At 47.4% G+C, this 255,245-nt stretch overlaps 4 protein-coding genes, 1 long non-coding RNA gene and 1 pseudogene across 10 annotated transcripts; 2 read left to right on the top strand and 4 right to left on the bottom strand.

Moving 5' to 3' along the window:
* Window positions 1–11,123: 11,123 nt before the first annotated feature.
* On the top strand, window positions 11,124–12,827 carry LOC143822665 (cytochrome c oxidase subunit 3-like; annotated as a pseudogene).
* Window positions 12,828–44,108: 31,281 nt separating this feature from the next.
* Window positions 44,109–87,512, bottom strand: LOC143826950 (uncharacterized). The gene is made up of 4 exons (XR_013227154.1): window positions 86,927–87,512; window positions 53,326–53,420; window positions 47,452–47,526; window positions 44,109–44,649 (listed from the first exon to the last, which is right to left on the bottom strand). It is a non-coding gene; the product is annotated as an uncharacterized LOC143826950 (long non-coding RNA).
* A 10,783-nt stretch (window positions 87,513–98,295) lies between these two features.
* On the top strand, window positions 98,296–160,276 carry TRAM2 (translocation associated membrane protein 2). The gene is made up of 11 exons (XM_077315981.1): window positions 98,296–98,469; window positions 122,537–122,600; window positions 136,661–136,770; window positions 139,175–139,291; window positions 141,215–141,273; window positions 142,096–142,180; window positions 143,168–143,238; window positions 147,629–147,733; window positions 149,986–150,129; window positions 154,303–154,475; window positions 155,659–160,276. Exons 1-11 carry the CDS (start codon window positions 98,350–98,352, stop codon window positions 155,730–155,732), a joined length of 1,122 nt encoding a protein of 373 aa, XP_077172096.1. The 5' UTR covers window positions 98,296–98,349; the 3' UTR covers window positions 155,733–160,276.
* A 1,796-nt stretch (window positions 160,277–162,072) lies between these two features.
* On the bottom strand, window positions 162,073–192,119 carry EFHC1 (EF-hand domain containing 1). Of its 2 annotated transcripts, none has more exons than XM_077315975.1 (11): window positions 191,935–192,119; window positions 189,050–189,211; window positions 186,355–186,642; window positions 183,896–184,045; window positions 182,286–182,478; window positions 181,376–181,596; window positions 179,223–179,363; window positions 173,599–173,812; window positions 171,749–171,896; window positions 165,312–165,525; window positions 162,073–162,252 (listed from the first exon to the last, which is right to left on the bottom strand). In XM_077315975.1, exons 1-11 carry the CDS (start codon window positions 191,995–191,997, stop codon window positions 162,181–162,183), a joined length of 1,866 nt encoding a protein of 621 aa, XP_077172090.1. In that variant the 5' UTR covers window positions 191,998–192,119; the 3' UTR covers window positions 162,073–162,180. The 2 variants fall into 2 exon arrangements, with proteins under 2 accessions (XP_077172090.1, XP_077172089.1); XM_077315974.1 differs by having other exon boundaries at window positions 189,050–189,271; window positions 191,935–192,117.
* A 19,701-nt stretch (window positions 192,120–211,820) lies between these two features.
* Window positions 211,821–255,010, bottom strand: PAQR8 (progestin and adipoQ receptor family member 8). Of its 5 annotated transcripts, XM_077315979.1 has the most exons (4): window positions 218,274–218,305; window positions 217,327–217,630; window positions 213,222–213,287; window positions 211,821–213,024 (listed from the first exon to the last, which is right to left on the bottom strand). In XM_077315979.1, the coding sequence occupies exon 4, from the start codon at window positions 213,016–213,018 to the stop codon at window positions 211,933–211,935; it is 1,086 nt and encodes a 361-aa protein (XP_077172094.1). In that variant the 5' UTR covers window positions 213,019–213,024; window positions 213,222–213,287; window positions 217,327–217,630; window positions 218,274–218,305; the 3' UTR covers window positions 211,821–211,932. The 5 variants fall into 5 exon arrangements, with proteins under 5 accessions (XP_077172094.1, XP_077172093.1, XP_077172091.1 ...); XM_077315978.1 differs by lacking the exon at window positions 217,327–217,630 and having other exon boundaries at window positions 218,274–218,321; XM_077315976.1 differs by lacking the exons at window positions 217,327–217,630; window positions 218,274–218,305 and adding an exon at window positions 254,631–255,010 and having other exon boundaries at window positions 211,821–213,287.
* LOC143826752 (uncharacterized) lies at window positions 232,235–234,184 on the bottom strand. Its single transcript, XM_077315772.1, has 6 exons — window positions 234,077–234,184; window positions 233,679–233,783; window positions 233,500–233,583; window positions 233,336–233,413; window positions 232,999–233,196; window positions 232,235–232,266 (listed from the first exon to the last, which is right to left on the bottom strand). Exons 1-6 carry the CDS (start codon window positions 234,132–234,134, stop codon window positions 232,235–232,237), a joined length of 555 nt encoding a protein of 184 aa, XP_077171887.1. The 5' UTR covers window positions 234,135–234,184.
* Window positions 255,011–255,245: the final 235 nt, after the last annotated feature.

Here is a 255,245-nt window from a genome sequence, read left to right as displayed (position 1 = left end):
CGCGACGCATACCGGTTATGCACGGGGCGGGGCGCGACGGCGGCAAAACCCAGAGTAACCGATTATGCACGCGCCGATCCGGGCGCCGCTTCTGGTTGCGCCCCGCTCACCCGGAAGCTGCGCTTTCTTCCGCATTTCACTGATGCGGCTTTTTCGGCGGCATGCACCGAAGCTGCAGCCGGTTGCAGCCGGCTCCGTGCGTTATCCGTGATTTTAGTCGCCGCCATTCCACCCCGAATGTGCGCTAAAACCCCCGTGCATAATGGGTCATAATTCTAACCATCTTGGGTAAAATCAGCTTTCCCTTCTTCAGTTCCCCCCTCCTTCGAACTGTCATTTTCAGCTGTCAATTCCTGTCGCTTTGCTTCCAAGAGAAAAGTGCCTCCCCTCACTCTCACCCAATCCTGCCTGAGACGCTTCATCTCATCCAATCAACACAAAGTTCCTTTTCGATGAGTAACAATTAAGAAAAAGAAAGCATGCCTCGCCCCCCCCCGCTCAAGCTCCTTTAACCTTTCCACATCTGCATGTGGTTTCCCTTTAAATATAGGTTTGTGAAGTCCAGGTGGGAACATATCTGGAGATTTGAAGGTGGAGCCCGTGGAGGGAGGGATTGGGAGAGGGGAGGGGGGGCCTCTGTGTACTGTAATCCCCCTCCAAGGGAAAAGATCTTTGCTGTCGGGAGATCAGTTGTAATTCTGGGAGATCTGAAGACTGGTGTTCCCACGTTTAATTTTTCATTTTATCTACTTCTAAAAATATAACCAACCATGTCATTAGAAGGCAAGATATAACAGCTAAGGCTCACTTACTTTAGACACATCATGTGTTCAAACACTTTAGAAAAAACATTAATGCTCAGCATGGTCAGCGGCAAAAGGAGACGTGGTCGCCAAAGGATCCGCTGGCTCGACACGATCAAAGCCAACACAGGGATGACCATGAACCAACTAAAAAAAGCGGTCATTGACAGAGACGCTTGGGGGAAGCTTTCCTGTAGAATCGCCAATGGCATCATCATCATCATCATCATCATCACCTATTTTCAAGCCCTCCAATATTCCCCTTGTGTTAGTACACATGTAAATTCCTCCAGTTCTGATGCCCAAAGGACAATTGGAGGTTTCTGTGGTTTGGGAACCCTTGAACTCCCACTGGCTGTATGATTGCTAACTCTGGGTTGGAAATACCTGGAGACTTTGGAGGTGGAGCCAGGAATGGGTGGGATTTGGGGCAGGGAGGGACTGCAGCAGAGTAGAATCCTATAGATTCCACCCTCCAAAGCAGCCCTTTTCTCTGGGGAACTGATCTCTGTCGCCAGGAGATCAGCTGTAATTCCAGGGGCTCCCCAGGCACTGGATAGGAGTTAGTTTTTCCTTCATACAATCACAAACCAGGATTCTAAATCTGGACTAATCCTGGTTAGTTTTTTTTTTTTTTTTTAATGGGGGAAAATGGAAGAAAAATGTAAAATGTCACAGTAAACTTGAACATGATTCTGGCCAAGTGACAAATCGTGTTTGCGCCTTTCATGTACAAACCTCTGCTTACTGTGAGGCATGAACGCTGGCCAAGCCTGATAACATCGGATCTGTTTAAAGTATCGTTTCCTAAACATTTAGCTCAAGGCAGATAACAGCTCCGTCTGTGACACACTGGCAAGAGTATGCAAAGCGTTCTCCATCTGAGTGTTTCCATTTTTAATGCCTGAGGCACGTCGATTTAATTGCTCTCATCCAGGTTGTTCAGTGTACATGGCAGTTGTCTACTGCCGGAACATGCAGCGAGGGTACCAGTAAGCACCAAAGAAGGTCCTCCTTGTTCCTGAAGGTTGGGAGGAAACGTCTTCCAGATACTTGATGTTCTGATCTTGCAGGTGGTATGATGCCGGCTGGAAACTATCAAGAATCTGAAGGAAGTTGGCTTGACACCAAACCTTCCCAATGGCAGGAAGTGAACATAGAGAGCCACTTTACAAACCAGCTTAAATAGCTACTCAGGATGTTGCTACGTTAGGGTTACCAGCTTCAGGTTGAGGAAAACGTGGACACTTTGGGGTATTAAATCTGCGGGTTCAGTGATCACAGACTCCAAGTCTTCAGAACAGCTCTTTTTATTCCAGCAACAGACTACAACTACTGAACAGAGAAAAAACAGGCAAACACATGCAATTTTATAACTTTCAGGCAGCCAGCTGCTGCCTCTGATTGGCTCTAAGCAGAGCAATCCGATTGGCCCTAGCAGAGCAATCCGATTGGCCCTAAGCAGAGCAATCCGATTTGCTCTAAGAAGAGCGATCAGGTTCCTTTGATTGGTTAGTTCCTCGGCTGGCAGAAGCCCTCATTTGCATCAGTGGCCAAATGCCCATATACATAACACCTTGGGGGTGGAGCCTGCAGAGAGCAGGGTTTGGGGAGGGGCTCCAATGGGGTATGATGCTAGACAGTCAATCAATCATTCATAGACCAAAAGAATACAACAATAGATAACATAACCTAGTAGCAATAATAACAAACCAGGTATGTGGACTAAATAAGGTTAAAAGTTTAAAAGGCCAGACAAAGAAAGCTGAACACTCAACATTAACCAATTATAGAGGGACTCTATGCTAACAATCCAGTTCCTTCTGATTCTAGCTGCTAGCCAAGCTGATCTAGCAACTTTATTGGTTAATTCATGGTTTGAATCAGTTAACAATAGTTCCAGGCATCAGTTTCTCAGGCCACAGGGGCCAACTATAAGCAACGGTACTAATACTCCTGTATAGATGCGATTATATCATTTGCAGTCTAATAAGACATGCTCAGTGGTCTCAATGTGGCCCTCATTGCAGATACCAAGGCAATCCATGAGTGGGACTCCATTAAATTTGGAGTCTGTTTGGTGTAGTCATTAGGAGATCTGACTTCTAATCTGGCGAGCCAGGTTCAATTCTGCACTCCCCCACATGCAGCCAGCTGGGTGACCTTGGGCTCATCACAGCACTGATAAAAAGGCTCTCTCAGCCTCACCCATCTCACAGGGTGTCTGTTGTGGGGAGAGGAAAGGGAAGGCGAAAGTAAGCCACTTTGAGCCTCCTTCGGGTAGGGAAAAGCGGCATCTAAGAACCAACTCTTCTTCTTCAGTAATACCAGGACTCTCTCAGTCTCCCCTCCCTCACAGGGTGTCTGTTGTGGGGAGAGGAAAGGGAAGGCAAATGTAAGCTGCTTTGAGACTCCTTCGGATAGAGAAAAGCGGCATCTAAGAACCAACTCTTCTTCTTCAGTAATATCAGGGCTCTCTTAGCCTCTGCTACCTCACAGGGTATCTGCTATAAGGAGAGGAAGGGAAAACGACTGTAAGCAGTGTTGAGACTCCCTCAGGTAGAGAAAAGCGGCATATAAGAACCAACTCTATTTCTTCTTCTTCTTCTTCTTCTTCTTCTTCAATGCAGCGGATGGAGGGTAAAAGATATTCTGTGTTTGGAATTTGGAACATTAATTAGGTATGGCATTGATTTGTTCCTAATTAATAGAACTTTCCTAAACAGAAGATCCTGGATTTTATTGCGATCATGCTGCCTTGCTACATCCATCACCCTTGTCTTGAGAAGATCTCTAGCCTTGGCATAGCCCATGGCCAAAATCGGTAGGTGTGAGAGACCCGATTAGCCCAGCTTTGCTGTGAGTGCCATTTGCCAGGGTGCCATCCCATACAGGTCATGTTCTATGCAGCCATTTTCTCCAGAGGAACTAATCTCTGTTGCCTGGAGATGAGGTGGACCCCTTATGCTACATCCTAGAATATAATTTAAGTTGTTTTTCCCCACCCATGGAGATAACCTTTTTGCTGGAAAATAATGTAGCAAGTTGCTACACGCGGGAACGTCCATCTTCCAAGGAAAAATGAACATTCTTACTTGCTTCACAGCAAGGAAAATTGGGTTGGACAAAGCCCACTTTTTCACATAGGCCTATTCTGCACACAATAGATAATGCACTTTCAATGCACTTTAGTAGTTTTTCCTGTTCTGCACAGGAAAATCCAGCTGCCAAAGCACATTGAAAGTGTATTATCTTATGTGTGCAGAATGGGCCTTAGTCCTACTCTTCTTTACCTCCTCCTGATTTAGCATTTGTCTAACCTTGTTTTTTGTACCTGGAGACTTCATAATCCCCCATGTTTAGTCATCAGAGAGAGATTGCCAACTTTCAATTTTACAGTCAGTACTAAACTGGCAAAGGTAGCAAACACAACAGAAGACAGAATCAGAATACAGGATTATCTTGAAAGGCTCGAGGACCAGGCTAAACTGAATGAAATTAAACTGAATAAAATGAAATTCAATAAGGACAAATGTAAAGTTCTGCATTTAGGTAGGAAAAACCATAGACACCAATATGGGATAGGGCAGTGGTCCCCAACCCCCAGGCCATGCCCCGGAAGGCCTCGGCGGGGGGCCGCGGCTCCCTCTTCCCGCCCCCCCCTGCACCGAGAAGCTCGCCAAGACATGAGCGAAGCGGCCGATTAGCTTGCGGCCCGGCAAGCTTCTTGCTTCGGGGGGGGGGGGGGAGAAAAGCTTGCCGGGCCACAAGCTAATCGGCCACCAGCATGCCACCGGCACAAACACGCATGCACAGTGCTGCTGCGCATGCACGTTTGCACCCCCACCGAACTCAAAAGCGCATGCGGGGCAGTCTGCGCTCATCTAGATCATTAATAAATATGTTAAAAAGTACCGGGCCGAGCACCGAGCCCTGAGGTACCCCGCTACTCACCTCTCTCCAGTCTGATGAAACACCATTGACAACAACTCTTTGAGTGCGGTTCTCTAACCAATTCCCTATCCACCTGACTATCTGAAAATCCAGATTGCAGTCCTTCAACTTATCCATCAGAACATCATGGGGAACCTTGTCAAAAGCTTTACTAAAATCCAAGTAAATGACATCAACCGAATTTCCCCGATCCAGCAAACCTGTTACTTGGTCAAAAAAGGAAACCAGGTTGGTCTGGCAGGACCTGTTGGAGACAAATCCATGCTGACTTCCTTGGATCACCAAATTGTCCTCCAGATGTTTGCAGATCGCTCCCTTTCATATCTGCTCCATTATCTTCCCCACAACAGAGATCAGACTCACTGGTGCCCCACCCTGAACAAGGAGGGATTATTAGAGACTATGGTTGCCATTGCATAGTTGGTTAGTGATGTGATTGTATTTTAATGGGGATTTTATTGGAGTTTTATTGTTTTAGAATTGTATGTGTAAACCACCATGAGGCGGTATAGAAATCTTTAACACTTTTTGCTCCCTTTTATATTTTGGAAACAGCCTCCTGGGAGGAGACTGTCCGGGTCCCTGTCCGTCCAGTGCATCCGGCCCTGTCCGTACGGTACATCCCTCCTGATTGGCCAGCAACCATATGGCCCATCCCCGCACGGCCAGTAGCCGCCATTTGGCCACTGGACATCGCCAGAGACAGAGGTCAGGGTCAGGGACACTGGTCTGGAGAGTGGGTGACTGAGGGGCCTGCCTGAAAACCTCTGCTGCTTGGGAGCAGGCAATGAGACAATGACTGTTGCTCTGGTTCGGGAGCTGAGTGACTGCTGGCTGCCCCTCAGAGCTCTCAGCCCCACTTCTCTCCTAGGGTGCCAGTTATGGGGAGAGGAAGAAAAGGCGATTTTAAACTGCTTATAAACAACTGAGGCCTGCTGGGTGACTGTGGGCCATTCCAGTTCTCTCAGAGCTCTCAGCCCCACTTCTCTTCTAGGGTGCCTGTTATGGGGAGAGGAAGAAAAGGCGATTTTAAACTGCTTAGAGACAACTGAGGCCTGCTGGGTGACTGTGAGCCATTCCAGTTCTCTCGGATCTCTCAGCCCCACTTCTCTCATAGGGTATCTGTTATAGGGATAGGAAGAAAAGGTGATTTTAAACTGCTTAGAGACTTCTGAGGCCTGCTGGGTGACTGTGGGCCATTCCCAGTTCTCTCACAGCTCACAGCTCTCTGCTCTCAGGTTAGGTGACCAGATATCTGGCCTTGCAAGGCAGGATATATTTCCAGATATTGTCCACCCCAGAGCTGCTAACTGGTAAATAGCCCGTAGGGCATAATCAGGGCATAATCAGGATTGACTATACATGCATTTATAATGTTCTTGCTTTTACATTCGTAGGCCAGTCCTCCTTCAACAATGCCCAAGAAGCTCAGATATGATTTCCACCAATTTGTTCACTGGCCAGCGCTGTTTTTGCCAGATCCCCTTAACAGGACCTATCGTGGCCTTCATACCATTCAGCATGCTATTGGAAACAGAGTTGGAAAGGATCTCAAGGGGTCACCAAGTCCTGCTGGAAATCCACAACCACCCCCCCCCATCACACACACACACACACACACAGTGACTTCTGCTCTGTGTCCCAAGGAAGGCAAAAACCCTTCCCTGTGTCAATCTGGCCTGGAGGAAGATGCTTTCCTGGCCCCAAGGTGGTGACTAGCATTACCCTGGGCATAGAAAAAGGGCCAAGAAAATCAAGCTCTGGCCTCCCAGTCATGATCAGTCAAAGTTCACAGAATCAGCATTGCTGTCCGATGGCCATCCCAAAACCTCCAAAGGAGAGCCCGCCACCTCCTGAGGAAACCCATTCCACTGTGGAACAGCTCTAATGGTCAGAACATTTTATTTACAGTAGCAACATAAGTAATTATAACCAGAAGTAATATTTTAAGGGTTATTTTTTAATTTGCAGAAAAATAATATGTCTGCGTTGATTTTCATTAGATGACTTGCTCGACAGGCAGGCCCAGAGAGAAAGACAAGGCTGATGATAGCTGTGCTGCAAGATGGTATGACGGTTTCTGAAGAAACGTTCTCCCGAAGGCCGGTGGGCTTCGCTTTACAGCCAGAGTGAACAGCATTTTTGTTGTTTGTTGAAACAGGTTCCATTTGCTTTGTAGAAAAGGGGGCAAATCAAAGTGGCGCAGATGTTGTTATTCTTCCTGCAAATGAGTGTGTCTGACTGTGTACCTTCTGCAGGGAAAAAAGAGAAAGAAAGTCTTATCAAGACTAGCGTGGCATTCAAGAAGGGGCTTATTTGAATGGTGCATTAGCAGATACAGCCGGCACAGAGTATTACAGATTGGCAGGGCCAGTTTTTCATTGTAGCGTATTTTCATTGCAGTACTGAGATTCTAATGGCTCCTCTTAAGCGACTTTCATGGTTGGACAGGATCTCAAAGGGTCACCTAGTCCAACCTACTGCACAATGCAGGAAATTCACAACCATCCCTTTCCCTCACACACACACACACACACACACACACACTCTTCCAGTGACCTCTGCTCTATGTCCCAAGTGTAACTGCTTCCCACGTCGTGATATCAGAAGCATCTGTATTATTTATTTGCATAGTCAGCCTTTCTCACAGGGATTCAAGGCAGATTACCCAGAGTGAGTCAGTACCACCAACAAAATAGGACCTCTGATAACAAATGCTTTAGGCCAGTGGGCCCCAACCTATTTATCACCGGGGACCGGTCAACGCTTGACAATTTTACTGAGGCCGGTACCGGTCTCCGAACCGGAGTTGGGGACCACTACTTTAGGATATTAAAGTATGGAACCAGCTGGAAAAAGAAATAGACGAATAGAGTAAGAATAAACACCTTATTTACTGTGTTTTCGCTCAGTACAATAAATGCTGGGATATCAAAACAAGTAAAATGTTGAACAAAGACACAAGATAAAATGTTAAGAATCATAAAATCACAACTTAAATGATGATCAATGGAAAGTTATAAATGTATGACTATTATAAAAATATGAATAATTCGTTTTCCTGTAAAATTTTTGAACCATTTAATGAGGGCAGCACAACATTTGGTGGTACAGAGGGTGGTTTGGGGGTTCTCACCATTTAAAAGTTTTTTTACCTTATCTTTTGCTATTAGGCCTGAATACCTCTCATAACATATAATGTATGGGGTAGTGGAACAGAAAACACTCCCCTGTTTCATCCTGATTTCTGGGGCAGGGGCATAGTCTCTGAGGGAGGGGCATTTTTAAAATATCGGCCCTCTAGTACTGCCTCTTGTGGCATAGAGTGGTAAGGCAGCAGACATGCAGTCTGAAAGCTCTGCCCATGAGGCTGGAAGTTCAATCCCAGCATCCGGCTCAAGGTTGACTCAGCCTTCCATCCTTCCGAGGTCGGTAAAATGAGTACCCAGCTTGCTGGGGGGTAAACGGTAATGACTGGGGAAGGCACTGGCAAACCACCCCGTATTGAGTCTGCCATGAAAACACTGGAGGGCGTCACCCCAAGGGTCAGACATGACTCGGTGCTTGCACCGGGGATACCTTTACCTTTAGTACTGCCATAGGCAAGGCTGAGTATCTGGCTCTTCTCTGTGTACTGTTCCCAGGGTTCTATAGCTAGGTGGCTGGAGCTGCTACATATTTGATCCTATCAGATGCTAGAAAACTTATGTCCTCTTGCCAACATATATCTTTTGCCTAAAGATGTTTTTGGCCTGCTGTTGGTTTCGCTCCATCAGCATCCCTAACGTTTCTATTTTGGATGTTAAAGTTGTCTTAGAGGAAGCATTGACATGACACATGAAGTCTGTGCTATCAGTCTGTTATGTGGGCTGTCACCCCTCCATCGCAGGCTGGCACACCCATGTCAACCCTTCCTGACACTCCTGCGCAGACCCTGGCACCAGAGAGAGAAAAGCCAGATCAAGCCTTGCAAAGCATAATGGGAGAGCTCTCAAGCTTGACCATGAGAGCTTTCTCTCAAGCAGGACTTGGAGTTAGGCTTCCCCCAACCCACTTGCCTGCAAACAAAAGAGGAGTTTGTCAGCACCCCTGGCAAGTACAGAGAGACAAAGGCACCCCACCCAAGACTCCTCTTTCAACACCAAATCTAATCCAAGATTTGGTCTTTGTCTTTCCCCTTACCACTATCCCCAGGGACAAGCAATCATCCAGGGTTTGCCAGAAATGGGCCATCAGCCCTTCTAGAGAGGAAATATTTCTTCATATTCCCAGCAGCTAGTTTCTTTGTCTCAGCAACCCGTGTCTTTGTTGGGACCCGGCCCCAGCCATCAAACTCTTTGTCCAAGCCCTGGACAAGGTAGGATCAGCCCCCTATCACCTCAGGTCACAAATTTCCTTTAAATATTGGGCTCCCACAGCCACAAAGTGCAGTCAGTTTCCAGGCTACAGAAACTCTGTCCGACGTTCATCTTGGTCCCTCGTCCGTCACCCCAAATTGCTTCCCTGGACCTCCGGAACTCTGCTCCACCCAGAAGACAGGTAGATATCACTTCCAATCAACCCTTAGTATAGGTTCCTCCCCTATAAGCCTTTTCCTTGTGTGCTAGTGGCTAGGAATTTACATTTCTATGCTAGAGTGCGCATCTGTTGTCTTTTGTCTAATTAGTGTGTGTTAATAAAATCCTTCCATGTTTAGATCATTGTCTACCTTGGTTCTATCTCAGTGACATAATAGCCCAGTAAACTCTGCAATACGGTCCCATGTTACGCCACGCTGCCTCTTGCTGGCTCTACTAGCTGATTCCCCACAACTAAATTTAGGCACGTGTCCTTACAGACACGCATTTGGCGTAACAAGTCTGGGAAACAGATGCTCTGCAGTGGTGTTAGGGTTGCCAGCCTCCAGGTGAGGCTGGGGATCTCCTGGAATTACCACTTATCTCCTGAAATCAGCTCCTCAGGAGAAGATGGCTGCTTGAGACAGTGGACTATATGACATTATACCCCACTGAGGCCCCAGCCCAGCCCTCCTCAGCCTCCACCCCACCCTTATATCTCCAGGTATTTCTCAAATGAGATTTGGCAGACCTAAGTGGCTTTGATCTTACAAAGGTTCATCTTGAAACAAGTTCCTAGAATAATGTGGAGTAATACCGATTAAGTTCTCTCAATCTCACCTCCCTCACAGGGTATCTGTTGTGGGGAGAGGAAGGGAAGGTGATTGTCAGTCTGCTTGGGACAACTTTAGGTAGTTCAAAAAAAACAGTTCTTCTCCTTCTTGACATACAATCCTATGCAGAGTTACTCCAGCCTAAATCCATGGAAAGCAATTTGAGTGGCTGCCACCTCCCGTCTCCCAGGAATTGCCAGAGCAACTGGAGACGGCAGCTGAGGTAGCTCTGGCTGAAGAGGCTGAAGAAACAGGGGATTCTGACAGGGACGCTGGGGAGGGCTGCTCGTCAGCCGTGCCCAGCATATGAGAGCTCGTGGACACTGCCACAGCAGGAGTCTAAATCGGATTCAGATGAATCACCTAAGCGTCTCAGACGAAGCCATAGGGTGAGGTTGGCAGAACGCCAAATAAGCCAGAGGCTGCAGGCACGCTGCCAGAACAGATGGGGTTAGCTCGGGGGTTTAGCTCGGGGGGGGGGGGGGAGGATGGGTGAGTCATCCACCAGGTGAAGCTAATTAGCTGGGTTGCATTTAGGAAGACAGAAACAACTTGTCAGGCATGGATGCAATCTATGCAACTGCCCCCCTGGACTCTGCTCCTGTGAACGTCTTGATTGATCTCTGGCAACTGACCCCTGGCTTTGCTCCTGACTACGGCATTGGTAAAGTGAACTGGCTTTGTTTGACTATTGGATTCTCTGGACTCTGACCTTGGAACTGCTTGACTATTCTTTGCCTTGCTCTGCACTGTACTTGTTTAACTCCCGGTGACTTGGACTGAACTCTGACTCTGTTCTGGCTGGGCTTCTCCGAGACAACTGCTACTGGATGTGGCCAGCTATGACGGCATAATAGTATTGTACTGGTAAATCTCATGGAATGTGATTTTGTAAACCATGTGCAATCTTCACAATCCAATTGTATACAGCTGGGAAGTTGTAGGTTGGTAGGGTACGCAACCAACCTACAACTTCAATCGCCCATATACTACCAACCGGTACCCCCTTACCCCTAGTCCCCGCCCTAGTGTTAATTGAAACAGTAAGTAATCTTATTCGCCCTATCGCCCTAGGCCTCCACAGCCCTGGTGTATATACTACTATGCCTACTAACAATCTTAGAAATTGCAGTGGCAATAATCTAAGCCTATGTATTTGTTTTACTTTTAAGGCTTTACCTGCAAGAAAACACTTAATGGCCCACCAAGCACACAGCTACCACATAGTAGACCCTAGCCCCTGACCACTAACAGGCGCCACAGCAACACATCTCTTGGCCTCTGGTCTTACTATATGTTTTCACCAAGGCACCCTATTCATTCTCTACTCTGGCCTTACTCTTACCACCCTAACAATGTATCATTGGTGACGTGATGTAATCCGCAAAAGCACGTTTCAAGGACACCACACAGTACTAGTACAAAAAGGCCTGCACTCTGGCATGTCACTATTTATCACTTCTGAAGTACTCTTTTTCACCGGATTTTTCTGAGCGTTTTACCATGCAAGCTTAGCAACCCCCCCCCCCCAGAACTGGGTGGCTGCTGACCTCCGACAGGAATTAGCCCATTAAACCCATTTGAAGTGCCACTCCTCAATACAGCAGAGCTACTTGCTTCAGGAGTAACCATTACAGGGGCCCCTCACGCAATCATGAATGACCACCGAACCGAATCGATACAAGGACTTATACTAAGGGGCTTTTTGCACGGCTTCAAAATCGCACAATGGTTGCTAATTGGAAACGCTATTGATTTGCCTTAATGCACGACGTCGTAGACAATCTGCAACACTCCTGAAACCGATCAGCAAAAAGCGCTTCGTTGTAGCGCTTTCAGGGGAATCCCAAAAAGTGGATTCACCCTCCGGAAAGTGCTACACTCTTGCAAACAATCTGTAACACTAGCGATAAAGACCTGTGCGTTACCATTGTTGCGGTTTCTTCAAAGTCCCTCCTCCTGAGCCTGTCCTCCAAACTTCCGGCGAAGCGATCGCCATTTTTTTTTCTCCGAGCGAGCGGGGATAAACGCACCAGCGAGCCTCTTTCTGTTTAGAGGCTTCCCTGGCTTCAGTCCTTTACCTTTAGTCACTAAGCACAAACCACATAAAAGCCCGTTTGCTGAAATAAAGTCCCTTTATTTTTTACACATTAATTCAGCCGAAAATCGGGCCCGTGTGAGGGGGGGGGATTTTTTTTTATCACTCGAGGCAGCGTGGCAACGATCATACGATCAAACGACAGCTCACATTAGGCAGCTGGATGGGTCTCTCCGTTGGTAGGTAGATTCGTTGCTATGGGTCTGTTTTTTTTTTTTTTTAAACCTTTCTTAAAGGGAAAGGGGCTGTTTGGGAGCATGCTAACGGCTGCCCATTGGCTGCTTGACGGCCAGGGGCGGGACGAGCTTGGCAATAGCGCTTCCTTTCTAGCGATTTCTGCCGAGACCGGAAGCCTGTGGGAAACGCTACAAAACGCAACTGATTCCACTACAAAGGCAGGTATGCATAACGACGAATTCCACTATTTTAAATGGCGATTTTTCATTCCGCAAACAATTTGCAACAAAGATCCCCGTGCGTAAAGGCCCTAACAGTTATCCTGGGGCTCTGTTTTACAGCCCTGCAAGCAACAGAATACGTTGAAACCCCCTTCACAATATCAGACGCCACCTACAGGTTCACATTTTTTGTAGCTACCGGCTTCCATGGCCTACACGTTATCATCGGCACATCATTCCTAGTCTATTACAACAAACCCTCTTCCACTTCACAACTAAACATCACTTCGGATTCAAAGCCGTGAGGCGTGCTCTGCCAAGTGGGTCGAAGCCGCATTCATGTGTCCTGATACGGACACTTTGTAGACGTGGTCTGACTTTTCCTCTACATCTCAATCTATTGATGAGGTTCTTGCCGCCCTAGTATAGACGTACAGATGACTTCCACCCACCAAGCCTCAATAAAATGAGGGGCAGCAATAAAAATTACCTCACTCATCCTGTCCTCAGCCACACTCCCAATTACCTTAATCATAATCAGCCTCTGACTGCCACAAACAAAGTCATATATAGAAAAACTATCACCACATGAATGCAACTTCGACCCACTTGTCACAGCACGCCTCCCCTTATCACTGCGATTCTTTCTAATTGCCATCCTATTTTTACTATTTGATTTGGAAATTGCCCTCTTACTCCCAACCCAACTCAACAAACTCAACTTCACCAACCACCTCCCTACTGGTCCTAACCCTGCTTATCCTAACCCTAGTATGAGGACTAACTTATGAGTGATTTTGTGGGGGACTCAAATGAGCTGATTAAGGCAGCTAGTCTAATTAAGACAACTAATTTCGATTTAGTTAATCCCAGCATTGCTGGGGCAGCCCAAATGTCCCCAACCCATTTTACAACAATAACCCTATTTGCTTTAAGCGCTGCAGGGCTCATCCTGCACCGCAAACATCTTGTTTCTGCCCTACTATGTCTCCAAGGACTAATCTTAGCCACCTTTATTGCAGTAGCTGTATCCCACCAAGACACGCACATCAGCCCCACAGCCACCTGCCCCATTACACTTTTAGCCCTGGCTGCATGTGAGGCCAGCACTGGATAATCACTACTAACAGCAACCTCACGAATGCTCGCCTCCGACCACATTAAAAACGTAAACCTATTAAAATGCTAAAGCTGCTAAGCATCACCACAATACTAATCCCAACAGCATTACTAACCCCAATAAAATGTTTACTTCTACTATTTACACTAAAATCAATAACAAGAACACTTTTTATCATAACATGATTTTATCACCCACTAAACTTAACACCAGAGCCTCTTGTGGCGCAGAGTGGTAAGGCAGCAGACATGCAGTCTGAAAGCTCTGCCCATGAGGCTGGGAGTTCGATTCCAGCACCCAGCTCAAGGCTGACTCAGCCTTCCATCCTTCCAAGGTCGGTAAATGAGTACTCAGCTTGCTGGGGGGGGGGGGGGTAAACGGTTATGACTTGTTTCAGAACGGCTGCCCAAACTCCTCAAATCTACAGATCGCTACCCATTTGTGATGGTCCATGTGGGAACGAATGACATGTCCCTGAATACCATCGCTCCTATTAAAAAAGACTATCAAGATCTGGGGAGGAAGCTCAAGCAAATGGGGGCACAAGTCGTATTCTCTTCAATCCTGCCTGTCAAGGGAAGAGGAATGCGTCGGGAGAGGAAGATAATGGAGATGAATCACTGGCTGCGTACTTGGTGCCGGCAGGAGAGATTTGGTTTCTGGGACCATGGGATAGGCTTTCTTGAGGAAGGCCTACAAGCACCTGATGGACTGCACTTATCAACACTGGGGAAGAATGTGTTTGGCAGGAACCTGGGGAGATTCATCAGGAGAGCTTTAAACTGAAGCCACAAGGGGAAGGAGATGATCAAAATGGGGAGTGTAAGGAAGGAGAACGATCGGGGGCAGCCCAACCGGCAAGGCCAGCTCATAGGGAACCAAAAGTAAAAGGATTCAGTTGTCTTTATACTAACGCCCGAAGCATGGGCAATAAAAAGGAAGAGCTGGAACTTCTCATGCTGATGGAAAGGTATGATCTAGTAGGCATCACAGAAACTTGGTGGAATGATTCTCATGACTGGAATGTAATGGTGGATGGATATGAACTGTTCAGAAAAAACAGAACAGATCGAAGAGGTGGAGGAGTGGCACTGTATGTGCGGAAAGGGCTTACCTGTCAGGAAATTCTAGTGAAGGAGAGCATATCTACAGTGGAAAGCATCTGGGTGAAAATAAGCGAGGGGAAAACAAACAGTGTGGTGGTTGGTGTCTGCTACCGACCGCCTGACCAACGAGAGGATGTGGATGCTGCACTTTGTTTGAGAAAATATCCAGCTTGAGAAAATATCCAAGCGGCAGGACCTTGTATTCATGGGTGACCTCTTTCTGTTTAATTGCTATTTAAAAAAATTAAAATTTAATTTCCAGGGGGCGCTGAGTAATATTTTTTCTGGAAAGGGGGCGGTAGGCCAGATAAGTTTGGGAACCACTGCCCTAACCCAACCACACACACTCAACCCTATAATATGGCTAGAGTGTATAATAGCATTTATAATCAAAATACCAATCAAAATACCACTATATGGGCTGCACCTATGACTGCCAAAGGCCCACGTCAAAGCACCAATCGCAGGGTCAATAATTTTAGCCGCAGTACTTGTAAAGTTGGGCGGATATGGTATTATTCGCATCTCAACAACCTTAACCCCAACAACACAAACCCTGTGTTACCCATTTATTACACTTGCACTCTGGGGCATAATCATGGCTAGCCTTACCTGTTTGCGCCACACAGATCTTAAAGCCCTCATCGCCTATTCATCAATTAGTCATATAGGCCTAGTTATCTCAGCTACTGTAATTCACACCCAATGAAACATCGGAGGAGCTATAATACTAATAATTGCCCACGGCAATCTCTCAATGCTTTTCCACAGACCAGCGGGAGCTGTTGTGTCTCAGAATGCCAGGCAGGGATACATTTTGTGAAGGCTAATTTTTGTGACTAGAGCGCCACCCACCGTAAGATATTGGTGCCCAAACCATGTTGATATATATGTCACATACACAGCTTCTCCTTTCTGTGGCCTCTGGTACACTTTATCATTGTGGTTATGCAAAGTGGGCAAGATTACAGTCGTCATAGGGGCCTGCAATGGCAGAAAGAAAACAAGATAGTTTCCCTTCCACACCTTCTGAGAGCCAGTTTGGTGGTTAGGAGTGCAGACTTCTAATCTGGCATGCCAGGTCCCCCACATGCAACCAGCTGGGTGACCTTGGGCTCGCCACGGCACTGATAAAGCAGTTCTGACCCAGCACTGATATCAGGGCTCTCTCAGCCTCACCCACCCCACAGGGTGTCTGTTGTGGAAAGAGGAATGGGAAGGCGACTGTAAGCCGCTTTGAGCCTCTGGGTAGGGGAAAGCGGCATATAAGAACCAACTCTTCTTCTTATTCTTATTCTGCCACAGAAAAGCTGTTATTATACCCCACATTTTACCACCCAAAGGAGTCTCAAAGCATCTTCCAATCTCCTTCCCTTCCTCTTCTCACAGCAGGGACCATGTGAAGCAGGTGGGGCTGAGAGAGCTCTGAGAGAACTGAGACTGACCCAAGGTCACCCAGTCAGCTGCATGTGGAGGAGGAGGAGGAGGGAATCAAACCTGGTTCTCCAGATTAGAAGCCGCCACTGTTAACCACTGCACCACACTGGCTCTCTTGCCGCCCACAGCTTGGTCACTCAAATGACACTCCAGGGCAGAGTTTCCCAAACTGCAGGACAGGATCCAGGTCTCTTGCCCAAGTACAAACTCCTACCTGCCTGGAGTTCACAGCAAGGACAGCTGTAGCCTTTAGGATGATGTTTGTTGGCTTCTCAAGGCAGCTGGCAAAAAGCCTAAGTGAAGCTCCTTTTACCCCACCAAGGGGGAAATATAGGGACCAGTTATGATATGCCTCCTATAGGCCCTTTGCTGTGCAAGAAGCAAAAGCAGTGGTGATCCTTCATTTTTATTTCTGGTTCACTATGAGCAACACAGGTATATATGTCAGAATTCTAAAGGCAGCTGCAGACGGGAAAAAGGCTATGGGCCCCTGGCATGGTGTAAGGCACGGGTATAGAATCATAGAATCATAGAGTTGGAAGGGGCCATACAGTTCATCTACCATTTGATAAATGAAATTGTCAGCCAGGCAGGTCAGAATCTGCCTTACACCAGGGGTAGTCAATCTGTGGTCCTCCAGTGGTCCATGGGCTACAATTCCCATGAGCCCCTGCCAGCAAATGCTCATGGGAATTGGGAATTGCAGTCCATGGACATCTGGAGGACCACAGGTTGACTACCCCTGGTGTAAGGCATGGCTGGACAGAGGAATCTCTAAAACAGGGGTAGTCAACCTGTGGTCCTCCAGATGTTCGTGCTGGCAGGGGCTCATGGGAATTGTAGGCCATGAACATCTGGAGGACTTATTTTTGCCCTCATTTTGGGATCTGCGCTCCAAAAGTCCACAGTTCTATGAACAGAGATTTGCCTCTTGGATTTACTTTCCCCTTCTTGTTCTCTGTTAGGCTGCTGCCTCCCCTCCCTCCCCCCCCTCCTGCAGGAAAAGAAAGATAAACAAGAAGCCTTGTGCTCCACTTGCCCCTCCCCTGGCTTGCTCTGGCTGTATCATGCAGGGAATAAAGCACTCTCTAGCCTTGTGCTCCTTCAGTGCCAGGTGGAGCTTCAACTGACCCCCCTGCCCCAAATCAAGTGGGAAGGAGACCAAAAATCAGGACAATGCAGATGCAGAAGTGCAACGTGTTTAGAATTGGGGGAAAAGGCTGTAGATTGACCAGAATTCTGCAAGATTAACAGCGGAAAAAATGTGAGTGCAGATTGGGTCCAGGGGTGCCCGACCTTTTAGGTAGGATGACCCACAAGTCTAAGTTGTTTTCTATGGCTAACCATCCAGGGCTGGCTCAGGCTTTTGGCTCCCATTGGTTCCTGTATTCTGTTTTCGATTGTGCCCAACCAGATGTTTTGAGAAACCAGATTCAGATAAAGGATGCTAATGGGCCATTAGGAGAAGCTAGTGAAAGACTTTGGGTGAGTCCTTGGGAGTGGACTTCATTTGCATTCTAAATTGGAGGAGGAATATAGGTGTGGAGGACTCTCAATGGGAGTTTGCTGTGCCAGTTACTAAAGACACAAGGAAGCTGTTAGAAGCACCAGGAAGACACATTAAGGAAGCCTTTCTCAACATTGAGAAACCCCTGAAACATTCTTCAGGCTTCAAGAAACTCCTGAAGTGGCACAATGGAGCAAAATATGGTTGGGAAGCAGAGCTGTGTGTAAGCCCATCCAGGGCCCCTCCCCTTCCCACCCCCTCCAGGCCCATCATTGGCCATTTTGGGAGGGAGGAGCAGGTTGACATGACCATATATGATCATATCACCCAATAAATGTTTAACAAATTTTAAAAATATATAAAAATGAAAATTCCCATTCCATTCAGGAAACCCTTTCAGGGCCATCAAGAAACCCTGGCTACAGGTGGCAGGTGAAACAGTACAGAATAGTTAATTAGATCTGCCACGATCCAGGTCCAGTCCCATCCTTTCTTCCAGTTGTGCTTAAGTGGGGACAAACATCCTGACCTGCCCTTCTGTGAAAATGATTGCATTACTTCTGTGACAGCCAGGCATCCTCTGGATGAGGATCTTGACTTCACAGAGTTTGCCAGTTGACCTATTTCTGTAACACAAAGCTTTATGCCATGACATACAGCAAAGTAACTTCAGGGCGGATACAGTTATTTGGGCAGAAACTCTATGGTAAATCTGACTTCTACCATAGAGTTTCTGCCCAAATACCACAGCGTTGCCCCAATGTTTCAGATGTGATAATGTCATTTCCGGGTCATACAGGCAGTGACACAGACATGTCCCCCCTGCCAGCCAGCTGATCAGTAGTGGTGGGTGTGGCCTGTCAGTGGGGTTCCCTGCCTTTATCAGGGGTCTGGCATCCCTAGTTTTCAGAACTGGAATCTGAAATTCTAATGACATAATCCAGAAGGGTTAGCCAGAGGAAAAAAAAGTCTTCAGGCAGCCAATTAATTCAGTACAAAGTGGCACTGACCAAGCTGTTTGTATCTCCCTGTGATACCAGGGCTGCCGAGAGCCACCATGGACTCCTGGATAAAGATTCCATCTGCCCCTCCACATGTATGACTCTGATGCAAACTAAATATCAGAACAAAGCAAAGAAGCTCTTACTGGTGCCTCTAATAATAAAAGTTTCCACGTATCCATCTTTCTGTCCACTTGGGGCAAGTACAGCTTAATGGAAAATAAAGCTAGAAAGCTCAAAATTAGCCACCAGCTTACAGATTATTGTGGGAGTTTCAGGGCCAAAAATGATTATCTTCAGATCCCGATGCGATTTGCGATGGGACCTCCAGGTACAGCTGCACCAGGATTTTCCTTTTAAATGCATTTGGTGAATACAGCGTGAAACTGGTTTCAGGGCCTTCTAGGTGACTTGGACCTCCCAAATTTTGTCCCCCCCAATATCCTTCTCTCGATGGCCCTGTGTGCCACAAAATGTGTATAAGTTCCTATTTTGCTTTCCATTCATATCATTCCTCATTTGATGGCTATCGTTTATTCTTTGCACCTTCCCAGTGAGTCTAAACTCGAGGGTTGCAACACAAGGAAAACAATACCAAGTGTGCTGAAAAGGAGGTATCAGGTTTGGATTTCTCTCTGCCTACCTTTTTACCATTGAGAAACCCTCGAAACATTCTCTGGGCTTTGAAAAACCCCAGAAGTGGCTCAGTCATGCTGAATATGGCTGGGAAGCACAGCTATGTATATGCTCACCTGGGGCCCCTCCCCTTCCCACCATCTCCAAGCCCATCATTGGCCATTTTGGGGGGGAGTCAACATGACCATATATGGTCATATCACCAGATAAATGTTTTTTATATTTTTAAAAGATGTAAACATTAATTAACTCCCGCCCATTCAGGAAACTGTTGCAGGGCCATCAAGAAACCCCAGGGTTTCACAGAACACATGAGCCTAGCCTCATGTGAAAAATATCCATGAAATGGAACCTATAGCAAACATTAAGAGCCATTCGGCACAGTGTTAATGTTGCTGAAGTCTTACCATTGTGTAACACTATTTTTTAACTTTATGCATGACGTCGTACACAATCTGCAACACTCCTGCAACACTCCCACAAAAATTGCTTCTTTGTAGTGCTTTTTGGAGAATCCACAAGTGGATTCCCCCTAAAAAAAAACACTAGACTCTTGAGAACAACCTGCAACACATCCGAAAAAGACATGTGCGTTCTCAATATAGCAGTAGCAAGCATGTCCCTCCCTAATCTCTCGCACCCGAGCTCCCGGCGTCGCAATTGCTATTTTTTCCCCCTTAAACCGGCAAAAGCAACAAATAAACGATGCTTCTTCAGCTTTAATTGCTCCACAAGCAATTGTCTGTAAAGTTTCCAAGCACAATATTCAACACTGTTCTACACTGCCTGTAATTTCGGCCAGAAATTGTACCCGGGGGCGGGGGGGGGGTTAACTTTAAGAGCATGTAAACGATTAAGCGCCGGCTCTTACACCAGCGAAAAAGGTCTTTCTGATACATTGAATGAACAAACATGCATTGCTACAAGTGTTTTTGGGTTTTTAAAAAACAGTTTTTAAAGGGAAGCACGAAGACAACAGTTAATTGGCTGTTCTGTTTGATTGATTGCCAAGGGCGGGAGAAAGTGTGGAAAAATTTCACCTCCTTTGTTGCGATTTTGGTGAGACCAGAAACTTGTACATTACGAGAACAGCGCTAGTGGGAAAGCCTTTTTTCCAAGAAAAACGGCTATGTGTGTTACCAAGACCTGCCGCTATTGATTGCAGCGCTTTTCAATAGCGCTCAGATTTAGCTACAATGCCGGTTGTGCGGAATGGCCCTAAAAATAAACCCCAAATGTGTTAATTGTTCAAACGAGTATAAGATTCCTCTGTGTTGTATTGGGTAAGGGAACCATACCATAACATTATATCAGCAGCCCCTCCCAAAGTTTAGAAGTGGGCCCCACTTCAAACAGCCGCCTTCTCAATATCCCCGGCATGGAGGTTATCTCTTACCTGGAACAGCTGGGGACAGTACAAGTGCAAGAGCAAAGAGAAGATAAAAAATCTTCATGGTGATCAGGGTGCTGGTCAGGATCTTGAACTCGCAAGAGAGAAGAGGCTCTAAGAAAGAATGCAGGGCAAAGTGAAAGATTCCACGCCTCTTTATAGCACCTGGCAATACTGAGGAGGTGGCATTTGATCCAGTTAAAGGTGATTAATTTTGCAATATTCTTCTTTGCATAAAATGTCTATTGGCCGATTTAATTCACATTCCAAATCCGGGAAACATCTGCCTTACTTGGAATTCTTAATGGAGTCACTAGAGGACTTTCCCTTCACTCCAGCACAAGATGATGCCACAAACCTTTTGGAACCCTTTCTAATGCGGTATGGGTCCTAATTCTGTCAGGTGGATCAATAACTGGTTGACAAATTGTACTCAGAAGGTACTTGTTAATGGTTCAGCATCTTCTTGGAAAAGAGTGACAAGTGGAGTACCCCAAGGATCTGTCCTGGGGCCTGTGTTGTTCAACATATTTATAAATGATTTGGATGAGGGATTAGAGGGGATATTAAATTTGCAGATGATACTAAACTGGGAGGGATAGCAAACACAACTGAAGACAGCAACAGAATACAGGATGATCTTGATAGGCTCGAGAATTGGGGTAAACTGAATAAAATGAAGTTCAATAGGGACAAATGTAAAGTTCTGCATTTAGGTAGGAAAAACCAAATACACCAATATAGGACGGGGGAGACTTGTCTTGGCAGTAGCATGTGCGAAAAGGATCTAGGAGTCTTAGTAGACCATACATAGAACATGAGTCAGCAATGTGACTCAGTGGCTAAAAAGGCAAATGGGATTTTGGGCTCTATCAAACGGAGTATCGTGTCCAGATCACGGGAGGTGATGGTACCGCTTTACTCCGCTCTGGTTTGGCCTCACTTGGAGTCCTGTGTTCAGTTTTGGTCACCCCAATTGAAGAGGGATGTTGACAAACTAGAACGTGTCCAGAGGAGGGCAACAAAGATGGTGAGGGGTTTGGAGACCAAGACATATGAAGAAAGGTTGGGGGAGCTTGGTCTGTTTAGCCTGGAGAGGAGACGACTGAGAGGAGATCTTATAACCATCTTCAAGCATTTAAAAGGGTGCCATATGGATGATGGAGCAGAATTGTTCTCTCTTTCCCCGGAGGGACAGACTAGAATGAATGGGATGAAATTAACTCAAAAGGAATTCCATCTAAACATCCGGAAGAAGTTCCTGACAGTTAGAGCGGTTTCTCAGTGGAACAGGCTTCCTCGGGAGGTGGTGGGTTCTCCATCTTTGGAAATTTTTAAACAGAGGCTAGATAGCCATCTGACTGAGAGGCTGATTCTGTGAAGGCAAAGGAGTGGCAGGTGACAGTAGATGAGCAGTTGAGATGTGAGTGTCCTGCATAGTGCAGGGGCTTGTACTAGATGACCCATGAGGTCCCTTCCAGCTCTATGATTCTATCATTCTAATGGAGAGGGTTCAAATCAATAAATGACAGCACCTTTATGGCTTGACAAGATGGGAAATTGCTTCCAAAGAAAAGAAACCATTTCAGACATTGAATAGTTTTGAATATAACAATATTCATCATCAACCCCAGAACTGCAAAACTAGATATAGAACAAAATCACAGATGCTATGAGCATAGCAACATTGCTTAGCAGGGTGGCACCTCTGTCAAGGAAGATGCAACTCGCTTTTTGGCGTAAATCTGGCCACAGCCGTTTATTGTATCCCCCTCCAAAGGGTTGGAAGTTTATTGTATCCCCCTCTACGGTAAGAAGCCTGACCCTTCAGCCATCCGGCTGCTCAACCCGAGGGTCCTTGGACACAATGGGACCCGCTCCATTCCAGCTAGGAGAGCCGGTCTGACCATGTCTGGAACCCCCCACTAGGCAACAACCCTGTCGAGGCCCACCTGGCATCCACCTCACTTTGGTGCCCCGAGGATCACTTGACTACGAGCCCCTGGCCAACCCAGCCAGGTAGGCCGTGCCCGATCTCAGCCGGTCTCTTTAAGGAGACCCCCATCCCCAGGGGGTTGAGTATGCAGACTCGACCCACTCCGAATGCGATGAGTGAACACCCAAACTACCACCAACGGCAAACATGGGAGGGGGGGAGGGAAACCGCTTGGCTGCCCAGGAACAATGGTGAGCGGGCCACGCACTCAGCGCGTGATGCTGCGCATGCGTGCCCCACCTCCAGAGCACACTGGCGTTGGCGTGCTCACGCAGCCGCTCACCGCGCTTCCTGGCACCCCTCAGCGTATCAGTGGCGGCTGTGGTAAGTGCCCGGCTGCTAATTAATGGAACAAAAACTTCAGTGTCCTTCCAAAAGGGCACTCAGAACAGAACAATCCTAATGAACCCTGGAAGAAGAAAGTCCAAACTTGAACGTGTAGAAGTGCATGGCTGCTGCTTCTCAACTGCTACTTCAGGAGTTGACTTGCTACGGCTGCTCAGAAGTTCACTCCCTGGCTTGTGCCTGCAAAAGAATTAGCCATTTCCCTCCGTCAAGCTCTGTTCTCTCTCCTGCTGCAGGGCCAGGCAGACTGAGGGGGGAAGAGCCTTATTCTCAGGCACTACACAACTGAAAAGAGGAAAAGGGGAAATTCTAAGGTGCAACCTCTCCCTGGTCATTAGGCCCATCAAGTATGTAGCAGTTTCCCTCCATCTGGGCCTTTGCCTCTGTCCTTCTGCAGGGCCAGACCGACTAAGGCCCCATCCCTTAGTCCAGGGCTAGGCACACTTTGGACCTCCAGATGTCCATAGACTACAATTCCCATGAGCTCATAGGAATTGTAGTCCATGGACATCTGGAGGACCACAGTTTGCCTAGCCCTGGACTAAGGGATGGGGCTTTTGCAACAAATATGTGAGCAACTGACCTTACTGCTCATGCTCAGTAACCTTTGGCTCCCTAGGCCTAAATCCTAAACTGATGGAAATTATTAAAACAAAAAGGATGTGGGTTACATTTTGTTTGTTTGTTGGTTTTTGCCATCAAGTCATAGCTGATTTATGGTGACTGCACATGGCAGGTGAGAGCAAACTGTGGCTCTCCTGAGATCTATGGACTACATGGCATGAACTGGCAGTGGCTCATGGGAACGAGAAAAAAAGGCAAGTTCTAACAAGAAACATTGGCAACTCCCTGATAGACCTTCTGCAGAGACTCGCGATCAAGGAGGCCTTCGGTCTTGAGGTTTCAGCCTAGGACACGGTAGACATGACCTATTTGCCTCACTCCAATGGAGGCCAGATAGTTGCAAATCACTACCGTGCTGTCAATGGGAGAGGAGAGGAACTCTCCGGGAGCCCCCCCCCCCTTGCCTAAATTCAGAACAGTGGCTGGCATGCTGACATAACCCAGAAGTCATGTTGGCATGTTGGGAGTGATGCTCTGGCTTTTGGGGAAACTCTATAGTACAAAAATCAGCATTCAACTATAGAGTGCTTTTCTGCATGTGATAAATATAGTGAAATGCTTCCCATGTGAAGACACTATATTCCAGCCGCTCTGCATGACATCTCCTAGTTGGGGAATCTCATAAAATGGATTCATCAAACTAAAAGTGCTTTTCCCCAGCGGAAAACCAGCAGGCCACCAGCAAAACTCATAGAATCATAGAGTAGTCCGACCCCCCTGCACTATTCAGGACACTCACAACCCTATTGCTCATCCACTGTAACCTGCCAGCCCCTTGAACCTTCCCAGAATCAGCCTCTCCATCAGATGGCTATCCAGCCTCTGTTTAAAAATTTCCAAAGATGGAGAACCCACCACCTCCTGGGGAAGCCTGTTCCCCTGGGAAACCACTCTGTCAGGAATGTCTTCTGGATGTTTGGACAGAATTTCTTTTGAATTAATTTCATCCCATTGGTGATGAAATTAATTCAGTATCGTCCCTCCAGGGCAAGAGAGAACAACACTGCTGCATCCTTTATGTGGCAGCCTTTTAAAGACCTGAAGAGGGCTATCAGATCCCCTCTCAGTTGTCTCCTCTCCAGGCTAAACAGACCAAGCTCCCACAACCTTTCCTCATAAGTCTTGGTCATCAAACCCCACACCATCTTTGTTGCCCTCCTCTGGATATGCTCCAGTTAGTCTACATCCCTCTTCAACTGTGGTGCCCAAAACTGAACAAAGGACTCCAAGTGAGGCCGAACCAGACCAGAGTAAAGCGGCACCATCACCTCCCATGATCTGGACACGATACTCCGTTTGATACAGCCCAAAATCCCCTTTGGCTTTTTAGCCACCGAGTGACACTGTTGACTCATGTTCAATGTAAGGTCTCCTAGATCCTTTTTGCACATGCTACTGCCAAGACAAGTCTCCCCCGTCCTATATTGGTGTAGATGGTTTTTCCTACCTAAATGCAGAACTTTACATTTGTCCCTATTGAATTTCATTTTATTCAGTTTAGCCCAATTCTCGAGCCTATCAAGATCATCCTGTATTCTGATTCTGTCATCATGAAAGGTATTGTCAAAGAAGTGCTACCTCCACCTCCAAGGTCCCGCCCTTGCCCCCGCCTCCCTCTCCCTTCTTCCGGGGGACAAGAAGTGCTTTTTAAAAATGGAGAACTGCCTGGAGCAACTAATAGGAGGACACAGACAATCAGCTGTGATTGTCTGTGCATCTATGAATACTTAGGCATGTAAACGAATAAGTCTTTTTTTAAAATATATTTAAAAACAATGATCGATGGAAGTTCATCTGTCAATCAGTCATGCAGAGAGGGGATTGGCTGGCCAAAGTGATTGACACTGGTAGGCAGGCCAAATTGAAATAAGACTAACTCGGGAAAAGCGGTCAGATACATGCAAGACAACTCGAGAGGTGTGGCATGCCGGTGAGTCACGATTATTTTTCACGCTTCGCAGTACAGCAGGCTTCACGCTCCAATGCCCAACGTGCAGAAAAGCCAAGAGTTTTGCCCCAAACCCAAAGCATTACCCTCTCAATGACCCCAGTGTGCCAGCGTCACTTCTGGGTAACATCAGCATGTCAGAACATTCTTCCTGGTCCTGGTGAGTATGGGGGGAAGTGGGGGTGCAGCTGTTTTTGGAGGATTCCCCTCTGCTTTCTCAAATCCCCAAAGCAGTGGGAACAACATGCTTTCAGCACTGAGTCTAACAGAGGCAACTTCCCATCTCGCTTTCCTCTCTTCCCTTTATTTATTTATTTTTGTGCAAAATGATTCCTGCTTGCATGATTGTTTTCATAGTGCCCCTTAATCCTTCCATTCGGCACCCTTTGTTCCCTCCCCCTTTCCCCCAAAGTGTCTCAAATGCAATTATTGGGGGGGGGGGGGAAATAAAGCTGTTACAATGTTATAAAAACATAACACTGCTGTGTAAAACTGTAAGACTGCTTTTAAAAAAATCTCAGAAACTGTTGTAATGCAGTCATCCTTTTATTTTAAGGCAGATTTTTCGGAACAGCGGGAAGCAGGAGGAGGGAGGGCATCAACAAGGAAAGGGGCGTTCCCAAACAATTCAAAATGAGCATGGGAAAAACCTGATTGAATGTATTTCTTCATTTGGCAGCCCCGAATTAGAAGAAGAGTTGGTTCTTATATGCCACTTTTCCCTACCCGAAGGAAGCTCAAAGCAGCTTACAGTCACCTTCCCATTCCTCTCCCCACAACAGACACCCTGTGGGGTGGGTGAGGCTGAGAGAGTGCTGATATCAATGCCCGGTCAGAACAATTTTCTCAGTGCTCTGGCGAGCCCAAGGTCACCCAGCTGGCTGCATGTGGGGGAGCGCAGAATCGAACCCGGCATGCCAGATTAGAAGTCCGCACTCCTAATCACTATACCAAACTGGCTCTCTTAGACCCCATTAGTCCCCGCTTTAAAAATGCAAACCCGTTTTCTGGGAATACCTTTGCTGTGGGGCAGGTGAGGGGCAACTTGGGCCTGCTCCCGAAGAGATGAATTTCAGAGCAGAAACAAACAAAAACCTCAACCAATTAAAAACGCAAACCTGAATGATATCCCTAGTGCAGAAACAGTCAGTGGGAGGACCTATGAATTGAACAGATCTGGGAGGGGGACATTAAGCCAGAGGGTGTGTGGTGCCTAGAGATGCCAGTCCTCAGGTGGGACCTGGGAATCACCTGGAATTGCAGCTTATCTCCAGGCAACAGAGAGCAGTTCCCCTGGAGAAAATGACTGCTTGGGAGGGAGGACTCCATAGCATTTTACATAGGGGTGCCAGCCTCCAAGTGGGACCTAGGGATCCCCTGGAATTATAGTTCATCTCCAGGTGACAAAGATCAGTTTCCCTGGAGCAAACAGCTGTTTTGGTGGATGAGCTCCATAGCATTATACTCCACTGAGGCTCCTCCCCACTCCAAATCCTACCTACTCAGTTTCACCCGCAAAGTCTCCAGCTATTTCCCAATCCAGAGCTGGCAACCTTAGTGGTACCTGCATAATATGTAAAGCCTAATTGCTGATGTCTCTTGCTGGGTAGTGCGTTGTTCCAATTTCCTACTAGTTTCAGCTGGTGGTGTTGTTTGCTTCCTAACTCCACAATTTGCGTGGCTGAGGAAAGCCAGGAAGGTGAGATAAGCATGTTTCCAGTGGATACTGCCCTCGTCTCCTGTTCCCATGCTACAACATCATTACAGAGAACCCTTCATTAAGGAGGAGGAAGTGATACTGTTCCCCAGCACCAATTATGGCCTCTGCATAGCACGAGGGAAATGGTGACTCAGGACCTGCAGCGTCAATCCTTCTGTATGATTTGTACCAGGTGGACCTTCCCAGGCCAACCAGAATTCTCTGTTGTGGGGTTGTCCAGTGCCTGGCTAGTCATTTATCATATGGCATGTATGTAATGTAGCCAAGGGATCCTAAGATTGTCTGGCTGACTGGCAGGAGATGTTTGGAGGGGGTCTCCTATTGCCTGCCCTAGGGTTGCAAGCTCTGGGTTGGAGACTTTGGGGTGGAGCTGGGAATGGGAAGGATTTGGGCCCGGGAAGCACCTCATTGGAGTATAATGGTACGGAGTCCTCCCTCCATTTCTGTCACATGGAGATAGAATAGAATCATCGAATTGGAAGGGACCTCATGGGTCATCTAGTCCAACCCCCTGCACTATACAGGACACTCACATCCCAATCGCTCATCTACTGCAACCTGCCACCCCTTTGCCTTCACAGAATCAGCCTCTCCATCAGATGGCTATCTAGCCTCTGTTTAAAAATTCCAAAGATGGAGAACCCACCACCTCCTGAGAAAGCCTGTTCCACTAAGAAACCACTCTGTCAGGAACTTCTTCTGGATGTTTAGATGGAATGGATGATCTGTAAAACTGAGGGATCCCCAGGTCCCACCTGGAGGTTGGGATCCCTTGGCTGCCCCATGCTACAAGCTGGGGAACTGGCCAATTCTATCGCTCTCCTCACCTCAAGCATGAGTGGAGCCTGTACACCTACTCCTGCTTTAAACCACCTCCTATCTCTTCCCTGCTCAATTCTCTTCCTTTCTTATTGTAAGTGGTGATACAACTTTTAGCGAAATGTCATTTCCAGGGGTGTGGTACTTACAGGGACTCCTCAGTGCCTGAAAAATTATTTCAAGGGCTCCTCCGCAATCAATAAATTGAAAAAGGCTGCACTAGATACTGCATTTGAAGGCAGAAGCTAGGATTTGTCTTTTATCTCCTACGCTGTGGCTTAAGACAAACCTCAACCCTATGGGTTTGGTTCCCTTAATTCTTTGTGATAACTTTAAATCCAAACAACTAATCCATGGTTCCTCTATATATTTGTGAAACAGTCTGGGGGGTGGGATGTTTCTGGCTGTCCAAGTTGGATTAGGGCCAATCACGGTGCAGCCAGCAAAACTGGCTGCACCCTGATTGGCCCTGCCCCTGCAGCTCCCGCCCTCCATCCCTGGACTCTAGCCTCTTTGCTCTCAGACGGCCTCAGTGCCTGGAGCCAGTAGCAAGTAGGGGGAGAGGACCCTGGGCAAAGGGTCATGGTGGAGGGCCTGCTAAGGAGGGCCTCTTGGCCTGCTAAGCAGGGCCTCTTGGCCTGCTAAGCAGGGCCTGCTAATGAGGGCCTCCTGGCCTGCTAAGCAGGGCTTGCTAACAAGGGCCTCTTGGCCTGCTAGGCTGGGTCTGCTATCGAGAGCCTTCCAGCTTGGTGACTGCCTGCTAAGGAACTCTTTCCTGGGTCTGCTAACGAGCTGGCCAGCCCCATTTGATCAGGCTGCGAGCTGCGGCTCAAAGCCTTCTTAAGCTGCCTGGCTGGGGGCTGGGGGAGGGCTTAGGAACGGACTTTGAAGCTAGTCTATTGAATGAAAGATAACTAGTATGGTTTTTCCCCCTCTGAAGTTTTAGCACTGGATTACAATCATGCTAAACATGCCATTTGCCAGAGAATTATGGATCTTGAATGACAAATGGATCTCTCGAGATTCCCTGAGGTTTTTGTATCTCCTATTCCAGGTATATTCCAACTCCTGATGCTTATCTCTTCCTCCTAGAAATTCCTTGCCAAAGGCAGGCTCACACAATAGCTAGATGCTTTGCTTTGCCATCTGCAATGTTAAAGGATAAATTTAAGAAGATACCTAGAGAGCAGACAGAAACAACTGATCATATTTTATGCTTCTGTTCACCAAATGATTATCTCTTCTGCAGGTGTCTATTTTTTTTAATAATAATTTTATTGTTTATTATTATGTAAAGCATTTACAGAGAAGTTGTAAAGAAAAAGCGACCAGTTGATATGGTTTGCCATCTCTTTTAACATAGATATTTAGTCCCATCACATATTATATTATATTCCCATCACATATTATTCCTAATCTAGAAGTTTTTACCATTTTTCTTAGCCAAGTGATTGTTAATACATATGAGAGTATGATCTGTTATAGGAATACATTCTGTTATTATCTTAAATGATATTAGGTCAGTCTCCTTCATAAATTGGCCCTGACCCAAGAATTACTACTGTCGTCTTGTTAATGCCTATAAAATATGGTTTGTCATCCTCTTTTAGCATACATATTAACATACATATTCAATTCCCATCGCATATTAATCCTGATCTAGGGGTTATTACCATCTTTCTTAACAAAGTAGTTGTTGATACATAGGAGGGTATAATCTATTATAAGGATATATTCTATTATTGTCTTAAATGATATAAAGTCAGTTCCCTTCATATATTGGACCTGTCCTAAAGGTTACTGCTATTATTTTTCCACAGGAAGCCAGGAGAGTACTCCATTGTTCAGCTCATCTTTCAGGTGGTCGCAGAAAATGAAATTGTGTTTTTTTCCATAGTAGAGTATTTCTGATTGTCCTTCTGTCAGGGCCAAAGAAATCTCTTACTTGATTCTTGCTTGTAATCGCCTTTGAGGGGGCTCTGAATCCTTTGTCAATCTGGATCTCTTCCTCTGGTCGCACAGAAATATCTCCTGATAGCTTCCTAGTTGCTGTCGCTTTTGAATAGACTCTTTTTATTTTGCTGATCCAAGTCATTTCCTGCTCTGAGTAGACTTCCAGGTTTTCGGTACTTTTCTTCCTTGAATCTGTTTTCCCAGGTTCTTTAAAGGTACTTTGAGTTTTTACATCTCTGGCACTCTCTCCCTCCAGTTGATTAACTTCCAGACATTGAAGTTTCACTTGATTTACTGTTAGCTGAGCTACGTCATCAGCTGGTCTCTCCGGACCTTGGGCTCCATCCAAAAGCTCCCCCTTAGTCCCACGAATTTCCTTTTCCAGCTTGTTGACTGCTTTCAGAATCTCTGAGTTTCCTTTGCATAACAAATGGAAAAGCTGTGCCTTAGTTAATTCTTCCATAGTTCTAGGCAGTCACAAACTATAAACAGAAAGTCGCGTGAGGTCTCGCGGGAGCACGAGCGATCCCAAATTATCAGTTTGTCGATCTCCGTATCAAGTCAAATTCCCCCACTGAACTTTCACCAATAAATCTTCAAAGCATTCTCTTTGTTTGGTTAATGGGTATAATTATCTGGGAGTCTCTCACTCGGCGAAAGAAGGAATTCGCTTGTGAATTGGTTGAGGGGGGGGAGGGAAGAGCTTGTGGGAGAAGAGAGAGAAAAGCCAGAAAGCTTTCAATTCTTACTGTTGCAGATTCCAGCTTCTGTCAGCTTCTACTCCTGTCGATCTGGTAAATGATGGTCTAGGAAGAATGTAAGGTCAGCTGGTCGTTTCAAGCTTGTAAAGTTGTTTGCGACAAAGACGCCATCGTGACCTTGAGCACAAGCCGCTATTAATCCAGGGAGGTCGGTCTTCCTATCTCCCGACGGATCTGTAGGACCCTCAGGATGCCGTTCCCGGTTCCTGGGGCGACCGGTGAGCAGATTTGCGTATCTGCTCAGGTCAGCCAGGTGCAGAAGCTCCTGACCCTCGGCATGGCTTAAGAGCTGAACAGAAGTCCAGCTTTTCTTTATGGCGCCATCTTCAGTTCTCCAGGTGTCTATTTTTGATCCGGAAGCAGTTTGACTCAGGAAATTACTTTCTGGGACTAACCCCAAGCTAACTAAGACAGCCACAAATTATTTGCAATAGCAATTAAACTACATCAAATAAATACAAAAATCTTGAATTATTTTGAACAAATGTAACAACTTCCTATTGATTTTATTAATTTTCCTTAAATATTATTGTCCAATCAGATACTTAATATTTTTTTAATGCTTAGCTGTTTTAAAAATATTTTCTTTCTTAGTCAGTTTACAAGTTTTGTCCTGTTTCCAATTATTTTCAGCGGTATTCTTTTTCCCTCTGTGGCTATCTTCTTGCTTCTTCTATATACATAAAATCGTGACCGTACAACTCTGACAAAATGCTGAAGGTTCCAAAGCCTCCTATTGGTGAAATCTCCCTCCCTCAGGGCCAATTGCTGCTCTTGCTCAGGATTCCACATCACCCCCATTTCAGGCCTGCTGTGAAGGGAACCTCTAAGAGGAGGGATGCCCAAGAGCAATGCAGAAGAGTCTGTGGGCATACTTGTGCTTTCACAGAATCACATAATCACATAATCATAGAGTTGGAAGGGGCCATACAGGCCATCTAGTCTGCTCAATGCAGGATCAGCCCAAAGCATCCTAAAACACCTTTAAAAAGTGTGTATCCAACCTTTGCTTGAAGACTGCCAGTGAGGGGGAGCTCACCTGACATCTAGCATATCTCATTGCACTTGTAGTTTAAACCCAGTACTGTGTGTCCTCTCCTCTGCAGCCAACGGAAACAGCATCCTGCCCTCCTCCAAGTGACAACCTTTCAAATACTTAAAGAGGGCTATCATGTCCCCTCTCAGCCTCCTTTTCTCCAGGCTGAACATTCCCAAGTTCCTCAGCCTGGCTTGGTCCCTTGGTCCTTTTGAGGACCTCCTTTTCTCCAGGCTGAACATTCCCAAGTTCCTCAGCCTGGCTTGGTCCCTTGGTCCTTTTGAGGAGGGAAAGCTTTCCTCTTCGGCCTTACCGCTGGCTGGCAGGGAGGCTATAGAAAAACCCCTTCTGACTTAAAACACAGAAGAAGAAGAAGAAGAAGAAGAAGAAGAAGAAGAAGAAGAAGAAGAAGAAGAAGAAGAAGAGTTGGTTCTTATATGCCGCTTTTCTCTACCCGAAGGAGGCTCAAAGCGGCTTACAGTCGCCTTCCCTTTCCTCTCCCCACAACAGACACCCTGTGAGGTGGGTGAGACTGAGAGAGCCCTGATATCACTGCTCGGTCAGAACTGTTTTATCAGTGCCATGACAAGCCCAAGGCTGCATGTGGGGGGGGGGGGGGTGCAGAATCGAACCCGGCATGCCAGATTAGAAGTCCACACTCCTAACCACTACACCAAACTGGCTTTGCTTTGCTTTGCCTTCTGCAATGTTAAATGATAAATTTAAGAAAATACCTAGAGAGTAGACAGGAACAACTGATCGTGTTTTATGCTTCTGTTCACCAAAAGATTATCTCTTCTGCATGTGTCTATTTTTGATCTGGAAGCAGCTTCTGGATCAAAAGCTGTGGCCAGCTTTGATGCTGGAGGAAAGCTGCAGCCAAACCATGTGTATCTCTTCTCTGCCACTTGCTGAACATTTGTGGCCTACTGAGGCCTGTGAAGATGAAACTGGATGATTTTGCGGGGGTTGTTTGGCCTCCTGTTTCGTCTGCACAACAATAATCAGAACCAGTTTGATTCTGTCAAATGGTTGTGATTTTAATGTGTATCTTTCCTCCACCACCACCATGTCGGGAAGCAATGAGGAAGAATGACACGGAGAAGGATTTCCTGCGAAAGACCTCTCGAACAGAGGGGAATCCTTTATTTATACATACACGTAAATCATTTCAAATAATCCCGCGAGGTAGCGTGGAGCAAACTGATAGGCTTCAAGTAATCCTGCGAGGTAGCGTGGAGCAAACTGATAGGCTTCAAGTAATCCTTTTTACATATAAGGCAATTGTTGTGCTGTAGTATCCTGATTGGTCTAGGTTAGATGCAGAGGTGCAGCCTCAGGGAGCGTGGTTTGCCAACGCCCTCGGGCCGAATCTCTACATCTCCCCCTTTTTTGTTTTAAGGCAATGATAAGCCCGATACATGTTTTGGCGCTGAAAAGTTTCATGGGATTGGCAACACATTACCCATATTTTATCACTGTGATTTTTGAGTGTCCGATTATGAAATGCCGAATTTTTTGCATGACAACAAAAACAGAGACCTGGCATTGTGCGCTGATATCGAAATTGTTGAAAGCGCTTAACTTGTGAAAAGTTCCCTGCAAATAACTTTGATTTGTCTACATTTTGTAATTCAGCCAGCACCATCTCAGGTGAATTAAAGGGAGTGGGGATAAATGACATAGAAGCTACCGACAGAGGGGATTCATAGATTAAGGACACATTTTTCCCATGAAATTGAAACATATAAGCAGCATGGCGGACCCAGTGATTAGGCGCAGACATATAATGCGGAGTGGCAACCCCACTTGGTAAAAACCCACACATACAACATAACCAAATAACAACAGAATTAAAATGTAAGGCTGTTATAACAGCAGCAAGAAAGTTTTCCAGAGTTTCTGGAAGTCCTTGGTCCTTGAGTTGCTGCTCGGCTTGATCAGACAGGCCCTTTATTGCCCCCCAAGTCACTGAGGGGTTTGTATGTCTTCCCTCCCCGTTTTCTCTTGACCACGGGCTCCATCTCCTGCAGCTGCAGGTTGAACTGAGGAATTGGGTTGCTTAACCCCTGATGCCAACCATTAAGTGCAGGGCGGACACAACAAGCAGGAACCCACCCAGAGGGAAGGGCAACTGCTGCGTAGCCCCAGCCCCAGGTAATCAATGGGACTGGCCCGTACCACCTCGGGTCTGGTAAACGACGGTATTGATCCTGGGGCTGAGGAAGAGGGACGTCGGTCTGGAAATGATGCTGAGTCCTAGCTAAAAATTGAGAATTAAAAGAAATAAGATTAAGATGATTTAGAGTAAACAAAGTACTTGAAAGCAGGGATTCCTTGTCTAAAAGGGAAATCCCAATTCCCCCTTTTTGTTTTAGTTTGTCGAGCATGCGTTTCAGGGTCCCATTGGCACGCTCTACAATAGCTTGACCCGTGGAATTATAGGGAATTCCAAAGACATGTTTGATGTTCCATTGCACACAAAATTGAGCGAATGCTGTGGAGCAATAAGCGGGACCATTATCGGTTTTGAGCGCGGAAGGAGTGCCCATGACCGCCATTGCATGGGTAAGGTGAGCGCGCACATGCTTCTGTGTTTCCCCTTTTTGAGGGGAGGCATATATATAACCAGAATACGTATCAACACAAACATGAACATATTTCCACAGAGAAAACGGGGGAAATTGTGTAACATCCATTTGCCAGATTTGGTTGGCCCCGTACCCACGGGGGTTCACACCAATGGAGGGGTGAGACGCCTGATTAGCGCATAGTGGACATTAGCTTGTACTTCTGCCAAAGGAAGGTGGAATTCCTTGGCTAATGCCTTTGCATTTTGATGATGCAAGGCATGACTCTCAATTGGAGACTGAACAACAAATGAAACAAGAGAATCAGCTCAAGCATTTCCTTCAGTGAGAAAACCAGGAAAAGGCTTTTCACATGAGCTACATACATTGGAGCTGTTCACTGTTGCAGTGATTTTTGTACAGCTAAAAACACACTTAATAGTTGTTCATCACATACTGGAGACAAATATGAATATTCAATTACAGATAAAAGATTACAGAGATACAAACTATCAGAATTTAAATTAAATTAAATTAAATAGTTGAGACTCAGAAAGACCAGGGCCAACACTGCTGCTGCCAGTTCCAACCGGTGGCTGATTATCTGCGGACCTGTAAACTTACAGTACCATATACCAGCTGGTTGTTGCCAGGTTAAGACTCCTGGTGAGGGAGATCCATCGGTAAACACCGTTAGGCCATCTACTGGGACATCAGTAATAACCCTTTTCAAAGAAAATGACAACTGAAAACGTTAGAAACAAGATAGAGCAAATACTCATTTGGAAGGAAACCTGGAGGCTTAGAGCTTTCATAGTGCTCAAGCATTGGACCAAACAAATTCAAAGAAAGAGAGGGACTCCACAAGGCAGTCTCATCTCCTGTTGAGGGCTGGAATGGCTGGAGCGCCAAGAGAGAGCTAATCTCCACACATTCCAGTGACAAAACAAACAATTGACCTGTGAAAGATTAGGGCTGTCTGATATAAATCAGGTAGCCTGAGTCAAAAACAAAATTGCAGGTTCTCCTTTAAATAGACAACCCAAAAAAATTGACCAAAAGAAAATATTCTAACTGCTAATTACACATAAAAAGACTGATAATGTAATAAAAAACTGTGGACACATTCCCCAAAGAGGTTCTGTGCCTTGTTTTTACCCAAAAGGTAGCAAAACATAAAATAAAGACAAAAGGATTTTGTCTTATATAAAAATTTCTACCTCCATCGTAGCCAGGCATTTCCCTGACCTATAAATATTACGCAGCTAGACAGCTCTGACTGATAAAGCTCTATTGAGGCATAGCAGCGTTTCAGTGAGCATACTTCCTAACTGCTGACCAAAAATTTTAAGACAGAACTCCACTCCCCCCCCCTTCTTCCTTGAAGCGGGGGGGGGGGGTCAGGAAACAAAAGCTAAAGTTCTTCCTGGGCTGTAAACAAAGGATCATTCCTGTGCTACGGAAAACCTTTTAGTTGTGTAGATTAGTGGGTGATAGGTAAGAAAGCAAGATAAGTTTCTAACTAAGCTCCTAGCATAGGAACTGGAAAAAGAGAGCCTGATTCCAAATCGCTAAACAGCACTCCTGCTACTGCAGCTGGAGGCTCTATCAATTACAGCCAAATTTTAAATTTTAAAATGTCTTTAGGTGGCTAATCATCAAAACCATGAAAACATTATTTGATACATTATATAAGCCAATTGAAAACAACTGAGTAAAACACAGAAATAAGAAAAGAGGTCATTAATGCAAAGCCAAATACAACAGTTCAGTTCTAATCCACTGGCATGTGCAGTGATTGAGAAAAACAAGCAAATCTCTTTGTGAATGGAATACCATCATTTTAGTGTCACAACTGAAAAGATCCTTTCTCAGGCTGCCACCCATCTAACCTCAGAAGGTGAGGGTGCTCGAGCAAGTACCCTAAAATACTAATGCAGATTGTGGTTTAATGCATATCATTTCTAAAAATGCTTGCTTATAAGAACAAGACCATATAAATCTGTAGAGAGATGGAAAAAACCTGTTCTACAAAATCTTTCCAAAGCACGTTGTAGAAGAGAAGAAAGCTGAAAAACTAGAGAAAATGCATACTTTGTAAGAGGAACAGAAATTTTAATAAGATCAGTGACTAAGAATTAGTGATCCCTGATAAAGATCGTTGCAAGCATCTGGAGAATGAACAATATTCCCGAGGGCTTTACCCTGAGTCAAAAGAAGCTTGGTAGTCACCTATGCCAAAATCCCAGCAAGATTTTATCATGCTTGCAATATCTGGATCACGGCCCAAACCCTGAATAATGCATCTATTTTCTGAAATACAGTTAGCTAATTTCTTGAGCAATTCAGCTTGGGCTTCCTGATTATTAATCTGTGCCTCTGTAAGGTGCTTGATGAAATCAAGAAAGAATTCAGAGACTTTCTGCCTAACATTAGTGATCCCCTCTATCATTCCTTGAAAATAAGAGGATTGTAAACCATTTTCCTTTATAGCCTTGTTCAACTCACGCAGAATTGAATAGGGAATAGCTTCCCACGTTAACGGGATCTGCCTGTTTTCCCCTTCCCCCCGTGGTTCCCCCCTCGTTAAAGGAAAGAACGCTGGGGTTTCTCCCTCCCAGTCCTCAGAGAGATCGAGCTGACCGGCCTGCCGGGCAGCTCGAATCGTGTTAACGATCTGGGAGTGGCCCCCAGTCCTTAATGGCTGCGAGGCGAGAGGTTTGGGAGTGGTCGGTGTAACGGCCACTGGTAAGAGAGTGGGATAGGGAAGGGGTGAAGGTGCAATATCTTTCAATAGCAGATTTCCAGCTTCTGGATTCATGACTTCCAGCGCTTTGTGTACTTTCTGCCATGTCAATAAGATCAGCATGGGAGCATGGGGCTCTGCCTTTAACTCCCTCCCTATTTTTTCCCAGTCTCCTAGTCTTCTGGTCCCCGCTAAAGGGTACCACGGGCACTGGCAAGATATTTCTTGTTTCAGTTCCCGGAGGTCCTTCACTGAAATTGCCTCTCCTGTGCACTGTCTCACTGCCTGTTGCAATTCGTCAGCATGCTTTACCTGTTCCTTAGACAATGATTCCCCCATACTCACCAGGGAGCCGTAGCTGATCGTGCACGAAGACTCTTTTTCTGGTCGCGGTGAGCACAGGGTCTGGAATCACGTCGGGGGTCACCACTTGTCGGGAAGCAATGAGGAAGAATGACACGGAGAAGGATTTCCTGCGAAAGACCTCTCGAACAGAGGGGAATCCTTTATTTATACATACACGTAAATCATTTCAAATAATCCCGCGAGGTAGCGTGGAGGAAACTGATAGGCTTCAAGTAATCCTGCAAGGTAGCGTGGAGCAAACTGATAGGCTTCAAGTAATCCTTTTTACATATAAGGCAATTGCTGTGCTGTAGTATCCTGATTGGTCTAGGTTAGATGCAGAGGTGCAGCCTCAGGGAGCGTGGTTTGCCAACGCCCTTAGGCCGAATCTCTACACCACCACCTTATCCTGTGTATAGTTACCGCTTTGGGTCTTTGATCTGCTATCTACTGATGTGTAAATAGCCTGGCCTTCCTTTGGGGAACTGCTTTTGTATTGTAAATCAGGTTAGAATTCATTAAAGTATTGGTCTATAAAAGCTGTGGAATTTCCAGTTCTCGCCTGGAGATTCCTGGGTCTGGACAAGATCTATAAATTGATTGGAATGCTGGTTCCTTTTTATCTGCATGCCTATCTTATTTGGTTTGTTGTGGTTAGATGATTAGATGGACTCTAGAGAATTTATCATTCCTTCCCATCCTCCTACATTCTCACCTCCCTCGTCCCCCTCATTATTCGTCCTTGAATTCCCAGCTACCTTGATTGTCTTCCCTTAGATACTTCCTGCATTAATTGGATCTTGGGAGGGGGGGGTTACGGGTTTTACACTGTGTAACTGCACTAAAACTCCAGTGCTGACAATGTTTTATGTTGAGTGAACTTGCTTGCTCTAGAATAAACCTTTCTTTCGCATCCAGTCAAAGACTGTGTTTTGGCAACGAAGAAACCTGATGCAGTAGGCCACAAGTGTTTCATTTCAACAACAATCTGTGTGGGAGGCCTCAAATGTTTCTTTTGCAAAACATTCCCAAATCAGTCATTACTGGCTGGAGAGCTGTTTGGAGATAAGTTGTAATATCTCCAGGCCCCACCCAGAAGCTGGCTACCCAGGGTTGGAAATATTCCTAGAAGTTTGGAGGTGGGTCCTCAAAATGGTATAAGGCCTTCAAAGAAGTCCATACTCCAATTTTTTTGCCTGTAGAAGTGATTTTTATTGTCTAGAGATGAGCAGCAATAGTAGAGACAATAGTAGAGGCTTGCAAGCTGATGTCGGAGTGGAGTAGCACAGGTGTGTCCCACCTGGGCCAGCTCTTACCAGGAACAGTTTCCCCCCCCCCCCACACACACACACACACACAGTGGCCCAGAAGGGGCAAGAAATGTCCCGGTCGGCTTTGCGGGGTAGACCGGGACATTTATTTTCCTTTTGCAGAATCCCCCCCCCTTCCTGCAAAAGAAAACCTCCCCACGTTCCCTGGGGGGGGGACACACATTTCAGCGCTGGAGATGTTCCGGTGATGAAATGTGTCCCCCATGGGGACAAAGCACACTGCAGAGCATACTGCTTGACAGCACTGCACCAGCAGCAACGTGGAGCGGCACCACTTGTGCAGAATCACCCAGTAAGACTTTGGAGGGAACTCGATTTCCCAGTTTTATTAGGCTGTGATTTGGCTTTGTGGACAACAGCAGAGACTGCAGTTGCCAGCAGTAGGCCTCAGGCTTCAGAAGGGCAGATATCACTAGACTGTGCTAGCTAAGCCCAGTGAAAGCGGGGATTGCAAGTGGGGCTTCAAAAGGGTACTATGCCTCAGAGTCCACCCCACAAGGCAGCCATTTCTGCCTGAGAAGCTGATCTTTATAGTCTGGAGATGAGCAGTAACTCCAGGAAATCTCCAGGCCACACCTGGAGGTTGGCTACCCCTAGGTTAGAAATATTCTGTGAAAGTTGGGCCTCAAAAGAGTATCATGCCTCCACAGCCACCCAACCATCCACATAGTTCCTTCGGCTTATTTCAGGTTTTAAAAAAACATTCTGGAGAGGAGGTAAGGTTACCTGATAGGTGTAATTTCCTGTTCTGGAATTCCACACTTCTTGGGTGTGCTTGAACCTGACTTGGGTCAAGACTGTTGTACACAAAGAGACCTCTTAGGGTTGGCAGCTTCCAAGCAAGGCACAAAACCCCTGTCAAACCATAGCGCCTGTTGCATTTCAGCACGCTTTACTAACTAGTTGGATTATAATTTCTTGAAAAGATTTGCACTCTTAATTATAGTGTGAACAAATATTATTGTATTCCTTTTCAAACTGGCTAGACAGCTGTGATCAACTGAACTGAAATGTCCTGAGACAGGGATGCCTTTCACTGCCTCCAGGATCCGCAACATGGCCTGTGTCCCAGAATTTGATCTCAGTTGCTTGGGCAGAGAACCAGTGCTGTGAACTGAGCAAAATGTTCTGGCATCTCCTCTTCAACCGGGCATCACCCATCCCTGATAGATACTGTTATTCAAGAACAGATTGAGGTGTGCCAAGGACGCCTGCCACACTCCTGGGCTACTTCACAGCCAGCGCTGCAGAATGGCACATGATGTCACTTCTGGCAAAAATGTCACAAGTGATGTCATAAAGTTATTGGTGATGCTCTAGGATTCACCTGATCTTATAGCATCAGCTCATATGTCATAAGCTCACTGCTGGAGTTTTGCTATAAGTGAACCTAAAAGTGGTATGCCTGTGAGTCTTGCCCCAAACACAAAATCCTCTTGATGGTTGCCTGTGTTAGAGGAAGAGGAGAAGAGCTGTTTTGTTAAATTCTGCTTTTTACTACCTGGAATCCCAAAGCACTTTTCTTTCCTCTTACCACAACAGATACCCTGTGAGATAGATGAGGCTGAGAGAACTCTAAGAGAACTGATCTTCAATATCAGCTTTAAGAGAGCTGTGATTGGCCCAAGATCAACCTGCAGGCTCCATATGGAGGAGGAGGGCAGAATCAAACCTGGCTTGCCAGATTAGAGTCTACCACTCTTAACCGCTACTCCACGCTGGCTGGAGAAGCAACAACCTGCTAAGAGTCTCTAGTTACTATAAAGCTGGAAGACTAGGAGATTGGTACTCAAGGGGGAGCTGTCATGCATTCTCCATCCATTCTTTAGAGTTCATGTAATTTCTCTTCTTGCTGTTCAGCCTCTGCGTCGTATTAGTGGCCTGCAGTCAATGTCTTTTCACAAAAATCCAATTGCTGTAAATTCACTGAGACTCCAAAGCATGGATTGGATTATTTCCTGAACTCTGCCAACATCCCTTCCCACTGTGCCCCTAACCCTGATTCAAATGGGTCGCCGTGTTGGTCTGAAGTAGCACAATAAAATCAGAGTCCAGTAGCACCTTTAAGACCAACAAAGATTTATTCAGAGTGTGAGTTTTCGAGTGCTTTGTTGGTCTTAAAGGTGCTATCGGACTCTGATTTCATTGTCCTAACCCTGATGTAGAACACAGCTCAGCACCGTGGTATGCACAGAGACATATTTTGGGCCACAGCAAAGAGCTCTAAGCCATAATCCTAGCAAAATGTTGAACCAAGGCAGGTCTCTGACAGTCCTGAAAAAGGGTCCTGGGGCTGATGATGGGACGGATGAGGGCCAAAAAAGTGAAGTTCTATCAGATAAAATGGAAGTGCAGCTAGTTAATCATAACATGCTTGGGGACTGAGGGGTCGGCTGGTCCTGGAGGAGCTGGCAGTCTCCATGATGGAACTGGCTCCTGGCTTATGGTTGGAGACTCAGATCTCAGTGCCTTTTAGCAGCTTGATTTGGCTTCAGTGACCAGTGTTCTGAGCCAAGTGAGAGTGTTGTAACATGTTCTGAATTACTTTTGGGTGGGTAGCCATTTCGGTCTCAAGCAGCAACACAAAGTTTGATTCCTGCGGCACCTTTAAGACCAACAATATTTTATTCCACACTGATGAAGTGTGTGTGCACATGAAAGCTTTTACAGTGGATAAAACTGTATGGGTCTTAAAGGTGATGCTGGAATCAAACTTTGTTATGCTCTGAATTACTATTTTTATTTTTTTATTTATTTAGATTTTTTATACCACCCTTCCTGGGAGGTTTACATAAAACATTTTGTTCTATGACATAAGAACATAAGAAGAGCCCTGCTGGGTCAGACCAGTGGTCCATGTAGTCTAGCCTCTGTTTCATACTATGGGCAACTACAGGAGGGCCAACAACAGGTCATAGAGACCCAAACCCTTCCCCTGATATTGCCTCTGGGCACTAGGATTTGGAAGTTGATTGCCTCTGAATATGGAAGTTCCCCTCAGTCACCCTGGACAGTAGCCACTGACAGACCGTCTCTTCATTAATCTACCTCATCCCACTTTGATCCATTTAAATCCCACTGCCTAATCCATTCCTGTGGCCATCACTACAGCCTCTGGCAGTGAATTCCACATTTTAATCACTTTCTGTGTAAAGAAGAGCCATATAAAGCTCTTTATTTTCTAAATAAATAAAAGTACTAAGTTGTGGATTAATGTTAATGTTTTCCATATTTTTCTACGGTTCCATGTTGCTTGTTGTTATCACTTTATTATTGTTAAACTAAGTTATCTGTATGGTTTCTGTTTTATGTGAACCGCCCTGAGCCTTCGGGGAGGGCGGTAGATAAATATAATAAATAAATAAGAATGGGGGCAGAACCAGTTAGAGCAAACTTTCACAACTTTTTTACCATTGGGAAACCCCTGAAACATTCTTCAGGCTTCGAGAAATCTCTGAAGTGACGCAATCATGCTGAATATATTTGGGAAGCACAGCTGTGTATATCCCGCTCCAGGCCCTTCACTGACCATTTTCGGAGGAGGGTGCAGGTCAATATGACCATATATGGTAATATATAATCAATAGTTGACAAATTTTTAAAAATATATTAACAATTATCAAAGCCTGAGTAAGAGGAAGTATCTGGAAGCAAGAGAAAAGAAGCCTGTGGTGAAAGTGGGAGAGGTTTTTAAAATTTTATTATTGTACTAGATTAATAGCCCGTCGTAGCCTGAAATACAACGTACGCTGGTTTGAGAAATGAGCGTGAGAGAAAGGGAAGTAGATAGATGGAAAGGAAGCAAGAATGGGGAGAAAAAATGAGAAAGAGAGTAGGAGAGAGTGAAATATGGGAAGAAAGAGAGGGGGAGAAAGGCAGGAAGAGAATGACATGGAAAGAGAGAAATGGAAAGAGAGAGAGAAAGCCCAATGCCCCCCCCCCCCAGTGACCCAAGCAGGGGCAGGGAGAGTTGGAGAGGAGGCAGCATGTTTTCTCTGAGCAGGGGTGAGGGTTGGCGTGGTGGGGAGGTAGTCCCTACAGGCAGTCCCTAGTGGCCCTCTCTCTTTCTCCTGCCCCCATCTGCAAGTGTCGCCTGGGACTTAAAGCCCATCGAGCTCTGTAGTCGGTCTAAATATCTCCTGCTTTCTCTCTTTCCTTGTGCAGCTCAGCCTTGTTCCTCTGAAGCAGGACGAGTGTGTCATGCTGTGGATTTCTGGGCAGGCATCTCTGGCTCGAGGGGGGGAATCTGGCTGTCTGGGAAGTCGGACAGCAGGGGCTGGGCGTGGCTTTCCAGGACAGTAGGCTCCCCCCCCCCCACCTCACAGCGAAGTCTCCGAATTCTGCTGGGTGTGATAGGCCATCCACGTCAGGCGTCGGTCTGCCTTCTCTCTGTCGCCGGCAATTTCAGGCCCTCTGAAGCAGGGCAAGTGAAGGGGCGTGAGAAGCCCCCCGCCGCCGCCAAGCACACTCAGGAGCCTAGGAAGGGCACGGGAGTGCTCTGGGGACGCGGGGAAGCCATCCCCAGCCCCCTCCCTCCCCCCGGGAAGCAGCGGCCCGTTCCCCCAGCTGCCCCCCCGTCCCTGGCTGCGTCTGAGACACTGTGGGGCTGCTGAAGCCTCTCCTGGCGCCCCCCTCCCCCAGAGTCTGAGGCTGCATCTGGGACAGGCCAAGGGGCTGCGCACCTCCTGATTGGCCCCTTCAAGTTTTTATCTGGACTCGCCCCACCCCTTTCTCCTCCCACCTACCCCTTACTCTTTTATTCTTACTGCTCCCACGGAGCAGTTTACAGATTTGTAGACCGCCACTCTCAGCCCAGCTGGTTTATGGTGGTTTACATAAAAACATAAAATCAGAATAAAACCCCAGTTCAACCAATGGCAGCAATAATCAACCATCTATATTCCCCATGCAAACCTCAACCCTCCTGATAGGAGTTGCCATTGCCTTAGTAGGTGACCATAGGCAATGTTTGACTGGGAGGGCTACGGGCTACAAAGGGGAGAGACCTGGGCCTAGTCTGCACACAATAGATAATGCACTTTCAATGCACTTTAGAAGTAGATTTTCCTGTTCTGCACTGGAAAATCCAGCTGCCAAAGCACATTGAAAGTGCATTATCCTTTGTGTGCAGACTAGGCCCTGGTTTTACTATCCCGGCCTGAAACAAACTCCTGGCAAAAGAGCTCCATCTTGCAGGCCCTGCAGAAACCAGAGTGGTTGGGATAGTCCCAGCTGGAATGCAGCCAATGATGATGTCACAGGAGTATTGTGGTGAAAGTTCTGTTCTGGATCTATTTTGAGTCTAAGTTGATAGTGAGGAGGTGTCGCACAACGTGCCGGGATTACTGTGGTAGGAATACCACCCCGTTCCGGCAGTTCTACACAAATTCCTTGTTTCATGTTGCTTGGGGAAATCCTGTTGGTATAGAGTCATCCCACAGGTGTTAGAAGCAAAACTTAAGGTGAGGATTTGCATCTTCATTATTAACAAATCCACTTCACTTTAATTCTTATCCATTTAGGAATTATTAGGATTCTGGATACCCTATGGAGGAGAGGGTGAGTTCTGTAATCATATCTGAGATGTTGACCTTTTGAGAAATAAAATCCACAGGCAAGAGAAAAAATCTAGTTTTGTAAGGGACCACCTGGCATTTTACATGGTTTTTAATGTGAATATGTGTTCTTAATTTTTCCCCAAATTCTTCTTCCTCTCCCCTGCCCCTTTTTGGTCATCAAGTCGCAGCTGACTTATGGTGACCGAAGGCAAGAGGTGTCTAAAGGTGATTTGCTGTTACATGTTGGTAGAGTTAATAACACAGGAAGGTGCACAACCTGATTAAAGAGCAAATAAAAGTTTGTTTAGAAATAAATATACTTGATAGTGCAGAGGTTAGAATATTATTAAGTTCCTCATTCTAGTATCTCACAGCCTGTTTCAGTCCCTATATGCTCTTTTTCACCTTACACATGAGTTGCTTGTCTTTGGACTGTTCAAATCCTGGGGGCCGTTCCATGTAGACATCTTCTTTTTCTCCATACAGAAAAGCAGTATTTATGTCAGTCTATGTCCAGATGCTCCACATGTATCTTTCTTGCTGCTATGTTCGAGAGCATTCTTATTAAAGTTTGTCTCACCACTGGTGCAAAGGTTTCATCACAGTCTTCTCCATACTTCTGAGAATATTCTTTAGCAACCAATCTGGCTTTGTATGTCCATTTCCCCTTCTGCAACATGCTTGGTTTTGATGATTCACTTGCATCCTCCTGCCATCTTGCCTTGAGGCAGTTCTGTCAGTGATTTTTTAATAGCAATGAAACCCAAAATATGTCTGTTTCCACTAAGGGTTGATGTCTTCATTGGGCCACAAGCATCACTGCATGTCAGTTCCAGAGGGCACCGTGTCTCGTTTGTGCTATATACTGTGTCTTAAACCTGGAACTGGTTCCCTTATCTCTTATACAACACACACACCTGTTTTCAGCAATATATTTGCTTATTTGCATGACTTTAGTTAAATTCTGGCTTTCAAGATCGCTAATTGCATAATGATCTCTGTGACCCAAATGCCTGTGCCACTTTAAGGAGGGATCCTTGTGATCACATTGCTTTGTAAGGTGTGTTCTCTGCATGCAAGTATCAAGAACATACAAATCCTAATGTGTCTTGCCTGTGGCAATAAGCTTCTTAGTTTTATATAACACTTTTAATTATAGTCATGTCCTTTCTTGTAAGAGCTCTGATAGAAATAAGATTACTTGCAAGACTAGGTACATAAAAAGAGCCTCTTGTGGCACAGAGTGGTAAGGCAGCAGACATGCAGTCTGAAGTTCGGCCCATGAGGCTGGGAGTTCGATCCCAGCAGCCAGCTCAAAGTTGACTCAGCCTTCCATCCTTCCGAGGTCGGTGAATTGAGTACCCAGCTTGCTGGGGGGTAAACGGTAATGACTGGGGAAGGCACTGGCAAACCACCCCGTACTGAGTCTGCCAAGAAAACGCCGGAGGGCGTTACCCGATACCTTTACCTTTACCTTTAGGTACATAAAGCTAATCTGTGACTAAGATCGCTTCAGTTTCTCTGTTAGCATGCATTTTACAAGTCCTTCAACCTCTTCAGCTGTCACTAAATTTCCATCCACTAGACTCAAGGATTCTTTCCTTTGTTCATCCAATGTTTCAAAAAGATATTTATGAAGACTCATGTTGGCTGAGACTCCACTGTCTACTATCCACACGTCACTTTTGGAAACATGATGTAATAGTATATAGGTGATAGTATATAGCAGTGGTCCCCAACCTGCGGGCCGCGGCCCGGTACCGGGCCACAAAGGCCATGGTGCCGGGCCGCGGCTCCCTCTCCCCGCCCCCCCGCAGTAAAAAATTTCCCAGGCTGCAAGCTTGCGGCCCGGGAAGCTTCTTACTGCGGGAGGGCGGGGAGAAGGAATCGGGGCCGGGCCACGCCTGTGCGGGTGCGGCTCGCGGGCGCGGCCCGATGTGCGGGTGCGGCTCGCGGGCGCGGTCCGGTGCGGGGGCGCGGCCCGCGGGCGCGGCCCGACGCGCGGGCGTGGCCCGCGGGTGCGGCCGATGCATGGGCGTGGCCCGCGCGTGCCGCGTGCCGCGCCCCAATGCCCTGCCGGTCCCCAACCTCAGAAAGGTTGGGGACCACTGGTATATAGCATTTTTGTAAAGATTTGGCTTTTTTTATGCTTTTCTGATTCTGTCTTCTGGAATGGCAGCTCTGTGTTTGGAAGCGGTGTAGTTTTTCTTAACATGGCCAGGTCCTCCCCAGAGATAACAAATCACTCCTTTCTTATTCACATTCAGGGCTAGTTGAGCTGCATTTGGCTGCTATTCCCTTTCAAAGAGTCTGTTCTTATAACCTCCCTCTAGTAGATTTAAAACTTTTATGAGGGATGGGTTATTTTTAGGTTCAGTCTGAGAGACCACACATTTTTGAAGGATTCTGGCGAGCTTAACAATGGCACAATTAAACCGTGACCCTGCTACTGAATAACGTCTTTCGCAGATACATTTGATTTTTTAATGAGCTAATGTAAAGTCTTTCAAGCTTTGGTGGTAAAGGTAAAGGTAAAGGTATCCCCTGTGCAAGCCATGTCTGACCCTTGGGATGTCATGTCTGACCCTTGGGGTGACGTCCTCTAGCGTTTTCATGGCAGACTCAATACGGGGTGGTTTGCCAGTGCCTTCCCCAGTCATTACCGTTTACCCCCCAGCATGCTGGGTACTCATTTTACCGACCTCGGAAGGATGGAAGGCTGAGTCAACCTTGAGCCGGCTGCTGGGATCGAACTCCCAGACTCATGGGCAGACAGCTTCAGACAGCATTTCTGCTGCCTTACCACTCTGCGCCACAAGAGGCTCTTGGTGGTAGACATGTTTAACATTCTCAAAATATCCCTATGGTTAAGCTCTATTATCAAATCTCTGGCTTTCTGATCCTGGGAGTCTCATGTCTTCTGGTCATCCCAGTTCCCATCTCCTGGCCAAGGATTGTGGAATACATTATTGTATGGTCCAGCTTCAAATAGGTTCATCTTTATTTGTTCCTTCTACATGAGGTAATTCCTCACTCTGAGCCACCACAGTTGTGGCCATCTTTGCCCCTTTGTTCTTACCTTCTCATGCCAAGAGCATCTGGCGAACTTTCTACCTTGAAGCAGAGATGAGCTTAATCTGGGCAACCAGAACTCCTGTTGGCAGAGTAAAGACACAGAACATTTTCCCTGTACATTAAATATTTGTCTTTATATTAGACATAGGTACTTATATGCAAAACCTCAGGAATGTGGTTTTTAAAAGATATTTCGGCACATTTGAATGTTGAATTAAATAATATGTTTTGCATATTACCCTAGGTTGTTTTTTTCCCTCTCAGCCTTTTTAGCTACCTTTCTTATACAATTAAAACAATTGTTCAGGCTGAGGCCTAAAAAAATTGAAAGCTTCTTTCTCTGAGAATTTAAGTTAAACTGCTTGAGATTTGCCAGTCCCCTCTTCTGACCACCACATACTTAGTTGTTTTGGTTTTGGGTTTTTTTTTTGTCTCAACCTTTTTGGTCAACTTTCTGATATAGGGTTGGTCCCCCCCCTTTGGGGGGGGGAGGGTAAATGACCAGATTTGAACGGAGATAAGGGGGCTAGCCCAGAAGGGGGCCAGCTCAGCCCGAAGGTCGTGCGGGCAGCAGGGGCGGCCCTCCCTGCCTCCCTCCAATTGGGATCACCGTCTCCTCCCAAGCACGCCTCCTGCAAGCCCGTCGGTTTCCCACCTGCGTGGCCTCCGTAGATGCAGGTCAGGTGGGGGCCAAGGGCGGGCCTCTGACTGGCGGCCCTGCAGTCTTAAGGGGCTGCAGCAAGAGGTAGGTGGCGGCGGCAGCAAGGAAGTAGGACATTTGAACACTGCTGGGATGCAGGACTTTTATGCCAAAGTCGGGAGTGTCCCACCATTATCGGGACGCTTGGTCAACTTAGGGGAGGGTCACAAAAAGATTAACAAAAGCCTGTCTAAGGAGGCCAGTTTCTTGACAGCCCCTGATCCAAGCATTGCTCTTTTGGCTGTCAAAGGGGACCCCGCTGCCACCACTGGAAGAATTGTTTGGATCCAACCCATGTCTTTTGGTACAGCTGATACCCAAGAAGTACCAACTAAAATGTCACAATGCTGTTATGGGGATGGTAGCTCCAGTAACAATGAAATTATTCTGGTTTGGGTTGACAGGAGGGCGCCCATATTTAAGAATCTCTGCTTGATTTGAACTTGGCTGCTTTCTTCTCCAGGGTGAAATCAGTTCTACCCCTGACTCAGCCAGCATGAAGTTCATGCCCCTCTTTCTGCTTGTATTGTTACTGTTCCACCCTGCCTATCTGGATAAGTCAGGTAAGCATCCCATAGACATTTAACCTCTATGCAGTGAGGAATTTTTTCCTGCAGTAATCTATTGACTATATTGGCTTAGATTCTTTGGAACTTTGCCGTGGGTGGAAGGATTTCTGCACGCAGAACAAAGTTTTCTTGTTACCTCCCTCCTGCTGCAATTCCCAAATGCCCCTGAGAGCTGCTTTGACTCCCTTAGTTTGATTAATCAAAACCAGCCCCACCTCTCCCACTTTGTAGAGGAAATGATTCTAGAAGTCAAGGGCATCCCATGAAGAAAAAGAGCTGGCTTTTTATAGCCCGCTTTTCACCACCCTAAGGTGTTCCAAAGCAGCTTACAAACACCTTTCCCCACCACAGAAACCCTGTGAGATAGATGGGGCTGAGAGAGCTCTAAGAGAGCTGCTTGGCAAGAATAGTTCTAAGGGAACTGTAACTGGCTCAAGGTCACCCAGCTGGCTGCATGTGGAGGAGGAGTGGGGACCCAAATCCGGTTTTCTCTAGTGCTGGGGTAGTCAACCTGTGGTCCTCCAGATGTCCATGGACTACAATTCCCATGAGACCCTGCCAGCATTTGCTGGCAGGGGCTCATGGGAACTGTAGTCCATGGACATCTGGAGGACCACAGGTTGACTACCCCTGCTCTAACGCATGAAGCTGCTTTATGCAGACTTTGACCATCAGTCCATCTCGGCCTGTGTTGTCTACCCAGATTGGCAGCAGCTCTCCAGCGTTTCATGTGGAGGTCTTTCACATCACCTACAAATGGATCCCTTCTTTGAACTGGAGATGCCAGGAACTGAATCTGGAAACTTCTGTGTGACAAGCAGAGGCTCTGCCATGTTGCCAGAGTGCCTCTCAGTTTGAGAGCTTTATGCTGAGCATAAAAGGAAAGATATGACCAGGACAACATGGGACATTAAGGCTGTCGCAGACCCAATGGATCAGGGACCCTTTCGCCACACCAAGTAATACACAGGTTCCCAGCAAGACTTACATGCTGCACTGACAAGAAATGTTGTTGAAAGTAAATCTCAGGCCAAAGCAGTTTGAGAGTTTCATTTTTAGGATCTTTTTTTGCTAGAAATAGTTGCCTAGAAGTTATTTACAAGAGCCAGTGTGGTGTCACGGTTAAGGGAGACGGACTCCCGTCCGGAGAGTCGGGTTTGACTCCACACAAAACCTGCTGGGTGACCTTGGGCCAGACACAGTTCTCTCAGAACTTACTCATCCCCACCTGCCTAACAAGGTGACAGTTGTGGGGACAGGAAGGGAAAAGTTATTGTAAGTCACTCTGAGACTCCTTTGGATAGAGAAAGATGAAAACGAACTCCTCTTCTTCACATGACGTCTACTGAGTGACCTGAGGCTTATCTGTCTTTGTTAGTAACAGATAAGCAAAGAAGGGCATTTACCCACGCTAGATGCTCGGTTATGCCCTCCAGCTTTATTCGAGGGCCAGTATAAGAATATCCCCTTCTCACGGAGACAGTGTTTTTGTGGTAGTGGCCAGATTGAAACTAGAGAATACCTACTTTTCCAATGTTCTGCCTATGCAGATATTTGAAGCAAATTGTTCAACCCGTTACTTAAAAGGTTCCCAGGATCTTCAGATGCAGAACAAGCAAAGAGGCTGTTAAGCAATGAGAGCACTCAAGTGACAATTCAGCTTGCTACGTTTTGTGCCACTGCCATGAAAATAAGATTATCTCAATGACATGTCTCAACTTGCAAGATGCCTGCTCAGGGGAGAAGGGAAGGTGATTGTAAGCTGCTTTGAGACTCCAGAAAGCAGAGAAAAGTGGGGTTTAAAGACCTCCTCTTCTACTAGTAGGGGAATACTTCCATGAAAAAATGTTTTCTGCAAGTTGATATCAGCTGATATAAAAGGTACACCAGCTTGTTGTAGTGTTTAGGAGTACGGACTTCTAATCTAGTGAGCCGGGTTCAATTCTGCACTCCCCCACATGCAGCCAGCTGGGTGGCCTTAGGTTCGCCACAGCATAGGTAAAGCTGTTAGTCAGTGATATCAGGGCTCTCTCAGCCTCCCCTCCCTCACAGGGTGTCTGTTGTGGGGAGAGGAAAGGGAAGGCAAATGTAAGCTGCTTTGAGACTCCTTTGGGTAGAGAAAAGCAGCATCTAAGAACCAAGTCTTCTTCTTCTTCTTCTTCTTCTTCTTCTTCTTCTTCTTCTTCTTCTTCTTCTTCTTCTTCTTCTTCTTCTTCTTCTTCTTCTTCTTCTTCTTCTTCTTCTTCTAAAAGCTATATGGTCTTGACATGAGCAGCTTGCCTGTTAATGCTGCAGCTGTTAATGCTCAGGGCCGTTCCGCACCAGGATCTATGTAGCAAATTGGTTGCAGAACAAAAAAACGCCATTTTAAATAGTGGAATTCGTTATGCATACCTACCTTTGAGGTGGAATCCAGTTGCGTTTCTATCGTTTCCCACAGGTTTCCGGTCTCGGCAAAGATCGCTAGCCAGGAAGCGATATTGCCGAGCTTTGTCCCGCCCCTGGCCGTCAAGCAGCCAATGGGCAGCCGTTATCATGCTCCCAAAAAGCCCCTTTCCCTTTAAGAAAGGTTTAAAAATCACACACACACGTTGCAACGAATCTGCGTTGATTCGTTGCAACGGAGAGACCCATCTAGCTAGCAGGTGGTGTTTGAGCTGCCATTTCATCATTGCCATGCTCCCCCCGAGTGAACCCCCCCCGCCCGCACGGGCGCAATTTTCGACTGAAAATTGAGTGAAAAATAAAGGGAAAATAAACTAGCAAATGGGGCTGTGTGTTGCTTGGTGCTTGGTGACTTTAAACAGTAGCCGGGACTGCAGCCGGGGAAGCCTCGCTGGGTAAACGAAGTCTCGCCGGTGCGTTGATCTCCGCTTGCTCCGAGAAAAAAAAATGGCGATCGCTTCGCCAGAAGATCAGAGGAGAGAGCTAGGGGGAGGGACTTTGCAGAAACCGCAACAATGGTAACGCACAGAACTTTCCCGCTAGTGTTGCAGATTGGTTGCAAGAGTGTAGCACTTTCCGGAGGGTGAATCCACTTTTTGGGATTTCCCTGAAAGCGCTACAACGAAGCGCTTTTTGTGGATCGGTTTCAGGAGTGTGGCAGATTGTCAACGACATTGTGCATAACAGCAAAACAGTAGCGATTTCAATTTGCAACCATTGTGCAATTTTGAACGAGTGCGGAATGGCCCTCAGATCTAGTGCAAGACCTGCACAGGGATTGCTAAACGTCCAGACTGTCTCTTTTCCTCAACACCACAACTACTCCTGGCTACAGGAAATTGCATCACCAAAATAGCACTGTGCAGTTACCCCGCATGTGTGTGGAGGTGACAATGGAGAGGGGAAGGAGTCGACCTGGCCCCCTTTACCATCAGCAGAGTGCCGTTCACAGAAGAGGCCAGTGGAAGCAGTTTGATTTCTTTCTGCAGGCTCCCAATCCACTATCCTGTTACCCTATGCAGGGTCAGCGACTCCAGGAATGACCCTTCCTAGGGTCAGAAACAGCTGATAGGGGGAGCAGAAAGTGGGAAAATCTGGCAAGTGACATTGACTCCTGCTGCTAGATTACAACATCCAGTCCAGCAGGCCGTGGACGTTCACGTCGGAACCAGCTCCCAGTGCGCACGACATTTTCTATGGATCCACACGGGCCCTGTGGTTGGACCCCATGGAGAGAAGCATTGTTGCTGTATACTTAGAGAAGAATTAGAAATTAAGGCAACACTTTAATAAGAGGACAAATCAACAATGTCTGTCAGCAGTTCTCCCTGACAGGTCTCGACTTTGCCAGCTGGTTTCCGGGGATGGTGGAACTGGACTGGCCAAAAGACCTTACCTTCTAGGGTCAGTTGTACATTTATTAGATCAGTGATTCTCATCCCAGGTGTTGGGATCCCTTTGGGGGTTGAATGATCCTTTCACAGAGGTAACGGCAGGGTGAGCAGCTTGGCGGCGGCGGGGGGGAGGGGGAAGGGGCGGCATCACTGTTGCTATTCCTTCTGCAGCCATCTGTCCGGAGCAGGGGAAAAGAGTGAGATCGACATGGTGGGACAAGAGGCAGAACTGAACTGAGAAACCCTGGGTGGAAATTATATTCAATCCTGAACAATGGATCTTCACACCATTGGTCAGTTTGGGTTTAATTTCTGTGAAAGAGCACTTGCATAATTTTATGGTTGGGGGTCCCCACAACATGAGGAGCTGTATTAAAGGGTCACTGCATTAGGAAGGTTGAGGACCACTGATTTAGATTCAAGTAAGTAGCCATGTTGGTCTGACATAACAGAACTCAGTCTGAGTCCAATGGCATCTTTACAACCAACGAAGTTTCATTCTGGGTAGAAACTTTTCTATCTGAAGAAGTGTCCCTGCACACTGAAGGCACACCTTTGTCGGGCCTTAAAGCTTTGTCGGCTTTAAAGGTGCCACTGGACTCAAGCTTCATTCTAAACTTCTTTTGGAGGCTTACACATAAGTAGCCGGTACACTCAACAAAATGCATTCAGCACTTTGAGGTCTGAAACCACCAGGGAGAGCAGAAGCAACACCAAAATCTTTCCATGGCATTCTAAGTGGCACAGAAATTACATGAACAGGATCCTACCTGCAATACGCTCCATGCAGCAGTATCGACCATAGTTCCTTCTCATTGATCCAGCCAAGACTGTAAATCCGTTTCGTGTAATGTGACCTTGTTACCTGCGCAGAAGAACCCTCAACATTTCAGTTTTGCTTCATTTGTGGAAAGCCAGAAAAGTGGGAGCTTTCCTTGTTGGGATACTTGGTTAATATAGCAGAGTTTCGCCCAGTCACAGAAATGTGGTACTGAGTGCAAGCACATAAATCTTCCAAGAAGTATATTGCAAAAAAGGTAAACTTATATTTATTCTAGTAGAGCTGGTTGACACTGAGAATGCAATCAAAAGGAGAGCAAGAGAAACCTAATCAAGAGTCCTTTCCCTCTCACAAATGACCAGCTTGTCTGTCCGCACGTGTGTGGCAGTTTGAGGGCATTGTTTCTACAGGAGAGGCCTGCAGAGATGAGTGTCTCCATGGAAGGCCATGTAGTGAGGGGGAGAGGACAAAGGGAGAGAGGGAGTCAAAGGACAGCTCTCAGGTAAAGACAAGGAGAGGCATCCCATTCAAGGAGAAAACACCTATAAACACTTAAGAGTGATGTAGTGCCCCCAGCATCTAAACATGCCCACTCCAACACTCCTGACTTCCTTGGGCAGGCCATTCCACAAGGCAGGAGCCACAATGAAGAAAGCACATGCATTAGGGATGCCAGTCTCCAGGTGGGAATCCCTTGAGATTTCAATCTATCAGTTCGCCTGGAGAAAATGGATGATTTGGAGGGTGGATTCTCTGGCATTGCACCCCAGTGAGCTCCCTGCGCTCCCTCCACAAATCTCTAGGAGTTTCTCATCCTGGATCTGGCATCTCCATCCCCTGCTGGTGGCCATGGGGACCTGGCAACCCCAACATATACAGGTGGTTGCTGATTTCCCCAGTTTTCAGGTTGGCACCTAAAGACCATGCCATCTTTAGGAACATAAACAACCACATCTGTTAAACATCGCCATCAGCATGTGTGTACATCTTGGGATTCTGGAAATGTGCAGGTCACAACGTCTCTCCCTTTCTCTTTAAAGGCACAGAACGATGTCGAAGACTGAAGGGGGTTTGCCGACATACTCTCTGCCATCCGGTGGAAGTCTACGTAGGCCGATGCAACAATGGAATGGGGAACTGCTGCGTTGATGATGCAGAGGACATACGGAAACGCCAACACTAGAATCCCTCCTGCTCCCAGCATTAAAGCAAGGATAAGCCGTCCAAACAAGGCTTGCAGTTTTGGACTTTAGTGCTCTGCAGGGGGGGGGGGGTATGGATGATTTTACATAGTTGCAATAAACACTGAGATGTATTTATGCATTGTTGGAACTTTTGGATTCAGCTTGATCCTGAATATCTCCAGAAAATTAGAGCTACTGTGTAACTGTGTTTTGAACGTATGTAGTCATGGATTCACAGTGCTTTGAGGTTTAAAACAGAGTAATCTTTATTGGAAAGATTATTTACAAATATATATAATATTCATCTGCTTCAGTCTCCTTACTGAAGTAGAGTACAACTGCTTGAACAATAGTTACAAAAGCAGCACATGGCAAGACTCCCCCCCCCCACATGAGTAGATGGAGAAAGCCATGAGCCTAATGGAGGCTGCTTGCTTCTGCAAAGCACATGGAGCTTCTCTTCCTGAAGAAACAGGAAGTGAGTGAGAGCCCTTAAACAGAGAAATCCCCAGAGCATGTGCTCAGGATTTTTCCACTGCAAGGTCACCAGTGACCACTTGATGCCACTAGTGAGGGCAAAAGTGCAACTTAGCTGCTTTAATAGCTTAGCAATAGCTCTTCACCAAATTACTTGCTGACTTCACCAAATTACTTGCTGATTGCAGTTTTAACATGCAGACTTTTCTTCAATAACTGGAGTTCTCAAAAATTAAAAGTGGCCTTTCAAAACCAGGAAACAGGGCCCGTATTCTCTAGATACAATTACCATGCTGATTGTGGTCAAAGAGACGCTGAATTGGTGGAATGATTCTCATGACTGGAATGTAATGGTGGATGGATATGAATTGTTCAGAAAAAACAGAATATATCGAAGAGGTGGAGGAGTGGCACTGTATGTGAGGAAAGGGCTTACCTGTCAGGAAATTCTAGTGAAGGAGAGCATATCTACAGTGGAAAGCATCTGGGTGAAAATAAGCGAGGGGAAAACAAACAGTGTGGTGGTTGGTCTCTGCTACCGACCGCCTGACCAACGAGAGGATGTGGATGCTGCACTTTGTGAGCAGCTTGAGAAAATATCCAAGCGGCATGTCATCATGGGTGACTTAAATTTCCCAGAGGTGTACTGGGAAACAAACTCTGCGAAGCATCCTCAGTCATGCAACTTTCTGACCTGCCTGGCTGACAATTTCGTTTATCAAATGGTAGATGAACCCACAAGAGGTTCAGCCATACCGGACTTAATACTGAGCAACAGGCAAGAGTTGGTGGATGAGGTGAAGGAGGTGGGGACCCTAGGGGGAAGTGACCATGTCTTCATAGAATTCCTTTTGAGATGGGGAGCCAAGGAAGCTTGTAGCCAGACGCGGATGTTGGATTTTCGTAGGGCAAACTTTAATAAACTCAGAGACATGATGAGTGTCATACCATGGACGAGAATGCTGGAAGGGAAGGGAGCATGTGAAGGGTGGGCGCTACTCAAACAAGAGCTATTGCATTCTCAATCAATGATTATCCCAGAAAGACGAAAACACTGCAGGAACTCTAAGAAGCCTATTTGGATGAACAGAGAACTTCAAGAGGAACTAAGCAAGAAAAGGAAAATGTTCAGGAAATGGAGGGAAGGACAGAGCTCTAAAGAAGAGTACCTACAGGTTACTAGGCACTGTAGATCAATCATCAGAAAGGCCAAAGATGAGAGTGAGCTAAGATTGGCCAGGGAAGCCCATTGTAACAAGAAAAGATTTTTGAGTTATGTGAGGAGCAAACGTAAAGTAAAGGAGGCAATAGGCCAACTGTTGGGTGCGGATGGACAAACTCTAACGGAAGATGCAGAGAAAGCAGAAAGGCTTAGTGCCTATTTTACATCAGTTTTTTTCCCACAGGTCAAAGGATTTAGGCACATCTAGAGATGGCAGTAGCCAAAGGATTGTGTCTGGGTGGCAGGTTAACATGGATAGAGAGGTTGTCAAGAGGAATTTAGCTGCACTGGATGAGTTCAAATCCCCTGGTCCGGATGAAATGCACCCAAGAGTGCTCAAAGAACTTTCCAGAGAACTTGCACAGCCCTTGTCCATCATCTTCGGGACCTCTTTAAGGACTGGAGATGTCCCGGAGGACTGGAAGAGAGCAAACGTTATTCCGATCTTCAAAAAAGGGAAGAAGGATTACCCGGGAAACTACAGACCAGTGAGTCTGACCTCTGTTGTGGGGAAGATAATGGAGCAGATATTAAAGGGAGCGATCTGCAAACATCTGGAGGACAATTTGATGATCCAAGGAAGTCAGCATGGATTTGTCTCCAACAGGTCCTGTCAGACCAACCTGGTTTCCTTTTTTGACCAAGTAACAGATTTGCTGGATCGGGGAAATTCGGTTGATGTCGTTTACTTGGATTTTAGTAAAGCTTTTGACAAGGTTCCCCATGATGTTCTGATGGATAAATTGAAGGACTGCAATCTGGATTTTCAGATAGTTAAGTGGATAGGGAATTGGTTAGAGAACCGCACTCAAAGAGTTGTTGTCAATGGTGTTTCATCAGACTGGAGAGAGGTGAGTAGCGGGGTACCTCAGGGCTCGGTGCTCGGCCTGGTACTTTTTAACGTACTTATTAATGATCTAGATGAGGGGGTGGAGGGACTACTCATCAAGTTTGAAGATGACAGCAAATTGGGAGGACTGGCAAATACTCCGGAAGATAGAGACAGGGTTGAGGGACTTGGGAATGTTCAGCCTGGAGAAAAGGAGGTTGAGAGGGGACATGATAGCTCTCTTTAAGTATTTGAATGGGTGTCACTTGGAGGAGGGCAGGATGCTGTTTCTCTTGGCTGCAGAGGAGAGGACACACAGTAGTGGGTTTAAACTACAAGTACAACGATATAGGCTAGATATCAGGAAAAAATTTTTCACAGAGTAGTTCAGCAGTGGAACAGGCTGCCTAAGGAGGTGATGAGCTCCCCCTCACTGGCAGTCTTCAAGCAAAGGTTGGATACACACTTTTCTTGGATGCTTTAGGATGCTTTGGGCTGATCCTGCATTGAGCAGGGGGTTGGACTAGATGGCCTGTATAGCCCCTTCCAACTCTATGATTCTATGAGTCTATGATTCTATGAATTTCAAGGGTCCCCAACGTGGTGCCCACTGAGTGTTTTTTAAATCTTGGTGGGTCAAGTTGGGCTTTTAGCCAACAAGGCTTCCAATTGGCGGTTGGACATCTGATTTCCTGTATAGGTTTTTTAAAACTTTACTTTCACACCAACTGCCACCGCAGTACAAAGATCGTCACTGTGGGGACCACAGTTACCTTCTCCACCTCCTGGGGCAGCCATTTTTTGGCTGCATCCAGCACACTGTGTCAGAATTCCAAAGATACTCGCAGCTTTAAAAGGTTTGGGCTCCTGTAATAGTGATACAATTTCTTGGTGCAGTGGTGAAAACTGGTGACCTCTGATCTGGACAACCAGATTTTATTCCTCACTCCTCCTCCATGTACAGCCAGTTGGGTGACCTTGGGCCAATCACAGGTCCCTCAGAGCTCTCTCATCCCCACTTACCTCACAGGGCGCCTGTTGAGAAGGGAGGAAGGGTAGGCGATTGTAAGCTGCTTTGAGACTCCTTTGGGTAGTAAAAAGCGGGTACAGTTCTTTTCCTTCTTCTTTTTTTCAATGGGTGGAAACCATCTTGAAATGGACAATGGAACTTAGAACCATATGGACTTACACTGATCTGGGCAAAGCAATCTGGGAATAGGCTCTGTACAGTTGGGAGCTTCAGCCCTTGGGAGGAAGACAAAGCTGCTTCCAGGAAGGCTAACCTGTCTGTTGGTATAGCTGAGCCTGCGAAGGCAGCCTGTGCAGAGGCAGGCACTTGGAAAGGACAGCCAGTCCAATTGCTAAGTGACCAGAAGACAGCTGGTCTATTACAGTCAGCCTCCATTGCATGCTGTCCAACCCTGAGCAGCAACAAGGTTGGGGGGAGCAAATGCTGTGCCTGCTACTACATCACTTCCAGTGAAAAGCCCCAAGTGGCTCAGAGCAGCTCTGGGAACTGCTGGAGACTCAAGGCTTTCTCAAGCAGGCTTTCCTGAATCCCAGAGGTTTCTTGAACGTCCTAAAAGGGCTTCCCAAATGGATGGGAGTTAATTATATAATTGGTTAAACCTTTCTTCAGGTGACATGACCCCCCTCCCCGAATGGCCAGTGATGGGTCTGAAGGGGAGGGGCCCAAGGTAGGAATGTCCACAGCTCTGCTTCCCAACCATATTCTCCATGACTGTGCCACTTCTGGGGCTTCTCAAAGCCTGAAGAATGTTTCAGAGGTTTCTCGGTGGTAAAACAGGTTGCTCTATGGTTTTACAATAGCTTTCAGAGATTCCTAGAGCTACTTTACTCACTTCCAATTTTTTTCAGGAAGCAACATTGCAGTGCACACTGTGCTGTGGTTCTCCTATCCCCTGGCCTCCAGAGCTATCACTCCTACTTAGAAGCACAGAATCATAGAGTTGGAAGGGACCTCCAGGGTCATCTAGTCCAACCCCCTGCACAATGCAGGAATTCACAACTACCTGCCTACCCCACAGTCACCCCAATTTCATGCCCAAATGATCCTCTCCCCCCCCGCCCCCCCCCACACACACCAAAAGTCTCCAAAATCCAGCCTGGCCTGGAGGAAATCCACCTACCATTCCACAGCAGCAATTTCCTAGGTATGCAAGGAGGGGCCACAAAACTAGCACATCCCTTCCTGCCCACCCACAATCTGCCTAAGTTAGATAGATACGTTTATTTGTACATAGCCTTTACAAAATATAAAATACAGATTTACAAACAGTAAAATAGAATAAAAGGAACTGTATAAAAATATAAAATTTAAGACCAAAGAACTGAAACAGCATACATGACTACAGAGTACAAGAGAGTTAAGAGCCTGCCTTAGGGGTTGTAACGTTGGCCCTTATTTTCCTTGTGGCCAAAGCAAATAGAGCGGTTTTATATGTTATAGAATCATAGAATCATAGAGTTGGAAGGGGCCATACAGGCCATCTAGTCCAACCCCCTGCTCAACGCAGGATTAACCCTAAGCATCCTAAAGCATCCAAGAAAAGTGTGTATCCAACCTTTGCTTGAAGATTTCCAGTGAGGGGGCGCTCACCACCTCCTTAGGCAGCCTATTCCACTGCTGAACTACTCTGACTGTGAAAAACTTTTTCCTGATATCTAGCCTATATCATTGTACTTGAAGTTTAAACCCATTACTGCGTGTCCTTTCCTCTGCAGCCAGCAGAAACAGCATCCTGCCCTCCTCCAAGTGACAACCTTTCAAATACTTAAAGAGGGCTATCATGTCCCCTCTCAACCTCCTTTTCTCCAGGCTGAACATTCCCAAGTCCCTCAACCTATCTTCATAGGGCTTGGTCCCTTGGCCCCAGATCATCTTCGTCGCTCTCCTCTGTACCCTTTCAATTTTATCGATGTCCTTCTTGAAGTGAGGCCTCCAGAACTGCACACAGTACTCCAGGTGTGGTCTGACCAGTGCCGTATACAATGGAACTATGACATCTTGTGATTTTGATGTGATGCCTCTGTTGATACAGCCCAAAATGGCATTTGCCTTTTTTACCGCTGCATCACACTGCCTGCTCATGTTTAGTTTACAATCCACAAGTACCCCAAGGTCTCGTTCACACACAGTGTTACCTAGAAGCGTATCCCCCATCTAGTAGGCATGCTTTTCATTTTTCTGACCCAGATGCAGAACTTTACACTTATCTTTATTGAATTGCATCTTGTTCTCATTTGCCCATTTTTCCATTGTGTTCAGATCTCGTTGAACTCTGTCTCTATCTTCTGGAGTATTTGCCAGTCCTCCCAATTTGGTGTCATCTGCAAACTTGATGAGTAGTCCTTCCACCCCCTCATCTAGATCATTAATAAATATGTTAAAAAGTACCGGGCCGAGCACCGAACCCTGAGGTACCCCGCTACTCACCTCTCTCCAGTCTGATGAAACACCATTGACAACAACTCTTTGAGTGCGGTTCTCTAACCAATTCCCTATCCACCTAACGATCTGAAAATCCAGATTGCAGTCCTTCAACTTATCCATCAGAACATCATGGGGAACCTTGTCAAAAGCTTTACTAAAATCCAAGTAAATGACATCAACCAAATTTCCCCGATCCAGCAAACCTGTTACTTGGTCAAAAAAGGAAACTAGGTTGGTCTGGCAGGACCTGTTGGAGACAAATCCATGCTGACTTCCTTGGATCACCAAATTGTCCTCCAGATGTTTGCAGATCGCTCCCTTTAATATCTGCTCCATTATCTTCCCCAAAACAGAGGTCAGACTCACTGGTCTGTAGTTTCCCGGGTCATCCTTCCTCCCTTTTTTGAAGATCGGAATAACGTTTGCTCTTTTCCAGTCCTCCGGGACATCTCCAGTCCTTAAAGAGGTTCCGAAGATGATGGACAAGGGCTGTGCAAGTTCTCTGGAAAGTTCTTTGAGTACTCTCGGGTGCATTTCATCTGGACCAGGGGATTTGAACTCATCCAGTGCAGCTAAATGCCTCTCGACAACCTCTCTATCCATGTTAACCTGCCACCCAGACACTGTCCTTTGGCTACAGCCATCTCTAGACGTGCCTAAACACTTTGACCTGTGGGAAAAAACAGATGTAAAATAGGCACTAAGCCTTTCTGCTTTCTCTGCATCTTTCGTTAGAGTTTGTCCATCCGCACCCAACAGCGGGCCTATTGCCTCCTTTACTTTATGTTTGCTCCTCACGTCTTTTCTTGTTACAGTGGGCTTCCCTGGCCAATCTTAGCTCACTCTCAGCTTTGGCCTTTCTAATGATTGATCTACAATGCCTAGTAACCTGTAGGTACTCTTCTTTAGAGCTCTGTCCTTCCCTCCATTTCCTGAACATTTTCATTTTCTTTCTTAGTTCCTCTTGAAGTTCTCTGTTCATCCAAATAGGCTTCTTAGAGCTCCTGCAGTGTTTTCGTATTTCTGGAATAGTCATTGATTGAGCATGCAATAGCTCTTGTTTGAGTAGCACCCACCCTTCACATGCTCCCTTCCCTTCCAGCATTCTCGTCCATGGTATGACACTCATCATGTCTCTGAGTTTATTAAAGTTTGCCCTACGAAAATCCAACATCCGCGTCTGGCTACAAGCTTCCTTGGCTCCCCATCTCAAAAGGAATTCTATGAGGACATGGTCACTTCCCCCTAGGGTCCCCACCTCCTTCACCTCATCCACCAACTCTTGCATGTTACATTATCAACCTGGTCAGATAGAAGATAGATTGTCTTTTCAGCAATAGTGGGAAGGTTAGAACCCCGTAAGATCTCATTGAGGAATTTGGCCCTGGATTGAGTGTAAAGTAAGCAGTCTAAGATGAAGTAGGGTAGATCCTCCAGAGCTTGTGCACTGCAAATACAAAAATGCTGCTTTTTGGTGTACAGCTAAAAATGCCCGCCAATACCTCTGTGGGCATCGTTTCAAATTGAAGTGATGTAGAAGCTGCTCTGAGATTATGGTTAGTGATCTTAATTAGAGGATCTATGGTGGTCATATTTAAACTGCTTGAACCGTGTTGTTGATTTAATTTTCAAAATTTACATTCTGTCTAACGCCTCGCCGTCCATGCAGTCGCCTGTGAAGTGGATCCGGTCAGCATCATCAGGGAAACTGTGGCCAACTTCCATCATGTATGCCTGGAGCTGGATCAGGAATCTATGGAATGCTTCCGGGTCCCCGTTGAAGCAAGTACAAAAATGGCGGTAGTGGCATACTTCGGCTCCCACTGCTGGCGGTGGCACCTGCGGACTGGCCCAAGCACCTCCAGGCGGCGGGGTGGGTGGCCCAGCCCGGGCATCCCCTCTCAGTGGGGCGGGCGCCGCTCCGTGACCTGGCTGCTGGTCTCCGTATGGCTGTCCTGCTCCCGGGGAGCCTCCAGGCCCATGGCTTGTACACCTGCCTCTCGAGCTTCCATCCTCGGAGCCAGGAGGGCCATGACTACGCCGCCCTCTTCAATCAGGGTTGGCGGGTACAGCTTGGCCAAAAAGAAACAGGTGCCTTGTTGCAAATCTTTGCCCAGCTTGTCCGCCACCGTGGCCAGCCATTCTCGCATGCGATCAATCTGGTCTTGGAGATCCATATTATCCAAGATGACCACCATCTCCTGGTTGGGGATTCCCCGCCTCAACGCTGATCCCCACTCGACCACGGCCGGATAGTCATATCTGGATAGGCGCCGCCGCCCCACTCCATGATGCTCCAGAAAATAGTGTGCCCCTGAGCTCTCCAGGACTATAGTCATCCCCAACCAGATGACAGTCTGGGTCGCTGTCCTGGCTTGCGCCCCGGTAGGGGTGCTCCTCTGATGATCAGCTCGGTTCCCTCGTCTTGGGTGTCCGTGCCTTCCAAGCCATCCTCCTCCTGGAGGTCGCGAAGGATTGGGTCCTCTCCGTGTTTTGCCATTGGCACAGAAAGAGACCGTTGTGAGTTTCAACTTACTGTCAAAGGCAGACAAACTCACAACTAGGTTTCTGTATTACTAGAAAGCTTTATTGGAAGTAGTTCTGAACACTCTGACGCTTTCCGCACCGGGATCCTTGTAGCAAATTGTTTGCTGAACGAAAAATCGCCATTTAAAATAGTGGAATTCATCATTATGCATACCTGACTTTGTAGTGGAATCCAGTTGCGTTTCCATCGTTTCCCACAAGCTTCCAGTCTCAGCAAAAATCGCTAGAAAGGAAGCGCTATTGCCGAGCTCGTCCCACCCCTGGCCGTCAAGCAGCCAATGGGCAGCCGTTAGCATGCTCTCAAACAGCCCCTTTCCCTTTAAGAAAGGTTTTTTTAAAAAAAACACACACACACCCATTGCAATGAATATGTGTTGATTCGTTGCAACGGAGAGACCCGTCCAGCTGGCAGGTGTGTTTGAGCTGTCGTTTCATCGTTGCCACGCTCCCCCCGAGTGGAAAAAAAAATCCCCCCCCCTCACGGGCCCGATTTTCGGCCGAAAACAGTGTAAAAAATAAAGGGAAAATACATCAGCAAACGGGCTTCTCTGTTGTTTGTGCTTAGTGCTTAGTGACTGTAAAGAGACTGTAAAGAGCTTTGGGGAGGGACTGCAGCCGGGGAAGCCTCACTGGGTAAACGAAGGCTTGCCGGTGATTTGATCTCCGCTTGCTCGGAGAAAAAAAAATGGCGATCGCTTCGCCGGAAGATCAGAGGAGAGAGCCAGGGGGAGGGACTTTGTAGAAACCACAACAATGGTAACGCACAGAACTTTCCCGCTAGTGTTGCAGATTGGTTGCAGGAGTGTAGCGCTTTCCAGAGGGTGAATCCATTTTTGGGGATTTCCCTGAAAGCGCTACAAGGAAGCGCTTTTTGCGGATCGGTTTCAGGTGTGTGGCAGATTGTCAACGACGTTGTGCATAACGGCAAATCAGCAGCGTTTTCAATTGGCAACCATTGTGCGATTTTGAAGGCGTGCGAAAAGCCCCTCTAACGTCTGAAGTCGAAACTGATCGATACACTGACAGCAAGCCCTCCCACCCATTTCTAATGGACCTTTTTGCCTATACCCCCAAAAGAGCATTACACTCTGCCACTGCCAATTGGCTGGTGATTCCTGGCCCCCTAGAAGCATATCAACACCTCAACAAGGAAAAGAAAAGGCTATAATTCCAAATTATTTTTTTATTATTATTAAGGTCATTCTTTGGAATTATATGCTTGAGAGATCACTCAACATTTAGCCTTTTCTTTTCCCTTATGTTCAATTTTGGTGAGAAAGGCTGGCCTAGAATATAGAACAGGATTACAGAAACCCTTTTGTGCCACAATTACTTGAAAACCAACATAGTATTGACTTCTTGCAGGTCTGTGCCTTGCATCATTTCAGTCCAGCTGAGAAAATTAATGTGGAGAGAAAATTAGCTGAGAAGTTGTCAGTTATCCTAGGACAGGGGTACCCAACACGGATACCCTTCTCCTAGTGCCTGCCAATTGTTCCTAGACTATGGGTGGGGCCAGGCACTGGAGATTGGACTGGTGGTGCAGAGTATTAAAAATGTTGCTTTGGTAACAGCTGCCATCACAGCACAAGGGTCTTGGCTGCAGCCACTATTTTGCAGCTGGCTCCACCTCCTGCAGCGGCTATTCTGTGGCTGCCATGTTGTGGCTGTACATTCTGTGTCAGAATGCTGGTCGGGAAACCTGTCCTAGGATTATCTCTCTGTCCACCCTCTGCATCAAAGCCCTTCGCAGATGGGGGCATTGAAAGTCCCTCCCTTAGGTACAAGTGCTTCAAGTGCTGACCCCCTTCCCCAGACCCAGAGGTATAGCCCCAGGGATGGAGATGGGAAGTGCTGTCCAGTTGTAGCCACCTTATAGTGACCTCCATAAGGTTTTCAAGGGAATATACATTCAGATCTGGTCTGTCATTGCCTGACTCTGCCTAGCAACCTTCCCAGGCAGTCTCCCATCCAAGTACTAACCAGAGCTAAACACTGCTAGCTTCTGAGTAGGGTTGTGCAATGCGGCCGCCGAACACTATGAGATTTGATAAGATGGGGCTATTCTGGGACATCTGAGTCAGCAGAGCTGGGCTATTCTTGGGAGTAACTTAGGCCCATTCTGCACAAGGATCAATGTGGCAAATTGCTTACAGAAAGCAATAACAGAATTTAAAATAGTGGAATTCGGCGTAATGCATACCTGCCTTTGTAGTGGAATCCAGTTGCGTTTCAATCGTTTCCCACAGGTTTCCAGTCTCACCAAAAATCGCTAGAAAGGAAGCGATTTTTTCCATGCTTTGTCCCGCCCCTGGCCGTCAATCAAACGAGCAGCCAATGGGCGGTTGTTACCATGCTCCGGAAAAGCCCCTTTCCCTTTAAGGACAGTTTTTTAAAAAAAAGAAAAACACACGTTGCAACGAATATGCCTTGATTCCTTGATTCCTTCCTTCCTCCTAACGTAGAGACCCATCTAGCTGGCAGCTGGCGTGTGAGCTGCCGTTTCATCATTGCCACGCTCCCCCGAGTGAAAAAAAAAGTCCCCCCCCCCGTGCATGGCTGCGATTTTCAGCCGAAAATAAAGGGAACTTGCAAACGGGGCTGTCTTGTGCTTGGTGACTTGAGGAGAGCTTTAAAGCAGCTCTGTGGAGGGACTGCAGCCGCTGGGTGAATGAAGGCTTGCCGGCTCGTTGCTCTCCGCTCACTCCGAGAAAAAAAAATGGCGATTGCTTTACCGGAAGTTCAGAAAAGAGAGCCAGGGGGAGGGACTTTGCTGAAACCGCAACAATGGTAACGCACAGAACTTTTTCGAAACTGTTGCAGATTGTTTGCAAGAGTGTTGAGCTTTCCAGAGGGTGAATCCACTTTTTGGGATTTCCCTGGAAGCGCTACAACAAAGCACTATTCGCGGGTCTGTTTCAGGAGTGTGGCAGATTCTGTGTGACGTCGTGCATAACTGCAAATTAGTAGCATTTACTATTTATTTATTTACTTATTTACTTATTTACTTATTTATCATACTTATATACCGCCCTCCCCGGAGGCTCAGGGCGGTTTACATCATAACAGAGAACAATACATAAAACAGTATGTAAAACATGTATAACTGATAACTAATAACTGTAACCAATAACAGCACAATATCTTTAAACCGCTCCGGAGAGCGGTAAGAATAAAGCCCTAAGGGCTGTGTGGGCAGAGAAAGAGTGGGGCCAGTCTGTGATAAAAACTCTAGAGGGGCCAATTGGGAGCCGCCAGGCTCCCGATTGGCCCCTTGGCCCTGGACTGACAGCGGAGGGGCCAATCGGGAGCCGTAGGCTCCCAATTGGCTCCTCCGGCTCCTCTCTGCATTTTGAGACGGTTGGGTGGCACGCAGCGCCTCCCGACCGTTACACCGCTGCCCCTCGCCTCTGCCGCCACTCTGAAGGCACGTGAGCACAATTGAAAACTCTCTTGAGGAGACTGCCCTTCTACTCACTGGTAAGCTCCACTACACCCCCAAGGCCCCGAGCGAGCAAGAAACCCCCACAGGACACACATCCCTGCCGCGCTCCCCCCCATGCCAATTGCCCAACGCGAGCGTAGATCCCCCCCCCCAAACCCACGGCGGGAGCCCATGGCTGCAGAAGCTGACACCAGGCCCATGGGCCTCCACAGAGCTTCCCCCCTCCCCCAGGAGTCCAGGAGGGGAGGGAGGGTGCAGGGAAGGGAGGAAGGATGGACAGGCTGATGGATGGACAGACCCCGACAGCCATGGCCAACCCCCCCCTTTACTCTCCCCAGCACTGATCCCTCTGCTGCCACCAGAACCCGTATTCCTGCTTGCAGGAACCATCACCACTCCTCTGAGTACTTACACCTGTCTTACACATCACAAACACCTGTACTCCTATTCTGACCACAACAGCACTCTGCATGATGCTTTAGGATGCTTTGTGCTGATCTGGCGTACAGCAGGGGGTTGGACTAGATGTCCTGAATGGCCCCTTCCAACTTTATGATTCTATAATTCTATGCCTCTCTCAAGACCTCTGGCCTGACAATGGCCTTAATATACAACGCCACACTACACCTGCTACAATATCCTGCCCCAAGACAACCCCCCCACCCCACCAACTATACCATGATGCCTGACCCATCTTACAGGTCTCTTTTGACCTACTACTTCTCTACGTCGGTTACAATAACATTTGTGAGACTTTCACATAACATACAGCCTCTGGATCATGCACACCTGTCCTTGCATTGCTGCCCATGACACGGCATCTGCTTCCTCTGGTCTGCAGATACCTCTCCAGATCACATACTACGGTTGCCATCGCATACAGTGACACAGAAGCATCACTCTTCAACAACACTGACACAGATGGCTATATCTAATTACCCTTTTCCTCCAAAATCTAATATATGTGCGGAGCATACAGTGATATAGCATGGATTACATCTCTCTGTGCCACAGACCTCCTCCTATCACATCCGAGCCCACCAGCCCATTTACATCTCTCCCTTTCACCCATCCTTACATTCTGCCTTCTCCTTTCACAGACCCTATGCTGTCCGCCTGACATGCCACCGTCGCCAACACGCTCTGCATCTTCACCTAACTCCTGGGACTGCTCACCTGACCTGACGTCTTCCGTTTGCCCTACCCCTTGCAAATCATAGAATCATAGAGTTGGAAGGGGCCATACAGGCCATCTAGTCCAACCGCCTGCTCAACGCAGGATTAGCCCTAAGCATCCAAGAAAAGTGTGTATCCAACCTTTGCTTGAAGACTTCCAGTGAGGGGGAGCTCACCACCTCCTTAGGCAGCCTATTCCACTGCTGAACTACTCTGACTGTGAAAAACTTTTTCCTGATATCTAGCCTATATTGTTGTACTTGAAGTTTAAACTCATTACTGCGTGTCCTCTCCTCTGCAGCCAGCAGAAACAGCATCCTGCCCTCCTCCAAGTGACAACCTTTCAAATACTTAAAGAGGGCTATCATGTCCCCTCTCAACCTCCTTTTCTCCAGGCTGAACATTCCCAAGTCCCTCAACCTATCTTCATAGGGCTTGGTCCCTTGGCCCCAGATCATCTTCGTCGCTCTCCTCTGTACCCTTTCAATTTTATCGATGTCCTTCTTGAAGTGAGGCCTCCAGAACTGCACACAGTACTCCAGGTGTGGTCTGACCAGTGCCGTATACAATGGGACTATGACATCTTGTGATTTTGATGTGATGCCCCTGTTGATACAGCCCAAAATGGCATTTGCCTTTTTACCGCTGCATCACACTGCCTGCTCATGTTTAGTTTACAATCCACAAGTACCCCAAGGTCTCGTTCACACACAGTGCTACCTAGAAGCGTATCCCCCATCCAGTAGGCATGCTTTTCATTTTTCTGACCCAGATGCAGAACTTTACACTTATCTTTATTAAATTGCATCTTGTTCTCATTTGCCCATTTTTCCATTGTGTTCAGATCTCGTTGAACTCTGTCTCTATCTTCTGGAGTATTTGCCAGTCCTCCCAATTTGGTGTCATCTGCAAACTTGATGAGTAGTCCCTCCATCCCCTCATCTAGATCATTAATAAATATGTTAAAAAGTACCGGGCCGAGCACCGAGCCCTGAGGTACCCCGCTACTCACCTCTCTCCAGTCTGATGAAACACCATTGACAACAACTCTTTGAGTGCGGTTCTCTAACCAATTCTCTATCCACCTAACTATCTGAAAATCCAGATTGCAGTCCTTCAACTTATCCATCAGAACATCATGGGGAACCTTGTCAAAAGCTTTACTAAAATCCAAGTAAATGACATCAACCGAATTTCCCCGATCCAGCAAACCTGTTACTTGGTTAAAAAAGGAAACTAGGTTGGTCTGGCAGGACCTGTTGGAGACAAATCCATGCTGACTTCCTTGGATCACCAAATTGTCCTCCAGATGTTTGCAGATCACTCCCTTTAATATCTGCTCCATTATCTTCCCCACAACAGAGGTCAGACTCACTGGTCTGTAGTTTCCTGGGTCATCCTTCCTCCCTTTTTTGAAGATAGGAATAACGTTTGCTCTTTTCCAGTCCTCCGGGACATCTCCTGTCCTTAAAGAGGTCCCGAAGATGATGGACAAGGGCTGTGCAAGTTTTCTGGAAAGTTCTTTGAGTACTCTTGGGTGCATTTCATCCGGACCAGGGGATTTGAACTCATCCAGTGCAGCTAAATGCCTCTCGACAACCTCTCTATCCATGTTAACCTGCCACCCAGACACTATCCTTTGGCTACGGCCATCTCTAGATGTGCCTAAACACTTTGACCTGTAGGAAAAAACAGATGTAAAATAGGCACTAAGCCTTTCTGCTTTCTCTGCATCTTTCGTTAGAGTTTGTCCATCCGCACCCAACAGTGGGCCTATTGCCTCCTTTACTTTACGTTTGCTCCTCACATAACTGAAAAATCTTTTCTTGTTAATCACTCCCATTCCCCTCCCCTTCTCCAACCCTCTCCTATTAACCGGTACCTACCAAACCTCATGAGAACACTCACCCATACACTGCCACGCTACACAAGTCACACTACTCCTGCTTTTTCCCCTTCTGCAGATTGACTCGCCTGCACTCCTGCTTCACACCTCCTTCTGCTTTGCTGCCACAACCCACCCCACTGCGGTTGGCGGTCCCTCAAGACTGCACCCTTGGTGAGTTCGGATCCCCACCTATCCCCATCACTTGACAATCCTTCCCTGCCCTGTCCCAAACCATGCTTCCTAACCCAACTACCCTTTACCCTTGCACCTCTCCATACCTCCTGCCATGGTTTTCCCCAACCGCACCAAACTTCCCTCCTTTATGCACACCTTCCCCCCTCTCACCACAAGCACAATGCCTCATCCTGCCCCTTTCTCTATCCCCCCCCCACAGCTGCATGCCTGCCTTCCAGTCTCTCCAGCTTCTACCCAGCCTCCAGACAATACACAACCTTTCACCAGTTTAATCCCTCTTTTACAAAACACTGCTGCACATTCCCAGCAACTATATCTTCACTTCCTTGCAGCTCTCCCATCCACTCTGCCCAAACACCTACAATACCACTTGCACCAACACCCAGCCACCAACAGCACTCTCAAATCTACACTTTCTAGCGCCCGTTGTATTTAAACATACAATGGGCTTTAAATCTAGTAACAGTATAACAATATAGTAGTACTAACAGGTCCAGGGCTTATTGATGGAATTCTGAGGGGGGTGGCTTATTGATGGAATTCTGAGGGGGGGGTGGGGGGGAGCAGGGGCCCTGTTGATTACGTCTGGTCTCGGCCAAATGCCTGGTGGAGGAGCTCCTTTTTGCACTCCTGCTACATTTAACTTGTGCGGAATGGGCCTCAGTTTAGGATTGTACTGTTAGAGCTGAACAGTTGCCTGGGTGGAGAAAACAGTCCTCTTTTGGTCTCTGAGGCGCTATGAGACTCGAAGCTAGCTGTTGCACTGTTTTTGGAGCTCAGTCATACTGGAGTAGTCCCTGCTTGTGGATGGAGATAGGTAGACTGGGATCAATGTCTTTCTTTAACATCGTGATCAGGGCCAGATTTACATGAAAAGAGGCCCTAGGCTATTCCACTTATGTGGCCCTTTCACCTCCCATTTTAAAGTTTGTAAATTACATTGAGCCTCTTGTGGCGCAGAGTGGTAAGGCAGCCGTCTGACAGCTTTGCCCATGAGGCTGGGAGTTCAATCCCAGCAGCCGGCTCAAGGTTGACTCAGCCTTCCATCCTTCCGAGGTCGGTAAAATGAGTACCCAGCTTGCTTGCTGGGGGGTAAACGGTAATGACTGGGGAAGGCACTGGCAAACCACCCCGTATTGAGTCTGCCAAGAAAACGCTAGAGGGCGTTACCCCAAGGGTCAGACATGACTCAGTGCTTGCACAGGGGATACCTTTACCTTTACCTTTAAATTACATGAGAGATAATAAAATACATCATTACTGTGATATATATATCAATATGTTAAATGAAACATGTTGTGATTGGTACTAACCTTTATAACAAATGTGGAATACAGTCCCCTTTTGATCTTGAGGCCCTAGGCTGAAGCCTAGTTAGGAAAATCCAGCCCTGATTGTGATCCAGCAGAGATCTTGTACAGGCTCCAAGGCTATTATCTTAAGCAGGGCTCATTCCGCATACATAGAATAATGCACTTTCAAGATGCTTTGACAACTGGATTTTCCTGTGCAGAACAAGACAATCTACTTCTAAAGTACATTGAAAGTGCATTATCGATTGTGTGCACACTAGGCCCTGATCTTCTTTAAAAGATATTCGGGCCAAATATTAGAACCTAGCCATACGGGCCAAATTATCAGCAACCTCCTGAGTGCAGTCTAGTGGATTGCCAAATGCCTTGTGCCCTACTGTGGCAGTGGTCTAATATTTCAGCATAAAGTTGTGTTTTGTGGGGATGAAACCAGAGCAACAGATGGTACACCCTGTAATTATACCGCTTTGGCTGGTACACAGCGCAGTCCTTTAGGAGGCTGCGTAGGTCTGTTGGGTTGGGAATCGGGTTCCCACACCACGCAAATGGAATTGGATCCCCAAACCAATGTTGCATATACATGAAAGATGTGAGCCGAGCCTGTTGACTCACCTGTTTATATCTTGAGCCTTTTGGTCTGCTAGAAGAGTAAAATAGTTTTATTTATTGATTTATATTTTTAGTTTCCCTTTCAAGGATTGCTGCTTTGTTGTGGCGAAGGGGCTTGCGTAGCTCAGTGAAGCTATGAGCTATGCCGTGCAGGGCCACCCAAGACGGACAGGTCATAGCTGAGAACTCTGACAAAGGTGATCCACTGAAGAAGGAAATGGCAAACCACTCCAGTATCTTTGCCATGAAAACTCTATGGACAGTTCCAAAAGACAAAACGATATGACACCGGAAGATGAGCCCCTCAGGTCGGAAGGTGTCCAATATGCTACTGGGGATGAGCAGACGGCTAGTACGAGTAGCTCCAGAATGAATGAAGCGACTGGGCCAAAGCCAAAAGGACGCTCAGTTGTGGAGGGAACTGGTGGTGAAAAGACAGTCCGATGCTGTAAAGATTTTTATTCCATAGGAACCTGGAACATCAGATCCATGAATCAAGGCAAGCTGGACGTGGTTAAACAAGAAATGACAAGACTGAAGATCAATATTTTAGGAATCAGTGAACTAAAATGGAAAGGAATGGGTGAATTTAATTCAGATGACCATCAGGTACACTACTGTGGGCAAGAATCTGTCAGAAGAAATGGAGTAGCCTTCATAATCAATAAAAGAGTACGAAAAGCAGTATTGGGATACAATCCCCAAAATGACAGAATGATCTCAGTTCGAATCCAAGGCAAACCTTTCAACATCACAGTAATCCAGATCTATGCCCCAACCACTGCTGTTGAAGCGGATGACGTTTACCTGTTCTATAAAACCCTACAACACCTTCTAGAAGCAATGTCAAAAAATGATGTGCTTATCATCATGGGGGATTGGAATCATAGAGTTGGAAGGGGCCATACAGGCCATCTAGTCCAACCCCCTGCTCTACGCAGGATCAGCCCTAAGCATCCTAAAGCATCCAAGAAAAGTGTGTATCCAACCTTTGCTTGAAGACTGCCAGTGAGGGGGAGCTCACCACCTCCTTAGGCAGCCTATTCCACTGCTGAACTACTCTGACTGTGAAAAACTTTTTCCTGATATCTAGCCTATATCGTTGTACTTGAAGTTTAAACTCATTACTGCGTGTCCTCTCCTCTGCAGCCAGCAGAAACAGCATCCTGCCCTCCTCCAAGTGACAACCTTTCAAATACTTAAAGAGGGCTATCATGTCCCCTCTCAAGGATTTCGAATGCTAAAATAGGAAGCCAAAAGTTAACCGGGATAACAGGCAATTTTGGCCTTGGAGTACAAAATGAAGCTGGTAGAATTTTGTCAAGAGAATACAATGGCCATAGCAACCACTCTTTCCCAACAACCCAAGAGACGACTCTACACATGGACATCACCAGACGGTCAACACAGAAATTAGATTGTGCCTGAAGAACTACAGCAACATTGTACAAGAGGTAGCAACTAAAACCATCCCAAAGAAAAAGAAATGCAAGAAATCAAAATGGCTGTCTGAGGAAGCTTTACAAATAGCTAAGGAGAGAAGGGAAGTGAAAGGCAAGGTAGAAAGAGAAAGATACACCCAATTGAATGCAGAATTCCAGAGAATAGCTAGAAGAGATAAGAATGCCTTCTTAAATGAACAGTGCAAACAAATAGAAGAAAACAATAGAATAGGAAGGACCAGAGATCTCTTCAAGAAAATTGGAGATATGAAGAGAACATTTCATGCAAAGATGGGTATGATAAAGGATCAAAATGGTAGGGACCTAACAGAAGCAAAAGAGATTTTTAAAAGGTGGCAAAATTATACAAAAGAACTATACAAAAGCCGGCTTAACATCCCTGATAAACATGATGGAGTAGTCACTGACCTGGAGCCAGACATCCTGGAATGTGAAGTCAAATAGGCTTTAAGAAGTCCGAGCAATAATAAAGCTAGTAGAGGTGACAGTATTCCAGTTGAACTATTCAAAATCTTAAAAGACGATGCAGTAAAAGTGCTACACTCAATTTGCCAGCAAATTTGGAAAACTCAACAGTGGCCACAGGATTGGAAAACGTCAGTTTACATTCCAATCCCAAAGAATGACAATGCCAAAGAATGTTCGAACTACCACACCATCGCACTCATTTCTCATGCTAGCAAAGTTATGCTCAAAATCCTAGAAGCTAGGCTCCAGCAATATGTGAACTTCCAGAAGTACAGGCAGGATTTCGAAGAGGCAGAGGAACTAGAGATCAAATTGCCAACATATGCTGGATCATGGAGAAAGCTAGGGAGTTTCACAAAAACATCTACTCCTGCTTCATTGACTATGCTACAGCCTTTGATTTGTGGCAAATTCTTAAAGAGATGGGAATACCAGAGCATCTTATCTGTCTCTTGAGAAACCTATATGCAGGTCAAGAAGCAACAGTGAGAACTGAGCATGGAATCACTGATTGGTTCAAAATTGAGAAAGGCTTTCGGCAAGGCTGTATACTGTCGCCTTGCCTATTGTATGCGGAGCACATAATGAGAAAGGCAGGGTTAGATGAGTCACAAATTGGGATTAAGATTGCAGGGAGAAATATCAACAATCTCAGATATGCAGATGATACCATTCTAATGGCAGAAAGTGAAGAGGAACTAAAGAGCCTCTTGATTCGGATGAAGGAGGAGAGTGCAAAAGTTGGCTTGAAACTCAACATCAAGAAAATGAAGATCATGGCATCCAGCACTCTCAATACCTGGCAAATAGATGGGGAAGAAATAGAGGTAGCGACAGATTTTATTTTCCTGGGCTCCAAGATCACTGCAGATGGGGACTGCAGCAAAGAAATTAAAAGACGCTTGCTCCTGGTGAGAAAAGCTATGCCAAATCTTAAAAAGCATGCTAAAAAGCAGAGACATCACCCTGCCAACAAAAGTGTGTCTAGTCAAGGCTATGGTCTTCCCAGTTGCAATGTTTGGCTGTGAAAGTTGGACCATAAGGAAGGCTGAGTGTCAAAGAACTGAGGCTTTTGAACTCTGGTGCTGGAGAAGACTCTTGCGAGTCCCTTGGACTGCCAGGTGAACAAATCGGTCAGTCCTAGAGGAGGTCAGCCCTAACTGCTCTTTAGAAGGCCAGATCCTGAAGATGAAACTCAAATACTTTGGCCCCCTCCTGAGAAGGAAGGATTCCCTGGAGAAGAGCCTAATGCTGGGAGTGATTGAGGGCAAAAGAAGAAGGGGATGACAGAGAATGAGGTGGCTGGATGGAGTCACTGAAACAGTCGGGGCAAACTTAAATGGACTCTGGGGAATGGTAGAGGACAGGAAGGCCTGGAGGGTCATTGTCCATGGGGTTGTGATGGGTCGGACACGACTTCGCAACTAACAACAACAAATGTTTTTAGTTTACTAGATTTTTATACCATCCTTTCCATACAGCTCAGGGCGGTTGACATGGAATGTTTTGGGAAATACAGAACATCATATATCAACAACAGTCATAACATATCATTAATCGTTCTAACAATAAATATAATTTTAGATAACTATAGTAAATTCATTGAACAATTTCCATAGAACAAGTCCTAGGAAGGTTAGAATACATCAGGTTATGGAGGGTATGGCTTAAGGGGGACCACCAGATGTTTTTGGTTATATGTTTTGAGGTTGGATTAAACTCAATCAAATACCTGGTGGAGGAGCTCCCTTTTGCAGGCCCTGCAGAATTCTGAGAGTTCAGGCTGGGCCCTGATCTCTTCAGGGAGCTCATTCCATCAGGTGGGAGCCAGGACAGAGAAGGCTGTGGCCCTGGTTGAGGTCCAACGTACTTCTTTGAGGTCCGGGATTACTAGCCAGTTGGCGGTGGCAGAGCGTAGTGGGGGTATAAGCAGAGAGACAGTCTCTCAAGTACACTAGGCCCAGACCACGTATGGCCTTGAAGGTAATTACCAGAACCTTAAACCTAATCTGGAATTCAATTGGGAGCCAGCTGAGTAGTTGGAGTACCAGCCGGATGTGGGATCTTCATGGTGTATTTTTAAAGATCCTGGCCGTGGCATTCTGAACCAATTGTAGTTTCTGGATCATGGATAAAGGTAGGCCTGTGTAGAGCAGGTTGCAGAAGTCCAGTCTAGAGGTGACGGTCGCATGGATAACTGTGGCTAGGTGTTCTGGGGCCAAGTAGCGTGCTATTAGCTTGGCTTGCCGTAGGTGGTAGAAATTACATAGCCCTATGCACCAAGAGCTTCTGGGTTATCTGAATCAGCTGGGATTATGGGTGGGTGTTCACCCTGGTAAGACTTTGGCAGGATGTTTTTGAAAACATCTGAGCATTATAAGATTAGTGCTAACCACATGTGTGGGTTGCCATTCTCTCTGGATTCTTTGTGGGTTGGGTATCTTGGAGAGCCAGTGGGGTGTGGTGGTTAAGAGCAGCAGACTCAAATCTGGAGAACAGAGTTCTTCCTCCTCATAATGCCAACTGGGTGACCTCAGGCTAGTCATAGTTCTCTCAGAACTCTCTCAGCCCCACCTTCCTAACAGGGTGCCTGTTGTGGGGAGAAGAAGGGAAGGCGATTGCCATATGCACGGCAATATCATCATGCAAGTTCTATTCACTAGCTGTTTTTCTTTTTCTTTTAAAAATAAAATCACTAATACCTGAAGAAAGACGCTGAACTTATTGGGATATTCTGCAGTATTATCTTCCATGTAGAGTAATTGGGGGGGGGGGGATTACTGTCATATTATACCCAAAGCATAATTCACAGTTTATTTGAAGGATTGTGTTTGGGTAAAACTATCATTCAGCAAATCAGTAAGAATTATTAGTGCAGGAGCACAGGCATTGTGCATCACCAGCTTCTAATTATGAAGGTGTGTCACCCTGTTGGCCTGAAGCAGCAGAGCAAACTTGGAGTCCAGTTACACCTTTAAGACCAACAAAGTTCCCCTAGTATGGGAAACAAGCAGGAGGAACTAGTAGTCGTAATAGAGGAAGGGGGCTATGACCTAATAGGAATCACGGAAACTTGGTGGGACAATACTCACAATGGGAATACTAAAATTGAGGGGTACAATCTATTCAGAAGGGACAGACAAGAAAAGAAGGGGAAGGTGCAGTGGAAATTGGACTCAGCACCTGCACGAATCAGCTCATTAGGGGGCTGAGGGGGAGGGACAAGATATGGATAAGAATACGGGCATACTCAAGGCCATCTACGGGGAATTAGATAAGTTAAGGTGCCCTAGCAGGGATCTATTGGAACCAGTGGGGGGCAAGGTCATGAGAACCCCCTCGAGGCGGGATCTGACCAGGGCCTAGCCTGCTGGTGAAATAGGACTGCTGGCTTGCAGAGATAAGGTTATGGAGGGAGGTTAGGGTGGGTCTAGTGGGTGGAATTGAGTTGGGGGAGCTAGGGTGGGATATTTCAGTGCGACCTAGGAGTATTAGTGCTAGGGTTCTAGGGCAGCTAGTTAGCTGAGGGTTTGTTCCCCTGGGAGTATGATTGGAGGGGTACCGCCATGAGGGGGGGCCCAAGTTGGGGCCGGGATCTCGTCCATAATGGGTCGAGGCGATATGGCTGGGGGAGGAGGTTAGACAAGAGAAGATCAGAGAGCACTTGTGCTAGTCCTTGGGCCAAGCTGTGGTTACACGACAGACGCCCGAGGTGTGCTCGCTGCCCTTCTAACCTCCGTCCCATCCCCAGATATACGGGGGAGGAGGCAAGGGTGGACCCGGTCTTGGTCCTGTGCAATGCAAGGTCAATCAACAACAAGGCCTCGACTCTGCAACAATTTTTCATGGAGTCTGGGGCCAACCTTGTGTGCATGACCGAGACCTGGGTGAGGGGTGGCGAAACGGTTGCCTTAAAGGAACTTGCCCCACCCCCAGGGTTTGCGGTCCTGCACCAATCCTGGGTCCATAGGAGGGGAGGGGGGGTGGCAATCTTGGTCCGGGAGGATTTCTCCTACAGGGCTTTCCCGGCCCCAGACATCGGGGGAGTGGAGTGCGTCGGTATTGGGTTGGACTCGGTCGAGAGCTTGGCCATCTGGTTGGTATACCGTCTGTCCAACGCCCAACCAGATGTCCTGCCGAGCCTGCTGGAGGCGGCGGCCACCTGGGCCTTGCAGTACCCCAGGCTTATAATCTTGGGAGACTTCAATGTCCATGCGGACGCGCTGCCCCCAGGACTTGGCTCAGACCTAGTGTCAGCCATGGCAACGCTGGGGCTCTCGCAATTTGTTGCCGGGCTCACCCATCAGGCCGGCCACACCCTCGACCTGATCTTTGGGGCAGGGATAGAGGTGGTTCTGGATACAGCTTTGGCCGTACCATGGTCAGACCATTATGCCCTACGGGCTCGGATCAAGACCCCACCCCCTCCCCAGTTGGGCGGCGGGCGCATTTTTGCCCGCCCAAGGAGACTCATGGATCCAATTGGTTTCCAGAATGCTCTGTGGGACCCGAAACCTCCCGGCATCTCGTTAGCGGCCATGGTGGAGGACTGGCAATCCCGCCTGTTGGCTGCCATAGACGAGATTGCTCCTAGATGTCTTCTCTGCCCTCGACCCAAATGGGCACCCTGGTATACTGGGGAGCTCTGGGAGAAGAAGAGGGAATTGAGACGACTAGAGCGAGTGTGGCAGAAGGCTCGTGACGAGGCTACAAGAACATCTCATCGCACGTTTATGAGAGCGTATGAGATGGCAGTGAAAGCGGCTAAACGTGACTTCTTTGCCGCGGAAATTGCATCCGCTAGCTCTCGCCCAGCTCAACTATTTAGGGTTGTTAGATCTCTTACCGCCCTGGAAGGTGGGCGCCAAAATAGTAGGAATTTGACCATCAGCTGTGAGGCATTTGCGAGCCATTTTGCGGATAAAGTCTTGTCGCTCCACCACTCCCTTGCAGCTACAGTTAATACAGTTAATGAACTAGAGGCCCGTTGGCCGCCTTTGGAGGTAACGTTTGATGGCTTCAGGCGGCTCTCTTTATCCGAAGTGGACGGGTTGCTGGGGAGGATGAGGGCAACCACCTGCCCCCTTGATCCCTGTCCGTCTTGGCTCCTTAAGGGGAGGGATGGACGGATAGGTGAGCAGCTCAGTGATATTGTTAACTGCTCTCTCCAGTCGGGGGAGTTTCCTGAGGTGCTGAAGGAGGCGATGGTGTGCCCTCTCCTCAAGAAGCCATCCCTGGACCCACATGACCCTGCAAGCTACCGCCCAGTAGGGCATTTAGCGTTCCTGGGTAAGGTGGTGGAAAGGGCTGTGGCGGACCAGCTCCTAGCGTTCCTGGAAGATACTTCGGCACTCGATCCATACCAATCTGGCTTCCGCCCTGGTCATGAGGTGGAGACTGTGTTGGTTTCCTTGTCGGATGACCTCCGTCGCCAGCTTGACCGAGGTGGCTCTGCTTTGCTAGTTCTTTTAGATCTGTCGGCCGCGTTTGACGTGGTCGATCACGAGCTGCTAGCGAGCCGCCTCGCCGGTACGGGGATAAGGGGTACAGCGTTACGCTGGATACGCTCCTTCCTCCAAAACCGGACACAGAGGGTAGTCGTAGGAGAGGAAGTATCGGGCCCTTACTGGCTCCCTTGTGGGGTCCCACTGGGCTCGGTGCTCTCTCCTACATTATTTAACATCTTTATGCGTCCTCTGGCTCAACTGGTACGGAGCTATGAGCTGGGTTGCCACCAGTACGCTGATGACACCCAGCTCTTTCTCTTCATGGATGGCCACCCAGACTCCCCCCAGATCTATTTGCCAGATGTTTGGAAGCCGTAGCTGGATGGCTCGAGCAGAGTCGCCTGAAACTCAACCCCTCCAAGACGGAGGCTCTCTGGTTGGGCGCGCTTGCCCTTTCTGGCCAGGACACAACTTAATATCGCGTCTCAGGCCAGGAATTTAGGGATGACCATTGATGCTTCACTAACACTCGAGGCACAGGTTAAACAGGTAGCTAGCCGGGCATTTTTCCATCTTCGCCAGGCTTGGCCACTAGCGCCCTATCTGTCCTCCGAACACCTGGCCACAGTGATCCATGCAACGGTCACCTCTAGACTAGATTTCTGTAACTCGCTCTACACCGGCCTGCCTCTGGGCTTGATCCGGAAACTGCAATTCGTACAAAATGCGGCTGCTAGAGTCCTCACAGCTACACCATGGAGGGCTCACATCCAGCCAGTTCTGAGGCAGCTGCATTGGTTACCGGTCGCCTTCCGGATCAGGTTCAAGGTTTTGGTTTTGACCTTCAAGGCCATCCGTGGTCTAGGCCCAGCATATATGAGGGACCGCCTTTCGCCCTATATCCCCCGCAGGGCTCTACACTCTGTGGGGGCTAACCTATTGGTCGTTCACGGGCCCAAGGAAGCCCGCCTGGCCTCAACCAGGGCCAAGGCCTTTTCGGTCCTGGCCCCAACATGGTGGAATGAGCTCCCGGAAGAGCTGAGGGCCCTGCGGGAATTACCAGCATTCCGCAGGGCCTGTAAGACGGAGCTCTTCCGCCAGGCTTATAACTGAGGCTGGGCGGAAAGAAGATCAGCCCCCCCTCACAAACTGGCGGTAGAGAGTGTCAACCTCCCTCCTGTAGTTGAGGATGCGGAGACCAAATGAGCAGATTACGCCATCGCTGTTGCCATTACTGTAAATTATCGGATCTTATTGTTAATTTATGGTTTTAGGGGACGGGGTTATGTAAGCCGCCTCGAGCCTTCGGGGGGAGGCGGGGTATAAATATAATAATAATAATAACAACAACAACAACAATAACAATAACAACAATAATAATATATGTTAGGAATCTTTATACTTGTGAAGAAATGCAGGTACCCGAGCATGAAAGTTCAATTGAGTGTATTTGGGTAAATATAAAAAGAGTAGGAAAGAATTGTATTATTGTGGGGGTCTGCTATAGACCACCAAGCCAGTCAGAGGACTTGAATGAGATACTGCTAGCCCAAATTACACAATTTTCAAAAAAGGCGGAAACAGTGGTCATGGGTGACTTCAATTACCCAGATATCTGTTGGAAGACCAACTCTGCTAAAACGCAAACTCCGTTAAATTCTTAACTTGTCTTGCCGACAGCTTCATTTCCCAGAAGGTAGAGAGGGGAACCAGGGGCTCTGCTATTTTAGACTTGATTCTCATCAATAGGGAAGAATTAGTAGATGAGGTGGAAGTAGTGGGTACATGTGCTTTTGGAATTTTCCAAAATGTGCTTTTGGACCATGTGCTTTTGGAATTTTCAATTGTGGGAAAGACCTTTACATAGTCATACGTATAGACTGGACTTCAGGAAAGCTGATTTTCACAGACTTAAAGGTATGCTGTGTTGAGTCCCGTGGTCAGAAAGACTTAAATAGATGGGAATCCAAGAGGGCTGGGAGTTTTTTAAAAGTGTCTCTCTCACACTATTTAATAGAAATACTGAAGGCTCAATCACAAACAATTCCCCTGAGAAAAAAGATGGTAGGAGCCTAAGGAAGCCAAGTTGTCAAAAGATTCAAGGAATAAAAAAGAGTAATTTAGGAAATGGAAGGAAGGCCTTATTACCAAGGATGAGTATAAACAAATAATCAATAATTGTAGGGGGAGTGTTAGAAAAGCTAAAGCTCAATATAAGCTTAGGCTTGCAAGAAATGCTAAACATAGGCTTCTTTAGTTATATTTCAAGCAAGAAAAAGAATAGGGACACCATAGGACCACTGCGAGGACAAGAAAATGAAATTATAACAGACTAGGGGCAAAGCCCTTTGTATCCAAGAATACAACGGGTGCTAGAGCTTGGCAGTGGGAAGAGGAAGGGGAGAAGTTGTCCAGTCTGTAATCGCATGGGGTTGAATGTGTGTGTTGTGTGGGAGGATGTGGTGGCATGGTGGCAAATGAGGGCATGGGTGTGGAGATATGGGTGCCAAGAACCTGTGGTGTGGAATGTTCGTTGAGTGTGGGAGAAGACTGACCTTTGGGAATTGTGGCATAGTGGTTACAGATGAGCTTTCCAGAGCCATGTCCTCAGATATGTGAAGGGAAAATCAGACTGGACACTCTTCTTAGGGGAAGATTACATGGCAACCAATTCCTCCCAGTTCTGCGTCATTTCCTTTCTTGTGTGAATTAGGCCACAGACATTGAAATGTCCCCCTGCCCTAATACACATGGGGTAGTCACAGTACACAGGTGTCCACCCTGTTCCTTATTCTCCATTTTTCACTGTTGATAAAATGTTATGTGCCCACATGCTTCTTTCATGGTTGCTCCTTAGAAGAAGAACGGATTTTTGTACCCTGTTGGGTACAAAGGGTGTAAAGATTTATTTAGACCTTCCTGCACTTTCCAGACTCACAGGACTGATGCTGGTCTGGCTGTCTGCGCCCCAGAATACAAACAGTTGCTGGTAAGGGCTGGCCATAGCCCATAGCCCAGGAGGGACACACCTGCACCAGTCCCTCCCAACTGCAGGCAAAAATGGCTCCTTTAAAGGCTGGACTCTGAGGCATTGTACGATTTTGAAGTCCCACCTCCAAACCTCCAGGAATATTTCCAACCCAGGGGTAGCCAACCTCCAGGTGGGGCCTGGAGAGCTCCTGGAATTACAGCTCACCTGCAGAGTATAAAGATCAGTTCCCCAGGCAGAAAGGGCTACTTTGGACAGGGTTGTGGTAGAGAAGAAACATTTAAGGTCTCCCACACAGGTTGTTGTTGAATTTAAATACTTGAGGCCTACTGCACAGGGTTGTTGTGCAGATGAAACAGGAGACAAAAGAGCCAGCTTCCTCTGCAGAATAACGCTGTGCAGTGGCCTCAAATCTGCAGAGAGTTGCAAAGAAGAAAGACACATGGCTTGGCTGTGTCAACCCCCCGGCCAGAGCAGTATTTTAAGTGAGAAGGGGCTTTTCTGTGGCCTCCCTGTCAGCCAACTGTTTGGCAGAAGGGGAAAGTCCTCTCCCTCCCCTCAAAAGTAATGCCCTGAGGCTCCCCTGCGTTGCTCTTGGAAAGGCCTCCTCCCCTCAGTCAGGGCCTGGCAGAGGCTCCTTCGCAGCAGGGCTGAAGGGAGGGAGGGGGAGCACTCTGCAGCCTCCGGCCAGCTCTGTCAGGGTTCTGAGGCCATTTGCAGTTGGACATGGCAGTTAGGACAGCCTCAGAGCGAAAAGGGTTGGCGCAGCCTATCCAAGCCTCTGTTCTCATCCCCATTGGCAGCCCTACTGACCTCTTCTCCCTGCGGTGGTCAGGGGCAGACTGGCAGCCATGTCTCCAGATTGCCCTGGAACTCTGGTCTGTCCTGGTGAGGGCCCAATTGGAAGGCGCTTTGCACCTTCTGATTGGCCCCTCCGCTTGTCAGTCTGGGGCCAAGGGGCCAATCCAGGAGTTTAGATCAAGGACTCAGCCCACCCCAACCCTCCTTACTGTTTTATTAAGAGGGACAGATGATGAAGAGAGGGATGAACTGCTTAACTCCTATTTCCCCTCGGTCTTCTCTTGTGAGAGACATAGTGATCAATGTGGCAAAAACGTAACACAACAAGGAGGACGGGAATGGTGGCCTAGGATCACTGTTGGAACAGTCCACAAACTCCTAGTTTCTTTAAATGAAATAAAGTCTTTTGGGCCAGATGAACTGCACCCAAGGGTACTAAAAGAACTTGCAGATATCATCTCTGAACCTCTGTCCATTATTTTTGATACTTCTTGGAGAACAGGGCCTGTTCTGCACACATTGGATAATGCACTTTCAAAGTGCTTTTGCAGCTGGATTTTCCTGTGCAGAACAGGATAATCAACTTCGAAAGTGCATTGAAACTGCATTATCCAACATGTGCAGAATGGGCCCAGGTGAGGTGCCAGACAATTGGAAGCGGGCAAATGTTGTCCCCATCTTGAAGAAAGGGAAAAAGGAGGATCCAGGTAATTATTGACCCGTCAGCTTGACATCTGTAGATGGCAAAATTTTGGAATAAATAAACACTCAGTCTTTGAACAGCTGGAACTGAGAGCTGTGATTTCTAAGACTCAGCATGGGTTTTGCAAGAACAAGTCATGTCAGACCAACCTTATCTCTTTTTACAAGAAAGTGACTACCTTGCTGGATCAGGGGAATGCCGTGGACATAGTTTATCTGGATTTCAGTAAAGTCTTTGATAAGGTTCCACATGATATTCTTGTTGTCAAGTTGGTAAAATGCGGTATGGATCCTAATTCTGTCAGGTGGATCAATAACTGATTGACAAATCGTACCCAGAGGGTACTTGTTAATGGTTCAGCATCTTCTTGGAAAAGAGTGATAAGTGGAGTACCCCAAGGATCTATCCTGGGGCCTGTGTTGTTTACCACATTTATAAAAGATTTCGATGAGGGATTAGAGGGGATACTTATTAAATTTGCAGATGATACTAAAACTGGGAGGGGTAGATAACACAACTGGATACAGCATCAGAATACAGGATGATCTTGATAGGCTCGAGAAGTGGGCTAAACTGAATAAAATGAAGTTCAATAGGGACAAATGTAAAGTTTTGCATTTAGGTAGGAAATACCAAATACAAGATGGGGGAGACTTGTCTTGGCAGTAGCATGTGCGAAAAGGATCTAGGAGTCTTAGTAGACCATACATTGAACATGAGTCAGCAGTGTGACTCGGTGGCTAAAAAGGCAAATGGGATTTTGGGCTGTATCAAATGGAGTTTTGCGTCCAGATCAAGGGAGATGATGGTACCGCTTTACTCCGCTCTGGTTCGGCTTCACTTGGAGTACTGTGTTCAGTTTTGGTCACCCCAATTGAAGACAAACTAGAACGTGTCCAGAGGAGGGCAACAAAGGGGTTTGGAGACCAAGACTTATGAAGAAAGGTTGGGGGAGCTTGGTCTGTTTAGCCTAGAGAGGAGACAACTGAGAGGAGATCTGATAACCATCTTCAAGTATTTAAAAGGGTGCCATATGGAGGATGGAGCAGAAGTGTTCTCTCTTGCCCCAGAAGGACAGACCAGAATGAATAGAATGAAATTAATTCAAAAGAAATGCCATCTAAACATCCGGAAGAAGTTCCTGAGTCAGAGCGGTTTCTCAGTGGAACTGGCTTCCTTGGGAGATGATGGTTTCTCCATCTTTGGAAATTTTTAAACAGGGGCTAGATAGCCATCTGACGGAGAGGCTGATTCTGTGAAGGCAAAGGGGTGGCAGGTTACAGTAGATGAGCTATTGGGATATGAGTGTCCTGCATTGTGCAGGGGGTGGACTAGATGACCCAAGAGGTGCCTTCCAACTCTATTATTCTACTAGAAATTAAACCTGTAAAAAGGGTGTCTCATGGCTTACGTTCCACTCAGTGCTTAACACCCACTCAGGGTGGCTGTTCCGCCCATGAGTGCCTCCAACTGGCTTTCCTGTCTGTGCAGCAGCCAGCCAATTGCCTTCCATCCCCCATCTCTGATCATCCCCTCCTCCTTCCACTTCCTTCCGAGGCTCAGAGTCTGCAGATTCCTGCCTTTTAAGAGCTGCCCCTGCTGGTGAGTTCCCTAACAGCTGTCTGCAGCCTGGGGGAGGAGGAGGCCATCCACAGAGTTCCCCCCTACCAATCTAGCACCAATTGTATTCCTGAATACCGCAGGGTCATGAGGTGTCCCTATGGGGACACTGTGGGGTCAGGGCTGGGCAGGCCGGCAGGCGATTGTGCACAGCGCTGGCCTGCCGCAGCCCCAGCTTACCCAGGAAGCTACGGAAGAGCCCACATTTGCTTAACACGGGCTTTCCGTAGCTCTGGGCCAGGAGGCGATCACACTGGCGGCGGCAGCAAGCGTTATTGGTGATTTTTCCCGAAGCGCTGCTGCCACCAATTCAGGCATTATGGCCTGTGCATAATGGGCCAGTGAGACACAAACTGAATTAAATGTAGTTATCCGGTCCCAAAGCCCAGGCAGTGAATTGCATTTCATCTTTCTCATGTAATTCTCTAAGAGGCCACTGGATGGCAGTTCAACCACAGGCGTTTCTACTTAAAGGGCAAAGCATGGAAACAGAAGTGGATAACAAATCCATCCTATAATCTGTGCTTAAATTTCCTAATGTTTCATCGCTGCTTAATTTGGGGGTATGGTACAGTTTATTCAGAGGAGTAAATAATACAAAATTCTAGAAGTGACTCCAACTTCTATGGAGCCACAATCCCCCCTGGGTATTTTAAGGTTGAGGAAAGGTTATTTCTATTGGGAAAGGTGGTTTCAAGATACAGCCAATGGTAGCTTTTGTTTTCCACAGTAAATAACCTTATTTTAAGACTAATATGACTAAACCATGGATTTTTTGTGCACAAATCAGACTATTGGTCCATCAAAGGTAGTGTTGCATGCTCTCTCTGGCTGTGGCTCTCCATCATCTCAGGTGGAGCTCTCTCATCACCTGCCACTTGGTCCTTTGAACTGGAGATGCCAGGCCCTTCTGTGATGCCAACTGATGCATCGTTGATTCTGCCACTTGCCTTCTAAATAAATGTTTGTTTCCCAAATAGGCTATTTATTTTAAAAGGATGTCTGGAAATGCCGCTCTCCCAGAACAGTGGTCCTTCTCATAGGGTTAACTCAGCTGAACAATTCCTGGAGTTTTGACATGAAACTCGGGGAGGGAAGGGCCCTCCGTGAAGTATAAGGGACCTGAGGGATGGCTTCTCCAAATATGTCCCCCAAAGAGTGTTATGCTCAACTGGTTCCAACCTGCTGGTGGTCCCTGGCCCATGAGAGGCGCACCTGGTCTTGACCAGGGCCAGGGCCTTTTTGATCCTGGCCCCTACCTGGTGGAATGAGCTCTTGGAGAAGACACGGGCCCTATTGGAACTTACCCAGTTCTTCGGGGCCTGTAAAACAGAGCTCTTCTACTAGGCATTTGATTATGGCCAGACCACCAGTAACCACCCAGCCCTTTAAACACTCTCCCATATGCCATAGAGTCCATCCCCCCAAACACCCATTTTCTCCAGGGGAACTGATCTGTTTCTTTTTAAATAAATAAATAAACATTCAACATGCATACCAGAGTTCATACATTCATGTCAAAATGAGACATACAACCAACACCCAAAATCCAAGAAAAATGCCTCCCCCAAAAGCCATTGATAAAACAGGCACCCAATCCCCCTTCCAGCAAGGTACATTCATCAAGCATTGTTTTAAAAAGGAAACTGTTTCAACAATAATAACAATCAACCCTCCACTGACTTCTGGAATCTGGGATCAGTTATCCAGATTTCCAGGCCCCAACTGGAGGCTGGCAACCCAAAAACCTCAAAACTTACCTCACCCACAGTTCCCTTTGTCCCTCTTCCAAGGGGCCCTGTGTGGTTCCCCCTCCTCATTTTATCTCCACACCTGCCCTCTGAAGTCTCTTAGGCTGAGAGTGAGTCACGGGGTGCTCTTCATGACGGAGTCGGAATATGAGCCAAGTGGAAGTTCTTTCCGAGCAGGGCTTGATGGAACTCAGCTGTGCTGCTGTGGGTAATAACTTGGTGCGTCTGACTCGACGGGTCTTTCCCTTCAGCGGAGCAGCTCTGGGTGATTTCCTGAGCCAGAAAGAACAACGGCTTCTTGTCTGTAATTTCACAGTTCCAGTAGTCAAATAAAAAAAAAGGAAAAGAAGGGCTGATTTATACCCCACTTTCCCTATCCGAAGGAATCCTGAAGCAATTTACAAACACCTTTCCCTTCCTCTCCCCTCAACAGTCACCCTGTGAGGGAGGTGGGGCTGAGAGAGCTCTGAGAGAACAGAGACTTGTCCAAGTTCACCCAGCTGGCTTCTTTTGGAGGAGGAGTGGAGAATCAAATCCAGCTCTCCAAATTAGAGGCCGCAGTTCTTAACGACGCTGGAATCACTTTTAAAGCCCTTGCTTTCTCCGCGTCATAGGCCAGGAATGCAGTCTCATCCAGCCCAGCTGACTGCCCTCTGAACATTTATCCTTTCCACGGAATTCCATAGCCTGCAGGCATCCAAAGAGACATGTGTGCTTCCGTCAAAGAGGAGGAAGATTGTGGTTTGGAGTTTTGTAACTGAGGCCTCTGCTCCACTGTTGAGCAATACGTGAAAATGATTTCCCCACCTAATCTGATAACTTTAAAACCAGCCTTAGGATTTAAAACATGGATACTCAGCAGGTAAGCTACAAGAAGAAAGAAGAAACAGGGAAAGAGTATTTGGAGAAAAGGCAATATTTACCAATCTAGACAGCAGCAAAATGGCCAGCATTTTACAGAAGAGGAAGATGGATGCAACACATTGGGTGTACGTAGAGGTCCCAGAACACACACACTGCTGGCTGGGCTTTCTTGATATAGGGAAAATATTCTCCAGACAGTGAGGCATATTATCCCCAAAACCATGATTTGATGGACTGTCCAGAAGTGGACAAAAGGGTTTGGGAGACAGGGTGAAAGTTCCTGAAGTAAACCATGTTAATGGTTCTTGATGACCCTCTGAGTACCAGATTCTGAGAAAAGTGTAAAGTAATGCGTCATAACTGGAGCCGATGGAGGCCAGGGAAGTGATTGGAAATGGATGAGATTTCATTGCATGTTTCTGGGAGGCCAGCCCCATGGCTGAGGACAGGAATTCAACACTGAGGCATGCTGGCCTCCCTGCCAAAGAATCTCACACTTGTAAAATACTGATCCACTTGTCGTAACTTAATCACTCTTAGTCAGGATAGATTCAAGCGAGTAGTTGTGTTGGTCTGAAGTAGCACAACAAAAAATAGAGTCCAATAGCACCTTTAAGACCAACAAAGATTGAGTCAAGGTGTGCAAGCACTCGTAAGCTCACACCTTGAATAAATCTTTGTTGGTCTTAAAGGTGCTGTTGGGCACTCAGTAAGGTTTTTAAGAGGTGTTTTTTTAAAACAGTAATGCTTTTAAATCTACATATATTAACCATGTAATAATATTATTTGTGTTTTAATATGTTGTGACACCCTGAGCCAACCAAGGAGGGCAAGCTAGAAAAATAAAATTGATAATGATGATGATGATTATCTGTGCGCTGAGAAGATGATAATCTGTGCGCTATTACTACCTTCATTCCAAAACGGTGATTGTTATACCCTGGGTCTTATCTCCAAGCAAAGCCTTTCAAAAAGGCTTGTTTGCCTCAAAGAATGAGTTTGTTTCAGAAAGACGCCACAGGAAATGTCTGTTACTCCCAGGGCCTTTCCTTCTAAGCCAGTGGTTCTCAACCTGGAGCTGGCAACCCTAGCGGGTGAGCGTTTATCTTTCCAGTGTTGTAATAGAAGTGTTTTCAATTGAACGTCAGCTGCTGGTGGAAGGTGCTGTCAACTCTCAAATGACTTGTGGTGACCCCGTAATGTTTTCAAGGCATGAGATGATCAGAGGTGGTTGGCCGTTACCTGCCTCTGCATAGCGACCGTGGTCTTCCTTGGCCAACCAAATACTAGCCAGGGCTGACCCTGCTCAGCTTCTGAGCTCTGACAAGATCCCTTTGGAGGTCGAACAACCCATTCACAGGGGATGCAGCAGGGTGAGCAGCTTGGCGGGGGGTGGGGGCACCGCCACTGTTTCTGTTCCTCCTGCACAGATCTCCCACCAGGCACTCCACGTTGTGGCGCCGCTTGGCAGCCTTGGACTCCAGGCAGTGGCGCCCAGCCTCTCCAGGCGTGCCTGCTTCCTGCGCAGTGCATCCCACTCCAGCACCACCTCCCCGTGGACACGGCTCAGCTCAGTCACCGCCAGCCACAGCTCGGCCACCTCCTCCTCCGTGGCCTGCCGCTCCTGCCTGTGCCATGCCGCTAGCTCCCACGCCAGGCACCCAACCCTGCCCCATGTAGGCACGAAGACGGCAGTTCAGCTCCCGCAGTTCGCCCTCTTCATCCCTCACGCTTGCCTTGCCGAGCACGCTTCACCTGGCAACTAGTGCGCCTGCTCTGCTGTGCTGCTTTGGGTCTGGAGCGGGTGGCCGAGGCCAGATGGCCCAAGGAGGCAGCCAGAGAGTGAACCCTGCTGGACATGAGCCACAGCCCAGCCCAGATGCGACGAGAAGCTCTGATCTTGGGCCCGCCTGTGTTGCCTCCCCCAAATCATGGCTTCTCTCATGGCTTCTTGGCCTCTCTCCCACCCGTCTCTCCAAGGGGGACCCAAAGTGGCCCACATCCAAATAAATTTTGTCTGAGGGATGGTGCCTGCACATGAAAGCTTTGCTAGTCTTAAACGTGCCCCTGGACTCAATTTTTGCTCTTCCAAATCATTGGTTTTCATTACTCAACTCGTAACCCATCCTTCTCTCCAAAGTGGCTGACATCGCTCCTCTTCCATTTCATCCACACAACAACCTTGCAGGGTAGATAGAGAGAGATCATTTGTCTGTCTGGAGCACCGGAATAGAGTGAGATCGGCATGGTGGGACACAAAACTGAACTGAGAAACCCTGAACTGAGAAACAATCATGAACAATGGATCTTCACGCCATTGGTCAGTTTTGGTTTAATTTCTGTGAAAGAACCCTTGCATAATATTATGGTTGGGGGTCACTATAACAGGAGTAACCGAAAGGGTCACGACATTAGGAAGGTTGAGAACCACTGTTCTATAGCAATCTGGAAAGAGTTATGAGACGGATATGGTGTACACAAGCATCTTCCTAGGAGGAGCTGGAAATTAAGCAAGCGAGGCCTACTTTCTTTAGCTGGACCTCTTCAGCAGAGGAATCATAGAATCATAGAGTTCGAAGGGGCCATACAGGCCATCTAGTCCAACCCCCTGCTCAACGCAGGATCAGCACTAAGCATCCTAAAGCATCCAAGAAAAGTGTGTATCCAACCTTTGCTTGAAGACTTCCAGTGAGGGGGAGCTCACCACCTCCTTAGGCAGCCTATTCCACTGCTGAACTACTCTGACTGTGAAATTTTTTTTCCTGATATCTATCCTATATCGTTGTACTTTAAGTTTAAACCCATTACTGCGTGTCCTCTCCTCTGCAGCCAACAGAAACAGCATCATGCCCTCCTCCAAGTGACAACCTTTCAAATACTTAAAGAGGGCTATCATGTCCCCTCTCAACCTCCTTTTCTCCCAAGTCCCAAGTCTGAACATTCCCAAGTCCCTCAACCTATCTTCATAGGGCTTGGTCCCTTGGCCCCAGATCATCTTTGTCGCTCTCCTCTGTACCCTTTCAATTTTATCTACGTCCTTCTTGAAGTGAGGCCTCCAGAACTGCACACAGTACTCCAGGTGTGGTCTGACCAGTGCCGTATACAATGGGACGATGACATCTTGTGATTTTGATGTGATGCCCCTGTTGATACAGCCCAAAATGGCATTCGCCTTTTTTACTGCTACATCACACTGCCTGCTCATGTTTAGTTTACAATCCACAAATACCCCAAGGTCTCGTTCACACATAGTGTTACCTAGAAGCATATCCCCCATCCAGTAGGCATGTTTTTCATTTTTCTGACCCAGATGCAGAACTTTACACTTATCTTTATTAAATTGCATCTTGTTCTCATTTGCCCATTTTTCCATTGTGTTCAGATCTTGTTGAACTCTGTCTCTATCTTCCGGAGTATTTGCCAGTCCTCCCAATTTGGTGTCATCTGCAAACTTCATGAGTAGTCCCTCCACCCCCTCATCTAGATCATTAATAAATATGTTAAAAAGTACCGGGCCGAGCACCGAGCCCTGAGGTACCCCGCTACTCACCTCTCTCCAGTCTGATGAAACACCATTGACAACAACTCTTTGAGTGCGGTTCTCTAAACAATTCCCTATCCACTTAGCTATCTGAAAATCCAGATTGCAGTCCTTCAACTTATCCATCAGAACATCATGGGGAACCTTGTCAAAAGCTTTACTAAAATCCAAGTAAATGACATCAACCAAATTTCCCCGATCCAGCAAACCTGTTACTTGGTCAAAAAAGGAAACCAGGTTGGTCTGGCAGGACCTGTTGGAGACAAATCCATGCTGACTTCCTTGGATCACCAAATTGTCCTCCAGATGTTTGCAGATCGCTCCCTTTAATATCTGCTCCATTATCTTCCCCACAACAGAGGTCAGACTCACTGGTCTGTAGTTTCCCGGGTCATCCTTCCTCCCTTTTTTGAAGATCGGAATAACATTTGCTCTCTTCCAGTCCTCCGGGACATCTCCATTCCTTAAAGAGGTTCCGAAGATGATGGACAAGGGCTGTGCAAGTTCTCTGGAAAGTTCTTTGAGTACTCTCGGGTGCATTTCATCCGGACCAGGGGATTTGAACTCATCCAGTGCAGCTAAATGCCTCTCGACAACCTCTCTATCCATGTTAACCTGCCACCCAGACACTATCCTTTGGCTACGGCCATCTCTAGATGTGCCTAAACACTTTGACCTGTGGGAAAAAACAGATGTAAAATAGGCACTAAGCCTTTCTGCTTTTTCTGCATCTTCCATTAGAGTTTGTCCATCCGCACCCAACAGTGGGCCTATTGCCTCCTTTACGTTTGCTCCTCACATAACTGAAAAATCTTTTCTTGTTACAATGGGCTTCCCTGGCCAATCTTAGCTCACTCTCAGCTTTGGCCTTTCTGATGATTGATCTCCAGTGCCTAGTAACCTGTAGGTACTCTTCTTTAGAGCTCTGTCCTTCCCTCCATTTCCTGAACATTTTCCTTTTCTTTCTTAGTTCCTCTTGAAGTTCTCTGTTCATCCAAATAGGCTTCTTAGAGCTCCTGCAGTGTTTTCGTCTTTCTGGAATAGTCATTGATTGAGCATGCAATAGCTCTTGTTTGCGTAGGGCCCACCCTTCACATGCTCCCTTCCCTTCCAGCATTCTTGTCCATGGTATGACACTCATCATGTCTCTGAGTTTATTAAAGTTTGCCCTACGAAAATCCAACATCCGCGTCTGGCTACAAGCTTCCTTGGCTCCCCATCTCAAAAGGAATTCTATGAGGACATGGTCACTTCCCCCTAGGGTCCCCACCTCCTTCACCTCATCCACCAACTCTTGCCTGTTGGTCAGTATTAAGTCCAGTATGGCTGAACCTCTTGTGGGTTCATCTACCATTTGATAAATGAAATTGTCAGCCAGGCAGGTCAGAAACCTGGAAAAGAAGGTCCAGACTGTGGTGACAGTTCTGTAACCCTTGATGATTCCAAAAAGGCCACAGACGCAAAGGTACTGTCTGATGATGGCCGAGGAGAGGGGAATGCTACAGGGTGCCCCTTGGGGAGAAAGGCAGGGCCCACCCATATGAAATAAAGGAACTTTCGACCATCTTCTGTTCATTCCTGCCTGGCTACTGAGACGGTCTTCAAAAGCCATGTTTGGTATGTCCCCTTATTAAAGAGAGGTGGGCATGCTTCAGGGCCAGGGTTTACTTTTCACAATTGCGAAACCCATAGACTTGCAGTGCCAGATGAAGGAACTGTGATCACTGGATGTAACAAAAGAAAAGGAGTTATTCCAGTGATTTTTTTTTTGTTCGTATTTTTTTTGTTACATCAAAGTCAGTCTTGTCTACTCAGGAATGGCAGTGGCTCTCCAGGGTGTCACAAGGAGGTCTTTTACATCACCTAAAACCAGATGCTTTTAACTTGAGATGCTAGGGAACGGACCTGGGCCCTCCTGATGGACCACCAAGCCCTTCCCTTCCCTTGGTCCATCAAGGCCAGTCTTGCTTACTCAGACCAGCAGCACCCCTCCAGGGGCTCGGGCAGGTACCTTTACATCTTTTTGTTTGACCTGGAGATGCTGAGGATTGAACCTGGGAACTTCTGCATGCCAGGCAGATGCTCTGCCCTTGAGCCACAGCCTAGCACTGCCTGCTTTGATCTATATCCCCAGCGGCCATCTTAAGGGCGCTTTCCAACATGCTAAATAATTTCATTTCGGTCAGAGGCCGTTTGCTGGTGGATTTTCCTATTCTACACCATCAAACAGTGCATTGAAAGTGCAGCGGGATGCTTTTGGTTAAAACATTCGTGTCCTGCCTTTGGTCATGGTTCAGGGCACCCTTTTAAAGTAGTTATTGTTTTAGATCCTCTTTCGAGGGGGGGGTGAAAGTGGTATCTCCCCATAGCAGATTCCAGTGCCCAAATTTATTGGGGTGCCTTTTATGAAAGCCAATCAAAAGAACAGAATATTTTGCAGATATTAAAGGGAGCAATCTGGAAACATCTGGAGGACAATTTGGTGATCCAAGGAAGTCAGCATGGATTTGTCTCCAACAGGTCCTGTCAGACCAACCTGGTTTCCTTCTTTGACCAAGTAACAGGTTTGCTAGATCGTGGAAATTCGGTTGATATTGTTTACTTGGATTTTAGTAAAGTTTTTGATAAGGTTCCTCATGATGTTCTGATGGATAAATTGAAGGGCTGCAATCTGGATTTTCAGATACTTAGGTGGATAGGGAATTGGTTAGAGAACCGCACTCAAAGAGTTGTTGTCAATGGTGTTTCATCAGACTGGAGAGAGCTGAGTAGCGGGGTACCTCAGGGCTTGGTGCTCGGCCCGGTACTTTTTAACATATTTATTAATGATCTAGATGAGGGGGTGGAGGGACTACTCATCAAGTTTGCAGATGACATCAAATTGGGAGGACCGGCAAATATTCCGGAAGATAGAGACAGAGTTCAACGAGATCTGAACACAATGGAAAATTGGGCAAATGAGAACAAGATGCAATTTAATAAAGATAAGTGTAAAGTTCTGCATCTGGGTCAGAAAAATGAAACGCATACCTACTGGATGGGGGATACGCTTCTAGGTAACACTGTGTGTGAACGAGACCTTGGGGTACTTGTGGATTGTAAACTAAACATGAGCAGGCAGTGTGATGCAGCAGTAAAAAAGGCGAATGCCATTTTGGGCTGTATCAACAGAGGCATCACATCAAAATCAGAAGGCGTCATAGTCCCATTGTATATGGCACTGGTCAGACCACAACTGGAGTACTGTGTGCAGTTCTGGAGGACTCACTTCAAGAAGGACGTAGATAAAATTGAAAGGGTACAGAGGAGAGCGACGAAGATGATCTGGGGTCAAGGGACCAAGCCCTATGAAGGTAGGTTGAGGGACTTGGGAATGTTCAGCCTGGAGAAAAGGAGGTTGAGAGGGGACATGATAGCCCTCTTTAAGTATTTGAAAGGTTGTCACTTGGAGGAGGGCAGGATGCTGTTCCCGTTGGCTGCAGAGGAAAGGACGCGCAGTAATGGGTTTAAACCACAAGTACAATGACATAGGCTAGATATCAGGAAAAACATTTTTACAGAGAAGTTCAGCAGTGGAATAGGCTGCCTAAGGAGGTGGTGAGCTCCCCCTCACTGGCAGTCTTCAAGCAAAGGTTGGATACACACTTTTCTTGGATGCTTTAGGATGCTTTGGGCTGATCCTGCATTGAGCAGTGGGTTGGACTAGATGGCCTGTGTGGCCCCTTCCAACTCTATGATTCTATGATTTGCACGAATTCTCCAGCTTGCTTTATTTACTCATTTATGTGTTTATTCATTTACTAGGAATAAAGCCAATTGTAGCGAAAATACAATGGGCGCTAGCAGGTGCGGCGGCTTTCCAGGGGTTGCGGGCAGGGGTCTGTGGAAACACCCCTGTACCCTGCGTGCTCTGCGGGCCCCCCAAGTGGGTAGAAAGGGAGAGGGGTGGCAGATGTGCCGCATGGGCCGCGGCGCGCAGCATGGCAAGGGTCCCGTGGGAGAGTGAGGAAGAGGGAAGGGCAGCATGAGGCAAGGAAGCTTACTGGTGAGACCGGCCATTTTGGAGGGCGGGCGGTGGCGCACCAGCATCCTTGTCGTGGGGGCGGCCAGGAAGAGGAGGTGAGAAGGGAGGCCATGGGCTCCTGCGGTGGCTTCTCGGCGGCCTCGTGATGTCCGCGGCGAAGTTGGAGCACGGACGGCGGCTCTTCACCGGGGTCTTAGTCTCCGCAGCCATTTTGGAGGGTGGCCGGCTCCTTCCGCGGCTCGTCGTCGACCTCCTCGTGTTCGTGCCGATGTTGGAGTGAGGGCGGCTGCTCGTCAGCGGGCACATCGTCTCCGCCACCATGTTGGAGGGCCGGCCGCAGCGGCGGCGAACGTGTTGGAGAGGAGGGCAATCGGGTAAGCGGCCTTAGGAGGTCGTGAGGGGGGCGGCGGGGAAGGCCGGGGAGAGGTGTGTAAGCAGTGAGGCGGAAGTGGAGGGGGGCGTCGGGGGGAAGTGTGCGGGCGGCGGCGGCCGTGGCTGGATTTCGGGGCTCGGGTGTGGCGGGCAAGGAGGGCTGTCTGTGGTGCGGGTGGGAAGGGTGCGGTCGGCGACGTGTGGTCAGGCGGACCATGATAGAGGTCCGTAGGCAGGGAAGGGCATTCGCTGGGTGGAGGGAAAGCGATTTTACCCCAGGCCATGGAAGTGGGACGAGCCTCCTCCCTGGCGGCCATCAGGACAGGATGGCGGCTCGGAAGGACTGGAGTCTGTGGGAGCCGGGAGACAGCATCTGGGAGACGGGCCAAGTGTCCAATAGGGAGGCGCGCTTTGCGCTCCTCCCTATTGGACACTTGGCCCCCGAGTACCACTCGGAGGAGCGAATCAGGAGCCGCTTTGCGGCTCCTGATTCCCTCCTCCGAGATTTTATCCCAGACAGAGGCCGCCCTAACTCCTCCCAAACAGCCCTTACTGCTTTAGAAGCGGATTAAAGATTTGTTGTTTAGACCTTTAATGCTGCCACTTCCAGGGCCACCGGCTCACGGCAGATCACAACATTCAAATGTACAGTAAAACACCCATAAAATATTTTATACCACCCAAGCTTGCATGACCTGTTGGGGGTTTTTTGACTGGCCAGGTATGAAATTGATTTGTGGGCGGGGTTTAAAATACTTGTTTTTATCCTTGGATCAGCTTTCCTGGAGGTTAACTGATGCTTACCTTGATCTGGGTAGCCCTGGCCAGCTTGATCTTGTCAGAGCTCAGAAGCTCAGCAGGGTCAGCCCTGGCTAGTATTTGGATGGGAGACCCCCAAGGAAGACCATGGTCGCTATGCAGAGGCAGGTAACGGCCAACCTTGAAAACGTTACGGGGTCACCACAAGTCAGCTGAGAGTTGACAGCACCTTCCACCAACAGCTGACGCTCAATTGAAAACAGACCCTCTGTGCCCAACACTTCTATTACAACACTGGAAAGATAAATGCTCACCCACTAGGGTTGCCAGCTCCAGACAGGGAAATTCCTGGCGATTCCAGGCTGGAGTCTGAGAAAGGATATCATGTCCTGAGGAGTCCTCCTTGCACACCATCAATTTTCTCCAGGGGAATTGATCTCTGGGAATCAGTTCTTAATTCTGGGAGATCCCAAGGCCCCACCTGGAGGTTAACAAACAATCCTGTCTTAGGCAAAAAATAATTTATTTCTTAAAGCATTAGCAACAAGCTTCTTTACTTAGTAATGGGAGTATTTTCTTTAAACAGAATGATTTTTCTTCACAAAATACTTGAAGGAGTAATGGTGACAGTTGTTTTCCTTGGGAAAGTAGCCCAAGAACTTAAAAGGCTCTTCACCCCTCCCACCTCCCCAATCCAAAGCACTGAGGACCCTCCAGGCTTATTGGCATGCTGACGGCCCTTGTTCGACATATTTCTTAGGTATTTAGAAACCTTTTCCGATAGATGCTTATCTGCAGACTGGCCACCTTTGTCCTATTTTGTAACATTTGTATTTTTTTTCTGTTTGGGTATTGCAACGCTTAAAAAGAATTTCTCCTCGGATTGGTTTGTTAGAAACAAACCAATGGCTTGTTTTGTTAGAAACAAACCAATGGCTTGTTTTGTATCCTCCTCTGTCTCAGGCTTCTGACCAGTCCGGGGCAAGAACTATTCTCCATACTTTTACTTCTCCGGAAACCTTTCCTGGAGGCATGCCTGCAGAGTGGCCAGTGCTTACAGGAGGGCCAGGAGATCTCCCGGAAGGAGAGCAGTTAGTTCCTCAGGAGCAAATGGCTGTGTTGGAGAAAGCACAGTGAGATTAAAAAAATATATGCCCTTGTTGAGTCCAGGGTATGCCATAGTTTTTAGCGTTGTAACAACTTGTATTTCTGCAATCTCCCTTTCTGGCACGGCCAATCCCCTGCAGAAAACATATAATTAATCCCCAAGTCCAAAGCAAACTTTTTAGATGACATAAATTAGTGCAGCAAACTAGTACAATCAGCCATTTGTTCCGATAGACACAAGTTTGCTTTTCCTCCAGACCAAGCAGCCACCTCGGTCCGGGGCCAGCCTCCCAAGCAGCCCTTTTCTCCGGGGGATCGGATCTCCTTCGCTTGTAGACGAGCTCTTACTCCCGGGGATCGCCAGGTCCCTCCTGGAGGTTGGCATCGCGACGAGCCTCCCCCAGCCAAACCTTCAGGACCTTCCCCGCCCAGAGCTGCCCCCCTTTGAGATTAGCAACTGAGGTGATTTTTGCACTTCGTGGCAAGACTAAAGACTCTTGCAAAGCCTTATCTGTTGCAGGGATGAAAGCCCCCTCCCCCCCCCCCCCCGCTTGGCTCGTCTTCCTCCCGGACGGGCGGGCGGGCGGCGCGCACTCTTCCCGGGCGGGGCGGGGCGGGGCGGCGCGGGGCGCGCGTGCGCGGGGGGCGGGTCCGGCCGGCCGGGCAGTGGCCGCTGGCGAAGTTGTCCCGGGGCCGGCGAGAAGTTGGCTCCGGCGGGGCGGGCTGGGCTGGGCTGGGCTGGCTGGGCGGGGGTGCCTGCCGGCCATGGCGTTCCGCAGGCGGGCCAAAAGCCACCCGCTCTTCAGTCAGGAGTTCCTCATCCACAACCACGCCGACATCGGCTTCTGCCTGGTGCTCTGCGTCCTCGTCGCGCTCATGTTCGAGGTGAGCCCCGCAGACCCCCATAGGCGACCCCGACGCGCACCGAGGCGCGCGCCTCTCCAGCTAGCTCGGGAGCGCCCGACCGGGAAGCCTGCCTTGGTGCGCCCCGCCCCGCCTCCGCGCCCGGCCGGGTCGCCCAGAGCCGTCTGCGCCCGGGGACTCGGACCTCTCGGAGGGGGGGGGCGGGGGGGAGGCCCGGGCTCGACGCCCTGAATGGCGGGGCCTGGCTCGGGGTGGCCCCGTCGCGCCGTCTCGGCCCGGCCTGCCTCGCGGGTTTGTTGGCAGGCTTCCTGGGAGCGCCTCGGACCTTTGCGGGGAGATGGAGATCCAGAGAAATCGAATCAAAGGAGTAGCCGTGTTGGTCTGAAGGAGCACAGTCAAATCAGAGTCCAGCGGCACCACAAAGATTTATTCAAGGCGGGAGCTTTCGAGTGTCTGACGAAGGGTGCTTGCCCTCGAAAGCTCACTTCTGGAATAAATCTTTGTGGGTCTTAAAGGTGCTGCTGGACTCTGGGTTTATGGAGAAATCGAAGCCATTGATAACAGGAGTCGTTTTTGCAATGGGCATCCTCCCTGCCCTTTCACCAAGGAGCCCAGGGTGGCACGCCTGGCAGCCCCACGAGCCCCCTGTGGGGTAGGCTAGACTGAGCGGGAACGATCGGCCCAAAGGTTGCCTTGAATGCCAAAGCTGTAGCGCTGGAGTGGAAAGAGTCGGGTTCAGTTCTCCGGCATTTCCAGCTCAAAAGATCCAATGGAAGGTGGTGGGACAGGCCTCCACCTTGGTCCTTGGGGAGCTGCTGCCAGTCTGAGTAGGAAATATTTGATGGACCAAGGCACTAATTCAACATAAGGCAGTTTGCGTGATTGGTGCAGAACAGCTACCAACTTTTCAGTTCTTGTTGCCGGTGTGGTCTTGGGTGATGGGTCTGCTCCACGATGGAGGCCAAATTGCGTTTGGGGGAGTCCAGGAGAAGACTAGCAAGGAAACAAGATCCCCGAGCACCATCATTGAGTCCTTGAGATGCTCAGAAGCCAATGGCCATCACGCCGGATTGTGCCTTAGCTCTGGACAGAATGGTGCTTCTGTGACCTCTTTGGTATTTGATTGTGAGCTCCTCCATCTCTGTAATTATTGTTATTTATTATTCCTTGGAGCGTCACATTTTATCATTCTTATGCCACCAACCAGGTCTCATTGTAATGCTGTATATGTGTAGTAGTGCAATTTATTTATAGATAGCTACGGGCCTTTACAAAATAACATATACGAAGTATATTTGATGTAAAATAAAAGCACTTTGAAATATTTGACAGACTGTGTTATAGAATTGGAAGGGGCCATGCAGGTCATGTAGCTTCAAGGCCGGGTCAGCCTAAAGCAGCCATTCGGCAGCATTCATAGAATCCTAGAATTGCAAGGGACCCCTGGGTCATCTAGTCCAACCCCCTGCACTATGCAGGACACCTACAACCCTATTGCTCATCTACTGTACTCATCTTCACATAATCAGCCTCTCTGTCAGATGGTTAGCAAGCCTATATTTAAAAATTTCCAAAGGTGGAGAACCCACCACCTCCCAAGGAAGCCTTGTCCCACTGAGAAACTGCTCTAACGCCAGGAACTTCTTCCAGATGTTTAGACAGAATTCCTCTTGCATTAATTTCATCCCATGGTCTGTCCCTCCAGGGCAAGAGAGAACAACTCTGCTCCATTGTCTACATCAGTGGTCCCCAACCCCCGGTCCGGAGACCGGTACCGGTCCGTGGTTCAGTCGGTACCGGGCCGCGGCTCCTCCTCGTCCTCCTACCCGGCTGCTGCCTCGGGGGCTGCCCTGCCATTCTGCCGCCGCTCACTTTTGGTGCTCTCCAGTGGCCGCCATGACTGGGGCTCTCCCTCGGCGTGGCACTGCATAGCTACTGCTGGCAGGACGCCCAGCGGGTGGCGGGAAGTCAGGGGCGCCGGTGGGAAAGCAAGCGGAGCAGGGACTCAGGTGGCAGCGGCAATGTCACTAGGCAAAAGTAGAATTGTCAAGCGTTGACCAGTCCCTGATGATAAAAAGGTTCGGGACCACTGGTCTACATGGCAGCCTTTTAAATACTTGAAGATGGCTATCAGATCCCCTCTCAGTCGTCTCCTCTCCAAGCTAAATGGACCAAGCTCCCCCAACCTTTCCTCATACGTCTTGGTCTCCAAACCCCTCACCATCTTTGTTGCCCTCCTCTATCCAGCCAGCTAAGGGAAGCTCACTTCCTCCTTAGGCGGCCATTTTAATATTGTTTTTAATCTTCTTAACATGCACTTTGTAAACATTTGCATTTTAATTTTAGTATATATTTGCTGCTCGGACCTTGAGATTAATTTACAGAATCCAGCTGCTTTTCTCAGCCTCACCTACCCTTCAAGGTTGTTGTGAGGAGAAAATGGAGGAGCGGGGAATGATGCAAACCACTTTGGGTCCCTATTGGGGTGAAAGTCAATATATTGATCAGTTAAATAGAGAGGCCATGCTCTGAGGCAGCCATCTTAGCCTGCCCATAGAACCTCACTGACAGGATCATGCGCTCCTGTGCAACTGCTTATTAAAGATTATTTATTTCCTACTTTTAAAGTGCACACAGGGAGAGAGGGTAGACATTACAGCATTAGCCTAAAGCAGCCCTAGACAATGGGAACCGGATGCCACTGTGTGAGACAGGAGGCTGGACTATGGGTCTGATCCAGCAGGCTGCTTCTAATTTCATGGCACAGAAGTTGGGAGTGTTTTTTCTATGGCCCAAGTAGGTGCAGAGATTCTGGCACTTCCGCTTCCTGTCACAAGACAGAAGAAGTTATCAGGTGTCTCCCTGTCACATATATGCAACCAGGTGGGACTGTGTGAGGTTGGAGGTGGATTCTGGGCCTGGAGAAGTTGAAGACCGCTCTCCTTTAGAGTAACAGGGAGGCCCAAGAGGCCTGGGCGAGGTCCCTTTTGGTGTGCCTTCGATTGTTTCCCAGAATCCTCTGCACAAACAGTGGCATTCAGGCAGGAAAAAGTATGTATTAGAAAGGCTTTCCCAGAGTTGAAAAGTTTGGGTATGATTCACACAGTAAACAATAGAGGTAGCCGTGTCTGTCCATTGAAGATTTCCTTTCCAAAAATTGGGTAGGGGAACAACCAAAATAAGGAATCGCAGATGCTATTTGTGTGAGTTCTGTGTGTGAGATGTCAATCGGTGTGCATAGATGCCCCTCAGAAATGGACAGAGATATCAACAGGGATTGGAACCTCTGAGAAATGTGGAAATGATCCGCTCAGACCGATGACCTTAGGGAACCCCATTGGTTCATGTGTTCCATTTCTTTGGCGCTCTTCCCCCTTTCCCGCTGCACTCTGCTCTTGTCTTGGTGAACTCCCCAACGTGAGTCGGTGTTGTGGTTTCATAGATTGATATACACAAAGGACATGGCGCAAAATTGCATTATGTGGATTTTGACTCTTGGCTGATGCCAGTTGTTTATTGTCGAGATAGAACTGTGCATGTTTGAAACGTGTGATGAGAAAGTTCCTGTGGAAAAATATGTAGTTTGGGTGAGAAGCAGGGAGCTTTGTAAGGGCCTTAATCTTTTGGGTTTTAGCCACACTTTGGCTCATTCCTCCCATAGCTAGAGAGGTTAAAGCATCAAACCGTGACTGCTTTCCAGTTAAGGAGGGTCAGGTGAGGTCACTGTGTGGCATTTGGAAGTCTATTCCATGTCTGTTTATTACCGGCACAAAGAACCACAGACAAATAGATGGGTAATACAAGAGATGGCATGAAGTTGCATTTTTCTTATGCTATCAACCCTGACCTACATGGCACAGGCTAGCCTGATCTAGCTAACTGGGGTCGGCCATGGATTGTACTTGGATGGAAGACCCAAGGGTCGCTACGCAGAGGCAAGCTGGGCAAACCATTTCTGAGCATCTCTTGCCTTGAAAAAGCCATACGTCAGCTGTAACTCAACAGAATTTTACACCACAACCACTGTCTGTACAAATGTATTGGGGGGGGGGGGAGGGGAACCAGTGAGCATGGCCAGAGGGTGTGGGATACTGAGCAGCACCAGTTAGGAACATGGAATTACCACTGCCCATCATATCAGCCAGGCAGTTGTGTGCTGTCTGAATGTGAACTCTAATCTGTGGAACTCTCTGCCACAAGATGTGGTGAAGGCTTATAAGGGTACAGAAGGGATGTTTTGGGGAGGGTAGGTCTGTGCCTATTAGCCATGTTAGCTGAATGTGACCTTCATTTTCCAAGGCAGCATGCCCTGGATTATCAGGTGCTGCCTGTTTCCCCCTGCTTATGGACATCTGATTAGCTGTTGCTCAGAACTGGTCTGATCCAGGTATGGCAGCTCTTACATTTTTCTGTGGGAGTCTTGCTTTTGCAGCTCCACGTGGCAGTATGCAACCGGAACATGGGAAGACATCCGGGAAATGATGGGCACCTAAGTTGGCAGCATGGCAACTGAGTATCCCTACTGCACTTGTGGGCTAGGAGGGTTGCAGTCAGAACCCCCCTGTGTCTAGTCTGCAGTTCCAAACTACTGGGGAGGTAGGAAGAGTTTCCTGTCTTTGTAGGTGGAAAAACCGAGGGGGGGGGGAATTTGATTACACAAATAACCTATGGGGGTGAAGGTGCACTCTCTACCGCCACCAGAACTGCCACAGTGATTGGAAGTTTTAAAAAGTTTTTAAAAAGTTGGTGATGAGTCCCCAGATCTAATGCAATACAGAATCCAGCCTCTCAAGCTTGCGCGAATTCTGCCACGTGTGAAATCACCCCTCTTCCTTCCTGTGTGTTATTTCTGGTTCTTCCTTTCCCACCCCAGTCGCCTTGCTCCTCAGTGGGAGGGTCGAATCCTGGCCTTTTTGGGACAGCCCTGCTTGACTCCTTGGATGCCTCCGAACCCCCCCAGACACACTTTTCCTCTCCCATCTCCCTCGGTGCCCTACTCAGATTTTCTTGGCCTTCATCCCCCTCCCCTCTCCCCTCCCCTGCTGGCCTCCTACAGACCTTTGGGTGCCGCTACTTTAGACTCAGATGCCCACCTCTCTTGCCAAGGTGGCTTTGTGGCCTCTCTCTCGAAGAAGAAGAAGTCCTGCCTGAACTTTTTGACTGTCCCAAATTCCATTCCTGTGACGAGCAGAGGGCAGCATGAATGGAAGCTTTCTCCCCCCCCCCCCTTCTCGGGGTTTCTTCCAAGTCCCGTCTCTCTCTCCCCCTCCCTCTTCGTCTTTGCAGCCCTGGCACTCTGCACAGAAATGCCAGGAATGTCGTGCTCCTCCTCCTCCTCTTGGCTTTCCAGCTTTCTCTTTGCTTTGCTTTCCTTTCCAAGCATGGGAGGGTCGCCAGCCCTTCCAAAACAACTTGGCTCCCTCCAGTTCTCTCCTGACGCTCAGTTTGGTGGGCCCTGATAACCCCCTTGGTGCGTGTGTGGTGTGGGTGTGTGAGAGAGTGCGCCTCTGTGACTCATTGAACTGTGTGATTGAGGGTGTATTTTTTTTAAACTCTTCCCCCTCACTGCTCCGTGCCACGTTTCAAAGCAAACTGAGAGAGAGGCGAGGGGGAAGGCTTTTTTGCACCAGCAAATCAGAGAAAAGGGGATTTGAGCTGCTTTTACTCTGCACCATTCTCATTTCCACATGCTTGAAACTCCCAGTCTATCTTAAATGGCTTGTGGAGTGGAGGGATGTGTGTGTGTGTGGGGGGGGGAGTTACAGAGAAATCTGCACGGGTGGGAGACGCACATTACAAACCCACATGCAAATGCTTTTGTATTCTGGATGCCACTTTGGTTTCTAGAACAGGGGTAGTCAACCTGTGGTCCTCCAGATGTTCATGGACTACAATTCCCATGAGCCCCTGGGAATTGTAGTCCATGAACATCTGGAGGACCACAGGTTGACTACCCCTGTTCTTGGGCACTGCTATGCAGAGGAAAACAGGGGAAATCACCTCCCCTCATCTCTTGCCTCGGCCCCCTCAAGGGGTTGCCAAAAATTGAGTGTGGCTTGAGGGCACTTTATCAGCATCATAAAGAAGGCCAGGATTTTGTTTACCCTGAACTGAAATGCTTAGGACTTTATCTGTTACCACGGGGAGGGGGTTATCATGAGGTAAAAGGACTGTGACCTCTCTTGTCTCTAAAACCTCAGAAGGGCAGGCTACAAATTGAGGGGAGGTCACTGCAAGCTGGTTGTAACTTGACGGTACTCCATTAATGTAAAGATGGCCCGGATTTGGTTTCCTTTGCACTGAAGTGAGAGGTTTATCTGTGATGTTTGCAGTTGGGTTTGGGGAATTATCTGTGAGGTAACCATAGTGAAGCAGACTGGAAGATGGTCACCATTGACTGAGGGTGGACAATACGTTGACCTGAACTTGCTCGGAGAAACTTGAGTTTTAAAACTAGCTTTTTATCTCCCTTTTCACAGCCCTTCCCAAATAAAATAGCTTTTCCCCAACGACAGTGGACTACCCAGCAGAGGCATAGACCCAAGAGCCAAACCTCGAAGCAGACCTAGAAGCAGACCAGCTTTGTCCTTACAGAAATTATTACAGGGCCTCCTGATGCCACTTGCTACCCTGAAAGCATCTTGTTACTGAGGGGGAAATTTACAGCTTAAAACAAACCCAGTTACCCAAAGTCATGAGAGACTGTATAAGTGGAAGAGGCTTAGCACAGGGGACTAATTTTGTGAATCCTAGGTTCACATGTTGGTCTGAAGCCATAGAACAAACGTTGTGTCTGGTAGCACCTTTAAAGATCGACAACTTTTAATTCTAGGCACCAGCTGTCCTGTGCATGCAGCTTGCACACGAAACCTAATACTCTGAATTAAACTTTGCAGGTCCTAAAGTGCCACCAGACTCCAACTTTGTGAAACATAGTTCTCTCTGTCCCAGTTTAACATTCCAGTGAACGGGATTTCCTTCCAAATTTTTACAATTTACATATTAACTTATTTATATTATTTATTTATATTATATTATATTATATTAGATAGATTAGGGGCAAAGTCCATTGTATCCAAGAATACAACGGGTGCTAAAGCTTGGCAGTGGGAAGAGGAAGGGGAAGAATTGTTCAGTTTGTGAGGGCATGGGGTTGAATGTGTGTGTTCTATGAGAGGTTGTGGTGGCATGGTGGCAAATGAGGCCATGGGTGTGGAGAGACGGGTGTCAAGAACCTGTGGTGTGGAATGTTCGTTGAGTGTGGGAGAGGACTGACCTTTGGGAATTATAGCATAGTGGATACAGATGAGCTTTCCACAGCCATGTCTTCAGATATGTTAACAGCAAATCAGACTGGAGACTCTTCTTAGGGGATTTTTGTACCCTGTTCTTTACTACCCAAAGGAGTCTCAAAGTGGTGTACAAACACCTTTTCCCTTCGTCTCCCCACAATAGACAACCTGTGAGGGATATGGGGCTGTGAGAGGTCTGAGAGAACTGGGAATGGGCCGCAGTGCCCCAGCAGGCCTCAGGTGTCTCAAAGCAGTTTCCTATCATACCTTCCTCTCCCTATAGCAGACTCCCCATGAGGGAGATGGGATAGAGAGCCTCACATGGAAGCTGCCAACCCTAAGAGGAAGTCTCTATGTGCACAGCAGTTTTTCCCTTAGTAAGGTTTTTTATACTGACAAACAGTTGCTGGTAAGGGTTGGCCATAGCCCAGGACGGACACGCTTGCACCACTCCCTCCCAACTGCAGGCAAAAATGGCTCCTTTGAAGACTGGACTCTGAGGCATTGTACGATTTTGAAGTCCCACCTCTAAACCTCCATGAATATTTCCAACCCAGGGGTAGCCAACCTCCAGGTGGGGCCTGGAGAGCTCCTGGAATTACAGCTCATCTGCAGAGTATAAAGATCAGCTCCCCAGGCAGAAAGGGTTACTTTGGACAGGGTTGTGGTAGAGAAGAAACATTTAAGGCTTCCCACACAGGTTGTTGTTGAATTGAAAGACTTGAGGCCTACTGCACAGGGTTGTTGTGCAGATGAAACAGGAGACGAAAGAGCCAGTTTCCTCTGCAGAATAACGATGTGCAGTGGCCTCAAACCTGCAGAGAGTTGCAAAGAAGAAAGACACATGGCTTGGCTGTTTCTAACCCCCGGCTAGAGCAGTAAGTGAGAAGGGGCTTTTCTGTGGCCTCCCTGTGAGCCAACTGTTTGTCAGAAGGGGAAAGTTCCCCCCCCCTCAAAAAGAAGGCCCTCAGTCTCTCATGTTTAGTTTACAATCCACAAGTACCCCAAAGTCTCGTTCACACACAGTGTTACCTAGAAGCGTATCCCCCATCCAGTAGGCATGCTTTTCATTTTTCTGACCCAGATGTGTCAGGATTGCTGTTGTATCCTGCCATGAGTTAGCATAAGTCTCTCCATGATTATTTGTTTAACCTTTTTTCCTTGCTTTGTACTTTAGGCCCCAGGCCCATATATTATGCTTGCATGCTTGCTTGAAACGGAAACTATGTTGTGCGCCCTGTTATCTCAGAGAGCTGTGAATTATTTGTCTTTTGAACCTCTTGGCGGGTCTGCCTTTTGTAACCATAACATCTTATCTTGTCTCCGGAGAAGACCAAGGACGTGCGAATTGTAACACTGTGTTTTATGGCACCTGTTGACTCCTTTCCCCCTCCCTTGGGAACTTTCAAGTTTTAGGCGGGAGAACTGCCTTGATAAAGAAAGGCAAATCTGTTCTCAGGCAGATTTGACTTTTTCAGTTTAGGTGTATGAAGTAACTTCTCAATAAACGCTTTCTTTACAAAGAAGCTTGTTGTGAGTTCTTACAACGCTTGACAAGATGCAGAACTTTACACTTATCTTTATTAAATTGCATCTTGTTCTCATTTGCCCATTTTTCCATTGTGTTCAGATCTCGTTGAACCCTGTCTCTATCTTCCGGAGTATTTGCCAGTCCTCCCAATTTGGTGTCATCTGCAAACTTGATGAGTAGTCACTCCACCCCCTCTTCTAGATCATTAATAAATATGTTAAAAAGTACCGGGCCGAGCACCAAGCCCTGAGGTACCCCGCTACTCACTTCTCTCCAGTCTGATGAAACACCATTGACAACAACTCTTTGAGTGCGGTTCTCTAACCAATTCCCTATCCACTTACCTATCTGAAAATCCAGATTGCAGTCCTTCAACTTATCCATCAGAACATCAAGGGGAACCTTGTCAAAAGCTTTACTAAAATCCAAGTAAACGACATCAAACAAATTTCCCCGATCCAGCAAATCTGTTACTTGGTCAAAAAAGGAAACCAGGTTGGTCTGGCAGGACCTGTTGGAGACAAATCCATGCTGACTTCCTTGGATCACCAAATTGTCCTCGAGATGTTAGCAGATCGCTCCCTTTAATATCTGCTCCATTATCTTCCCCACAACAGAGGTCAGACTCACTGGTCTGTAGTTTCCCGGGTCATCCTTCCTTCCTTTTTTGAAGATCGGAATAATGTTTGCTCTCTTCCAGTCCTCCGGGAAATCTCCAGTCCTTAAAGAGGTTCCGAAAATGATGGACAAGGGCTGTGCAAGTTCTCTGGAAAGTTCTTTGAGTACTCTCGGGTGCATTTCCTCCGGCCCAGGTGATTTGAACTGATCCAGTGCAGCTAAATGCCTCTCGACAACCTCTCTAACCATGTTAACCTGCCACCCAGACACTATCCTTTGGCTACAGCCATCTCTAGATGTGCCTAAACTCTTGACCTGTGGGGAAAAACAGATGTAAAATAGGCACTAAGCCTTTCTGCTTTCTCTGCATCCTCCGTTAGAGTTTGTCCATCTGCACCCAACAGTGGGCCTATTGCCTCCTTTACTTTACGTTTGCTCCTCACATAACTGAAAAATCTTTTCTTGTTACAATGGGCTTCCCTGGCCAATCTTAGCTCACTCTCAGCTTTGGCCTTTCTGATGATTGATCTACAGTGCCTAGTAACCTGTAGGTACTCTTCTTTAGAGCTCTGTCCTTCCCTCCATTTCCTGAACATTTTCCTTTTCTTTCTTAGTTCCTCTTGAAGTTCTCTGTTCATCCAAATAGGCTTCTTAGAGCTCCTGCAGTGTTTTCGTCTTTCTGGGATAGTCATTGATTGAGCATGCAATAGCTCTTGTTTGAGTAGCGCCCACCCTTCACATGCTCCCTTCCCTTCCAGCATTCTCGTCCATGGTATGACACTCATCATGTCTCTGAGTTTATTAAAGTTTGCCCTACGAAAATCCAACATCCGCGTCTGGCTACAAGCTTCCTTGGCTTCCCATCTCAAAAGGAATTCTATGAGGACATGGTCACTTCCCCCTAGGGTCCCCACCTCCTTCACCTCATCCACCAACTCTTGCCTGTTGGTCAGTATTAAGTCCAGTATGGCTGAACCTCTCGTGGGTTCATCTAGATAAATGAAATTGTCAGCCAGGCAGGTCAGAAAGTTGCATGACTGAGGACGCTTTGCAGAGTTTGTTTCCCAGCACACATCTGGGAAATTGAAGTCACCCATGATGACAAGGTCCTGCCGCTTGGATATTTTCTCAAGCTGCTCACAAAGTGCAGCATCCACATCCTCTCATTGGTCAGGCGGTCGGTAGCAGACACCAACCACCACACTGTTTGTTTTCCCCTCACTTATTTTTACCCAGATGCTTTCCACTGTAGATATGCTCTCCTTCACTAGAATTTCCTGACAGGTAAGCCCTTTCCTCACATACAGTGCCACTCCTCCACCTCTTTGATCTATTCTGTTTTTTCTGAACAGTTCATATCCATCCACCATTACATTCCAGTCATGAGAATCATTCCACCAAGTTTCTGTGATGCCTTAAAGGTTAGCGACAGTACTTTGAAGCGGACTCGGAATTCAACTGGGAGTCAATGCAGCTGCCTCATGGCTTGCCGGATGTGGCTTCGAAGCAAAAGAAAAAAGTTCATTTACAACAGTAAAACAGTAAAACTATAAGCACTGGTCACATTGGTAGGGAAGAAAACCAGATCTGAACACAATGGAAAAATGGGCAAATGAGAACAAGATGCAATTTAATAAAGATAAGTGTAAAGTTCTGCATCTGGGTCAGAAAAATGAAAAGCAGGCCTACTGGATGGGGGATACGCTTCTAGGTAACACTGTGTGTGAACGAGACCTTGGGGTACTTGTGGATTGTAAACTAAACATGAGCAGGCAGTGTGATGCAGCGGTAAAAAGGCAAATGCCATTTTGGGCTGTATCAACAGGGGCATCACATCAAAGTCACAAGATGTCATCGTCCCATTGTATACGGCAGTGGTCCCCAACCTGCGGTCCGCAGCCCAGTGCCGGGCTGCGAAGGCCAGGGCGCCAGGCCGCGGTTCCCTCTCCCCGCCCCTCCCGCAGTAAAAAACTTACTTACTGCGGGAGGGGGGGAAGAAGGAATCAGGGCCGCGCCGCGCATCGAGCTCACTTTCTCACAGAGGTGCTGCTGGCCTGGCTGGAGCCGCGCGCGGTGCCCAGGGGGCGGCCTCGATGGCAGGGCGCTCCGCCTCGCCTTGGCAGCAGGGCCATGCGGCGCTGGGCGCGGGCAGGCGGAGCTCTGCGCTGCCTTCTGTGCTCTCGCTCGTGGAGCTCGTCTCGGGTCGGCCGGCCTTTCCCCACCAAAACCCTGCCAGGTAGGTCGGCGAGCCGCGCCCATGCCAACCGCCACCAACACTGCAAGGACGGAGAGCGGCGGTGGCAGCAGCGGCGTCTCCACGTGGCGAGTAGGTGCGCAGCCCAGGGACGCGCTCCGAGAGGAGGGGAGCAGCCGGCACGTGGCCGCGGTGTTTGCCGGGAACCGTCCCGCCATCCCCCCTTCCCCCGGAGGCTCTCTCTCTCTCTCCGTCTCCCGCCCTGGGAATGGGTTGGGGTCGGCGGGCCCTTTGTACGTGCTCCGGGGGACACCTTAACGGCGGCTGCAGAAGCCCGGCCTATCTGGACCGTGACCTGTCGCCTGCATTTGGCGTGGCTTGAGCAGGGGGGGGCAAGGCAGGCGCCTCGAGGACTGGAGGGGCCCTGGTCAGAGCCACTAGCTCCTCCCGCCTGGCTCCGTGGCTTCCCCGTGGGCTGCCCCCGTCCCGCTCCCCGCTGCAAACCGAGCCGCATGCTTGCTTGAAACGGAAACTATGTTGTGCGCCCTGTTATCTCAGAGAGCTGTGAATTATTTGTCTTTTGAACCTCTTGGCGGGTCTGCCTTTTGTAACCATAACATCTTATCTTGTCTCCGGAGAAGACCAAGGACGTGCGAATTGTAACACTGTGTTTTATGGCACCTGTTGACTCCTTTCCCCCTCCCTTGGGAACTTTCAAGTTTTAGGCGGGAGAACTGCCTTGATAAAGAAAGGCAAATCTGTTCTCAGGCAGATTTGACTTTTTCAGTTTAGGTGTATGAAGTAACTTCTCAATAAACGCTTTCTTTACAAAGAAGCTTGTTGTGAGTTCTTACAACGCTTGACAAGATGCAGAACTTTACACTTATCTTTATTAAATTGCATCTTGTTCTCATTTGCCCATTTTTCCATTGTGTTCAGATCTCGTTGAACTCTGTCTCTATCTTCCGGAGTATTTGCCAGTCCTCCCAATTTGGTGTCATCTGCAAACTTGATGAGTAGTCACTCCACCCCCTCTTCTAGATCATTAATAAATATGTTAAAAAGTACCGGGCCGAGCACCAAGCCCTGAGGTACCCCGCTACTCACGCCAGGCTGGCTGGCTGGTGCGGCGGCCCCTCGCGCCAGAGCCACGGCTAGCAGAGACCCCCCACGGGCAGCCGGCCGACCGGCCAGCACCCACTCTCTCCCTGGCCGGGGCCTGGTGCGCCCTCCCGACTCCCGCTATCCTTGGCACTGCGCAGTGGCGCGCCGGCCGTCTACGTACCTCCCTCCGCGCCCGGCTTCGCGCCTCCCCCAATCTGGGCTGTGGAGCGGGCGATCGGCTGACGGGCTCGGCCTTCCTCCGCCAGCAGGGATGTGTGAGTGCTGCGCATGCACGATTTCGGCAGCGCGTATGCGCACATGTGCAGCCCGGCCGCGCATGCGTGATGCGCGGGCCCGGCCGCGCATCACGCATGCGCGGGCGGGGCAGTTGCCCTGCCGGTCCCCAGCCAAAAAAAGGTTGGGGACCACTGGTATACGGCACTGGTCAGACCATACCTGGAGTACTGTGTGCAGTTCTGGAGGCCTCACTTCAAGAAGGACATAGATAAAATTGAAAGGGTACAGAGGAGAGCGACGAAGATGATCTGGGGCCAAGGGACCTATGAAGATAGGTTGAGGGACTTGGGAATGTTCAGCCTGGAGAAAAAGAGGTTGAGAGGGGACATGATAGCCCTCTTTAAGTATTTGAAAGGTTGTCACTTGGAGGAGGGCAGGATGCTGTTTCCATTGGCTGCAGAGGAGAGGACACGTAGTAATGGGTTTAAACTACAAGTACAACGATATAGGCTAGATATCAGGGGAAAAAATGTCAGAGTCAGAGTAGTTCAGCAGTGGAATAGGCTGCCTAAGGAGGTGGTGAGCTCCCCCTCACTGGCAGTCTTCAAGCAAAGGTTGGATACACACTTTTCTTGGATGCTTTAGGATGCTTAGGGCTGATCCTGCGTTGAGCAGGCGGTTGGACTAGATGGCCTGTATGGCCCCTTTCAACTCTATGATTCTATTCTATGATTCTATTCTTTTGTTTTTCTGTTCAAAGGCATTGAAGTTTTACTTGGATTTTACTTCCTGTCAAGGCATATGTTTTATTTTATCATATATTTTTGTGGCTAACAGCCTTTGGAAACCAGCTTATCTTTACCAGTGGTGTTTCAAAACCATAACTTCCCAAAATCTGAACTTTTTCACACTGCAGAGTAGAGGAAGCTGAGGAAGCTGATGAATAAGCTTTGACATTTTTCTTCCATTGAGTTAAATGTACTCTTGAAGCATTATTGGAAGTAGAGTTTGCAACAGTTCTGTGTGGGATTAGGATGTGCACTTCTTCATCTACCCAAGTTGCTGCCACAAGAAAATGGGGAATCTCCCCATGCTACAGAAATAGCAACGAAAACTATAGGGATGGGGTCTGCCTTTCAAGGAGCTGCCTGTTAGTTAACAAAGCTGTGTTGGGCAAAGAGTGGCAGCCTCGAATATGGCGAACTGGGTTTGATTCCTCACTCCTCCACATGCAGCCAGTGGGGTAACCCTGGATCAGTCTCAATTCTCTCAGAGCTCTCTCAGACCCCTGACCTCACAGGGGGGCTGCTGCAGGGAGAGGAAAGGAAGGCTATTGTAAGCTGCTTTGAGACTCCTCTAGGTAGTGAAAAGCGGGGTATAAAAACCAACTCTTCATTGTTAAGGACCATTCTACACAGAAAAAAAGCAGAGTTAGGCCAGTGCAATGGTTTAACGCTAAAAAACCCCACTCCTCCGGGAATTTCCCACCTGCTGGCTCCTCTACCTCTCTCTAGTGTGTCTTGCTACTCCGCATGCCTCCTTGAAATGGTGGACGAGGGGAACGTGCTATATAAGCTCCTCTCTTCTGCCTGTCAATCAAGACAGGCGGCCAATCACCTTCCTTGCTCTTTTAAAGGGACTGCGATGCCCGCTATTTTTCTTTTTAAACCTATTAGTTTAAACTAATATGCATTAATTCATGGATGCATTGTGCTCCTTTCACTGTAATTCCTCTTGAAATATGGAGCCTTGAAGCTTTAAAATTATTGGGGGGGGCGGCGATTTTTTGGGGGGGAGCAGGCATGCTTACTGGGCACATTGGTGGGGAACAGTTTATTTTTTGCTCTGCCTGGGCGATTATGCGCCTATTCGTTGCAAGCTCTATAAAATGGAGGATGTTGCAGCCTATTTGCAGATGTCACACTGGATGTTCATGACATCGTGCAAAATGCCCCCAAAATTGGTGTTTACAAACGATAAGCCTCTCACTTTTGAAATCGGGTGCGGAATGGCCCTGAATATCACTGAAGAGAAACTTGAAATAATATCTCTGGTTGTTGAAAGTCAGTTGGGGAGCTTCACTTTGATTTCTGAGAAAAAATCTGTTATTGAATTTGAGGAATTGCATTGCCATAGAGGTACAAAAATATCTATACAGCTGAGCAACCCCAGACAATCTTTCTATGTGACATTATTTTTCTCCACAGAGTTCAGGTCATCATGCATACTTTCCTGGCCCCACCAGTCCCCCCCCTCACAACAACCCTGTGAAGTTGGCCAGGTAGATTCAGAGAGAGTGACTACCCCAAGGTCACCCACAGCTGCTTGGAGATTTGAACCGGGGTCTCTCAGGACCTAGTCATTTGCTCTTACTACGGTGCTCTGAAGAAGCTGGGCTCATCCCAATGACCTTAGAATAAAAGTTCAAAATGACCAGGATGAACTGAAGCATTCTAATCTAATTTAACGTGACAAGGACAAAACATAAACTATGCCCTGTGGGGATTTGGGGATGGAGTGGGGGCTACATAGATGCATAATACGCAGTAATACAGTCGAGGAGTCATGGCACATCTTCCTTTGAACATACTATCTCTCTGCCAGCAGATTTGGCCTGTGGCCCCTTCAGCTGTTGTGTCCTTCACACTCTCTAACTCTATTCCCTCCCCTTCGGCGCCATGACCATATCGTTTGCATTATGTCATGATGCCTATTCATCCAGGCACTCCATTGAGTATCAGAAGCCCCCCTTCCCCCAAATGCAGCTGCTTTGTCCTTTTTAGAACCCTTCATGATCCAAGAGGCTTTTAAATAAAGTCTGTAGAATGCATTTGTACCTCCAAGACAAGAGCCATATTAAAATGCTGCTATCTTGTTGGGAGATAGCAGCTGGTGGTTTGAACGCTTGGCACTGCACCCATGACGGGTGTGGCAGATTGGCTAAGATTGGGAAAGTGTCTCAGGGTCCTCAGTCCACCTGAAAGGAGATAAAGTGATTAATCTAGGACAGCCTTTCTCGGCTTTCCCCCCCCTCACTGCAGACCCTAGTATTTTTTTTTGGTAGCAATAATTTAAAAACATGGTCATGTGGAACCCTGAAAGCTGAAATGGGAGTCCGGCCAATAATGTTTTGGTCTGGCATCTGGAAACAAAAAACTTGTCAGGGCCTGGACTAATGAGACTATTATATATATATATATTAGCCGAAACAGCCATTGCATTCAGGAATGCAATGGGCGCAAGTGGGCAGCGGCAGGGAGAGTGGGCCAAGGGGGGGGGGGGATGTACCGGAGGCAGTGGTTGCGGTGGCGGCGAGCAGGTTGGTGGTGGGCAGGCGGCTGGGAAGCTACCTGAGCGGCTGCAGGCGCACAAAGGGCTGGCGGCTGGGATCTTGGCGGCAGAGAGGGGGTGGCTGGGCAATGCTAATGGTGGCAGGGCGTCCTCAGCGGGCAGCAAGTGGCTGGGGAGCATCGCACTTGCGTCCAGGCCCATTGAGAGCGCTGGGTTTGGCGGCAGGCAGCCAGAGGACGGTGTGGCCACGCTGCGGGGAAGGCCTCTGTAGAGGCGGCTGCTCTGTGGCGGGCGGGCAGAGGGCCACGGCCTCTGGATGCGCCTCTTGGGAGCGGCGGGCAGCCAGAGGGCCACGGAAGAGGGGAGTCGGCCAAGCGCAGCCCACGCTGCCCAGAAGCTGTGTGGCGGCGATGCTGGGTGAGCGCTCCCACGTGGCTTGGGGAGGCGGTCTCCCCGGGGGCCATCCCAATCACCTCCGGATTGGCCTGCTTCCTGTGGTTTTGGAGGGCCGGACAGGCTCATACAGCAGCCCCGAGACCCGGACAACGCCGCCCAGATGGCCCTTTCAAAAATATAGAGAGGAATTGTGGTAAGGATGCATGCTGGATGCAGTACTAGATGGTGATATAATTGCTCCATCCAGAGCTGTCCCTCTTTTTAAACATTTCAAGAGAATTCAATGCAGATCCTCATATCTGGAGAGTTTGCCATCCTTAACACTCAGAATGGCATTTACTCATTTAAGGTTCCAATTCTTACCCATAGCCGTGTGTAGTGGTCGGTTTTTCCATCTTCCCCTATCTGAATGCGTCTGTAAATGTGATAGGGGAGTGATTGAGGACCTCACGCACTATGACTGCCCCTCTAAGATGAACTAAGAGGCAAGTTTATTAAAAGAATACCCCCTACTGCCTCAGGCCTCTCAAAAACTGAATATATGATCTTTCTACTGTCAGATATTGATGCCTGCATTACCAATAGAGTTGCACTGTTTGCTCTGGAAAATCTGGTCTGTATTGTGCAATCAGAATTAAAACCCTAATCATTATGGTTCCTTTTTATGTGTAACCTTTTATTATCATGTAGGAACTCAATCGATAACTTTTAAACTCCTAATGATCTTATCAGTTTTATGTCTTAACTAGAAAGTAAGCCCACTGTAGAAACAATACAGCGGGTGCTAGCGGGCAGTGGGATAGTAGAAAGGAAGAAAGGAAGATAGAACGTGTGCAGGTGAGACGGCTAGAAGAGGGAGAGTGAGAGGCAGAAAGGGAAGGAAGGAAGGAAGGAAGGGAAGAGGGGGAAGGAAGGAGGGAGGGAGGAAGGAAGGAGAAACAGGTACAGACAAAAGGAAGGTGTAGTGAAAGGGATCAGGGCACGGGGGAAGGAGAGGGGTAAAGTGTCCGCTGGGTGGGTGAGGGGGGGTGAGTGGTGAGAGGGGGCAGGGGGAAGAGGTTGAGGTAGAGATGGGTGGGAGGGTGGGTGTTTGGGGCAGCGGCGGCAGAGCGTGGGGGAGAGAGAGAGAAAGGGGGGAAGTGAGGAGACTTGGCTGGGGGGCAAGAGGGGGGAGGTGAAGGGGCAGTTTGGGGAGGTGGGCGCCCATCCCCCATCCACCTCCTGGGGTGTGGCCCCCCCGCCAGGCTGGGTGGTGGGACTGGAGCTTCCTGCGCGGCAAAGGGACAGTCCTGCCGGGCTGTTCCTTTGCCACGCAGGAAGCCCGACGGGCCCGGCAGGCTCCAGGCCGGGTCCGGAGCTTCCTTTGGAGCTGTTCCTTTGCCGATCCAAAGTTCGGGGGAGCACCCTGACCGCCACCTACCTTGCTTGCCTGCAGGGTAATGGCGGCAGTGGGGTAAGGAGGCCAGCGTGTGGGGGAGCCGGGTCGGCAGGCGCAAAGCATAAGTCGAGCTGTCAGTCGGGCAGATTCGTCAGTCAGAGGCCAAGGGGCCGGTTGGCCGCTTGGCAGTGGACTGACAACCAGAGGGCCCAATCCAAGGGAAAGCGGCCAATGGCTACCCTTCCCCATCCCGGACAGGGCCCACCTCAAGGGCCTTTACTGCTTTATTTATACTGCTCCCGTGGAGCGGTTTAAAGATTTTAACTGATTTTGTATATAACAATCAGTTTGTTTGAATTGGCCAATGGCTGACTAATAAACTGAATCTGAATGCATGCATCAAAGGAAGAATTGCGTCTGCTCCTCGTGATGGTGTAATCCTTGGTGTAATCCCTGTTCTGTCACCTCTGGAACCTCAGAGAAGCTGCATGCAGTTCATCTTCCTTGTGGTGAAGCGGCATAATGTGCACCCACACTGCGTGTGAAGAGAACCAGTGTGGTGTTGTGGCTTAGAGCGGCAGCCTTTAATCTGGAGAACTGCATTTGATTCCCCACTCTTCTGCAGCTGCGTGACCTTGAACCAGACACAGTTCTCTCCTTAGAATGACTGAGGAGATCCATAAAAGGCCGTTTGCCTTTTGATTTTGGGGTAGTTTGGTATTTCGGAGAACAAGGCGGGGAGTTTGTGTTTCCAAACACACGCAGTATACAGCCGGAGGCAGGGGAAGTGAAGAGATGAGGGCTTTTTTGGTGGTGGAAAGTTCTGTCAAGTCAAAGTCAACATATAGTGACCCTGAAGGGTTTTTAAGGCAAGAGACAAACAGATTTCCTCGTTGGTTTCCCATCAAAATGATCAGGGCTAATCTTGCTTAGCTTCTGAGAACTGATGAGATCAGGCAAGGGGTTCTAACATTCCAGCTTTTCAAAATGGCTCTAGCAACTTTCCTTTCCAGAAAGCTTGGGGGGGGGGGGAGCCGGAAACTGGGACTTCTTTCTCTGTGAAGAGAAGAGCAGCTTGGAGTGCTTTTGAGAGGGGAAACAGCATTCAGGAGGGGGAGAAGAATGAAGCACCTTCCTTTCTTTCTTGACTGCACAAATTGCAACTTCCGTAGCCAGTTAGTTGCTTGTTTGAACTAGCAAAACAATAATCAGATGAAAGGACAATAATTGTTTGCACTTCCTGGTTCTTCTCAAGTTGTTTTTCTTCGAGTGTTTTGTTTCCTGAAGAGGGAAATCGGCATGCCGAATTGGATGCTGAGCTGCTCCCCTGCCGAGGGATGCATCAGTGGGGCTGTTCTTTAAGGCTTTGTGAGTTATCCCGTTTCAAGAGGGCAGAGAGGGCCCCAGAGCTGAGTGGTGGAGTATGTCAATTGTAAGCCGCTTTGAGACTCCTTCAAGTAGAGAAAAGCAGCATATAAGACCAACTCTTCTTCTTCATCTCCTTAGTGGCTTGTGTTTTGCTAAAACGTCACAATATCTTTTATGCCAAGAGCCTCATTGATTTTTGTCGGCTCAAGCAAACAAAAATGAAATATTACGTAGGGTACTTATATTTATATTTAAACCATTAGGAGTCTGAAGGAGCTCTAAGAAGCCTATTTGAACAGAGAACTTCAAGAGGAACTAAGCAAGAAAAGGAAAATGTTCAGGAAATGGAGGGAAGGACAGAGCTCTAAAGAAGAGTACCTACAGGTTACTAGGCACTGTAGATGAATCATCAGAAAGGCCAAAGCTGAGAGTGAGCTAAGATTGGCCAGGGAAGCCCATTGTAACAAGAAAAGATTTTTCAGTTATGTGAGGAGCAAACGTAAAGTAAAGGAGGCAATAGGCCCACTGTTGGGTGCAGATGGACAAACTCTAACGAAAGATGCAGAGAAAGCAGAAAGGCTTAGTGCCTCTTTTACATCTGTTTTTTCCCGCAGGTCAAAGGGTTTAGGCACATCTAGAGATGGCAATAGCCAAAGGATAGTGTCTGGGTGGCAGGTTAACATGGATAGAGAGGTTGTCGAGAGGCATTTAGCTGCACTGGATGAATTCAAATCCCCTGGGCCAGATGAAAAGCACCCAAGACTGTTCAAAGAACTTTCCAGAGAACTTGCACAGTCCTTGTCCATCATCTTCGGGTCCTCTTTAAGGACTGGAGATGTCCCGGAGGACTGGAAGAGAGCAAATGTTATTCCAATCTTCAAAAAAGGGAGGAAGGATGACCTGGGAAACTACAGACCAGTGAGTCTGACCTCTGTTGTGGGGAAGATAATGGAGCAGATATTAAAGGGAGCGATCTGCAAACATATGGAGGACAATTTGGTGATCCAAGGAAGTCTACATGGATTTGTCTCCAACAGGTCCTGCCAGACCAACCTGGTTTCCTTTTTTGACCAAGTAACAGGTTTGCTGGATCGTGGAAATTAGGTTGATGTCGTTTACTTGGATTTTAGTAAAGCTTTTGATAAGATTCCCCATGATGTTCTGATGGATAAGTTGAAGGACTGCAATCTGGATTTTCAGATAGTTAGGTGGATAGGGAATTGGTTAGAGAACCGCACTCAAAGGGTTGTTGTCAATGGTGTTTCATCAGACTGGAGAAAGGTGAGTAGTGGGGTACCCCAGGGCTTGGTGCTCGGCCTGGTACTTTTTAACATATTTATTAATGATCTAGATGAGGGGGTGGAGGGACTACTCATCAAGTTTGCAGATGACACCAAATTGGGAGGACTGGCAAATACTCCGGAAGATAGAGACAGAGTTCAACGAGATCTGAACACAATGGAAAAATGGGCAAATGAGAACAAGATGCAATTTAATAAAGATAAGTGTAAAGTTCTGCATCTGGGTCAGAAAAATGAAACTTAATACGTAGGTATTAATGTGCTTGATTTTAGCATCAAGTCTGGTTGATCTATATAAAATAATATCTGATTTGTTTTTCTGTCTTGATGTAAGCCACCCTGAGACCACTCTGGAAAGGGGTGGCTTAAAAATCACATACATACATACATGCATGCATACATGCATACATACATACATACATATATACATACATACATGTCTCCACGGAAGGCCATGTGATGTAAGTGAGAGGACAAAGGAGGGAAGGGAGAGACGGGGAGAGAGGACAACTCGGTTGATGTCATTTACTTGGATTTTAGTAAAGCTTTTGACAAGGTTCCCCATGATGTTCTGATGGATAAATTGAAGGACTGCAATCTGGATTTTCAGATAGTCAGGTGGATAGGGAATTGGTTAGAGAACCGCACTCAAAGAGTTGTTGTCAATGGTGTTTCATCAGACTGGAGAGAGGTGAGTAGCGGGGTACCTCAGGGCTCGGTGCTTGGCCCGGTACTTTTTAACATATTTATTAATGATCTAGATGAGGGGGTGGAGGGACTACTCATCAAGTTTGCAGATGACACCAAATTGGGAGGACTGGCAAATACTCCGGAAGATAGAGACAGAGTTCAACGAGATCTGAACACAATGGAAAAATGGGCAAATGAGGACAAGATGCAATTTAATAAAGATAAGTGTAAAGTTCTGCATCTGGGTCAGAAAAATGAAAAGCATGCCTACTGGATGGGGGATACGCTTCTAGGTAACACTGTGTGTGAACGAGACCTTGGGGTACTTGTGGATTGTAAACTAAACATGAGCAGGCAGTGTGATGCAGCAGTAAAAAAGGTGAATGCCGTTTTGGGCTGTCTCAACAGGGGCATCACATCAAAATCACAAGATGTCATAGTCCCATTGTATATGACACTGGTCAGACCATACCTGGAGAACTTTGTGCAGTTCTGGAAGCCTCACTTCAAGAAGGACCTAGATAAAATTGAAAGGGTACAGAGGAGAGCGAACATGGAATCACTGATGAACATGGAATCACTGACTGGATCACTGACTGGTTCAAAATTGAGAAAGGAGTTCGGCAAGGCTGTATACTGTCGCCTTGCCTATTTGGGGTACTTGTGGATTGTAAACTAAACATGAGCAGGCAGTGTGATGCAGCAGTAAAAAAGGTGAATGCCGTTTTGGGCTGTATCAACAGAGGCATCACATCAAAATCACAAGATGTCATAGTCCTATTGTATACGGCACTGGTCAGACCACACTTGGAGTACTGTGTGCTGTTCTGGAGGCCTCACTTCAAAAAGGACGTAGATAAAATTGAAAGGATACAGAGAAGAGCGACAAGGATGATCTGGGGCCAAGGGACCAAGCCCTATGAATATAGGTTGAGGGACTTGGGAATGTTCAGCCTGGAGAAAAGGAGGTTGAGAGGGGACATGATAGCCCTCTTTAAGTATTTGAAAGGTTGTCACTTGGAGGAGGGCAGGATGCTGTTTCTGTTGGCTGCAGAGGAGAGGACACGCAGTAATGGGTTTAAACTTCAAGTACAACGATATAGGCTAGATATCAGGAAAAAGTTTTTCACAGTCAGAGTAGTTGGAATAGGCTGCCTAAGGAGGTGGTGAGCTCCCCCTCACGGGAAGTCTTCAAGCAAAGGTTGGATACACACTTTTCTTGGATTCTTTAGGATGCTTAGGGCTAATCCTGCGTTGAGCAGGGGGTTGGACTAGATGGCCTGTATGGCCCCTTCCAACTCTATGATTCTATGATTCTATGATTCTATGAACTCCCAGGTGAAGACACAGATAGGCTTCCCATTCATGGAGACAATACCAATACAACTTAGAATGATGTAGCAAACACAAATACATACACACAATGTCCAGACATGCTAAGTTGCTCACTCCAACAGTCTAGAGATCAATTGTTATTCTCTTATGTTCTTATGCTAAGGGGAAAGCCCATTTTATTTTAAAATAAAATGGGCGCTAGGCCTCCTCCCCGGCAAAGCCTTTGCGGGGCGAAGGCTTTCCAGGGCCTAGCGTGGAGGCTCTGCACGGCCTGTGCAGGCCTGCCCAATAGGCCCCATTGCCAGCGAAGCCTTCACAAGGTGAAGGCTTCCCGTGGCGTGGCGTGGCGTGGCGTGGCGTGGCGGGAGGCTCCGCACGGATTGCACGCGCCTGGGCGGCGGCTGGGCAGAAAAGGAGCAGGGCCACGTATCTTCGACGCGGCAGCCCTGCTCGTTTACCGCGGCCCCCCGTTTCCCATTGAAGGCGGCTGCGTGGGGGTTGGGAAAGGAGCAGGGCTGCCACATCTTCGACATGACGTCCCTGCTGTTTTCCCCAGTGGGAAGGGAACCCAGGCGGGAAAGGAGCAGGGCCGCTGTGTCAAAGATGTGCCACCCCTGCTCCTTTCGCGAGGGTGAGGAGAAGCCGGCCGGAGGACTTATAATGGGGGAAAGCTTCTTCCTCTGTCCGGCGACTCCCCGGGCGGCCCAGGCGAGGCCCAGCCAAGCAGCCAATGGGGTGCCGTGCTGCACGTGGTTCCCAATTGGCCGCTTGGCCCTGGAGTGACACTTGAAGTTTTTATCATGGTCAGGCCCTGCCCTTTTCTCCTCCCATTTAGCCCTTAGGCTTTTATTTATACCGCTCCGGAGGAGAGGTTTAAATATATGTGTGAGCTCATTTGTGTAGGTGTCAAAAATACAGTCACATGCACGAATCTGCCTTATACCATGTCAGGGCCAATAGTTTGTCAGCATTCCCTACTCTGACCTGCAGCTCAGTTTCCGGGTTCTCAGGCAGTAGTTGCTCTCAGCACCTACTACCTGGTTCTTTTTAACTGGAGATGCTGGGGATGGAACCTGGGACTTTCTGCTTGCTGAGCAAGTGAGCCAGGGTCCCTCCACTAAATTCACAGAAGTTGATGAATGGATAAAGCTGACAATACCATATTGTAACCATCTTCAGAGTAGGACAGTAAAGTGGAGGAGGTTGGGTGATTGGTTGGTTCTTTTCCACACACCCCCCCCCCCCCCCGATATGCTTTGCAATAGGGTTGGGGGCAAATAAGTCTGATAAGAATGTTTCCTTTATTGGGATTTTCAAACCAGCTAACCCAGGAATTTGCTTTCACCTCTGCAGGTTACAGCCAAGACTGCCTTCTTGTTTATCTTACCTCAGTATAACATTAGTGTGCCTACAGCAGGTGAGTGACCCTATGAATAACCCCCAAACACCTCTTCCTGATGACCTATGACAGATGTTCTTCAGGCAGGTCCTTCCCAGCCCTCTGCTTACCTCTAATGCATCATGGGAATGCTGGAACTGCCGTTTTGTATTTTAAAAGAGCTTCATTGGGTTCTGTGCGGCGCCGTCCGAATTGGCCTGGAACAGCCAATTTGGACGCCACCACACACAACCCTAGGAGAGTCACATCCCAAATCATGCTGGAAGGAAAGCCAATCTGATCTTAAGATGGTGGTTGGGCATAGAATTGCCAGGTCTTCCACTGATCCCTGCTTCAACTGGCGGCAGAGAAATAGATATATATATAGTCCACAATAAAAAGGGGAAAATGTCAAGGAACCCCCCCCCCCAAAAAAAAGGATCAAAATAAGGAAAAGGTGCTCAAGCCTCTATAATGTAAAATTGATATTTATTAAGAATTAAAAATGCCAAGGCTTAAAGTATAGTCTCAATAAAATCCATGTGTACATTCGTACTAATGCCTCCACTGACCAGACGTGTTTCAGCATGGCCGCCTTTATCAATTGTCAGGTATAAATAGAACAGCATACATAAAATACAAGAAAATAAATATTAAATATATGCAGTATTGGTGTAGTCAGTTTGGTGTAGTGGTTAGGAGTGCAGACTTCTAATCTGGCATGCCCGGTTCAATTCTGCACTCCCCCACATGCAACCAGCTGGGTGACCTTGGGCTCGCCACGGCGCTGATGAAACTGTTCTGACCAAGCAGGAATATCAGGGCTCTCTCAGCCTTACCTACCTCACAGGTTGTCTGTTGTGGGGAGAGGAAAGGGAAAGCGACTGTAAGCTGCTCTGAGACTCTTTCTGGTAGAGAAAAGCGGCATATAAAAACTAACTCGTCTTCATCTTCGTCTTCTGTTCTGACAGACCAGTAATATCAGGGCTCTCTCAGCCTCACCTCCCTCACAGGGTGTCTGTTGTGGGGAGAGGAAAGGGAAGGCGATTGTAAGCCGCTTTGAGATTCCTTCAGGTAGAGAAAGGCAGCATGTAAGAACCAACTCTTATTTTCTTTTTCAGTAATATCAGGGCTCTCTCAGTCCCATCCACCTCACAGGGTGCCTGTTGTGGGGAGAGGAAAGAACCAACTCATCTTCTTTCTTCTTCTTCTTCTTCTTCTTCTTCTTCTTCTTCTTCTTCTTCTTCTTCTTCTTCTTCTTCTTCTTCTTCTTCTAGGCTCCTTTATATACAATGATATAAAGTGTTTAATATTTAGGACACTTTAATCAGTTCTATGAACCAGAAGGCCAGATATAATTCTGTGAGGCTTCTTCTGTTGCTAAAGCAGGCCCTGGTCCAGATGACCACTCCCAGGTCTAGGGAATGTCCTATAGGAGCCAGCCTATCTCCAAAGTATGCTGAAGTGCTGTACAGCCCATGAGTTACAGCGAGTAGCTCTAGGAATGTCCAAAAACACTATGGTTTTAACATAAAGTTTCAGGCGGTTCCTAGAGCTACCCATTATCACTTTGGGCTGTACCCAGAAGTGAGGTCCTGACTCCTCCCACAACATCTCCCCATGTCCCTCCCTCTTTCGCTGGTTGCCAGGTTGGCCTAGTAACTTTAGTTGGGCATCTGCTGAGGCTTGCCATCTTTCAGAGGGCCAGAATCATTGTAAATTCGGGGCCTCTCATCACAAGCTGGCTTCTGTGTTGGCTAGAACAGCTGACTGGTAGTCTTTGTCCCCTTTCTGGTCTGTGAGAAACAGGTGCTGGCAGGTGCTCATGGCAATAGTACTTCATAGACCTTGGGAGAGCCACAGTTTGGCCACCCCTGGCCTAGACAACTTGATAGCACTTCCCACCACCAAACTTTCCCACCAACTTAAACCTCCCTTTCCAAGAGAATATGCCCTCTCAAGGACTCTAGGGCAGAGTCTGCACTTACTTTCTTTATTCCATTGTCAATCCTGTTGAATTCAGATCGCTTTGAACTCGATTCTTCCTCCCCCCCCCCCCCATTGAAACAGGAAATCTTCTGCACGTGGTTAGGAAGGCTCAGAAGGTGGGGGGGCTCTTTCTTTCTTTTCTTGAAGGGGGGGGAGGAGCCTGGCAGGGAGTCTCTTTCTGTTCTTGGAGGGGAGGGGGAGAGGATCGAAAAAGGCAGGGGAGGGAGGAAAAATCCAGGACCGACAGAAGTTGAGAGAAGTTAAGGGCTTCTCCTTTAAGGCAAGCGTGTCACATGACCAGGTGTAGCCTATTAGAGGTTATCTACCACGGAGCTTTCTTTCCCAAATGAATATTGAGGATTTTCAGCACTCCAGGATATCCCACAATAAAGGTAGGGTCACTCCGGATCAATCCTTCTTGCTGCAGAAGGAAAATTAAAATCGCCCCAAATCCAAGCAGAAATCGCATTATGTGTAGAGGGCAGGGACTGAATCGATCTGGGGCTGGAATAAAAGCTCCGTGCAGTTTACACCTAGGCGGCCAACTTCCTTCCTCTGCTTCTTTTCTTAATCTAAAGCTTAACTCTCCAGAAAATCCTATGACTCCGGAAGAGCAATGAGACACACAGACCTCATCCAGAAATTTGGCAGATGAGGAAGGTTTGGCTTTTTTAAAAAATGAGAGAAATAATGTTTTCCTGCAAACTAGGAAGGTCCTCCGTATAAGCAAAAATCTCTCCCTTGGCTGGTCCCCTGTCCCAGTTTTCCTATCTTCCTGAGAGGTGTTTTACTGTTGGAGAGGTGGTTAGTATTGTATCTGCAGAGCAGTATTGCAATAGGGAAAGCTGAGCAGATTGAGGGGGGAAGCCGGGCTCTTGCCCTGGACGGGCTGAAGGCTGCCATAGCCCCCCCCCCCTCACCAGGGTTTTCCATTAACTAGGCTTGTGCAATGACTGTGACAAGCAGCACTCTGGAGAGTGTGGAGTAGATAGACCTTCTGCTGCCTCTTCATTCCACTGAATTTATCCACCAGTTGCCAAATAAGCGTAGCCAGGAGATCTAAGGCTTGCTTGGCAGCCAGGCACGGGACCGTTGCAGGTGGTTTGTCGTTGCCTGCCTCCACCCCAGTTTTCCTTGGAGGAACTCCACCCAAATCCTTAGAGGTCTCCCATCCAAACACTAGCCATAGTCAGCTCTGCTTATCTTCCGATAGGATCACGCTTGCCTGGCCTGTGCAGGTCAGGGCAGTTTACCTGGAGAAAATGGCTGCTTTGGAAGGTGAATTCTGTGGCATTAACCTACTGAAATCCCTCCCCTCCCCAGGCCCCATTTTCTGCAGGCTCTGCCCCCCAAATCTTCAGGTATTTCCCAACCTGGAATTGGCAACCCTAATGCATCTCCATTTTCCCAGTGGCCCATGAAAGGCCCTTGTCCATAAGGTTGAAAATGCTTCCTCCCCTCCTTCTTGGCATAGTGGTTAGGAGTGCGGACTTCTAATCTGGCAAACTGGGTTCTGCACACACACACACACACACACACACACACACACACACACACCCCGCAGCCTGCTGGGTGACCTTGGGCTCACTACGGTACTGATAAAGCTATTCTGACCAAGCCATAATCTCAGGGCTCTCTCAGCCTCACCCACCTCTGTTGTGGGGTGAGGAAAGGGAAGGTGACTGGAAACCTCTTTGAGACTCCTTTGGGTAAAGAAAAGTGACATAAGAACCAACTCTTTTCCTTCAGTGGGACTGAAGTCATCCAGGATGGTTAGGTCACGCCTCTGCGTGCTCAGGTAGATTTTCAGAGCCGCCTTCCTGAGCGACCTGAGTTTGACTAGCCAGTTTTGGATTGCCCTACTGCTTGGGCAGGATGTTTTGATCCCTGCTCTTCAGCTCATCAGTCATTTTAACAAGATTTTCTATTTAAGATCAAAATTAAGGATCTTTGCCCACCGAAGCCGAGGGGAGCTACAAGCCAGTTCCCCATCAGGATTTTTTAAGGAACCCGATTTTTAAGATGGCTCCATGGCGGAGGCAGCAGCAGCACAGGACCCAGGGGAGTTCTTTGTTCTCAGGGGAGGCGCAGGTTAGGGGAGGCTCCGGGTCCCTCATCTTCTGCCTTGCCACCCTACCAGAGTACCGCAGTGGAGTTGGCGGCGGTGGAACAGACTCCCAGCAGCGGTCTAAGGACGCAAGCTCCCACCCAAAGAAAGCAGCAATGGCTGCGAAGGCCGCAGGGGGCACTGTGTCTGCTGGTGGGAACGGGCATTCCGGAGCCCCAGAATGCTGCCTGCCAGAAGACTGGACCCCAGGAGTCCGGAGCCCGACCGTCAAAACTCTGGACTGACGCGGGAGGCTTTTAGGGCCAGCGAGCCCTACCGATAAGATGGGACTTGGAGTAAATGCGGGGGGGGGGTTAAACCTGGAGCCCCGGATTGTAATCCCCCCCCCACCATAGCCACGGCCCACGGCCACTCCAAGTCAGCGGCGACCACGTGGGCCCGGGCCACCATTCCAAGACTGCGCTGCCCTGTTTCCGGAGCTCAGTTTGCCAGTCTGGATGGGCTCCTCCGCAGGCCTCAGCAAGCCAAGGCCATGCCCCGGCCCGGCGTGGCGCATCCAGTAAGGGCTCCCTCTCACTGGAACCAAGGCACTGACAAGGGGGAGGGGGGAGCAGGAAATCCAAGCGCCACTCAGGCACGGCTAGCCAGGCTGAGGAGGAGGATGAAGAGGAACAAATGTTCCTGGAATACTTACGCTGGCACAGATTTAAGGCCAGGCACCTCAGGACCAGTCCCTCGCCACCGCACAGTGTAAGGGAAGCTGGGAGGGACGGGGATGCCATCCCCAACCTGGGATCTCAGCGGGAGGACTCCCTGCCCCTCTCCTCAATGGGCCTTGAGTCAGAAGACTCAGACACGGGCAACCTAGTTTCAAGGAGGGATAGGGGAGGCTCACCGTGCCATCGGTCCCCAGCTCGCCACTCAAGCCACAGGGGATCCAGGTACCACACTTCTTCAGAGGACAGGTCTTCCTTTCCCAGAGCGGACAGCCTTTCAGACAGGGAGGAGGGGGAACTCTCGGGTGATGAGGCATCAGCCTCAATGGACACTTTAACCCATTTGTTTCAGGCTGAGCACTTCCAGGTCATAGCTACTCTGAAATACGACATGGAAACAACAGAGAAATCCAGATCAAAAGTTTCTGCAAACCTGGATGCGAGAGGCTTCAAGAAGCCCAGACCGGTACAGACATTACTCCCCTTTTCTGACACTTTCGACGAGGTCATCAAATTGGAATGGGCACTGCCAGCAGCTGGCACTACCCTCACTTCTATTGCCAAGAAACTCTACACCTTAACCGAGGAGATCATGGCTGACTTCAAGGTGCCCCTTGTGGATGCTCCAGTGGTCACTCTGCATTCCGGGGCAGTGCTCATCAAGGACGGAGAGAACACTCTCGAGGACCCCATTGACTGCCACAACGAGCATGCACTGAAGAAGACCTAGGAAAGCAGCCTCCATGGCCATCAGGGCATCAGCAGCCCTGTCAAACTTCACTATAGCTATAGTCATCTGGACAGACAGCATGCTACGGTCATCCCACCTTTCAGCAACATCAACTAGGCAGACTATACTAAAGATCAAGAGGGCGGCAGAGTTTGCGGGTGATGCATCCCAAGACACCATTCAGTTTTCGGCCCGGGCACAGGCCGCCAGCATCGTCATCAGGAGCAACATTTGGCTCAAACATTGGAAGGTGGACATCGCATCCAAAAACACCCTGTCGTCATCTGTGTTCTCCGGCCAACTCCTATTGGGGAGTCAAATCTGTACCAGGTCCTCATAAAGACAAAGGATAAGAAGAAGGCCATGCCTGCATCCCACAGCCAAAACAAGGACAGGGAAAAGAGAACCAGACGTCAATAGACCTTTCGCTCCTACAGGAGCCAAGGGGGAGGCAGAGACTTAAGGTCCTTCCAACCCTACACCTCCACCAAATAACGCAATGCCTTCTCCAACAGATAGCCACAGCAGTTCAGGCAAAACAAAGGGCAGCAGCCCAGGAATCAGTCTGCTTGACTCCGCGATCAGGAGCCAGCTCCACACATTCCGGGAGGTGTGTAGCCAATCCACCTTGGACCAATGGGTCCTCTCTATATCATTGCAGATGGCTATTTGATCGAGCTTACCGGAACACATCTGGACAGATACCTAACACCACCAATCCCAAGGTCTGCACACAAACGTCTCCAACTCACACAAGCCATCCAACACTTACTCAACATCGGGGCCATCAAAGAAGTTCCGGAAGATCACTGATACTCAGGACTGTACTCCATCCTTTTCATCATACCCAAGAAATCCGGAGAATGGCAGGCGGTGCTAAACAAAGCGCTCAACGCTTGGGTGCAAAAGAGGAAATTCAGAATTGAGTCACTACACCGCATCCTTCAGGTCCTGCAGAGGGCCAACATGCTGATGTCCCTCGACCTTCGGGAGGCGTATCTACACATCCCGATACACCGGGATTCATGCAAATACCTTCGGTTTTCCCAAATGGAACACCATTACCAATACACAGCTCTGTCATTCGGCTCTCCTCTGCACCCTGGGTGTTCACCAAGTTCATGGTGACACTAGTGGCTCGCCTACGCCAGTGTGGGATACACATCTATCCGTATCTTGGCGACCTGTTGCTAAGGGACAAGTATGCCAGAACCTCAAGCCGCATCACACATGCAACCATGAACTTCCTTGCAGAACACGGTTTCCTGATCAACAGGGAAAAGGGCCACCTGAAACCCTCTCAGCCAAACTGTGCACAGCAACAGCGACTGTCTACTTACCTGCAGACAAATGGGCCAAGTTGATGCTACTCACCTCACAGATCATCAAGGCCCCCCAGACAGAACTCATGCAACTGGCTGCGCTGCATGGCCTTATGATCCCCACCATAGACATTGTACCATGGGCTCGACTTCACTCCAGACCCCTCCAGTGGGCCATCCTTCCCTTCTAACGCAACATCGCCCCACACCCACAGGGAACTTTGCTGGTGGACACAGGCTCACAACCTCCATCTAGGGACGGCCTTTGTTCAGCTGCCCCAGGTAGTCACCATGGATGCCAGCCAACGCGGTTGGGGAGCACATTGCCAGGCAAGAACGGCCCAGGTTCGCTGGTCGGGCCTGGAAGCACAGCACAGCATCAACTGCCTGGAGCTTCGTGCAGCTCACTTGGCACTCAAGGCCTTTCAGGACACTCTGCAAAAACACCACGTACTCATCCACACAGACAACATGTCAACAAAGGCTCACATCACCAGGCAGGGAGGGACTCGCTTGCACACCCTCTACCTAGAAGCTTTCCGGCTGCTCACCTGGATAGAAATGCACCTGGCGACCTTGAGGACAGAACGCCTCCAGGGCCTAGCGAAGCAGCAAGCGGCCTGGGGCTCAGTTCACAGGACCTGGGCCTGGGAGAGTGATCACTGAACTGGGAAGTGTTTGCACAGATCAGCGACAGGTTCGGTTTGCCCCTAGTGAACCTGATGGCGACACCAGGGAACACTCAGTCCACTTCTATCAAGCGCAGGCAGAAGACGCACTTTCATGCGCCTGGCTGCAGGGGTTACTCTACGCCTTCCCACCTCTACCAATGCTTGGCAGGCTCATGAACAAGATCAGAAGAGAGAGAGCCACAGTCATTGTCATAGCCCCTCACTGGCCCAGACGCCCATGGTTTTCCAACCTCATACAGATGGCAGTAACACTACCGTGAACTCTTCCATACAAGCCCAATTTTCTGCTCCAGGAGCCCATTCTCCATCCAGACCCAGAGTGGCTACAGTTGACTGTGTGGAAGCTGAGCGACTACAGCTGAGCGACTACAACGACTAGGCTTATCCTCAGATGTCATCTCTGTCATGATACAGGCCAGAAGACCGTCAATCAGGTGCATCTATAACCACACATGGAGGGCATTCTATGCCTGGGCGGCTGAAAGCAAGATTAGCTCATGCCAACTCTCATACAAGGATATCATCTCATTCCTAGAATCTGGCAGGAAGCTAGGCCTCCGGGCCAGCACCCTGCGCAGACAGGTGGCTGCGATCAGTGCCATCCTAGGACTTGACTGCCCCAACTCCTTTACTACAAATACATATGTCAGGTGCTACCTGAAGGGCGCTTCCCAGCTGGACAAGCTGGTCGTCCACAGATTTCCCACCTGGAGTCTCCCAGTGTTTCTTAGGACACTCACGAAACCATCCTTCGAACCTATCTGTTCCTGGTCGCCATAACATCAGCCAGCCGTGTATCTGAACTCTATCCTCTAGACGAGAACTCTGCGTTTTCGAAAAGGGTGCAGTAACCCTAAGAATTGACCCCAGTTTCATGCCAAAAGTCAGCTCTACCTTCCATCTGGACCAACCAGTGGTCCTACCATCGTTCTTCCCAAAACCAGCAAAACAGAGAGACAAGAAAAATCTGAAAATCAGGATTTTCAGATAGTCAGGTGGATAGGGCATTGGTTAGAGAACCACACTCAAAGAGTTGTTGTCAATGGTGTTTCATCAGACTGGAGAGAGGTGAGTAGTGGGGTACCTCAGGGCTTGATGCTCGGCCCGGTACTCTTTAACATATTTATTAATGATCTAGATGAGGGGGTGGAGGGACTACTCATGAAGTTTGCAGATGACACCAAATTGGGAGGACTGGCAAATACTCCGGAAGATAGAGACAGAGTTCAACAAGATCTGAACACAATGGAAAAATGGGCAAATGAGAACATGATGCAATTTAATAAAGATAAGTGTAAAGTTCTGCATCTGGGTCAGAAAAATGAAAAGCATGCCTACTGGATGGGGGATACGCTTCTAGGTAACACTGTGTGTGAACGAGACCTTGGGGTACTTGTGGATTGTAAACTAAACATGAGCAGGCAGTGTGATGCAGCAGTAAAAAAGGTGAATGCCGTTTTGGGCTGTCTCAACAGGGGCATCACATCAAAATCACAAGATGTCATAGTCCCATTGTATATGACACTGGTCAGACCATACCTGGAGAACTTTGTGCAGTTCTGGAAGCCTCACTTCAAGAAGGACCTAGATAAAATTGAAAGGGTACAGAGGAGAGCGAACATGGAATCACTGATGAACATGGAATCACTGACTGGATCACTGACTGGTTCAAAATTGAGAAAGGAGTTCGGCAAGGCTGTATACTGTCGCCTTGCCTATTTAACTTGTATGCAGAGCACATCATGAGAAATGCGGGATTAGAGGAGTCACAAATTGGGATCAAGATTGCAGGGAGAAATATCAACAACCTCAGATATGCAGATGATACCACTCTAATGGCAGAAAGTGAAGAGGAACTAAAGAGCCTGTTGATGCGGGTGAAGGAGGAGAGTGCAAAAGTTGGCTTGAAACTCAACATCAAGAAAACAAAGATCATGGCATCGGGCCCTCTCAATTCCTGGCAAATAGATGGGGAAGAAATGGAGATAGTGACAGATTTTATTTTCCTGGGCTCCAAGATCACTGCAGATGGGGACTGCAGCAAAGAAATTAAAAGACGCTTGCTCCTGGGGAGGAAAGCTATGGCAAATCTAGACAGCATCTTAAAAAGCAGAGACATCACCCTGCCAACAAAAGTGCGTTTAGTCAAGGCTATGGTCTTCCCAGTTGCAATGTATGGCTGCGAAAGTTGGACCATAAGGAAGGCCAAGCGTCAAAGAATTGAGGCTTTTGAACTCTGGTGCTGGAGAAGACTCTTGCGAGTCCCTTGGACTGCAAGGCGAACAAACCGGTGAGTCCTAGAGGAGATCAACCCTGACTGCTCTTTAGAAGGCCAGATCCTGAAGATGAAACTCAAATACTTTGGCCACCTCATGAGAAGGAAGGACTCCCTGGAGAAGAGCCTAATGCTGGGAGTGATCGAGGGCAAAAGAAGAAGGGGACGACAGAGAATGAGGTGGCTGGATGGAGTCACTGAAGCAGTAGGTGCAAACTTAAATGGACTCCGGGGAATGGTAGAGGACAGGAAGGCCTGGAGGATCATTGTCCATGGGGTTGCGATGGGTCGGACACGACTTCGCACATAACAACAACGAGAGCGACGAAGATGATCTGGGGCCAAGGGACCAAGCCCTATGAAGATAGGTTGAGGGACTTGGGAATGTTCAGCCTGGAGAAAAGGAGGTTGAGAGGGGACATAATAGCCCTCTTTAAGTATTTGAAAGGTTGTCACTTGGAGGAGGGCAGAATGCTGTTTCTGTTGGCTGCAGAGGAGAGGACACGCAGTAATGGGTTTAAACTTCAAGTACAACGATATAGGCTAGATATCAGGAAAAATTTTTCACAGAGTAGTTCAGCAGTGGAATAGGCTGCCTAAGGAGGTGGTGAACTCCCCCTCACTGGCAGTCTTCAAGCAAATGCTGGATACACACTTTTCTTGGATGCTTTAGGATGCGTAGGGCTGATCCTGCGTTGAGCAGGCGGTTGGACTAGATGGCCTGTATGGCCCCTTCCAACTCTATGATTCTATGGTTCTATGAAACGTCACATGCTGGATGTCCGCAGAGCTCTCCACATCTACCTGAGATGAACAGCTGGTATTCGCTGTTCAGATGCACTCTTCGTGTCATAGACGACCTAGAACAAGGGCAAGAAGGCATCGGCATCAACCATCGCGAGATGGGTCAAGACGGCATACATAGTGCAGAAGGCATACGTAGTGCAAAATAAACTACCGCCCAATGAGATCACGGCCCACTCTACCCCTTCCGCCACAACGTCGATGGCATTCACTGCCAGGGTCCTGGTCAAAGTGATTTGTCGGGCCGCAACGTGGTCCTCCTTCTCCACATTCGTAAGGCATTACTGCATAGATCAGACGGTCTTCGCATTTGGAGACAGGTCCTAGCAAATGCCACAGGATTGAGGTACTAGGCCCAGCCTTATGAGAAGCTCTGGTACAGCTAACCACCTTGGATGACTTCAGCCACACTGTAGGAGAACAGAACATTGGACTCACCTGAAGGTTTCTTCTCTTCGGTGGGGCAAAGTCATCCACTTCCCACCCCTGGGAGCTGGACATAAGGACATGGATGTCTATTGACTGAACTTAAATTGCCTTAACACCCACACACGGCCCTCCAGAACAAAGGGGGGAGCCGGGTGACACACACAAACTGACCCACACACAAATCTTTAAAAACTTTTATTGAGTAGCAGGGCTTGGACAAGACTGGCTGGTCAGACTCAGGAAGGCGGCTCTGAAAATCTGCGTCTGAATGCCCTGCCTGAGCGAGCAGAGGCATGACTTAACCACCCGCATTTGTGCGGGCCCCGGATAGCCCTCTCCCTCCACCCCTTGGCAGCAAGAAGCTTGCTGGTCCGCAAGCTAATTGGCTGCTTCGGCGGCTGATTTGCTCGCGGCCTGGCAAGCTTCTCGCTGTGGGGGAGCGGGGAGAGAGAGAAGCGACCCGCTGCCGCAGCTCTCACCGCCCAGCACCGGGCCACAGACTGAGGGTTGGGGACCACTGGTCTACCAGTCTCAGCAATACATTTAGCAACATGATACCTGGCCCTCATGGTAGACAGGTTCTCTTCAACATGTTTTCTGAAACTATTTTGCTGCAGAAACACTGATTTTTTAAAGAGAATTTATCTTGTTCACTCACTCCTCTCCTTGATATATTGAGTAGCTGTTGTGATAGGATTCAAAGTACCTTTTAATATTGTACTCCATTAATACTGAGAGAGTTTTAAGACATATCAGGCAAACTGCTTTATCCTTGTTTAAAACAAAGAAATACTCAGTAGTCTATTTGTCATTAAAGACACGGTGCTTATCTGCAATTTTTTATTTCTTTGAAACAGAACTTCCTTTTGCAGACATCTTAGCAGAGAAGCAGTTGCAGAGTTTCAATGTTATCCTTGAATAAATAAAAATATAAGGGCTAACTCCTCCCTTTCCCATTAAATTCACTCCACTCTAGCTGCTATTAGCTGGGGATTTCCAATTAGACCATGCAGAGAAGAGAAGAGACCCCTGCCTCTCCATCCACTACAATTTTCAGAAGCACTGGGTTATATACCCAGCTAGGAACAAAGAAGAGCCTCTTGTGGCGCAGAGTGGTAAGGCAGCGATATGCTGTCTGAAGCTGTCTGCCCATGAGGTTGGGAGTTCAATCCCAGCAGCCGGCTCAAGGTTGATTCAGCCTTCCTTCCTTCCGAGGTCGGTAAAATGAGTACCCAGCTTGCTGGGGGGTAAATGGTAATGACTGGGGAAGGCACTGGCAAACCACCCCATATTGAGTCTGCCATGAAAATGCTAGAGGGCGTCACCCCAAGGGTCAGACATGACTCGGTGCTTGCACAGGGGATACCTTTACCTTTACCTTTAGGAACAATTTTTTAAAAATGGATTGTGAATCTGGCCTATCAGATGGTAAAGTTGCAATCCTAAGTACATTGACTACTATGAGATTTTTTAAAAGAAACACAGTCCCTTGACGTTTAAATAGACACATGCTAATACATGCTAATACGATTTAATTTTAATATGTTAAAAATTCGGGCCCTCCAAAAAAGTGCAAGTAGACAGAGAGAATGAAGGCAGCCTTCCACCTGGAACAGAGGATATGCCATTAAATTGGCTTCAAATTATATGCAGGGTGCACACACACATTGCTTGCCAGCCAAGCTTTAATCATGAGGAGTGAAATGGCAGGTAGACAGAGGTGAATTTGGATAGAGGAGGATGTGAGAAGGGGAATGCCATAAGCTTCCCTGCTAAGAGAGCGCTCAAGGGGCCACTCGCTGAGTCCTGCTATCACAGATGTAAAAGAAGACTCCTAGCCGGAGTGACGAAGGGAGGAGAGGCAGAAGCAAGCAAGGCCAGAAGTCAGAGCCACCAGCTCTTGTTGTGGAAGGAAAAAAGTGTGGTTGTAGCAGCAACCTCACTGGTACCTTTGGAAGCCACTTGCTTTGATGGGTGGAGCCTCTAGAAATGCTCAGTATGCAAATTACTTTGTATCCTTTTTTGGCAAAAAGACCCTGCCTTTTACTCTCTTTTTTCTGCCTGTTTTTGCAGAAGCAGACCTGACATCTCCTGAACCCATTCACACAGCGACTTTACCTTCCTCTTATACATACATAGCTTCAACATGGCAGTTCATGGAGATGGGGAGTTGAAAAGCTGAGTGGTCTGGGGGGGCTGAGCTTTGCTGGCTAGCAAAGCACCTAGAATGGCCAAAATGCTATTATGGAGGATAAGACCAAGAGGGGGGCTGGCAGAATAGCCATGGAGACCAAAACAATGTTGCTGTTGTCTTTTTTGCAAGAAAGGGACAGGATGAACAGCAGTAGATGGTGCCTCTTGAGGCAGGAAGAACAGTAGTCTAAGGAAAAAGGCCCGGGGGTGATAACAGGTTGGAGGGCCACACAGAAAGGGGCCGTATGCAGCCTATGTGCCTCAGGTTGGGAACCCCCGTTCTAAAGCATCCAATTTCTCCAGGAGAACGAATACCCATATTTTGGAGATAAGTTGTAATTCCAGGGAATCCCCAAGTCCCACCTGGAGGTTGGCATCGCTAGGCTCTGCCCACCTAAAAACAATTGGGCAGCATTAAAGGTGTCAGCAGATGCCATGATGCCTGTGGGAGGACTCTTTCCGTATTCTGTGGTGTTTGGACTTCCATGTCCAGCCTGGTCCTGATCCCTGACAGGCCTTGGAAGAAAAGTTCCAAATGGAAGGGCACAGCAAGCTAAGGAAAGGGAAAGACCAGGTATGAGCACCCTTGTCCTGACACTCCGCTACCCTTAGGGGAAAGAAAAAGTCTCTTTCCCTCACCCATCTCCATGTTGAATACCCATGTTGAATGGGTAGCGTGCATGGGAGCATCCAAATAGGCCGTTCCAGGCCGATTCGGACGCTGCTGCACACAACCCTAGCCGTGAGACCAGCTGTCCCTCTCGTTTGTGTCTAGCTTCACCCTTCAACAAATGCCACGGACAGCTTGGTCCCAAAATTGTTCCATGCTGAATGTTAATGCCACGCTTTGCTTACCACCCTGTCCCTTTCCTTTTCTTCAGACAGCGAGATTGTCCTTTATCACTACGGGCTGAAGGATTTGGTCACAATCCTCTTCTACATCTTCATAGCAATAATTCTGCATGCCGTAGTACAGGAGTACGCCTTGGACGTAAGTTCTACTTTTTGTGCCCCCTAGCCAAGTGAGTTTGACAAACCTTAGTTTGGAATTCTGAAAGCATGTCATCCAGGCAGCAGCAAAAAATGGCTGCTGTAGGAGGTGGGGTGAATTATAAAATGGGTGCCAGTCCATAAAATGGGGTCAGCCACAAAGTTTTGAGTTCTAAACCAGACGTCTTCGTGTCACAGAGAGCTGTTTTTGGAATGGGTGTTTCCCATATCCCTTTTCTGATAGAGATATTTTAAAGAAGCACAGACCCAAACATTTGCTTTAGATTCCTAATTTGCAAAACTGATACAGGCTTGACTTTCTCAGCTGTGTACTCGATGTCCCATCTTGGGGAAGGGGTAACTTTAAATAAATGGACAAATGTCCCAAATAAAGCCTGCATAGATAATTTCTCAGTCTCATTTTCACTTGAAATTTTTATCCTCTTATATATTGCCACAAGGCATATACATTAAAGTTCATAGCATGGGTGATAATCAAGTGGTCAAAAAACAGTCCCGATAAAGCAGAACAGTACAAGTCAAGGAAACTAATCCGTGTGAATTAAAACAAGAACTGACCAGCCATGCCTTTTCGGGCTAGAAGCGCCCTTCCTCAGTTTTCCAAGCCCTTCTATCACCCGACTTGGGTCTATACCGAGATCTAATCAGAAGTGACCAACTGGAAGGTTTTGGTGGTGGTTTCACGGAAATGGTCACCACCCAGGACACCCCTGAACCTCTCAGGTGTGGGTTATGTGAGACTGACTAATCTTTCTGGAAGTGCTTTGGGGAGACTCTCAAATTGTATTTTATCGTTTCAACTTAAACAAGAGCAAGGGATAATATATATGTCTTTCTGTCTCTGGTTTCATTTACCTATGCATCACCACTATCATAGATATTTGAGAATTTGGTTTAGTGGGATGAGTCAGAACATTTTTTTTTTACAGAAATCAATTTTTATACCTATTTATGGTTCTGTTGTTTTCTGACTATGGTTAGCTGACTTTGTAAGAGAAGGGTGGCCTATAAATCCAGTTTTTAAAAGTTAATTTTGTATCATGCACTTCTTTAATATCTTTTCATTCCAAGAAAGATTATGTTGATTTGAAATTAAAAACTTAAAACGGTCTTAAAAGGCAAACATGAGCAAATTCGGCTGGGATAGAAGATTTTCCCTTGGCCCCTGGACTAAATAATCTGCTGATTTCTCTTCTGTCAAAGAATCCAGCCATCTCAATGTAGCCCTGTGATTCAGTGTTGCTTTGGAACAGACACTCTTCATTGTCTTGTGTCTATTATAAAAGAAATGTTTCCCTTGTTTTTGGAGTGGGGTGGATCAGCTTGGTCCACTGGGGCTTCTTTAAAGCCCCTCCTGCTCCAGTGACGTGGGGGAAAAAATCAGGACTGACTTTTTCATTTCATCGAAGAAGGCAGTGGATGCCAAGAAACTCATCTTCTGCTACAAAGTTTGGGAGATCACAATTCTAAGTTATCTTTCTGCTTTCAGGAGCCATTTTAGTGTTTATCAGGTTTTATTACCAAATCCCCATGACACTAAGACAGCATTCTTTGCCGAACCCAACAGTCATTGAACAGAGCTGCAAAGCAAATCCCAGATTAATTTCACCTGAGCCATTGTTGGGGTTTAATTGGCAAATCCAGGACATGGATATAGATTAGGCAGCATCCCCAATAAGGTGCTGTGGGCATCATGGCACCTGCTGACACTTCCTGGTGCCCACCAAGTGTCCTTATAAAGTGGGCAGAGTCCTAAGAGGATTTGGCCAAGCAAGGCCATTGGAGAATTGATTGGCTATGCTAAGGTGACCAGATTTTAACATTGGTAAAGCGGGACACCATTGACCGGGAGGGTTCTTTAAAATTTGGTCTATATGGAGCAACAAAAAGTTTCATAGAACGCATAGAATGCAAATATAGTATTGTAATATATATATTTTTAATTTCAACATAAGTACAATTTGCCAGGTGCCCCCAGATGTCTCTTCAAAAGTGGGACAATCTGGTCACCTTAGGCTATGCAGATGTTTTTAACATGTTACTTTGATAGCAGTTGCCACCACAGTAAAGGATCCTCACTGTGTGACTGAAAGTAAGCTGCCATAATGTAGCTGACAGCCATTTTGAGACTGTCTCTGCCACTTGCGGCAGCCATTTAATGGCTGTCTCTGCCTTCTGCGGCAGCCATCTCGTGGCTGTCTCTGCTTCCTATGGCACATAGCAGCTTTGGCTAACGGTTGTTGTACCAACCGTTCTGTCCCAAGCAAATGGTCCTCTGGCTGGTATCCTTGAGTCACGGGGTCTAGTCTGTTCTACCACAAGTCACCTTGTTCATAGAGGGGAGTTGTCATTTGGGTTTCTTTGGTTTTCTTCTTTTTGTCCAGAAAATCAACCGGAGACTCCACCTGTCCAAGGTCAAACACAGCAAGTTCAACGAGTCTGGACAGCTGGTTGCATTTCATCTCACCTCTGTGATCTGGTGCTTATACGTCATTGTAACGGTAAGGCAGGGAAGCGAAGGTACACGAGATACCTCCTACATCGCTGCTGCTTTCAGGGAGGGAGGGTGGAGACCGGCTGCCATGTCCTCAGCTGTCAGAATTCAAATTATGGAAGACAGCAACTTCCTCCAGTTCAGAATGTCACTCCAGAAAGGGAACTATGACTACGGTCACTCCATATAGAAGTGTGTTGGTGGTGGAAAGGGCCTTTAAGTCACAGCTAACTCGGTGTAGTAGTCAAGATTGGTGTTTTCTAATCCAGGGAGCCATGTTTGATTCCCTGCTCCTCTACATGCAGCCAGCTGGGTGACCTTGGGCCAGTCACAGTCCTGTTAGAGCTGCTCTCTCAGGAGTTCGGTCAGAGCTCTTTCAGCCCCACCAACCTCACAGGGCGTCTGTTGTGGGGGAGGAAGGGAAGCCCCTTTGAGATTGCATCAGTTAGCTTTTCTTCTTATAGGCAAAGACGAGCAGAGGTGGTGTGCCCTTGCCTGACTCTGTGTGGTGACTTTGTTGGTGGTATCCCATCCCATAACCAACCAGGGCTCATCCTGCTTAGCTTCTAAGATACAACAAGATCAGGCTAGCCTGGCCACCCCGTATACGCAGGGCAACTGGGGACAGATTTGTTGGCTGAGGTAATTCTTAGAATCATAGAATAATAGAGTTGGAAGGGACGTCCTGGTTCATCTAGTCCAACCCCCTGCACTATGCAGGACACTCAACCCTCTTGCTCATCCAGTGTAACCTGCCACCCCCTTGAGCTTTCACAGAATCAGCCTCTCTCCGCTAGTCAGTCTGGGGCCAAGGGGTCAATTGTTGCCCCCCCCCCCCATCCTGGACGCAGCCCACCCCAACATCCCTTACTGTTGGCGTGGAACAGATTCTAAGGGCTAGTTGAGGGATATAGTTTTTATTTATTTGTTTGTTTGTTTGTTTATTTGTTTATTTGATTTCTATACCGCACTTCCATATGGCTCAAGGCGGTTTACATACCACATGCGGGATACATGGAACGAATTAATATCTAACATAGACAAATACAACCATAACAATTATCTAAATAACACAATTTCAGTGATCTTAAACAATATAACAGGAACGGAACTTACCTAAGGCCCTTAAAGAGGCCAGACTGGTTCAGGCCATGGAGAGGATGTCTGAGGAGGGACGCGTTGTCGCTCTCAGGCAATGTTGGTCTCAGATTTTTCCATGAAATCTCTTGCCCTGGTTTATATTTGACACATTTTTGCAGTAGGTACTCTTTCCCTTTCCCCAACTCAATAATAAAAAAAAAACCTGCTGGTAAATGTTACGTTTTTGGCCCTTTGTTGACTGGAAAGGTACGAGGACTCAGGGTCCCGATTCAGAATCTTTGTAAATACATGTATTAAAGCCTGTCTCCTGTTCCCTGATTCCTTATAAACCTACCTGAGTACTACAGTCATCTTCAGAGGTTCTGAGATTAGGCCTTATCAGTGGGGGCCCCAAATCTCTGGACCGCTTTCCCCAGAGAGATTCTGCCCCATTGTGCTGCCCCTTTTCACCAGTTGGTGAAGCCTTCGTTTCATTTGGCATTCCTTCAGTGATCTGCCATCTTGCCCAGTGTTGTAATTATTGCTTTTATGCTTCTGTGTACATGAGACCTCTCCAAGATTCATCTTGTTTTGTTAAAATATATCCTATCCCTTTCTGGAATATTTTCTGGTACAGGGAGAACCTGTGCAATTAATGGTACACCAACAAACAGAAGTATTTAATTTTTAAAAACCCAGGTTTCCTTAGAGTCTAAGTCAATGGTGTGCAATTATTAAGACTCCTCCTACTGTGAGAATGGTCTGTTACATTAGGATAGGCACAGGAATGTGGGTAGGCTCTTGTTTGCCTGGAAACTGACTGTTTTTCATTTTTTGTTTCCCTTTTCAGGAAGAGTATTTATCAAACCCAAGGAGCCTGTGGGAGAACTACCCTCACGTTCATCTCCCGTAAGTAGCTACAGAAAGGCCCCTGCACTATCGACACCAAGGCTTCCTTCCTCTTCGGTTCATCTGAGGTCAAGGCAGCCAGTGTTTTAAATTGGACCAAGCTGTTTTGAGAAACCTCTTTCAGCCCCCTTCCAGGAGCACTGTCAATATTGCCGGTAAAATTCTTGTCCAAGCAAGAGGCCAGATTGGCCCCCAACGAACCCAGCGAGGGGCAGTCTGGTGCAATTGGTGCCAGTCTGCTCCTGACTGCTGCCGGGAGAGGAGGCTGGTGGGCCTGGAGGGGGAAGAAGAAGGGAGTTCCCTGGTCCAAAAATACCCGCTGAGCCTTGGAGAGGCTGCAGCAGGCCTTTTTGGGGCAGAGGGGAAGGCTGGCAGGTGGGGTGGGAGAATGGGGATGCTAGCAACCATTGTATTTACAGATACAACTGGCTTTAAATCAAACCAGTAAATTACTGGAATAAATATAGTGAAACATCTCAAATAATTCAATCATTGATTACTTAATTCTATTAAATACCTTGGAAAGAAGGGAGAGGAGGTGGGAAAACCCTGCCAGGCTAAGATGGTATATAATTCAGAGCTTTGACAGTGAGGTCAGAGAATGGTATCTTAGGCCTCAGCTTAGTTTCCGGGGGGAGGGTAACCATGTTGGTTTGCAGAACAACTGCTGGCTTCTGCTGGAACCAAATCAGGCAGGACTTGGGAATGCTCCACCTTTGCCCAGCCAAAGGCTGCTGACCTCCTCCCTTGGTCGGGGGGAACACTTCAGATAGATGGTGAAGAGCTTGCTTGTTGTGGATGCTTCTTCTTTTTCCATGTCAGGTTCCAGGTCAAATTCTTCTACTTATGCCAGCTGGCCTATTGGCTGCACGCATTGCCGGAGCTGTATTTCCAGAAAGTGCGGAAGGTGAGAGCCACGGCATCCAACTTTCTCAGCTTAATCCGGAGTAACTGTTGCTGGCTAACAGCGCACACCTCGGCGACATTTGTCCGGAGTAAGATTCATTGAAACCGATGAACACAGACTGCTGCTGAATGGTGACCCCAAAGGCCAAGAGGAGTCACGGCTGGGATCCAGTGGAGTATTTCTGCTGACAGGGAACTTTCCAGCTGTGGAGTGTAGCTTAGTCCCTATGGGGCATTATGGGCTGCAGCGGGGAAGGGGGGGGGAGGCAAAAAAGGAATGCATTACGGACAGGAATTTCTCTTTCTGTGGAAACGCGTTGGATCCAGCTCTGTGCCTTCTCTGTGGTGGCTCCCACCTTGTGGAATGGCTGATCTGAGGTCAGGAAGGCTCCTGCTCTCTTGGCTTTCAACAAACTAGGCAAAACTGAGTTATGCTTGCTATGCAGGCAATAAAGGTGCACTGCACTAAATGATTCACAAAGTGTCTTGGTTGCCAGCTCTGGGTTGAGAAATACCTGGTAATTTGGAGGGTGGACCCTGAGGAGGGTGGTGTTTGGGGGGGGGGGAGGGAATTCAGTGGGGTATAGAGCCATAGGTCTAACTTAAGAAGTGGCCATTTTCTCCAGGTTTACAGATCTTGGTAGTCTGGTGATCGGGTGTAATAATGGAAGATCATCAGACAGCACCTGGAGGCTGCCGACCCAATGTTTTCCTGCAACAGTATTTTTGGTGATAAAGGAATTCTCATGCTATATTCCATGTAGGAAATCTTTTTAGACAGAAACTTATTTTGATGGAGAAGGGATACAATGTTTTTGGATAAATGAGAAGCCATGTAGAAAACCATCACTACAATGAACTTTTATGCACCTTTCTTTGATGTGGGAGTGGGAACAATTTGCAATCAATGCTGCTAATGCTGCACATGATCCTTTGGTCCCTTTTTATGGCTAACATTGGCTTGCTGTGATCTTTCATTGCTTTCCAGGAAGAGATTCCTCGCCAGTTGCAGTATATAAGCCTCTACCTTGTGCATATAGCTGGAGCGTACCTCTTAAAGTAAGTGCTTCTGGATTCCTTTATTTTCACCCCAAATTATCATCCTGCTTATTCAGAATAGTTCGAAGCACCTTGCAATATTACTAGTTGAAACTGGTGTGGTCGGAATAAGATCTCTGTGATACCATCCCCTAATTGTATCCTTTCCACCCCCCCCCCCCCCCCCGCTTTCCTTTGATAAGACTCAAGGCAGGTTTGAGACGTCATTTTTGGAAAAATCACTCAAAGTACCTTCGTATGCCACCTTTTGGAAGGCCTTGCCCACATGGATGCTGTTTTCCTTGTCTCAGTCCTCAGTGACTGCCATTTCCTTCCATACCACCAGAAGGCAGCGTTCAGTCTTAACAAATATATCTCCAGTATCTTATTACTCTAGGGTTGTGTGTGGTGGCATCCGAATCAGCCAGTCCACGCCGATTCGGACGCCGCCGCATACAACCCTACAATACAGTTGCTATTACCACAATCCAATTGGTGCTTTGAACTTCCAGCCTTTTTTAACATATCATAGTTACTCGAAAGGAAGGTGGCCCAAAATGTAAGGATCCCTCTAAAAGAGAAAGAATCTACAAAATTTAGAGCAAGGTAGGAGCTTCTGTGAGTCTTCAAGGGGTGACTGGACATGTGCTGTCTTCTACCGCCACAGACAGACTAGTATGGCTACCCATCTTGATCTACCCCAGGGATTCCCAATAAGAGTTCCCCAGGGGTTATGTGGCCTTTCCCAGAATTTCAAATGGCCGCTGACATCACTAGACTTCACTGGAGCCCCCTTCCCCTGTTGCGCTACAGGCCTAGTCACTTTCTCCACAGTGGAAACTGTAAATGATCAGTGGGTTAGCTAGTTCCCACAGCTTATTTCTGCGGCCACAAACACACATGAATCTGCCTTGTACCAAATGAGCGAGACAGTTCTCGGGGCCTTTGGAGCTCCAGAATAGATTTCAGGCCCTTGCAGAGGAGGTGCAAGGGTCAACGAGGGAAGAGGTCCCCATAAAAAGTCTAAGACAAAGGGAAGAGGCCACGGGGACAGAAGGAAATGGAGTTGAGAAGAAAAAAAAAGGAGAGTACTGGTAATTGGCGACGCCCTGCTAAGAGGAATTTTTTAATTTAAATTTCCCAGATGTGTGCTGGGAAACAAACTCTGCGAAGCGTCCTCAGTCATGCAACTTTCTGACCTGCCTGGCTGACAATTTCATTTATCAAATGGTAGATAAACCCACAAGAGGTTCAGCCATACTGGACTTAATACTGACCAACAGGCAAGAGTTGGTGGATGAGGTGAAGGAGGTGGGGACCCTAGGGGGAAGTGACCATGTCCTCATAGAATTCCTTTTGAGATGGGGAGCAAAGGAAGCTTGTAGCCAGACGCGGATGTTGGATTTTCGTAGGGCAAACTTTAATAAACTCAGAGACATGATGAGTGTCATACCATGGACGAAAATTTATTAATGATCTAGATGAGGGGGTGGAGGGACTACTCATCAAGTTTGCAGATGACACCATATTGGGAGGACTGGCAAATACTCCGGAAGATAGAGACAGAGTTCAACGAGATCTGAACACAATGGAAAAATGGGCAAATGAGAACAAGATGCAATTTAATAAAGATAAGTGTAAAGTTCTGCATCTGGGTCAGAAAAATGAAAAGCATGCCTACTGGATGGGGGATACGCTTCTAGGTAACACTGTGTGTGAACGAGACCTTGGGGTACTTGTGGATTGTAAACTAAACATGAGCAGGCAGTGTGATGCAGCGGTAAAAAAGGCAAATGCCATTTTGGGCTGTATCAACAGGGGCATCACATCAAAATCACAAGATGTCATAGTCCCATTGTATACGGCACTGGTCAGACCACACTTGGAGTACTGTGTGCAGTTCTGGAGGCCTCACTTCAAGGACGTAGAAAGGGTACAGAGGAGAGCGACGAAGATGATCTGGGGCCAAGGGACCAAGCCCTATGAAGATAGGTTGAGGGACTTGGGAATGTTCAGCCTGGAGAAAAGGAGGTTGAGAGGGGACATGATAGCCCTCTTTAAGTATTTGAAAGGTTGTCACTTGGAGGAGGGCAGGATGCTGTTTCTGCTGGCTGCAGAGGAGAGGACACGCAGTAATGGGTTTAAACTTCAAGTACAACGATATAAGCTAGATATCAGGAAAAAGTTTTTCACAGTCAGAGTAGTTCAGCAGTGGAATAGGCTGCCTAAGGAGGTGGTGAGCTCCCCCTCACGGGAAGTCTTCAAGCAAAGGTTGGATACACACTTTTCTTGGATGCTTTAGGATGCTTAGGGCTAATCCTGCGTTGAGCAGGGGGTTGGACTAGATGGCCTGTATGGCCCCTTCCAACTCTATGATTCTATGATTCTATAAAATTGAAAGGGTACAGAGGAGAGTGACGAGGATGATCTGGGGCCAAGGGACCAAGCCCTATGAAGATAGGCTGAGGGACTTGGGAATGTTCAGCCTGGAGAAAAGGAGGTTGAGAGGGGACATGATAGCCCTCTTTAAGTATTTGAAAGGTTGTCACTTGGGGGAGGGCAGGATGCTGTTTCTGTTGGCTGCAGAGGAAAGGACACGCAGTAATGGGTTTAAACTTCAAGTACAACGAAATCAGGAAAAAATTTTTCAGTCAGAGTAGTTCAGCAGTGGAATAGGCTGCCTAAGGAGGTGGTGAGCTCCCCATCACTGGCAGTCTTCAAGCAAAGGTTGGATGCACACTTTTCTTGGATGCTTTAGGATGCTTAAGGCTAATCCTGCATTGAGCAGGGGGTTGGACTAGATGGCCTGTATGGCCCCTTCCAACTCTATGATTCTATGATTCTAAATCAGAGCCTTGGGTCAGTATTTCCTACTCAGAATGGCAGTTGTTATCTGGGGTTCCAGGTGGATGACTTCCACATTGCCTAATGCCTCATTCTTAGCTGGAGGTACTGGGGATCGAACCGGTGACCTTCTGCATGCTAGGCAGAAGCTCTGTGAGAAGAGGGGGTTTTTTGTACTTTTTACTTTTACTTTTTAGTACCCAAAGGAGTTTCAAAGCGGCTTACAATCAACTTCCCTTGTTCTCCCTACAACAGCCACCCTGTGAGGGAGGTGAGGCTGAAAGAGCCCTGATATTACTGAAGAAGAGTTGGTCAGAACAGAAGAAAAAAAGAGTTGGGTTTTATATGCTGCTTTTCTCTACCAGAAGGAGTCTCAAAGTGGCTTACAGTCGCCTTCCCTTTCCTCTCCCCACAACAGACACCCTGGGAGGGAGAGGAGGCTGAGAGAGCTCTGAAATTACTGCTCAGTCAGAACAGAAGAAGAAGAAAGAGTTGGTTTTTATATGCCACTTTTCTCTACCAGAAGGAGTCTCAAAGCGGCTTACAGTCGCCTTCCCTTTTTCTCTTCACAACAGACACCTTGTGGGATAGGTGAGGGAGAGAGAGCTCTGAGAGAACTGTGACTGTCCCAATGTCACCCAGCTGGCTCGACATAGAGGACAGGTGGGGAATCAAACCTGGTTCTCCAGAATACAGGCCACTGATCTTAGCCTCTCTACACCAAGTTGGCTCCTTGTAGGGCCTTTATGTGCAGAAGGTTCCAGGTTCTCTGGCATCTCCACTTAGAAAACCTGGCAGTAGATGATGTGAAAGACCCTAGAGGGCCACTGCCAGTCTGACAAGACAAGATTGACCTTGGGTATGAATGTGCGCTTCAGCTTGCCTAGGCCGGCTTGGTGATTACTGAAGCCCGAGGCAGCGTGTAGGCCAGTGCCACAGAGAGGAGGGTTGGTGGTGGCCGTAACCACAGAGAGGAGGGTTGGTGTGCCACAGAGAAGAGGGTTGGTGCACCTCAGAGAAGAGGGTTAGTGGTGGGTTGGTGGGGACTAGCGCCTCAGAGAGGAGGGTTGGTGTGCCACAGAGAGGCAGGTTGGTGGTGGCCAGCACCACAGAGAGGAGGGTTGGTCTTGGCCATAACCACAGAGAGGAGGGTTGGTGCACCACAGAGAGGAGGGTTGGAGGAGGGTTGGTGGCCAGCGCCTCAGAGAGGAGGGTTGGTGGTGGCCATAACCACAGAGAGGAGGGTTGGTGGTGGCCAGCGCCACAGAAAGGAGGGTTGGTGCGCCTCAGAGAGGAGGGTTGGTGCGCCTCAGAGAGGCAGTGCGCCACCCTCTGTGCTGTGGCGTTGGCCTTCTACACGCTGCTGCAGGCTTTGAGGCAGCCAATCCAAAGCGCACATCCCTAAACTTGAGGAACCAGTAGTACAATTCGGTACAAGACAGCTCCATGTGTGTTTGTGGTTGCTTGGGGCCCTTGAGGGCAAATATATGTATTTTGGGTGTGGGAGGCACTAATAAGCCCTTGTGTGTTCTCCCAAGTGAAAGATTAATCCTCCATCTTTCTCCAGCCTTACACGCCTGGGACTCATCTTGTTGCTGCTGCAGTACGTGGCCGAATTCTTCTTCCACATGGCTCGCCTCTTCTACTTCACAGATGAAAACAATGAAAAACTGTAAGTGACTCTCCCTGTGGCTTTTCGAGGGGGCAAAGGCGCGGCTTCTCTCTCGTGGGATGCTAAAGCAGAGGTGCTAAGAGATTCTGATAACTACCCCTAGACACTCTGAATCCTGCTAAAGTCTCTTCCCCCAAAATGTGTATGGCGATGCCTTGAAACCGAAAGAAAACTAAGATTCCTTTCCAGGCGCTTCGCATCTCAAGTTACACTGAAGTCATTCCTGAGCCAGTTTGGTGTAGTGGTTAGGAGTGTGGACTTCTAATCTGGTAAGTCGGGTTCAATTCTGCACTCCCCCACATGCAGCCAATTGGGTGACCTTGGGCTCGCCACGGCACTGATAAAGCTGTTCTGACCAAGCAGGAATATCAGGGCTCTCTCAGCCTCACCCACCTCACAGGGTGTCTGTTGTGGGGAGAGGAAAGGGAAGGAGAATGTAAGCCGCTTTGAATCTCCTTTGGGTAGAGAAAAGAACCAACTTCTTCTGAGAGTCTCTAGCCTACCTTGGTTAGTCAGTTAGTCTTCTCAAGCACCGAAGAAGCTCTTCCTGCACATGGTATCTATGTGCCATGCCTATGAACACAGTTTTGAGTCCAGTGGCACCTTTAAGAGCAGCAAAGTTTTGCTCAAGGTATAAGCTCCCATGTGCATTCGTACTGCAGACCCTGTATGCTTGGGGCACAGTGGGAGGACTTCTGGCATTCAGGGCCCCCTGATAGACCTCCTGATGGCCCCAGGGTTTTGGCCACTCTGTGACACAGAGTGTTGGACTGGATGGGCCTTTGGCCAGATCCAACGTGGCTTCTCTTATGTTCCTGAAGACTGATTCAGGAGGGTCGCCATGTTGGGCTGAAGCAGCAGAGCAAGGTTTGAGCCCAGAGGCACCTTGAAGGCCGGTAAAGCTTTATTCAAGGGATGAGCTTTCATGTCTGTGTATCTGAGGAACTGTGTGTGGACATGGATGCTTATCCCCTGAATAAAACTTCGTTGGCCTGAAGGGTGCTTGCTGCTGGCCTCTAATTTTGTTCTGCTACTTCAGACCAATGGGGCTGCCCACCTGGATCTGCCCTGCCTATGAAATGGGATGAGAAGTGTGTGCCAAGCTTTAGCTGGGAGATTCACTTGCTGCATGACAGGCAGTAGCTTGACAAACAAGGTGCTCACATCTCTGTGCACAGACTTTTCCAGGTGGCATGAACTTCCCCGCTATTTCTGTTTGAAGAAAACATACCTAACTGAGGCCAGAATTCAGCGTGCTGCAGGTATTTCTTACAACGAATATGCAATTCAGCTACTGTTGATTCCCATGTGGCCTAAAGCTAGCAGAATTAGGATTTTGTTGGAGTCAGTAAGCCATCATAACGTCATGTAAGATAAGAAGGCTAGCCTGATCTCACCAGATCTCAGAAGCTAAGCTGGGTCGGATGGGAAGTAGAAGAGTTGTTTTTTATAACTCGGTTTTCATTACCTGAAGGAGTCTCAAAGTCATCTTCCCTTCCTCTCCCCACGTTGGACACCCTGTGAGGGAGGTGGGGCTAAGGGCTGAGAGAGCTCTGACAGAACTGCTCGGTCAAGCCCAAGGTCACCCAGCTGGCTGCATGTGGAGGAGCCAGGAATCAAACCCAGCTTGGCAGATTAGAAGCTGCCACTCTTAACCATTCCACCAAGGAAGTCCAGAGGCAGGCAGTGGCAAAACCACCTCTGAACGTTTCTTGTCTTGAAAAACCTGCAGTGTCACCATGAGTTGGCGGCACTTCCCACCACTCCCAAGATAAAAAGTCTTATAAATGGGTACTTCTCTGATGAGTCTTGCGTAATGTCGGGCACACTTCCCATGCAGACGGAGACTTTCTTTACAGTCTTGAGAACTAGGAGGTGGCTCCCTCAAAGCAGAAGAGGGGAGAGATGTTCTGCCTGCATGAAAGAACAGCAGGATGTGTGCCCAGGTGCTCACAAGTCACAGAGGAGTCACCGGTCCAAACATAGGAATTGTGCCAAAGCAGATTCCTAGAAGTCCAATTACAACTCGATACATTATCAGCACCTCTTTGTGCCTAAGTGTGTTACTTGAGCTGCCTAATCTCTTGGTAATGAATCTGGACTACAGTTTTAAGATACAGGTCAGGTGCTGCAGGACCGAGGCCCGCATGGCCCAATGTCAGGGCAGCTGCAGGATTCGGAAGAGACAGGCCTAGCCAGGGACTCTCGCGGTGCTTGTTGGCAAATTTGGTCTCCTGTTAATTTCCACCCAGGTTTAACGCATGGGCAGTGGTGTTCGTCATCTCCCGGCTCTTTACCCTTACCCTTTCCGTGCTGGTCATTGCCTTTGGGCTCGCTCGGGTGGAAAACCAGGTGTTCGACCCTGAAAGAGGAAACTTCAATACGTTGCTTTTCAGGTAAGACTCTGGCAAGCCGTGCTACTTTAGCGGGTGAGGAAAGAGGCCGGCAGTCAATTCTGATCAGAAGAGGGATGTTTGAATTCAGCTACTTGTCAGATAGCAGTTTTAAGGTGGTCTATTTCAGAGCTCTTAAGCATGCACCTGGCTTCCAGGGAGCAGTCAGGTACCACAGTGAAGAGCGGCTTGTAAATGTTGAGCTGGATCCAGCAGTATGTGAACAGAAATACAAACTCACTTAGTACATATTGTAGGGTTGTGCGATTCAGCATCCAAAGCAGCCGTAGCAGCCAGCGCCACGCCAACGGGGGTGGGGGAGGCTGCTGCTATTGGCAGGAACAGCCGCTTCGGATGCTGAATCGCACACCCCTAATTTATCCTGCCTTCTCAAGCAACAGCACTCAGTCCACTGCAACACACACTGATCCCTTTCTTCAAGCCCTTATTTGCATAGAACCGTCCTTTTCATCCTTTTGACCGGGGAGGAGCACCTGAAATAATTGTTTAGGCTCCAAGGAGCCTCGGAAGTTAGGCCAACTGTCCATGCCTCCCTGCCACGCAGGAAATGACATCATCACCTTATGTTGACTGGCAGGCTTGAAGAGAACTAAGTTGGGGGGAGAGACAGGCGGTAGTTGAAGGCGGGAGTAGACATGTAGGCTGTGCCCCCTCCAGAAACCTTGGGAGAGGGAGGGGGAGCAATGGAAGCAGCCCCTTCGCCACGTCTATTAAGGCAACAGGAAAGACCACGGACCCCTTCCAGGGCTCCTGTGGACCCTTAGGAGCTCTTGGACCACGGATGAGAATCCCTGCTGTAGAGTCTTGTGCAAGCAGAAATGCAAGTTGAATACAATGTATTTATTTATGCTATTTATAGCCCCTCTTTTTAAATGGAAATGGGTGGTGTAGGTTTTTCTGGTACATTTTTGCTCGGACAAGCAGAAATCTTCTGCTGGATCCAGTGCATTTCTACACAGACTTGGGTTTGCTGCACAAACCACATTTTAAACAAACCGTGGTTTATTGTGATAAATCAAGATGTTTGCCTAGCAGTAGAAAAAAGCCTCTGAAGAAGAAAAGAAGTATCTGAAGAAGGGAGCCATGACTCATAAAAGCCCCTCCCCTGCCACGAATTGTGATAGTCTTCAGGGTGCTTGTTCTTTTCAACACGTTTATTGTGATGTTGGAAGGAAGCGCCAGTCTCTTATCTATGCTTCTATAGTGGGAAATGTTAAACATATACTAGACCAGCGGTTCTCAGCCTGGTGGTCATGACCCCTTTGGGGGTCAATTGACCCTTTTCCCAGGGGTCGACAAGGCCGCTGCTGCCGCGCCGCTGCCATTGGTGGCAGTCTTGGTGACCCAAAGAGAGTCGCAGCATTAGGAAGGTTGAGAACCACTGTACTAGACGATAACCTTGCTGTGCCCGTTACTTGTAAGGGATGTCGGTATCTGAGTGTTTATAACATATTTATACATCATGATCGAAGAGGCAACATTAATATGGACCTCAAATATCATGGGGTTCCTTGCTTAAAAAACCAGAGGTGGCTGTTATCTTTAAATAACTTTCGAGTAGTGCAAATCAAGACTGCCCTCCATATTTTCAAGAGTTTGCTCACTGCTGGAAGTGCCTTCCAATTGGGCCCTCTCCTGGACAGACCAGAGTTCTAGCCGGTCAGGAGGCGCAAAGCCAAAGTTTTGACAGGGCCAAAGTTCTGACAGGGCCCATCCACCCAGCCCAGCCAGGGGCAATCTGGAGACTGCTGCCAATCTGCCCCTGACAACCACAGGGAGTGGAGGTCAGTAGGGCTGCCAAGGGGGATGAGAACGGAGGCTTGGACAGGCTGTGCCAGCCCTTTTTGCCCCAAGGCTGTTCTAACTGTCGTGTCCAACTATAACTTACTTCACTTTGCCTCAGAACCCTGACAGAGCTGGCAGGAGGCTGGTGTTCTCCCTCCCTTCCCTTCAGGCCTGCTGTGAAGGAGCCTCTGTCAGCCCCTGACTGAGGGGAAGGAGGTGTTTCCCAGAGCAAAGCAGGGGAGTCTGAGGACATATGTGTGGGCCTTCCTTTGGGGGGGGGGGAGCTTTCCTCTTCTGCCAAACAGTTGGCTGACAGGGAGGCCACAGAAAAGCCCCTTAAAATACTGCTCTGGCCGGGGGTTAGACACAACCAAGCCATGTGTATTTCTTCTTTGCAACACTCTGCAGATTTGAGGCCACTGCACAGCTGTTGCAGAGGTTCTTTTGTCTCCTGTTTCGTCTGCACAACAACCCTGTGTAGTAGGCCTTAAGTCTTTCAATTCAACAACCACCTGTGTGGTAGGCCTTAAATGTTTCTTCTCTACCACAACCCTGTCCAAAGTAGCCCTTTCTGCCTGGGGAGCTGATCTTTATACTCTGCAGATGAGCTGCAATTCCAGGAGCTCCCCAGGCCCCACCTGGAGGTTGGCTACCCCTGGGTTGGAAATATTCCTGGAGGCCCCACCTGGAGGTTTGGAGGTGGGACTTCAAAATCGTACAAGCCCTCAGTGTCCAGCCTTCAAAGGAGCCATTTTTGCCTGCAGTTGGGAGGGAGTGGTGCAGCTGTGTCCCTCCTGGTCTATGGGATATGGCCAGCCCTTACCAGCAACTGTTTGTATTCTGAGGTGCAGACAGACAGACCAGCATCAGTCCTGTAAGTCTGGAAAGTGCAGGAAGATCTAAATAAATATTTACAGCCCGAAACTGTAAATAGTGAACAAGTAAATGGCTAGAGAGACATGGGAACTGAAGTGACTTTTTTCACCCTTGGCCTGGCAAATAAAAAAACAGTATAAAAAAGGTCAAGACTGCTGTGCACAGAGAGACTTCCTCTTAGGGTTGCCAGCTTCCATGTGATGCTCCACCCCACCTCCTTCACAGGGAGTCTGCTGTAGGGAGAGGAAGGGAAGATGATTGGAAACTGCTTTGAGACACCTGAGGCCTGCTGGATCACTGCGGCCCATTCCCAGTTCTCTCAGACCTCTCACAGCCTCACATCCCTCACAGGTTGTCTATTGTGGGAAGACGAAGGGAAAAGGTGTTTGTAAACCCTTTGAGACTCCTTTAGGTAGTAAAGAAAAGGGTACAAAGGGTCCTTCTAAGGAGCAACCATGAAAGAAGCATGTGGGCACATAACATTTTATCAAGAGTGAAAAAATGGAGACAGAAGGAGGAGGGTGGACACCTGTGTACTGTGGACACCCATGTGTATTAGGGGGACATTTCAGTGTCTGTGGCCTAATTCACACAAGAAGGGAAATGACACAGAACTGGGAGGAATTGGTTGCCATGTAATCTCCCCCTAAGAAGAGTCTCCAGTCTGATTTTCCATTCACATATCTGAGGACGTGGCTCTGGAAAGCTCATCTATAACCACTATGCCACAATTCCCAAAGGTCAGTCCTCTCCCACACTCAACGAACATTGCAAACCACACGTTCTTGACACCCATCTCTCCACACCCATGCTCTCATTTGCTATCATGCCACCACAACCTCCCACACAACACACACATTCAAACCCATGCCCTTACAGATTGGACAACTCCTCCCCTTCCTCTTCCCACTGCCAAGCTCTAGCGCCCGTTGTATTCTTGGATACAACGGGCTTTGCCCCTAGTCTTCTTATAATAGGATAGCGATCCCCAACCTGTGGGCCGCAGACCACATGTGGTCCGTCAACTAATTGGAGGTGGGCCGCGAAGGACACCTCCCCCCCCCCAGCCCTTTACTTCACACACACACACACCCCTGGCCCTTTACAACACATTTCGGGTGTCATTGTCTCCCATCATTCCCAGAGAAACAAGCTCAGGGTTCCCATTGATTTGTCATTGTCATGAGTTAAAATTTCCATGAAAATAAAATGTTCCTTATGTTCATTGTTGTGGCGTGTCTGTATTTTATTTTGAAGGGATGTTTAAACATTACCATAGTGATCAGAGAGCATTAGGGCAGTGGTTGAGAGTAGAGGAGTAAACTACCCCCCCCCCACGGGGCCTCAGTAAAATTGTCAAGCATTGAGTGGTCCCTGGTGATAAAAAGGTTGGGGACCACTGTAATAGGACAAAGAAGCCTTCCCTCCCCCACCCGCCTCCTTCAGACCTGCTGAGCCATGGATTAATTTTATACCTGTGTGTCTTCTGCCTAGGATGTTTGTGCTGCTTTTAGTCTGCTTCTCACAAGCCTGGATGATGTGGCGCTTCATCCACTTCCAGCTCCGGCGCTGGCGGGAGTACCGAAATGAGCAGAGTGCCAGGAAAAGAGCTGCGGCAATAGCTGTCCACGGCAAGCAGCAGTCCAAGACGGTCAAAAGGGAGTCTGGTGAGCATGCTCCCCTTATGTTAAGCCTGCGACTGATTAAGCTATGACTGCTGTGTATCATCCCCTAATGATCACGTAGATACATGAACCTCCTGGTGAACTGAAAGATGAATCCTTAAGTGTGCATGTGTAAGGGTATGCCCGTGCTACTAAGACAGTTGCCAGCTACTGATGTTGTAAAGGATTGTTGCACTACTGTGGATTACATTTGAATTATTTGCATCTCTTATTTGCACCTCTTCCCCGAGGAAGCATGTTTGGCCTCAAGCTGGCCAGGTAGTTCTGTGTCCTGGCCTCCACCTGGTGGAACGAGCTCACAGAGGAGATCCAGGTCCTGTCTGAGCTATCACAGTTCCTCAGGGCCCACAAAATGAAGCTGTTCCGACAGGCATTTGGTCAGGGCCAATGATAACATTTACTGGGCCCCCGCCCACCTCCCATCCAGATGAACACACTCTATGGGGCTGCAGAAGGAATGTCACCTGAAACAAGCTGCGGACACAAAGTCTGTTGATGCCGTTATTGAACACGTCGTTATGCTATGATTATTGTTAACATAGTAGTTAAAATTGATGCTAAAACTGTTGACAATTACCAAACTTACATGAACTATTTTTATTCACATGCAGATACTGATTTTGTCTTAAACTCATGTAGTTGACTAAAATTGCTGTAGTCTTGTAGTCCCACAACCATCCCAGGTCTCCAGCCGGTGATACTGCCCCGTGCCCTTTCTCCTGAGGGCGCCATCTTCTCTCCACTAGCCAGTATGAACCAGTGCCTCCCACTAAAGGGATTTCAACATCTAGTAGACTGTGCTAAGTTCTGAAGTTGCATGATGCAGCAATCAGGTTTGGCCTAGTAATCTAATCTTCCCTTTCTGGAGAGGAAGGGATGTAATTTTGATAAATAAACCAACCAATGTTTACCATGTTCTGAGACTCCCAGCTTCTTCCGCACCATGTATGGTAGTCTCCTATAAGCTGTAGATACAATCCCCGGAAAGTAACATGGCTCATATTACAAAGTTCTCTGATTTGGGTTTGAGAAATCATTACGGGCAAATGAATTATCCCTTTGGATGCTTGTTCCAGAATCTCCATCCTGAAACTGCAGAATTCTCTCACACACACACACACTTTTAAAAAAGATAACATCGTTTTCTCTGTTTCTTCTCCTGCAGGCTACCATGAAAACGGAGTTGTGAAAGCAGAAAATGGAACTTCACCACGTACCAAGAAGCTGAAGTCTCCATAGAGCCAAAACAAAGCCTGAAAGGAACCTGGAGGGAGAGGGAGAATGAAAGAATCCAGATTCTGGGACTAAGAAGCACCTCCTCTCCCTCCCCCTTTCTGTCCTCACAAGTTCCACCTCAGAAGGCTTCACAGCTCTTCATCAAAATCTCTTGTCTCCAGACAGTTTACAAAAACAACCAAAAGGGGGGGGGTGCTTAGGAACACCAGTTTCTCTATTTGGCATGTATGGCCTTAGTATGCATTCCCCCCCTTTCTTTCCAACTTGTCTTTGCTTATTCTTCACCTCCTGTGAATGTTTTACAAGACGGTCTTCCTCCGAAATCACTCCTTTGCCTCAAAAGTGGTTCTGCCCCTTGTCTCCACCTGGTGCTTTTTTGGCTTGGGGAGATGGCATCTTTAAGACACACAATACCTTGCCATGGGAATAGAAATTGGGGGTAGCTTGTGGACCTTCTGGACTTTTCCAGACACAGCCTTCCTGCAGAAACAAGGGGTTATGGGAAGCACAGTCTGAACCATGGTAGAGGAGTGAATCTGTGGGTCTTCCTTCTCTAACTCTTATCAGGACATGATACATCCCTTCACAAGATGACCAGGATGTAACCTTTGTAGGCTTGTTCTGAGTTGTGTTCTCGTTGTTCTTAGCAGTTGCCACTTTAGTTCTTGGGTGCTGTTGGCTTTCCCGAGACTTTGGATGGATACAGATATCTTCTTTCCAACATTTTGGTTAGAAACCATCAAGTAGCAGAACAGTGGCAGTCAGACTTGCCACCTTGTCATCTGTCCTTCCCTACTGGCCTGGCCCAACCAGGGCATCTCAGTCTGTTCTGACCTACACTGTGCCTTAGTGAAGAGGGGAAACGTCAACATTAGCTTAAATGACCATTAAGGCCATATTGCTAATGGACAGCTGTTTTTTTTTTAACCATCCCCCTTTGCTTACCTGACATTCTTTCCTGTGTCACATGCCCTTAATGTCAATGCTGGTATAATCCAATGGCCCAGATCTATCCAAATCAGAGTTGCTGTAAATCAGGGTGGCCAAACGGTGGTTCTCCAGATGTCCACACACTCCACTGGGCTCATGTTAATAGTAGTCTGTAGACATCTGGAGAGCCACAATTTTGCCACCCCTGCTCTAAATCCTTGTTCATCCTTTGCTGAGAATTCTAAAACTCCCTTCCACAGCCGTCTCTTGTGCCTCTTGAGAAGTCTCCCTCTCCTGCTGAGGCTTCCTAAATTTACAACCACACAGAATCCAGTTCCTAACACATTTAATGTGGATGTAATGAATTGGGAGAGGTGGCAACAAGAGTACTCGACGCATGGAGGGATTGCCCACCCATTACCTGATCCGTCACCTGAGGAGGGAGTCCAAAGTGTATGGATGGAATCAAATGTATAATCTACCTCAGAAGTTGCCCTTTACACTTAAAAATATTATTTTGGAAGCGAAAGCTCGCTGTGGCAACGCTTGGGGAGAGCAGGGGAGTGAATTGGCCCTTTCCACTAGAAGAATGCGTGGATTCTCTGCATCTCTGTTGTTCCTTTGTAATTTTCAGTACCGCCAGGCCTCCTGAAGTGTGCTTTTCACATTGCCTCCCATAGCTGAGTTATTTCTGAGTACCAGAAGGTGGCTTTTAGCCCCTCGGTGCAAATTGACCATTGTGACCATCTTCTCCACAGAGCTCCTCTGGTTTCCGGCCCATAATTTAATCCAAAGAAGGGACTTGAGTCATCCGTATTTATTTTCCCGTCATTGATGCTGTCCTGTGGCATTCTGTGGTGCACCATTGGTTTGCAACAGCATTTCCTCCTGATTGCCTGGGGAGTAAGAGGATGGGTTAGGAAAACGGCAGCTTGTTCTGCAGCCCTTTGTCTGCCGTCTGAGAGGGATGCACTGAGACCGGCCGAAGTTTGGTTTATTCCCATTTGTGCTGTTTCTGTCCCTATAGCAAAGTGTAGATGTTGTAATTCTAGTACTTCTGTCTGTACGCACAGTGCTCCCTCCCCTCCCTTAAATCAGGTCTGTGATATGTGCGACACACTGAATTGGCCCCAGCGCACCAGCCATGGGCGGCGTTCTGCCGGAGGTCCAGTGTGTCTTCTGTGCATCCCGAGTGGTCGTTGGTCTTCCTGGGAGCGTCAACTGGCATGAGGAAGTGTGTCTCTTCTGTCATCTTCGTGCTGGCTGGCAAAGCAGGGATCAACACCCGTCATTCCCAGTGAAATCTCGGAATGCTTTGGATGTGAGCCAAAGCCAAACTTACCACAGTGTGGGCCTGCTTCTTTCTTTCTTCCAATCCTAAAGATACCTCATCCTTAGAATGTTTATAGAGGACTGACAGACTGAACTGAGTAGGCCGTGGTGCTAATCTAGTCCAGGCTGGGTGGGCCCCAGCTGGTAGGCCAAAGCTGCGAAAAACTGATCTCCGGAGCTTGTGGAAACCAGACCTGCCCTACTACTGTGCCTCTCCTGCCTGCAGAAGATTGGCCCCCATTCCAAAGAGAGAGAGACAGTTCTGAGTTGAGACCTTACTTTGACGAGGAGTTGTCCCGACTTGACCACGCAGTCTCCAGCAAGGCTTCCTCACTCCTCACAGTGGCCCACATCATCTGTCTTCCAAGGTAGCTCTCTGGCTTGTGTTTGGGAAGCCACAGAAACCAAACGGCGCTGCTTGCTTGCTCTTTGGCTCCTGTACAGGGCCGTCAACCCATCACCTAGCATGTTACCCTGCAGATAAGTGCCTTACATCGTCATGCAGCCTTTCAACTTTTTAACAGTATTTGATGTCTGAGTGTGAGAGTATGTGTGTCTCAGCATTTCTCACATGTACGTACACTAATGTAGCAATTCACAAAAGGGACAACTTTTGCCAAACAAAGCGCCTCGTGTTTTTTTCTATGCCTTTCTGACTAAGTTGGTGTTCCCTTGGTGAGTCAGCATCCTTCTGCCTCCTCCCCGGCACAGTGTCAGATGACACAGTGTGCAAATGCCCAATGCCCGGTAGCAAACCAGGGGGACTGCCTGTTAATGCTATGTGGTTCTCTTCCACGCAAAAAAACATTTCATGCAAGTGTACAAGAGAATATCGATATTGTTTTGTCCTTGAGACCCTTTCTTCGGCATGAGGGTTAAAAAGAAAGAAGGCAGCCAGTTAGAGCTGCAGTAGGGTTGAGTGCTTCAGCTCGGCTGCCTTGATCACTGAAGCCCAAAGCGGCCTGTGGAGAGGAGGTGCGCCGCCGGATGGCACGCCGCTACCACCCCTCTGTGCCGCACCACAGGCCACCTTGGGCTTCAGTGATCACCGAACCAAGCTGAAGCACTCAACCCTAGGCTGCAGTCTGATGCAGCAAAGGGGATGCGTGATTTCAACTTCTCCGCCATGCCATTTTCTTGCATAGTAAAACAAAATCTCCACCTTTTGCTTCAGAAGGAATGATGGAACTTGACGTAATATACAGTTCTGCCTTTCGCAGCAAAACGGAGAGAATCTAGCTTCCCACCAAGAGAGAAGTGGCGCATCACTTACAGATGTGGCCCCTTTTGAGCTCCTGGACTAGGCGACAGAAAGGCTTTCCTGGAACGTTGCCCGTTTCAAGCATGCCCCCAGAGGAGGGAACAGGGATGAGAGATTATCTAATGTGATTGAACGTGTCTGTGATGTTGGGAGGGGGTGTCTCTCTTGGGGAGCAGGGTTCTTCATTTCCTGCTTCCTTCTGGGTTGAGGGAGAGAGAACTTCCTAGCCCTTCCTTCCCCTCGTTGTGCCCTAGATCAAAATAGATGTAGCATGGTTAAATGAGAGTCACAATACATTTCTCCAGGCTTAGTTGATAGATCTTTGTGTAAAAGGGCCCTGAAAATTTATATTTTGGGGAATAGTATAGGCCTTTAAAAAATTCTAGACAGGCTGTCAGGAAATGCAACCAGTTGTCTTGACTTTACAACTCCTATGTGTTTCTGTGGCTGTTTTTGGAAAGGAAGGCTGATAGAGCATACAAACTAATTGTGAATGTTTTAGGTAGCCTTTTTTCAGACTGGATGGGATGATTTTATTTCTGATGCTGTAGGTGGAAACTTTGTGCTACTCTACCTGATTTTGTGTCTTCCAGTACGACAGTCTACATTTTCCCGATGGTTGAACTACAAGACAATGGTTACTGAGGCTCCCCCCCCTTTTTTTTGGGTGGGGAAAGGTTTCCAGGAACTACATTTGCTCACTATTCTGCAAGCAAATCCTTTGCACAGTAAAGATAGTGTTGGGGGTTCAGCCCCCCCCCCACTCCCGCCCAATTCATCTTTCTAACTATGGACCAAATTTTAGCCAGGAAACAGACGAAAATGCCTGCTCTTCCTTATTTCATTCAGTGTTGTTTCTGGGAATTTCCCCCACACCCAGAATTTCCCCCTTCAATTGTTGTTCCACCCCCACACCATCCGTCATCACAAAATGCAAATTTTGTATGTTTTTTGTAAAACTGCTTTTTTAAAAACAATCTATGATGAAATATTTTCTGAAATAAAAAGGCATAGAATGATCACAGGTCTTTGTGCTTGCCAGTTTGTCATTCCCTTGAATTGAACAAAGGAAGCACAGTCCAGCGGTTGAGGCCGTATGAGTCTTGGGAAGGATATCTCCATCAGGTCTGCTGCAGGTTGGAATTTGCGGTGTCCTCAGCAGAGGGGCTTGGTTCTTTAGAACATGTTGGGAAGGCTGTCCCTTACAAATGGGGGTGTTTGGATGCAGGAGGTCCATTTTGTTTGCTCCCTGATATCTCCCAGCAATCTGACAGTGGCCTTTTAACGACGGGTGTGTGCTTCGGCTCGGCCATCTCGACAATCACCGAAACCCGAGGTGGCCCTGGCCTCCTACGCACAGCTTCAGTGACCGCCGAGTTGGCTGAACTGAGCCAAAGCACCCAACCCTAAACGGAACAACAAAACAAAATCAGAGTGCAGTGGCACCTTTAAGACCAACAAAAATTTATTCAAGGCGTGAACTTTTGAGTGCTTGCACTCACGCCTTGAATAAATCTTTGCTGGTCTTAAAGGTGATTTTGTTTTGTTCTGCTGCTTCAGACCAACATGGCTATCCACCTGAATTTAACAGGGAAGTCTTCTATGAGAAAGCAGCTTCCTATTGCCAGCCATTGAATGAGCTGCACAAATCTACAAAGAGAGTCAACCTAAGAAGCCTCGAAACCAGACTGAGTGTCACGGAAGAGGATATTCCACCAGCGAACACTTTATAGTCCACGTCTCTTAAATTGTGACAGTTTCGGAGAGAGGGAAGCAGTTGCTACAATGAAAGCCCCTTGGTTTAGAACCCAACAGGATAGTGGCACAACAGTCATAGGGATAGTGGGGAGAAGTGCAGATCTTGGCAGCACATACAGCTTAATGCCTGCTTCCTGTACCTTTAGTGACCTCTTGGACTTTGGAAATTTATAGAAAGCCCTGTGAAAACCTCTTGTGCAGATGTGATCCCCAGAGGGATTTGTTAAATGGCAGGCAACTGCAATTTAGAGCCTCTTGTGGTGCAGAGTGGTAAGGCAGCAGACATGCAGCCTGAAAGCTCTGCCCATGAGGCTGGGAGTCCAATCCCAGCAGCCGGCTCAAGGTTGACTCAGCCTTCCATCCTTCCGAGGTTGGTAAAATGAGTACCCAGCTTGCTGCTGGGGGGTAAACGGTAATGACCGGGGGAGGCACTGGCAAACCACCCCGTATTGAGTCTGCCATGAAAACGCTAGAGGGCATCACCCTAAGGGTCAGACATGACCCAGTGCTTTCACAGGGGAGACCTTTACCTTTTAGGCAATTGCAAGCCACTTTGAGACTCCTTCAGGAACTAAAAAGTGGGGCACAAGAAATCCGTATATTTTTCTGACTTGCCCATTTGCTAACAGTACACTCAAGGTGCATGAAGAGATGGTGTTACACCACAGCCTGCAACTCTGCACTTCTCAGTTCAGAGAGCAAAATGTGGTCTAATCCTGCTCTGTGTATTTAACAGTTTCTGTTTTGCTTGTGGCTTAGTGCCTTTTTAAAAAGAATAACCGTAGGGCAGTGATCCCTCATGAAGAGCTTTGAAAGCTAGAAACACGGATCCTTGCCTAGTTCAATATCCAACCCAGGAAAAGTTGAAGGCAGCAGGAAAAGAGGATGACTCAGTGCCCTTGATGGCACTTCATGCACACCCATGAGGGAAATTGAACCAAGGGGAGAAACACCTCCTGCAGAAGGGGGTAGGGTGTTCTCTAGTACAACATTAAATACGCGCATTTGATTTTTTTTTTTTTGCCAAGCACTTTGAAATAATTGACCAGAACCAGTTGAATGTTCAAGAATCAGCACACTTTAATACATTAATACACACTTGATCTATATGGGAAAGTTCCAACCTCTCTCTCTCTCTCTCTCTCTTGCTCACTTTACCTTTCACAGAGATCAGCACTGGAAAGCGCGGAGAAAGCTGGGATACTTTATCTGATTTTCTCCGTGAGAACAAAGGCTGATGAGCTGGAACAGAAAAGCAACAGAGGCCCGAGAGGGTGAACACCTGGAAATGCAGCTGCTAGAATCCAGGTGGTCTTGCGACCCTCACTCAAGATAGGTGGGGCAACGTGTAATAAACCTGCAGTAAAGCTCTGAGCACAGAAGACAGCACTGTGAAAATCACAATGATCAAAAAGGCATCACAAAATTATGTCAGTATAATATATGATACATATTTAGTACTAAACAATGAAAGCACAATATATGAAAATACTCATATGCAGAAAACCACTCTAGACCAGCAATTCTTCTCTAGGTACCAATTTAGCTCTAGCAGCAGCTCTGTTAATGATGTGCTCAAGATAACTCCGAACCTCAAAAATTCAAAGGAATTTCTCTACATTGTATGCTAGAGGAAGTGTCCTTGGAAAGTGTCATATCCAGAAAGCACATGTGTATCAGAGACTGTGTACTCTGGGTCCATATTTGTGAAAGGAGTTTAGATTTTGTTAATTTTTCTTATTGGGTACATTCAAGTGGGTAGCTGAGTTGGTCTGAAGCAGCAGATCAGGGGCACCTTTAAGACCAAAAAAGTTTTATTCAAGGGATGAGCTTCTTCAGATACAATGTCATGGAATGGAAGTAATCAGTTCATACAGGCAAAGTGTGAGGGTAAATTAACATACAGCATAATGAAAATGGTTAAGATTTTAGAGATAAATAGGAAAAGCCAGAAATTTGGAGTGCTGATTTTTCCTATTTAGGAAAGGACATGCAGTAATGGGTTTAAACTACAAGTACAATGATATAGGCTAGATATCGGGGGGGGGGGGGGAATTCACAGTCAGAGTAGTTCAGCAGTGGAATAGGCTGCCTAAGGAGGTGGTGAGCTCCCCCTCACTGGCAGTCTTCAAGCAAAGGTTGGATACACACTTTTCTTGGATGCTTTAGGATGCTTTGGGCTGATCCTGCATTGAGCAGGGGGTTGGACTAGATGGCCTGTATGGCCCCTTCCAACTCTATGATTCTATGATTTATCTCTGGAACCTATTAACCATTTTCATTATACTATATGTTAACTTATTCTCACACTCTACCTATAACCTTGAACATACTTTAATTCAATGACATCATTTCTTATTGGGTATTAGACTGGTTTGCTACATACAAGTTTATTTTCATATACTGCAGTTTTAATAGTTTGGTACATGTACCATGTATTATATCAGCCTTTCCCAACTTTTTAACCTTTAAGTCCCGGAAACATTCTTCAGGCTTTGAGAAACACCCAAAGTGGTGCGATTGTGCAGAATATGGTTGCGAAGCAGAGCTGGGGACATGCCCACCCCAGGGCCCCTCCCCTTCCCCTCCAGGCCCATCCTTGTCCAGCTGGGGAGGTCAACATGACCAGATATGGTCATATCACCCAATAAATGGTTAGCAAATTTAAAAATATAAAAAACAAATTAACTCCCACCCATCTGGGAAACCATACCATGGCTGTCAAGAAAAGTCAGGGTTTCCCTGAGTTTTGGACCAGAGGGCACTTGCAGTCTACAACTACAAAGTTGAATTCTTGAGAAACTTTTCCCATCTCTGTAAGGGTCTTGGCAAGAGTTCAGAAATGACTGATCTGGGCTGGCAAACTCTCTGTTTCTGTTCTTAGCTCACACCATGTCCCAAAGATTCACTCTTATTTCCTACCTATAAAAATATGCTGCCCTAAGCTGGGACCTGAGGCCTCTGTGTCTGAAATAGGGTCACCAGGTCTTCTCTGGCCATTTTTTAACCAGATCCAGGCTGGGAAACTCCTGGAAATTTGGGAGGGTAGACCCTGGGGAAAGGAGGGACCTCAGAAGGACTACAATACCACAGAGTCTACCCCCCAAAGCATCTGTTTTCTCCAGGGACACTGATCCCTGGAGCCTGGAGACGAGCTGTAATTCCAGGGCATCCCCAGGTCTCACCTGGAGGCTGACACCTCTAGTGTGAAACAATGCAAGAAAGAAAAAAAATCCTTTGTGTGCTGCGCAGCCAGGACAGAAGAGTGTCCTTGTTCTCTAGCAAGAGGAAGCAGCCATTTGGGGTTCCTGCAGGTCCCACATGGCCTTCCTTGAATTCTGTAACGCTGCAGGGAAGCTAACAGGAATTATGGAACTCTTTTGAGAATCCAAAGTATTGCCAAGTCAAGATACGTGCCCATCTCTGGCGATCACACTTCCCCCTTCTTCCTTCCCAGCACCTTTTGAGTCTTTGCTTTATCCTCCCCACAGCTGTGAGAAGTAGGCTACTCAGAAGGTCCCCCAGCTGCACGTCTCCTGGTAGAGGGGGGATGGCCCCCAGGCCTAGACACACTGCCTCTCAAACCTGACTGTGATAGGAAAACAAACAGAGAGAAACAGATCTCACTGAAAACGGATATTACCTGGATTCCATTTTGACAGAAGTCCTACAGAATAAAGAAACAAGGAAAACTACAAAAATAGGACACTTTTCTTTCTTTTATGATAGTGGATAGGTCTGTTTCTCTCTGTTTGGGATAGGAAAACGCCCGAGAGCCTGGCTTGGGGGTATACAGACTCAGCCCAAATGGCCAACAGGATTCCCAGGGTCTGCAGCATTTCCCCTCCTGCCTTGATGGGCTTGGCCGCAAGCTAGGGAACCAGCTGCTTCCATTGCTCCTGCTCCCCTCTCCCGGGCATAAGTGAGCTCTCTCGTGGTTTCTGTGCCTGGGAGGGGCGGAACCCACACACCTTCAACTGCCTCCTGTCTCCCTCCGTCTTCCTCGAGCCTGCCTGTTAATTTCCACTAACAGGTCATTTCCAGGAGGCGTGGCAAGGAGACCTGGCCATCCGACATCGCTTCTGGGGTTCCTTGAGGCCTGAAAAATTATTTCAGGGGCTCCTCTGTGGTCAAAAGGCTGGAAAAGGCTGATCAGGGCCATTGGAAACCCATTAGCCCCATCACACTCCAAGGGCAATAAATGCACACAGGATGGGCAGGTTGTAAGTAATATGTGCAATTCAGGGATGGGGCTTTCCTATCGGACCACAGACATGACAACTTTTCTCCTGTGCCATTACCTTCTGGAAGAGCGGGTCATCGACTGGAACTTTAAAGCGGTCGCAGAGATCCAAGAAGTCCGCCTTGTTCAGGAGCCCCAAGCCCTCTTGGTCTTGCTGTAGGAATGCCGCTTGCATGTCACTGTCCAGCAAGTAATTGTGTCGCTGCAGGTGTTCCTGGGTCTGAGCCACAGCTAGGTCGAGTTCCCGCTGCTCAGGCTCACTTGGATCCAGCCTGCCAGAGGGAGAGAGAGGCTTTGACCTGCACCTGAGCAGACTTGGGACAAGAGCCTGTTTGTCCACTTTTTCAACAGTTCATACACTGATTAGGTCTATGAATACAGTTCCCAAACAGCGAAACCTCAGTGGATCTGGAAGCCTTTTTCAATAACTGACACAGGGGAAGCAGTGGTGTACCTGGCTGATTTTGCCCCCAGAGCAGCTGGGAAAGGCTTGATAATGCAGGAGGGTGGAGCTTGGTGATGCAGGGGTGGGGGAACTGAACTCCATAGCTGCCCAAGAGAAATGCCCACCCCATCGCCTGACGCCTTCCCCATGGATGGTGGCAGAGGGGCCAGCCACCTCTGACTGTAAGTTCCCGAACGAATGACATGTCCCTGAATACCATCGCTCCTATTAAAAAAGACTATCAAGATCTGGGGAGGAAGCTCAAGCAAATGGGAGCACAAGTGGTATTCTCTTCAATCTTGCCTGTCAAGGGAAGAGGAATGCGTCGGGAGAGGAAGATAATGGAGGTGAATCACTGGCTGCGTAGTTGGTGCCGGCAGGAGAGATTTGGTTTCTGGGACCATGGGATAGGCTTTCTTGAGGAAGGCCTACTAGCACCTGATGGACTGCACTTATCGAAACTGGGGAAGAATGTGTTTGGCAGGAACCTGGGGAGATTCATCAGGAGAGCTTTAAACTAAAGCCACTAGGGGAAGGAGACGATCAACATAGGGAGTGTATGGAAGGAAAACGATCGGAGGCAGCCCAACCGGCAAGGCCAGCTCATAGGGAACCAAAAGTAAAAGGATTCAGATGTCTTTATACTAACGCCCGAAGCATGGGCAATAAAAAGGAAGAGCTGGAACTTCTCATGCTGATGGAAAAGTATGATCTAGTAGGCATCACAGAAACTTGGTGGAATGATTCTCATGACTGGAATGTAATGGTGGATGGATATGAACTGTTCAGAAAAAACAGAATAGATCGAAGAGGTGGAGGAGTGGCACTGTATGTGAGGAAAGGGCTTACCTGTCAGGAAATTCTAGTGAAGGAGAGCATATCTACAGTGGAAAGCATCTGGGTGAAAATAAGCGAGGGGAAAACAAACAGTGTGGTGGTTGGTGTCTGCTACCGACCGCCTGACCAACGAGAGGATGTGGATGCTGCACTTTGTGAGCAGCTTGAGAAAATATCCAAACGGCAGGATCTTGTCATCATGGGTGACTTCAATTTCCCAGATGTGTGCTGGGAAACAAACTCTGCGAAGCGTCCTCAGTCATGCAAGTTTCTGACCTGCCTGGCTGACAATTTCATTTATCAAATGGTAGATGAACCCACAAGAGGTTCAGCCATACTGGACTTAATACTGACCAACAGGCAAGAGTTGGTGGATGAGGTGAAGGAGGTGGGGACCCTAGGGGGAAGTGACCATGTCCTCATAGAATTCCTTTTGAGATGGGGAGCCAAGGAAGCTTGTAGCCAGACGCGGATGTTGGATTTTCGTAGGGCAAACTTTAATAAACTCAGAGACATGATGAGTATCATACCATGGACGAGAATGCTGGAAGGGAAGGGAGCATGTGAAGGGTGGGCGCTACTCAAACAAGAGCTATTGCATGCTCAATCAATGACTATTCCAGAAAGACGAAAACACTGCAGGAGCTCTAAGAAGCCTATTTGGATGAACAGAGAACTTCAAGAGGAAATAAGAAAGAAAAGGAAAATGTTCAGGAAATGGAGGGAAGGACAGAGCTCTAAAGAAGAGTACCTACAGGTTACTAGGCACTGTAGATCAATCATCAGAAAGGCCAAAGCTGAGAGTGAGCTAAGATTGGCCAGGGAAGCCCACTGTAATAAGAAAAGATTTTTCAGTTACGTGAGGAGCAAACGTAAAGTAAAGGAGGCAATAGGCCCGCTGTTGGGTGCGGATGGACAAACTCTAACGAAAGATGCAGAGAAAGCAGAAAGGCTTAGTGCCTATTTTACATCTGTTTTTTCCCACAGGTCAAAGTGTTTAGGCACGTCTAGAGATGGCTGTAGCCAAAGGACAGTGTCTGGGTGGCAGGTTAACATGGATAGAGAGGTTGTCGAGAGGCATTTAGCTGCACTGGATGAGTTCAAATCCCCTGGTCCAGATGAAATGCACCCGAGAGTACTCAAAGAACTTTCCAGAGAACTTGCACAGCCCTTGTCCATCATCTTCGGAACCTCTTTAAGGACTGGAGATGTCCCGGAGGACTGGAAAAGAGCAAACGTTATTCCGATCTTCAAAAAAGGGAGGAAGGATGACCCGGGAAACTACAGACCAGTGAGTCTGACCTCTGTTGTGGGGAAGATAATGGAGCAGATATTAAAGGGAGCGATCTGCAAACATCTGGAGGACAATTTGGTGATCCAAGGAAGTCAGCATGGATTTGTCTCCAACAGGTCCTGCCAGACCAACCTAGTTTCCTTTTTTGACCAAGTAACAGGTTTGCTAGATCGGGGAAATTTGGTTGATGTCATTTACTTGGATTTTAGTAAAGCTTTTGACAAGGTTCCCCATGATGTTCTGATGGATAAGTTGAAGGACTGCAATCTGGATTTTCAGATCGTTAGGTGGATAGGGAATTGGTTAGAGAACCGCACTCAAAGAGTAGTTGTCAATGGTGTTTCATCAGACTGGAGAGAGGTGAGTAGCGGGGTACCTCAGGGTTCGGTGCTCGGCCCGGTACTTTTTAACATATTTATTAATGATCTAGATGAGGGGGTGGAGGGACTACTCATCAAGTTTGCAGATGACACCAAATTGGGAGGACTGGCAAATACTCCGGAAGATAGAGACAGAGTTCAACGAGATCTGAACACAATGGAAAAATGGGCAAATGAGAACAAGATGCAATTTAATAAAGATAAGTGTAAAGTTCTGCATCTGGGTCAGAAAAATGAAAAGCATGCCTACTGGATGGGGGATACGCTTCTAGGTAGCACTGTGTGTGAACGAGACCTTGGGGTACTTGTGGATTGTAAACTAAACATGAGCAGGCAGTGTGATGCAGCGGTAAAAAAGGCAAATGCCATTTTGGGCTGTATCAACAGAGGCATCACATCAAAATCACAAGATGTCATAGTCCCATTGTATACGGCACTGGTCAGACCACACCTGGAGTACTGTGTGCAGTTCTGGAGGCCTCACTTCAAGAAGGACATCGATAAAATTGAAAGGGTACAGAGGAGAGCGACGAAGATGATCTGGGGCCAAGGGACCAAGCCCTATGAAGATAGGTTGAGGGACTTGGGAATGTTCAGCCTGGAGAAAAGGAGGTTGAGAGGGGACATGATAGCCCTCTTTAAGTATTTGAAAGGTTGTCACTTGGAGGAGGGCAGGATGCTGTTTCTGCTGGCTGCAGAGGAAAGGACACGCAGTAATGGGTTTAAACTTCAAGTACAACGATATAGGCTAGATATCAGGAAAAAGTTTTTCACAGTCAGAGTAGTTCAGCAGTGGAATAGGCTGCCTAAGGAGGTGGTGAGCTCCCCCTCACTGGCAGTCTTCAAGCAAAGGTTGGATACACACTTTTCTTGGATGCTTTAGGATGCTTAGGGCTAATCCTGCGTTGAGCAGGGGGTTGGACTAGATGGCCTGTATGGCCCCTTCCAACTCTATGATTCTATGATTCTATGATTCCCCCGTCAATCCAGAGGGAAGGCCATAGAGATTCACACTGCCTGAAGCAGTTGTCGAGTAGAGCAGTGCACCTCACCTTGGGTCCGTGGCATCTGCCTGAACCCACTCCAGTGGCTGATGTGGAGGCCCAGAGAGGGGCCATTAGGCGGCACACCATTGTGGGGAAGCATCACACCCTTCCTCAGTCCACAGCATCCAGACAGGCAACTGCCACAATATACTGCCTTCTGCTCGCAGGGGCAGGGGTCAGGGACACACGAAGGGGGTGCCTAGGGGCACTGTTGGGCCTGCCATGGGCAGGTCACGAGTCACAGCCTCCCTGGCTCCTTCCCTTGCCCCCCCCCATCATGGCACCCAGGGCCCATATCCTAGCTGCCACCCCTTATAAATATCTCTAAGGGGAAGATAGTCATTTAAAGAACAACATCTGATTTTCAGGATTCATTTTATTTAGACCCCGCCTCCTCTGTCCTCATAAATGCCACCAAGAAGCGAACAAAACATCTTTACACCGCTCCATGGGAGTGGTATAAATAAAAGGCTAAGGGCTGTGTGGAAGGGCTCGGTCCAGGATGGGGGGGGGGGGCAATGATTGGCCCCTTGCCCCCGGGCTGACAAACGGAGGGCCCAGTCGGCAGGCTGCCACTTGTCAGCCCTCCTCCTGACCCGCCCACCCCACAACCTGGCCCGCCTTCGGCGGCCAGCCGCCATTTCACAGCTGGCTTCTGACAAGGCAGGTAGGCAGCCACCCACTCTTCCCTGCCGTGCACCCCTTGGAGGGGGGGGGGCGGCCTGCCCACAGGACCCTTTGTCTCCACCCCAACCTCCTTGCCGCTGCCGCTTCGCTCCTGCACTCCACCAACCCTTTCCCACCCCCCTCCTCCCCCGCCCCATCTACCAAGCCTGCCCCCCCGCAAACCTCCACCGCTGCTTCCCTTGCCCACCTTGACCCCGCGCCATCGACCCAGGCCGCCCCCCCTCCCCGCTAACCTCCGCCGCCGCTTTCCCGCCCCCACCCATTCTTACCCACCCATCGCTACCTCCCCCTCCCCCAACGGAACCTTCCCCCCTTCCTCCCACCCCTGCCCCGTCCCCTTTCAGCCCACCTACCTACCTCCCTTCCTGCCTTCCTTCCTCCCAGCATTCACTTTCTCCGTCTTTCCTTCCTTCCTTTTTTCCTTCCTTTTTTCCTTCCTTTTTTCCTTCCTTCCTTCCTCCTATCTGCCTCTCTGTCTGTCTCTCTCTCCTTCTTTCTTTTTCTTTCTCTCTTTCTTTCTTTCTGATGTAGCTTTGTCCCACAAGTCATTTAATTCTTAGATAATAAATTAAAGCTTTAAGATGCAAACTTTTGTGTGCAAGCACAGTTCTTTAGATACATGCACACAAAATCTTGCTTCAGACCAACACAGTTACTCACCTCAATCTGTCTTTAAGAACATAAGGAAAGCCATGGTGGCCCAGACCAATGCCCCCCACCCAGTCCAACACTCTGTGTCATACAGAGGTCAAAACACAGGAGCCATCAGGACTCCAGAAGCCCTCCCACTGTTGCCCCTCAAGCACTGAGAATACAGAGCGTCACTGCCCCAGACAGAGTGTTCCATCTATACCTTGGGGCTGTTCTGTGGGATTATAAGTCATGGACTGGGTGGTAACCACTGGACCACCTTCCTCCTTGATGCAGTTCAATCACCCCCCTAGACACACACACACAAACACACAGAGTGGCAGTTCTGTAAAGGTGTGTCAAGAACAATGTGTGTCTGGGGGGGGGCAAAATGGGAGTCGTTAATGCCAAAAAAGCCCATGGCAAATAATACATATTTTAGACAACATCTCACTGCAGAATTTCTGGCAGAGAGCTTAGTGCAGCCTTTCTCAACCAAGGTTTAGTGAAACCTGGGGTTTCTTGATGGCCCTGGAACGTTTCCTGAGTGGGTGCAATTTAATCCATTTGTAACACATTTTTTTCAATTTGTTAAACATTTATCAGATGATATGACCGTATAAGATCATCTTGACACCTCCCCTCCCAAAATGGCCAATGATGCGCCTTGAGGGGTTGGGAAGGAGAGGGGCCCCAGGTGGGCATGTCTACAGCTCTGCTTCCCAACCATATTCTGCACCATCATGCCACTTCTGGGGTTTCTCGAAGCCTGAGGAAGGTTTCAGGCTGAGGAAGGTTTCAGGGGTTTCTGAGTGGTAAAATGTTTGAGAAAGGCTGGCTTAATGTATGAAAGGATCTAATATCTACAGAGCTCAAAGACATACTGGTTTGCTTAGAACTACCAAGGTGGCAGCCAACCACACTCAAGGGAGTGAGAGCCAGTCATGGCCAGCTTGTGGTGATGGAGCCAAACTGCCCCCTGGGCCCTGCAGTGAATCCCCTCAACCACCCCTTCCACTGCATAATGTAGGCAGTTGGCTTGAAACCAGCAGGCCCCATGGCCTTCCATTAGCCAATGAAGTGACGGCTTCTGGAAACACATCTGGAAAGGCTGACCTGGTTGCTTCTGGGCCCTGATTCCTGGTCAGGCCCTGCATGTCTCCTCTGAAGGCCTACCTCTGTACTGCCTCTGTTGCTGCCTGGCGAGGAGCGAAGTGATTCCTCATAGATTGTAGGACGGCTTCTGGGAAGCTCCCCGGATTGCTTTCCATGTAATTCAGGACATATATGTCAGCATCGGTGATCACAAAGCGGTGGCCAAAGACTGGAGGAGAGACAGCCCGTTAATCATCACTGGAAACGGTCACTCTCTCTCTCTCTCTCTCTCTCTCTCTCCCCCCCCCCCCCGAACTCTCTGTTTTTGCCAGGCCCTGCAACTGAAGCAGGGCCACCAGCCTCCTTTTAAGCTGGAAGGCACCTGGAGAGTTTTGGAAAAAGGATCATGGGGCCACCACGACGTCAAAAGGCCAAGCACAGGCATATAAGGGAGGAAGTGATACTTCCAAATGGGTACTCTCTGTAGGCCCTGACCTGGATAGACCAGGCATCAGATCTTGGACGCTGAGCAGGGTCAGCCCTGGCTAGTATTTAGATGGGAGGTCATCAAGGAATATCAGGGCAGTGGCGCAGAGGCAGGCAATGGCAAGCCACCACTGAATGCCTCTTGCCTTAAAAACCCTACAGGATTGTCCTGCATCTTATGCAACTTGACAACAACAACAAAACACTCCCTGGAGACTCAAAGGAGGAGGAAGGAGGTCAGGACTGGCCCCAGGCTTCAGGGAAGAAGCCGAGAAACATGGAGGAGGGTGCCATGACACACATGGCTGCGGAACACTGGAGCACCAAACACTGGTGGTAAAGGGGTTGGTGCTGTCTCCTAGTTCCATCTTAATTTCTTTGGACTTGGTTTTCCTTCTCAGTTCCAGGCAGATAGCAAGGACCTTTTTTTTTTACTGGGGCCTTAAAGCTACAGGCTTGGAACCAAGCAATGGGCTCACAACTGCTAAAGTGAGTTTACTGTATGCCAGGAGTGGCCAAACTGTGGCTCTCTTAAAGTCCATGGACTACAGTTACCATGAGCCACTGGGATCATGGTAACTGTAGTCCATGGACATCAGGAGAGCCATAGTTTGGCCACCCCCGAGGTATGCTGTGAGCCACTTGCACAGACAGTTATACCCAACAAGGGTGATATGTAATGGAATACATGAAGGCACAAAGCTGCTTTATAAAGAATCAGACCCCTGGTCATCAAAGTTGGTCTTGTCTACTCAGCTTCGGAGTGGCTCAGGTTGAGGTCTTTCATATGAGCCATTGCCTGGTCCTTTAACCTGGAGCTGCTGGGGACGGAACTGGGACTTTCTGCATGCTAAGAAGATGCTCTTCCATTGAGCCCCAGCTGACCCTTCCCTTACTCCTTCTTTGAGCTTAAGCTCTATTTGTCCCTCTATGTGCTAGACATGAATGTACCCAAAACACAAGATAGACTATTTCTGGATGACCTCCTAAAGAGAACATGGACCACATCCATTTTTTCCAGCTTTTTCACTCAGCCCTGCCAAGTTCCCCTCCTGATTACAGTCTTTTGTCCACTCAGGTCCCATGCAGAGCATTAGGGGGGGACCTCTTATTCCATTCCTACCACCTGAACAGTTGCTGGAAAGTTGTAAACCTACTAAAACAGCACCGAGTGAACTACATCCAGGCTTCTGTGTTTCTGCCTAGGATACTTAACCCTAGCCCTGGTCTTGGAAGCTAAGTAGGGTCAGCTCTGGTTAGCATTTGGATGGGAGTTCACCAAAAGTCCAGGGTTGCTGTGCAGAGGCAAGTGATGGCAAATGACCTCTGGTCACGTTTCATGTCTTGAAAACCCCATCAGGGGGTGCTGCAAATTAGCCACGCGTTGAAAGCATCAAAAAAAATTCCTACTTTGCCTTCCCACTTACCTGACACCTTTGACTCACCTTCCACCGTGGCCCCAATAGTGAAGTCAGCTGGTTCATAGTAAACAGGGTTGTCTGGGTAGGAGCCTGGCTTAGGGACTTTTGTCTTGCCCAGGTATTTGCCCGCAATGACCCCTGAATTGCGCACGGGGGGCTCGTGGATGCTAATCATGTCCGTGGCCAGGCAATACGAGAGGACAAAGCAACGCTTTCGATCTTCTGGATTTGGGGACTCCTGCAGAGATCAAAGTGAGATGCTGGGTCAGGGTTCACATGAAAAAATACACCCCTATTACTGACCATAGCCGCCCGGCTTAGCTTCTGAGATCTGACAGCAGGCTAGCCAGGCCCATCCAGGCCAGAGCCTCTAACGTGCAACTGGACTCAAATACAAAGAGGTCTGCACTCTTAACCACTACACCAAGCAGCAATTTATTCTATTCGTGAATAATATTTGTGTACTAGAACAGTGGTCCCCAACCCCCGGGCTGCGGCCCGGTGCCGGGCCGCAGCTCCCTCTTCCCGCCCCCCCCCCACAGCGAGAAGCTCGCCAGGCTGTGAGTAAATCGGCCACCGAAGCGGCCGATCAGCTTGCGGCCCGGCAAGCTTCTTGCTTTGGGAGGGGGCGGGAAGAGAAGCTTGCCGGGCCGCAAGCTGATCGGCCGCTTCGGTGGCCGATTTACTCGCAGCCTGGAGGGGCGGGGAGAGGGAGCCGTGGCCGCCGGCATGGCGGGGCGCAAATGCGCACGCGCAGACTTGCCGCGCGTGCACGTTTGCGTCCGGCGGGGGCGCAAACACGCACGCACGGCAAGTCCGCGCATGCGCGTTTGCGCCAGGGCTGCCGCGCACGTGCGGGGCCCCGGGTCGCCCTCTCCCCGCACCCCGGCGCAGCGGTCCGCAGCCTGACAAAGGTTCCAGACCACTGTACTAGAACCCCCATCTAATGCATCTAATGCAATGATCCTCATTATGATGGCGGAATGTGCCATCAAGGACTTATGACAAATCCATAGGATTTTCAAGGCAAGAGAGGTTTCAGTGGGGTTTGCCATTGCCTGTCTCTGCACAGGAACCCTGGACTGCCTTTGTGGTCTCCCATCCCAGGACTCACCAGGGCCAAGGACATTAAATGGTAATAATATTGCCCCAATATATTTGTTGACAAACTGAGCACACAGGTCTGCTGCACTGCAGGACCTAAAAAGGTTCTTAAACTGGCACCAAAATCTATGCCTGCATTCAAACTGAACAAGAAGCCACCACCTTCTATCCTGCAGCTCTACAAAAAGTGTTACAATTCTTAACTGGCAACAACTTGCTTGTTTGACAGAATCTACCTTCTGCTGTTCTATATCGGAGATTTCAACAGATCCCGTATTCAGCTAGGTTGTGCCCATGTGGACAATGCTGTATAGAATCAATTACACACATTTTCTTCCATTGTCAATTTTATTCTTTGATCTGAGCCAAATTTCTTAACTCACTGCTGTGTAAAAGAGAACAGCATTCAGATGAACGAAAGACTCAGTTTCTTTTGACATCCCAGAACCCTGATATAATTGAACCAGTTGCAAAGTTTTTATATCTCGCCATGAGAAATCGTGAATGTATTATGTCTAAAGCATGATTTTTGCCTTTGTTCTCACTAGCAGTGGATCCTTTTGCACTTTCCCTTCTTATATTGTACTTTTATATACTATTAAAGGCTTGTTGTTGTTGTTGTTGTTGTGTACTTTTTAAACCTTTTTGTAAACCATCCTGAGCTTCCAGAGAAGGATTCAAAAATAAAATAAATACATTTCCAAAATAAATACATTTCCAACTTGCTTGATGAGAAAAGGTGGCCCGTCTTTACTCTCTTCCAGTCCTCCGGGACATCTCCAGTCCTTAAAGAGGTCCCGAAGATGATGGACAAGGGCTGTGGAAGTTCTCTGGAAAGTTCTTTGAGCACTCTCAGGTGCATTTCATCCGGCCCAGGGGATTTGAACTCATCCGGTGCAGCTAAATGCCTCTCGACAACCTCTCTATCCATGTTAACCTGCCACCCAGACACTATCCTTTGGCTACGGCCATCTCTAGATGTGCCTAAACCCTTTGACCTGTGGGAAAAAAACAGATGTAAAATAGGCGCTGAGCCTCTCTGCTTTCTCTGCATCTTCCGTTAGAGTTTGTCCATCTGCACCCAACAGTGGGCCTATTGCCTCCTTTACTTTACATGTGCTCCTCACATAACTGAAAAATCTTTTCTTGTTACAATGGGCTTCCCTGGCCAATCTTAGCTCACTCTCAGCTTTGGCCTTTCTGATGATTGATCTACAGTGCCTAGTTACCTGTAGGTACTCTTCTTTAGAGCTCTGTCCTTCCCTCTATTTCCTGAACATTTTCCTTTTCTTTCTTAGTTCCTCTTGAAGTGGCTGCTTTAGAGAGAGGGATTTATGGCAATGTACCTCACTGTGATTTTTCACCTCGTCAAAACTTACCTCCCGAAGACTTCACCACCAAAACTCCAGAAATTTTTTAACCCAAAGCTGGTTACCCCCATTGCCACTGAGGTTAAGGAGGAAAAACAGTCTGGGGTCATATCCCTTGCTTCCCTTTGCACCTCTCATGGGCAATCCTTCCACTGTTAAGTGGGTTCTAATGGTATTTGGCAGGCCTGCCCATGGAATGGCAGTGCGCTGGGGTGAGCAGGAAGAAGAAGAGTTGGTTCTTATATGCCGCTTTTCTCTACCCGAAGGAGTCTCAAAGTGGCTTACACTCGCCTTCCCTTTCCTCTCTCCACAACAGACACCCTGTGAGGAAGGTGAGGCTGAGAGGGCCCTGATATGACTTAAGAAGAATCATGGAATCATAGAGTTGGAAGGGGCTATACAGGCCATCTAGTCCAACTCCCTGCTCAATGCAGGATCAGCCCTAAACATCCTAAAGCATCCAAGAAAAGTGTGTATCCAACCTTTGCTTGAAGACTGCCAGTGAGGGGGAGCTCACCACCTCCTTATGCAGCCTATTCCACTGCTGAACTACTCTGACTGTGAAAAATTTTTTCCTGATATCTTAGCCTATATCGTTGTAAAGGTAAAGGTAAAGGTATCCCCTGTGCAAGCACCGGGTCATGTCTGGCCCTTGGGGTGATGCCCTCGAGCGTTTTCATGGCAGACTCAATACGGGATGGTTTGCCAGTGCCTTCCCCAGTCATTACCATTTACCCCCCAGCAAACTGGGTACTCGTTGTATATCGTTGTACTTGTAGTTTAAACCCATTACTGCGTGTCCTCTCCTCTGCAGCCAACAGAAACAGCATCCTGCCCTCCTCCAAGTGACAACCTTTCAAATACTTAAAGAGGGCTAACATGTCCCCTCTCAACCTCCTTTTCTCCAGGCTGAACATTCCCAAGTCCCTCAGCCTATCTTCATAGGGCTTGGTCCCTTGGCCCCAGATCATCTTCGTCGCTCTCCTCTGTAACCTTTCAATTTTATTTACGTCCTTCTTGAAGTGAGGCCTCCATAACTGCACACAGTACTCCAGGTGTGGTCTGACCAGTGCCGTATACAATGGGACTATGACATCTTGTGATTTTGATGTGATGCCCCTGTTGATACAGCCCAAAAGGGCATTCGCTTTTTTTACCGCTGCATCACACTGCCTGCTCATGTTTAATTTACATTCCACAAGTACCCCAAGGTCTCGTTCACACACAGTGTTACCTAGAAGCGTATCCCCCATCCAGTAGGCATGCTTTTCATTTTTCTGAACAAGATGCAGAACTTTACACTTATCTTTATTAAATTGCATCTTGTTCTCATTTGCCCATTTTTCCATTGTGTTCAGATCTCGTTGAACTCTGTCTCTATCTTCCAGAGTATTTGCCAGTCCGGATGCAATTTAATAAAGATTTAATAAAGAAGAAGAGTTGGTTCTTATATGCTGCTTTTCTCTACCCAAAAGTATCTCAAACTGGCTTACAGTCACCTTCCTTTTCCTTTCGCCACAACAGACACCCTGTGGGGTAGGTGGGACTGAAAGACCCCTGTTATCCCTTTATTAGTGCTGTGGTGAGTCCAAGATCACCCAGCTGGTTTCATGTGGGGGAGCACAGAATCAAATCCAGCTCACCAGATTAGAAGTCTGCACTCCTAACCACTACACCAAGCAGGCTTTCTCACTACACCAAGCTGGCTTCCAGCTAGTGCTGGGGAGAAGGCTACTTCCACAACATGGGATAGCTCAGCATAAACTAGAAGCAAGGCAGAGGATGGAAAACAGGAAACATTACTAGCAAAATAGTACAAAACAAACAAACAAAAAAACAAAAAAACCCTGCATGTACATTTCACACACACTGAGTGAATAACATGCTTGCACTCCACTTTCAATGCATTTTAGCCATCGTTTACAAGTGGATTTTCCCATTTCACACAGTGAAATCTGGTTGTAACTTGAAAGTGGACTGAAGGTGAATTACCTGAAGTGTGTGAAAGTTGGGCCCATTATGCATGGCAGTGGCTGCGATGGGCTACTGCTGGTTTCTTGCGGCAGGACAGCATGCCCCACCCGTTCTCATGTACCAAGTGGGGACGATCTCCAACGCTGGACACAGTCTGTCCCGGCTTTTGGTGTGTACACATGCCAGCCAGGGTGGGAAGTTTCCACCACATTTCTCGGCAATGATGGGAGGGCAGGGGGAGGGGGTTACTTCCACGAGGGTGGGATTGCATGATTACACAATCCCATCTTTGTGGAAGGTAAAAAAAAAAGCCCATTCAGCTCCATGGTGCCACAAAGCCAAATGGGGCATTTTCTGTCCCTTCTGGGACACCATAGGCAGGTATGCACTTCCTTGCAAGCAGAGGCCTAGCCCAGTATGGCTACCAACAGCAGCCATGACAAAAAAGCGAATGCAAAAAATCAGCACTCCATTGTCACGGGGCATCAGAGGCCCTAAAGCAGGCCAGGGCAAGGGCAGGGTCAGGCTGGTGTCAACATTGTGCACAAGTGGGAATTTGCCCTGCTGCCGAGTGAGCACCGGCCCAGCCTTCCCCCCCACGCATTATCAGTACTGGTGGGCTTTCACACAAAGCACTCTCATTCAACTTTTAAATACACTTTGCAGTGGTTTTTACTGTGAGAAATGGGAAGATCCACTGGGACGTGATGACTAAAGCACACTGGAAGCATATTACTCAGCATGTGTAAAAAGAATTTGTAGAATAACCAACGTGGCAGGAGCAATCTTTGTTCCCTGTGAGTACCAGGAAAAGCAGTGGCTGCTATGCAGCGGCAGGCAATGGCAAACCATCTCTAACTGTCCTTGGCCCAAAAGTCCTACTGCAACATGACATCACTTTACAAGCACACCAGAGTTCGATCGTGGCCAGGAGCTCCAAGTTCAACACAATGGCATTGCATGAAACACAGTGGAGAATGTAGGTCTGTTCTCATCTCCTTCACCACACTCACGTAACATTTTGGGAGCACCAAGAAACCCGTTTTGTTTTGTTTTTTTAAGGAATTACTCATCTCAGAAGCCTTCTCCCACACTTCCCTCCAGCTTGCCCTGCTGAAATCTCACAGGTCAAATCAAGCCCCACTGCAATCTCAGTTCTTCGCTCAAAAAGGTAAGAGCGTTCTTCAGGAAACACCTCACCAGGGTGACTTTGTAGCGCAACACCTTGCGGTCATTCTGCAGCAGCTTGAGGATGTTCTTCTTAGGAGGCTTTGGAATCAGGCTGAAGCAGTTCTGGAGAGAGTCTTCAAGGAAGCCATAACCGTTGTAGGGAGGGATGACCTGTCATTAAAAGAAACCAAGGGCAAGGGATGGTAACACTGGACCACATGATTTAGGCTGAGCCACTGGAAATGGAACTCTATTCTTTTCAAGATGCTTCAGCTTCCACGGCTGCTGCGTTTTCTAACAGAGGCCCTCCACGTGGTAGTTTGTTCAGGCACCGTGATACCCACCAGCACGCTTACTCATCCTCCTTTGCTCTTTCCCCAAAGCCTCTCTTTGTCAAGCAAACAGCCAAATCTGGCTTTTCTCTAATTTACTGGAATAAGAGGTGTTTCAAAAGAGCCTCCCCTCGGGAATGGGGGGGAGGAGCCCACCTTTGTGCCTGCTGCAAACAGCCATTTGCAAACAAGGGCCTTCATCAAAGGAGGCAACATTCTGTAGAAAGATACAAAGTTTTGTAACTAGATCCAGCTCTCATGGAAACTGTCTTCTAAAGCCAGTGTGGTTTAGTGATTAACAGCAGTGGCCTCTGATCTGGAAAACCGTATTCGATCCTCCATTCCTCCTCCACAGGTAGCCAGCTGGGTGACCTGGGGCCCAGCACTTCTCAGAGGTCTCTCAGTCCCACCCACCTCAGAAGAAGAAGAAGAGATGGTACTGATATGCTGCTTTTCTCTACCCGAAAGAGTCTCAAAGCGGCTTACAACCACCTTCACTTTCCTCTCCCCACAACAGAGACCCTCGGAGGGAGGGGAGGCTGAGAGAGCCCTGATATTACTGAAGAAGAAGAGTTGGTTCTTATATGCCGCTTTCATCTACCCAAAGGAGTCTCAAAGCAGGCTTCCCTGTCCTCTCCCTACAAAAGACCCCCTGTGAGGTGGGTGAGGTTGAGAGAGCCCTGATATTCCTGCTCGGTCAAAGCAGTTTTCTCAGTGCTCTGGCGAGCCCAAGGTCACCCAGCTGGCTGCATGTGGGGGAGCACGGATTCAAACCTGGCTCGCCAGATTAGAAGTCTGCACTCCTAACCACTAAACCAAGTGGCTGTTAGTTGAGGGGAGAGAAAGGGAAGGCAATTGTATACCGCTTTGAGACTCCTTTGGGAAGTAAAGGGAAGTACAAAAAAAAAGGTTCTTTCTTCAGATATTATTAGCTCTGCTCTAGCCATCATTGTGGGGAAGGCACTGGCAAACCACCCCGTATTGAGTCTGCCATGAAAACGCTGGAGGGCGTCACCCCAAGGGTCAGACATGACTCGGTGCTTGCACAGGGGATACCTTTACCTTTACCTTTTTAGCCATCATTGGTGGGTAAAATCACAAAACTCCAACTCACTTACTTTGGTCATATCATGTAATCCAACTCAGTGGAGAAAGCAATTATGCTAGGACTGGTAAGTGGAAAAAGGAAACCAGGCCAACAGGGGGCCCAGTGGTTGGACACAATCGGGATGGGCACCAGTTAGAAGACTGCATGGCTAAGGGAGGCAGCACAGGATTGGGGATCATGGCAACAGCTGTGCCATGGGATCGCCAAGAGTTGGACACGACTGAATGGCTGACAACAACTACAACAGCCATCTGAATTGTCAATTGAAATCATTCCTTGGTCAGCTCTCCCTGAGACTTTGCTTGTGCTCTATAACCAAGGAGAAAACTCATAGATGCATGCATGTAGATCTCACCTTCCAGACATGACCAGGTCAAAGTTGCAATAGGAATGTCTCTCTAGGTCTTATAAGACGCAGGGTTGGACCCAGTGGCAGAAGGGAAATTTCCACCCTCCCCCTCCCATGGAAGATCACTGATTCCCTGCAATGCTGCTCCTTCAGGATAGGGGAGCCTGAAGAAGGATGTGAGGGGGATCTCTAGTGGGAAGGGGCGCTTGGTGGAAATTGCCAATTTAGTCTGCTTCCAGTCTGTAGTATGGTGACAGACACCAAATGGCTAAATCTACTTCTCAGGAAATGTTGCACTAATTTCAACAAAACTTTTGCAGGACAGGACTGGGGATGGAAGTCTTGGCCGTGTGGATCGATAGCTCTGCCATCTTCATCGAAACATTCTCGTTACCTGTTTCACGTCCTCCGGGGGCAGCTTCTTTACATCAACTGGCTGGAAGTTATCAATGCCAAACTTGTCCCGATAGAAATGCCGAGTGAACTCGTCACAATCGTAGATGAAGAAAGAGCGCCCGAGAAGGGTGGTGGACTTGCCCACAGCAAAATCTTTAGCTGTAAACCATTCTAGGACCTCCTGGTCAGAGATCTCCAGCACGCAAGTTGGGAAGGAGTCTTGTGGAAGAAAAGCAGGTTAGTTAGGCGAGGGTGGCCTTTGGGATGTCTACCCCAAAAGAGAAAATCCATTGTCCACTGAAAAGAAGGTTCAGTTTCCAGGGAAGAGAGACAAAACAACAGTGTTCCTTGCTGTGCAACAATAACAAGGAAAACAATATGCAATGGATTCAATCTGATCGTAGGAGATTTAGTGTTTGAAAGTAATTGTCATGATCTCAAAACATATTAGGGTTGCCAGGCTTCTATCTGTGAAAGGAGGCCTCCTACTGGCAAACCTCATCACCCACCAATACTCAGACAGGCCACAGAAGAATTTTGTCGAAGAAACTGGAATTGTGTGTGCAGCTGCTTGTAAATAAAATTAAATGCATCAGGAGATGACTGCCAAATTTCCCACATCTAATCTAGTGGCATCCCTGAAGATGACAATAGGCTGAGTTTTAATACACTTGAATGATAAAGTGGCTTAAATTCTCACTGGTGCTAGAATATGAATTGAAGGGAGATGTCACATCTCTCTACTAAAAGAGGTGTTCTCCCCAATGCAGACTAATGATCAACCTGGGTCCCTTATTCCTGCTTTCCTGGTGTAATGAGCATTACACATTTCACCAATATGTGCTCACTGACCCTCAAATACCTCCTCCTCTTTCACTAATCTGGGCAAACAACCAGAGTGCTCTTACCCTTTTTCTCCACAGTTATCTTGGGCAAGCGCTGACGTCTTATCAGCACGGGGAAAGGGTCTCTGCCGTCATTCCTTTCATGGCATTCCCGCACCTCCACAGTATCGTCCGCCAAGTAGTAATGAATGATAAAACGCCGGCTCTCACCAAACATGTTTACAGTGTCATCCCATATGGCGTAGAAACGAAGGACCTGAGAAAGGTGTGAACCAGAGCCAGAGCTCAGCAATGACACTGATTTGTCACCCCTATAAGGCTCTATCCCTGGCCTCCTCCGTGAAAAGGATCCCAGGTAGGAGGGCTATCAGGCAGACCTTGAAAAGCTGCTGTCAGAGACAGTAGGGGATTGGAGTGGGCTGATGATCTGACTCTTTGCAGACATGGCAGGGTAGGATAGAATGAGTCCGCAAAGCTCATGGGGTGACCTTGGGCCAGGCACTCTCTATCTACCTCATACGGCTGTTGTGGAAGAAAATGGGGGGGGGGGAAGAGTCATGCACACCACTCCAAACTTCTTGCAGGAGTAGGACAAAAACTTATGGATACATTGGCGAATGTGCAGACCAGACTTTTGTGAAGCCCTGGGGTTTCTTGGCATCCCTGGAAGGGTTTCCTAAATGGGTGGGAGTTAATTAATTTTAATAAAATTGTTAAACGTTTATTGGGTGATATGACCATATATGATCATGTTGCCCCACCCACCCCTTCCCAAAATGGCCAGTGATGGGCCTGGAGGGGGTGGGAAGCGGAGGGACTCTGTGTGGGTGTGGACACAGCTCTGCTCCCCAACCATATTCTGCATGATCGTGCCACTTCTGCCAGTTCTCGAAGCCTGAAGAATGTTTCAGGGAGTTTCGCAACAGTAAAAATGTTGAGACAGGCTGGTACAGATGGACAGATGGAAGGAGAAGCAGACAGATAAACAGACAGACAGCTAAGTCTAGCAATGCCAGTAGTTCTCAGCTCAAATAGAACAAAAGAAACAAAAGCACTTCATCCACATGAAATTATCAACAGTATCCATATGCATTTATGGATGAGCAGCAAGAAATTAATAAAGATTTACCAAAAAGAAAATGCAGAGGAAGAGGAAACTGGAAGAATTCCCAATTCTGGAAAGGCCTGTACAAAAAGACAGAGGGATGGGGGATCCTGCTATATAATTTTTTGCATTGTTTAACACGTCATGTTAATGCATGTGCAGTCCTGCAGTTCCGTTTTCAGATGTCTACTTGGTTCCATATGTCAACAGTATAAATTCTACTGGGTTGTCTCTTGGATGTCCCATCCTGTGGACTTACCCTGTATAATCGAACTTCATTCCCAGTGAGAAAAGAGAACAATAAATAACTTACATTTTTATAAAATGGGCCGTGAGGACAAAGCAGACAAGAGGGTGTGTCATACGTTGCAGGGCTGCCCTTGCCAGGGTCCTTGGTGATCCAAAGCAGAGCAAACATTTGCATGGGACAGTGGACACTCAGTGCAGGCCACACCCCACTGCCCTGCTCTGCCTCCTGCAATGCACATCTGAGAGCCTTATCGTCCCAGAATCCCCCAAGCACCAGCCAAGCCCTATGGCCCAGGCCAGAATCCACCCTGACACTCACCTTTTTGTCAAAGGCCAGGAATTGTTTCAGCTGGTCAAAATTCGAGGGCGTGACGTACATGCGCAGAGGCATTTTGCGCAACTCTGTGTAAGGGTCAAAAACCATAGTCTCTGGGGGGTTCAGTTCGATCCCTTGGCTCTCCAGGAAAGTCTAGTAGAAGACAGGGACAGGTCAGAATGTTTGGAGGAAAGAAGGCAAAGGTCAAGGATTGTACTCAGGAGGGGAACCTTCACTACAGCTTCAGCTCATCAGAAATCCACATCTCCCTACAGCAAACACCTGGAGTAATAACTCCACAGCACCCAGTACCAAAACAGAACAAACACAGGCGAGGCTTGACCTGGGCCCTGCTAGGCCATAATCCAACACAACCAGCTACAATATAACCAGTGATAAATGAAACTGCCTAGCATGCCAGAGGTCCTGGGTTTTGCTGAAAGGGTTGTGTGGAAAGTGATGTGAAAGACCTCCACCTGAGACCCCAGAGTAGACAAGACTTACCTTGTTGGACCAGTATAAGGCAGTTTCATGACACTGCATATGTCTTCAGGTGTACTTTACATGATACACTTAAGAGACATTCGTCTAGGCCAGACTTTTTCAGTTTCTTTACCATTGAGAAACCACAGAGACATTCTTCAGCTCCTCGCCTAACCCCTTCCTTCCTTCCTTCCTCCCTCCCTCCCACCCTTCCCCTTTCCTAGCTCCCTTCCTTCGTCCCTCCCTTCCTTCTTCCCTTCCTCCCTCCCTCCTTCCTTCCTCCCTCCTTTCCCCCTCCCTCCCTCCCTCAGTCCTTTCGGGCCCTCTTCTCTATATAAAATTAATTAACTCAACATATTCACAACTCCCCACGATAGGACATCTGGGTTCTCAGTTGGATGGGAATCCCCAGTGCTGTGGCCTTTCCCTACACCAGGGTAACATGAGAAGCCCTGAAGCAAAGGGGAGAAAATGCGCTGCAGTTCCTCCCCAGGCCAGCATTCACCCTTGGGAAACAGACTAAAATCTCAGAGTGTTGGCTTGGTTGCCATGTGATACACGAGGGAACAGTGTAGCTGCACTGTTCAGGTCCAGTAAGAGCCTACACCTGGCTTTCTCAGCTAGGGTATCATGAAACTCGGGTTTCTTGATGGCCCTGGAAAGGTTTCATGAATTTCGTAATTTTTATATATCTTTTAAAAAATTGCTAAACATTTATTGGGTAATATGACCATATTGGTCATGTCAATCTTCCCCAACCCCCAAATGGCCAATGATGGGCCTGGACAGGGTGGGAAGGGGAGGGGCCCAGGGGGCCATGTGTTCAGCTCTGCTTCTCAACCATATTCTGCACAATCACATCATTTCAGGGGTTTCTTGATGCCTGAAGAATGTTTCAGAGGTTTCTCAATGGTAAAGAAACTGAAAAAGTCTGGCCTAGACGAATGTCTCTTAAGTGTATCATGTAAAGTACACCTGAAGACATATGCAGTGTCATGAAACTGCCTTATACTGGTCCAACAAGGTAAGTCTTGTCTACTCTGGGGTCTCAGGTGGAGGTCTTTCACATCACTTTCCACACAACCCTTTCAGCAGAACCCAGGACCTCTGGCATGCTAGGCAGATGCTCTACCACTGAGTCACAGCCTCTCCCCATGTTTATGGAGAAAAGCAGGTGAGAAATATGTTAAATGCATAAAGCAGGCAATAAAGCAGAAAATACATTCCTGGAAATTATTGAAGCAATCCGGCCAACCAAGATTCATGTTTGAAATCATGTTTCAAGGGCTGAAACTGGACGGAGCTCTTATTCCAATCCCAGGTCGATTCAGTCCCCGCGGTCTCCAATGAATGTGATTTCCATTTTGATTTTGTCCAATTTAAATTTTTCCTCTGCAACAAGCGTGATTGACCCAGAGTGACCCTACCTTTTCCCTACAATATCCTAGAGTGGATATAACCCTCAATATCTGAAAAATTGGCATGAGAAAGCATGCAGATCTCTACCAGTTCCGATCTTGCTGCTGAGCCTCCATGGTAGAGAAGTCCTGACTAGTCAAGGCTTCAGTTCAAAGGCTTCCTCATTCCAAGGCTGCAAGCTTGCCTTAAAGGGGAAGCCCTAATTTCTCTCAGCAGAAGCTCCAGAAGCGCTAACTTCTCTCAGTAGAGATTTGCCTGTTGGTTGTTTTTCCCTCCTCTGCTGTCTCCAATTGTCCCCCCCCCCACTTCAAGAAAAGAAAGAAAGAAGCTCCTGCTGCACTTGGCTCCCCCCCCCCCCGAGCTTCCCTAACCACATGCAGAACACTTTTCTGTTTCCAAGGGGGGGGTGTAAACACGAGTTCAAATCGATCTGGATTCAGCAGGATCCACAATGGAATAAACAAAGTAAGTGCAGATACAGCCAAGGTTATAACGGCTAGTTTGATTTCTCAATAACCGCGCACACCTAATTCTGCAACAGAATGACCTAGGAGCATTACCTGTGTGAATGGATCGCAATCAGCTATCCGGAAAGTCTTGCCATATATGGTAATGTTGATGCCTCGGTTTAGGTCCTTCCAATGGTAATGGTCCCCGCGGTCGTTCTTCGGCAGGCGCTGCCGCTTGATGAACTTGCCTTGTGGAATCCCAGAATTTTCCACAATTGGCTCCATGACGGACATGGTGTCATCTTCTAGGTAGTAATAAATGCCCACTTGCCGGACACGGAAATGCTCCTCAGTAGATATGGGGACATCTTCTTGGAAGTAACCGTTGAACTTCAGCACCTGCAAAGGAAGAAGAGCCCCCGAAAAGCAGAAGTTGAAGGACTTTAATGATAACATTGACAGGAGGACCCCTCAGGAAAGAGGCACTGCCCTTAGGCTTGGGAGTGAATGTGTCCCTGCTCCCTTCTAAGAACTTCAAGCCAAGAAAAGACACCATCTCTGGGAATAGGAGGGACACTCTGCTCAACAGCCGGCTAACAGCAGAACAAAGTCACAAAATCTTTGACTCAGCTCTGAAAGTCTAAGAAATATTTTCTCCTTTAGAATGAAAGAAATACTTGTAAAGACAATATGGGTGCTCTGCAGGCATATTTAGCTCAGAGCCAGCTTGGTGAGAGAGACAGAATGGGCGTAGTGTTTAAGAGTGGCTTCCCCTCTGCAATGTAGCTAGCTGGATGACCCTGGGCCAGTCACAGTTCTCTCAGAGTTCTCTCAATCTCACCTACCTCACAGGGTGTCTGTTGTGAGGAGAGGAAGGGAAGACGATTGGAAGCTGCATTGGGACTCTTTTGTAAATTGAAAAGTGAAGTATAAAAACCAACTCTTCTTCTAAAATTCTACAGATAGTTTTAAAGCCATTACTGTGTGTCCCATCCTCTGCTGCCAACTGGAACCTTTCCCTGCCCTCTTCTAAGTGACAACCTTTCAAATAAATTGTGTCTGAAGAACTGTGCATGCACACAAAAGCTCATACCTTGAATGAAACTTTGTTGGTCTTAAAGGTGCTACTAAAATTTGTTCTGCTGCTTCAGACCAACACAGTGACCCAGCTGAATCAAATACTTTCAAAGACAGCAATCATGCCCCCCTCCAAAACTGTTGAAACTGTGGCAATCTTCAGGCAGTGACTCAGGACATCTCTACACTCTTGTTATTGTTGCTGTCATTACTGCTATTATTATATTTGTTACTCAGTCTTTCTCTCTGACCTTGGGGCGTGTTACATCAAACCACACAACACAATTTAAAAAGTGTCAAAATATAGTCTAGAATAAATAATTGAAATCTTAAATAAAATAGTTCTTCAACGCCTGTTTCTAATCTTTCAGCAGCAGGAGGGGGAGAGGGATTTTAACAGCCCCAGATGGGTGAGTGGGGCTTTGACAGGGAGGCTAGTTTTATGCACACGCACACACACACAATATCTTTATTGGCATAAAGCAGATTAGCAAGATAAACAAAGATAGTCAAGATACATCAGTCAGTTTAAATTTAAAAACTGAAGACAGAAATTCAGCCATAATAAAAGTAACATCGGCATCCCTATCACTCAATAAAAATGGCAGATTAGGTCTCTTGAATGGTTTCTCCATTTCGGTATAAAAGGTATAATGTGTCTTCGCTGGATAATGAACAAGGGACAATCCAGCAAGATATGTTGGATGGTGTCAGGAGAATTTGATTCACAAGTGCATAGTCTGTTTTCGGAAGGAATCTTGGCAAATCTCCCTTGTAATACTTTGGATGGAAAGGCGTTCAGCCGAGCAAGTGAAAACGCTCTGTGATAGAAGCGATTTGCCAAGTTATAGACATAAGCCGGCAGCATCCCATGCTTCACTTGGAGATCAAGAGCACGGGGAGAGCAAATTACCAGAACACTAGGATGGATTTTTTGAAATTCCTGATCAAGTAGCCTTTGTTTGATTTGGCACATAATGGAAGATTCATTCAGACATAAGATGTAATTGTAGTCAATACCAATTTGCTGGAGTGTAAGGATGGTAGAGAACCATTTAAATTTAAAAGAGTCTCTCAGTAAACAGGCCTATCTTGATAGACTATCTGATCGAACCCTAAAATGCAGTTTTAGCCAATATTTGAAGATGAAAATCCAGGCCTTAGTTTCAAGAAGATTATGGCCAATTTCAAGACATAAAGGGTCTTGATTTGGAGTTCCCAAAATTTGCCGGAAAAAGGCAGACTGTAACCTTGCAAGTTTTTGTTAAAACCTGAGATCCAGAGAGGGATACCATATAAAATTTGGGGAATAATTTTTGAGTCAAACACACGACAGGCAGCTGGGACAAACTGATTACCTTTAAGGATAGTTTTATGCATTGGTGTTTATTGGGCCTCAAGTAATCCCTCCTCCTGAGCAAAGACACCATCTTCTTTCAGCCACCTACAGCTAAAGGATAGACTTATATCCCTAAACTTTGCACTTAGAATCATAGAATCATAGAGTTGGAAGGGACTCCTGGGTCATCTAGTCCAACCCCATGCACTATGCAGGACACAACCCTATCGCTCATACACTGTAATCTGCCACCCCCTTAAGCCTTCACAGAATCAGCCTCTCTGTCAGATGGCTATCCAGCCTCTGTTTGAAAATTTCCAAAGATGGAAAAGACTTCACTTTCCTACACAGGGCTTGGCCATCACTGACTCAGACATTCTTGGACAATACCTTTTTGTCAAAAGCCACATGTGCTGGGATGAAGTCCGAAGGTGGAGCTTGCTTGGGCTGGCCATAGGTGAGGGTGGGTCGCTTGTTGGACAGCTCATCTAATTCAGCCTGGGACAGCTGGTTGACGTGAAGTCGCTCTCTTCCTATCCCCATCGTCGGCAGCTGCTTAAAGGCAAATCCATTCTTGAAACTCAGAGTCTGAGAGCGATGAAAAGCAGTTTTCTAATGGAGAGGAAAAAATCTACCGTCAGATGCTCTACGTGCTACTAACTACACAGACATGCTTACTCAGATGGAAAAGCCAGACATAAAGAAAAGCTTTAGTTGCTCGTGCTTTTTCTCCCAAGGAGAAACTACACACGGGTTCTCTCCCTGTTTAAATTCAAGCTTTTGAAGCAGACGTATCCAGCAGTGTCCAGGACAGACAAAAGGAAATACTACTTTACACAGAGTCCAGTAGCACCTTTAAGACCAATAAAGATATATTCAAGGCGTGAGCTTTTGAGTGCAAGCTGACGAATGGTGCTTGCACTCGAAAGCTCATGCCTTGAATAAATCTTTGTTGGTCTTAAAGATGCCACAGGACTCTGATTTTATTGTGCTACTTCAGACCAACACGACTACTCATTTGAATCTACTTTACACAGTGGTTTAAATGTGGCATTCACAGCCAGAGGGTGTAGTGATGGTCACAGGAATAAACAACTTTAAAGATTCATGGAGGATGGGTCTATCAATGGCTACGAGCCATGGTGACTGAGGGGAACCTGCACATTCAGTGGCACTAAATTTCTGAAACCCAGAGACAGGAAGAAACATCAGGGAAGACCTCTCTGTCCTGTTGCTGGCCCTCCAGGGGAACTGGTTGGCCATGGTGTGCGACAGGATACCAGACTAGATGGACCACTGGTCCGATCCAGCAGGACTCTTCTTATGTTCTTATGAAGGACTCTATCTCTATGTTGGCCCATCAGAGGAACTGGCTGTCCACTGTGTCAGTCCCAATAGAGCCATCAATACCTTAGACATCAGATATGATTCAAAAGGGAATTCCACAGGCATATAAAGTCAAATCAAATATTCATTTATTCTTCTAGTAGTCAATTCTCATGTGAACACAATCCTGGGTTCCTGGGTTAGTTCCCTGTTTTCCCTGTCTTCTTCATTGATTGTGAGACTTCCAATGTTTTCAAGTTGTAGTGTATCTGTTATCACCTTGGCTCTCAGCTCATCAAATTCTGGAGTCCTTACAATGATGAACCCCATATGGTAAGGGGTCCCCCCTCTCCAAAACATCCATTCTTTCCAAAGGAACCGATCTCTCCAGGCCCCCTTTGAAGGCTAAGCAAACCAATGACCACTCAGTTGTAGGATAATCAAACCAAGAAACAAAACACTGAGAAGAAGCTCCCAAATAAGCTGTGATAGATATAACTGGTTGTTGTTGTTTTCCAAACAGTAGCTGGAAACCACGCTGGTTGAATTGGTTTTTCAATGAACTCCCTCATCAGTCAATATCTGTATTAAATTTATAACATGCAGAATATGTCAAATGTATACAAAATCCAAGAGCAAAAAAGCAAACAAATTACATTCTGATGTTACATTTGGAGGTGGCATATATAGCCTTCTTTTAAAAGCTACAAAACCTGAATTTCTGTGGGAAAACATATTATGCACGACCATTTCAGTCAAGAGTAAGAATAAAAAGAGACACTTACTCAAAAGTAACAAAAACCCCATCCCAGAGTTAAAATGCTATACTGCAGTTTGAAATTCCTTCTGCCATTTCTTTTGTTATGTGCTCATTGCAAGGTTAACTTACATGGTATATTTGTTTGCTTGTTTGTTTAATTACATTTATATACTGCCCTCCCTTGCTGCTCCGGGCAGTTTACAAGGAAAGATTCATGGTACAATACAAAAGCAGCGTCATGAACTTCTAACATTGTTAACCAGGATGGGCACTGACAATTGGGAGGGCCAGAAGCCACTTTGCAGGTGACAGTCTGTCAACAGACCAGGTCCCCCAGACCTGTTCAAATAAAGTTCAAATGTTCAAATAAAGTGAATTTGGTTGAGAGCAGACATAACCAACAGCATCTGCAGGGCCCCTGCTCCCTCCCTCCCTCCCTCCCAGAACTCCATCAGTGCGCCCTGGACCTGTTTGCACAGTTGCACTGTTTGCATTGTTATAACTATCATAAGGTGATCAGATTGTCCCACTTTTGGAGGGACATCTGGGGGTACCTGGCAAATTGTACTTACGTTGAAATTAAAATATATATATTACCATACAATGTTTGCGTTCTATGAGTTCTATGAAACTTTTTGTTGCTCCATATAGACCAAATTTTTAATCAAGAACCCCCCCCCCCCCTGGTCAATGGTGTCCGGCTTTACCAATGTTAAAATCTGGTCACCTTAAACTATCAGTTATCAGTGTTATTGTTATGGTTATTTATATGTTATAGATTGTTTCATGTGTTGTTTATACGTTTTATATAAACTACCTTGGGCCTCTGGGGAGGGCAGTATATAAATATAATAAACAAACAAACAAACCAATACAAATTAAAATAAAAAAGGTGACACTAAGGAATTGCTTTTGGATTTTGCCTCCCTTTTGGCGTATTTTCCATGCGGGATTAGCGTCATGCAGCTCCTGGCTGCTGAGGAGGTCCCTGGAGAAACCGATTCGCCCCGGGCGGTTTCCAGCCGCGGTTTGCAATGCAGAGTTATTGATTTTTATCATTGTTGGCATTGGTGCACTGATTCATCTGCACCTATAGCGGCTGACATGCACCTATAGCTGCACCTATACCTGGCTTTGTAGGGGCGCTGCGCACGAGGCCCCCCCCCTCCTCCTCCTCCTCCTCACTCACCGTGGGGTCGCGGGACGAGGAGCCCGGCAGGAAGGGCAGCCCTTGCACCGGCTGGGACCCCATGGCCGCCCCACAGCTTCCTCAGGCCCGCTCGCCTCCCCAGGCGCTAGACAGCGGCCGTTGTCCCGGCAACCGTTCACGCGACTCACGGGGAGTGCGCCTGCGCAGAATGCGGGGCCGCTGCCCTCCTCGGTGAGGCCTGGTCCCTTTAAGCCCAACGCAGTTCAATGCGGCGCCTCCGCCGCGCATGCGCAGAGGAACACTGGGTGGGTGGGTGGGACCGGGGCCTGTCTCTAGCGCGCTGCCCACGCGCTCCCTGGGGTCTTTGCTTTCTGTTTGGATGTGTCTGCAGAAAACGGCCCCGCAGCATTAAACTGGGGTGGCCCGCAAGGGGCCCCCGGACTCAGACTGGGCTCTATGGCTTCAGGCCAGTACGGAGACCCGCCTAAGCCTGTTTGATGAGAGCACTGCTGCGCGCCACAAATATTCCTTCAACCTGTAGTCCTCCAGATGTCCTTGGACTACAATTCCCATGAGCCTCTGCCAGCAAAACGCCATTGACTGGCCATTGACATCTGGAGGACCACAGGTTGACTACCCCTAAAGGATAGATGCAAGCGGGTCACTATGTGGGTCTGAAGTAGCAAAACAGAAACAGAGTCCAATAGCACCTTTAAGACCAACAAAGATTCAAGGCGTGAGCTTTCAGGTGCATGTACAGAGTGCGAAAGCTCAAGCCTTGAATAAATCTTTGTCTTAAAGGTGCTCTATTTTTGTTGGACCCCTAAAGGAGATGCTTTAAGACTACCTCTTTTATTAACAACCAATCTGAAATTGTCAAATGATGTTGGGGGGGCACATTCTGGATTGGGAAATACCTGCAGATTGTTTGAGTGGAGCCAGGAGTGGCCAGGATTTGGGGCGGGGAAGGTCTCGAGTGATAATATGGAGTCTGCCAAAGTAGAGATTTTCTCCAGTGGAGCTGATCTCTTTAGTCTGGAGATGAGCTATCCTTCCAGGGGATCCCCAGGTCCCACCTGGAGGATGGCATCCCAACCTTAAAATCAACCCTTTCCTCTAGTGGAACTGATCTCTTTGGTCTGGAGATGAGCTGTACTTCCAGGGGTTCCTCAGGTCCCATCTGAAGGATAGCATCCCTATGTTGGACTGCATTACAGAGGAGCAGTACTGTCCGTGAAACTGGGAGCAGACTGGCCAAGTGATACTTGTTGGCTTGTTGTTGTTGGCTTGGACCATTCTTGAAAAATATTTGAAAAAAAATTAATTTCATTCTGTAAAAATAGAGCCATTGAGGAAGGTTTTTCCGGAAACAAAGTACAAAACAAGGTACCCCTTCTGGCTTGGTTACATATGATACATTTCTTGAGGCTTCACCCATCAAAGCAAGCGGCTTCCGAAGTTACTGGTGAGGTTGATGCTGGAGGGATGGTAGTTCTCCAGTTGATTCTGTGATGGAAAGGTGTATAGATGTGGTCTGTTCTTGTTCTTTTCACATGTATGTTGAAAGAATTCCTTTAAGCGTAAATGTTGGAAGAATGCCTCCAGGTCCCCACAGAACTGAACAATCTCTGGATTTGCTGCAGCAGAATGAGAGTCCACATGAGAGAACTGAATGCTCTGCAGGACTGACTGTGCTGTGAAAGATTGACAATATTGCTGGAGGAGTTCTTGTGTTGTCTGCTTGTAGGGTGGATGGTTTTTTTAAACATTTCTTGTTTCAGTAAATCCAAAAAAGATCAATGGAACAATTCAGATCAATGGTACAGCCATGGGCACCCACATGGCCCCTCAATATATCAACATCTTCATGGCAGACCTGCAGGAACACTTCCTAAATGCTCACCCACTCACACCTCTCTTATACCTGTGATTCATTGATGACATTGTTATCGTCTGGACATATGGCAAAAAGAAGTCCTGGATACTTTCCAGTAGGCATACAATGACTTTCACCCCACCATCAACCTGACAATGAACCAATCTAAGCAAGAAATAAGTTTTCTGGACACTGCTCTCAAAATAAACAAGGTGCTATTGGACTTAAAGGTGCTCAATTTTTGTTGTGCTACTTCAGACCAACAGTGTCTGAGCCTGGGGGTAATTTAGGAATTCTGACAGGGCTGTGCATACAGCCACAAAACAACTGCTACATCAAGAAGCGCCTGCCACAAAATGGCTGCCACAGAGTGTTGTGGCAGCTGCTGCCAATGCAAGTTTTAAAAAACTGCACAGCTCATCAAATCTCCAAAGGCCAGTAGCCCCACCCATTTTCTAAAAACACTTGGCAGATGTCAAAAAAGGCATCAGCAGTAGTGTGGTGCCCTTAGACGCCATGTTAGGGACCTTTGTAGCATGACACCAAAATGGATGGATATGGTCCTGTCATTGCTTGTTTCTGTGATAACTTTATACCATTTATAACATGCGTAAAGCACTGCTGAATTTGTGAGAAATTGCGGAGTAGTTAGGGTTAGAGTTAACTTTTTGGTGTAGTAATGGCATTCAGGGTCACTCCACATTTATTCACATGCAATAATACCAAGAGCCAGCTCGGTGTAGTGGTTAGGAGCGCCGACTTCTAATCTGGCAAGCTGCTTTTGATTCCCTGCTCCCCCACATGCAGCCAGCTGGTGACCTTGCACTTGCCACAGCATTGAGAAAGCTGTTCTGACCGAGCAGTAATATCAGGACTCTCTCAGCCTCACCTGCCTCACAGGGTGTCTGTTGTGGGGAGAGGAAAAGGAAGGTGATTGTAAGCCATTTTGAGACTCCTTCGGGTAGAGAAAAGCGGCATACAAAACCAACTCTTCTTCAGTAATATCAGGGCTCTCAGGCTCACCTCCCTCACAGGGTATCTGTTGTAGGGAGAGGAAAGGGAAGGCAACTGTATGCCGCTCTAAGCCTCATTTGTGTAGAGAAAAGTGGCATATAAGAACCAACTCTTCTACCCAACTTTTGTCATTCAGCTGTATGGAAGAAGTAAAAATTATATTCCTCCTATGGAGATGCAAAAGCCCTATTACCACACAGGATGCCAAATACTGTACTCATGTACCCCTCCAGATACAAACAGAACTAAAAGGATTCCACAGGGCCTGCAAAAGGGAGCTCTTCCACCAGACATTTGGCTGAGGCCAGGCCAACCAACCAACATCTGCAGGGCCCCTGCTCCCCCCCCCCCCGAAACCCACTAAGACTCCTGGCCCTGTTCGAGTTACCAGCGTTTATGTTATAACGTTATACTGTTATGTTATACTGTCACCCGGTTTATCAATTAATAATATGAATGTTATTATATGTATGGTTTCATATATAGTTTCAGTTATATGTAAACCGCTCTGAGCCTTCAGGGAGGGTGGTATATAAATATGAATAAATAAATAAATAAATAAATAAATAAATAAATAAATAAATAAATAAATGTATATGGTATTTGTGAGAAAATGTTAGTTACAGAAATGGTGACAGAGGAGTCTTATTTAGAAAATCTCAAATTTTAACGCTCAACATATTTTAACAATCTTTCATTTTGTTCAATCTGTTTATAGAACATGCTTGTATTTTTCCATTGAATAATGTCAAACAATTCATCTGGCTGAAGTGCTGTATCAAATAAATATCTATTCATCTATCTACTTTTGTCATTGCTTTAATTAAAGCACAAGCAACTGAACATTTTAGGATTTGGCCCAAGGTCACATACAAGGCCATCCTCAAAAGAGTTACAACTCTCTCAACTCACAGGCTTAGAAAAAAGGGAACTGGCCCTGTTTGTGGAGGCTGGGTCCACCGGTGGCTTCCCTCTTCAGTAGCAGCAAAACAATAGTGGAAGCTTCTAGTCCACCTGTCTGGCTATAGATAAACCAAAGAGAGTTTATTGCCCCACCTACCTGGAACGGTCGATTTGGACACTGCCGCGCACAACCCTAGGGTGACCTCTAATCTGGAGAAATGGGTTTGATTTCCCACTTCTCCATGTGCAGCCAGCTGGGCAATCCTGGGTCAGTCACAGTTCTCTCAACCTCCCCTATTTCACAGGTGTCTGTTGTTGGGAGAGGAGTAGTAGCTGATTGTAAGCCACTCATAAGACTCCTTCAGTTAGTAAAAAGCGAGTTACAAAAAACAGCTCTTCTTCTTCTAAAAGCAAGTACTTTAAGAGTATTTTCAGGGCTCCTTGTAAGATTTTGCAGCAAAAGTTCAATGTCATGGGACAATTTCAGCACTGTGCCCAGAGGGTTATCTAGATCAGGGGTAGTCAACCTGTGGTCCTCCAGAGGTTCATGGACTACAATTCCCATGAGCCCCTGCCAGCATTTGCTCATGGGAATTGTAGTCCATGGACTTCTGGAGGACCACTGGTTGACTACCTCTGATCTAGATCACACCATCAATGACACCATCACTGTGATATAAGCAAAGAAATAAGGTGGTTTTTACTTAGCTATGGGCTTTTCCACGTTCTCATTTTCCTCACTTGTAAGTTCCTGTTTCAATGGCAGGGGGAGGGAGTGTCTGTTCAGCGTATGGTTTGCGCCCTTTAATGGTTGATTCGATATCGCATGGCAAAAGTCTGCAATTTAAGTCAGCAGGAAGATATGTTGGAGCTCCCCGTCAGTGACAGTCTTCAAGCAGCAGCTGGACAAATGCTTCTCCTGGATGCTTGAGGCTGATCCTACATTAAGCAGGGGGGTTGAACTAGATGGCCTGTGTGGCCCCTTCCCACTCTAGGATCCTATGAGTCTAGTTCAGCAGTGGAATGTGCTGCCGAAGGAGGTGGTGAGCTCCCCCTCCCTAGCAGTCTTCAAGTAGCGCTTGGACAGAGGCTTATCCTGGATGCTTGAAGCTGATCCTGCCTTGGGCAGATGGCCTGGATGGCCCCTTCCTACTCTAGGATTCTACAAGTCTATAAACATGGATATTGAATCGAACGCAACAGGATCAGAACACATTCAGCACAACAACAAAAAGACCAACCACCACCAAAGAAACAGGAAATAAGAACCTGGAAAAGCCCATGCCTCTCATGAGTTGTTTCCCCACCAGCTTTATACCTACACTTCCGACACAATCAGAGTTTTAACAGATTCCACACCACACCAAAGATTTTAGAATATTGTTTTACACCTTGGATTCTTTTGTTTTTATTTTGCGACATTTTGTTAATACAGTACAAATTCTGAAACATTTTCAACAATAGAGACTCAGGGAGACAGAAAGAGAATGGCAATCCATGTGTGCTACCCAAACCACCACACCACCCTCTTTGCGGAATGAAATATAAAATCCAAAAGTCACTTTCAGTAAATAATGCCTGGATTCATTTTTGTTTTAATCTGTGATTGAGATGTGTAAATTATGTAAGGCACACCTGGAACCTGTAGTATATTCATAACATGTCATGCTGAAACACTGGAATCCTAATTATTGGTCAGGAGTCTCAAAACATTTTTGAACTTGTGGACACATTACGAATTCTGACACAGCATGGTGGGTGGAACAATAGAACAGATGCCAGAAAACAGCTGGGACAAGAGGAAGAGCCAGCCACAAAACGATTGCCACAACTTAACTTCATGAACATAACACTGATCCTTTTGCTGTGGTAACAGCTGCTGCCAAAGCAACATTAAAAAAAAATCTATGAAGTCAATCAAACCTCCAATTGTCAGAAGCTGTGCTGGGCAAAAGCTCTACCTGGTCCTGCTGACCTCCTAAAAACACTTGGCTGGCACCAGAAAAGGTACTGGTGGGCTCTTAGTATAGGCATTTCAGTTTTCACTGTCTCCTTATACTCAACCCAAATCTGACTGAAATAAACAACCATGTATGTAAGTCATGATGCTGCAGGTGACAAAAGGAAATATTTGGTTCCAATTTGCTTATTCTTTGGGAGGAAATCTGGCATGGTGAACATGCTCATTACATGTAGGACAGCAGTGTCTACTTTCGATCCTCCTGTACTGGCTGATTTATGAAAAAGTGCACCATATCTGATACTGGCCTCCTGATTCTTCTTCAGAAGCTATTTAGATTTGCTTGTGCAGACAAGAACCCTCTTTGAATGAGCACGTCTCCTTGAAAATGTACAGAACGGGAAGTAAAGAATTCTGGGAAGAGTCAGGGGATTCTGGGAATTCTTTGTAAGTAGTCAAAGATTTGAGAAAGAAGACACAACCCCATTTTCTTTAGGTTTCTCTCATGACCTGGCTTATCCCGGTCAATCCTCAGGGCCATTCCGCACGACTTTAATGTAGCAGAAGGCTTGCAAATTGTAAACACTACGGGGCTTTTTGCACGCCTTCAAAATAGCACAATGGTTGCCAATTGAAAACGCTACTGATTTGCTGTTTTGCACAACGTCGTCGACAATCTGCCACACACCTGAAACCAATCTGCAAAAAGCGCTTCCTTGTAGCGCTTTCAGGGAAATCCCCAAAAGTGGATTCACCCTCCGGAAAGCGATACACTCCTGCAACCAATCTGCAACACTAGCGAAAAAGACCTGTGCGTTAACATTGTTGCGGTTTTTACAAAGTCCCTCCCCCTGGCTCTCTTCTCTGATCTTCCGGCGAAGCGATCGCCATTTTTTTTTTCTCCGAGCGAACGGGGATAAACGCACCAGCGAGCCTCTTTCAGTTTAGAGGCTTCCCCGGCTTCAGTCCCTCCCCTTCAGTCACTAAGCACAAAGAACAGAGAAGCCCGTTTGCTGATGTATTTTCCCTTTATTTTTTACACATTCATTCAGCCGAAAATCGGGCCCGTGAGAGGGGGGGGGATTTTTTTTTTCACTCGGAGGGAGCGTGGCAATGATCAAACGACAGCTCAAACACACCAGGCAGCTGGATGGGTCTCTCCGTTGCAACGAATTAACACAGATTCGTTGCAATGGGTCTGTTTTTTTTTTAAAAAACCTTTCTTAAAGGGAAAGGGGCTGTTTGGGAGCATGCTAACGGCTGCCCATTGGCTGCTTGACGGCCAGGGGCGAGACGAGCTCGGCAATAGCGCTTCCTTTCTAGCGATTTCTGCCGAGACCGGAAGCCTGTGGGAAACGCAACAAAACGCAACTGGATTCCACTACAAAGGCAGGTATGCATAACGACGAATTCCACTATTTTAAATGGCGATTTTTCATTCAGTGACCAATTTGCTACAAAGATCCCGGTGCGTAAAGCCCTTACTAATTTGCAGTTCCACAAGATGTCGCACACAATCTGCCACACTCCTTAAACAGTTCAGCGAAAAGCGCTTCGTTGTAGCACTTAAAGGGAAATCGGGAAAAGTGGATTCACCCTCCGAAAAGCGCTACACTCTTGCAAACAATCTGCAACATTAGCAAAAAAGACTTGTGCATTCCTATTGTTGCGGTTCCAACAAAGTCCCTCCCCCTGGCTCTCTCCTCCGAACTTCCGATGAAGCGATTGCCATTTTTATTTTCTCGGAGCGAGCAGAAAGCAACAAACCAGCGAGCCTTCATTCACCCAGCGAGGCTTCTCCGGCTACAGTCCCTCCACAGAAGTGCTTTAAAGCTTCCCTATGTCCCCAAGCACAACACAGTCCCGTTTGCAAGTTCCCTTTATTTTCGGCCGAAATTCGCGGGGTGATTTTTCTTTTCATGCGGGGGAGCGTGGTAACAATGAATCACCAGCTCACACGCCAGCTGCCAGCTAGATGGGTCTCTCCATTGCAATGAATTAACGCATATTCGTTGCAACGTGTTTTTGTTTTTTTTAACTGTTTTTAAAGGGAAAGGGGTTCCCAGAGCATAACAACCGCCCATTGGCTGTTCGTTTGATTGACGGCCAGGGGTGGGACAAAGCACAGAAAAAATCACTTCCTGTCTAGCGATTTTTGTGAGACCGGAAACCTGTGGGAAACGAATGAAACGCTACTGGATTCCACTAAAAAAGCAGGTATGCGTAACGCCGAGATTGCACTTTTAAAAATAGCGTTTCGGCTTTGTGGGACCAATTGATAATATTGGTCCTTGTGCAGAAACACCCTCATAGTTGTCTTCCAAATCCAACTATGTTCAGAAGGAATCCTGTATAGATCTTCTGATACCAACCAGAAATAATTCAATGTCCACACAGGTCAAAATTATCAGTTTTTGAGCCATCAAAATTATCAGTTTTTGAGGCATTAATTCAAATAATGACATGCCGTGCAAAGTCTCAAGAAAGCAGACAGAACCAGCATCAGTATATTTTATTCAAAACAGCAAAGCAGTTTTAGACCAATTAGCTTTTTACTGAGTAATATTAATAACATTTATAAAATAAGACCAGTGGCTCAGTGTAAGATAACCACATATTTCAAAATCCACAGGATTTTCCCCCTCCTTGTAATTTTTTTGTAAATGTAATTATCTTGTTTGATAAAAAGTTCGAGTGAACTTGGAAGCTTGTTTTGTGTAATTTTGGCTGGACCTAACAAAATGTATCACAAGGAAAACTTTTAGGTTTTGTTTTTTATGCCAGTAGGGGGTGATCTGGACTCACCGAGTTTTTCATACAGCCCATCCATCTAGACTAGAGTAGCCAACATAAACAGCCACCCAGTTTGTAGGATGGTCTACCTTAAATCTCTTACAGCACCTTGAAATAAAACCCCGGCTTTATTAACTAGTTTAAAGCAGTATGAGTTCTTGAAATAACTTAAGGCAGTGGTCCCCAGCCCCCGGTCCGCAGCCCATTTGCACGGGCCCCAGGTCGCCCTCTCCCCCCACCCCTTGGCAGCGGTCCGCAACCGGAAAAAGGTTGCGGACCGCTGACTTTCTGATAGTGTTCTTTCACATGAACAACTCTTGGTAAATGCAGATTTGGGTTACCCTTGAATCACAAATAAGAGTATAAAGAAGCCATGTTGGATCAGGCCAATGGCCCATTCAGTCCAACACTCTGTGCCACACAGTGGCCAAAACCCAGGTGCCATCAGGAGGTCAGAACTTCAAAAGCTGTCCCCCCCAAACACCAAGAATACATAGCTTCACTACCCCAGACATATTGTTCCATCTATACCTGGTAGCTAATAACCACTGATGGACCTGTGCCCCTTATGATTATCCAATCTCCTCATAAGAACATTAAAGATGCCATGTTGGTTCAAAGCGGCCGATTAACTCACGGCCCGGCAAGCTTCTCGCTTCGGGAGGGGGAGGGAAGAGAAGCTTGCCGAGCCGCAAGCTAATCGGCTGCTTTAGCTTTAGCGGCCGATTTGCTCGCGGCCTGGAGGAGCCGGGAGGGGAAGCCGTGCGCATGCGCGTTTGCACTGGGGCTGCCACCCGTGCGCGGGCCCCCGGGCCGCCCTCTCCCCCCACTACGCTGCAGCGGTCCGCAACAAGCGGAAGCTTGCGGACCGCTGTGTTATGATACCACATGGCTGAGAAGTCTGAAGCTCTTTCTTAAGGATTAAGTATTCATTCAATTTTAATTCTAGAAAAACCAAGGTATAGGACAGTTTTACATGTTAAGTTATAAATGATAGATTTTACATTGTTAAATCAGTTAACAAAATTTAAGTTTCATGGAAAATTTAAGCATTGCTTATATTTCAATCCCCCCATTTCCATTTATTAATCTTTAAAAAGGGAAACATTTTCCCTCGTGGCTTTAAGATTTAAGGCCATACGTGGTCTGGGCCCAGTGTATCTGAGAGACTGCCTCCCTGCCTATTTATTTATTTATTTGATTTATATACCGCCTTTCTACATGGCTCAGGGCAGGACCCTGCTAACTACCGCCCAGTGTCGCACTTCGCATTCCTGGGCAAAGTGGTGGAAAGGGCTGCAGCAGACCAGCTCCTGGGTTTCTTGAAGGAAACTTTGGCACTCGATCCATATCAGTCTGGCTTCCATCCTGGCCACGGGGTGGAGACGGTGTTGATCGCTCTGCTGGCTGATCTCTGGCGCCAGCTGGATAGAAGCGGGTCAGCCCTGTTGGTGCTTTTAGACCTATTGGCGCCTTTGACATCATAGACCATGAGTTACTGGTCCATCACCTAGCCAGCATGGGGATATGGGGCACAGCCTTGCACTGGATACGCTCCTTTCTCTATACCCGGTCCCACAGGGTTGCAGTGGGGGAAGAGTTCTCGTGGCCCTATAGACTCCCTTGTGGGGTCCCTCAGGGTGCGGTCCTATCCCCCACACTGTTCAACATCTTTATACGCCCTCTGGCTCAGCTAGTACGGAGCTTTAGACTGGGTTGCCATCAGTACGCTGATGACACCCAGCTGTATCTCCTAATGGACGGCCACCCGGACTCTCCCCCGAAACCATTCGCCAGATGTTTTGAAGCGATGTCTGAATGGTTCGAGCAGAGTCGCCTGAAACTCAACCCCTTCAAGACGGAGGTCCTGTGGCTGGGGGGAAGGGGGCGGGAATAGGCAGCGCGCTTACCCACTCTAACAGGGGTGCAACTTACCATCGTGCCCCAAGTTAGGAATCTGGGTGTGACCATTGATGCCTCCCAGACTATGGAGGCTCAGGTCAAAAGAGTAGCGGGTCAGGCATTTTTCAATCTTCACCAGGCTCGGCTACTAGCGCCCTACCTGTCCCCTGACCACTTGGCCACAGTGATCCATGCGACAGTCACCTCCAGAATAGATTTCTGTAACTCGCTCTACGAGGGCCTACCCTTGTCCTTGATCCGGAGTCTTCAGCTGGTGCAAAATGCAGCTGCTAGGGTCCTCACTGGCACACCTCGGAGGTCCCACATCCAGCCTGTGCTGCATTGGTTGCCAATTCTGCCTGGATCCAGTTCAAGGTTTTGGCTTTAACCTTTAAGGCCATACGCAGGTTGGGACTCACATACCTGAGGGACTGCATACTGCCCTATGCCCCCCACAGGATTTACGCTCTGCGGGTGAAAATCTATTGGTCGTCCCCAGTCCCAAGGAAGCGTGCCTAGCCTTGACCAGGGCCAGGGCCTTTTTGGTCCCTACCTGGTGGAATGAACTCCCAGGTGAGCCCTGTGGGCCCTGCGGGATTTGCCAACTTTCCACAGGGCCTGCAAGACGGAGTTCTTCCACCAGTTCTATGGTTGAGGCTAGGGACAGCGAACTGGGGGCATCGCTCCCCCCCTGGGAGTTGGAAATGTACATTGCTCCCTCTCATCTTCTTTTCTCCATCTCATACTGATAGTGATGACGATGGGGTTTTTGTTGGTAGATTAATGTTTTTAATGGGAATTTTAATGGGGTTGAGCCTGATGTGACCCACCTCGAGCCTATTGGGAGAGGTGGGAAATAAATCCAATAATAATAATAATAATAATACATCATAGGGGGATAAATGGAATGAGTCAACATACAACATAGTCAATATACAACAATAACAATCCAACAGTGGTTCAGAGCTCAGAGCTCTGACAACTGAAAGCATGTGGAGAGAGCTACTGGGGAGAGTTGCTGCTGACCAGGTGAGGTTATTGTTCTGCCTGGGTGAGGTGATTGCTGGGTAATTGTTGGGAGGATTAAAAAGGGCTGCTCCTCACCAGAGGCGCGAGCCGAAGAGCAAGAGACAAACAAAGGGCTCTTGGCCTGTGGCGAGAGACAAAGGGCTCTTGGCCTGTGGCGAGAGACAAAGGGCTCTTGGCCTGTGGCTGTTAGCCTGGGCTTCTTGGCCAAGCAATTAGAATCAGTAGATTATATCAGTAGATTATATTTCCCTAGTACTTCCACTGCCTAGACATTACAATGGACCTCCAGGACACTCATCCCATCATTTGCAGTGAGTGTGACATGATTGCCTTCCTCCCAGAAGACAAGATGGACTACAGCTGCCCCAAGTGTAAGCTGGTAAGACTATTGGGGGAAATGATTAGGGGATTAGAAAACAAAATTATTACTCTGACCCAAAGTAAGAAAGGGGAGGAGTTCATAGTCCAGAGCTCTGCAACGTGGAATAAAGAGAATACAACCAGTCCTGAAGAGGATAAGGAGATTGACCACAATAGGGAGCCTCTGCAGGCAGTTTGGAAAAAGACTGAACAGCGAAGGGCGAGACAGTTCTTGGGGCCTTTGGAGCTCCAGAATAGATTTCAGGCCCTTGCAGAGGAGGTGCAAGGGTCAACAAGGGAAGAGGTCCCAAAACAAACTCTAAGACAAAGGGAAGAGGCCATGGGGACAGAAGGAAATGGAGTTGAGAAGAAAAAAAAAAGGAAAGTACTGGTAATTGGAGACTCCCTGCTAAGAGGAATGGATCGCCATGTGGCTGGGCCCGACCCCCTAACCCGAGAGGTGTGTTGCTTGCCAGGGGCGAAAATTAAAGATGTTTCAGAAAGGCTGCCCAAACTCCTCAAATCTACGGATCACTATCCATTTGTGATGGTCCATGTGGGAACGAATGACATGTCCCTGAATACCATCGCTCCTATTAAAAAAGACTATCAAGATCTTGGGAGGAAGCTCAAGCAAATGGGGGCACAAGTGGTATTCTCTTCAATCTTGCCTGTCAAGGGAAGAGGAATGCGTCGGGAGAGGAAGATAATGGAGGTGAATCACTGGCTGCGTAGTTGGTGCCGGCAGGAAAGATTTAGTTTCTGGGACCATGGGATAGGCTTTCTTGAGGAAGGCCTACTAGCACCTGATGAACTGCACTTATCGAAACTGGGGAAGAATGTGTTTGGCAGGAACCTGGGGAGATTCATCAGGAGAGCTTTAAACTAAAGCCACTAGGGGAAGGAGACGATCAACATAGGGAGTGTATGGAAGGAAAACGATCGGAGGCAGCCCAACCAGCAAGGCCAGCTCATAGGGAACCAAAAGTAAAAGGATTCAGATGTCTTTATACTAACGCCCGAAGCATGGGCAATAAAAAGGAAGAGCTGGAACTTCTCATGCTGATGGAAAGGTATGATCTAGTAGGCATCACAGAAACGTGGTGGAATAATTCTCATGACTGGAATGTAATGGTGGATGGATATGAATTGTTCAGAAAAAACAGAATAGATCGAAGAGGTGGAGGAGTGGCACTGTATGTGCGGAAAGGGCTTACCTGTCAGGAAATTCTAGTGAAGGAGAGCATATCTACAGTGGAAAGCATCTGGGTGAAAATAAGCGAGGGGAAAGCAAACAGTGTGGTGGTTGGTGTCTGCTACCGACCGCCTGACCAACGAGAGGATGTGGATGCTGCACTTTGTGAGCAGCTTGAGAAAATATCCAAGTGGCAGGACCTTGTCATCATGGGTGACTTCAATTTCCCAGATGTGTGCTGGGAAACAAACTCTGCAAAGCGTCCTCAGTCATGCAACTTTCTGACCTGCCTGGCTGACAATTTCATTTATCAGATGGTAGATGAACCCACAAGAGGTTCAGCCATACTGGACTAATACTGACCAACAGGCAAGAGTTGGTGGATGAGGTGAAGGAGGTGGGGACCCTAGGGGGAAGTGACCATGTCCTCATAGAATTCCTTTTGAGATGGGGAGGCAAGGAAGCTTGTAGCCAGACGCGGATGTTGCATTTCCATAGGGCAAACTTTAATAAACTCAGAGACATGATGAGTGTCATACCATGGACGAGAATGCTGGAAGGGAAGGGATCATGTGAAGGGTGGGCGCTACTCAAACAAGAGCTATTGCATGCTCAATCAATGACTATCCCAGAAAGACGAAAACACTGCAGGAGCTCTAAGAATCCTATTTGGATGAACAGAGAACTTCAAGAGGAACTAAGAAAGAAAAGGAAAATGTTCAGGAAATGGAGGGAAGGACAGAGCTCTAAAGAAGAGTACCTACAGGTTACTAGGCACTGTAGATCAATCATCAGAAAGGCCAAAGCTGAGAGTGAGCTAAGACTGGCCAGGGAAGCCCATTGTAACAAGAAAAGATTTTTCAGTTATGTGAGGAGCAAACGTAAAGTAAAGGAGGCAATAGGCCCACGGTTGGGTGCGGATCGACAAACTCTAACGAAAGATGCAGAGAAAGCAGAAAGGCTTAGTGCCTATTTTACATCTGTTTTTTCCCACAGGTCAAAGGGTTTAGGCACATCTAGAGATGGCCGTAGCCAAAGGATAGTGTCTGGGTGGCACGTTAACATGGATAGAGAGGTTGTCGAGAAGCATTTAGCTGCACTGGATGAGTTCAAATCCCCTGGTCCAGATGAAATGCACCCAAGAGTACTCAAAGAACTTTCCAGAGAACTTGCACAGCCCTTGTCCATCATCTTCGGGACCTCTTTAAGGACTGTAGATGTCCCGGAGGACTGGAAAAGAGCAAACGTTATTCCGATCTTCAAAAAAGGGAGGAAGGATGACCCAGGAAACTACAGACCAGTGAGTCTGACATCTGTTGTGGGGAAGATAATGGAGCAGATATTAAAGGGAGCGATCTGCAAACATCTGGAGGACAATTTGGTGATCCAAGGAAGTCAGCGTGGATTTGTCTCCAACAGGTCCTGCCAGACCAACCTAGTTTCCTTTTCTGACCAAGTAACAGGTTTGCTGGATCGGGGGAATTCGGTTGATGTCATTTACTTGGATTTTAGTAAAGCTTTTGACAAGGTTCCCCATGATGTTCTGATGGATAAGTTGAAGGACTGCAATCTGGATTTTCAGATAGTTAGGTGGATAGGGAATTGGTTAGAGAACCGCACTCAAAGAGTTGTTGTCAATGGTGTTTCATCAGACTGGAGAGAGGTGAGTAGCGGGGTACCTCAGGGCTCGGTGCTCGGCCCGGTACTTTTTAACATATTTATTAATGATCTAGATGAGGGGGTGGAGGGACTTCTCATCAAGTTTGCAGATGACACCAAATTGGGAGGACTGGCAAATACTCCGGAAGATAGAGACAGAGTTCAACAAGATCTGAACACAATGGAAAAATGGGCAAATGAGAACAAGATGCAATTTAATAAAGATAAGTGTAAAGTTCTGCATCTGGGTCAGAAAAATGAAAAGCATGCTTACTGGATGGGGGATAGGTAGCGCTGTGTGTAAACGAGACCTTGGGGTACTTGTGGATTGTAAACTAAACATGAGCAGGCAGTGTGATGCAGCGGTAAAAAAGGCAAATGCCATTTTGGGCTGTATCAACAGAGGCATCACATCAAAATCACAAGATGTCATAGTCCCATTGTATACGGCACTGGTCAGACCACACCTGGAGTATGTGCAGTTCTGGAGGCCTCACTTCAAGAAGGACGTCGATAAAATTGAAAGGGTACAGAGGAGAGTGACGAAGATGATCTGGGGCCAAGGGACCAAACCCTATGAAGATAGGTTGAGGGACTTGGGAATGTTCAGCCTGGAGAAAAGGAGGTTGAGAGGGGACATGATAGCCCTCTTTAAGTATTTGAAAGGTTGTCACTTGGAGCAGAGCAGGATGCTGTTTCTGCTGGCTGCAGAGGAGAGGACACGCAGTAATGGGTTTAAACTTCAAGTACAACGATATAGGCTAGATATCAGGAAAAAGTGTTTCACAGTCAGAGTAGTTCAGCAGTGGAATAGGCTGCCTAAGGAGGTGGTGAGCTCCCTCTCACTGGAAGTCTTCAAGCAAAGGTTGGATACACACTTTTCTTGGATGCTTTAGGATGCTTAGGGCTAATCCTGCGTTGAGCAGGGGGTTGGACTAGATGTATGGCCCCTTCCAACTCTATGATTCTATGATTCTATGATTCTAAACAACACAACTTCAGTGTTCCCAACAATAATAACATAACAAGAACAGAAACTTAGTTAAACCCCCTAGAGAGGTCAGGCTGCTTCAGGCCATGGAGGGGATTTCAGAGGTGGGGGGGGACCTGTGGTCGGTCTCAGGCAAATGCCTGGTGGAGGAGCTCCCTTTTGCAGGCCCTGCGGAACTGTGGAAGTTCGGGCAGGGCCCTGATCTCTTCAGGGAGCTCATTCCACCAGGTGGGGGACAGGTCGGAAAAAGCTCTGGCCCTCATTGAGGACCGACATGCTCGTTTGGGGCTAGGGATCACCAGCCAGTTTGCAGTGGCGGAGTGTAATGCTCTTTTGGGGGTACAGGCAGAGAGATGGTCTCTCAGGTACACTGGGCCCAGACAACGTATAGCCTTGAAGGTAAGAACCAAAGCCTTTAACCTGATCTGGAATTCAATTGGGAGCCAGTTGAGTTGTTGAAGTATAGGCCGGATATGAGATTTCCATGGTGTGTCGGTGAGAATCCTGGTGGCTGCGTTCTGCACCAATTGCAGTTTCCGGGTCAAGGCTAAGGGCAGGCCTGCGTACAGCAAGTTGCAGAAGTCCAGTTTAGAGGTGACTGTCGCGTGGATCACTGTTGCTAGGTGTTCTGGTGCCAAGTAGGGCGCTAGTAGTTTGGCTTGGCATAGGTGGTAGAAGGCCAGCCACGCTACTCTTGTGACCTGTGCCTCCATAGAGAGGGAGGCGTCAAGAACCACCCCCAGGTTTCTGGCAGAATGGGCTACTGTTAGACGCACTCCGTCCAGGTTGGGTAGGCGTGCTTCCTCGCTTGGTCCCTTCTTACCCAGCCACAGGACCTCCATCTTTGAAGGGTTAAGCTTCAGACGACTCTGCTTGAGCCATTTTGTCACTTCTTCCAGTCATCTGGCTAAGATTTCTGGTGGGGAATCAGGGCGGTCATCCATCAGGAGGAAGAGCTGCAATCTGCATATTGGTGGCAACCCAGCCCAAACCTCCATACCAGCTGAGCAAGAGGGCGCATGAAGATGTTAAATAGAATAGGAGAGACGACTGCTCCCTGTGGGACTCCACATGTGAGCTGATAATGGTTGGATACTCTCTCTCCTGTTTCAACACTCTGAACGTGGAAAGAGATCAGCCATTTGAGAGCTGTTCCCCATATCCCGGCATCGGCAAGGCAGTGAGCTAGGAGCTCATGATCTACAGAAGCGGTCAGCAACATTTTTAAGGTTGCGGCCTGTTGCCAAGGGGTGGGGGGAGAGGGCGACCCAGCCCCCCACGTAAACACGTACGCGCAGACCTGCCGCACATGCGCATTTGAGCATGGTGGTGGCGCAAACATGCACGTGTGGCAGTTTCACACAAGCGTACATGCGCAAAACTGCCGCACATGCGCATTTGTGCTCCCACCATGCACAAACATGCATGCACAGCGGGTTCGCATATGCACACATGCAGTGCCAGCATGCCGGCGGTCAAGCTTCCCTCCCCCCCCCCCCCCGCAGCAAGAAGCTTGCCGGGCCGCGAGCTTCTCGCTGCAGGGGGAGGCGGGGAGAGGGAGCTGCGGCCCGCTTCCGAGGCTCTCTTGGCCCGGCATCAGGTCACGGACCAGGAGTTGATGGCCCCTGTCCTAGACGTTGAGAGAAAATCCAAGACAAACTACACAACTCTGAAATTGGATTTGGCCCAGCACACACACTTAACAGCTATGCAAAAATGGGACAAATAAAGAAACAAAGCCACCCCAAATCAGTTTCTCTTGGAAATATAAGGCACTACTGTTCTGGAAGAAAAACAGCAATTCGTGGACCTTCTTAATGAAAGGGGTCAGGAAAAATCAAGTAACCGGATGATGTCAGTTATTAATGTGCATGAATTCTTGGAGCATTTATAATATCAGTAGGTCACCTTGAGTGTAGAGCACCCCAGCAAGATGCCTAGACCACAAGCTAAAATCCTGGCCTTCCCTCCCATCCACTTAACCCCCTCCCGCCAAATCTGTAGTTTTGAAATTTTCCCCTCTCACTCTTTCTGCTTTTCCATTTCCAAATACTTTCAAGGCAGCACAAGAGAAATGTGTACCTTATCCAGAGCACCTCAAAAACAGCACACACATACACACACAAAACAGGAGGGTATAACCCAGAGAAGACTTTCTCTTGAGCCATGTCAGGAAGTGGAGTGAGAAATACAGATTGCTGATGCCTAGACATTATTTACTGACTTTAATTAGACCCCAAAAAGCGCCCATAGAAGAGGGAAAATATTATTTGGACCTACTAGGTCATCATTTCTTACTGGACAGAAGCATTGTAATGGCACACTTCCACCAGTGGAAGAGCATTGGGAACAAGGAGGATTCACAAATGCTTGAATCAGTCCCGAACGGATTACTGAGACCAAATTTTATATAACATTTCATCCAAACTACCAACGAGACATGAAATATTTACTCCTGAACTTTAGAATTCAGAAAAGGTCCAGTTAGGATTGCCAACTCCAGGTTGGGAGATTCTTAAATGTTTGGGGATGTCTCCTCTGGAGAGAGATTTGGGGAGGGAAGGTGCCTTAGGAAGGTATAATGCCATAAAGTTAATTCTCCAAAGAAGCCATTTTCTACAGGAGAAATTGCTTCTGTATCCGGGTGATCGGTTATAATTCCAGGTTGTCAGTGCCAAGTTTAGAAATACCTGGAGATTTTGGGAATGGAGCTTGAGGAGGGTGGGGTTTGGTGAGGGGAGGGACTTCAATGGGATTTGGGGTTGTGCACGGCGGCATCCAAATTGGCCTCAAATGACCGATTCAGACGCCACTGTGCACAACCCTAGATATAATGCCACAGAATCCACCTTCCAAAGGGCCCATTTTTCTCCAGGTCACCATTTTTCACCTATGTCACCTGCAGAACAGCTCTAATGGCAGGAAACCAACCATCTGGAGGTTTGAAGCCCTAACCAGGAGATTGCCAGACCCCCTCCCCTCCAAACCACCAGGAGGTTGGCAACCCTCCGTTCAATCACAGTGGGAGACTGTGGCTGAATTCGGTAGTAGCACAATCAGGGCCACAAGCAGCTAAGCCAGTTTGGTGTAGTGGTTAGGAGTGCAGACTTCTAATCTGGCATGCCGGGTTCGATTCTGCGCTCCCCCACATGCAGCCAGCTGGGTGACCTTGGGCTCGCCACGGCACTGATAAAACTGTTCTGACCGGGCAGTGATATCAGGGCTCTCTCAGCCTCACCCACCCCACAGGGTGTCTGTTGTGGGGAGAGGAATGGGAAGGCGACTGTAAGCCGCTTTGAGCCTCCTTCGGGTAGGGAAAAGCGGCATATAAGAACCAACTCTTCTTCTTCTTCTTCTTCTAAAATTACATGGATCGAATCAGTTCCCCTTGACATTCCATGAATTATGTCCATCTCCACCATATTGGTGGCCTCGTTCTCACTGAGGTGGTAAACATATGCCCAACTTGAGCACCTTCAAATTTCAGGTAGTGGCTCATAGGACCAAATACTTCCTCACCAACACCATCACCCACCACCACCACCCAGTGCATAGATACATAGAAAGTTAGGCTAGAATTCTTCTCTCAAATGTGCTAATTTTCTATGGAGCATTGATTTGTATGAATCCCCAACAGCAGTCGGGATAAGAAGAAGAAGAAGAAGAAGAAGAAGAAGAAGAAGAAGAAGAAGAGTTGGTTTTTATATGCCGCTTTTCCCTACCCGAAGGAGGCTCAAAGCGGCTTACAGTCGCCTTCCCATTCCTCTCCCCACAACAGACACCCTGTGGGGTGGGTGAGGCTGAGAGAGCGCTGATATCACTGCCCGGTCAGAACAGTTTTATCAGTGCCGTGGCGAGCCCAAGGTCACCCAGCTGGTTGCATGTGGGGGAGCGCAGAATCGAACCTGGCAAGCCAGATTAGAAGTCCACACTCCTAACCACTACACCAAACTGGCTTTATTATTATGAAGTTCTTATAGAACTACCACCCTGGTGAAAACTCGGTCTTTTGTGATTCGATGGTCCTTCTTTCCCCTCCTCTTCAGATTATCCCTCAATTGATTCTTTTTTTTCAGCTGTGATCCACCAGGTTATTGAGAGCAAGACAACTTGGAAAAGTCTGTTTAAAACAACATCTGCAGTGAGGTGTCTTAAATGCCCTTGGCCCAGCAACAGGCAGACACTAAGTTAAAAAAAATGTTTAAGACATAAGGCAGCTTATAAGTAGTTCCAGATTGCTACGTTTCCTTGGTTATAATTTACTGAGGCAAATCACACTATTAGATGTACTTATATTACAGTATTTAGAGGCAAGTCATTTTTGCTGGTTTCATTTAAGCCAATGGGAACTCGCCTCAGTTTTCCTTCCTGGCCAATTCCACCTTAATCCTGCGCTGCAAGAGGTGGGCAGTGGCAGCGCTGCAGGCCACAAGGCCCAAGAAGGAGCCACAGGACAAGACAACAGCAAGGGGGCTGTGCCGCCTCAGGAAAATATCTTGCCTGTTTTTATAATCCAGGAAGATGGCCTCCTGTTGCGAGAGCGTACAGATGGCCAGGAAGGTGTGGAAAATCTGGTGGGCATGGCCGACGATATCACAGGCGCCTGGGAAATACTTCTCTGGGACAGGGCACGAGAAGAAGTAAGCGCTGATGAGGAAGAAAAGTATCTGGAAGGTGTGGTACCAGGCAGCTGCTTCCTCGCACCCTTCGAGGTGGCACGTGACCACACGGTGTGCCACAGGACTGATGTCCAAGATGAATGCCAGCCCTGCTGGGATCACCTGGCAGACCTTTCTCATGATGGGGTAAGGGCGTCGGTAGCGGTATTTGGCATAGCAGCAGCCAGTGCATGACAGCCACCCGCAGAATGCAGCTGCCGGCAGGAAGAACAGCCAGAATTTGTCGTACCACGCTTGTTCGGCGCTGTAGTAGAAATGGGCCAGGGCGCTTCCATATTGATATATGCTGACCCCGACATAGTCTACGAAGTAGAAAGTGTAGTGCGACAACTCCGACTTGGACTGCAGGAGGTGAGCCAAGAGGCTGCATGTCAGATAAGTCACTGAGGAAAGGACAAAGACGAAGAGAGGCAAGGAGTTGACCTCCAAGGACAGCTCCTCAGCTTCAGCAAAAGCGTTAAACCTCAGAAGCACAGCCAAAGCGGCCAACAAGTGGGTCCAGACATTGACCACCTCATTGTGTTTCTGAAAAAGACTGAGGAAGTAATAGCGCCACTCCTGACCCGTGGGGCGGTAGCCAGCTTGGATGTATGGCTCCCGGAAGAGCTGGGGCACGTCTGATTCTTTGACCGTGCAGGGCATTTTGGGGAAGCCTCCCTTCAGCAGCTTCGGAAGACGGCAGAATTGCTGCCCGCTGAGGGACAGGGTGCTGATCCGTTCCAGGATGGCCGTCATTATATTAAGCATATAGCAAAGTTGCATAGATCCCTGAGGCAAAACAAACAAACAAACAAAAAACCTGTCAGCAAGGGAATCTCTGTGTCTGTGAAGTGCTGTCAGGTTGCGGTCGACTTATGGCAAACCCCACAAGGGCTTTTCATTCAAAGGAAGTGAGAAGCAGAGGTGGTTCGCCATGGCCTTCCTCTGCAAAGCCTTCCTTGATGGTCTTCCATTCAAATACTGACCCTACTTAGTTCCAAGATCTGGTGAGATCAGACCATTACTCCTTTCCTCCTTAGTGATGAGATACGCTAAGAGAGAGAGAGAGAGAGAGAGAGAGAGAATGTTAGCATCTTCCATCATACTCTTGGGTAAAGGCTGCCAATTGCCAAGTAGGGCCTGGAGTTCTTTAGGAATTATAAGGGATCGCCTGAATATAAAGATTCCCCTGGAGAATATAAAATTCCCCTGGAGAAAATGGCAGCTTTGGAGGGAGGACTCCATAGCATTATACTCCACTAAGGTCCCTCCCTACCTCAAAGTCTGCCCTCCCTATATTCCTCCCACAAACCTCCAGGAATTTCACCAAAGTGCTCCGTCCCACAGAAAATCCATCTTCATATAAGTTCTGAAGATAAGAAAAGCCCATTTTATACTGGTCTTCCTGGGTAACAGTGCCCCCCCCCCTTGGGCTGACCTTTCACACCCTTGGCCATCTCCTCTGAGAAGCATTCTCTTTTCAGATTCTGATGCTTAGAAGCTAGTGAAGAGCTGCTACTTTCTATTTCACCTGCTACTGAAAGGGTCTCCGAGAGAACCGCAAGAGCTCAAATTTCTCTCAATTAGAGACTCAGATCAGATTTCTTTTCTCCTGACACTCTATTAATTCAGCACCTATTGTCTATGACAAAACAGTTCCCTCAAGGCTGGCCTCCTGAAGCTTTTTTTGCAGTTCTATGTCTTTATTTTCTTGCTCAGTAACGCTGATTTCTTTCCACAAATGGCTCGCTAATTTAGCATGCCAATCGCAGATGCCAGGATCCCCAATACGCTCAGTAAAACTGGAGGACTCACTTTTATATTAGTATTTTGGGTAAGCGTTGCCATGTCTCCGAAACTGGGGCACCCTATTTTGAAAAGAGGCAAGCAAATGCCAATGGTGCAAATCAGATCTCTTTCCTTGTGCGTTTTCTACAGTCTGTGTCGCACCTACCCCAGAAAATAATAGTATCCTCATACAACAGTAGCACGCAAACAAAATAACAGCAAAAAAAAAGTGTGCATGAATACATACACAACAATACAATGAATCCCATTTATTATCCAACCCTTGGAAAGTCAAAAGAAAAATTCTCAGTAATGCCTGCTGACCAGGATTCAACATAGAGGATCAGTAGACACAAGAATACCTTCTGCAGTGCTTAGTTAAGAAGTGAGGTGCAAGCTACTGTGAGCCAGGTTCCATTGAGAGCTTATGTCCTGATATTTTGCTAATGCTGCTAAAGAAAGCAATGAAAGAAGCTTTGTTTGTGCTGAAACTTTACTCAGCATGCGTTACTGAGAATTTGTTCATTTAGCTTTCCAAGGGTTGGATAATAAACTGGACTCATAATTCTTGGTTTACAATTTAGTGTACTATTGTACACATATGCACACACACACAAACACACACTGTTTTTTTTTTCAAATAATGGAGCATGATGGGGACTCTCCATACGTTTCCTAGCTCTGAGCCTGGGAAGGGCAAGGCTTGTGGAGGGAAGGGACCTCATCAAGATATACTTCCATAGAGTCCATCCTCCACAGTATCCATTTTCTACAGAAGAACTGACCAGGGTCACCTGGAGATGAATTATAATAACAGGAGATCACCAGGTGCCAGCTGGTGGTCGGCAACCCTACTTTACCCATCTTTGCACTGGCCAAGGAACAGTGGTCAATCATCTGTCCTATGCAACAGGGGCCATGGCAGGGCGAGCAGCTTGGCTAGGGTGGATCAAGATAGAGCGTTTGTCTGTCTAGAGCAGTGAAAAAGAGCAAGATCAACATGGTGGGACAAGAGACAGAGCTGAACTGAGAACCCCCCCGAAAAAAACAATTTATATACAATCATGAACAATGGATCTTCACACCATTGGTCAGCTTCGGTTTAATTTCTGTGAAAGAGCACTTGCATAATTTTATGGCTGGGCGTCACCACCACATGAGGAACTGTATTAAAGGGTCTTGGCATCAGGAAGGTTGAGAACCACTATGTTAACACGTGAAGGCTAGGCTTGAGCAGAAGGAATAATCCATAGGTGCGCCCACAGAAGCCTATGTGTTTCTACTCAGAAATAAGTTTGTGCCCAGGGGTACCTTTAAGACCAACAAAGTTGTATTCAAGGCACACAGAAGCTAACATATTGGATATAACTTGGTTAGTGTGAGGATTCAATCAGAAAATCCATTCAAAGGAAGGTTTCTTTATTGCAAAGTACAACCATGCTAGTAGCCCTACAATTCTTGCTAAGACTGACATGAGATCACATCTGCTCCGTTTTAACCCCTCAGTCCCCCGGCTCCCCCCCCCCCAGCCCTTTTGGGCATGAAGAGTCCCAGTTCTCATTTTTCTTGTTTGTCCAGGAGACACAACTGCATTTCAGCAGCTTGTGTGAGATAACGCTGGCATGGTGATGGGGCAGAGCAGAGACCTCTCCCCACAACTAGTGCTCTAGATCACGCCTAAACATAGTTTCTAAACTAAGAAATTACAGCGACAGAGATCAGAGAACAATGAAAAATGCCAAATGGTGAAATGACAAAAGCAGGCATGGTTTTGACAGTTAGTCTTAAGAGATGAAACCTCAGGTTCCTTCACGCGTGCTAAATGATGCCGTCTCAATCCACTTCAGCGAACGTTTGGAAGTAGATTTTGCCATTCCACACAGTCAAAGTACACCGAACGTGTGTTACTTGGTGTGTATGAAAGTTTTGTTCTGCTGGTACTCAACAAACCCAACTAACTAGTGCTAGGCTGAAGGATTTGGCACATGGCCCCCCAATGTACTGTCTGTGGGTGACCTTGCACCCAATAACACTTCTCCTGGTGCCCACAAATTGTTTTTTTGAAAAATGGGTGGAGCCAGGAGGGACTCCCTGCCAGGCTCCTGAGATTTGAACAGACATATATTTTATTTATTTACTTATTATATTTGTATAACCACCCTCCCCAAAAGCTCAGGGCGGTTCGCATGAAACAGAACAGAAACCATACAGATAACTTAGATTAACAATAATGAATGAAAGCAACATGGAACTGTAGAAAAAGTTAAACATTAAAGTAACTCATACTGATAGCCCAGTGGGTTGGGCGGAACTGCAATGGGTGCCATAGGAGGGGGTTCAGGAGGAGGACCCTTGGGAAGTGATGGCACACATCACTTGGGCTGTGATGGCACAACCAAATGCCTGGTGGAGGAGCTTCCTTTTGCAGGCCCTGTGGAACTGTTCAGATCTTCTCTGGGAGCTCGTTCCACTAGGTGGGAGCCAGGATGGAGAAAGCTCTGGCCTTGGTTGAGGCCATGCGAGCTTCCCTGGGGCCAGGGATCACCAGGAAGTTGGAAGTGCTAGAGCATAAGGCTCTTTGGGGGATGCAAGCAGAGAGGCGATCCCTCAGGTTAATATAGATTAAAATGATATAGTTTCACTGACAGTGATAGTTTTATTATCTCACTCCCCCCTGCCAGTATATTCTCTCTCTCTCTCTCTCTCTCTCTCTCTCTCTCTCAGCATAGTTCATCCCTAAGGAGGGAAGGTATAGCCAGCTTGAAAAAAGACTGGGAAGCCCTGGGGTATACAATAGCTATGTACACTGAAAAGGAAACTTTCTCAACCAGGGTTTCATGAAACCCTGGGTTTTTTGAAGACCCTGGAACGGTTTCCTGAATGGATGGGAGTTAATTTTTATATATTTAAAAAAATTGCTCAACATTTATTGAGTGATATGACCCATCCCGTCCTCCCAAAATGGCCAGTGATGGGCCTGGACAGGGTGGGAAGAGGGGCCCTAGGTGAGTATGTACACAGCTATATGTTGTGTGATCGTGCCACGTCGGAGGTTTCTCTAATCCTGAAGAATGTTTCAAAGGTTTCTCAACAGTAAAAAAGTTGAGAAAGGCTGCTGTAAAGGAACAGACGTGCAAGCCATATTTTCTTCATGTTGCGATTTTCCCAAACTAGGGCTTGCCATACTCTGCTTGTAGGTTCATACAGCTAGAAGCCAATTGAGACAAGAACTTAACATAGGTTTAGTAAAGTGTCATCAACAGAGTGCTAGTCACAAAGCAAAATCAAACAAAGCAGACTTACTTAGGTCTTGTTTTGTGATGGCATTCATCGATACAGAGTACCAGCCAGAGTACCATTCCAGAGCTCCCCCAAATCCTGACATAATGAGATATTCCTTCCTGCATCCAATTAAAGGACTTGAAGCAAACATTTGTAAAGCCTTTGCCTTCTGTAAAGATGTTTAGCAACTAGGGTTGCCAGACCCCTTGATGGAATAGTACAGATGCACTGGGACGGACACCAATATGGCAATAATAAATCCAAATAGAGTCGTCTTTCTTCAGTTTCAGATGTTTTTTAATTCTTACTTCATATAAGTCACCTGCTGGCTTTGTCAAGGGACAAATTATTAGTGTTGCAGACAAACTTCATACAAGCAAATACTTGTCTCTTGGACAGAGTAGAAGGTCATATTAACCGCAGCTACTCCTAGCTAATGGTGTTCCAGACCCCTTGATGGAGGCAGGCCCCACCTCTTCGCTGCTGGTCAGCTGGCTGGTGAGGGGGGATTGTACCCCCAAAAGAAAGAAGCCCATACCTAGGAGACTTCAACGAGACCCAGACATGACCTAAGGTCTTTGGTGCAAAGCTCTGGTCTTTGGGCAACAATTCTATGGTAGAAGCTAATTCTACCATAGAGTTTTTGCCTGAAAACCAGAGTGTCGCACTTACATTCCCACATCATGCCTGTGTCACACTGCAATTGATGGGAGCGTATCATTGTGACATCAGCTGAAACCTCCTGGTCCCACAAACCCCATCCCCGACTGCCTATTACCAACATTCACCTGGATTTATCTATCAAAGAGCGATTAACTACCTTTAATTTTGAATACAAAAGAATGGGGCGGGGGAAATGAACATCCTGTAGTTGTTTAACCATAGTGCAGCCAGGTAATAGGTCTAAAAGCAAATGAACTATTTGTCTCATGGCTTTTAGGAATGATCAAAAAGCTCAAATTACCCACCAAGAAATCTCGCCTCTTCTCCTTCTCCTTTCATCCAGAGAAATCTGGTTTGCCTGCCACAGGAGTGCGCTTTTATAGAAAAAAATGTCTTATCTTTCTCTAAATCTACTCTTATCACAATCATGTGGTATTATCTAGATAACTGATTGCTTCATGACTAAATATGATATAAGCAGTGCAAGTGCAAATCAGCCGGTCAGCAGGGGCATCTGAGAGAAATTTTATCTCAACTCTTTAACCTGTTTTAAAAAGCAATTAATCTAACTTTACTGGTAACTGAGATAAAAGTTTGAGTCCAGAGGCACCTTTAAGACCAACCAAATTTTCTTAAAAGTATAAGGTTTCATGTGCGTGCACCTTGAATAAAACTTGGTTGGCCGTAAAGGTGCCGCTGGACTCACATTTTGTTATGCTGCTTCAGGCCAACCGGGCGACCTACCTCAATCTGCCCAGCTTAAAAGTCATTTGAGGCAAACAGAGTTCATCCACAGTTTAAAAGTATTTGAATCTCAGATCGAACTCAGAGCTGCTGCTACCCTGAGGGGGTATTGTTCGAAATTGGTATAACTTTACACATCAATAGTAGCTCGCACACACATGCAAAAGCACGGAGCTTAGGGCTAGAGACCTCACTCCACAGTGGCAGCTGCTGGTTACACATCTGCGCAGAAATTACACTGAATTCTAGGGGATTGTTTGGCTGTTTTGACAAAGGATTATCATTGGCTGTATTTGGTTGTGACACAGTCTACTGATGCAACAGAATTGATTTTTGCTATATATTCCCTGTCATGTAAGAAGATCGCAGTATGAGGAAGAGTCCTTGCACTCGAAAGCTCATGCTCTGAATAAATCTTTGTTGGTCTTAAAGGTGCTCCTGGACTCTGATTTTATTATGCTTTCTTACAGGCAGACTGTTAACTGGCTTCCACTTTATCTCTAACCATGCTGGTAAACGAACAGTACAGGCCTGAAGCCTGGGTACAGTAAAAGAGGGCAAGTAGTAGGAACTTATAGTGGGTCTGTTAAAATTCACTCTCTCTTCGCCATACAATAGCCTTCTACACGTAAATTCACTATGCTGGCCTTCTCAAAACCTTTAGGAAACTCGTCAATTCATTCCTTCATGCATACAGAAAGGGCCTTTTCAGTAGCAGCCCCACAATAAGGATGGGGCCTGGAGATCTCCTGCTATTAGAAAAATGGCCACTCTGGAAGGTGGACTCTATGGCACTTACATCACAAGTCCCTTCCCACCCCAGGCTCTGCCCCGCCAAATCTCAAGATATTTCCCAACTGGGCCTGTCTTCCCAGGGAGGTGTACCTGGTCCCCTCACTTTAGAAGCCAGTTGATGGTGGTTTTAAGAACAGTTTTTGTTTATGTTTACTAGTAGTCCTGAGTTGTGTTTTTAGATTCTGGGTTTTTATGTTTTTAAAGTGTATTGTAAACCACCCTGTGAGGAAGAAAGGCAGCTAATAAAATGTTTTAAGTAAACAATGCATAAAGAAATGTCTTGCACTGGGTGACAAAATAACCTGATCTACCTTAGGCTTGCTAGGTTCCCTATGGCTACTGGCAGGGGATGGAGCCTGAAGGGGTGCGAGATACAATTTACGTAGTATAGTATCTGGAGTACGAACATAATTCTTTCCCCTCCCCTCACAGTCCCAGATGTGTCTCCCCTTATTTGGAGGCATGTCCACAGCACAGATCTAGCAGCATCTTTCCACATGTGGACCCAATCAAAAGCTGCTGACCTACTGTAGTAGAAACTGCTGATCTGTTGTAGACAACTCACAAAAGTGCAATGCATTTCATGCTGCGACCCTGCTTGCAACTAATCACAGAAGGACATGGGTAAAGCTTAGACAACTGAGAGCACATGGAGAGAGCTACTGGGGAGTGTTTCTGCTGACCAGGTGAGGCTATTGTTCTGCCTGGGTGAGGTGATTGCTGGGTGATTGCTGGGAGGATTAAAAAGGGCTGCTCCTCGCCAGAGGCAGAGCTCAGACAACTGAGAGCACGTGTAGAGAGCTACTGGGGAGTGTTTCTGCTGACCAGGTGAGGCTATTGTGCTGACTGGGTGAGGTGATTGCTGGGTGATTGCTGGGAGGATTAAAAAGGGCTGCTCCTCGCCAGAGGCAGAGCTCAGACAACTGAGAGCACGTGGAGAGAGCTACTGGGGAGTGTTTCTGCTGACCAGGTGAGGCTATTGTGCTGACTGGGTGAGGTGATTGCTGGGTGATTGCTGGGAGGATTAAAAAGGGCTGCTCCTCGCCAGAGGCGCGAGCCGAAGGGCGAGAGAGAAAGGGCTCTTGGCCTGTGGCTCTTAGCCTGGGGTTCTTGGCTGAGTAATTAGAATCAGTAGATTATATTTCCCTAGTACTTGCACTGCCTAGAATTTGCAATGGACCTCCAGGACACTCATCCCATCATCTGCAGTGATGTGACATGATTGCCTTCCTCCCAGAAGATGGACTACATCTGCCCCAAGTGTAAGTTGGTAAGACTTTTGGAGGAAAGGATTAGGGGATTAGAAGACAGCATAATTACTCTGACCCAAAGTAAGAAAGGGGAGGAGTTTATAGACCACAGCCGTGCAACTCGGAATAAAGAGGATACAACCAGTCCTGAAGAGGATAAGGAGATTGATGTCACTACGGAGCGTCTGCAGACAGTTCGGGAAAAGACTCAACGGCGTAGAGCGCGACGGTTCTTGGGGCCTTTGGAGCTCCAGAATAGATTTCAGGCCCTTGCAGAGGAGGTGCAAGGGTCAACAAGGGAAGAGGTCCCAAAACAAAGTCTAAGACAAAGTGAAGAGGCCACGGGATAGAAGGAAATGGAGTTGAGAATAAAAAAAAAGGAGAGTACTGGTAATTGGAGACTCCCTGCTAAGAGGAATGGAATGTCATGTGGCTGGGTCCGACCCCCTAAACCGAGAGGTGTGTTGCTTGCCAGGGGCGAAAATTAAAGACGTTACAGAACAGGTGCCCAAACTCCTCAAATCTATGGATCACTACCCATTTGTGATGGTCCATGTGGGAACGAATGACATGTCCCTGAATACCATCGCTCCTATTAAAAAAGACTATCAAGATCTGGGGAGGAAGCTCAAGCAAATGGGGGCACAAGTGGTATTCTCTTCAGTCTTGCCTGTCAAGGGAAGAGGAATGCGTCGGGAGAGGAAGATAATGGAGGTGAATCACTGGCTGTGTAGTTGGTGCCGGCATGAGAGATTTGGTTTCTGGGACCATGGGATAGGCTTTCTTGAGGAAGGCCTACTAGCACCTGATGGACTGCACTTATCGAAGCTGGGGAAGAATGTGTTTGGCAGGAACCTGGGGAGATTCATCAGGAGAGCTTTAAACTGAAGCCACTAGGGGAAGGAGACGATCAACATAGGGAGTGTAAGGAAGGAGAACGATCGGGGGCAGCCCAACCAGCAAGGCCAGCTCATAGGGAACCAAAAGTAAAAGGATTCAGATGTCTTTATACTAACGCCTGAAGCATGGGCAATAAAAAGGAAGAGCTGGAACTTCTCATGCTGATGGAAAGGTATGATCTAGTAGGCATCACAGAAACTTGGTGGAATGATTCTCATGACTGGAATCTAATGGTGGATAGATATGAACTGTTAAAAAAACAGAATAGATCGAAGAGGTGGAGGAGTGGCACTGTATGTGAGGAAAGGGCTTAACTGTCAGGAAATTCTAGTGAAGGAGAGCATATCTACAGTGGAAAGCATCTGGGTGAAAATAAGAGAGGGGAAAACAAACAGTGTGGTGGTTGGTGTCTGCTACCGACCGCCTGACCAACGAGAGGATGTGGATGCTGCACTTTGTGAGCAGCTTGAGAAAATATCCAAGCGGCAGGACCTTGTCATCATGAGTGACTTCAATTTCCCAGATGTGTGCTGGGAAACAAACTGCGTAGCGTCCTCAGTCATGCAACTTTCTGACCTGCCTGGCTGACAATTACATTTGCGTCTGCGGCCTTTTTGGAATCACCAAGGGTTACAGAACTGTCACCACAGTCTGGACCTTCTTTTCCAGGTTTCTGACCTGCCTGGCTGACAATTTCATTTATCAAATGGTAGATGAACCCACAAGAGGTTCAGCCATACTGGACTTAATACTGACCAACAGGCAAGGGTTGGTGGATGAGGTGAAGGAGGTGGGGACCCTAGGGGGAAGTAACCATGTCCTCATAGAATTCCTTTTGAGATGGGAAGCCAAGGAAGCTTGTAGCCAGACGCGGATGTTGGATTTTCGTAGGGCAAACTTTAAGAAACTCAGAGAGATGATGAGTGTCATACCATGGACGAGAATGCTGGAACAGAAGGGAGCATGTGAAGGGTGGGCGCTTCTCAAACAAGAGCTATTGCATGCTCAATCAATGACTATCCCAGAAAGACGAAAACATTGCAGGAGCTCTAAGAAGCCTTTTTGGATGAACAGATAACTTCAAGAGGAACTAAGAAAGAAAAGAAAAATGTTCAGGAAATGAAAGGAAAGACAGAGCTCTAAAGAAGAGTACCTACAGGTTACTAGGCACTGTAGATCAATCATCAGAAAGGCCAAAGCTGAGAGTGAGCTAAGATTGGCCAGGGAAGCCCATTGTAACAAGAAAAGATTTTTCAGTTATGTGAGGAGCAAACGTAAAATAAAGGAGGCAATAGGCCCACTGTTGGGTGCGGATGGACAAACTCTAACGGAAGATGCAGAGAAAGCAGAAAGGCTTAGTGCCTATTTTACATCTGTTTTTTCCCACAGATCAAAGGGTTTAGGCACATCTAGAGATGGCAGTAGCCAAAGGATAGTGTCTGGGTGGCAGGTTAACATGGATAGAGAGGTTGTCGAGGTTGCTACTGTGTGGACTCAATCTCATTCCTCTTATTGAATAGAGGGGCAAGGATAAGGTGGCCAGACATCCCGCATTTTGGGGCATTTGCCCTGTGTCCCGCAGCGTTTTCCAAATGTCCCACGGTGTTTCAATTTTTTTTTAATTGTCATTTTTTAATTATTTTTTGCCGCGCTCTGCGCAGCAGCCCAGGAGGCAGCCCTGCCGGCAGGCCGGGCTCAGGAGGCCCCCGCTAAGGCGTCTGGGCTCCGGGGCGGAGCTTGCGTGGTGCCGCCATTCCCGTCAGGGTCCGCCGCTCTGCTGCCGCCTGCTTTACATACAGCAGTAGTCCAGAGATGAGGTGTAATTCCAGAGGATCCCTAGTTCATAATGGGGGTTGGTTTCTCTAGTTTACCTACCTGCCTACCTGAATGCCCATTTTATCAGACCCCTTTCCAGAATCCATATTGCCAGGCATCGCAGAGAGAGAGCATGTGCTATGCAAAAAAAAAAAAAAAAGATGCTCAATGGGCAAGATAATACCTTTGCGTTTGTTGAGAGACACACATTTTTGGAAGCCCAAATCAAGGACTTCAGTTTAATAACCTTGGAAAACAAATCAATTCTCAGTGAGCAAGAATCTAGTTTTGGTTCTTGACAGAAGATCAAGGAAACCTCCAGAATTCTACACCACGTTAACCAGAGTCAATCATTCCCACCACCTCCAAATTTCCTCCCCAGCTGCTTTTATATTTATCTTGAGGATCTTAAGGATGTGAAGAAACTGTTTTATATCCACAAGCCTGAGTTTCAAAAGTCATTGTGGTGCTAGATTCACCTTTGGTCTTCACAGAAGCAAGGTGGATTTCCCAATGACCAACCCCTCAGAACAGAATCCCCAAGAATGGGTAGGATTTTACTTTATCAACTTTGTGAACTCGCAGTTGCTGCATAAGCTGTGCTTAAACAACTGCTTAAGTGTGTGTGTTTAAAAAAAAAGAAACAGAAAGAAACAGAAGCAGCAAGCTAGCCCAGGACTTTTAACAAGTGCCTTAATCCAATTTGGCTGTGGAAATTTCAAGAACTACTTCTGTGGTAAGAAAATAGTCTTGTTAAAAGTGGTTAAACCTGTGCCAACCCTTCATAGGAGATATCTTGATATCAAAATGATAAGGAACCCCTTTGGGAAACCGCAGAAAAATCAACACGCTGGCAACATTCTTCTTTTAAGCAGATTCCATGACGTTAGCAAGTAGGACACCACTGCCAATATTCAACAATTGTGCACTGATTAGGGACCAAGTGACGAACAATTAACATTACAGAAGGAAAAATCTAAGGTCATGTCCCGTCCCCCGTCCCCCCCAGCCACATGGCTCCGACCTCTCCTTTCAGTGTGGGCATTGCATGCCGTCCAAGAACTGGATTCAGTAAATGATGCCTCTATTTCAGCTTTCTGACTCTACTGCAGACAGTTGACGTGCCTATCCTAAACAAAGTTTACACCCTCCTAAACCCACAATGGAAGTGGAAGGGTGTGAACTTTGCTTAGGGCAGCACTCACAAGCTTCTTGGACTACTCCCAAGTAACAAACAGCCTTCGCAAGATACTTATGTGGAAACTCAGAAGCGGGGGGGATATGTCAGGGACTGAGGTGCTGTGCATAATAAAGAATTATTCAAATGGGTCACCATGTTGGTCTGAAGTAGCACAATAAAATCAGAGTCCAGGAGCACCTTTAAGACCAACAAAGATTTTTTCAGGGTGTGAGGTTTCGAGTGCAAGCACTCTTTGTCAGACTCTAAAGCTCACACCCTGAATAAATCTTTGTTGGTCTTAAAGGTGCTACTGGACTCTGATTTTATTATAATAAAGAATCACAGAATCATTGAGTTGGAAGGGGCCATACAGGCCATCTAGTTGAACCCCCTGCTCAACGCAGGATCAGCCCAAAACATCCTAAAGCATCCAAGAAAAATGTGTATCCAACCTTTGCTTGAAGACTGCCCGTGAGGGGAGCTCACCACCTCCTTAGGCAGCCTATTCCACTGCTGAACTACTGACTGTGAAAATTTTTTTCCTGATATCTAGCCTATATCAGGAGCCTCTTGTGGCACAGAGTGGTAAGGCAGCCATCTGAAAGCTTTGCCCATGAGGCTGGGAGTTCAATCCCAGCAGCCGGCTCAAGGTTGACTCAGCCTTCCATCCTTCCAAGGTCGGTAAAATGTACCCAGCTTGCTGGGGGGTAAACGGTAATGACTGGGGAAGGCACTGGCAAACCACCCCATATAGAGTCTGCCAAGAAAACGCTATAGGGCGTCACCCCAAGGATCAGACATGACTCGGTGCCTGCACAGGGGATACCTTTACCTTTACCTTAGCCTATATCGTTGTATGCTTAGAGTTGCAGCCACAGAGAATGCTTAGACTTGCAGCCACAGAGAACCGTGGAAATTTATAGCAACCCTTTCCCAGCTGCTGCCTTTCAGAATCAATGCACAACACCCAGGGCTTAGCTTTAAAAAAGTCAAATTTGACCCCAAAGATAATTCTGATATTTACACAAATAATGTCAGTTAATCTGCACACGCTTGTATACTAAGCATAGTTTATTTGAGGTCTGTGAGCGATGGAAAAGGTAACCAAGCTTTGCAGAGTTCAGAGACTTCTCTGCCCCTGGAAATCCTGGGTGTAAACTGCATGGATCGATTCAGTCCCTGCCCTCTACACAGAATGTGATTTCCGTCTGGATTCTGGGCAATTTAAATTTTTCTTCTGCAGCAAGAAGGATTGATCTAGAGTGACCCTACCTTTATTGTGCGATATCTAAGAGTGCTGTTAATCCTCAATATCCAGATTGGGAAAGAAAGCTCTGTGGTAGAGAACCTCTGATAGGCTACACCTGGTCATGTGACATGCTTGCCTTAAAGGAGAAGCCCCTAATTTCTCTCAACTTCTGTCGGTCCTGGATTTTTCCTCCCTCCTCTGCCTTTTTCGATCCTCTCCCCCTCCCCTCCAAGAAAAGAAAGAGGCTCCCTGCCTGGCTCCTCTCCCCCCCCCCCTTCAAGAAAAGAAAGAAAGAGGCTTGGCTCCCCCCACCTTCTGAACTACCCTAACCAAGTGCAGAAGACTTTCCTGTTTCAATGGGGAGGGGGGGAGGAAGTTCAAAGCGATCTGAATTCAACAGGATTGACAATGGAATAAACAAAGTAAGTGCAGACTCTGCCCTAGTCAGTTGCTGCCTCCAGTGTCTGAGGTTACCTCCCAAGACTGGCCACTTGCTTTCTAGTCATTTGAGCTAGGGCAGGGGTCCCCAACCTTTTCGCACATGGGGCCACCATAGCGTGCCCAGTGCCTAAAAAGGGCCACATCCTAAACCAAAATGTCACAATATTATTAACCTACTTATTTAGATCAAACGTAATCATTCAAAGGTAAATGAAGAAATGTTAACTTTAATGCAATCCATTTTGGAACAATATTTTACTGTGGAATACTTTTATTTATCTAGTCAGTGTTATTATTGTGACTGTTTTCTGTTAGCCAAAGCATTGATGTCCAAGTCAAGGTTTGTGACAGACACTTAAAATGGCATGTAAATGTTCATCTACAACCTTGACCTGTGCTTCGATTTCACAGTGTTCATCTTGGAAAAGACTTGTTAACAGATATATGTGGTGCCAAAGACTATGAACATGCCTGCAGAAAATTTCCTTAGATTGATTAATATATCAGGTAGACCTGAATACAAATCTAACAGACTATTTTCTTTGTAAATGTTTGTGAGATGATCACTGGTTTGCAAATCAATTAGTTCCATATGAAAAAAGTTACATCTTCTGGTGCTACTTCAAATGGACCCTGATTTCCTTTCCAAGCTTATGCCAATCAGTGAATCTGTTCTGAAATTCTACTTTGATGTATTCAGTGCTTTGATGTATCTGTCAACACTGTATCTTCGATGTATCTAACACTGTAAATTCCCATCCTTCTAAAATTTTAGTCCGTGGCCGCATGAGAAATTTGAAAGGTTACCTTCACTAACTTGCTTCACAAAAATGTTTAGCTTTGATTCAAAAGCTTTCAATTCAGTATATATGTCACACACAAGCTTTCCTTTGCCCTTCAACCTTAGATTCAGTGTGTTAAGATGCTCCATGATATCCGTTAACAAAGCCAAATCAAAAATCCATTCAGGGTCAGAAAGTGCTTCTTGGCCTTTTCCTTTCTCCTTAAGAAAGAAATCAATTTCATGATGAAGACTGAAAAAACACTTGAGGACTTTGCTAAGCCACCTGACTTCTGCATGCTACAATACATCCCATTATTCTGCATCTATCTCTGAGATAAAATTTTGAAACTCACAATGAGCCTGATGTAGTTAATGCTGGATACAACAATATGAATCATACTTTTCTACTGAAGAACCTTACCATACGAGGCTTTAGGATGCTTTGGGCTGATCCTGCGTTGAGCAGGGGATTGGACTAGATGGCCTATGATTCTATATTTCTATGAGGCATGCTGATGGATGATGCAGTGAAATTGCATGGGAAGTATACAATTTAATTTCCATGTCTTCACAGATCTTTTCAACTACACCAGTTTTATTTCCCACCATATTTCTTGCACCATCAGCTGTGATGCTTTTCAATTTATCAAAACTCAGACCAAGATTTTCTACTGATTCACACACTTTCAAAAATATGTTTTCTGCATTTGTGGTGCCTTTTAAACTTTCCAGTGCACACAACTCTTCTGTAATTCTGAAGTTGGAATCTATCACCCTGATAAAAATTACTAGTTGAGCAGGTTCTCGTCAACATGCTTTCTAAAATTATTTTGCTGCAAAAACATTTATTTTTAAGACAGTGTATCTTGCTCACTTGCATATCTCCTTGATATATTGAATGGCTCTTGTGACAGGATTGAAAGTGCCTTTTAATATTGTGCTTCTTTAATACTGAGACAGTTTCAAGACATATCAGGCAAACTGCTTTATCCTTGTTTAAAAGAAGTACTCAATAATCCATTTGCCAGAACTTCCTTTTGCAGACAGCTTGCAGGGTTTTTAGCAGGGAAACAGTTGCAAACTTTCAGGGCCATTCCGCACTAGTTCAAAATTGCACAATAGTTGCAAATTGTAATCGTTATTAATTTGCAGTTACGCACAACGTCGCACACAATCTGCCACACTCCTGAAACAGTCCCGCAAAAAGCGATTCGTTGGCTTCTACGGAAATCGGCAAAAGTGGATTCACCCTCCGAAAAGCGCTATACTCTTGCAACCAATCTGCAACACTAGCAAAAAAGACCTGTACGTTAACATTGTTGCGGTTCCAACAAAGTCCCTCCCCCTGGCCCTGTTCTCCAAACTTCCGGCGAACTGTTCGCCATTTTTTTTTCTCGGACTGAGCGGAGATCAACGAATAAACGAGACAGCGCCTGGCTTTCCAGCACGATCGCTTTCGTAAATTGTGCCCGAAAAGCACAATAGTATTTCAAAAGCACAGTAGCACATACCGTCACGGCCCCAAAATATGCCCACAGCTTAAAACCCCGTCCACCATCGGCCAGACCTTCGGTTAGCGGAGTCACCATTCATGGAGCATTTTTAAAAACTTTTCTCTAAGCGTAGCAACGAATAATCGCTGACCGCAGTCTACAATCTTGTTTTGCTTTGGGGGGTGCAATATATATGATGCAATGTAATATGATGAGGGGCAGTTTCTGTGCTGTGGTTGTGCGTGTGTGGTTGTGCTGCGGTTGTGCAGACAACTTAGAACCCCTTCCACCATCGGCTAGACCTCCATCCGGCGGAGTCACCGGAGCATCTTTAAAAAAATATATCGCTGCGTAGCAATGCGTTATCGCCAATCCCATGTCATATTCTTGTTTTGTAGAATTTTGCTTTGGCAGGCAAATATGATTGGGAAAGTGTCATGTATTGTGGTACTGGTTGCTCTGGGTGGACACCGGCGTGCATTTGTGTAATGGCAGACATTTCAGTAAAATGGCTCCTGCTGCATGTCCATACTGCTCTTCTCACGTGTAAACGAATCTGCGCATGCGAGAAGTCAAACAATAAGAGCGCCAAGCTGGCCATTAGAGACAGCTCCGGTTCCCGCGCGAGGAGTTTTGAACGTGACATGTGATCTCATGTGGCCAATGTACGTTTCCCCGACTGCCCCCCCCTCCAATCAGGGGCCGACTAGTCCTTTTGTCTTTGTGTGCGGGAAAGTATATGACCTGTGGCACCCTGCACCTCGCACCTCCATTTTGCTTAGCCACTCGTGAAGGCAGTATGGACTCCGCTTCCCAGTCGTCGTCCGTCCAGGCAACCAGAAGGGACCTACATGGAAGGACGCTGAGATACGGAACCTGATGATGATATTAGCCGAAGAAAAAATTCAGGACGCCTTCCAATCCTCGCATCGGAATTGGGAGGTGTTCGAACAGGTGGCCATGCGGATGAGAGCCCTGGGCCACCACAGGACCGGCCTTGAATGCCGATCCAAAACGAAGACAATGAGGGCCGAATATATGAGGGCCGTGTCCCACAACCAAAAGTCCGGGAACGCAAGAGTGACCTGCCCATATTTCGAGCAACAGCGTGAAATTTACAGAGAGGGGGACAGAGACAGCCAGCCAAAATGCGTGGAAAGGAGCCTCAAGGTCATCCAGAGGCCGACTGCTCCGGTGGAGGGACCAGCCGTTGCAGAAGACTCAGGAGAGGTTACCTCGTCGGGGAGGACCATTCGGCCTCCTCCCCAGATCCTCATCACGTTGGACCTGCTTGCCATCGTCCCTGGCAAGGAAACCAACGTGCTGCAGCAGACACCCCTTGCCTCCAGTAAGCACTTTTACCTTTGTACAAATGTGTGTTCTAAGTGGCCTGACATTTAGGAATCGTTTTCGCATGTATTTGTTGCAACGCTTAATATGCTAGGCCGTATGTAGACTGTTTTGTTTGCTATGGTAAGGTAAAGGTAAAGGTATCCCCTGTGCAAGCACCGAGTCATGTCTGACCCTTGGGGTGACGCCCTCCAGCGTTTTCATGGCAGACTCAATACGGGGTGGTTTGCCAGTGCCTTCCCCAGTCATGACCGTTTACCCCCCAGCAAGCTGGGTACTCATTTTACCGACCTCGGAAGGATGGAAGGCTGAGTCAACCTTGAGCCGGCTGCTGGGATTGAACTCCCAGCCTCATGGGCAAAGCTTTCAGATGGCTGCCTTACCAATCTGCGCCACAAGAGGCTCTTGTTTGCTATGGTAGCTTTGATTTTAAAAGGTAATGTTTAACTAACAACCCCGGAAGATTTGCAGCATGCCTCAACTATAGGCCTTCTGCACTTCCTCAGGGTACTACTTTGGGAGCATGCTGTGTAGTTCAGGATGTATGCTTGCTCCTTTTTCACTATTGTCTGCTGTTGTCCACAGAAACTCAGCTGCCAGGCACAGAGCCCTGTGAGTCAACTGCTATTGGCAACCTCGATAGCGATTCGGGGGCATCAACAAACCTTGGTTAGTATTTCTGAGGGCCGTCCCGCATTCATCCAAAATAGCACAATGGTTACAAATTGAAATTGCTACAGTTTTGCCATTATGCACAACGTCGTTGACAATCTGCAACACTCCTGAAACCGATCCGCAAAAAGCGCTTCGTTGTAGCGCTTTCAGGGAAATCCCAAAAAGTGGATTCACCCTCTGGAAAGCGCTACACTCCTGCAACCAATCTGCAACACTAGTGGGAAAGTTCTGTGCGTTACCATTGTTGCGGTTTCTGCAAAGTCCCTCCCCCTGGCTCTCTCCTCTGATCTTCCGGCGAAGCGATCGCCATTTTTTTTTCTCTGAGTGAGTGGAGATCAACGCACTGGCAAGCCTTCGTTTACCCAGTGAGGCTTCCCCGGCTTCAGTCCCTCTGTTTAAAGTCACCAAGCACAAGCATCATAGAGGCCCGTTTGCTGGTTTATTTTCACTTTATTTTTCATACTGTTTTTGGCCAAAAATCGCGCCCGTGAGGGGGGGGGATTTCACTCGGGGGGAGCGTGGCAACGATGAAACGGCAGCTCAAACATCACCTGCTAGCTGGATGGGTCTCTCCGTTGCAACGAATCAACGCATATTCGTTGCAACGGGTGTGTTTTTTTTAAACAAAAACCTTCCTTAAAGGGAAAGGGGCTGTTTGGGAGCATGATAACAGCTGCCCATTGGCTGCTTGATGGCCAGGGGCGGGACACAGCTCAGCAATAGCGCTCTCTTTCTAGTGATTTTTGCCGAGACCGGAACCCTGTGGGAAACGATAGAAACGCAACTGGATTCCACTAAAAAGTCAGGTATGCATAACGACGAATTCCACTATTTAAAATGGCGATTTTTCGTTCAGCAAACAATTTGCTACATGGATCCCGGTGCGGAATGGCCATGAGAACAATGGGGGGGGGGGGTGCTATGTAAACTGCTTTGTGCTTTTCTGTTTGTGCAGGGAGCAGTTTCTCTGCTAGGAGAAAGAAGAAGGTACCTCTATGTTGCTGGTGTTGAGTTTGGAAGCTACCTTTACTACCATTTGTTCCTAAAACCATTTTTTTTCTTTTTTACAGATTTCATCCCAGGAACACAAGAGGAGGAGGAGCGTGGGGTGCCTGGACCTCCTGCCCAACGCTGGCTCCTAGAGATTCGAGAGGGTGAGCATGCATGAACTGTTCCTTTCTAGCCATAACTGCAGGGCATACAAACCACTAACCATGTGCTCCCTAGGCATTGTTGAGAGTATTGCTGTGAAAAATAGGCAAAAAAACCCGCACCATGGGCTCCTAGGCTTTGTTGGGAGTATTGCTGTGAAAAATAGGCAAAAAACACTAACCATGTGCTGACTAGGCATTGTTGGGAATATTGCTGTGAACAATAGGCAAAAAATCCCACCATGTGCTCCCTGGGCAGTGTTGGTTGTAACAATGACACTAACGGTTCTATTTCTCATTTTTTCCTACAGAGGTTCTTTCGGAGGAGGAGGAAGCCCCCCCGGGTCCTGCCAGCCCACCCCCTGATGTCCCTAGAGGTGCACTCCCAGCAGAGGAGAGGCTGCTGAGGGAACGCACTAGGCTGAGGCATGTCTCCCTTTTAACCAACGTGGGCCAGAGCCTCCTGGAGCACTGCCAGGCGGACACGCGGCGTACTGCCGCCTTTGAGCAGTCTATGTATGAGCTCCAGGTCCAGGAGGGAAGAAAAATGGGGGATCTTCAGGGATTCCAACAAATCCCTTCGCGAAAGTGTCCAGGAGATGCGCCTTATCAGGGGACTACTGGAGAGGGCGGTCCTGGTAATGGAGTCGAAAGAGGACAGACAAACTGCTAACCCTGCTCAAATTAATGTGACCATGACCCCCCCCTCCACCAACACCCACACCACCAACCCCCTCTCTGAACGCCGCCACCCAGACTCGCAGGAGGACTGTTCTGGGAAAGAGAAAAATAAAACCATCGGACAAGTTCTCCCCCTCCTAGTTTAGTCCAGTTTTGCTTTTGAATGTGTTCTGTGTTGGGTTTTGTTTGAAAAATAAAGTTTATATTTTTGCCTATGTCTCTGTGTACCCTACTTTAGAACTAGGAAGGCCAAAAGTGGCCTTTCTAGTGAGTGTGTTTAATCTGGTTGTGTTGGGTGGGTGGGGGGTTAAAGGGATGTCAGTTCAAGGAGTTTTAGGAGTGTGGGGTGAAAGGCGTGCAAGTGTAAGGAGTCACACTGGAGTCTTTTTCAAAACAGTAATACAAACAGTTTATTTTTAAGTAACAGGGGGAAAACAGTAGGGAATTTAACTTGGAGCCCCACCCCACCCCCTCCCCAACAAAACCCAGAAACACAAGTGCCACTAGTCCCCTCTCCAGCACCATCTTCTTTGTCTTTTGTTTCCCCTCCCCATTCTCCCTTAGATTTTTTGCCCTCAGTTTTCCAGGCTGCAGGCTCTGAGGGACTTTTTCCTCCGCCCTCCGTCATCTCCCTCAGCTGTTTCCCAAACCGGGTCATTGTGCCCCGGACTTTTCTCCTCCAGAGGTCTTCCTCCTCTTTTGCCTCCTCTTTCTTCTTCACTGTGTGGGGAGGAAAAACAGGTACACATTAGTGCCACAGATATTTTTTTAACTTGAGTTTACATGGATTCAGTTTTTAGTGACCTTCGCCACAGTGTGTGGAGGTTTTGGGGGTGGGGCGGTGGGGTACAGAACCTACGTTCTTCCTCCTCCTTCTGCTGCATTAGCTGCCTCTTGCTCTCCAACTCCCCTCTCAGATCAGCCACTGCTGCCTGCCCTGCAAATGGTTTTAAAACAAATGCTAAGCCATATATATAGGCATTAGTAACACAACCCACACCCCAGCACAGGTTCAGTACTCACACTCCATCCTCTGTCGCTCTAAGAGCCCCTCCAAGGATGCCAGCCTGGCCTCCATGCTCCTCATCCTGGCCCTCATTGTGTCTGCTATGAAATGTAAATAAAAGGATCACAGCAGGCTCCCTTATGGCTTCCAGGGGGTACACAGACATGGGTCTCCCTTAAAGAATTATAGCTCTCACCTGCAGCTTTGGATGAGGTGGAAGGACCCTCTTCCTCTTCCTCCTCCTGTTCTTCACCTTCCTTGCTGGCTGTGGCCTCCGATAGTTTCGCGGGGGATTGTGTGGCTGTGCACAGTAAACAAGAATTCATAAATTGAAGCACGCATACCAAACATAGTACACAGTTGAGGGCCACACCGCAATCAGAGCATTACGTATCACAGCTTCAGACACATGATAAAGTGTACTAGGAGTGCATTGACAAAGTGGTTTGACAGTACTGGCTGGCAATGTCAGCTGGAGTTGACAGCATCTTAATGCTTTCTCAAATCAGATGGAAACTGTTGGGGAAAGAGGCATCTAAACATTCAATGCATGCTTAAGGGTAAAAGATCAAACATAATAAAGGCAGCACTCACCCATATATCGCCTCATCTCCAGGGGGGGCTTTCCAGCCTTCTCCCATATCCTCATCATCTGATTGTGGAAGTGTATTCTCCCACTGGGCTGAGGAACCCCCCCCCCCCCCACTGCTCTATACTATTTAGAAAATCTAGTTTGATTCTCTTACATTTTGTCTGGACCTGCACCCAGGTCCGGACGTAGCCCCTCTCCCCCATCCTAGATGCCAACACCTGGTATGCACCCTTGGTGTGGCAGTGGGTGCTGGCCATAAGGCGGCCAACGCTTTTAGATTTGAGCACCAGCTCTGAAAGTGCCTCAGCCTCGGCGTGCTGCCAGGAGCCCTTCTGTGGCTTCGGCATCTTTGGAATGACGGTTAGGCAACGAATATGCATTGCTCCCATCAGCCCCCAAAAGTTTAAATGTATCAATGCTACCCACCAGGGAAATTATTCTTTGGAACATAAGTGGCTTGATCCTCCAGTTTGACAGGGGTCGCCAATACTTACTGGCTACCCGCCTCCCCAACCCTTCCCTGTACAGTGCTTCGTATTGTGTTTGTCAATTTCAGTGGGGAGTTACTACAGTGAGGCATTGAGGTCTGTCAAAGTGCTTTTGGACCAGAGAATCGCCGGTTGTTTGCCGGCTGCATAGTCAAACCACACAAGACAAGGTTGAACAAAGAACATGAAACTTTATTTAACACAGCACACAGGAGTAGAAAAAACGAATCAAACACGTCTCCTATTTCTGTAAAGGTGACTGGCTATAGCGTCCCGAACCTTGCACCTGTTACGCATGGCAGGATCCCTGCCTTATGCCTTGGCACACTGTCTTCTATAACCAACGGCACCCCACAATAGTCTAGGCTTAAGCCAAAGCCATGACACTGCTAGGGTCAGCCAAGCCAGGCCAGGCTCCATCTTAGAAATCTTGCTCTCTGCCTTAGGTTTGGAATGACAGCCTTTGCTTGGCCCAGAGATGCCTCTGGACTCAAGCTTGCATCAGCTCACCCCCCCCCCCCATTGTATTTCTAAGTGAGTGGACTGGCTTCCTCCTGTTTGCCTAAGGGCTCCTAGGAAAATCCTTTGTCTTGCAACATTTTTCACACTTGGCCCCTCTGCCAAGGGAAATCTCCTCCCCACACCCTGCCAGCTAGACCTGATGGCTCTCTTCCTCGGAGCCATTAATACCTTTATCCAAATCCATTTACGGCCATCACCCCCCACTTGGCAAGGTATTGTCCTAATCTCTGGGGACCCTGGAAACTTCCAGCACATGCTTACCTGAGCCTTGGCACGTAGCCCCCTTCCCAAAATCCTATAAAAACTGTGGCTTCACACAGACACTCTGAGTGTCTTCCAACCCGGGACCTCCCACGCTGGTTCGTGCTTCTTCCTCTGACCCACCACTTCCCGGACAGGTAACTATCAAGCCTTCCACTCTTCCTCCCCCTTCTCTATATGACTGCTTGTATGTGTGTTAGCTATTTGTGTGTCTTTTTGTTATTTTCCTTTCAATAAAAGCTTATATTAATATTTTACCATTTACATCTGTGTTTGCCTTGAGTTCCTACGGGTGCAATCGACCCTCGTATACAAAGGTAACGATCCGATAACGCTAAGTTACCCCCCTCTCGCAGCATTTTGGGCTAATATTCCCCACAAGCTCAAAGATACGTGTTTTAGGACACGTGTTCACGCAATTTGGGTAACACACCCCTCCGCATAGATCCTTTTTCTCCTGGCTTCAGGGATGTCTGCTGCATCCTCAAGGACTACAGGTTCTGGTTCAGCCACAGGGAAGGGGAAGGGAAGCCCATTGTAACAAGAAAAGATCATTCAGTTATGTGAGGAGCAAACGTAAAGTAAAGGAGGCAATAGGCCCACTGTTGGGTGAGGATGGACAATCTCTAATGGAAAATGCAGAGAAAGCAGAAAGGCTTAGTGCCTATTTTACATCTGTTTTTTCCCACAGGTCAAAGGGTTTAGGCACATCTAGAGATGGCCATAGCCAAAGGATAGTGTCTGAGTGGCAGGTTAACATGGATAGAGAGGTTGTCGAGAGGTATTTAGCTGCACTGGATGAGTTCAAATCCCCTGGTCCGGATGAAATGCACCCGAGAGTGCTCAAAGAACTTTCCAGAGAACTTGCACAGCCCTTGTCCATCATCTTTGGAACCTCTTTAAGGACTGGAGATGTCCCGGAGGACTGGAAGAGAGCAAACGTTATTCTGATCTTCAAAAAAGGGAGGAAGGATGACCCGGGAAACTACAGACCAGTGAGTCTGACCTCTGTTGTGGGGAAGATAATGGAGCAGATATTAAAGGGAGCGATCTGCAAACATCTGGACGACAATTTGGTGATCCAAGGAAGTCAGCATGGATTTGTCTCCAACAGGTCCTGCCAGACCAACCTAGTTTCCTTTTTTGACCAAGTAACAGGTTTGCTGGATCGGGGGAATTCGGTTGATGTCATTTACTTGGATTTTAGTAAAGCTTTTGACAAGGTTCCCCATGATGTTCTGATTGATAAGTTGAAGGACTGCAATCTGGATTTTCAGATAGTCAGGTGGATAGGGAATTGGTTAGAGAACCGCACTCAAAGAGTAGTTGTCAATGGTGTTTCATCAGACTGGAGAGAGGTGAGTAGCGGGGTACCTCAGGGCTCGGGGCTCGGCCCGGTACTTTTTAACATATTTATTAATGATCTCGATGAGGGGGTGGAGGGACTACTCATCAAGTTTGCAGATGACACCAAATTGGGAGGACTGGCAAATACTCCGGAAGATAGAGACAGAGTTCAACGAGATCTGAACACAATGGAAAAATGGGCAAATGAGAACAAGATGCAATTTAATAAAGATAAGTGTAAAGTTCTGCATCTGGGTCAGAAAAATGAAAAGCATGCCTACTGGATGGGGGATACGCTTCTAGGTAACACTGTGTGTGAACGAGACCTTGGGGTACTTTTGGATTGTAAACTAAACATGAGCAGGCAGTGTGATGCAGCGGTAAAAAAGGCAAATGCCATTTTGGGCTGTATCAACAGGGGCATCACATCAAAATCACAAGATGTCATAGTCCCATTGTATACAGCACTGGTCAGACCACATCTGGCGTACTGTGTGCAGTTCTGGAGGCCTCACTTCAAGAAGCACGTAGATAAAATTGAAAGGGTACAGAGGAGAGTGACGAAGATGATCTGGGGCCAAGGGACCAAGCCCTATGAAGATAGGTTGAGGGACTTGGGAATGTTCAGCCTGGATAAAAGGTGGTTGAGAGGGGACATGATAGCCCTCTTTAAGTATCTGAAAGATTGTCATTTGGAGGAGGGCAGGATTCTGTTCCCGTTGGCTGCAGAGGAGAGGACACGCAGTAATGGGTTTAAACTACAAGTACAACGATATAGGCTAGATATCAGGAAAAAGTTTTTCACAGTCAGAGTAGTTCAGCAGTGGAATAGGCTGCCTAAGGAGGTGGTAAGCTCCCCCTCACTGGCAGTCTTCAAGCAAAGGTTGGATACACACTTTTCTTGGATGCTTTAGGATGCTTTGGGCTGATCCTGCGTTGAGCAGGGGGTTGGACTAGATGGCCTGTATGGCCCCTTCCAACTCTGTGATTCTGTGATTCTATATCCTTTGTTCCAGGTGGAAGATGCCCTCATTCACTCATCCTGTCTACTTGTCATTTTCTGGATTTTTTAAACATTTTTTAACGTATTAAAACCAAAACATATTAGCAGATGTATATTTAAATTTCAAGGGACTGTGTTATTAAGAAATAAATCTCATAGTATCCAATGTACTTAGGATTGGACCTCTACCATCTTGTAGGTCAGATTCACAATCCATTTTTTAAAAATTGTTCCTAGCCTCTGTATATAGCCCAGTGCTTCTGAGAACTTTGCCATGTTCTGTTCTTTGCCATGGAGGGGCGGGCAGGGATCTTCAGGGATCTTCTGTTCTTTGCCATGGTCGAATTGAGGGTCATTCCACCAAAGTTAAAAGTGGCTATTTGGTTGCCGTTTGTGAAATTGCTACTTTAAGTAGCAAAAATTGGCCGTAACGCACAGCTGCGGTTTTTGCGGAATTTGTCACTTTCCCACAGGTTTCCGGTCTCCGTCTTATCGCCACAAAGGAGGTCCCTTTTTAGCACTTCTGGCCTCCCGTAGCCGTCAATCAAACTGCAGGGACACCTTTGACCTCTACCCAGAAGCTGAAATCGGTGGGGTTCCCCTTTTTAAAAAAAAAAACCCGAAAACCCCATAGCAACAAATCATCGTTGAATCATTGGTGCAATTGGAACTGGTTTTCCAATGTTTTCTATGAAATAAAGGTTGATGCATTGCATCCTATGAGAATGTTTGATTGGGGAATCCCCGCCCACAGTACACGCCCACAGATTACCTGCTTGTGTGCACCTAGGCAGACATGTGGTCGGCCTCACTCTTTTGCTTGCCTAGCCTCCTGGCCGCCGCACAGGTAAACGTTGCAATGGAGAAGATTATTTTAAAGTTGCTGGGTCAGATGCTTGTGACAGCCCAGCGTATCCATGCCACCATGTCGCAGAGGAGGTCTGCTTATGAGGACCACAGACTACGTGTGGCCAGAAGGATGGCCATTACTAGAAACCGATCTCTACGGGCACGCGTCGCATCTAAGAAATGCTGGCAAGCTCTGGCAGAGGTCCGGTTCCCCAAACAGTTTTGGGTGGACGAAAGATCCACCGACTGGTGGGAAAATTTTGTGTGGTCTCGCTGGGATGATGACCACTGGATTGCTAACTTCAGAATGTCGAGGGGAACATTATTTGAAATCGTGGAAGCTCTCCGTGGGTGCATGGAAAGGCAAGTAACTGGCATGCAGCGCCCTATTCCAGTGGAAAAAAGGGTGGCAGCCGCCTTGTGGTACTTGGCCACCCCGCAGTACTTCCGGACAGTTGCCCAGCAATTTGGATTAGGAGTCTCAACAATTGGCGAGATCCTGCTGGAGTTCTGCTTCGCCATGGAGGCTGAATTGTACAGCAAAGCGGTGTGCCTCAGAGACCGGCTTGGAGCGGTGGGTGTCCTTCCATCCCCTATGCACTTTAATTTTGTTTTCTTGTTTGACAGGTGAGCAACGAATACGCGATGCACCCTACGCTAACATTGAACCCTGATTTCTATTCTTTTCTTTCCCTTTCTTCAGAGTATGGACGGCTTTGCCAGGCTGGGATTTCTGCATTGTTTTGCAGCGGTCGATGGAAGCCACATACCTATCCGTGCACCCGAGTGAAGCATAAAGGAGTACGGGAACAGGAAGGACTTTTGTTCTGTTCTCCCGCAAGGAACTGTGGACTTCTCTGGACAGTTTATAGATGCCGAGGTGGGGTGGAGTGGGAGGAAGCATGATGCCCTTGTGTTCTGGGAATCGAACCTCAGGAAAACCATGGACGAAGGGGTCTTTGTCCCCGGCAACCCCACCGCCACCATTGAGGGAGTGCATGTTCTGGCATTGGTGCTCGGAGATGGAGCCTACCCCTTACGCCGCTGGCTCATGACTCCCTATAAGCAGCCAAGGACAAACGTGCAGAGCTACTACAACCTCAGGCACTCCTGGGCAAGGAATGTTGTGGAGTGTGCCTTTGGCCGTTTGAAGGCTCAGTTCCGTTGCTTGATGTCCAGACTACATGTGCATATAGACAATGTGACTCCATTGCTCATCGCATGTGTCATTTTGCACAACATCTGCAAGGACAAGGGACATAACATAGAATCATAGAATCATAGAGTTGGAAGGGGCCATACAGGCCATCTAGTCCAACCCCCTGCTCAACGCAGGATCAGCCCAAAGCATCCTAAAGCATCCAAGAAAAGTGTGTATCCAACCTTTGCTTGAAGACTGCCAGTGAGGGGAAGCTCACCACCTCCTTAGGCAACTCTCCTCTGTACCCTTTCAATTTTATCTACGTCCTTCTTGAAGTGAGGCCTCTAGAACTGCACACAGTACTCCAGGTGTGGTCTGACCAGTGCTGTATACAATGGGACTATGACATCTTGTGATTTTGATGTGATGCCTCTGTTGATACAGCCCAAAATGGCATTTGCCTTTTTTACCGCTGCATCACACTGCCTGCTCATGTTTAGTTTACAATCCACAAGTACCCCAAGGTCTCGTTCACACACAGTGCTACCTAGAAGCATATCCCCCATCCAGTAGGCATGCTTTTCATTTTTCTGACCCAGATGCAGAATTTTACACTTATCTTTATTAAATTGCATCTTGTTCTCATTTGCCCATTTTTCCATTGTGTTCAGATCTCGTTGAACTCTGTCTCTATCTTCCGGAGTATTTGCCAGTCCTCCCAATTTGGTGTCGTCTGCAAACTTTTTGTTTGTTTGTTTGTTTCTGAAATTTTATTGTTTGTTGTTATGTAAAGCATTTACAGAAAAGTAATAGAGAGAAAACGAAAAACGACCAGCTAATAAATAATTATTAGTACACAGTCTATACATCGTCTATGTGTGTATACCATACATAATATAATCGTATATTATCTCAAGAAATATATAGTTCCCATTGCATATTAGTCCTAACCTAATAGTTACTGCTGTCTTTCTTAAGTTTACAAAAAAATGGAGAAAGAAAAAAAAAAGAAAGGAAACAGCCAGCTAGCAGAGTAATCATTAATCTATATAAATACACAATCCATTCTTATCTTGAAACGTACGTGCTCAATTCTCATTGCTTCAATTATAAAGAAAAAAAAACAATCAACCAGCCAAATAATTATTGATACATATGAAAGTATAGTTTGCCAGCCTCTTTTAACATACATATTCAGTTCCTATCACATATTAATCCTAATCTAGAAGTTATTACCATCTTTCTTAGCAAAGTAATTGTTGATACATATGAAAGTATAATCTGTTATGAGAGTATATTCTATTATTGTCTTAGGTATTATTCAGTGTAGCCCACTTCTCGAGCCTATCCAGATCATCCTATATATAGTTAGGTGGATAGGGAATTGGTTAGGTGGATAGGGAATTGGTTAGAGAACCGCACTCAAAGAGTTGTTGTCAATGGTGTTTCATCAGACTGGAGAGAGGTGAGTAGCGGGGTACCTCAGGGCTCGGTGCTCGGCCCGGTACTTTTTAACATATTTATTAATGATCTAGATGAGGGGGTGGAGGGACTACTCATCAAGTTTGCAGATGACACCAAATTGGGAGGACTGGCAAATACTCCGGAAGATAGAGACAGAGTTCAACGAGATCTGAACACAATGGAAAAATGGGCAAATGAGAACAAGATGCAATTTAATAAAGATAATAAAGATAAGTGTAAAGTTCTGCATCTGGGTCAAAAAAATGAAAAGCATGCCTACTGGATGGGGGATACGCTTCTAGGTAGCACTGTGTGTGAACGAGACCTTGGGGTACTTGTGGATTGTGGATTGTAAACTAAACATGAGCAGGCAGTGTGATGCAGCGGTAAAAAAGGCAAATGCCATTTTGGGCTGTATCAACAGAGGCATCACATCAAAATCACAAGATGTCATAGTCCCATTGTATACGGCACTGGTCAGACCACACCTGGAGTACTGTGTGCAGTTCTGGAGGCCTCACTTCAAGAAGGACATCGATAAAATTGAAAGGGTACAGAGGAGAGCAACGAAGATGATCTGGGGCCAAGGGACCAAGCCCTATGAAGATAGGTTGAGGGACTTGGGAATGTTCAGCCTGGAGAAAAGGAGGTTGAGAGGGGACATGATAGCCCTCTTTAAGTATTTGAAAGGTTGTCACTTGGAGGAGGGCAGGATGCTGTTTCTGCTGGCTGCAGAGGAAAGGACACGCAGTAATGGGTTTAAACTTCAAGTACAACGATATAGGCTAGATATCAGGAAAAAGTTTTTCACAGTCAGAGTAGTTCAGCAGTGGAATAGGCTGCCTAAGGAGGTGGTGAGCGCCCCCTCACTGGAAGTCTTCAAGCAAAGGTTGGATACACACTTTTCTTGGATGCTTTAGGATGCTTAGGGCTAATCCTGCGTTGAGCAGGGGGTTGGACTAGATGGCCTGTATGGCCCCTTCCAACTCTATGATTCTATGATTCTATGATTCTATGATTCTATGATTCTGTTGCTGTCTTCAGTTGTGTTTGCTATCCCTCCCAGTTTAGTATCATCTGCAAATTAATAAGTACCTCCTCTAATCCCTCATCCAAATCATCCCTCTGTTACTTTACTCAAAATTGGGCCAACAACGAATAACATCCAATTTAGAATGGTAATATGAAAATCTTCTATTAAAGGTATATACAACAAGAACCATTTTCAGGTTATCAAACAGCAACTTTAACAGTCATGAGTATCAGTGCTTAGACACCCAAATCTGTAAGTAAGCTGTTGATCCTGCCCTATGCTCTGTGAATCACCACTCAAGTCGCATGATTATTACACACTGTGGGCTTTCAGTGACCAAGTGACTGCATAAATCATACCATCCAAACCAAACTGTGGGCCCATTATTCAAAGCGAGAGACAGATTTTCAAGATGAAACACGCCCTCTGTGCTAGCACCACATTTCACTTGCTTATGACAGCATGATCCTGACAACACAGTTGCACAGACTGTCTTAATGCAGCTCCTCTTCCTCCAAGCCAAGAGTCCTCAAGCTTTTTGAGCCTGCAAGCACCTTTGCAGGGGGCACATCTACAAAATGGCTGCCACAAAACTGAGGTGAAGCCAGCCACAGAATAGTTGACGCAGCCTACTTAAGAGTCACACTGTGGAGCTCCTTCTGCTATGGTGGCAAGTGCAGCCAAAGAAATGTTTTTAAAAATATGTACCTCAAATCAAATCTCCACTGGTCAATCAGAATCATTGTTGGGACACCATGTTGGAGACCCTTGAGCCAGCTTGGTGTAGTGGTTGGGAGTGTGGACCTCTAATCTGGCGAGCCGGGTTTGATTCTGCACTCCCCCACATGCAGCCAGCTGGGTGACCTTGGGCTCACCACGGCACTGATAAATCTGTTCTGACCGAGCAGTAATATCAGGGCTCTCTCAGCCTCACCCACCCCACAGGGTGTCTGTTGTGGGGAGAGGAATGGGAAGGCGACTGGAAGCCGCTTTGAGACTCCTTTCGGAAGAGAAAAGTGGCATATAAAAACCAACTCTTCTTCTTCTTCAGTAATCTTAGGGTTCGCTTAGGCTCCCCTCCTTCACAAGATGTCTGTTTTGGGGAGAGGAAAGAGAAGGCGATTGGAAGCTGTTTTGAGACTCCTTTGTGTGGAGAAAAGCAGCATATAAGAACCAACTCTTTTTAGTTAGCCAACCCTGCTCCTAATTAAGGACTAAATCCAGACAGTTCCCAATGCAGAGTATCCTGCAACCCTGTGCAAATATCCATGGCTGTTTTGGCACAACAGTGAATGCCAATCCATGGCTCAGTGGTATGCCATCTGCTTGGCACAAGACGACCCCAGGTTCAATTCCCAGCATCCCCAGTTAAAATGAATAGGCAACAGGCGATGTGAAAGACCTCCCCCCGAGATTATGAAGAGCCAGTTGACTAGAGAATACTTGTTGAAACATGCAAGACCTGTAGTATGCATGATTGAACAGCATATGAAGAAAAGCCTCAGAAAACACTTTCTTTATAGGTTATCTTTTCTTTCATGGTGGAGATTTCCATGGAGTCGCAAACACTGGTTGCTGGGACAAACATTCCAAAAGATTAGAGTCCTCTCATAAACAAATGAAGACCAACAGCACTCCCAGGCATGTTTACTGTTTCAAAAATTTTCTTCTAGGGTAAGTTAGGACTCACAATGTATTCATAACAATCCAGTGGATCACAGCCTTGCAAAAGAATATCTTAAAGCATGCTCTCTGATCTAGCTGCTAATAATATTAGCTAATAATATTATTTGTTAATACATTTTGAATATGAGTCTCCAATTTTTGTACACAGTATTTTGTGTTCCTGCTACTGTGCGTCTTATTTGTTGTTCTGAGTATTCTACAAGGGGCATTGAAGGAGACGTGCAGTTAGTGTGAGAGACTTCAATTTCTAAATAAGTAAACTCGTGGAATTATAGTGTCTTTATTTAAGAAAATGCAAGTATCCACTTTGAAGGCATAGTCAGGACTGATTCACATAGGGGCTCTTTCCCCTCCCTTGGGAACTTGAACCAAGCATGGTTCAAAGGAGCCAAAACACAGATATAAACAACTGGCCATCAAGGAACAGAAGGGTATGAGAACTACAGAACACAAAGGAAAGGGGAGACAGGAATGTGGAAGGAGGGCAAGAAGGCATAAAACATAATGGCAGGAAATTGACCTTGGGGTGTCAAACAACAGCATCTGTGTTACATCACAGCAAAAGGCCAGGCTAGATAAACACCATAACAGGAAACAGTATAGGACAGAATAAAATCATGGCAGAAATATTTGGTGTTTCTGACAGACAGGAACTTTCTGCTTGTTGTTCAAATTTCCTCCTGTGTCCTGATTGGATCAATTGGAGACTTCCTGCTCCTCTGAGCACACTTCCTCCCTGTTTGCCTCCAGATGAAGAACACTTTGTCAGTTAGACCAGGGATAGTCAACCTGTGGTTGTCAAGATGTCCATGGACTACAATTCTCATGGGAATTGTAGTCCATGAACATCTTGATGACCACAGGTTGACTACCCCTGAATTAGACTGTTGGGACTCTCTCTCTTTCTCCTTTCTCTCTTTACATAGTTGTTTCAATTCTCAATAAAGATATTTATAATTTAAGCAGCCGGTGCCCTTTGCATATTAAACTCCGCCAACACTACTGACCCTGGCAGACTGATGGTCTGATTAAGGCATCTTTCTGTCTGTATAACAACAATGTGGATGCAATTTGGGATGAGCATATGTTGTTCACTCAAACATGTTGGAATTTTTGGAGGGACATAGTGGAAGAGGTGGTCCCGCAAATATGATGACCCCAGACCATTTAGGACCCTGAAGGTCAAAAACAGATCCTTGAACTTGATCTGGTCCTCACTCTGGGGCCAGTGAGGTTGGGAAAGCACATATAGTGCTCTCCACTGGGTCCCAGTAAGGACCTGTGCTGCCACATTCTGAACAAGTTGAAGTTTCTGGAACAACCTCAAGGGTAGCCCTGTGTAGAGCAACTTACAGTAATCCAACCTGGAGGTGACCGTTGTATGGATCATAGTGACGAAGTCAAGCACCAACAGTTTTTGTTGGTGATAAAATGCCTGATGAACAACCTTTGTGACCTGGGCCTGCAGTGATAAAGAGGCATCCAGAATCATACCCAGACTCTTAACCGTCACCATGGCTGTTAATTGGCCTCTGTCAAGGGCCGGGAGTTGCACTGTCTCATCTGGGGAATGTTGGCCCAGCCAGAGGACCTCTGTCTTAACTGGATTTAACTTCAACTGACTCTGCTTGAGCCAATTCTCCATGGCCTCCAGTCACCTGCCCAAGAAATATGGAAGTTTGGACGTTTGGCTGTCCATCAACAGATACATCTGTATATTGATGACTTCCCAGCCCAAAACACCGGCCCAGTGGGGAGACGGGGCATATATATTAAACAGCATTGGAGACAGAATAGCTCTCTCCAGGACCCTCACACACAAGAACATGCCACTGGGAGGTTCACTCCCTTCATGCCACTCTCTGTCCCCAAACTGGGAGGAAAGATTGCAGGCACTTAAAGGCAGCACTTAGAATCCCCGTGTTGGCTAAAAAGGTAAAGGTATCCCCTGCGCAAGCACCGGGTCATGTCTGACCCTTGGGGTGACACCCTCCAGTGTTTTCATGGCAGACTCAATACGGGGTGGTTTGCCAGTGGCTTCCCCAGTCATTACCGTTTTCCACATCACCTACAATTTTGTCCTTTCACAAAGGGAGACGGTGGGGATTGAACCTGGGACTTTCTGCACGCCACGTGGAGGTTCTTCCACTGAGCCACAACCATTCCAGCAATGCAGCAGAGAAAAACAGAAGTCACAATGGGGGTAAAATCATGTAGATATGGCTAGAAGTTTCAACGTTTCTTCCCCAACCAGACAGTCATATTAACATGCTTGGACTGCAGGCTTTTCAAAAGGACGGGAGCAAAGCAGAGGGAAATCTGGGAAGTGAGTAATCGGAAGACGTTATATTGATTACTCCAAAAAATTCTGGTTTGGAAACTGAGGCAGAGCAAAAGAGTCTTGAGATCCCCTTACATAGTAATGCTTTTCTATTGGGATAGATGATGAAATAATACTTCATTAATTATTATCACACCATGAACAGAATCTTTATAAATATGTCATGCTATGAATGTATGACCAAGTCTCACTTAAATTGCAATTAAAAAAATAATATTATGCTTCGTTCAGGAATACAATAGCATCAGGTGGGGACGGTTCCTTCTCACATTAAAAAAGCTGATCAATTGATAAGTAAGTCTGCTTTCAGTATTTTGCATTCGGAGGACAGCAGAAATAATATTGGTGTACAGAACATGGGCATAACATCTGTAAACCACTCCAGGAGCGGTATAAATAAAACAGTAAGGGGGGTTGGGGTGGGCACACAGGAGATCGCCAGGGAGGGGGGAGGGGGCGGATGGGGGAGCCGCCAGGACTGTAGGACTCACCTCGCTTCAGGTGGGTGTGGCAGGCAGCGGCTGGTGCCAGGTGGAGGCAGGCGGCTGTTCGCCAGGGCTTCTTGATGCAGCAAGGGTATTGCCGGGGAGCAGCCCAGCCAGGGGAGGCTTCCCGTGGGCCTCAGCCCAGCCTCTGAGACCCGTGGGGAGCCAGGTGACTCGGAGGGCATGGGCGGGGGGGCAGCACCTTCAAAGCCCATCGCTCCCCGCCCCTCCAGCAGCCTGCCACCCACACCCAGCCGCCCACCCGCTAGCACCCACTGTATTTGGGCTACAGTGGGCCTTAAACCTAGTTCATCTATAAAACAGTGTAACACACCAGAAGGAATCCCTTGAGTGACACCAGAAAAAGCCAATCAGCCCCCTTGGTATAAAAAAAGCTATTTCAAATCTTTCTGCACCACTTAGCGAGTACAAGTAAGGAGCCGTCTCCCAAAGATACTATAAAAATGTTTAACAACAATGCAGGAAAATACAAGGAAGGAAAAATTGAACCTGTAATGACTTCCACAGCCCAGGTACAATAGGAACAAGGTTTAAAGCAGAAAACTAAACCCAATGGTTTTGTAATGGCTTCCTTTTTCAGCTCTGCAGCCAAGACATTTAAGTATATTTCAGTCCTTTTAAATGTCTCGGAGCTGGAAAAAATTGCCTCTTCTAATTATTTTATGCATCCCAATATTATGCCTCAGTGAACTGGATTCAGGGATATTTGGAAATACTGATATATTCTGGAACTGGTGTACCTGAACCCAAAAAACAACAGGGTGGTGGGTGGGTGTGGTTTTGCACATGCCTAATTTGGTGTTTCATGGGGTTTAGCTCTGCTCAAGGTCCATATTAAGATTACAAAGTGATGAAGAATCAAAAACGGGGTGATCTTGTGTTAACAACAAAGGAGAAAGATGAGACACCTATCTCAATGGTGTAAAGTGTCGATAAATAGATGTTCAAACAATGTCCTACTGATGTAACAGAACTGATTTTTGCTGTATATTCCCTGTCATGTAAGGAGTTCTTAGTCTGAGGAAGCTCACACCCTGAATAAATCTTTGTTGGTCTTAAAGGTGCTCCTGGACCCTGATTCTATTGTGCTTTCTTTCCTTGGTTTTTATTTGTTTCACCAGGGCTTCTGCCAGAACGGTTCCCAGCTATTTCAATTGCCAATATTTCTTCACTGGCAAGTTGTCTGTTTTTCATTAATTTTTGCAGTCATTGCCAAGCAGCTTCAAGCTTCCAAAACCTCAACCGAATTCCAAGTATATCACGGCCAGCCAGCTCCTCTCCATACGGGGATCCATTGGGATAGGTCTCTCTTCGTTCTCCCATGTTAAGACTACAGCAGTTATTTGCTGCTCAGGATGCAAACTGCTCCACTCAGTAGGGAAATGATGCCAGGGATTGAACTGGGGACTTTCTGCATGCCCAGCAGATGCTCTTCGATGAAGCTGCAGCTCCTCTCACCTGTATGGTCACCTACACATTTCCCATCTAACAGGCATCGACACCCAAAACACCTTTCCCCCCCAGAACAAGAGACATTCAGAGGTGGTCTACCATTGACTGCCTCTGCCTTATGACGACTGACTTCCTTGGTAGTCTCCCACACAAGTACCGACCAGGGCTGCTTCTGTTTAGCTTCCAAAATGGGACAAGATCAGGACAGCCTGAGATATCCAGGTCAGGACTTCAAAACACTAGGGCTGAGCAAATGCACAGGCATCTGTGGGAATGGGGGCTCCCCCCCCCCCAACTTTTACTAGAAAGTTTTATTTGGCTGCAGCTAAGTAGATTGGATCGAAGCCAAGGCAAACCTTTCAACATCACAGTGATCCAGGTCTATGCCCCAACCACTGCTGCTGAAGAGGATGAAGTTGACCAGTTCTATGAAGCCCTACAACACCTTCTAGAAGCAACGCCAAAAAATGGGGGATCATGGGGGATTGGAATGCTAAAGTAGGGAGCCAGAAAATAACCGGGATAACAGGCAAGTTTGGCCTTGGAGTACAAATGAAGCAGGGCACAGGCTGGTAGAATTTTGTCAAGAGAATACAATGGTCATAGCAAACACTCTTTTCCTGTTGCAAAATTTAGGCTTAAATTGAAGAAAGTAGGGAAAAGCACTAAGCCACTCAGGTATGAACTAAATCCTGAGGAATATACAGTAGAGGTGACAAATAGACAGAGTGCCTGAAGAACTATGGGCAGAGGTTCACAACATTGTACAAGAGGTAGCAACTAAAACCATCCCAAAGAAAAAGAAATGCAAGAAATCAAAATGGCTGTCTGAGGAAGCTTTACAATAGCTGAGGAGAGAAGGGAAGTCAACAGGTCAAAGGGTTTAGGCACATCTAGAGATGGCCGTAGCCAAAGGACAGTGTCTGGGTGGCAGGTTAACATGGATAGAGAGGTTGTCAAGAGGCATTTAGCTGCACTGGATGAGTTCAAATCCCCTGGTCCGGATGAAATGCACCCGAGGGTACTCAGAGAACTTTCCAGAGAACTTGCACAGCCCTTGTCCATCATCTTCGGAACCTATTTAAGGACTGGAGATGTCCCAGAGGACTGGAAGAGAGCAAATGTTATTCCGATCTTCAAAAAAGGGAGGAAGGATGACCCGGGAAACTACAGACCAGTGAGTCTGACCTCTGTTGTGGGGAAGATAATGGAGCAGATATTAAAGGGAGTGATCTGCAAAAATCTGGAGGACAATTTGGTGATCCAGGGAAGTCAGCATGGATTTGTCTCCAACAGGTCCTGCCAGACCAACCTGGTTTCCTTTTTTGACCAAGTAACAGGTTTGCTGGATCGGGGAAATTCGGTTGATGTCATTTACTTGGATTTTAGTAAAGCTTTTGACAAGGTTCCCCATGATGTTCTGATGGATAAGTTGAAGGACTGCAATCTGGATTTTCAGATAGTCAGGTGGATAGGGAATTGGTTAGAGAACCGCACTCAAAGAGTTGTTGTCAATGGTGTTTCATCAGACTGGAGAGAGGTGAGTAGCGGGGTACCTCAGGGCTCGGTGCTCGGCCCAGTACTTTTTAACATATTTATTAATGATCTAAATGAGGGGGTGGAGGGACTACTCATCAAGTTTGCAGATGACACCAAATTGGGAGGACTGGCAAATACTCCGGAAGATAGAGAAAGAGTTCAACGAGATCTGAACACAATGGAAAAATGGGCAAATGACAACAAGATGCAATTTAATAAAGATAAGTGTAAAGTTCTGCATCTGGGTCAGAAAAATGAAAAGCATGCCTACTGGATGGGGCATACGCTTCTAGGTAACACTGTGTGTGAACGAGACCTTGGGGTACTTGTGGATTGTAAGCTAAACATGAGCAGGCAGTGTGATGCAGCGGTAAAAAAGGCAAATGCCATTTTGGGCTGTATCAACAGAGGCATCACATCAAAATCACAAGATGTCACAGTCCCATTGTATACGGCACTGGTCAGAGCACACTTGGGAGTATTGTGTGCAGTTCTGGAGGCCTCACTTCAAGAAATACGTAGATAAAATTGAAAGTGTACAGAGGAGAGTGACGAAGATGATCTGGGGCCAAGGGACCAAGCCCTATGAAGATAGGTTGAGGGACTTGGGAATGTTCAGCCTGGAGAAAAGGAGGTTGAGAGGGGACATGATAGCCCTCTTTAAGTATTTGAAAGGTTGTCACTTGGAGGAGGGCAGGATGCTGTTTCTGTTGGCTGCAGAGGAGAGGACACGCAGTAATGGGTTTAAACTTCAAGTACAACGATATAGGCTAGATATCAGGAAAAAAATTTTCACAGTCAGAGTAGTTCAGCAGTGGAATAGGCTGCCTAAGGAGGTGGTGAGCTCCCCCTCACTGGCAGTCTTCAAGCAAAAGTTGGATACGCACTTTTCTTGGATGCTTTAGGATGCTTAGGGCTAATCCTGCGTTGAGCAGGGGGTTGGACTAGATGGCCTGTATGGCCCCTTCCAACTCTATGATTCTATGATTCTAAGTGAAAGGCAAGGGAGAAAGAGAAAGATACACCCAAATGAACGCTGAATTCCAGAGACTAGCTAGAAGAGATAAGAATGCCTTTTTAAATGAACAGTGCAAACAAATAGAAAAAAGCAATAGAATGGGGAGGACCAGAGATCTTTTCAAGAAAATTGGAGATATAAAGAGAACATTTCATGCAAAGATGGGTATGGTAAAGGACCAAAATAGTAGGGACCTCACAGAAGCAGAAGAGATTTCAAAAAGGTGGCAAAATTATACAGAGGAACTATACAAGAGCGAGCATAACATCCCTGATAACCATGATGGGGTAGTTACTGACCTGGAGCCAGACATCCTGGAATGTTAAGTCAAAGGAAGTCTGAGTAACAATAAAGCTAGTGGTGGTGCTAGCATTCCAGTAGAACTATTCAAAATCTTAAAAGATGATGCAGTAAAAGTGCTACACTCAATATGCCAGCAAATTTGGAAAACAATGGCCACAAGATTGGAAAAAGTTTACACTCCAATCCCAAAGAAGGGCAATGCCAAAGAATGTTCGAACTACCACACCATCGCACTCATTTTTCATGCTAGTAAAGTTATGCTCAAAATCCTACAAGCTAGGCTCCAGCAATATGTGGACCGAGAACTTCCAGAAGTACAGGCAGGATTTCAAAGAGGCAGAGGAACTAGAGATCAAATTGCCAATATACGCTGGATCATGGAGAAAGCTAGAGAGTTCCAGAAAAACATTTACTTCTGCTTCATTTACTTCTGCTTCATTGGCTCTTTAGTTCCTCGTCGCTTTTTGCCATTAGAGTGGTATCATCTGCATATCTGAGGTTGTTGATATTTCTCCTTGCAATTTTGATCCCAATTTGTGACTTATCTAACCCCGCCTTTCTCATGATGTGCTCCGCATACAAGTTAAATAGGCAAGGTGATAGTATACAGCCTTGCCGAACTCCTTTTTCAATTTTGAACCAATCAGTGATTCCATGCCTGGTTCTCACTGTTGCTTCTTGACCTGTATATAAGTTTCTCAAGAGACAGATAAGATGCTCTGGTATTCCCAACTCTTTAAGAACTTGCCACAATTTGTTGTACTCCACACAATCAAAGGCTTTAGCATACTCAATGAAGCAGAAGTAAATGTTCTTCTGGAACTCCCTAGCTTTCTCCATGATCCAGCGTAAGTTGGCAATTTGATCTCTAGTTCCTCTGGTCCTCCCTATTCTATTGTTTTCTTATATTTGTCAACTATTGTTTTCTTCTATTTCTAGACCTGGATTACTGTGATGTTGAATGGTTTGCCTTGGAATCGAACTGAGATCATTCTGTCATTTTGTGGATTGTATCCCAGTACTGCTTTTCCTACTCTTTTACTGATTATGAAGGCTACTCCATTTCCTCTGCGCGATTCTTGCCCACAGTAGTATACCTGATGGTCATCTGAATTAAATTCACCCATTCCTGTCCCTTTTAGTTCACTAATTCCTAAAATGTCAATGTTCAGTCTTGCCTTGATTCATGGATCTGACGTTCCAGGTTCCTATGGAATAAAAATCTTTACAGCATCGGACTGTCTTTTCGCCACCAGTTACTTCCACAACTGAGCGTCCTTTTGGCTTTGGCTCAGCCACTTCATTCATTCTGGAGCTACTTGTACTAGCCGGCTGCTCATCCCCAGTAGCATATTGGACACCTTCCAACCTGAGGGGCTCATCTTCTGGCGTCATATAGGTTTACGTTTTGAACCTGTCCATAGAGTTTTCATGGCAAAGATACTGGAGTGGTTTGCTATTTCCTTCACCTTTTGTCAGAGCTCTCAGCTATGATCTGTCCGTCTTAGGTGGCCCTGCATGGCATAGCTCATAGCTTCACTGAGCTACGCAAGCCCCTTCGTAGGGAAGGCAGTGATCCTTGAAGGGATTGTACTAGAGATCATAAATATGAAATCAGAAAGAGAGTCACTCTGCCTTAAAGTTCACAGTAGAAAAGAACAAGAGACCAATAGCATCTAAAACACTAACAACATTTGTGGCAAGGGCTGTGCCTTCACAAGTCATTGCTCGCTTCTTCAGATGTAACTAGAATGTGAATCTATCTGTCACATTTTGGAAAGGGAAGGTATTGCAGATGCTGAACATCATTAGAAAGCAAATGACAATAGCAGGTGAATGACGACAGCATGTGTGATTGAATTACGTGTTGATGGGCAGAGGAGTAGTAAGTGTGGTAATGAGACAGGAAACCTATGTCTTGATTCAGTCCAGGAGGATGTATTGCCTTCAGCTTCATTATCAGGCACAATTCAGCAGTCTCTCTTACTAATCTCCATTTAAAATTCCTAATCCAATCACGCTTGCTATTGTCATCCACCTGCTATGTTCATTACCTGCCCTTGTCATTCAGCATCTCAAATCATTCCACTCTTCAAAACAGGACAGATGTGACTCTGACAAAACGAGTAGTAACTCACCAAGGCTTCAACAGTGCCACAAATTTTGTTAGGCTTTAAGGTCCTACTAATCCCTTTTCTAAGAGCCTCTTGTGGCGCAGAGTGGTAAGGCAGCCGTCTGAAAGCTTTGCCCATGAGGCTGGGAGTTCGATCCCAGCAGCCGGCTCAAGGTTGACTCAGCCTTCCATCCTTCCGAGGTCGGTAAAATGAGTACCCAGCTTGCTGGGGGGTAAACGGTCATGACTGGGGAAGGCACTGGCAAACCACCCCGTATTGAGTCTGCCATGAAAACGCTGGAGGGCGTCACCCCAGGGGTCAGACATGACTCGGTGCTTGCACAGGGGATACCTTTACCTTTACCTTTAATCCCTTTTCTACTGTTAAGGACAGACTAACACGGCGACTCATCCTAAATTTACACAGTACTACCATTAGAACTTTTCTGGACCCCCGGACAGACTCTAGCACTCAAACTGCTGAGATCCACACTCAGGCTACTGTTGTAGAGAAGGCATTTTAACAGTGCCTTCCCAAATCCTCCATGCCAGCAAGGCCTTCTTAGCAGAAACACACAAACACCCCATGCCTGCAAGCGACTAGATCTTGAGACTACCAGAAGCTCATTTGCAAGAGAAACAAAATGGTCTCTGAATCTCCCTCCTTCTGCTCTTTATTTAATGTGCCAGAGAAGCAGCACCTAATAAAGACGCTTGCAACCACATAAATCCCATGCTAAAGGTCCCTGCAGGAGATTAGGTGCTGCTGCTGGGGGAAACAGTGGCTGAGAGGAGGGAGAAAGACTCCCTCCCAGTCCCCGCAGCCAACTGCCTTCTCCTGCATCAAGGGGCATGCAAACACACACACTCTTATGTGGGAAGCGAACTGAGCATCCAAATGCGGGGGTGGGGGGGTCCATCCTTTCGAAACGGCCCAGAGTGAGTACAATCAGGGCAGCCAATTCTCTTGGGGTGGAAGCCCCCAGACCCTACAATGCTGATACATCAAGGGCAGCAAAGCAAGGCTTGTTTGTTCTTGTTGTTGTTGTTGTTAAGATAAGGGCCACTGACTCCCAACCCTAAGCCACCCCGTTGCCACCCCAGCCGCGCAGTCGAAAGATGTGACCGCTCAACATCCCGCCCGGGCAGTCCCAAATTGAGACGAAGACCCCGGGTTTCCTGCCTCCAGGCATGGCCCGGAGACCTCCCGGAATGACCTCCCGGATTTCCAGGCTGAATAGATCAGTTTCCCTGGAGAAAACGGATGCTTTAGACTGGGGATGCTACAGCACGCTAACAGCGGTTGCCAGCCTCCCGGGGGAGCCTGGCTATCTCCTGGTGTTACAACTGGCTTCCAGACAAGAGAGACTAATCCCTCCCTGGAGAAAAGGGCTGCTTAGCAGCTCCAGGGCACTCGGTTAAGGTCCCTCCTCTCCCCTTTCTCTTGCAGCTCTCCAGGCATCCTCCCCACCCGGAGTTGGCAACCCTACCTCAGACAGCCCAGCTCGATCGCCCCGCGTCCCTACCGAAGAGCGCGTCTAGGGGGCGCACGGAAGAGCCTCGGCGGCGCGGCTGAGACTCTCCCTCTTTTAACTTGCAGGTGGAGGGGGGGAGTCCAGTCCTCTGCACGTGCTCAGAGGCCCGGCCGCGGCTGCCTCCCACAGGGGACGCTCACGTTCCAAGCGCGGCCGCTGCATCGCCCCTGTCCTCGGCCCCGGCGCGGCCGGCGGGCGCTTGCTCGTCCTCTCACCCGGCCGGCCCGGTGCCCGCCGGGCGCGCTGGCTCCTCCCCGGCGTCTCCTCCCTGGGCCACGGGCGCCCCGGCCGGCCGGCAGGAGCCACGCCGCGGAGGCCGCTCTTCGCCTGCGCACCTTGCGGGCCATGGACACGGCCAGGCGGCCGCTCCCCTGCCTGCCTCCAGGCGCGCCTGGGACCCCCCCCCTCCCCAGAGGGAGCGGCTGCTTTGGAAGGGAGACTCCGCAGGGCTGGTGCCCCACTGCGGCCAGCGCTCCTGGAGCTGGCAACCCGACCTCCCTCCCCCCCCCCCCCCCGGAGATCCTGGCACGCCTCGGCCCGGGCTAGCCGTGTGGAGGGATGCGATGGGAG

Source organism: Paroedura picta, chromosome 1 (genome assembly GCF_049243985.1).
Source record: "Paroedura picta isolate Pp20150507F chromosome 1, Ppicta_v3.0, whole genome shotgun sequence".
Classification (NCBI taxonomy): Eukaryota; Metazoa; Chordata; class Lepidosauria; order Squamata; family Gekkonidae; genus Paroedura; species Paroedura picta.
The sequence above is the reverse complement of the archived record's forward strand: the minus strand, read 5'-3'. Positions and strand labels throughout refer to the sequence as shown.

Bases quoted from the DNA above. Each gene is read 5' to 3' on its own strand.
- TRAM2 (XM_077315981.1), top strand. From the start codon at position 98,350: ATGGCGTTCCGCAGGCGGGCCAAAAGCCACCCGCTCTTCAGTCAGGAG. The intron at 139,292-141,214 runs GTAAGGCAGGGA...TTCCCTTTTCAG, and splicing joins GCTTATACGTCATTGTAACG to GAAGAGTATTTATCAAACCC. The intron at 150,130-154,302 runs GTAAGACTCTGG...TCTTCTGCCTAG, and splicing joins TTCAATACGTTGCTTTTCAG to GATGTTTGTGCTGCTTTTAG.
- EFHC1 (XM_077315974.1), bottom strand. From the start codon at position 191,997: ATGGGGTCCCAGCCGGTGCAAGGGCTGCCCTTCCTGCCGGGCTCCTCG. The intron at 181,597-182,285 runs GTAAGAGCACTC...TTCTTCCACAAG, and splicing joins GATAACTGTGGAGAAAAAGG to ACTCCTTCCCAACTTGCGTG. The intron at 171,897-173,598 runs GTGAGTCAAAGG...TCTCTCCTCCAG, and splicing joins TATTGGGGCCACGGTGGAAG to TCTTTGGCCACCGCTTTGTG.
- PAQR8 (XM_077315976.1), bottom strand. From the start codon at position 213,018: ATGCAACTTTGCTATATGCTTAATATAATGACGGCCATCCTGGAACGG.
- LOC143826752 (XM_077315772.1), bottom strand. From the start codon at position 234,134: ATGATGAGGATATGGGAGAAGGCTGGAAAGCCCCCCCTGGAGATGAGG. The intron at 233,784-234,076 runs GTGAGTGCTGCC...TACTGTGCACAG, and splicing joins GGAGATGAGGCGATATATGG to CCACACAATCCCCCGCGAAA. The intron at 233,197-233,335 runs GTAGGTTCTGTA...CTCCCCACACAG, and splicing joins GCAGAAGGAGGAGGAAGAAC to TGAAGAAGAAAGAGGAGGCA.